The following is a 220,870-nucleotide window of genomic DNA, read 5'->3' as shown; positions in this document are numbered from 1 at the left end:
AGAAGCAAACGCAGCTCGAGAAGCGCAACGACGAGAGCCGGACGTAGTACAAAGGCTCGAGTCAGTACTAAATACGTTTGTTCAACTTCATACGTTTTGAGACTGCTTTTAACGAAACGACAAATTTGTGTGGGTTTTCGGATGGTGAAAATATGGCGAGACTTCAACAAGCACCGAAGGGAGACGCACTTAGGGCGGTACAGGGACGACTCAGAAATGCAGCAAACCTAAAAGAAGTGATGCAAGAGTTAAGGTCATCGTTCGGGCGCCCAGAAGTGATCGTGAAAACGTTGTTGAACCAGATTCGTCGCCAGGTACCAGCGAAAGCCGACAAACTGGAGACCTTGATCCAGTTCGCCGTTTCCGTAGACGAGATGTGTGCCGCGGTGAGGACTAGCGGAAAGCAGGAGCGATACGATGGTCCAGTGTTGGATGAACTTGTCAGCCGCCTTCCACCGATGATAAAACTGATGTGGGGTATACACAGCTTAAATCTGCAGAACGTCAACTTAACCGCCTTCGGAAAGTGGATGCAATCTATAAAGCAAGCGGCTCAATCCGTGACACCTCCTGCATCGTGCCTAGAACCGAGTAATAGTAAGTACGTTAATGCGCACTCTACAAACTATTCCTCGCAGAACTGTACGGAAACCAAATGTGCATGCGACGACGGATGTGCTGAACTGCAGGACTGCGTCGCATATTGGCAGATGAACATCGCAGACCGTTGGGACTTCGTGAAGCGAAGGTACTTATGCAAATACTGCCTGAGGAAGCACCGTGCTCCATGCAAAGAATCCAGGCAGTGCGGCAAAGACGGATGCACGATGAAACATCATCCATCTCTACACAACAAGGCAGGTAAAATCAGGCAAGAAGCTAACTTCTCCCACTCTACAGCCACCGAAGAAAGTGTCCTGTTAAGATATGTTCCGGTCGAGCTCCAAGCCGGAGGAAAAACGGTGAAGACAGTTGCCTTTCTGGACGATGGAGCTTCGGTGTCACTGATCGAACAGTCTCTGGTGGACGAGTTGGGATTGGAGGGGTCAGACCGACCGCTGTGCTTGAAATGGACAGGAGGGCAACATCGCACTGAACGTGACTCCAAACAGGTGAGCGTTAGTATTATGGGAATGTCCAGTGGTGCCAAGAAATTCCAAGCCTCAAACGTACGATCGGTAAAACACCTTGGATTACCCCCTCAACGGGTAAAAATGGATCGTCTGCGTACAAAGTTTTGCCACCTGGCGTCCATTCCATTGCCACAGTATCCGGCAGCAGCCCCTCGCATCCTTCTTGGCATGAACAACTATCACCTCACGGTGCCGTTAAAAACAATAGAAGGACAAGCGGACGAACCAGTGGCCACAAAGACCCGGCTAGGATGGGTGGTTTCTGGGTGGAACGGCAATGGTATCAACAGCAGCATCGTATCATTCCACCGGGCCCAAGAGTGCGACTGTGAACTCATCGAAGCCAAGATAGGGACAGCTTTAAAGGGTGGTTTCGCGCTCGAGGAACCCCGTCACAGAGGCGCTATCAGCATGCTCTCAAAAGAGAATGAACGAGCAATCGCAATACTTCAAAAGACCACCGTTCTTAAAGGCGAAAGGTATGTCACAGGACTGCTTTGACGTTATGACGATGTTAAACTGCCAAACAATCGTTCAATGGCCCTCAGACGACTCGAATGCTTAGAGCGAAGATTGTCCAAAGATCCAAAGCTCCGCGACATGATGGATCAGGTCCTGAAAGAACACATCGAGAAAGGCTACATTAAAAAATTAGCAGAAAGTGAGATACAAACGAAACACCCCAGGAAATGGTACCTGCCTATCTTGCCGGTTTTCAACCCAAATAAACCGAATAAGGTTAGAGTGGTCTGGGACGCGGCAGCAGCTGTAAACGGAATATCACTTAACTCGATGTTGATGACTGGACCGGATTTGCTCTCTCCACTGCCGGCAGTTCTTAGCAGATTTAGGGAGTATGCTGTGCTGATACAGGAAGAAGATCACAACAGCCAACGATTTTTCTGGCGAACAGTTCCATCGCAAACCGATCCCGATGAATACGTGATGCTGCGAATGACCTTCGGTTCGGCGTGTTCTCCAAGTTGTGCACAGTTCGTGAAAAATATGAATGCCGATCGCTACGCCGAGCGCTTTCCGGAAGCAGCGGAATGCATCAAATCTCATCATTACGTCGACGACATGCTGACTAGCGTTGAAAGTGTGGATGAAGCAGTATCCTTGGGTAGGAACGTAGCATACATTCACCAGCAAGGCGGGTTCCAGCTGCACAATTGGATTTCGAACCAGGAGGAGGTGTTACGTGCGGTCGGAGGAAGTATGCAACAGGCCAAAGATTTGAACCTCGATCCAGCGATGAAGACGCAGAAGGTTTTAGGCATGTGGTGGGATCTGCATGTTGCTCTGTTAATGGGGTAGGAACCGAAGCTCCTCTCGGGGTTACACAGGCTCTCCTACCCAACTCCTATTCCGTCACGTCCTCGCCGTACAGAGTGGTAACTTTCCCCACCACATATCCAAGCTTGGGTACACGGGCCTGTCCCAACCCCTTGGGTGGATGGTGGAGAAAGGCTAAACAGGAGGGGGGTGGGCAGACCAGGCAACTGGTCTGTCTGTACGTCGGGGGGGTAACCAGACGTTAAACCGAACTGCCACGAGGCCCTCCAGAGGTACCTGGGGGCTTGAGCGCAGGGCCAGTCACCCTGCCTCAAGTAACTCAACGACTACGGAAAGCTTAAACAGTTATGCGATACCCGGATTCCACGATATCAGACCCCCGCACCGTCCAAAAAATAACATTCTTATGGGCTCATGGAACGTACGCACTCTCTACAGAGCCGGAGCCTTGAAGCAACTTGATGACGCCCTAGCCATACTGAACATGGACCTCGTAGCTCTACAAGAGATCCGTTGGTTAGGGAATGGTGTGCATAACAGGCGTGGCAGTAGCCGCTACGATATATACTTCAGCTGCCACGACCGCCACCATATGCTCGGAACAGGTTTCGCCGTCGGTCCGCGGCTGAAATCCGAAATCATCGGCTTCAAGGCTATCAATGATAGGCTATGCACCCTGCGCATGCGAGACAGATTCTTCAACATTAGCCTCATCAACGTTCACGCCCCTACCGAAGACAAGGATGAAGAGGAGAAGGACCTGTTCTATGGCCGCCTCACAAAAATCATTGACCAATGTCCCAGGCACGATGTTAAAATCATCCTGGGGGACTTCAATGCAAAAGTCGGTAGGGAGCCAATGTACCGCCAATACATTGGAAGTCACAGTCTACATGAGCACAGTAACGACAATGGTAGTAGATTGGTCCAGTTTGCAGCTGCAAACAATCTGGTTGTGGGAAGTACCAAGTTTGCGCGCCGAGACATTCACTAAGCTACGTGGGTGTCTCCGGATGGAGCCACTTCCAATCAGATAGACGACGTGTTGATTAGCCGCCGAAGACAGTCGAGCTTGCTGAACGTCAGAACGTATCGAGGGGCCAACATCAATTCCGATCACTATTTGGTTGGCTTAGTGATTCGTTGCAGAATCGCCCGTCCCCGCGTCAATGGGGGCGAAGTTAACACGCAGGCTCGGCTCAACACGGACTCCCTAAAGGACAGTCACGTCCAACAGGCATTCAAATCCGCTTTAGGTGAGGCTCTACTACCAGAAAATGAATATGAAACTACGAGCGAACGGTGGAACGCTCTAAAAACAAAAATAATAAGCTGTGCCAATTCCACACTCCCACCACGTCGGGGCAACACCAGATCTGGCTGGTTCGACGAAGAATGTACACATGTGACAGAACGTAAAAACTGCGCATACCGAGTAATGCAGCAGCGGCATAGAACGCGGGCATGCGCAGAGGAATACTCACGGCTCAGGAGAGAAGAGAAAAGAGTTCACCGCACCAAAAAACAACTTTGGGAAGAGCAGCGGGTGCGGGAACTTCAAGAAATCAGAGTGCGTTACGGACCAGGAAGAAAGTTTTACCAGGTCGCCGAAATAACTTTAGACCTAAGGTGACCTGCTGTCGGAATAAGGATGGGGATCTGGTCAGCTACCAGCCAGAGGTCCTCTCGCGATGGGCTCAGTACTTTGATGAATTGCTAAATGATCAGTTCAACGAACAGCTAGAGGCTCCACTAGCAGATGATATCATGCTACTGCCACCTAGCATAGATGAAACACGAATGGCCATCCGTCGGCTCAAGAACAACAAGGCACCAGGCACCGACGGAATAGTAGCCGAACTGATCAAAAACGGTGGTGCAGCACTCGAACAGGAAATTCATCAAATTATTACTGAGGTATGGGATAGCGAATCGATGCCTTGTGATTGGAATCTTGGCATCATCTATCCCATATACAAGAAGGGAGATAGGCTAGAGTGCAGCAACTACAGGGGTATCGGTGTTGAATACCGCCTACAAGATTTTCTCCCTTATCTTACAAAATCGACTTGTCCCATTCGTTGAAGAGATAGTCGGAAACTATCAGAGAGGATTCCGAAACGGAAAATCAACCACTGACCAGATCTTCACGATGCGGCAAATCTTGGAGAAGATAGCGGAGCAGCAGCTCCACTCCTACCATCTCTTCATTGATTTCAAAGCCGCCTATGACAGCATAGCCAGTGTAAAACTGTACGACGCAATGAGCTCTTTTGGAATCCCGGCCAAGCTTACCAGGCTTGTACGATTGACAATGGCCAACATCACATGCCAGGTGAAGGTGGATGGAAAACTCTCAGGGCCCTTTGCTACCACCAAGGGCCTGCGCCAGGGAGATGGGCTCGCCTGTCTCCTCTTCAACCTGGCGCTAGAGAGAGCCATCCGTGACTCAGAGGTGGAAACTTCGGGGACCATCTTCTATAAGTCAATCCAAATCCTGGCATACGCTGATGACATAGACATCATTGGTTTGAAGCTCTCCTATGTAGCAGAAGCTTATCAAAGGATCGAGCAAGCGGCACAGAACCTCGGGTTGGAGATTAACGAGGCGAAAACCAAAACGATGGTGGCACCACCAGCGGCCCTGCTAACAAACACTGATTTACGCAGGGGTGATGTACAGATAGGTGACCGCACCTTCGAAGTCGTCCAAAACTTCACCTATCTGGGGTCAAAAGTCAGCACCGACAACAACATTGATGTTGAGTTACGCGCACGGGTGCTGGCTGCCAACCGGGCATACTACAGCCTGAGGAAACTTCTCCACTCTAAATACCTGTCGCGACGGACGAAGCTGGGACTGTACAGAACGTTTATAGTCCCAGTACTCACATACGCCTCTGAGACATGGACTCTGTCCAAGACTGACGAAGCCCTCTTAGCCGCGTTCGAGAGGAAGATGCTCAGAAGGATTTTTGGCCCCGTATGTGTGGAAGGACAATGGAGGAGCCGCTACAATGACGAGCTCTACGAGCTGTACGATGATCTCACTATCGTACAGCGCATTAGACTCGCCAGGCTCCGGTGGGCTGGTCACGTCATAAGAATGACACCGGACGACCCAGCCCGTAAAGTCCTTTTAGGCCGTCCAGAAGGACAGAGGAGGCGTGGTAGGCCCAAATTGAGATGGAGTGATGGCGTTGATGCGTCCGCCAGAACGGCCGGGATAACGGATTGGCAGACGACGGCGCTGAACCGTGAGCGGTATCGAGGATTGTTGCAGCAGGCCAAGACCGCAAAGCGGTTGTAGCGCCTGATAAGTAAGTAAGTAAGTGGGATCTGCAGGATGACACCTTCCAATTCAAGCTGCCAAAAAAGGATCTATCTATTCTGCAAGGGACAGCGGTGCCAACAAAACGACAGGTACTTAGTACGCTAATGACGATTTATGATCCTTTGGGCTTGATTGCAGGATTCCTCTTATACCTGAATGTTCTACTGCAAGAAGTGTGGCGCGCTGGAGTTACATGGGACGATGAAATTCCGCATAACCTACAAGAAAAATGGAAGGAATGGTTAGCCTGCTTGCCTCACCTGCAAACGGAAAAGATCCCACGATGCTACCAATCTCCAACTAACGCGACGGGTGGCACAATACAACTTCACGTGTTTGTGTACGCCGGAAAGGATGGCTTTGCCGCGGTGGCTTACTTCCGCTTTGAAGCAGATGGAAAACGGGAAGTAGCTTTGATTGGCGCCAAAACTCGAGTGGCTCCGATCAAGTACACCTCCATTCCTCGGTTGGAGTTACAAGCGGCCGTTTTGGGTGTTCGTTTGATGAAGGCAACAGAAGCAGCTCACCGTTTGAAAGCTGATCGACGTTTTTTCTGGACGGACTCGAAGGACGTGTTGTGTTGGCTGAATTCGGATCATAGGAAATAGCACACCGAGTCGGCGAGATCTTGGAAAACTCATCTGTACAGGAATGGAACTGGGTACCAACGAACGACAATGTAGCTGACGAAGGTACTAAATGGGCGAACCTTCATCGACACTTCGCTACGGGAAACTGGTTCAAAGGACCTAGCTTTCTGCAACAGCCGGAAGAGGATTGGCATCTTCAATCGTTCGAGCACGCGGCGACAGAAGAGGAAAGGTGTCAGACAGTTAACCTGCATGGTCAACTGAGTCCAGTACTTCAGTTCGAGAGATTTTCGCTGTGGAAGCGGTTACATCGCGCTGTAGCATATGTTTGGCGCTTCATCAACAATGCAAGACAGCCCACAAAGTCTCGAACATACAGACCCCTTACTCACACCGAATATCAACTGGCTGAGCGATCGATCGTCAAAGAGGTCCAAAAACAAGAATTTCCGGATGAGTACCGTCTATTTCTTGAAGAAAAAACAGGTACGAATGGCACTAAAAGAAAAATAAATAAAAATAGTCCTCCTTATAGAAGCAGCGCATATATGGACAGCGACGGAGCGTTACGAGTACGAGGACGGATCGATGCCTGCCGCCTTGTAGGGAACGACATGAAACGACCGATAATACTTCCTAAAAGATGCTGGCTCACCGACCTAGTGATTGCGGAGTATCATAGGAAGTATCAACACCAGAATCATCAAACGGTCATGAACGAGGTACGGCAAAGATTCGATGTTCCAGCGCTGCGGAGTGCCTGTCATCGAGTGCGAAAAAACTGTATGGTATGCAGGATCCGCAAAGCCGCACCGAAACCTCCTATGATGAGTGGACTTCCAGAAGCTCGTGTATCGCCATACGAGAGGCCGTTTACATATACTGGGATAGATTACTTCGGACCGTACATGGTTGCCATCAGGCGTAGGCAGGAGAAGCGTTGGGGCGTGCTCTTTACATGCCTTACAGTACGAGCGGTGCACATCGAAATCGCCCACAGTATGACAACAAGCTCCTGCATCATGGCCATCCGTAACTTCATAGCTCGTCGGGGCACCCCTATTGAATTTCTATCCGACAGAGGAACGAACTTCGTCGGAGCCGATCGAGAACTAAAAGAGGCCGTGAAACACATTAATTCGGACCAGATCATAAAAGCGATGTATCTTCCCGATACGAAATGGACGTTTAACCCACCTGGCGCGCCGCATTTTGGAGGCGCTTGGGAACGATTGGTACAATCCGTGAAGCGAACATTATCCGGCATGCAGTTTACGAAGACACCCACAGACGCCGTATTGATGAACTGGTTGATCGAGGTGGAACACATAATCAACGCGCGTCCACTAACACACGTACCGGTTGACAGCGACGACGACGCACCACTAACACCAAACCACTTATTATTGGGCTCTTCCTCAGGCGTAAAACCTCTTTCACCATTCCTTGACTCCTCGGCAGCACTACGGAATAGTTGGAAAACATCCCAACTATACGCGGACCAATTTTGGCGTAAATGGGTTTCTTCCTACTTACCAACACTCACCAGACGCAGCAAGTGGTTTCAACATCAGCGTCCGCTACAGGAGGGCGACCTAGTGCTGATAGTGGATGAGGCGCTACCCAGAGGCTGCTGGCCGAGAGGACGGATCATCCAAGCCGTGCAATCGCAAGACGGTGCGGTGCGACGCGTTCAGGTGCAACTTAGCAACGGAAAAGTCCTGGAACGCCCGGCAGTGAAGATAGCACACATCGACGTGAGACCAAAACAATGTGTTTAACGAGGCAAACACCGGGGGTCAGTGTCGCGTACGCAACGGTCCACGTCGTTTTGACAGCGGAGCGGAGCGGATAATCTTTAAGCTGCGGACATAACACGGGCGAAACGAAGCGAATTCGCTCAGGAGAATCCTAAAACATGAACTCTCACCAGCAGCGGTGAAGGGTGATTGACCGGAGGCTGGAAAACGAATAAAAACTCGGCGCGCGCCGAGATGAGCTCTCTTTCAACACGCAGCGGATGAACGCAGCTGATTTTAAACTTTCGAATAAAGTCGTACTAAAATTTCAACGCATTCGAAGTTGTTAAAAACTGTCGAAAGTCCGAAACGCGTACTAAGTGAGGAGCGCTTGTTGCTGGACGCAACAGACGGTGATCTCATTACTCCGGAGAGCACTTTCTCTCGCAATGAAAAAATCCCACCGGTAACAGTGCGTAACCTAAACGAAGAGCAATACAGCTCTCTCTGTGCTGCTACTCAACGAGGTGAACTGGACGCATCGTTTAGTTTCTCTGCAGATAGTTGCTGCAGAATATTCTGCAAAACGTGGAAAGATCACGAAGCTGCTAAATTTTTATTAGCCAGCTTCAACCGTGAGTTTTTTACCCACGACTTCCCGGGGGATAAACCTTTTCGGGTTATTCTTAAGGGCCTGCGCTTCGGCAATGAGTTGCGCGTTGAAAACATGTTGAAGGAATGCGGTTTTCGGCCCTTGCAAGTGCGTGAGCTACATGCTGGCGTTGCTTTAAAGGCACCATCCAAACTATTCGTGGTTTCCTTCAAAACAGGAATCACGACCCTTGACGAGGTTCAGTCTATCAAGTACCTCAACTACACCAGTGTCAGGTGGGAGCGCTATTCGCCAAGACGAGACGAAGTCCAACAGTGCCAACACTGTTCATCATTCGGGCATGGCTCGAACAACTGCGCAATGCTCTCTAGTTGTGCTAAATGCGGTGGAAGTCATCGCACAACGCAATACACAGCTGAACTCAAAGATCAACGCGTGTGTGCAAACTGCTTTGGCAACCATGGCCCCCGCAATCCGAACTGCCCAACACGGATCGCTTACTTGAAGAAAAAGAATAACTCAAAAACGCATACAACTAAAGAGCGATTTCTTCCAGCTCCACAACCAGCTGCATCTCACTACATTGGATGCAGAAAAACCAGCGCTCAACTATAACAACAACAATATCAAATTCCATGCCAACACAGTTGCATGCAGCATCGTTGCGCTACAGCAGCAGCAAAGTCACCAGCAACAATACTTGCAACTGCAAAATCCCAAACAACAGTCGGAGCACAAGCAACAGCTACCACTCCCAGCACAGCCGCAGCTAAATGAACAACAAACAGCACCATCGGCAACACACACTAAATCACGATCTACGTCCCGACACCATCGTAGGCATCCCAAAACAGTTGACCGATACTGTAACCCATGGCAGTGTACCACAAAAGCCAAAACCTTATCGACAACCTGTCCAAGACAAGCTCAACAAACTGCGTGCCGACCTCAGTGCAGAAGCTGAGGATGATGAGAAAGAGCTGTTTAAAATGGTGGTTCAGCTCTGGCTGAAATACAAACGTGTAGTAAAACACTGCTCCAAAGACCAGATTTTCAGAACGATGGTCGATTTCATCTCTGGGACCCTAAAATGATTGTAGGTGGAATGCCGTTCCATCGCCCACAAACGGTTGGAACTTATTGATTTCGTCGTAAACGAGGATATGTCATTGCTTGCCTTAACGGAAACGCACTTAAAACCAACACAATCATTCTATCTTCCGGAGCATGCTGTTGTACGTGTAGATTGGCAGAGCCTAGGAGGCGGTGTAGCGATAGCAGTGCATCTGTCTCTTAAATTCCGTGTACTTCCTCTCCCAGAGACAAAACTGGTTGAGTCTGCTTGAATAGGAATCTTCACTACACAAGGAACGCTCCGCTTCTATTTAGCCTATTGTGCGAAGCAAGCTAGGGGAAGCGACGGTTCAATTCAGATACTGAAAAATGATCTACAAAAGCTTACACGAAATACACATCAATACATCATCGCCGGTGATTTGAACGCCAGACACCGCCAATGGAGCAATACTATCGCCAACAGAAACGGAACAATTTTGTGGGATGACCTTCAGGCAGGATTTTACACAGTAGAATTCCCACCGCAGCCGACATACTACAAAAATGGAAGTTTCTCTACCCTTGATTTGTTCCTGACCAACATGGTGGTAAATGAACCCACAGCGATCACAGCACTTTCTTCAGATCACCTGCCTGTATTGATGAAAATCGATGGTTCGGGGACCGAGCCCAGGAAGGAACGCCTAAACTATCGTGCAGCGGATTGGACGAGATTTCAACGCATCACGGAAGCTACTATCAACGCCGAAATTCCGCTTAACACAATCAACGACATTGACGCAGCCATCACCATGCTCGAAGCCTGTATAAACAACGCGGTAAGTTCGTGCGTTCCTCGCGTTGAAATAAGTACAAAACTCATCCAGCTTGACCGTGAAACAAAAGGTCTAATCGACCAAAAGAACATTACCAAAGGACAGGGATAGGGCCTCCGCTTTCCGTCAAGCGGCTAAACTTTTCGAATATAGGCTTAGGTTACATAATAACCAACGATTCTCCAAGATGGTAAAGAATCTTCCCAAAAATTCCCAACCCTTCTCGCGCACTAAGCCCAAACCCATTCCTCCTCTGAAAGGTAACCCCATTTGTTATTTGCTTTACACCACAAGAAAAAGTATCCTTATTAGCCAACGTTTTTGCTAGCTCGCATAACATCAGCGACACAATGACCAGTCCGCATGAAAACATTGTGCAAAATAGTATTGGTGAAATCAATTCCCACTCTGACCCTGCTTTAGTCATAAACAGGACCTCACGAAGTGAAATTCATAATCAAATACAGCGTTTCCTTCAAGGCACCGGGCCGGATGGCTTTTTCAACATCTGCCTAAAACATCTTGGTCAATTCTTTGACCCTACTGACCAACATCTTCAATAGGTGCCTTGAGTTAGGATATTTCCCAGCTCGCTGGAAACATGCAAAGGTTATTCCTATCAGGAAACCTGGGAAAGATCCCTGCATGGCTTCCAGTTATAGGCCTATCTCCTTACTGTGCGTTCACACCAAAATCCTGGAGCGCATTATTCATGCAAGAATGGAAAACCATTGCTCTGAGAATAACACCCTGACTGAAGTTCAGTTTGGTTTCAGGAAAGCTCACTCTACGTCTCATCAACTGCAACGTATGATTAACAGCATAAACCAGGGTAAAATCCGTGGCTGGTCCACTGCCTTAACACTTTTAGACATTACAAAAGCCTTTGATAACGTATGGCACCATGGGCTTCTGCACAAATTGAAAGTACAAGATTTTCCAAAGTACATTTTAAAAATCATTCAAAGCTACCTTTGTGACCGTACATCAACAGTTCATTTGGGCTCACTCCGATCAGAGCCCTACAGTAACAGTGCAGGTGTTCCTCAGGGGAGCGTCTTAGGACCTCTTCTACACAATTGCTACACTACTGATGTTCCATCCCTAAATCAACGTGCGCAACTTTCTCTTTACGCAAACGATACTACCTTACATTCAAAGCTCATATTGAAAAGCTTTAATCTAAAACATGCGGTCTTCTACTCAGTCAGAGGATTTATCTTATCAAAAGACGGTACACTCTTACAATAGAAAGCAAACTTATACTGTACATACAAGTTATACTACCTGCAATTCTATATGGATCACACATCTGGGGGTCATGCTCCAACAGGAGTATCCTTGCTGTACTGCGAATACAAAACAAATTTTTGAAAATGATCCTCAATCACCCGTCAAGATACTGCACAGCACAGCTTCACAAGGAAGCTGGAACACTTCTTGTCAGGAATCATATCCCACAAAATCTAGATAACTTTAAACATAAATGTCTGTCATCCAATTTTAGAATGATTCAGACGTTGTTCCTTGATGATTAGGCAAGAGATTTGAAAATGTACATATTATAAATATTGCCTTGTTTAAAATAAGATAATTTAGGTTAGTTAGTCAGATACTTTAGGTACGTAAGATACATTAAGTAGATTCAAATAATATATGGGATGATTCCTTTCATGAAGGCAGCTTAAGTGACCTTCCTCTACCAGTTAGTATAACTGGTCTTCATAAAAATATGACTTATTTTCTTCAAATTAATTAAATTCGGTAGAAAACTACAGCGTAAACACTAAATAGGTGGATACCTGTCAGGATGTTCAAAGCGACCTATTAATGTAAATATTATTGTCAAATAAAACCAATTTTGTTGTTTAAAAAATCAAAAACAACAGGTGCTCGTATAGTGGAGTAAATGACTGTCGAGAGAAATGACAAAAAACCAAACGTGCTTTCCAAATTACTAACAGTTAGTTTTTGTGGGTAGTGCTTGCCTTGAGGAAAATGTCGGGAAGTGACAAAACCTTCAAGATGGATTTTTCGGAAATACCACAAAAACCAACAAGAGCAGAAATTTTAAAAGTCCTTACGGGTGCTTCCAAACTGCTTTTGACGACGGAGAAACTTTAGATGGTCCAAATGTTGAACCTCTCTTCTAGTGGAATTGAACGATGGTAAGCACATTTTTAAATGTAACGGTAGCGAATACGCAATTCCACGCACACACGTACGTCGCGTAAGAACACTAGGGCAACACCGCAGCTAAGTGTCGTAACCGTAACCGAAGTATCAGGCGGAACAAACTCCGGACAGTCCGTTTGTGATTCCAAATCACATATGTCACTCCACCGATTCCGAATCACATAGTACGGTCGTGGTCCATAATAAGCGATCACTAGGAGAGAATTCTCGTACCGCAAGACGCTAAGTGTCGTTTGTGAGCGATTCTGAATCGCGACAGCCTAGCGTCGGAGTGGGAAGCGAAAACATCACCTTGGAAGATACTCGACGCGGAAAACTTCCAGGACCAACTGAACAGGTAGATCTGCGTACTGCAGATCCCAGCAGTGTGGGTAGAAATCCACGCCAAGCGCCGCAATCGTTCGCGGCACACACCACCGACCCGGGGTCAAGTGGGGTCAACTCCGGTCAACGACGCGAACCAGCAACCACGGTTAGCGCGACTCGCGAAGACGACGTAAGAACGGCACACTCTTCCACACTCGCGACACCGATTACGCTGACGAATGCCGCATCACTCAACTTCACATCCACCATACCAAATCTACCGATAACATCACACTTTGAGAGACGCCAACAGACGCCATCGACGAGTGTCACTACGCCATCGCAGCGAAATCCACAGCCATGGCTCGATGGCCGACAAACGTCGCTTCATCCGTTTCAGCTGAGCTGGGAGGAAGTAGAAGTGATGGATTCCGAGATCCTGCGCCGAGAAAACGATCTCCAGATACAGATAATAAAACTAAAGTCGGAGAGGCTTCAAGTGAGTGTTTTGCAGTTGAACGCGTAGCGAGTTTATAGCGATGCCTTCGATCGTGCCGAGAGTCAACGTGGGCAAACAAGGACGACGACAAACCCAGCAGATTTGCCTCAGCAATGTCTGATGGGTTCAAAACCAATCCTGGCTCTCAGCCCACACATCGAACGCTTCCGACGTGGAAGCAGAGTCAAACATACTGCCTGCGTTAAGACGGAGGCAGAAGTAGATCGCGAAAACAGTGGGGTGTAGACGGTTGCAGATCTATACACCATCAACTGTTACACGATACGGGATGAAACCGAGCCAGTACTCCGGCCTCGACTGCGCCAATACCCACTGACGACGCGTGTACACCAGCAAAGAAGGTAATTGTAAACACCCATTCGTCCACTAGCGGAGGAGTCTTACTAAAATACGTACCTGTGGTTGTATTTGGCGACAATAAGGCCGTGAAGACGTGCGCGTTTTTTATAGTGGTTCAACGGGAACGTCTATTGAAGAGAGTTTGATTGGGGAACTGGATCTTAAAGCGACACCGCATCCGTTGTGCATCAGAGGGACCGGTGAGACTGAAAAGGATGAAAGTCGTTCAGTAAAGGTAGCACAACAAATAGCCAGCGTCGACAACACGATGAGAAAATTTACGCTTACAAAGGTACACACTCTGCAACACCCCTCGTTACCTTCACAATCGTTCTCAGTAGATGCTACGTCTAGAAAGTATAAGCATCTGGAAGGTCTGAAGTTGCGATCTTATTCCGACGTGACACCGCGAATTCTCATCGGCATCGATAATTGTCAGCTAATGCGTCCATTTGCATTCGTGGAGGGAAGGAAACAGGAGCCAGCCGCCATCAAAACCCGCTTAGATTGGATCGCCTTCGGACCGTATCCCCGTGGATCCTTGCGGCAAGACGCAAACGCTTACGGCAATTATCACGTGTTCACACGTGAACCAGACAATCTACAAAAAACAAAAAAAGATGTATCACAACCAATTCGCTAGGTGAGGCCAAAACGCCAGGAAAAAAACGATGAACGAGCATTACCGGAAGAGATTCGAATCATCGAAGCGGAAGGTGGCTTCGAAATCCGTAATGGGATGTATACGTTGCAACACGGGACTCGAACGGACAAGCGTGCGATTTTGTGCACGGGCGCCTTGACTGGGAAGATTCTAGCGTTAGTGATCGCGGTGCAAACTTCATCGGCGCGACAGATGTCGTCAACTCCCAGCCACTGACGAAGGCACCCATCAAAACCTGCCCTTACGCCGAACCATTTCTATGGAATTCCGAACGAAGATCATCCGATGGAAGCGTTCGACGGCAGAGACGTGATCCTGAAAATGAAATCGAAGGCGTCACAGGTGCTAACAGAAAAGTTCCGGGAATCGTGGGTTGCGGATTATATACTCACCTTAACGCGATGAGACAAGTGCAGCAGACTAGACAGGCGAAAACACAAACGGGGTGGGCTTATTAGTGCGGCTAACCACTTAACATAGATGTTACACTTACTTACACCATTGGTTGAGGAGGAAAATGTTCATAGGGAAAACCAACCAAAGCACTAAGATAGCAGAACCGGGCAATCACGATGAAAACACACGAAAACAGCCGCATGTAAACAAAGCCACATTCATACAATGTGCTCTTGCGCTGGGGGAAGAATGTCAAATTAATTTGACCCAACCGTCTCCATAGTACCGCGCGTTTCCAGTAGGCTGCCCCACTAGCGCAAAAATATATAAATAAAGGAAAAAAGGGGCCGAAGCGAGGAGTAAGAGGAATGAGTGGTAATAAATTTCGAACCGTTAAGGAAATAGACTTGAGAAGGCCCTCGCCTGCCGAAATTTGTTCGTCCCAAGCGCTACAAATTGCTTGAACGACTTCTGAATGCGGTCATTTAGACTAAAGCTTGAGTCTAAATGGAATGTAAAAAGACCACATTTAGCAGGGGATATAAGACTGAGCTTTCAGGTTTTCGAAAAAGATAAGAGCTTACAAGCTCATCACAGAAGCTACGCAAAAAAGCTACGCAACAATGCTTTCACCGTTTTTTACGCTTTCGATACATACCCCTTACCTTCTGCTCTTTTCTATTCTCTTAACTTTGGACTTTGCTCAAGAACCTTTGAAATGAGTGGATAGGAGAGATACTTTTTTGTTCTATGGATTTAGTTGTGGATTTGTTCCAGAAACACTCGTTCGCTAATTCGAAGCGTTACAACTAGATTTGTGATGCCGTGTGATACGTCGAATGATAGGAGCGTACAAAATAGTGCTAAACATAACGTTTGAGAGTGTTCAGAACTCTCTTCCTCCCGTTGTTAAAAGAGATTTATGCATAATGTAGATCTCTTCCTCAAAACCTCCGTTGTTATGGGAATTGCGAAAAAGTTCTTTTTTTCACGCGTATGCGATCGGAAACATGTTTCAAGGACACACACAAAAACATACATGCAGAAACACGCAAAGGCTCAAACTCGCGCACACACTCGCACGCACACATGTGCGAAGGATCGACGCGCGCAGTCACCCATTACGCAAGCACACACAACAAAGAGCGAGCGCGTGCATGATCGTGCATGCCCACATTCGCATACCTCAATATGAACAAAAAAAAAAAAAAAACATTCACGCCAAGAGGTTTGCTTTTTGCAAATATGCCTGTGTGCGGAGGATAGGAGAAACAATCTCGATCATATAACTATTCGATAGTGAAAAAGCGCCATCTACTGAGCGCATCACTGAAGCACTGAAACTTTCATGCATCGAGTTTATGTCTCTGGGATATCGAAAGGACGCGATGTAGAGAGGAAACCTCTGAAGCTCAGAAACTTGAATTTTTGGTAAAAGACTCGAGAAGGCCCCCCCTAGAATCTTTTGTGTGCAGCACTGTGGCCTGTCATTTTTGTTGTACGGTGGGATTTCTGTATGGTCAAAACCCATTTGATGTAAACATTGTGCATTGTTCCTTATGGGGTTATTACACGAGGAATTTTTTGGTTGGTGATTTTCTGTCAAATAGGGCGTTTGACAGAAAAAAACCCGCTGTCCGTGTAATAACACAATTTGCTGCACAGATTTTTATTGCCATCATCCGAATTATTTTTCATTTGAATTGTCCGTTATTCTAAAATGGAATGAAATATTTATCATTAACACGTATCGTACCATGCCGGGCACCGACTGACGATGCCATTATGATAGGGATACTTTTTCGTGACCGACAGCACTTTGGTCAGACGAACATTCGGTTAGAGATTTTTCGGTTCAAGCTGGTCCCACATCACTTTCTAAGCATGATTGTTCAAATGTTTCAAAGAAAATATACTGAACAATACAGTCTGGCGTTGTTTTCGTGCTTGTTCCATTCTCTTCGGTCACCGCGCGCTGTTCCGCTGGTTACGAAGAATTGCGGGCCGAACGGTTAGCAGTGCAAAATCACCGCGGTAGCGAAGGTGTTAACGAAGAGGCCGACCAGTAACGAAGAAATAGCTTTTTACACATACTGCTGCATTCACTCTCTTTTCGTGGAATATCCGAATCCGAGTAGGCCGGTGCAAATTCTCGGACTCGCAGGTTACAAATTTTTTTTTCCGTGTTTTTGCAAGCATTCGAGTGCAAGTTACTTCATGTCCATCAGTAGCAAATCAACCTCGTGCTAAATAAGGCCTGAAGATGCCGAAAGATTTCAATTTAATTAGTGATCTGATTGAAGCGTACAAAAACTACCCTTGCTTGTGGGATAAATCTAATGCAAATTTTAAAAATTTGCATGTCAAGCAGACGGCATATGGAGAGCTTCTCGAGGTTGTTCAACTACACGATCCAGATGCCAGTATCGATTCGGTCAAGAAGAAGATTTTGAACTTGAAGAAATCATTTCAAGTGGAACAAAACAAAATATTGAAAAGTGCACGGAGTGGAGCTGGAAGTGGAGAGGTTTACGTACCAAAATTGTGGTATTATGAGCAAATGCTTTTTCTTAAAGATAGTTCTGAAGCACCTCGAGTATCTAGTATGGACAGCGACTTTGAGGAAGAGGTAAGTGAATTTCATGTTCCTTTAGGTATTCTTGTTCATCCGGAATCTTTTATTGAAAAAAAAAAACTTTTATTGGTTGATGTAGAACAAAAATTAACCGTAAAATGCGCTCTGTACGGCATCATCTTGCCACTCCACTCGTCCCTCGTTATTCAAGTATTGTACAAATTTTTCTCTCACTGCTTTTGCTTCCGAATGCTGGTTTGTTATACCTTGAACCTGGAGGCTACTGAAATGGTTCTCATACGTGATATCACTATCTGCTGTTCCAATATAGCTAACGCACCTATTCCTTAGAAAATTATGTAAGTAACAACACGTTAATATTATCTTATTGGTGTTTTCTATCTTTTTCAATTGAATGGGCGTGTGAAACAATTGGAAACGTGAGGCCATGATACCGAAAGCATTCTCCACCACTCTACGTGCTCGAGAGAGCCGATAATTAAAAACCCTTCTTTCATAATTCAAATGCCTTCGGTTGAAAGGCTTAAGAAAGTTCACCCTCAAGCTAAATGCCTCATCACCAATAAACGTGTACGGCAGGATTAGCTCACTATTTGGTGGATTTGTTGGTTGCGGTAAATTCAATTGTTGTGTTAGTAACCGTTGATAAAATTTTGTGTTTTGAATACAACCCCCATCCGAGTTGCTTCCCGATGCTCCTACGTCGCACATTATGAAGCTGTAGTTAGCGTCTGCTACAGCCATTAACACAACGCTGTGGTATTTTTTATAATTGAAATACTGCGACCCGCTTCCCGATGGAGGTATTATTCGAACGTGTTTGCCGTCCGCAGCGCCAAGGCAATTAGGAAATTGCCATTTGTTGTTAAAATCCTTTGATACGTTCAACCACTCCGTTTGGTTGCGAGGAAGCTAAAATCAAAAACATATAATACCAATTAAAACGGTCTGTTTAAATATATCTTTCTACGTTTCTATTTTCAACACTCTTTATCTTTAGATTATCGAGGAAGAAATCATTGATTCAATACCGAATCACCCCGACTGCAGCTTCACATCCGATGAAGCACAGGATCAACCCGGACCATCACAGTCTCGCAAAAGACGATATGCAGAACCGGTCAACGAGCGCAATTTGCGACGAAAGGTGATGCAATTGGTGGTGGAAAGAATGGAAAATCCATCAAGGCAGACAAACGCATCAACTAATTCCTTTGGTTCGTTTATTGACATGGAGATAAACAAGATGCCACCCGATATGGAAATAAGAGCCAAAAAGTTAATTACAGATGTAATTTGGATGGGCCGCAAAGGTGAATTGACAGATGAAATGCGGATTTGCAAACCGGATTAGCATAATACTTTCTTGTTTTCAATAAAAAAACTATAAAAATTACAAAATACAAAAAAAAAACAACAACAATTACCTGCATATAATCTTTCAACGCTGTTATGATAGCGGAACATGTTTCGGGTATGATGGACGATAGCAGCGGCTGCGAAATTGCTGTCTGAAAACGGAGGCACTGGTAGGAGCTGCCGCTGATGATAAATCTCAGTGTAGCACTGAGCCGCTCATGTGGTGACACAGCTGGTCTCATAATCGTGTCTTCCTTCACGATCAGCGGTGTGACCTTCTCCAAAAGCCACATGTACGATTCCTCATCCATTCTGGCGTAATTTAGCCAATCCGTCGGCTCCAGCCTCAGCTCTTCCATCATGTTGATATGCGATAGGGTACTTCTTTTTAAATACATGGTTTTTACCCATTTGGATCGCGGCTTTCTTTCGCTTTGTGTAGCAAATAACGCTCCTAGCATAATCAAAACATCGTCTTCAATATTCATTTTACTAAACTTATATATCGCATGAACTAAACTGGAGAAAAAATTGGAGGAAAATTGCGAGGCAAAACAACGCATCCAAAATGTAAACAATCCTCACTTTGACAGAAAAAAACCAGCGCGATCGAAATCTGAATTCAGCATGACGAATTCATTTTTTCATACCGGCATTTATCTGTCAAACGCGTTTTGACAGAAAATCACCGATGAAAAATCCGTCGTGTAATAACCCCATTAGTGTCGCGATCTTCTCGATTGATGCTGAAGGCACACCTGTCACTGACGATCCTGTTGTGTGCCGGTTGAGTCGGTAAAAAAATTGTTAAATGTCGTTTGGTGCAGGCTTGCGCTTGAAGTGATCATAGGTGCAGGCGAGGGTCAGAGTGCAGTTCATATAGGAAGGAGAGTCGGGGTGATTCGATGCGTGCTGAATGTCGGGAGCAGGTGAGAAAATGTTTCGGTCGGTGTGGTTCGATGCTTGCTGAGCATGTGAGTTAGTGCATGCCACGTCAGTGCGGCGAAGGGACGCCCGTTGTGGAAGTGAGACAAACTCACGCACACCAAGCCCAGCCGGCCAAGTGTCAGCAGTAAGTGCAATGTCCCGAAAAGATGCAGCAATCCGGACTTTAAACGATTACGCACTTACTGAATCGAGGGAGGTTCCAGCCTTGAGCAGACTGAAGGCAATAACATCCGTAGTGGCTAGCTGTGATTTAACCATCTCCACCACCTGGTCTGCAGTGACGGATGTAGCCAGTCGGGTGTAGCCACATGTAGTGCGTTCTCGGTAGTTGTGACACCGTTGGAAGTGATGATGAGGAATTGCCGGTTCCTGTAATTATCGGTGGTAGTGCAGGAAAATCGCATTGATGAATGGTATTGGTGTTGGTGACACGGGTGGGCGTCGAGACTTTGTCAACAATCTTAACATCTGTTGACGCCCCGATGTCCCGGAAGAATCTGCGCCTTTTTCCATTAGGGAGCCCATATGAATGCAGCTCGTCGCAATGTTTATGGGCTGGGGGACGGGACGCTGCAAGTTCAGCAAAACCGTTGCGGCTCTCATGCAAAACTGATGGTAGCAAGGCAGATTTCATGACGTCGACTGCGGCGGTGAGGGCCGCCTGAAAACCGACCTGCATGCCTGTTGCGTTGATCGCCTTGTTACGCAGGTTCACCAATGCACTTGTGCAACCCACACAGCTCCAATGTAGTGCTAGCGAACGCTTCACTTCACGGATGATTGATTCGGGCAATCTGGTGCACTTGATGTGATAAGGGCCATCGCAGTAGGAGCAGGTAAGTGCGTCATCCAAGCAATCCAAGCAATGTTGCTACATTTGCGATGAACCTCTTTTGCATTGGCTGACGATGAATGCCGGCCACCTTTCGTCCACTATTTCCTTGCTCACAAGCAAAATCTTTGGTCGATTTCAGGATTTGAATCCGATCTTTCACAAAGGCGATCACATCACTGTACTTGTCTTTAGTAAAATGCACGGAATGTTTTTCCCATGCCATCAATGTTTCACGATCCATTTTCATTAACAGCATGTTCGAAAGCGGCGTGTCCCATGCTTCAACCGGTTCATTCAGCTTCACCAACCCGCTGACAAAACGAGTAAACTCGTCCACTAGGTGCGTAAGCTTGTCGACGCACACCGACTGCACTCCCGGAAGGTAGTGCAATTTCCGATAATATTCACGGATCAACAGACGTGAATTGTCGTACCGCTTTAGAAGTGCCGCCCACGTAACTGAATAGTTATCGGATGTTAAAGGGGTGTGCTCGAATGGTAGAGCGGCGTCACCTGTCAACGATGAAAGCAAGTACTGAAGTTTTGCGATGGGGTAGTTCTGCAGACGCGTCGATCATGGCTATGAAGCGATCTCTGAAGGAAAGCCATTTTGTATGGTCTCCATCAAACGTTGGCAGCTCGATCTTTGGCAAGCGTAGATGTGGCGCGTTTGGCCGACCAAAAACCAGCGTAGAGGAAGCCAACCCCGTCGTGTCGTTCAGCGTACCTTCATCCTTAATCTGGTTCTCTCGCAATAATTTCAACTTCCGGAAACGATACTCGATTTCATTTCGCTCCTTTAGGTACATTTCAAAGCTTGCGTCTGTTTCCTCCATCTCTTCGAGTTTCTCGATCGTGTTGAGGAACCCTGCCTTGTGCCTTTCCAAATCTTCCAATGCTTCCGGAATCTGTCTTGCGAAATCGGGTACAAATTCCATTTGGAAACGTTCCAGCGTGTTGAGCCCTTACACTGCACTCTCTTCTTCATTTGCAATGCCTTGATTTTCTTGTCCATTGTAAATTACACCTTGTAATTTTCACACGAAAGAAACGAATAAACGAAAGCGATGGCGCGAAAATTGAAACGATGCCGCGGAACAGATCGATGCCCTTGATCGCGGGGCGAACTAGCGATGGTGCGAAGCGTCACGTAAAAAACTGCACCTTCCCGATAGAACCGAAATTCACCCTTGATAGCAGGATGATGAAGAGCTTACACTTCCTTTTACCACAATCGAAGGAAGGTTCGAAGGACCAAAAATGTGAGAAATATTCTCGAAACTGGTGAAATTATTGCGGTAAAATTCGTTGTAAAGTGAAACCCGTGCCGTCTTGGCGTCGTTCCGTTTGTAACTGTTTATTCATTCGTCCTAGTTCATGTTACATACATAATTCCAAAGTGAGTTGAGAGGAGGTGTCGGAATAGCGATTTCTCGGTCGGACATCATGAAAAAATTTGTTGACGTTTACTTGACTGAAATGTAAACAAGCTGCGGTCAAGCATTCTTTGTTGGTCAAGCGATCTCTAGCATACATTGATGAATCTCGATCTGCTGTCCTCTTGATGAAAATTTATCATTAATGTGTTTAATCGAATATATAACACTCACAATCTCAATGGATAGTGACCAAGACGGAACACGGTGATGAACAAAACGATTCCGTCAAATACAGTACGGCTTTATTCGTTCTGCACAAACTTCATGAATAGCTGCACCCATTCCGCGTGCGAGATATCCAGCATGTATCTGGATTCTATTTTTTGCTTGCAGATCAGCAAAAAAGTGGAACGATCCTATATCTCGGATCAACCAATTGTTCGGGGATGCAAACCGGCACCGCCTGTGACGCCGATACAGTCAAAGCTGCCCTGTCCATACAGGCGCTGAATCGTTGGGGGGGGGGGGGGGGGCCATCTAGGCAAACAGTAGCCGGCATCTATTCAGACTTTAGCCCATTGCTGTACTAATTATCGTGCATGAAAAAAATTATAATTTGTTTTTAAATTTGTATTTGTTCTATTCTTCGCCAATTTTTCGTTAAAAAAAAATACATTCCTATGGCAATTCTTAACAAAACATTTAAACTAGTAATCTTTTCATGAAATGTTATATTCGAGCAACTCCAACGTTGAACAAATGCATCGATAACTGATAATCGAGTTTACCTTCCTCCCCCCTAACCCCACCCCCCTTTTCATCGAATATCAACAGTGTTTGGCGTTAACGTCAATTTATCATTCATTTCAATTTTTACAATGTCGGCATATAATAGTGAACTGCTCTCTTCTATTTTCAGGGAGAACATCGAAGGCATCCGCTGGATGCAACAGCGAGGTTTTTTACAGCCGCAACAATTGTACCCGAGATGCGGAGATGATATGCAGATGAAACGATACAAGTTCATCGACGGGTTTAGGTACGTATGCAAAGATTCGCGCGCAGCACGGACATCATTCGCCGAGATTCGATCGCTCCGGGCACTCAACAATAACTCACGTCTCTTTAAACGACACTCATTTTACCGTTGGTTTTGAATCGAAGCAGATTTTGAATGGATGAGTGATTTGACGGTTATTTTCGTTCCTGTTTGTATGAGATGAGATCCCTCACATTTAGAGTTGCGGATTTGAGTTGAATCCGTGCAATTGATGATATAAGATGGTTAAATTGGCTCATATAAGGATGTTCATCAATAAGTTTTATTTTTTAAATATGTTTGTTTTGTGTGTAATAGAACTTTGATGGATTAATTAAATTATGCACAATTATTATTACATTTTTTATTTTCACTTGTGTGTTTGTTTATTTTTTTGTTTTAATACACATATGCTCTGCTAATGGGGTAGGAACCGAAGCTCCTCTCGGGGTTACAAAGGCTCTCCTACCCAACTCCTATTCCGTCACGTCCTCGTCGTACAGAGTGGTAACTTTCCCCACCACATATCCAAGCTTGGGTACACGGGCCTGTCCCAACCCCTTGGGCGGATGGTGGAGAAAGGCTAAACAGGAGGGGGGTGGGCAGACCAGGCAACTGGTCTGTCTGTACGTCGGGGGGGGTAACCAGACGTTAAACCAAACTGCCACGAGGCCCTCTAGAGGTACCTGGGGGCTTGGGCGCAGGGCCAGTCCCCCTGCCCCAAGTAACATTGCGACTACGGAAAGCTCAAATAATTATGCGATACCCGGATTATACGATATCAGACCCCCGCACCGTCCAAAAAACAATATTCTTATGGGCTCATGGAACGTACGCACTCTCTACAGAGCCGGAGCCTTGAAGCAACTTGATGACGCCCTAGCCATACTGAACATGGACCTCGTAGCGCTACAAGAGATCCGTTGGTTAGGGAATGGTGTGCATAACAGGCGTGGCAGTAGCCGCTACGATATATACTTCAGCTGCCACGACCGCCACCATATGCTCGGAACGGGTTTCGCCGTCGGTCCGCGGCTGAAATCCGAAATCATCGGCTTCAAGGCTATCAATGATAGGCTATGCACCCTGCGCATGCGAGGCAGATTCTTCAACATCAGCCTCATCAACGTTCACGCCCCTACCGAAGACAAGGATGAAGAGGAGAAGGACCTGTTCTATGGCCGCCTCACAAAAATCATTGACCAGTGTCCCAGGCACGATGTTAAAATCATCCTGGGGGACTTCAATGCAAAAGTCGGTAGGGAGCCAATGTACCGCCAATACATTGGAAGTCACAGTCTACATGAGCACAGTAACGACAATGGTAGTAGATTGGTCCAGTTTGCAGCTGCAAACAATCTGGTTGTGGGAAGTACCAAGTTTGCGCGCCGAGACATTCACAAAGCTACGTGGATGTCTCCGGATGGAGCCACTTCCAATCAGATAGACCACGTGTTGATTAGCCGCCGAAGACAGTCGAGCTTGTTGAACGTCAGAACGTATCGAGGGGCCAACATCGATTCCGATCACTATTTGGTTGGCTTAGTGATTCGTTGCAGAATCGCCCGTCCCCGCGTCAATGGGGGCGAAGTTAACACGCAGGCCCGGCTCAACACGGAATCCCTAAAGGACAGTCACGTCCAACAGGCATTCAAATCCGCTTTATGTGAGGCTCTACTACCAGAAAATGAATATGAAACTACGAGCGAACGGTGGAACGCTCTAAAAACAAAAATAATAAGCTGTGCCAATTCCACACTCCCACCACGTCGGGGCAACACCAGATCTGGCTGGTTCGACGAAGATTGTAGACATGTGACAGAACTTAAAAACTGCGCATACCGAGTAATGCAGCAGCGGCATAGAACGCGGGCATGCACAGAGGAATACTCACGGCTCAGGAGAGAAGAAAAAAGAGTTCACCGCACCAAAAAACAACTTTGGGAAGAGCAGCGGGTGCAGGAACTTCAAGAAATCAGAGTGCGTTACGGACCAGGAAGAAAGTTTTACCGGGAGATAGCAGGTCGCCGAAATAACTTTAGACCTAAGGTGACCTGCTGTCGGAATAAGGATGGGGATCTGGTCAGTTACCAGCCAGAGGTCCTCTCGCGATGGGCTCAGTACTTTGATGAATTGCTAAATGATCAGTTCAACGAACAGCTAGAGGCTCCACTAGCAGATGATATCATGCTACTGCCACCTAGCATAGATGAAACACGAATGGCCATCCGTCGGCTCAAGAACAACAAGGCACCAGGCACCGACGGAATAGTAGCCGAACTGATCAAAAACGGTGGTGCAGCACTCGAACAGGAAATTCATCAAATTATTACTGAGGTATGGGATAGCGAATCGATGCCTTGTGATTGGAATCTTGGCATCATCTATCCTATATACAAGAAGGGAGATAGGCTAGAGTGCAGCAACTACAGGGGTATTACGGTGTTGAATACCGCCTACAAGATCTTCTCCCTAATCTTACAAGATCGACTTGTCCCATTCGTTGAAGAGATCGGAAACTATCAGAGAGGATTCCGAAACGGAAAATCAACCACTGACCAGATCTTCACGATGCGGCAAATCTTGGAGAAGATGGCGGAGCAGCAGCTCCACTCCTACCATCTCTTCATTGATTTCAAAGCCGCCTATGACAGCATAGACAGGGTAAAACTGTACGACGCAATGAGCTCTTTTGGAATCCCGGCCAAGCTTACCAGGCTTGTACGAAAGACAATGGCCAACATCTCATGCCAGGTGAAGGTGGATGGAAAATTCTCAGGGCCCTTTGCTACCATCAAGGGCCTGCGCCAGGGAGATGGGCTCGCCTGTCTCCTCTTCAATCTGGCGCTAGAGAGAGCCATCCGTGACTCAGAGGTGGAAACTTCGGGGACCATCTTCTATAAGTCAATCCAGATCCTGGCATACATTGATGACATAGACATCATTGGTTTGAGGCTCTCCTATGTAGCAGAAGCTTATCAAAGGATCGAGCGTGCGGCACAGAACCTCGGGTTGGAGATGAACGAGGCGAAAACCAAAATGATGGTGGCACCACCAGCGGCCCTGCTAACAAACACTGATTTACACAGGGGTGATGTACAGATAGGTGACCGCACCTTCGAAGTCGTCCAAAACTTCACCTATCTGGGGTCAAAAGTCAGCACCGACAACAACATTGATGTTGAGTTACGCGCACGGGTGCTGGCTGCCAACCGGTCATACTACAGCCTGAGGAAACTTCTCCACTCTAAATACCTGTCGCGACGGACGAAGCTGGGACTGTACCGAACTTTTATAGTCCCAGTACTCACATACGCCTCTGAGACATGGACTCTGTCCAAAACTGACGAAGCCCTCTTAGCCGCGTTCGAGAGGAAGATGCTCAGAAGGATCTTTGGCCCCGTATGTGTGGAAGGACAATGGAGGAGCCGCTACAACGACGAGCTCTACGAGCTGTATGATAATCTCACTATCGTACAGCGCATTAGACTCGCCAGGCTCCGGTGGGCTGGTCACGTCATGAGAATGACACCGGACGACCCAGCCCGTAAAGTCCTTTTAGGCCGTCCACAAGGACAGAGGAGACGTGGTAGGCCCAAATTGAGATGGAGTGATGGCGTTGATGCGTCCGCCAGAACGGCCGGGATAACGGATTGGCAGACGACGACGCTGAACCGTGAGCGGTATCGAGGATTGTTGCAGCAGGCCAAGACCGCAAAGCGGTTATAGCGCCTGAAAAGTAAGTAAGTACACATAAGTACAAGAGTATGGTGTGAGGAGGCAGGAGAATGGGTGGACTATGAAAGTTTTCATGTAAGACATGCGCTTAACATAGGCATGGATTGCGATTGAAACACGTAATCACGGCAATGATTACGGATAAGCTACATTTACTTGAGTCGTTTTACAATATATACAACTGCTAAAAGTTATTTATAATCAAAACTACTCGTTTCTGAACTTATCGCATTCGATAAACGCAGTGTGGCAGAATTTCGATAACACCTATAGGGTGTTTATAGGAAAATAAAATTCTTTATTTTATGTGAATGGTTTTAGTTAGTTTACATACTGGCTCATAAAATATCTCGTTTCGATGCGCACAACGTGATAAAACAATGGAAAATTTTATAATAAATTTTGCAACTGAAACGCACCCGAATAGTGGAAACAAAAATATTTCGTCGGCCTATTTTCTATTTTTCGAGCAGAAATTAAAAGCGATACCGGTATATCAATAGCAAAACCCAAGAAAAATTAGTTATAAGTTACTCTTCACATAATAAAATTTCGTTGGAAAACTTTTTTTTCACAAACAAAAATTTATTAAATAAAATTAAATTAAATTAAATTAAATTTGTTTATTTTTTTGTAAGGAACTCTCAAATGTCGCTAGAACATCCTGTATATTGTAAAAGTAATTGTGCCAGCAACCTGATGAAGCGCGCACTTCTCAAAATGAAACCAAATTTTCTAAGAGGCAGGTTGAATAGAATCACCTGAGAAGCTGTGATTTAGCTTGTGGTATGTTTGCGCGTGCAAAACATTCGGTTGGTTTGCTTTAATATTGATTTGATTTTGGAATTGTCGTGATGGCTGTAAGTATTGGCAAATTATAAAATATTGGGCTTCGAGATTATTTTCATGACAATTGTGTTGCAGGATAAACGTAAAACAACCACTAAACAACACTTTGAGGTGCTTGTTTCTTTGATTGAAAGGAACGGGTCCGTAGCGGGGGTTCGGGACAAGGGGTCCAACAAATTTTGGCATGAAGTAGCCACAAATCTGCACGATTTGGGCCCTCCGACAAAAGACGTATCTGGTTGGAAAAAGGTAAAATGGCTGTTTAATAATCAGTGCAATATTTTTAATCACTTCTTTTACAATTTTAGGTTTGGGCTGATTATAAATCAGGCTTGAAGAAGAAGTTGGCTCACAATAGGAGCGAATATCGTGCTACGGGAGGAGGCCCATGATCATTGCGAAACTTCAATGCGCTCGAACAGAAAGTGATTGAGGTTTAAGATTTGCAACGTGCTGTTGACGGTACTCCTAATGTACCTGCTTTGGGTGCTGTGGAGCCCATGATTTCTGCACCAACGCATATTGGTAGCTCGTCGCAATGTGGACAGCAGCAACACAACACTGACTCTGAAGTTGAGACCATTGCTTGTTCTCAAGTAACAGAGCATAACGTAGTTGTTGAAGATTGTGAAACCATACCTGAGACCAGAACAAATCGACGAGTTAAAAGGGAAACAATTGCGGAGCAACAATTGCTGGTGTAATATGCAGGGAATACGGTCGCATATGTATATTTTTGATACATTATATATTTCGTTTTGTCTCCCATTAAAATAGACTTTTCGTTTTTGAAAAAAGACGTTTTGTATTAAATAGATATTTCGACTCTCTTGGGTCGAATAAATTTCTTTTTATAAATATTCTAAAAATTGTATGCATTACTTATCTTCGTTTTCACATTTTTGATGCGCCATATGCTTTTCTGCCGGTACTCGTTTACGTTGTCATCTTGCTGGTTCTCGTGTTCGTTATCATCTTGGTGGGACTCTTGTCCGTACGCATCTACGTTGGAGACTCCTGTCTCTTTGGATCCCGCCGGTCCACTTTCGTGCACCGTGGTCTCGCCTTCCACTGCAGTAGTCGCTTCATCTTGCACAATTCACGATTCACAATTTAGAAATTGTCTAATGATTTTCACCTCACTTGCGTTGTTTTTTTTTTTTTTTTGTTTCTTTTTACAGGAATTTTGTAACTTATTCACATTTCGATTGTTCAGGTTATTCGTTCGTCACTATGATCATAATGTTTCGTCACTTTTAAATCTTATATCGTCTTTGTACACAATTCACAAGGCATTTCCTCCTTTCACTTTACCTTATCCCGGGCATTCTCGGTTATGATCGATATCTTTGATTCACATTTTGTGTACAACACTGATCACTCTGTTTTTGTTTATTCATTGTACTTAGTCCGCTTTACTTGACTGCTTTGCTGAGATTAAACCCATCTTGCAGTTTTTGTCTCTGCTTATTTATGGCTTTTTTCATTGCATGTATATGCATTGCACTTTTTGTAAAAATTTTCGATATTCTGGATGATTTCTAATAAAATCAATCACTGGTTTTGCAATTCACTTCTTGCGGCAGCACTAGTTTTTTCACTTCACTTGTCACTTAATTCACGAAGATTGCAGAATAAACTCACGGTCGCCATGTAATATGCAGGGAATACGGTCGCCATGTAACATGGAGGAAAGCGGTTACCATGTGATACGCGGGATCGGTCGGTCTTTTACGACGGGGCTTTGCGCATATTCGATTTGAATCGCGCCGTACTTACGTGGTTCATTTGGGTTTCGACGAGAGCGACGAACAGCAACTTGCTGAGCGAACCAATTCTTCCCTTTATCGATTGTCCAGGCAATCGTGAAGATTCTAGATGAGAATCTTCCTTACTGGATTGTTGGAGACATCGAGGCCTTACCTTTGGTAGGGGGACACTCGAAGCTTATCGGCGTTGAGTCGGCCAGGTGACTCTAGATATTCAGAAGGAACATCCCATACTGTTTCGTTGGAGCCTTTGAGGCCTTACCTTGGGTAGGGGGACTCTCAAAGCTCTTGAAAGGAATTGGACGTCAGATTTGAGTTGCGTCAAGTCTCAGCCCAGAACCAACTTTCTCGTTGGCTGGGGAAGACAGCTTTATTTATACCAGCTTTATTACTTTATTCTTACAGTTTAATAAAGTTCAATTTACTTAATTTAGGTTGAGTTTATGTTAAATTCAAAATAACTTTTTCTATTTGTTTTTTTTTCCTGGTTGGCGACAAAGGCATAAAGTTTTTGTCGTCAACAAAAGTGTCGAATTTCGTTTGGATGGATGGACTTGTGTTATTGTTTGTTAGTTCGAATAAGTCTTGTTTTGTTTGTTCGTTGAACAGCATTGTCTAAAAATTTGCTTACATTAACGTTCCGCATGGAGACAAGAACTAAAGGTTCTTGGCGCAAACAATGTGTCGCCTTACGTTGCGCAATTTTGGTTCGATATGGGTTAGGTGGTTTGCTTCAGTTTAATTGCCGATTTACCGTTGCTGTGCTTGATAAAATGTGTCGCTATGGATGAGTTGGTCGCGGTGCGATCGATTGCTACGCTCGCATAAAATGTGTCGTTATGACTATGCCTGTTTTGTTCTATTTGTTTGCGATAGTTCGGAGTGGATAAAGTTTTACGCTTAGTTGCTGACCGTTGTCTGCACCGTGCGATGTATGGTGCATTGGTTGGTTTGGTTTCGTATTGCATTGCGCAACTCGCTAGCCGAGTGCGCTAGTCGGTTTTTAATGTTCTTATTGCAATGGATGTTTGGTCAAATTTGCTGAATATGCTGTTCTTGGTGGGGTACAGGGTGCTTGAGTTTAAATAATTGTTGCGTAAGGTTCTGGTGTGATTGACCATTTCTACGTACGTGTTTATAAAATGTATGTTTTCATGAGGTGTTTTTGAGATGTTTAGCAGTGATGCTACACTGGAGCTTCGCAAGTACAACCTAACTCAACAAAATTTGCTTCGTGTTGTAGAGTTGTTCGTTTATTAAACTGTTCCAGACTTACGTCCTATCACGATCACGTTCGCTAACACTCTGCCGGTTTTCCATTCTCTGCTTGGTATCCCCGTTACTTATCTGTAACACACGTTACATTTGTTACCCAGTTGACATTACTGCCTTGCGTTACCCAGTTGACATTATTTGAATTAATCGTTATAGTCTAGTACTCTACATCCCTCCCCACATAACCTCCTTACGACCACAAAGTCTGATATAAGTCGGTAGATTTTAGCTTGTACTGACTATCCGACTTTGTGGTCTTAAAGGAAAATTGGTTCCGAGACGTGCTATTTTATCTCATGTCGGCAAAAAAAAATTATGGGAGAAAAATAAATTGTTGAAATATTTCTGAAATGACTGGAAATGTTTCACCTTTTAACTGATTTTTGAATGATTTCATCAGCTTCGATTTTTTTTCCCAATTCGTTCAGTTGCCTTTTTGATTTATCGAAGAATGCTTTGACAAATTTTGCTTCGTCAATTGACAATTGTAGGCGTGCTTTGGTGCATATTGCGTGGTGTAGGTTTTGTTGTTTATAAAAGTGCATTTTTGACTTAATTAACTATGATCTTGTTTTTCAATTGGTTGTAGTGAAATGTCTCACGAAAATTACGCACGTTACTGGAAAAAGAGTGGCATTTTGTATAGAAGGAAAAGGCAATTAGCAGCACTCAGAGAACAGTGCGATTCTGTCGGAGTGTCAACCTTTGACCACACTGTTCATGGGAAGTTTTAGTCCTTCTTCTATTTGTCCTCTAGGATGAGATGAAATTGTGATTCATGTGCTGATATTCTCATTAATTTTTAGATGCGGTTGAATCTGCCATTGACGATACATCTGCCATCGACGTAGAAGACCATATCGCTTCTTCTTCTAGTTCTAGTCGGTGAAAAATACCATGAAATGTAGGTATTGTTTTTTATTCTTTCGACGGTGTCTTGCCCGCGCAACGTGTGTAAGAAGGAGAAAAGGCATAGCTTGTTGTTTGCTTTTCTGTGTCTGTGTTTGATTGTTGTGTCAAAAAACTTATCGAAAGTCAACGAATAAAAGTCTAAAAAATTTTGAACGAATAATTTTAATTGTTGATTTATTTCATTTCAAAAGTGGTTGGATGAAACGTTTCAAACCTCCGCTGAAAAATTTCGGGACCGTGAATGAAACATTTCACATTTATGGTTTGTTTGTTATAATTATGGCACGCTTTTTTTTCATCCACGAAGTCTGTTAATTACTGCTGTAAGTGTACATATAAGTCTACATATACGACTCCGTATATAGGTCGTAGTAAGGTCGGATATCGCTTTTTGGTTATGTGGGTCACCTAGTCCAACAAATCTAGACAAATTTAACAATATAACACTTGTTTAACATACTAAGGAATAAACAAAACGAAATCATTCCCTAAACCTCAATGGTATGTTGACGTATCTCTTTGGTCTCTCTGGGCAGGGGACCCTCGTTTTGGCCTTGCTTTTGTCCTGTCCCATCTGATATTTTTAAGGATGGAATATTAGTTTTACCTTCTTCTTGTAGAGTATTCCTTGTGCTACTCGTCGTGGGACATCTTATTATGTGAGCTACTGGTCTTCGATACCTGTTTCCATTTTCACCGGTTATAACTACCTCTGTGCCATTTCTTTCTACGACTGTAAAACGTTCTGCTCGGAAAGTAGGCTCTAATTTACCCATTTCATAATTTCTTATGAATACTTTGTTTCCAACACTTATCGCATTATCCCTGGCATGGCGTTTTCTATCAGCGTACAATTTTCCATGCATTTTGCTGATCATGTCTTTATCGCGAACTTCTTCATCCCGATTCCAATAAGGGTCAGTCCTTAATGAAGGTAGTAGGTCTTTAACTGGTCTGCCCGTGAGAAGCTCCATTGGAGATTTTCCCCTAACTGAATGAGGTGTTGTGTTATAGCTATAAACGTATTCTTGCACCGCTTTCCTCCAATCGTCTTTCATTGCTTTGGCAATCCGTAAAGCCCGCAAGATACCCCTATTCTGCCTTTCTACTCACCCATTCATCTGTGGCCAGTATGGAATAGTATGTATGACTCTAATATTTTTGCTCTTGCAATAACCTAAAAATTCAAAAAAAAAAAATGGTGGGCCATTATCGGTTCTAATCGTTTCGGGGTAAGTGTGGTGATGGAATATACGTTCAAGAACTTCAATTGTTTTACTAGCAGTCGTGGTGTTCATTTCCATAACCGTAAGAAACCTACTGTAGTAGTCAACTGCGACTAGAAATGTCGCACATTCTTTTGCTGTGAAAAAATCTATTGCTAAATCTTGCCATGCTCGCTCTGGCATTTCCTTTCTTGTCATCGGCTCCGGTGGCCCTGATTGCCTTACTAATGCACAGCCTTCACATTCTTGTACCCTGTTTTCTATGTCCCGATCCATATATGGCCACCAAATTTTCTCTCTGATGTTTCTTTTCATAGTTTTTATACCTGGATGACCCCTATGAGCAATATCTAAAGCTCTTTTCCGCAATTTCTCTGGGAGAACAATTCGATCATTCCTCACTACCACCCCGTTTATGACCCCAAGTTCCTTTGCAAATGCCTGAAAAGCAAACGAATGTGACGGCCATGTGTTTGTTTCAATAGCCTTACTAACTTCATTCAAAGTTGCATCGGAATTAGTTGCTTGTTTGATTTCTTCTAACTTTATATCTACTGGTCCAATCTCAATAGAACAAACAAAATGTTCTGAAGCCTCATCAAACGCTTTACTCGACGGGGGGCACAACCTAGATAAAATATCCGAGATGTTGCTTTGTCCTGGAACGTGTACGACTGTGAAATCATACGGTTGCAACCTCAGTGCCCAACCCTCGGCACGCGTGCACGCCCGTTTCTCTTCTTGGTGTTTTCCACCAAATATATATTCCAACGTTTTATGGTCAGTGTACACCGTAAAATGAATCCCGAAAAGGTACGTGTAGAATTTTTCTACAGCCCAAACAACAGCTAAAGCTTCCCTCTGTGTTTGCGGGTAAATCTTTTCTGTATCTGTAAACCTCAATAGCCCTCTTCCTGTCATTAAAGTTGTGATGTCATGTGAATCCGGGTGTAGCTCAATGTGGTAACAAGTCGACGTGATGTCTAGCTTGGAAAATATTTTTGCTCCTTTTAGCTTGTTGAGAAGTGTGTCAATTACAGGGAGAGGATAGTGTTCCCTTTGAATCGCCTTATTAGGGTATCGCATATTTATGCAAAGACGAATGTCGTCTTTACCCTTAGGAACCACTACCATAGGCGATATCCAATTGGCAGGACCTATAACTGGCTCAATTATGTCTGCTTCTAACATTTCCTGTAACTTCTGATTGACTTTTTCCTCCATCGCTATCGGTATTCTTAGGCAGGCTAGCTTCTTTGGCATAACAGTATCATCAATTGCAAGCTTCAATTGGATTCCCGGAAATTTTGGAAATGGTGTTTTCTTTTGCCCTATCAGATTAACTTCTAGCCCAACTTTCAAAACTTTCAGCTCCTCCGCTGTCGTTTTGCAAAGCAAACATCGATTCGCTCCTTTGATAACGAAGAATTCTGTGTAGACCTTAGGTTTTGCAGCATTGATTGTAATTCATGCCTCAAAACCAGCCACCACTTCCAATGGGACTTTAGATGCATACGCATTGAACTGGCGATCACATTCAAACTCCATGTTAAATACCTTGGCCCTGCTACCAATTAATTTTCCCCATACTTTTTCTGTTTTCGTATTTATCATTGCTCCTGAATCGATAAGGAACTCTACTGGTATTTTATCGATGTGTCCCACAATCATTCCATCATTGGTGTTTTGTTGCTAAAATAGAAAATATGAACATACGATTAATTATTTGAAAATAACAGATAGTAAGTTCCTTTCCTTTCATATATTGTTTATTTTGATGACTTACGAATCCAATTCACTAATTCAATAAACGAAAGGAGGATTTAAAGGTTCCGTTTTCCACAGATTATAATACTCAATCATTTCTTTATGATTTCCAAACAGAAACAAAAATTTGAAACGAAAGTAAACTGAGTAAGTTGTCACTCTACCTTTTCTATAGCCGGGGGCGATTCATTACACAATGCATTAGCCACTTCCGGTTACTGCCATCGGTACCGGTTGATTCCCTGTGTTGTCCGCCTATTTCGCCCTTCTGTGCACTTCCTTGCAAAGTGTCCCAACTGTCCACACTTGTTGCATCGAGAATTTCTAGCCGGACAGTCCTTCGCTTGATGCCTCCATGAGCCGCATCGTCCGCAATCCTGGGAAGGTCTATAACCTGTCCTCTAATCTCGTCCTCGAAAATCGTTCCCCGTCGATGACGTTTTCCTTTCCGCCGTATAATTAATAGCCAGCGCACTGTTTTCTCCCTTAAAGGGATGAGATTTTTCTTTTTGTTTCACTAGCACTTCTCGATTGATCGCATAATTTATCAGATTGTTCAAATCCATTACTCCTTCCAGGTCTTTGTCTCTTACTCGCTCATCGCTAGCCCCAACAGTTATTTGCTGAAGAATTTCTTTTTCTTCACGAGCACCAAAATCACAACTACGCGCTTGTGTTTGTAGACGTAGCATGTAGCGGTTAACGGGTTCATCGAGCTTTTGTTTTAGCGCGCGGAATACCTCTAGCTCAACCCTTTCATTGCGTTTTCCAATAAAGAACGCGTTGAGCCTTTGAACTGCGTTATCATACTCCGGAATTTCTTTTGGTGCCATTGGTGGTTTAGGAGGATCTGGGACAACTTCTCCCACTACAGGTGCTAAATTATAGTAGATACGTTGCAATCCTCTGCCTCCACGGGCCAACATAAAAAGCAGCTTTTCATGTTGCGATTCAGTCTGCTTTAACTCCAAGACTATCTCGCATGATCTATGCCACTCTTCCCACTCACGGCGCAACGCCGAACTATCAACGGCATCGTTAAATGGTTCCAAATGGAAGTGCTGTTCCATCTGTAGAAAAATGTAAACAAAAAACCCACATTTGAGTTGCGCCAAGCTACCGTAATGATAATCCATAATGGCTATCCCATTGCGCTTCTCCCTATTTTCCGGACAGATTTCTTATAAAACCTCGTTTTGGATTCCTCTTCCTATTCTCAACATATTCTCACTACTGCTTTCGTTTCCTAATCACTTTTGATTTCTATTTTTCTCTTGCTTTCCTCCATGACTCTATCTTCCGATAGATTTCATCATTCCACCATTGTACTCCAAAAATTTCGTTTCAGCCTATTCTATAAAACTATGGCATATTATCGAACTGTGTGTTTCGGTGCCTACATTGTTTATAGCGCTTCGGTTTTTTTTTTTGAACCGGACTCGCTTTTCCGTATTTCTGTACCTGTGTTTTGCTTAAACGTGTGCTTCGAGGTATTCTCTCCTCGGACTCACAACAAAATCTTTTGTTCTTTTCTCGGACTCGCAAACATTTTTTTTTTGTTTAGCGCTTCGGTTATCTACCGGACTCGCTTTTCTGTTCTGTTTCTGCTTTTCTGTGATTCTTCTTTACCTGTGTATTGCTCAAACGTGTGCTTCGAGGTATTCTCTCCTCGGACTCACAACAATTTTTTCTAATGCGCTTCGGTTTTTTTCTCTTTTCTTTTTTTTACCGGGCTCGCTTCTTTTTTTTTCTTTTCACGGGGCGTTCTTACACGTGCGCTTCGAGAACTTATTTTCTCGGACTCGCAACCAATTTTCTTTTCGGCATATTTCATCTCCCAATTTAGTGATTCAATCCTTCTTACCCAAATTTGGCCTTATCCCTGTTTCTCTGATAAGTATATTAACTTAGTGTTTCATTAGCATAATGACTCTTGTTGATTTTTTTTGACTTATTTCACTTTCTTCTCAAAACTTAGCAACAATAAATTGGTCATTTCAACCAAACACTTGATGAGCACTCTGTTTACAATCGTAATCACTGTTTAAAATGTTTCACCATTTCACATAAATCCTTTTTTTTTGCTCCCGTGGGGAACTAGACATTTCAAAATTCCCCACGGGAGCAAACAACATCTCTCACCTTGTCTTCCATTGTTCTTCCGTTCTTCCTCTCGATCCTACCGGCTGCGCCAAATGTAGAGTTGTTCATTTATTAAACTGTTCCAGACTTACGTCCTATCACGATCACGTTCGCTAACACTCTGCCGGTTTTCCATTCTCTGCTTGGTATCCCCGTTACTTCCCAGGCTGCAAGGAACATATGAAAAGACCAAATCCCTCTGTTTACAATACTAAGTCAGCGAGTTCATGAACTTTATACGGCTTTTTACCTAATAATAAATAGTAAAATCATTAAAAAAAATATAGAAAAATCGTGTCTTTATTTAACATGTACATTTTATTTGGTTTTAAAAGATTTTTCATTATTTTTCAATTTTAATCAAAAAATAGAGAGCAATGATATTGTTGATATTGGTTCCCTGATCAGCGATTGTTGTTGTTTTGCCTGTCAGACTGGCCGACGCGCTACAAAAAGAAAACTTCTATCCGTACAAACAAAAATTTTCCGAGTGCTTCTTAATTACGTTTTTGCTCAGTGCCTACTAATATCACCAATCTTGTAAAAATGAGTGACCAATTCACTTAACGAGTAAAATATAATTCATATTTGTATCGTTATAGCGATGCTACAGAGCGTCGAGCAGCTTTGCTAGAGCAGAATGACGAAGAGCTAGTTGCAGGAGGAAGTTCATACGGTATAAGACGGGCAAATATCATTGTTAGTTTCTTTTATAACATGGTTAGTTTTGTTTTCCAGTTATTGGAAGCAACCAAGGCGCAGGCGATGCACCTATGGATTATCATTCAGAAGGATCTTCCAATGTGATAGCAGTAGAAGCCGGTGAAACGACAAGCGAACCTGAATGTGATGAGTTTGTTACGGACTATTTAGTTGAAAGCTCTGACGATGAAAGAATGGACACAGAACGCACAGAAGGGTATGATGTAGAAGCCGAATTACGTCGATGGGCAATATCCACCAATCAATCGTATAATTCTATAAGTCAAGTTATGGAAATCATACGAAACGTGAGTTCTTGTAATCTTCCAAAAGATGCTAGAACTTTGCTGAAGACTCATCGAAATGACTCAAATGAAGTTGTAACGATAAACGGAAGTCAGTATTGGTATAACGGGATAAGACGATGTCTGCTCAACGAACTAAGGTGCGTAGCTAATAAAAGTTGTTAACAACAATCTTTACATAACAAACGTTACGTTTTGTATTTTCAGCCGCAGCGATATAGCTCTCGATTCGTATTCTAAGCTGGAACTTAATGTTTCTATTGATGGATTACCCATATTTAAAAGCAGCAATCTTCAATTTTGGCCAATATTATTCAACGTTCATAACATTCCAGAAGTGCCGGTAATGACCATTGCAGTTTACAGCGGATCAACAAAACCAGCAGATATCGATCAATTTCTTCAGCCCTTCGTTGATGAACTTAACTTCCTTATGGAAAATGGAATAACCATCAATAACAAAAAGATTTCCATATAATTACGTGTCATTATAGCTGATTCACCTGCTCGAGCATATATTAAAGGTAAGACAAAATATAAGATTACGTTGAAAATTGTATGGAACTTAATATACTTTTTTAAATAGGTGTTGCTGGTTTCAACTCACGAGATGGTTGCTTGAAATGCGCAACGTAAGGAAGAAGCCTTAATGGAAGAACTGCATTTTCCAGTTATACTGAACTTGAGCGAACAGATCATGGGTTCAGATTACGAATTTACGAAGGTCATCATAAATATTGTACTCCATTGTTGAAACTAAATGACTTCGACATTATCAAACAAATAATCGTCGCAGATCAACTACATTTGATAGACTTAGGTATCACCAAACGCACGATCGTAAGTTTCATGGAAGGAAAATTTGGCGTTAAAAAAAAGCTTAACAATACACAAATTAACAATTTGTCTGCAATGCTGACCAACATCAAACTTCCTATTGAAATTCATAGAAAGTTCCGTTCATTGCGTGGCTATAAGCACTGGAAAGGCTCAGAATATTCCTAATTTCTATTTTATGCCAGTTTCGTTATACTCAAAGAGATAACAAATGAAGAACAATACAAGCACTTCATGCTGTTCTTTTGTAGCTTAACTTTGTTTTCCTCAAATGTTTACTAAGAACATTGGCCTTCAGCAAACACGTTGATTCAACTTTATGTAAAACATTACGCAAATATCTATGGCCCGGAATTTATTTCAAGCAATGTACACAATCTGCTACATATATTCAAAGAAGTTGAACAATTTGGTCCAATTAGTAGCATATCTTCTTATCCATTTGAAAACCATTTGCAGCATTTAAAACGTTCTTTGCGTTCTGGCTGGAAATGCTTAGAGCAAACTATAAATAGACTTTCCGAAAAAGAAGTTTTTAACACTCGTTCCGCTAATCTATGTTTAAATTTCCCTTCTGTTCATACCAGAACTGGCACGGTAACGTTACATGTCCGCAAAGCCTTTCTTTTAAAAACTGGGGAACGTAACGAATGGTTTTTGACCAAAAGTGGTAACGTGTGAAAATTTATCACTGCACATGAACAATACCGTAACATAAAAATTGTTGCGAAAAAATTGTCTCAAACAGACGATTGTTTTGTATATCCTTTGAATTCTAAATTTATGCATATGCATCATGGAAACCTGAGCGATCTGGCACATACGGAATCGGATGTTAATATTGAGGATATACGATGTAAATTGGTAGCTGTTCCCCTTTCCAAAGAAAATGAGTATCAATATGTTCCATTAATTCATACCCTCGTAGGCTAATATTTGCATTTCTTAGATAATAAATAATTAATATGATTTTCTTTCTGTATCGTTCTTTTTAATTAATATAATTTATTGATTATAACATTTCAAAAATTTACATATTATACATTATACATTTTTCATGAGTTTTTATTATTAACATACATATTACATCATATTACATGTATTTTAAAAAATAAGGACACTTAGTTAGTGAAGGAACTTTATAACAAAACAACAAAACACTAATAATGAGAATGTTGATGTCTGTGGTGTGTGGATTTAATCTTACCTTCTAGGTTCAGTCTTTGGCGGGCATGCTTCAATTTATTTTGGAAGAATGTTTTAATTTTTTAAGGAGTTGGAGTTACTCCGTGAAAGGTTCCAATGTGCTTAAATAAAGCAAGAATATTTTTATATCCAAACAACGGAATTTTTTGGTTCGGATGTCCAATTCCCGTCCAGCTCATCTCTATAACAAACTGTCTGGCAAAAATGATGTCCATCGCTGAATGAAGCCTTTCTTCCGAGCTATCTGTTGGCAGCTGGCATTCCAGATATTCTTCAAATTCTTTTTTATACTGTTGATCATTAAGCTGCTGATCCACTGCATCCAACATTTCTTTGGATGCGATCGGTTCCCAGTTGAATGAACTATTTGTTACCAATCCTGGACGAGGAGAGATTTTATCTAAGATCAAGTCCAGCTTAGTTTTAATAATTGCTTGATTTTTCTCAACAACTCGAACCCTGTTGGCGTGGTTAGTTTCTATTTCATTAAGTTTCTGGTCCAAATTTGTAATTTTTTTTGTCATGTCATCCATTTTCTGTCCAATTGAAACTAAAAGTTCGCGCAATCCTGCGTCTATAGAGGATATTGTTGTCTCTAGATTTATGGGACTATTGCTGCTTATGGGTTTGGAAATGTTGGGTTTGTTGGATGCGGAAAAAATGGAATCCGAAATGGATGCGGAAACATTGCGGTGAACGATGTTTGTTGCAGGTTGGATGTTCTTGGATATATTTTTTGCCGTTGGTAGTTGTTTTATAAAATCTGGATGGAGTGTTGGTTGTGATGAGGAAGCTGTAACACAACGATGAAAAACAATACATATTACTTTTAATACTGCTCCCAATCTTTTAAACGCATGCCGAGAAAACCATACAAACCTGCGGAAACACTGCGGTGAACGATGTTTGTTGCAGGTTGGATGTTCTTTGATGTATTTTTTGCCGTCGGTAGTTGTTTTATAAAATCTGGATGTAGTGTTGGTTGTGATGAGGAAGCTGTAACACAACGATGAAAAACAATACATATTACTCTCAATACTGCTCTAAAGTTTTATGAACCAATATTTTTTATACCTGTAGGCTGCGGCTTCTCGGATAAAACATATTTTCCGTCTCTCATATTGAGCACCACAATCTTGCGTGGTGTGCTAAATGATTCGCCACATCGTTAAAACACGAACAAAGAGATAAATATATTATACATCGAATCCTTTGTTACATGTAATTTAAAAATACATACTTTTCCATGTTGCTTGGTTGCTTCTCTTATTGGATGTTTACGTCTCGACACAACACAACCGCAATAGCTCTCACGGATCAGATGGAGGACAAGCAACTCGGTAAGTACAAGTTCAAATCAACTTATAACCCATTATAATTGATAACACAGAAAAAGATACGAAAGCCACCGGTAAAGGGGAGGTATTACACACAGCTATGGCATATGAATGAATAAGTATGAATTTTAAATAAATGACAGCTACAAGAAAAAAACAAGGGTCTTTTCGTGGGTGAAAAGACCACGAAAAGACGTCTTTTCATCTGTCATTTGGAGCCTGGGATATATTGAGCATTAAAAATAAACACTTGAGCTTTGTAGTATAGACAGGTTTTAAAGGGCAAATAAATTATTTTAAAGTAAGCGTCGATCGAAACTCGGCGAATGATGTTCGTGCTGTGTGCGATTATCTTTGTGGCGGAACCAGCAGCTTTCGAGCTGGTTCAATCCTTTACAAGTATAAAGCTGCTTTGAGCAAGCTTATGCGTTGTATTTATGAGTGGGCCAGTAATACGGATGCTTCTCGTTGCGCCAAAGAAACTGGACTCACGCAGAAAACGGTGCTATCGTGGTACGACACGATTCGAACGTTCCTATGGGAAACGTTCGAATCCACCGGCGTGAGAATTGGAGGCACGCCGGCATGATGATGGAAATCGACAAGACTGTCATCTCTCGTCGAAAGTACAACGTCGGCCAGATAAGTGCGTCCAACACGCAGTGGCTTGTGGGTGGTATATGCCGTGAGACGGGAGAAATTTTCCTTGAGCGTGTACCTAACCGCTCGCAAGCCACCCTCAACGATCTTGTGGTTCGGCATGTGGAAGCCGGTACCACAATTATAACCGACTGTTGAGCAGGTTATAACGGGCTGGTAGCCCAAGGGTTTCCCCACGACACCGTGAATCATTCCATCCACTTTTTCAATCCTAGCGATAACAACATCAATTCGCAAAGGATTGATTGAAGGCATTTCTAAAAAAAAAGGAACGAATATAAAAAGTAACACAGAAAAATACTTTTCAAAAATACGAAAAAGATAAATTTCGGAGATGCAATGAAGGTGTATTTGTGTACATATTAGATACCTTGGGGAATGAAGTAGTGTTGGAAGTGAGAATGCGACCAACCACTCACGCACTCTCTCTGCAGAAAGCGACTGCAGTCGCTCTTACTGCAGTTGACGAGGAGTGAGTGGAAACGATCTTGGTCGCAAGGATCGTGTCCTCGGCTCGAGAACTTGACATCGGGACGGCACGGCGAACACATGCAAATAAACGAGATAAGGGCAGTGCCCCATAGCATTTAATAATTTGTGTTCGTGTAGAACTCTCGGCCCGTTTTCTAATATCACACGGACATAAAAGTGGCGACGAGGATTCGTTTTATTTGAATGTGTACTGTTTTGTGCGTATTTTAACCCGTATTTTAACGTGTGCATAAATTTCGCGAATCGTGTGAATCTTTTAAAGTGTTCGTCAATTCGTTTGGTTTTAACGCGTATCGTATGTGTGTATCGTGCGTGTGATAAATTTCTTCGCCTAGTCGGAAACGTAGAAGGATGGAGACAAACGAACTGAACTCTGTTGACCCTTTCGGAGATGCCGATCAACGACGCTTATCGCAAAATCGTGTTCCCGCTCCTACACCACCCGTTCATCCAAGCGAACCGCTGCCAGGCGTTTTCGCATCACAGGAGTTGCTGAGTGGACCACGAGGAGAATCGTCGTACGCGCCGCCGCCATCGCTGTCAGGTCCTGCGCCATCATATTTCGCTCCTGAACCATCGCAGATGGCACCACAGCCATCGCAACACGCTCCATCAACAGCCCAGGATAGTGTCACGATGCTGAGAACGCTAAATGCGCTTCAACAGCAAATGACTCAGCAGCAGCAAATTTTGAATGAGTTATTGCAGCAACGTTGTCAGGGCCATAACGTTGCAACAACCAGTTTCAATCATGAACAAATTATTGATTCCTTGTCTCGAAATATTTCAGAGTTTCGCTTCGATCGAGACATGGGAATTACGTTCAGAAACTGGTACTCACGATACATCGATATGTTTCAGAAAGATACTGCTAGGATCGACGACGCCGCTAAGGTTCGATTGTTGCTGCGCAAACTGGGTGTTGCTGAACATGATCGATATTTGAGCTTTATCCTGCCAAGTCGTCCGTCTGAATTTTCGTTAGAGCAAACGGTGGAACAGCTGGCAACGCTTTTTGATTACTATTATTATTATTATTATTTATTTCAACGGACCGCATGAGGCTCTCTTGAAGCGGGATTTAACATAAAATTTCATAGTGCACATTACATGAATAAACGCGGACAAAATAAATTAACGAAGAGTGGGTCGCACTCCATGAATGCAGTTTAAAAACACAATGCACGACATGTCCGGTTAGTGACGATCACACACGACGTTAAATTCACGGCACATACATAAAAACGGATCAGAGGCGCCAAATCGGGTGCGGCGATCCTCCACGTCGAGCAACGATCTAGCCCGGAGCGATCTCGGCGGGACGTATAGGTTGAGGTCAGCAAGAAGCCCCGGCGAGTCGAACCGGTTGTCTAGTAATCCCGTAACAAACAGCCTCTGGGCGTTGCAGTTCCGTTGGTCCAGCGATTCGAGTCCCAGTAGCGCACAGCGTCCAGCGTAGTCCACCTCCACCCTCCAGAAGCGCAGAGCGAACCGAGTGAGTTTGCGCTGGATGGATTCCAGCCGGGCCAGCGGACGAGCAGCGGATGGCCACCAAACTACTGAAGCGTATTCCAAAACCGACCGCACCAAAGAGTATTATAGCATTTTGATGCAAACCGGATCAGTGAAGTCGCGAGCTATTTGTTTTAGTAAACCGATCAGTTGGTTGCCCTTAGTGACGACGTGCTCCAGCTGGTCGTGGAAGCTCAATTTCTCGTCAAGGAGCATTCCCAAGTCCCTGACACAGCTATTGCGCTCAATGGTAGCATCATTTAACGCATAATCGTACACTAAAGGGCACCGCTTTCTCGCAAACGTAATGACGACACACTTCTCGACGCACAATTCAAGACCAATCTTCGAGCACCAGAACTGGAACGTGCACAGAGTGGCTTGAAGGCGGAGTTGATCTGACCGGTTGTGGATTGGCAGGAATAGCTTAGCGTCGTCCGCGTATAGTAGGTGGCTGCCAGCAGGGAGCACCCGGTGTTGCGAACGCGACAAAATAAAATTGAGCTAAACTGACAGGCATGCAAGAGTTAGATGAGAAACTTTAAATAACTAAATATCTTTGTTTAAGATAAATTCTCATCGGCAAATATTGTCTTAGGAAAACAACCTTAAGTCACAGAGAGGTCTCATACCGCGAGAAAGACGAAATTATGGTAACATGTTAGGGTATGTCATAAAACATCTCGAAAAAGGGACAATATCCAGACATATGAAAATTATAAATAAACTCAAGCCATGTAATAAAAACGAAAGTGAAGAACATGGCCCGAAAAGGGTTAACACTAGAACACAATGCATACATTGTCATTGCGCGATTAGTTTCATGAAAAAACGACCATCTCGAAGATCAAGGCACGGTCGTAGGGCAGTGAAGGAAAGACCAACTTGATGAATAGTATAAACGACGCGCAGGCAATAGGCAATAGGAAAATAGGCATACGCATTTGAACCACAGATGCACGATGCATTACCCGTGGTCATAAAACGATAGGGTAACAATCGCCAGACATTGTAACATTACAGACCTCCTACACTAGCCGACGCCTGGCAGGGGTCAAACGCATCAGCATACCGGGTTAGGATAAAGGAGATCGATGTAATGCTGTTTCATGTTCTTTTTCCCACAGAATTTTAGTATATAAGACAGGATTTTTTGAGAATAAAATCGGCTTGTAATCCAAACCTCAACGAAGAAACTTGTGTTTCATTGTTTGGGTATCCATACAGAATCGGGAAAGTTTCACCTTTGCCTTCCCTCCGGAAATTGGTTACGCACTTTGGTGTCTCCCCACTCCGTCGGAAGAATTAGGCGAAATCTAGCCAAGCAAGAATCACGGTTAGAAACTTCTCCTGGTTATTCAGGAAAAAAGGCTAATCGTCTGATCGAGCTACGGCATTCCCGTTGTCCACGCCGAGTTAGTGTAGTGCGAGTCCGCCGCTAAAAACTTCTCCTGGTTTTCCAGGAAAAAAGGTTAGCCGCCTGATTCAAGCAACTCTGACAAGGCCAGGAATCTGCGCGGAGATCTCCGAATCGATCACTCCTTCGCGTGGTCGGTTCAACAACGGTTCGTTATCGAACTAACACCCGGGTTACGTCGTTGACGAAGATAACGAACAACAGCGGCCCAAGGTTACTTCCTTGAGGCACCCCCGAAGAAGCATCGATGCGGCGAGAAATATGCGATCCCACTTAAACGCGATATGATCGACCGGCAAGGTATGATCGCATTCAGTCCAGCAGCTGAACGGGTAAACCAAGCGTCTGGAGCTTGGCGAGCAGCAATGAGTGTGGGACGCAGTCAAAGGCAGCTTTGATGTCTGTGTAACCCGCGTCGATCTGGAATCCGGCATCGATGGTTCTGTGGCAGAGGTTGATGAATTCAACCAGGTTGGTGGTGGTTGAGCGCTTAGGGACGAACCCATGTTGACTAGCGCTGATGTAGTTCGAAGCAGCAGCGAGAAGAGGTTCGTACACCAACAGCTCGAAAACCTTAGCGCAGGCACAAAGCGAGGTAACGCCGCGGTAGTTGCAGGCGTTTGACTTGTCCCCTTTTTTTTTGCACGGGGACAAGCCACGAGGTTTTCCAGCAAGCAGGAAAAACACCCAAGCTCAACGAGTCTCGAAAGATCGAGACTAAAATGGGAGCAACGATGACAGCACAACGCTTCAGTATCGTGGGTGGGATACCGTCCGGCCCCGGAGCAATGGATGGTTTGAGACGATCGATCGCTTTCACCACTCCTGACACATCTATCATCGGCGTATTAGGGCTCATGGCACCCAGAGGTATGTTTGCAAGCACATCCGTTATTTGCTCCTCATCAGTGACGTCCGGTAAGAAATTGGCGGCGAAGCGTGAGGCAAAAATTTCACAAACTGCAGATGGAGAGGTGCTATGGAGTCCATTGTAGCTGATGCAGCTAGGAAAACCGGATGATTTTCGCCTAGCGTTGACAAACTTCCAAAAAGCGCGAGGGTCACTGCGCGAACGCGAACCTATGCACCGTACGTATGCCAGATAACGGTTTTTATTATAGCGCCGATAAATAGAGTGTACCGCATTGTAGTTGCTTCTTGAAGCGGGACACCTACGCGCCCGATATTTACGGTAAGCAGCAGCCTTGGCTGTTTTTAGCCTTCGCAGGATCCTGTCACACCACGGAGGACCTCGTCTCGGACGCTTTACCGGAGTGCACTCGATCAACGCGTGTGACATAAACCGCGCAAAATCATCAACGGCGAGGTCAAGAGAGGCGTAACTGGAACACTTGAAGCCAGCAGCGAATGAAGAAATCATCGGTAAAAGCCTGTTGAGATTTGTCCGTGCGTAATCGATGCAAGGTGGCGCGGATGTCGCAATGTTCACACGTGTAATTGGAAGGGCTATCTCTAGCGCTGGGTGATATGAATCAATGGCTAGCAGCGGGGTGTAGCAAACGGCTGGTGGTACACAGACGGAAGCAACGGCACTATTCGCAAATATCAGGTCCAAAATGCTCCCACTTTCATGAAAGGCAGCAGACCAGGAGACCGATGGCTGGTTAAAGTCGCCTAGCAGTAGGATACCATCTCCAGGATGCATAGCCGAACATACCGAGTTAATGCAGTCCTCGAATTCACGGAGCGTAACAATATTTGCGGCACGTCTAGGTGGTAGATAAGCAGCAGCAATATAGAGTCGTGTATTGCCTAGTTGGATGACAACGCACACAAGCTCAAGCGATGGGTGTACCGTTATGTGTTCCCGTGACGTCAGAGAGTGAGAGCAAGCGATCAGCACACCCCCACCATGAGAGCACGCACTATTGTCAACACTACGATCGCAGCGGTACAATCTGAAGTCGTCAAACAACAGATACGATGGCAAACTTGGATCGAGCCAGGTCTCCGTGAGGACAATCACATCATGAGCGGATTCCAACACCGACAGCCGGAACTCGTCTACCTTCGTGCGTAATCCCCGCACGTTTTGATAGTAAACAGAAGCCGAAAAGCGAGTAGAGCGGTACGCATCGGGAGCAGGATTAACACAGGTAAGTGCTTGCGCAAATTGGGCGGTGGTCCGCCTATTGATGAAAAAAGTGATCGAGTGTTGTCTGGTGCAAATTCGCGTTGGAAGTGCGGTGATTTAAGGACGGGCCATCAACAAGCGTCGAATTAGGACCATCAGTGGTGTCATTTAGCACGTGTTCGAATGTTTGTGTGGAAGCAAGTTTGTGATCCTGTGTTATGGATGCGTGTGTCGGGACGGGATAAGCAGTGTGTGTGGGTTACAGTGCCAAGGAGCGGTGATCAGTAGCTGCCGGTGTGCGTGCCGTGGAACGGAGAACGCTTACTGCTGGTGTGGAAAATAGCTAAAGTTATTGCCATCCCTAAACCAGGGAAAGATCACAGCCTCCCAAAAAACTACAGACCTATAAGTCTTCTCAGCTGCATCAGTAAAATAATGGAAAAGCTCATAGAAGGCCGACTAGTCTTGCATACAAATAACAATAATATAATACCCTACACACAGTTCGGCTTTCGTCCACACTTATCTACTACCCATCAATTACATAGACTGACGAAGAATATCCTACACAATAGAAATAACAAAAAATCTACTGGCCTGGTCTTACTTGACACCGAAAAAGCCTTTGATGCAATTTGGCATCAAGGTCTTTTATTTAAAATGATCAAATTAAAATTTCCCCGATACTTAATCAAAATAATAAAATCATTCATAGTAAACAGACACAACAACATACACATAGGTAACACTAAATCAACAGCTTACACTCCTCCGGCAGGAGTACCACAAGGTAGTGTTCTATCACCCCTGCTATTCAATATCTACACATCAGACATCCCACTAATGCGAAATTGTGAACAGTACTTATATGCTGATGATTTTGCCATATCATCTTCGGCAAAATATCCAAAACCAATTATTAAAGCACTTAATTCAGCCCTCAAAAAATATTCAAAATATTGTAATAAATGGAAATTGAAAGTCAATGGGGATAAGTCAGAAGCCATATTCTTCACCACAAATACATGCGCTCGTAAACTGCCGGGTAGTAACCTCACAATCGATAGGAGTACCATTCCATGGAAAAGTCCTGTAAAGTATCTAGGACTATACCTAGACAAACGCTTGACATTTAAAATCAATACTGTTAACATAACCATGAGATGCGAAAAAATTTATAGAGCTCTATATAGTTTTCTAAACAAAAAATCAAAACTCAACTTCCACAATAAAATGTTGTTATACAAAGCACTAGTACGCCCAACAATCACATACGCCTCGCCAGTATGGTCCCGGTGCGCTAAGTCTCATAAATCAAAACTACAAAGAACTCAGTTTCTTAAAACCATTCTTAAAGTTCCTCCCTGGTACAGAACCTCCACACTACACGCGAAATGTAATATTCCAACAATCAATCTGGTATTAAACAATTTAAAATCTTCATACGCTGCTAGGTGCTCATCAAGCACATTACAAATACTAAGAGATCTCAGCTATTAATAGTTGGAATGTAAAATGAAATATATATTCATAAATATATATTTCGGTTTATCTTTTGTAAATATTATTAGTAAGGTAGGAACTAGGAATAAGAATAGTCATTAAGTACTACTTTAAGTTTCTCCTGTATCTTCACGAGGGTTTTTCAATTTCGTCACAATTTTTCCCTCACTCCCACGGTTTAAATCTACACGTTCGTAAAATCTAAAACTCATTAGCCATAGATAGCTAACAAAATATCAAACCAATGCGGAGAGAATAAGAATTCGGACCCATTATTTCACGCAACCCAGCACAAATGTATTATAATTATGTAACATTGGAAATAAATTTAAATAACTAACTAACTAACTGCTGGTGTGTGAGTAGTGATACGGCGGTCGGTGGTTGTTTGTTGTCGATCCTGTTCACGAGTTTGAAGAAACTCGCGACCACCAACACCGACGGGCCAGGTCGATGGTGTGAGTGCTGTGTCTCGAAGGATTGCCGGGATTCTCACTTTGAAAGACAGCCAGTTCATGCTGTCCACACTGGCTCCCTTCCTCAGCAAGCAGAATGCCAAAACGTCCTCGGTGCCAAGCCGCCGCTTCACAGAAGCGACCACTTGTTCCACGGTGACGGCGGTAGACAAGCGGGATAGCCGGATCCAAATCCGATTCGTGGAAGGCTCTGGAGGCACAGCTCGCAGCGGCGATGATTGCGGATCGGTTCCCACCAATAGGGAACCCACCACCTGCTAGGCAGCGCAGGTGCCGGTGGGATACCGACGGTAGTATTGGTATAAACACTCGGCACTGACGCACAACAAAAGTTTTCATCACGAATGTTTACATTTTTGTTGACATCGGGAGAATCCTCTATAATGCGTCTCCGCTTTCTTGTCGTGAAGGGTCGCGGATCAGGTATACGACTATGAGGCGTGGATGCAGTTTGCAATAGGCTAAATCCACTGCACATCTCGGCAATAATTGGGTCGACAAGCTTACCCATAGTTGTGACAGCTGAGGTAAGAGCCGCTTGGAAACCGACCTGAGCACTTATTTCCTTGACCGAGCGGCAGCGCGGATTTTTGAGGACGTTAGTGCATCCAGTGCAACTCCAATGCACATCAACGCAGGACAAAAGCGCATCTATCAGCTCGGACGGCAGTCTGCAGCATCCGCGTCGAAAAGTTGCATCGCAAAAAGCGCACCCGATGATGTCGTCAGCAGCATCCAGCGATTCAGCACACGAGAAGCAGATGGACGCCATCGCGGAATCCTACGCGGCTTAGATCACAGCACCGTAGATCCGTATAAAAAGTCGTAAAACACAGTCGCGGCGAAACGGAACAATACACGAATACGGCACAATGTTGAAAATGAGCCTAGTCGTCAAATAGAACAGTTTACGAAGTGATACGGCACGAAACACAAAACAATAATTACTATTTAACGCGGAACACAACGAATCTGCAGCCGAGCAGTCAATCGTCAAACGTCAACGTCAATTACGAGGAGTCTCTGCTGAGTAAGCGGTTCAGATGTCTACAAATAACAAAGAAGCGACCCGAGGATCATCTGGTGTATGCTTTTCGTATCAACAAGGCGGTCGTTGATTTCGAGCTCGGCAAGCTCAACGAGGAAGATTTCAAGTGTCTGCTATTTGTTTGCGGGATGAAGGACGAGTCTGAAGCCGACAGAAGAACTCGTTTAATGGCGAAAATAGAGGACTCAAAGATGACGCTCAAACAGCTTGCCTCTGAATATAGTAGAATGCGGAATCTGAAAAATGACAGTGTTCTGATCGAGGCACCAGTCGCAGAAATTTCGGCGGTAAAGTCAGGAGCGCATCACACACAGCGTAATTTTGCAACTGCAAAGGCAACCCCAAATAAGCCGTGTTGGCTCTGCGGCGGATCTCACTGGGTTAGTGATTGTACCTATCGTTCGCACGTTCGCACCTAAAGTTCACACGAGAATCGTCATCATAAACGGGCATAGTGTTCGACAACGACGCAGGTACATCATGATAGAAATAAACGGCACGCCTGTCAAACTGCAGCTAGATACCGCGTCGGACATAACGGTTATCGATCGCCACACTTGGAAGAAGATTGGTAGTCCGGCGCTATCACCACCAGCAGTTACTGCACGGTCAGCATAGGGTGCTAACCTGGCACTTGACGGAGAATTTATGTGCAACATCAGCGTAGGGGATCAGACTAAGCGGACAGTGATAACTGTTTCTCCACAATTGATGCTTTTAGGTGCTGACCTCATTGACCTTTTTGCATTATGGTCTATTCCCATGGATGCCTTTTGCTGCCAAGTGCAGAAACCAAATATCGCTGCTCAAAGTACATGGCAAGAACGTTTTCCTAAAGTATTCGAAGGATCTGGTCTTTGTAAAAAAGGAAGCGTGTCATTCATACTAAAAGACAACAGTCGACCAGTGTTTCGTCCTAAGCGACCAGTAGCTTACGCTGTGCAGGAAGCAGTGGATCAAGAGTTACATCGCCTTCAAGCCATGGGAGTCATTAACACGCACACCAAACCAGATGAAGACTGCATCATTGCAAGCGTGAATTTGAAAGCAGATGTGAAATCGATAGCAGTAAACGCCATAAAATCAATACCGCTGAATTTTGCTGATCTCACCAGAGAGACAAAAAGGGATTCACTGCTACAAAAAGTCACCGGCTTCACAAAGGCTGGCCCAGAAACGCTACATTTACCGGTGAGCTTGCCCGATTCAATGCAAGAAAAGATGCTTTAACAACCGTCGAGGACTGTATTTTTTTCGGTGAGAGGGTGGTGATCCCTGAAAAGCTACAAAAACAATGTCTTCAGCAAGCACATCAAGGGCATCCAGGAGTTCAGCGCATGAAGGCATTAGTAAGAAGCTATTTCTACCGGCCAAATTTAGATACAGATATTGAAGAATGGGTGAGAACGTGTCACCCGTGCCTGGCAGTTGCCAAGACACCCACTCATGCAGATCCGATACCTTGGCCGAAAGCAGCGGGTCCGTGGCAACGTCTCCACGTGGATTATGCTGGTCCCCTTCATGGAGATTATTTCCTGATCGTCGTCGACTCGTTCTCCAAGTGGCCAGAAATAGTCCGTACTACAACGATAACAGCAAAAGCAACTATAGCCATTATGCGGTCACTATTTGCTCGTTTTGGAGTCCCGAAAACTGTCGTGTCAGACAACGGAACGCAGTTTACCAGTGAAGAGTTTCTATTATTTTGCAACCAGAACGGTATTGATCATGTCACGACAGCGCCTTACCATCCTCAATCTAACGGCCAAGCAGAAAGATTTGTGGACACATTTAAACGAGCAATCGAGAAAATATCGGCGGATGGTACTTCACTGCAAGGCGCTCTGGATGCATTTTTACTAGCTTACCGAAGCACACCGAAAGCAACATTGGGCCTTTCTAGGTCGCCAGCGGAAGTAATGCTAGGAAGACCAATGCGCATCACGTTAGATTTGCTACGCCCACCGACTCCTGAAAACATGAGTTTGAAAAATCTTATACCGAAGAATGGCAGAAAGTTCCGACCAAAAGATTTAGTGTACGTCAAGCGTTTTTCCCGTAACGGTTGGAGATGGATAGCAGGCACAGTCATGAAGCAAATCGGGCAGGTCATGTATTCAGTCTGTACAAGTGACCAGAAGGTAGTTAGGAGCCACCTAAACCAGTTGCGAAAGCATTATGAAAGAGATCTTCAAAATTCGACGGCAGTGACGCACCGAAAACTACCGTTGGATGTATTGTTGGAAAACTGGCACCTAGCACCACATCCATCATTCTCTTCACCGCAATCATCTTTACCACTGCAGCGCAACGACACTGAACAAGCAGCGATCCAAACAGTTCCCCCTCCTCGCATTTCGTCCCAGTCGAACGGTATGTGTGTTTCACGTACCTCTTCAGCAATACACACGCTCCCGACTTATGCAGTTTCATCGCGTCCTTCCGCCCAGGCGCCACGACGGTCTTCTAGGCTAAGAAGACCGTCCGGTCGGCTCGGCCTGTACCGTCGGTTCTAAAAAGAGGGGGAGATGGAAGTGAGAATGCGACCAACAACTCACGCACTCTCTCTGCAGTAAGTCGCTCCTACTGCAGTTGACGAGGAGTGAGTGGAAACGATCTTGGCCGCAAAGATCGTGTCCTCGGCTCGAGGACTTGACATCGGGACGGTACGGCGAACACATGCAAATAAACGGGATAAGGGCAGTGCCCCATAGCATTTAATAATTTGTGTTCGTGTAGAACTCTCGTCCCCTTTTCTAATATCACACAGACATAAAAAATAGAAAATTTTTAATAAACGATTTTTCCTGTTTTGTAGGGCGGCTCATAGCAACTTCACATGCGATAAGGACCCAAGGTGGTTTTTTTTTTTGCACTAGCTTGCAAAGGTGGCACAATGAGGTTTCACCTCCTTGGAAAAAAAAATATTAAAAAATCCCAAATTTCAACACGTTTGTGATATTTTTTTAACATTTATTTCCTTGTGCTTTTGGTGCTGCCGAGAAGCTATGGGTACGCATTAATCAAACCAATGAATGATCAGTCATTCGAAATGATTGATATGTCATTCCATTGCTAAAAGTTGTGCGAACAAGTTTAAAAATGTCTAGCTCCGTAAATATGTGGAACCCGTCCGAATTGTACAAGCACGTAACGTGTGTTATGATGGTTCGAGCCGGCCATACGAATGCCGAAATTCGGAAGGCGGCGATGTGTTCGCTGAACACCGTAAAAACAAAACGCGTACAGCTCGAGGAGTGTGGTGAAGACGTGGATAATGTTATTGTTCGTAAACAGCATAGCAGGCGGTCGGATTGTGTGCGGACCGACGCGTTCCTGGTCGGATTGCAGCAGCGGGCGACGGCCGATCCCGGCGTCGGCCTTCGGGCCCTGGCGCGAGACGTTGGCGTGGCCCCGAGCACCGTCAAGGTGGCGTTAAATGAGGACCTGCGGTACGCGTCATACAAGCGACGTAGGGGATAGCTCATAACAGCAAAAACGCGCGAAAAGCGGCTTGCCAACGCTAAGCGCTTGCTGAGCTGGCTGAAGCACCCGGCGCAGCCAGGCACGTTGTGGTTCTTCTCTGGCGAGAAGAACTTTTGTCAAGGCCAGAAGCACAACGTACAGAACAACTGCTGGCTCGCTTACTGTGCTGCTGATGTGCCCCGTGTGCCGCAGACGAAGTTTCCTCAGACGGTGATGGTGTTCGGGTGCATCTCGTCGGAGGGAGACGTGATGCCGCCTCACATCTTCCCCCAGGGCCTGCGGCTGAATGCTGACGGGTACATTGACCTGCTGGCCACCGTGGTGAAGCCGTGGATTGAGACGGTGGCCAATGGGCGGCCGTACGTTTGGCAGCAGGATTCTGCACCATGCCATACGGTCGTAAAAACGCGCCAATGGCTCACTGCCAATTTCGACCGATACACCAGCACCGACGTTTGGCCACCCAGCTCCCCTGACCTTAATCCTTTGGATTACTTTGTGTGGGGCACAGTTGAGTGGGACACCAACAGGGCGTCCTGCAATACCAAAGCGGAGCTGGTGGCCAGAATAAAGGCCGTGTTTGCGGCCATCCCCAGAGACATGGTTGTCCGGGCTTGCGCGCGGTTCCGGAAGCGGGTGCAGGCGGCCATCGACGCGGAGGGGGGGTACTTCGAATAAAAAATGCGGCAAACATGGTAAGCTAAACTTTGTAGAATTTTTTAATTTTAATATTTAACATAAATTTGATAAAAATTCCTTTCCTATTCCCTCTGAAACTGTCAAATTTATCTCAAACACCCTGTACATTTCTTCTATTATGTTAGTTTCAATGGTGTCGGAAGAAGTTTTTACTTTAAATGAAGGAGGGTTTTTAGTGGGTAAGAGTCCCATAATACCTGGGGTATTGGTGTCTTTTAGAAGATCCTCTCTCCTTATAAAACTAAAAAAAGGAAAATTGTTAGATTTAGTTGTTAGTTATATTTTTATAGCATAAAGGGAGGCAAACATCAACGCTCTTCTCTTCTTCTTTCTTTGCCTACTCCTATGGAGCTCGGCTTAAGATATGGCCTGGTGTCTAATCGTTTTTTTCATCCCACACTTCCTTTTTTCCCCTCAAATCTTTGTACTTGGGATCTCGAAGATATGGGATCTATGGGAAGATTACGATGCTATTGCACCAAAGATATAAGTTTATCCTCGTCGATTCGTACGTTTGCGGTTATTTGTTTGTTAATTTTTTTTGCATTTAATGTTAACAAGTTTTTAATTGATACTTTTCAACACGAGAATTTCTGGGTTTATATGAGCGAGTTCAATTTGACAGATAAAACCGTACGACAGAAACATTTTTTTTTATTCCATCGTACGGAAATATCGTACAATAAATTCATCTGTCAAATCCCATATAAAACCTTGCGTGAAAAACCGCACGATGGAGCTGTGCCACCAGCCTAAAAGCAGCTTGTTTCGCGTACGCGAACACACTGTGTTCAAATCTTCCAGACTGTCCACACGTTCGTTATCACCGCACATAACAAAAAAGCCACGTCATCGCTATGGGTCGCAACACTCACGTTACAGAGGAGAAGCGCTCACTTGTAAAGCGCCTATCTGCTGAGGGGAGATCGCAGCGCGAATTTGCGGCACTGCTGGGCCGTTCAAAAACATTGGTGTTTAACGCGCTCTACCACCGCTCTACCATGTTAAACATTGGTTTTTAACACTCTACTGCAACCAAGATAGCAACAGGCCGGCCACGGAAAACCACCAATCAAGAGGATTCACGGATCCCGCGATTGTGCAAGGCCGAGCCATTCAAGTCGGCCAGGACAATCAGGGACGAGCTGAATCTGTCCGTAAGTAGCCGGACTGCTCAACGTCGGCTGGTGGAAAACCACCTGATTGGCCGTAGCCCCCGCAAAGTTCCGCTGCTAAAACGGTGGCACGTCCAAGCCCGTCTGAGGTGTGCCAACGCGCATTACCCTTGGGTGGGCAATAATGAGACGAAGTGGCGCAATGTACTGTGGTCGGACGAATCCAAGTTTAACTTGGTTGGCCATCCAAATAATACCGCATTCAGGCCACAGTATACTGTGAAAACCGTGTAGCATAGAGGTGGCAACATCATGGTCTGGGATTGCTTTTCGTGGCATGGTATTGGTCCAAAATTTTGGATAACAGATGCACTGGATCAACATCGCTATGTTAAGATATTGCAGAACGTGATGTTGCCACATGCGGAGTCGGGAATGCCATTGAAATGGCAATTCCAGTACGACAACGATCCAAAACACACGTCGCGGGTAGCTCGACAGTTTCTTTTGGATCAGAAAGTTGTCATGAGGGAATGGCCTGCACAATCCCTGACCTGAATCCGATTGATATTCTGTAGAGAATCGTGAAGTCCACGGTTGGTGCTAGATTAATATTATTTTTTAAATCGGATTTGAAGAGAGGCCAGTTTGCATTTTTATAATCAAATAATTGTTTTTTCGGTACTTTGATTAATTGGATGTCTTTAAGTTCGAATAGCACTGGCAGGTCTGAAATTTGATCATGCATCGTTATTGGTTCCGATAGATCTTGATGGTTTGTTAAAACTAAGTCTAACGTGGAGGGATTGTTATTAGGATTTGAAGGAATGTAGGAAGGTGAGTTGGGATGGTTGATGGAAAATTGTCCTATTTGCAGTTTGTCAAACAAGGTTTTTCCTGCTTGATTGTTTGAGGCACAGTTCCACAAATTGTGACGGGCATTAAAGTCCCCGCAAATGAAAAACTTGTTCCTAAGGCTTGTTAATTTCTTAATATCGTGTTTGAATTTGTTCATATTGCCGTTTCCACCGGGGTGATATGCTGCGACAAATGAAATTTGAGATCGATTCGTGTGTATTTTAATGCCAATGGCTTCTATGGTTTTGGGATTAAAAGATGGCAATAACGAATGTTTAAGGTTTTTCTTGATAAGAATTAAAATCCCACCGTTAGGGCCAGATATTCTATCGAGACAGTAAGTATAATAATTAGCAATATTGAAGGTCATGTCAGGTTTAAGAAAAGTTTCAGTCACTGCGACTACGTCAATACCATGATGGTTAAGAAATCTTATTTATTTATTTATTTATTAATAAAGTATGACGGACTGGTACCGTATTGTCACCAATGAATGTGGTGACTGTGAATTACATTCACGAAAAAAACAATTAAACAAAATTAACTAGGCATTTCCTCCTAGTTATTTGCCATATCCCGGGCATGCTCGGTTGTGACGGAAGATGGGTGGTTGTTGTCCATTTCTATTGGGTGGGTGTGTGTGTGTTGTAGGTTTTTTGGTCCGGTTCTATTGCTGTTGCTATGGATTCGATGGGGGTTGGTTCGCTCCGGTTGACTATTGCAGTGTGTGATGTAGGTCTGAACTGAAACAAACAAGCACAGTTATTTGGACAGTACAAACATGAATTTTTCTGCGTGCAATGTTCTCCAAGCAGCCCAGCAATGTCACAGCCCGTGATCGACCAAGTCAACATCGAACTCAAAGGCGATCGGCGGATTCCATCTCGCAACAGCTGGAGTGACTCCACTGTTTACGAGGCTGTATCCGCCGACCACTCCCGCGCCCAACGCCAACCCAGGCGACCCCGCTGTACCAAAGCTGGACTGACTTGGAGCACACTACTACAGACAAAAAAAAAACACAAGCCTGCCTCCTTTTAACGGCAGTAAGAAAATTGCCCTCGAATGCAATTGCTCCGTCAACGGATCGCACGTTGCACAACGTCAAACATTTACAACAAAGACAACACAACACATAACAAAAGGAGTGGCGGATGTGGATTGGAAGGATAATAGGGATGCGGAATCAAAGGATGAGACCGTTGTCTCTGGCGAATCGGTAGATGAGCCTCATGCAGGCGAGGTCCCTAGTCGCCAACACTTCCCTTATTTCTATACCCGGTCGTCTGCCGATGCTCTCGACTGCGCTTAACAAGGAGGGTCTTGCAGTTTCAAACTCCACGCAGGACCACAGAAGATGATCCACATCGTGAAATCCGTCACCGCAGCCACACACCTTCGTCTGAGCCAGAGTTATACGCTGCAGATGAGCGTTCAACGCGAAATGATTCGACATAAGTCGAGACATCATGCGAATGAACGCCCGGTCTACAGAGAGCCCACCGAACCAAGGCCGCAGAGACACTTGCGGAGAGATCGAGAAAAGGAATCGCCCGAGATCATCCGCTTCCCACATGCTCTGCCAGCGAGACAGGAAAAGTTGCTGTGGTAGGCAAAGAAACTCTCGGGCCGAGATCGGACGGTCGTAAAAGGCGCCTTGTTGGACGCCTGTTTTGGCCAGTGAGTCTGCCTTCTCATTTCCGGGAATTCCACAATGAGAAGGTACCCAAATTAGCGAAATCCTGAACGCCTTGTCGAACATGGAGCCAAGCAATTCTATGATTTTCATGGTAAGGAAATCCTGACTCTTAACAGCCTTAGGGGATCGTAGTGCTTCGATAGCGCTAAGGCTATCTGTAAAGATGAAGTACTGATCCGAAGGTCTCGCTGCTATAATCAATTGTGCGTACAAGATTGCGGCTAGTTCTGCGGTGTAGACACTACACGGCTCCCGCAATTTGAAAAATGATTCGGCGGACTCACTAAAAACGCCGAAGCCGGTGCCCTCCTTAGAGGATGATCCATCAGTATAATACTGGCTTCTTTGGTCTAAATGACCATACTTATCCCTGAAAATGCCCGGAACTACCATCGGGCGAAGATCATTCGGTATGGTCTTAATTTCCTCGTGCAACGAGGAATCTGTTGTTAAAAGGGAACTGTAGGTCTCAGGAAGGGCAGCACGGTTTAACGCCTGTGGAGCGCTAGGATGCACTTGTAGGGCAACAAAATCTTCGTATATTTTCAAGATCTTGCTCTTAGAACCTGTCTCTAGCAGCGCTTTAAAATTTTCTTCGATCAAGGGATTTGATACTGAAGAACGGACTAGAAGGCGAAGCGACAGCATTTCAAAACGAAGTTTTAGCGGCATCACTCCGGTCATCACTTCTAGGGACATGTTGTGTGTGGATTTCATTCTCCCTAGTGCGAGTCTAAGACAACGATTCAGTAGCCTTTCTAGTTTGAGGATATGCGTGTTGGATGCCCAATGGAAGCATATGCTGTCATATTTCAACACGGATAGAACCGTTGTCTTAAACAGTCGCAGGACGTCTGATGGATGTGCGCCCCACCAGAATCCTGTGACTGTCCTTAGAAAGTTGATTCTTTTACTGCAGTTTTGCACCAGATGGGTGATATGTGTACTCTAGTTTAGCCTTGAATTGAACCAAACACCAAGGTATCGAAAATTGTCGGTAGTTGAAATCTTTTCACATCAAAAAGACATCACAAAAAGACATCAATTTTCGGGTGAAATAGTCTCTTCTCCCTGTTTTTTGTCGTGCCGCTAAAAAGAGAAAAGATATATGCATCTCAGGTTTCGTTGCAGAGAACTCGATACCAAGGTTTTCAGACCACTCGGCAAGGTTTCCAAAGTGGTTTGTAAAGCCAGTTGTATTTCGGCGGCGTCCCTGCTTGCAAAAGATATGACGCCGTCGTCTGCTAATTGTCTAATGCTGCAGTTCGGAGCTAGGCAAGAATCTATTTCACTGACATAGAAGTTATATAGCAGGGGGCTCAAGCAGGACCCTTGTGCTAGTCCATGGAAACTGGTCCGCTTTAGTTGCACATGACCATTGTTGAAACTCATAGCTTTTTCCGACAAAAGGTTGAACAGAAAGTTGTTCAACTTTGGACCCAGCCCCACATTTTCTAATTTTTGACTCAGCTTGTATGGTGATACTGAGTCAAATGCCCCCTGTATATCCAGGAAAATAGATCCCATGTTCTGCTTGCGTGCACGAGCAAGCTCTATTTCTGTTACCAGAAGGGCTAAGCAGTCATTAGTACCCCTGGCTTTACGAAAACCAAACTGGGTATTCGAGAGAAGGTTGTTTGATTCCAACCATTCTTCTAACCGAAAAAGAATCATCCTTTCAAGGAGTTTCCTCAGACACGACAGTAACGATATTGGCCGATACGAATCGTGTCTTGAGGGCGGTTTGCCAGGCTTCAAGATAGTGACAACTTTCACCTCTCTCCACTCTTGCGGAACGCTGTTGACCTCCAACATATTGTTGAAAATACTTAACAGACGCCTTCTCCCTATGTCGGGCAGATTTTGAAGCAATTTGCTACTAATCTGATCCAGACCCGGGGAGGAATTTTTGCTTGATAGGAGAGCAAGTGATAGCTCTACCATTGTGAACGGTGAATCCATCCTAGGGTCACTACCAGGCGCATGTTGTGTAAAGCTTTGCGCAGGAACGAAATCGGGGCAAAGCTTGTGGGCAAATTCATACAGCCACTCGCCAGAAAAGCTTTCGCTCTCATTGATGTTGTTGCTGTTTCGCATCCTTCTAGCCATTCTCCAAAGCGAATTAAGTGAAGTGGTGGGGTTTAGATTATTGACGTATCTACGCCAATAACCCTTTTTCTTCGCCTTCAACAGGTTTTTGCACGTTCTCTCTAGTCCTTTATATTTTTCATATAAGGACCTCGAGCCCGTGTCCCGGAAGGCTTTAAATGCCTCACGCTTCTTGGTGAAAGCCGCTTGGCAATTCTTGTCCCACCAAGGAGTGGGAGGTTTTTTAAATGTCCTTGCTTGGTGGGAGCGCCTTGTTTGGGCCTCAAGGGCGCACTTGTTTATCAGTGAAACAAGTTTTTCGTACTCCTTGACTTGAGATAAATCTTCCAAGTCAAGTGAAAGCGAAGCGGCTATTAATTCGCCGTATCTCGTCCAGTCGATGTTCCTCGTTAAGTCACATTTAACGGGGATTCCTTCTACTGGACATCCTCCCTTGATGTAGGAAATTTCTATCGGCAAGTGGTCACTGCCGATAGGGTCCTGGATCACCTTCCAACTAAAATCCAGGGCCATTGTTAATGGACTTAGAGACAGGTCCAGTGCACTCGCCCTACTTTGAGGTGTCTGCATCCTAGTTGCCTCTCCTGAGTTTAGAATCGAAAAACCAAATCTGTCGCAGAAATCTCGGATGATAGGAGTGCGAATGTCATCCTTATCGCACCCCCAGTCAGTACCATGGGAGTTAAAATCTCCTAGGATCAAAAGCGGTCCAGGCAAGACCACTGCTAAATTTCCAAGATCCTCTTTGAACTTTTCAATTTTTTCTTTTTCATTGTTGGCTATCGGGGGGATATAAATGGATGCAATTGTCACGTGAAGAACGCCCAGTTTTGCCTTAACTGCGACAGTTTCTATCATTTCTTGTCTAGGGGTAGGTATTCTGGTGAAAGTGTGACTCTTTCGAACACCAATCAGTACCCCCCCACCCCTAGTAACGCGATCTTCACGGATTATATTATATCCCGGGAAGGTTAATTTAATGTCATCCGATAGCCAAGTTTCACAGAGGGCAAACACATCGCAGTTGTGTTCGCCCACTAATGCTTTAAAGGAGTTTAGCTTGCCAAGCAAACTCTTACAGTTCCACTGTATGATAGTAGCCGTAGGAGCCATTAATCATCCAAACGGACCATCATACTTAAGCATGGCCATTGAGCCAGCCACTGTTTGATCATTCCCTTCAGGAAAGGAAGGGCCCAGGTAGCGATCATGTGCAGATGCTGCGGGAGGTTAAGGGTCATTAGGAGGGACTTAAGGATCTCGGAAAGGGACGGGGTGGGAGTTCTCGGGAAGCTCGTGGGCTCCGTCGGAAAAGCCAGGCTTTCCACCGGAGCTTCGGTCCGAGAAGATCGCTTCTTCTTGGGCTGCTTCCTGGCAATTTGGGGGGCTGGAGTTTTGGGATCAGCGTCTCGTATTGAACCGGGGGAAGAAACTTTAGCGTGGCGCTGTGGTGCCAAAGGTTTACTTTTCGTCTTTAAAACCTTCCGCTGTACCTTTTTGTAAGACACTCTCATGATCTTTACCGATCTCAGTGGCACCTGTTCGGGTGCAGTCGGATAGCACAGTATTGAATTAAGTTTTTTTTACCAGAAGATAGTTGATAACAAGTCTTCTCTCCACCGTGTCTCCACCTCAAATCAGTTCCAATCCATATTTACGTGGTGTCACATTCCCAGCTGTTTGTGATAAATGCATTTGAAAGTATTAAAAGTAATTTTAATTATGTTTAATTTATGTCTTTTCTTTACAGACGATTTTGATGATTCTAATTTAGATAGCTTAGGTGACGGGTTAGAAAATAGCGCAGATGTTGATAATAACAATACTGGCGAAGGTCTGACTAATACGAGTACAAGTAGCGTAGATTTGAATATTAACAATTCTAACAATGAAGGTGCTGAAGGCAATGATGATGAAAATGAGCACGACGAAAGAGTTGATGATTTTTGGACAGAAGCGTATGGCTTTTTAAATAATTTTCAAAATTTGAGAGAAGCTTTGCGATATTTGGCAATTGCTGGTCATCTTTCCCGCAGTTTCTTAAATTTGCTCCTGGCAATATTAAGAAAGTTTGGTCATCCTGAACTTCCAAACGATGCTCGTACGCTCCTAAAAATTCCCAAAGTAGGCAACGAGATACAAAATGTTGTAGGTGGACATTTTTGGTATCCTGGGATTAAGGTTGCCATTAGAAATTTTTTCAAAAGAACCATCCCTGAGACCAGTGATTTTAATCTACAAATATCTACCGATAGGCTTCCACTTTTCAAAAGTAGTTCTACCCAATTTTGGCCTCTTCTTTTCAAAGTCGAAGAAATACCTAATTGTCCAGTAATGGTTGCAGGCATATTTAGCGGCGAAAAAAAACCAGGCAATTTAGAACAGTTTCTTCGACCTCTCGTGGAAGAATTGAATACGTTGCACCTTACTGGTATGCAGTTTGGTGAACGTACAATTCGTGTGCGTGTCAAGTGTTTGATAGCCGATGCGCCAGCGCGGGCTTTTAAAAAGTCGGTTTTAGGGTTTTCGGGAAAGCACGGATGTACCAAATGTACTATCCTTGGTGAACATGTTCAACCAGAGGGTAAAGTAATTTTTGAAGGTGTTTTCGTACAGATATTAGTTTTCGTGCTAGAGATGATAAGCCACATCATAAATCTATCCGATCGCCACTGGAAGACGTCGTGGGATTGGATATTATTAAAGCGTTTCCAGTTGCCGAACGACTTCACCTTCTTGACCGCGGTGGTAGCCGTAAAATTTTAGAAGGTCTTATTAATAATAAAATGCTGACATTTCCAAAGTCGACCAGTGAACAAAAAGCCATCGTTTCTCGCTTTTTAATTAAAACCAAACTTCCTTGTGAGATCCATCGCCCTTTCCGTTCTCTGAATTATCTTCCATAATGGAAAGCTACAGAATTTCGAACTTTTTTACACTATATTAGCCCCGTAGTTTACAAGGATCTTATGCACAGTGATGGCTACAATCATTATCTGCTTTATTTCTGTAGCATTACTATATACTCTGCTTCAACATATAACCACTTGCGGCCCCTTGCTCAAAAAATGCTTCAAATGTTTGTCTTGCATTTTCCTACTCATTATGGTCGTACCCATATGAGTAGTAATGTGCACAATCTGCTTCACGTACATGAAGATGTTGTTGAGCTTGGACAGCTGGACAACTTCTCGGTATATGCCTTTGAAATTTTGTTTTCCAATATCTTAAGCGTTGTGTTAGAAAGGGAACGAAGTGTTTGGAGCAAGTAGCAGCTAGATCGAAATTATATGCCTCTATTAACGTAGCATCTTTTAGTAAAAATCAGTATCCTTGTTTGACTACAGATGGTTGTGGGTTGCATGTTTCAGATAGTTTTGTTTTAAAATGTAATTTTAAAGACCAATGGTTACTAACAACATCAAATGAAATAGTAAAATTTTTAAGAGTAGAAAATCCTAAATAGTACCTAAATAAGGAAAATTATTTCATTGCTAGAATGGAGGATGATGTGTCAGTAGTGGAAGTACAATCTAGTGCCATTAACATTTATAATCTAATTTCCTATACTCCTTCTAAACCTGTAACCTTAACCCTAGATAAAATAAAATGTAAATTAGTTCCTGTTAATTTGCCTCCTCGTCCTCTAGCTTACTTCAATGTAGATGAATTTGTAGACAATACGCCTCCTTCGGTATTATTTATTCCTTTGTTACATTGTTTTCTTCAGCATTAATCACATTTTAATTGTAGTTTAATATTTTTTTTTGTTTTATTCAATATTATTGTTTTCTTTTATATGTAGCTTGTGTTACATGTTCAGTTAATTTCTGATTGTTTGTTACATAGTCTGCCTTTTATGATGATATTGATGGAAGTAATTTAATTAAGTTTTAACTTAAAGCTTCTAATTAAAAAAAGAATGTGCCTGCATAGTTTTGAGAAACTCGCGCGTTTAGTAATTGTAGCTCGACCAAGTTAAAGCTTAGTCGTATCCAACATTTACTCGGTTAGCCTTCGAGATTAAATTAAAAATGTAAATATTCCAACGATAGTTTCGTTCCCTCAATTCTATGCAGGGGTACGAGGTTGGCCATCAATATCATCATATTATATTGGTAAAGGTGGTAATGGTGATAATATCATGATAATTGGTAGTGGTAAAATGATTATGATAAATATATCACATTAATTTCGCCTCCCTAGTTGTGCATGTAGGTGTCAGTTATATGTGCAAGCTGATGCTCCAGACTATCCGGATCCTCAGTACCGTGACCATTCGTACCGTTCGACTATCGGACCATTCGTACCGTGATGTAGGCAGTGAGTTGTCAACCATGGTAATTACCCAGGATACACAGTATCTGATACCTCAGGCTGGATTTTAAGCGATCCGTACACCAGCATTCGGGTGAGTAGACAGTGACCAAATGAATGTTATTTCCGATGCCGCCGATTCTTAGCTTTAGGATTTGTTTTGCAATGGTTGCAGGTTTAACCCGAGTTTCTCTCTCTTTTTTTCTATTTGTATCTTCAAAATAACGGAGGCTATGTCCCTAATCCTGAAATCTTTTGGCGGAATCCCCGTATATAATGTAAACGTTCTCCCGGAGCTTCGGTGATGCGCTGGCAATAGAAAGTGTTTACTAGACACCAAACTCCCAAATTCGTCGTGTCATGCATGGACTTGTGATGTTAAAGGCAACGTTGGCAATGATCCTTACATAGTGTGATTATGTATGATGTTTCCTACAAACATAGTTGCACATATTAACTATCTATTGCATTTTTTTCTTTCCAAATCATTACAGGTCAGAAATGGTTCTTTTGGAAGTGACAATGATGAAACCAGAAACTGTAACCGTATGTTCCTGTCAGTAGTTCTTTGCTACGTTTGTAAGTATGTATTTGATAAACTTGAATTGTAATCATTAGAAACTTAAACTTTTTTTTTACTGTCTTGAATTTTATTTTTAGCTTCGTAGCAACTGGCTTTCATGTACTTCCTCTTCAGAATATTATCAGTATGGTGCAGTTTCAAAATCATTCATCCTTTCAACTCCTCATCCGTACACCCTCCACTTTTTTCTTAATTGTTAGGAGGATGTTTGTGCAAAGGTGCAGAGATGTCGTTACCCCTCCTTTCCCCTTTCCAGTCCATGACATCTTTGGTAGTAGTTCTGAATCAATTATTATGTTGAGGGCATTAGTTTTGGTAAACTTCACATAAAATAAAGCATCTTTAGGTGCTCAGCTTGAGTTAGCAATGATGAAGATGACATAAAAGTAACGATGATAACAAATTCTTGTTATACACTTGGAAGAGAGTCAAGAAGCATGCGCATGATCTTTAGAACAACAAAAGTGAGTAGAAATTAATATCAGCCTTCTATCAACAGCAAAAGAGGCTTGAAATAATACGCCTTTCTACTTACAGGGCAGGAAACGGATGAGATCGAAGAAGCGAAAAGTTGATAGGATGTCGATCGCATTAATTTATGAAGTTATACGATACATGTTTTTGGAAGAAACGCCTAAGCATTTACAACAATAAGCAGATAAGTCATTTGTATAAGCTTGATATAATCTCATTTTATCGGAACAATATTCTCAAGTAATGGTGGTCATAACATTTCTTATTATATATCGTCAGGGACAATCCAGAATATAAGTTGTAAACGGACTTACACTTTAAACATCGTTCGAAGCGAAGATACATGTACAAAGAAGTAAGAATTTTATATTTTTGTTTATATTTTTATATTTAACTACCTACATTTCTAATTGTCTTAATCTAGCTTGGGTAACTTATTTTTACGCTCATGGCAAGAAGACTTATTGCAATACTTGCTTTTTAGCATATTATCACTATGATGAAGTTTTAACTGCATCCATGCTTTAAGCTCTTCGTTTATACAGTTACCACTTACATCCTGTATGGCTTGCAATATCTTTATAAAATTGCATAAAGCCACCTTTGCTCCGGCTTTACCCTTGCCTGTCCACGACATATTAACTAGCAAGTTTGGGCCTGTTATAATATTTAGCGCATCGCACGCACGTTCCTTATTACTTTCGCGATTAATTTTCATTTTTAACCACTGAATAAAAGAATTTTGGGTAAAAGACTCGAGAAGGCCCCCCCCTGACAAAATTTGTTAGGCGCTGTAGGATTTACGCCTAAAGGTATGCAATCCGCAGTACACATTGCGGAAGCTTCACAGTGAGCTTTCAGTGTGCTTTCAGTGTGGTCAAAATTGGTTGAAGAAAGTCGAATAAAATATTGTTATTATTTGATTAAAATCCCCTCTCCGCTAACCCTACCATTCATTTTGGCTTATAGGGGCTTCTTACTAATTTTCGGTCGCACTAGGGGTGAACAATCGGGCCCAAAACATGCACGGCGTTTTCGGACGGTAACGGAACAGTAATTCGATGAATACTTGTTACCTTGCATTGATATTCAGCAAAGGAGGAAACATAAGAATATCATAATCACAAACCACTTGTTACAATGTATTGTATCAAGTTCTACTCGCTGTCTAGTAACAGTATTAAGGAACAATGCACAATGTTTACATCAAATGGGTTTTGACCATACAGAAATTCCACTGTACAATAAAAATGACAGGCCACAGTGCTGCACACAAAAGATTCTAGGGGGGGCCTTCTCGAGTCTTTTACCGAATTTTGCATATCTACATTGCACAATTTCAATTCCAGGGAATTTAGATCGTCAATGGTCTCCGCTGTGCTGAAGGCTGGACTTACTGTGCTGAAGGCTGGAGTACTAATTGCTGTTGCTGGGCTACCGATGCCACTGGGATGGTTCATAATCGTCTGTTTCAATTGCTCCATTTTCGTGGTCAATTGATCCAACTTTTTGTTTTGTTCGGTCAACTGCACTTCAACATCTGCAATCATTTTATAGAGAAACAGGTACTTCTTGTCTTCGTGTGGCGGTAGCGGCAAGTTGTTATTATTTGTATCCTGCTTCTTGGAATCCATCTATAATTCGTTTGTAGGGATTAAATTAGTATTTAATCATAAAGTGATTTCATTTTAATACGGTTTTACCTTGTAAAAGGAAAATTAATCACCAACTTTACAGACAACTTTTAAACGCTAACGTGCCGGAGTAAGCCGATTTGAAAATAAACCTTGCCTATTCAAAAAATGTTTCAATGTGAACTAGACCATTGTCTATTTCGGAGCCGTCCAAAACCAAACCGATATCACAAATACATGCATACATTCATACCGCCGTATCTCACTAATACATGCATACAATATGGCTCCTCGTGCTCACTCACTCATTCTCACAGCCAGATCCCAATTTCAGTATCAATGAGCAATTTTTAGGGGCTGTCAGTAGATTTCGGGGGGAGGGGGGGGGGGGAACCCCTCGTCATACAAATGATCGAATCCGCATGCAACGTCCTAATTTTGTGCTACAAGTCCGCCGGCCATACAAACTAGAGGACGTTTTTACATGGGCTGAGGACAATATGAGGACGATCGGTTTCGGGCTTATGGGGTAGTGTGCGTGAGCGTTTGTGCTCCAGGGGATACATGTGTGTGTGTGATCACGCTGTCCGTATGTATTGTGATATGTGGTTGCTTTCGTCTTGCCACTATTTGTTTCACAAACAAAGCCGCTCTTTTTTAAATCACTTATTAAGCCTAGGCTACATGATACGAGAAGCCAAAAAGATTTCGCTAAAAAGGGGGTATTTGCGAAATTTTTCCGTCAAAATCATCACGGTTTACCTGCCCGCGGTGTTACGTTAAATTTGATATTAGACCCTTATATTTTATTAAAGTTTTCCTGGACAGGAAGGGAAAAAACGGAGAGAACCCGTTTTGCCAATTAAAGAGTATTTTGTTAGTTATTAAGGAATTAGGTGGTAATTGTACAGAATGGATAAAGTTAAAATTAAATCATAGTGGTAATGTTCATAGAAATAAGTTTGTAAATAAGTCTAGTTGCCTTGAGCGTAGCTCCCGTAGTAGTTAGGTAGGATAAGAATTAAGATTTAATTTTGTTGATTTAAATTTGATGTTTATTATTAGATTAAGTCATTTTTAAGTTTTTGTTTAAAGAGTAAGCCTTGCACAATATCTGTTCATAATGAATTAAGAACAACAGAATTATTTCTAAATTACGTGTTTGTTGGTTCACTCCTTCTGTTTGTCTGTTATATGTGTTGTATCTCGCTTGTGTGTATGATGATGAATGACTAATTGAATGAATGTATGAATGAGTGCGATGATAGAGGGGCTTGGTATGGCATAGGCGGAATATCCAGGATGATCCAGGACCAAAAGCTACATCGTTGCAATGGCGTGTTGCAACTAGTGATGGGTTCCCTGGAACGGATCCACGATTCCGATCCGGTTCCGACTGGTGTCATTCCAGTTCCGATTCCGAGGAAAAGGAATCATTAGTTCCACCTGGAACCGTCCCGAACCGTCCGGAACCGTCGGAACCGTCCGGAACCGTCGGAACCGTCCGGAACCGTCGGAACCATCGGACCCGTCTGGAACCATCGAAACCGTCGGAACCATCGGAACCGTCTGGAACCGGCGGAACGGTCGGAATCGTAGAAAACCGTATGAACAGAAACATTTGCTTTTTTTCTTCTTTTTTCCGGGTTTTACTTTACGCGTCTCTTCGATAACCGGATCGACGATCTGAAATATTTCCCGAAGCCGTGTACCCGACACATTCAATGTTTGCAAAACAATATTTGAGTATTCCTGCATCCTCTGTTCCATGTGAACGTATATTTTCTAAAACAGGTAATATATTAACAGAGAACAGAAATAGGTTGACGTCAAAAAAATTAAAAGAAATAATTTGCATTAAACATAATTAAAATAAACTACACATATAGATTAGTGTAATTTATCTTTAATCGCTAAGGAACTGATAGGATGTAAATACTTCGTAATGGTTCAGCTAATAAAATGTTAGTTTCGCAGAATAACAGCGACAAAAGAAAAAATAGACGAGCTATAATTTATTTTTTATAGAAAGAAAGAAATGAACTTAGATACTTAGGTTAATTATTTGAAGATTCGAAAACAAAAAGATGTATGAAATATTCATAGTTTAATAATGCACTAATTCAAAGAGGCATCGATTTAGTTTCCAGATCCTTTTTTAATTTTAACTGCTAAATAATAATTATTATGCAATGGTACAATATTATGAAACATTATTTTTATGTTGAGGAAAAATGGGTACATGTGTTGCAAAGTGTAATGTGTAATAATTTCCTGTATATTTATGAAAATATAACATCGGTATTGAAAAATTTCATCAATAATTAATGTAGCGCACTGGAAGGAGGTAAACACATTTTTCATTCTTTCATTCTTCATAAGCTATTAATTTCAAAAGCAAAACAGCTTTGCATCGTTCCCAACAAAGTCAACGGCGTTCATTATCAAAATAATCTACCCATAGAAATATTTCAGATCGACGATAATTATAATCCGGTTATCGAAGAGACGCGTGTAGTGAAACCCGGAAAAAAGAAGAAAAGAAGCAAATGTTTCTGTTCATATGGTTTTCTACGATTCCGACCGTTCCGACGGTTCCAGACGGTTCCGATGGTTCCGACGGTTTCGATGGTTCCAGACGGTTCCGATGGTTCCGACGGTTACAGACGGTTCCGGACAGTTCCGACGGTTCAGATGGTTCCGGACGGTTCCGGACGGTTCCGGACGGTTCCGGACGGTTCCGGACGGTTCCGACGGTTCCGACGGTTCCGATGGTTCCGGACGGTTCCGGACGGTTCCGGACGGTTCGATTGCACCTACCCTTCGGAACTGGTTCCAATTTTTGTTGGACCCCTTCGGAACCAGTTCCGCTTGATTCTCAATTTTACCCATCACTAGTTGCAACGGTCAATCAATGCTGACAAGACAGAGGGATGGAAGAACGCTGGATCTCGACACGCCGAAAACTGACGATGGCATTTCCCAAAACAAACGGGATGAGATGATCACTTACGATACCGACCCCAACACTACCACGGCTACTGGATGACGGATATATTAACAAATCAACCGAGCTCACCCGGGATAAGGTGCCCTTTCACGGTTTGGAGAAGGAAATGTCTCCAAACCATCGTGAATTTTACTATTATTAGTAATTTAGCTTTGAGTGATACGGCCAGGCCGTTCTTTACGAATAAAAAAAAAGGCTTGCACAATATCCGTTCATAATAAATTTTAATTCATTATGAACACAGAATTATTTCTAAATTACGTGTGTGTCGGTCAAACAAGACATCACCATCTCGTTAATTAATAGTTAGATGTTACATACTCACTTCTAAGTTATAAATCCATCCATTTGCTTAAACATACAAATGATTCTGGTTGCCTTAAGCGTCCATCCTGACCATTCCGTATTCTGTAAATAATGTGAAATATATAGTTTAATTGATGTGGTAGGATTAGCTACAATTTACAATTTAAAATTTTCTATTTTATTATTTAAATTCTTACTTTGTTGATGATAACTCAAATGCCCATTCTTCTGAAAGATTATTCGAGTGTCCATAAAAACGAGCGATGTGTTAGGCGCATCCGTTCTCAATGTTTCACAGCACTGCTCCTGTAAATGGTAAGGCAGAATTAGGCAGAATCGTGCTATAATTATGTAATATTAATTATAACTGATTTTTTACTAGGAGGGATATCTTCATAATACAACCTGGATCAACCAACCATCCACGAGAAATGTGGGATTCATCGATCACAATCACTCGATACAAGAGTTACGATCGATGTCTTGCCCAGTAAACTCCTCCTCGAGTTGACTTAATCCAGGCTTGCCCTCACGCATTGCCCTCGCAGTGAGCCCAAGAAATGATAGATGAGTGCATTTAATGTAAAAAAAGAAGAAAAAAAGGAAAAAGAATGTATGTAGTGGGGATTCATCAGCCAACTGATGACTACTTATTCAGTGATTTGTGTAGCGTACGGTACTGGGTTGCATATTGCTGTCATTGAATATTGTTGCTACCGGGTCATATTAGTCGTTATGGATTGAAATGCTAGAAGCTCATGCTAATAGTTGATGATGTGCTTACCTTTTTCCGTGATAGAAAAGCGTCCTGATTGAGCTCGTGTGCTTTCAGAGGATCGATAAAAGACGTGGTATACATGGAAATATAATTAAATTGGATAGACAATACGCGGTTAGTAAAAGCGTTGATACTGTACAACATTAAATCGATGATAAACTAGAGGCGGTCGGATGGCCGAGGCGATAACGGCGCCGGTCTTCACACGGCAGGACCGGGGTTCTAATCCCATCCAGACCGCCTCCCCGTACGCAGGGCTGACTACTTTGCTACAGGTAAAATCAAGACACAGAAAGCCAGAAATAGCAGGCCAAGACCTCTCGAGGTTGAAGTGCCAATGAAGAAGAAGAAACTTTCCCTTATGTTCGACATCGGTAAAATAGCTTTAATAAATTTCGTCCCAGTTTCCTCATTTTCCGGTGTGGGCCCCCGGAAAAAAGGTTATGGTTGTCGCGATCCATCGTACAGGGAGAAAGCAAAAAAAAAACAAAATTGTGGAAACAGTTCGATTTCTGAGTTTTGCTTTTAAGTTACCTGTGCTGTTAAATTTGTATTTATTAAAACATTATGATGAAATTGATTCCCTCGACTTGCCGTCCGATGTTGAGTGAGATACAGACAATTTTCCGGCTACTGGAGTTCGATACACATCTCCTTCTAGCCGTAGGAAACGATGAGCATTGTGTAAAGCAGACTGGGTAAAATCGTATTCCTGAATTGCACCTATTGAAAAAGATGTTATCAATAAGTTTTAAAACTATGTAGCAAAGGAATAAATAATATAAGTGGGGGTGTATCGTCTAACAAATTCATCTACATTGAAATAAACTAGAGGACGAGGAGGCAAATTAACGGCAACTAATTTACATTTTATGGTCAGGGTTGCTGGTATTGATGGAAGAAAAGAATTTAGTTTGTAAGTATCTATTTCACTAGATTATAATTCAATACGCGAAACATCGTCTTCAATATTAACGTGAAAATAATCTACGTTATTCTCGTACTGAATCCCATGTATAATAAAAATATTTTGGGAGGAGATTTCCACCCTTACAAATTTAACTTTTGAGTTTGATGTTTTCAATAACCACTGATCTTTAAACACAGGTTTTAAAACAAAACTGGCAGTAATATGCAACCCACAGCCATCCGAAGTTACACGTGGATACACGTTTTTGTTAGAACTAGAGACAACATTCATCGAGGCAAACAGTTTGGATCTACCAGCTGCTTGTTCTAAGCATTTACAACCTTTCCTTACGCACCTTTTAAGAACCTGTAAAAAGTTCTCGAAAGGATATGCCGAGAAATAGTCGAATACACCATGCACTTCAACGTCTTCATGAACATGCAGAAGATTGTGTATATGGCTGCTCATATGGGTGCGACCATAATGAATTGGGAAATCTAAAACCAATTTAAGAAGCATTCTACGTGCAAGAGAATGTAAGTGCGCATGGGTTGACGAGGAATAATTTGTAATACTACAAAAGTTGAGAAGATAATGATTATAGCCTGCCTGATGCATGAAATCTTTATATATTATAGGGCTAACGTAGTGCAGAAAAGATCTAAACTCGGTTCCTTTCCAATACTGAAGTGTTTCCAGCGATCTACGAGGGCTGACAATAAAGTAAGGTCTCCAATTTTTTTTTTCATAGAAAATGACATTTATTTACAAAAAGCGATACACCGTTGGAAAGGCCAAGGTTTTGGCTACTTTTCTACATAATCGCCATTTTTTTCCAACACCTTGCGCATCCGCACGATGCACTTGTCTATGCCGGCAGTATACCACTCTCCGTCCGCCTCGCGCAGCCAGGTGTTGACCTCTTTCTGAACCTCCGCGTCGCTTTCAAACTTCTTCCCTCCGAGATGTTTTTTCAGAGCGGGGAACATGTGGTAGTCACTTGGGGCCACGTCGGGACTATAGGGAGGGTGATCGATGATGTCCCAGCCAAATTTCTTGAGCAGGTCAAGGGTAACATTGGCTGTGTGCGGGCGCGCGTTGTCGTGGTGAAATTTCACTCCTTTGCTCAGCAATCCCGGGCGTTTGGCATCCATCGGGCAGAAACTTTGTGATACTGCAAGTTGTTCACAAGGATATGACGGATTGTTTCGCTGCTACACACTTCTCCAAGCTTCTCTTCCAAGTCCCTAATTGTCGCACGGCGGATTTGGAGCATTTCTGCCTCCACTGCTTGAACAATCGCATCCGAGACCGACGGTCGCCCACTTCTCTCCTCGTCGTGAACATTAGTGCGCCCGGAATTGAACTCGCGGCTCCACTTACGCACGTTTTTTATGTCCATACACTTTTCCCCGTAAACTTCAACTCATTGACGATGGATTTCAGTAGGTGTCATCTTTTTCGCACTCAAAAAACGTATTACAGAACGCAATTCGCACTTGGGCGCTGACGCGAGGGGTACCTCCATCGTTGACGGCTGTTCAGCCAAGACTGAGCGATCCTGGAAGCCTCACCCAGCAGCAAGGTGGTAGTGGGGGAGCCAAGGAACACGGCGGTGTTGCCAGATTTCGCCTAGCGCGTGATCCGGCGAAGTTGCAGCGTTGGAGACCTTACTTTATTGTCAGCCCTCGTAAATGGTGGTTGTACTTCGGAAGGAAGCTTGGTTTTAACCAAAAAGCGAGAATTTTTGTTATCACTTGTCCACCGTTCAAAGGGAACCATTTTATTATTCATAAATTCCTGTTGAAATTTACGACTACCACCCAAATCAAGAAGATGCAATCGATCAGCAACTGTTCAGTAAGTTTTAGAATCTAGTTTAGTTTTGTTGTTTAGTTGCAAGTAGTCTTTATAGCTTAATAGCAACGTATTTCATAAGAACTTTAATTTAGCTTTTTATCATGCCAGCTCCGTGTGCTGTTTTGTTGAGCCGTAATAAACGACAAAATGCAAACAATCAATTGGAGATTTCCTATTATATTTTTCCAAAATATGAACCCATCAGCAAAGCATGGGCTCAATTTCGTAACGGGGAGGAAAATTGGGAACCTTCGAAAAATGATGTAATGTTCAACACACTTTCAAAGAAACGATTTTCAAAAGCCAAATATAACATTTGCTGGTAATAAAGTGTTTGGAATAAAACTTCTTCCCAATGGTAAGCTGTTCTTGAATTGTATTTTAATGAATGTGTAACTGATACATTAAAATATTTTTGAATTTCAGCTATTCCAACAATTTTTTTTTTGCCTTCTGAAATTGAGGTTCAATGGGAGGAAGGTTTTGAAAATATTTTTGCCTTTATCTGCAACCCACTTACGCTATGCAACGATGCGTCCGTATAAATAACGCAATCAAACAACACATACCTGAGCAATGAAACTTGTAAATTACGAGAGGCTAATAACAGATTAACGGTTACTTTAAATCAATTGCAAATGAAAGCAAAAATTAAGAAATTAGAAAAGGAAGTTAATTCCATTAAAAAATCATTCATACGACCAAATGAATTCATAGCAAAAATGAAAAACATTGTAAAACCTACACTTTCTTCCAATCAAATAGATTTGATCATAGAAGAGAAAAAAAAGTCATATGGACGAAGAAGAAGTTAGCAGAGCTCTAACACTGAGATATTTTGGCAAAAGAGCGAATGATTATATGACAAAGGAATTTAAATATCCTTTACCATCAATTTCAACTCTTCATAAATATGCAAGAATAAATAACTTGCATGAAGGTATCTTGGAGGGTGTTTTAACGTTCATGGGAAATTTTGTAAGCTTGTTGAACAGTAAGGATGCTGAGTGCGTAGGATCTTGAGCTTTGATGAAATGAAAGATCAACATGTTATGGAATACGATCCTTCGGCAGATGAAATTGTTGGGCCTTACAACTACTTACAGGTAGCAATGGCTAGAGGCTTATTCAAAAACTGGAAGCAGCCTATTTATATTGGTTTTGATAAAAAATGACCAAAGAAATAATGACAAATATAATTAAGAAACTACATGAAAAGGGTATAAACGTTGCGGGTATTGTTAGTGACAATTGCTCTAGCAATATTAGTTGTTAAAGGGAGCTTGGCACACAAGATTATATGAAACCATTCTTCGAGCATCCCGTAACAAAGAAAACATTTATGTATTTCCAGACGCACCACATTTGCTAAAGTTGTTGAGAAATTGGATTATTGATCATGGATTTCACTACAAAGACAAAGTTTTCTCAGCAAAGCCGTTGCTTGAGCTAATAGAAGGCAGAATAGCAGCAGAATTGACTCCTTTATTCAAGCTTTCCAAAAGACACTTGATTTTATTACAGCGTTTCCGAGAAGAACTAACGATGTGCGAGCCATTTCTGGGCAATGGCTAGGATAAAGTAAACAATTGCCAGGTAGATCTAAACTATGGCCAAGTTGAACTAGACACAGGCTAGGTTGAAGTGGAATATGGCCAGGTTGAACTGAAATGTCAAATTTGAAACGATTGCTGAAGCGTTCGCAAACGTTTTGGGTAACGCTTTAAAAATATTTAAAAAATGATCGGTAAAAAACATACTTTTTGTAATTAATTTTTTAAAGGATATTAATTGAAAGAGAACGCTTAAATTGCAACGTATTTGAGCAAAAGTATTTTGATGCAGTTTACATCGCTGAAATTGCTGTTTGAAGATAAGAAAGCAAAGCACAACATAATCTACATATCTACGCATAAGGTACAGTTAAGTTACAAGTCTAACACTTGTTGGGTCTTTTTAAAAAAGATTGGTTCTTTATCCCAAGTGCTGCCAAACTAGAACTGATGAATCCAGGTGACGCGTTGCTGCTGGCCGGTTGCCGGGTACGCCGATATTGCTGATGGTGCGTTGCGCCTTCTCACGGTAGCTGGCCGGTTCCTGCTACGCCGATATTGGCGATGATGCGTTGCGCGTTCTCACGGTAGACGATTCTGCTGACACTGCAAGCCACGTGCTGGTGGAGTCGATGGACGGTGCACGCGCTGTCTTCGGTCCACATGCTAACTCTGCATTCCGCGATAACTGTTATAAAAATAATTTGTATTTCTTTTATTTAAACTAATGACATTCTGTTTTTTTTATTTCACCTTAATCAAGATTTATTGGGAATTTTTTTCTCACAACTGCGGTAAAAAGGAGGTACGTATGACCACCCATCCCGATTCCATACTATGTATAGAATTCGTTTAATGATTCTCGGTAAATCACCCAGTATTCGTCACACTGTAACTACATCAGACAGCAAAAACCTTATTGCCTCATTACATCTACAGACTGTATTGTGAATGAAAATTCAAACTGACTGGAGAAGTTAATTTCAGTTTAATTTTCGGAGAAGCTGATATAGTTCCTGATGTAGCAGAAATTATCTTAGAAAACGATTGTCTCTCGCGTGATTTAAATAAACAGGAAAAAGGTGTATTAGAAAACATAATCGGATACATTGCGCGTAAATTTAAAGATAAATATCCTCACCCACAGCTAGGAGATGATACTTGCAATGCCAAAGAAGACCATACGTGTTCACGGCCTCAATCTTTCGTTGATCATGTATCTGCAGGTGGATTATACAAATCATCTGATGGATTTCTTGCAGTAGACTACAAAACGGAGCAAATTTTTCAAAATTTACACAGAGATGGAAACATAATTCAAACCACACGAATTGTGGAAATCCTCGCAAATCATTTGCAGACTCATTTCCCTGAATTTCCTTGGGATATTACCAAAATTTTCGCTAAGCAAAGAATATTGGTGAGAATGAGGTATCTGAATATGAATCGTCTGGAAACGCAAAGATTGCATCCAAAGAGAAAAACAACAGACCATAGAAGGTATGCAAAAAAACCAAACTGTTAGTTAATAATATTATGCAGTCTACCTCCAGCTTCCGTAGCGATTGGACGTGTTTCGTTCCGAAGCCTCCTACAGATCATTTGCGTACGGCAGATAGTTGGCATTGTTCTCGTGTGCGATTGCGTAATCAACGTGATTACCCGTATCGCACTAATCGGTGTCTCCGCCTTTCTCCGGCATTCGATCGGAATTAGTGTTTATCGATCGAGTGTAGTGATGTGCAAACTGAATCAGAATGAGTGAATGACTTAAATCTTAGCAATGAATTAGATGATTTAAATCATCACGAAGAGTTATTTTAACTCACCTATGATTAAACTCTCCGTGCCGACTAGCCACTCACTCACTGCGTTTTAACTCACTCATGAGTTAATTAACTCATTGTTGATTTAACTCTCCGTGCCGACAAACCACTCACTCACTGCGTTTTAACTCACTCACCTCGTTTTTACTCACTCTCCTCGTTTTACTTTTTTCTACTCACTAGAGGGTTAAATATCGTATTGGCATATCGCATTTGTCACGATCACACGATGATTCGAGTGGCGCTTAGCCTTGATCAACGTGTGTTTTTAGTGTTGAGTGTGTGTGTATCTGTCGATCTTTGCGATAAGCAAGCGTATACCCGCATGACAGAGAGTAACTCATACTGATGCCTCTCGCTTCCCCTGACCCACACTTTCGAGCGATCGCGCAACTTACTCGCACTCCGCAATCCCACTTCATGCCTTAACGCATCCACCAGTAGTGTGTTTGCCGAATATTCTTCCTGAGCATAAGCTACCCTCACACTCCACCTTGATACTACCTTCCCTCTCCATTCCGGAACGCTCGTTCCGTTGAGGTGTTCGAAAAATTTCGCCTTGCGCTCGGCTCACACTCTCGCACTCTCACATAGTCCACCACTCTACGCTACTCCTGAATGCTCTCTCGTTCTATGTGTTGGAAATTCACACTTGTGGTAGAATGTTAACCAGACAGATCACAGGTAGATAAACAGTTTTCAACTTGGCTTGGCTTGGTGCGCATGAAAGTGGATTATGAAGCTTAAAATTTTATATTTTAAATATAAATATCATTCTTTTATAGTGTTTTTGGTGAAATAAACTTTACCGTGTGGCTATTGAACGAGTTTAAGTGTATTCGCATGCGCAAAAGTGTTTGATCGTACTAGTGCAGTGAACCAAATAGTCGGTAGGTACCCAACCTAATGAAATTGTGTATAGTTTTTCACGTTCGGTTTTTCATAACTTTTATACCTTTTCTAATAATTTCAGTACAAATTTCACTGCTAGTTAAACGCAATGAATATTTTGTTTTGATCGACCAGCTGCTGTAAACATTCTGAATAAACCGTTCGATTGCATCGTAAATTGCTCCTTGCAACTAGGTTTCTAAGAATTGTTCTTTTATATCCATAACAGCTGTGCTTGGAGCGGGGAGCATCCAATACAGCAAACGGAAAGAAAAAGAGAGCATGAGAACGAGTGCCGAGTACGCTCGCCGCTCACGCCCGGTCACTCAAGAAGGCTGAAACTCGAATGACTTTCAGCCTGAGTTTCAGCTTGCATGTTGCGTGACATCCTGTCAAGCGCCCGCATGACAGAGAGTAACTCATTTTGATGCCTCTCGCTACCCCTGACCCACACTTTCGAGCGATCGAGCAACTTACTCGCACTCCGCAATCCCACTTCATGCCTGAACGCTTCCACCAGTAGTGTGTTTGCCGAATATTCTTCCTGAGCATAAGCTACCCTCACACTCCACCTCGATACTACCTTCCCTCTCTATTCCGGAACGCTCGTTCCGTTGAGGTGTTCGAAAAATTTCGCCTTGCGCTCGGCTCACACTCTCGCACTCTCACATAGTCCACCACTCTACGCTACTCCTGAATGCTCTCTCGTTCTATCTGTTGGAAATTCACACTTGTGGTAGAAGGTTTACCAGACAGATCACAGGTAGATAAACAGTTTTCAACTTGGCTTGGCTTGGTGCGCATGAAAGTGGATTATAAAGCTTAAAATTTTTACCGTGTGGCTATTGAACGAGTTTAAGTGTATTCGCATGCGCGAAAGTGTTTGATCGTACTAGTGCAGTGAACCAAATAGTCGGTAGGTACCCAACCTAATGAAATTGTGTATAGTTTTTCACGTTCGTTTTTCATAACTTTTATACCTTTTCTAATTTCAGTTTTCTAATTTCAGTTCAGTTTTCTAATTTTACTGCTAGTTAAACGCAATAAATATTTTGTTTTGATCGACCAGCTGCTGTAAACATTCTGAATAAAACGTTCGATTGCATCGTAAATTGCTCCTTGCAACTAGGTTTCTAAGAATTGTTCTTTTATATCCATAACAGCTGTGCTTGGAGCGGGGAGTATCCAATACAGCAAAAGGAAAGAAAAAGAGAGCATGAGAACGAGTGCCGAGTACGCTCGCCGCTCACGCCCGGTCACTCAAGAAGGCTGAAACTCAAATGACTTTCAGCCCGAGTTTCAGCTTGCATGTTGCGCGACATCCTGCCAAGCGGGCGGGTAAACGCCGCATCGTCGCTTCGTTCGTAAATAGTCTTTTGTGTGTGTACCTGTGCGCGCGAGCCTTGTTGTATCGTGTGTAGCGGTAAGTGTTGTCTTCCCCTACTTCCACCGTTGTCTCCGGTCCCTACATGGGGACTGATTTATCGGACTCGGAAAGGGAGATAGTGCCGCATGTAAAGCGCAAACCGGGTCGCCCTAAGGCCACTCCGGCCACAAAGAAAGTTGCCTTTGACGAAAGACCTTCGACCTCGAAGACCACGAGTAGTGCCTCTAAGAAGAAAAGAAATAGAAGGCCTCCGGATACCCATCGACCGGCCATACGTGCCAAGGGTGGCTACCTGCTCGAAGTGCAGCAGGATTGGACACGCCGATCCGTTTTGCACTCGTAAGACTTGCTGCGGAAAATACAGAGGGGCGCATACTACCGAGGAGTGCAAAGCCCCATCCCAAAATTGCTCGAATTGTCGGGAGGAGTGGCATGAGGTTGCATTGTGCCCTGTGTACCGGAAACTGCAAAGGGAGCAGACCAAAACGGTAGCCGAGCGGGCACGCAGCTCATACAGCGATGCTCTCAAGGGAGCAAACGCATCGAACCCCTTTGCAGTGCTGGATAACACAGCTGCAAATGGCGAGGCCAATCCGACTGCACTCGAACAGGTGCCATTGAGATCGGTAAAAGTACTGAGAGTGCCTTACAAAAAGGTACAAAGCAAAGTACTCAAGTAAAAAACCAAACCTTTGGCACCACAGCGCCACGCTAAAGTTTCTCCGCCGGTCCCGAAATGCGACGCTGATCCCAAAACTCCCGCCCCACCAATTGGCAGGAAGCAGCCCAAGAAAAAGCGATCACCTCGGGCCGAAGCTCCTTTGGAAAACCTAATTTTTACGACTGAGCCCAAGGGCTTTCCGAGGATCCCTACTACGTCCCTTTCCGAGATCCTTGAGTCCCTCCTCTTGACCCTTAACCTCCCGCAGCATCTGCACATGATCGCTACTTGGGCCCTTCCTTTCCTGAAAGGAATGATCAAACAGTGGCTGGCTCAATGGCCATGCTTAAGTATGATGGTCCGTCCGGAGAAATAATGGCTCCTACGGCTACTATCATACAGTGGAACTGTAGGAAATTACTTGGAAAGCTAAACTCCTTTAAAGCATTAGTGGGCGAGCACAACTGCGATGTGTTTGCCCTCTGTGAAACTTGGCTATCGGATGACATTAAACTAACCTTCCCGGGATATAACATAATCCGTGAAGATCACGTTATTACGGGTGGGGGAGGGGGGTACTGATTGGTGTTCGAAAGAGTCACACTTTCACCAGAATACCTACCCCTAGACAAGAAATTGTCGAAACTGTTGCAGTTAAGGCAAAACTGGGCGTTCTTCACGTGACAATTGCGTCTATTTATATCCCCCCGATAGCCAATAATGAAAAGGAAAAAATTGAAAAGTTCAAAGAGGATCTTGGAATTTTATCAGTGGTCATGCCCGGACCGCCTTTGATCCTGGGAGACTTTAACTCCCATGGAATCGACTGGGGGTGCAATAAGGATGACATTCGCACTCCTATCATCCGAGATTTCTGCGACAGATTTGGTTTTTCCATTCTCAACTCAGGAGAGTCAACTAGGGTGCAGACACCTCAAAGTAGGGCGAGTGCACTGGACCTGTCTCTATGTCCATCAGCAATGGCCCTGGATTTTAGTTGGAAGGTGATCCAGGACCCTATCGGCAGTGACCACTTGCCGATAGAAATTTCCTACATCAAGGGAGGATGTCCAGTAGATGTAACACCCGTTAAATGTGACTCAACGAGGAACATCGACTGGACGAGATACGGCGAATTAATTATTTATTTGCGAATTAATTGGAAGATTTGTCTCCTGTCAAGGAGTACGAAAAACTTGTTTCAATCATAAACAAGTGCGCCCTTGAGGCCCAAACAAGGCGCTCCCACCAAGCAAGGACATTTAAAAAACCTCCCACTCCTTGGTGGGACAAGGATTGCCAAGCGGCTTTTACCAAGAAGCGTGAGGCATTTAAAGCCTTCCGGGACACGGGCTCGAGGTCCTTAAACAGCAACAACATCAATGAGAGCGAAAGCTTTTCTGGCGAGTGGCTGTATGAATTTGCCCACAAGCTTTGCCCCGATTTCGTTCCTGCGCCAAGTTTTACACAACATGCGCCTGGTAGTGACCCTAGGATGGATTCACCGTTCACAATGGTAGAGCTGTCACTTGCTCTCCTATCAAGCAAAAGTTCCTCCCCAGGTCTGGATCAGATTGGTAGCAAATTGCTTCAAAATCTGCCCGACATAGGGAGGAAGCGTCTGTTAAGCATCTTTAACAATATGTTGGAGGTCAACAGCGTCCCGCAAGAGTGGAGAGAAGTGAAAGTTGTCACTATCTTGAAGCCTGGCAAACCGCCCTCAAGACACGATTCTTATCGGCCAATATCGTTACTGTCGTGTCTGAGGAAACTCCTTGAAAGGATGATTCTTTTCCGGTTAGAAGAATGGTTGGAATCGAACAACCTTCTCTCAAATACCCAGTTTGGTTTTCGTAAAGCCAGGGGTACTAACGACTGCTTAGCCCTTCTGGTTACCGAAATAGAGCTTGCTCGTGCACGCAAGCAGAACATGGGATCTATTTTCCTGGATATACAGGGGGCATTTGACTCAGTATCACCATACAAGCTGAGTCAAAAATTAGAAAATGTGGAGCTGAGTCCAAAGTTAAATAATTTTTTGTTCAACCTTTTGTCGGAGAAAGCTTTGAATTTCAACAATGGACATGTACAGCTAAAGCGGACCAGTTTCCATGGACTAGCACAAGGGTCCTGCTTGAGCCCCCTGCTATATAACTTCTATGTCAGTGAAATAGATTCTTGCCTAGCTCCGAACTGCAGCATTAGACAATTGGCAGACGACGGAGTCATATAATTTGCAAGCAGGGACGCCGCCGAAAAACAACTAGCTATTAAACCTATTTGGACAATCTTGCCGAGTTGTCTGAAAACCTTGTGTTTGGAAACAACCCTGACGTGTTGACAGTCGACGAAAGCACGATCGTGCTTTCGTTAAGTTGGGGCACTCGCGTAGCCAGGATTCGTGTTGAGTGCAGGGGCGCTCACACGAATAAAAGTATTAAATATAAGTGCATTAGGAGAAATAAACCCTCTTACCTGCGAACTTCCAAGCAACACAAACGACGGTAAATATTCACAACTGCAGCAAAAAAACCACATCCGAAAACTCCTGCGAACGAACATTGGTGCCGTGACCAGGATATACAGTGCGATTCCTGAAATTTTCGCGAGTTTTTAACGTTTTTTCCGCGCGCGTAACGTGATTCGTCATTTTGTACGTTTTGTTCCGCTCACCAAAATACAATCCCTTCACACACTTCGCCCCACAATGCCTGCGCAATCGACAGTGTTAACATCGCGACGAACGATTCTGCTAGCTGCTCTGGTGCGGTACGTGCAATTTGTGCACGAATACGATGCTGAACGGGATGCCGTAGAGGTGGAGGTTCGGTTTGGCAGGTTTGAGAAGCTGTCCAAGGATTTGGAAAGCATCCAGCAACAGCTCAAAGACCAGACGAGCAATGCCGAAAAAAATGTTCATAATGCTGCACTCCGCGAGAACTTTGAGGCGAGAGTGATTCGCGTTCAATCCGCGTTAAAACGGGAATGGAAGGAAATCTCCCACCTACAGAATGCGCAGCCAAGGCCGGGTGGCAACCCGCTGCAAGGCATAAAACTGCCCACCATTGCACTCCCGGAGTTCGATGGTGACTATATGCGATGGCTGACCTTTAGGGACACTTTCGAGTGCCTCATCCACCAGAACGACGATTTACCAGCCATTCAAAAGTTCCATTACTTGCGCGCTGCTGTCAAGGGAGAAGCTGCTCAAGTGATCGAAGCGATCACGATAAGTGCATCCAACTACGATCTCGCTAGGAGAATGCGGACGGAGAGATACTCAAATGAGTACCTATTAAAAAAGCGTCACCTACAAGCGATGTTCGGCATTGCATCGGCCAAGAAGGAAAGTGCGTCGACCCTGCATCAGCTGGTCGATGAGTTCCAGCGCCACAAAAAAAAAAACGCTGGACCATTTGGGTGAAGACACCAACACATGGACAGCATTTTAGAACACCTCTTGTGCACTAAATTGCCTGTATCCACCTTGCGTGATTGGGAGGAACACGCTTCCACCAATACTAATCCCAGCTACGAGGGACTCATCACGTTTTTACAACGTCGTATTCGTGTACTCGAATCGTTATCCGTCAACAAGTTGGATATGTCCTACACGGAACCCCTTACACCATCGCGTCGAACGAATAACAGCTTTGCCACTACCAACCACTACCACGAGAAGAAATGCGCTCTATGCAGCCAAACGCACATGACAACAAAGTGCCAGCGATTCCTTGCATGGATCCTGCACGACGCTACAACATAGTTGTAAATGCTCGGTTGTGTTTTAACTGCCTGCGGGACACTCATCACACACGAGATTGCTCTTCGCCGTACAGATGTAAACACTGCAACGCACTACACCACACACTTTTACACGCACCACACAATACCGGAACACTTTCCACTGCACGTAAGCCAGCTGCGCAAGGTGAACCGAGTAACACAACACACACCCACGACGATCACATGTCCAACACACAACGTAGTTTCGCAGCGGCGTTGAAGCAAACCCCACACACGTACTGGTTCAAACCGCTCTCGTAAACATTGTCGATGTACACGGAATCTCGCATCCTGCGCGAGCACTTTTGGACAGTGCATCGCAACCTAATCTAATGAGCATACGGCTCGCTCGTAGATTAGGCTTGAGACACGACAAAGTGAATGTTACCTTACAAGGGGCAGGACTTTCGACAAGACCTGTCAGTAAATCGGCGCGAGCAACGATTGCTTCTCGTATTTCCGATTTCAATGCGGAGATGGAATTTTTGATCATAGACAAGGTGATCGCTGATTTGCCGGCGCATGATGTATGTACCCGCGGCTGGAACATCTCATCCAAAATCGTTCTGGCTGATCCGCAGTTCTTCAAGTCATCCCCGATCGACATCATTCTTGGCGCTCGACATCACGCTTCTTTCTTTGCCAACCTGCGTCAGGATGATACATCTCCGGATCTGCCTTCCATGATGAACAGCGTGTTCGGTTACGTCATGATTGGTTCCTGTCGTCCTACACCGCCTGATCCGCTAACCAATTGTACCGCTTTATCTAACGCTGTATGCATGGTGTCCCTTGAAGAATCGCTCGAACGCTTCTGGAAGCTGGAAGAGGTTAACGTTGCCAACTCTTACTCACCCGATGACTAGCGATATGAAACGTTTTACAAAGAAACCACCCAACGCGATGATTTAGGCCGATACATCGTTCGCCGACCCAGACTTCAACGAAAAGCTCGGTGTGTCGAAAGCAGCAGCATTGCGACGTTTTCAGTTTCTGGAAAGAAGATTGGAGCGCGATCCACAGTTGAAATCAGCGTACCACGATTTCATGAAGGAGTATTTAGAGCTTGGTCACATGTCGCCCGTAACTGCCAAAGTTGCAGAAGAACAAGAATACTATTTGCCGCATCACCCCGTCTTCAAAGCTTCTAGTTCCACCACGAAAGTGAGAGTAGTGTTTGACGGTTCTGCAAAAACGAGTACAGGTTATTCGTTAAATGATGTTCTATGTGTCGGACCTATAGTGCAAGATGACCTACTTGATGTAATTCTGCGTTTCCGTTCGTACCCGGTTGCTCTTGTTGGTGATATAGCGAAAGTGTATCGGCAGGTCTTGCTTCATCCCGGCAATCGCCGCTTCGTACGCATCCTGTTTCGTTTTTCGCCTCAAACACCAGTCCACACTTACGAACTCAATACGGTCACGTACGGTCTCACGCCATCCTCGTTCCTAGCTACGCGCACTTTGCTTCAACTAGCGGAAGATGAAGGTTCCGACTATTCGCCTGCATGCTCTGCCCTCAAACGAAACTTTTACGTCGACGATTTCATTGGTGGAGCCGATACCGTGGAAGATGCGCTCCTTCCTCGTAAAGAGCTAGCTGGTGTACTTGCCAAGGGTGGGTTCGAACTGCGCAAATGGACCTCGTATCGGCTCGATGTGCTGTCTGGTTTGCGTGCTAATCAAATCGGTACGCAGTCCTTGTACCAGTTTGTTCCCAACGAGACAGTGAAGGCGCTTGGCATCTCATCTTTTGTCATGCATTGCCAAAGTGGATTAATCGCCCCGATTATCATCCGCGCAAAGATGCTGATGCAAGAGCTGTGGCTACTGAGATCCGGCTGGGACGATCCCGTCCCCGATGTCATCTGCAACAAGTGGAAGGCGATTCAGTCCGATTGGAACTCTTTTCGAGAATGTAAAATAAATCGTTGTTTTCTTACCCCATTCTAAACTAGAGCTCCACACCTTCACCGATTCCTCCGAGACAGCCTATGGCGCGTGCGCTTATGCGCGCTGTGAGAACGCGTCAGGAGAGGTCCGAGTCAGGCTCCTAGCATCTAAGTCCCGGGTGGCACCTCTTAAACACATCACGCTACCGAGATTGGAGCTCAGCGCTGCTGTTTTGGGAGCTCATCTACACCACCGCGTCTTCTGGTCCGACTCTACCGTCACACTGAACTGGATTGCGTCTCCCCCAAACACTGGGAAGTCCTTTGTGGCCAATCGCGTCGCCGAAGTGCAGCACCATTCTCATCCCCGGCAATGGAGACACGTTCCCGGTTCATCCAACCTAGCGGATTTAGTCTCCCGTGGCATGTCCGCAGCAAGCATCACGCAAAGCACGCTGTGGAATTCCGGCCCGGACTGGCTTGTGCTTCCGTCATCCCACTGGCCACACCCGAATCCTGAATCGATCGACGGAGTTGATCTCGAAATCCGTCAGGTGAGTGCGAATATCGTTAGTACACCAACTCATCCGTGGTTCGATATCGACTCATCTTACACCAGACTGCTGCGCATCATTGCGCATTGCATACGTTTTGCACGCAACGCAAAACAGAAGGCGCGCACCCAGCAGCTGTCGCCGTCTTCATCATCACTGATGATACCGCCACCATACATCGCCGCTGCCAAAACTGCTCTCTGTAGATTGGCACAACAAGACGCCTTCTCCCTCGAAGTCCGACAACTGAAAAGAGGAGAAGCTTTAGCCAAGCAGTCATCATTACGCAAATTAAGCCCATTCATTGCCGAGGAGGGTTTAATTCGGGTTGGAGGTCGATTGAAGCTGTCGCAACTACCTTACCAATCGAAGCATCCCGTGGTACTTCCCAAGCATCACAAGCTCTCTCGCCTCATCGCAGAACACCATCACGAGGAGCTAATGCATGCCGGCGGAAGACTCCTACTGTCCCAGATAAGGGAAAGCTTTTGGCCCCTAGACGGACGTCGGCTGGTGAAAGGCATCGTGAGGAACTGTTTCCGATGCATTCGTCAGGATCCTGCACTCGCCCAGCAGCCCATTGGCCAGCTTCCCACCTCGCGCGCCACACCTGGTCGTCCATTCGCGGTTACTGGAGTGGACTACGCTGGACCGCTCTACCTGAAGCCAGCACATCGCCGAGCCGCAGTCGTTAAAAGCTACTTGTGCGTTTTCGTGTGTTTCGCTAAGAAGGCCGTGCACTTGGAGCTCGTGGGGGACCTCACAACTGCCGGATTTCTCGCTCCTTTACGCCGATTCATTTCCCGACGAGGCCTTCCATCCCAAATGCATTCCGACAACGGGAAGCACTTCGAAGGAGCCGCACATGAGCTTGGGGAGCTTTTCAAGCTTTTCGAGGACGAGCAACACCGGAACACCGTGGCTGCTGCTTGTGCTGATAAGGGCATCGATTGGCACTTCACCCCTCCAAAAGCACCACATTTCGGCGGGTTATGGGAAGCCGCCGTGAAGACAGCAAAAAGGCATCTCTATCGACACCTGGGCAGCACGAGGCTTTCGTACGAGGGTTACTGCATTGTCCTTTACCAAATAGAGGCAGCAATGAACTCCCGTCCCTTACTACCGCTGTCTGACGATCCCGACGATTTGACCGCACTCACTCCCGCACATTTCCTGATTGGGTCATCTCTGCACGCCGTTCCTGAACCGGACTACACGCGTCTGAAGTCCAGTACACTCGATGATCTTCAGAAGTGGCAGCTACTGGTTCAACGCTTCTGGAAACATTGGGCAACCGAGTACCTACAAGAGATGCAAAAAACCTACACTCAGTCGGGCGGCAACAACAGCAACATACTCACCGGCAGATTGGTTGTGCTGATGAACGAATCGCTACCAACTACGCGCTGGCCACTTGCGCGCATCCTGCAAGTACATCCCGGGGCAGATAAGATCGTGCGCGTGGTAACACTAAAAACAGCGAAAGGTATAGTTACGCGTCCCATTACTAAAATATGTGTCTTACCTACTAACCAAGACCCCGCGGTTTGCTAAGTTTATTGTTGTTGTTTGTTTTGACATTCGTCAAGGTGGGAAGGATGTTTGTACACAACCCTGACGTGTTGACAGTCGATGAAAGCACGATCGTGCTTTCGTTAAGTTGGGGCACTCGCATAGCCAGGATTCGTGTTGAGTGCAGGGGCGCTCACACGAATAAAAGTATTAAATATAAGTGCACTAGGAAAAATAAACTCTCTTACCTGCGAACTTCCAAGCAACACAAACGACGGTAAATATCCACCACTGCAGCAAAAAAAACCACATCCGAAAACTCCCGCGAACGAACAGTCGCGAAGTGACAAAACCTTCAAGTTGGATTTTTCGGAAATACCACGAAAACCAACAAGAGCAGAAATTTTAAAGGTCCTTACGGGTGTTTCCAAACTGCTTTTGACGACGGAGAAACTTTAGATGGTCCAAATGTTGAACCTCTCTTCTAGTGGAATTGAACGATGGTAAGCACATTTTTAAATGTAACGGTAGCGAATACGCAATTCCACGCACACACGTATGACGCGTAAGAACACTAGGGCAACACCGCAGCTTAGTGTCGTAACCGTAACCAAAGTATCATGCGGAACAAACTCCGGACAGTCCGTTTGTGATTCCGAATCACATATGTCACTCCACCGATTCCGAATCACATAGTACGGTCGTGGTCCATAATAAGCGATCACTAGGAGTGAATTCTCGTACCGCAAGACGCTAAGTGTCATTTGTGAGCGATTCTAAATTGCGAGAGCCTAGCGTCGGAACGGAAAGCGAACACATTACCATCGAAGATATGCGACGCGGAAAACTTCCAGGTAGACCAGGCTGGAACAGGTAGATCTGCCTACTGCAGATCCCAGCAGTATGGGTAGAAATCCACGCCAAGCGCCGCAATCGTTCGCGGCACACACCACCGACCCGGGGTCAAAGGGGGTCAACTCCGGTCAACGACGCGAACCAGCAACCACGGTTAGCGCGACTCGCGAAGACGACGTAAGAACGGGACACTCTTCTACACTCGCGACACCGATTACGCTGACGAATGCCGCACCACTCAACTTAACATCCACCATACCAAATCTACCGATAACATCACACTTTGAGAGACGCCAACAGACGCCATCGATGAGTGTCACTACGCCATCGCAGCGAAATCCACAGCCATGGCTCGATGGCCGACAAACGTCGCTTCATCCGTTTCGGATGAGCTGGGAGGAAGTAGAAGTGATGGATTCCGAGATCCTGCGCCGAGAAAACGATCTCCAGATACAGATAGTAAAACTAAAGTCGGAGAGGCTTCAAGTGAGTGTTTTGCAGTTGAACGCGTAGCGAGTTTATAGCGATGCCTTCGATCGTGCCGAGAGTCAACGTGGGCACACAAGGACGACGAAAAACCCAGCAGATTTGCCTCAGCAATGTCTGATGGGTTCAACACCAATCCTGGCTCTCAGCCCACACATCGAACGCTTCCGACGTGGAAGCAGAGTCAAATATACTGCCTGCGTTAAGACGGAGGCAGAAGTAGATCGCGAAAGCAGTGGGGTGTAGACGGTTGCAGATCTATACACCATCAACTGTTACACGATACGGGATGAAACCGAACCAGTACTCCGGCCTCGACTGCGCCAATACCCACTGACGACGCGTGTACACCAGCAAAGAAGGTAATTGTAAACACCCATTCGTCCACTAGCGGAGGAGTCTTACTCAAATACGTACCTGTGGTTGTATTTGGCGACAATAAGGCCGTGAAGACGTGCGCGTTTTTATAGTGGTTCAACGGAAACGTCTATTGAAGAGAGTTTTTTCGGTGAACTGGGTCTTAAAGCGACACCGCATCCGTTGTGCATCAGAGGGACCGGTGAGACTGAAAAGGATGAAAGTCGTTCAGTAAAGGTAGCACAACAAATAGCCAGCGTCGACAACACGATGAGAAAATTTACGCTTACAAAGGTACACACTCTGCAACACCTGTCGTTACCTTCACAATCGTTCTCAGTAGATGCTGCGTCTAGAAAGTATAAGCATCTGGAAGGTCTGAAGTTGCGATCTTTTTCCGACGTGACACCGCGAATTCTCATCGGCATCGATAATTGTCAGCTAATACGTCCATTTGCATACGTCGGAGAAGGAAACAGGAGCTAGCCCCCATCAAAACCCGCTTAGGTTGGATCGCCTTCGGACCAAAACCCCGTGGATCCTTGCGGCAAGACGCAAACGCTTACGGCAATTCCCTCATATTCTCACATGAACCAGACAATCTACAAAAAAAAAGATGTATCACAACCAATTCGCTAGGTGAGGCCAAAACGCCAGGAAAGATACCCTCAAAAAACGATGAACCAGAATTACCGGGAGAGGTTTGAATCATCGAAGCGGAAGGTGGCTTCGAAATCCGTAATCGGATGGATACGTTGCAACAGGGGACCCGAACGGACAAGCGTTCGATTTTCTGCACGGGCGCCTCGACTGGGGAGTTTCTAGGAGTGGCGTGGCTAACGACGAACCATTGTTTTGAAATTCCAAACCAAAATCATCCGATGGAAGAGTTCGACGATAGAGAGGTAATCTTGAAAATCATGTGCTTTTTTCGCAGGCGTAACAGAAAAGATCCGGGAATCGTGGGTTGCGGAATATATACTCACCTTAACGCGGCGAGAAAAGTGGTTTAAGCGCATTAAACCATTAGCAGTAGGCTAGACAGGCGACGACACAAACGGGGTGGGCTTATTAGTGCGACTAACCACTTAACTGAGATGTTACACTTACACCAATGGTTAAGGAGGAAAATATTGATAGGGAAAACCAACGAAAGCACTACAATAGCAGAACCGGGCAATGACGATCAGAACACGCGAAAACTGCCGGATGTAAACAAAGCCACATTCATACAATGTGATCTTACGCTGAGGGGGAGAATGTCAAATTAATTTGACCCAACCGGCTTCATAGTACCGCGGGTTTCCGATAGGCACCGCTACTAGCGCAAAAAATATATAAATAAGGGAAAAAGGGGCCGAAGCGAGGTGTAAGAGGAATGAGCGTTAATAAATTTCGAACCGTTAAGGAAATAGACTTGAGGATACAAGACTCGAGAAGGCCCCCCATAGAATCTTTTGTGTGCAGCACTGTGGCCTGTCATTTTTTATGTACAGTGGGATTTATGCATGGTCAAAACTCATTTGATATAAACATTGTGCATTGTTCCTTAATACTGGTACTAGACAGCGAGTAGAACATGATAATATACATTATAACATGTGATTTGAAATGCTGATATTCTTATTTTTCCTCCTTTCCTGAATATCTTTGCCCGGTAAAAAGTATTCATCGAATCAATGTTCCGTTACCGTTCGAGAACGCTGTCCAAGTTATAGGCCCGATTGGGCAAAAGACTCGAGGGTAAAAAGGTAAAATAGAGTCCCAAACAAAGATTTGACAGTTCGGAAATGGTCAGGGCTATTGCACACGCGATACGTGTTTTGTCAATCGGAGGGGGGATGTTTGTTTACATTTTGCATTTGGATTGTTATTGTGCAGGAAAGTGATCGTTTATTTTCCTCGACCTTTTTTATGATTTGAAACTAATGAGGCGCCTATATTGGTTGCTGTTTTAAATTGTTTCAGTTATATTCTACGATACGTTAATGATACGTCGCATACATTTGGTGAAAACGAGTTTGGGCTGCGCGTGGACACTTTGCTGCTTTGCTGCGGACCGATTCAACTCCCGGTCGGATGTTTGTTACCGGAGGATACAGAGGTGGCTGTTTATAGCAACAGTGGCCGCACCGTAACCTGCGCTAGCATCTATGACGATGCGCCTTAACAGCCGGCAATTCTATCAGTATGCGTTTCATACTGGTGTACTGGTGGTACAATGTGCAACCGAATTCTTTCCACCGCCGGAAGCAGCAGCATCCCGTTGGATGTTTGTCCAACGTTTTTTGGATGTGTTATGGAGCAGTATAGGTTAGCTCCTAGATGTTTCTTACCTTTGGCTAAACCGGAGAAGAGCCCCTGTTCTATATTAAAAGGAATTGCTGTGCTGTCGGCATGTGCACCATATCATACCATTGTATGATTGTGCACTTGCATGCAGACAAAATTTGTGTTGATAAATCTCGTGATAAATGTGATTAATTAGTAATAAAAGATGTGATCGTACACCTAACGCGGTCGTGTTTTAAACATATTTTAGTGTGACACATCCGAAACCGTTTTGGTACTTAGGTTCTAGTGGATCCGGGTGTGTTGTATTCTTTAACTTTTTAACGGATGTAACGTTATGCAATCACCGGAAAGGATCGGCGGAAGGCTATCATACAGAAAATTACGTACGATATTCATATATCTGTCCTGCTTTACAAGCCGTCTACCATGCTGATCGATTTCCTTGCAAGCTGGGCAGGTCATTCTATTTTAACATTACAGGATCGCAGTCTAACACATGGCGGTAGGTACCGGCTGCGTTAAGCTAAAAGGTTCCCGCCTTCGTCTCTGATTCTACTGGAATTTCGAACCGTTGAGCAGTTCGTACGTTAATTAAACGGACTGGCTAGCTTACTGGCTCAACAACTAGCGCCTAACAGTGGACCTTGTGCTTGCTGAACTTGTGCTTGTAGCTCATAGTTGAATAAGACGGACAGCCTGTCTTTATCCATCAGACTCCTAATCATTTCTTTCCATCCATCCGAAGAAAAAGTAAAAATTTTATCAAAAATTGAATATACAAGTCGTTTCTGAATTCTGAAAAATATTTTTTTCATGCTCACCTTCCTTATCGAGTTACCAAATTCCGTACCTAGGCACCACCTCTTGGAATAAAGACAAACGATGCCACTTCATACATTTATCAGATTTTTTCAATATCCACCAATGCAGTGTAGTCATGAAAACTGTTGAGACTCTATAATGAAATGAAATGATAAAATAAGGTTTTATTCGAACACATAAGTGTTAGCAAACTGAAATGAAACTTTGGATTGGTCTATTGAATTGAACTTTGGTTTTTCTAGTTCTCGATTTAAATTGAAAGTCTATCTATTTACCACGGTTTATTGTAATGGTTGCTTGTTTAAAAAAGAAGCAAACAATTGAACTTTAATTGAATGCAGACGTATAACATTAAATAGAAGCGCATAAAATGATCCCTGCTGTATTTCTTTTATTTTTCGAACCTCACTAGCATTTATTCCCAATCTGCTCGTTTAAGTATCTTGCTACACGTGCCGGCTTCTATTAAATTCCGGCACTATTTTAAATCATTCAATGCTTTTTTTTTGTTTATTGCACAAAAAACTACTCGAGTGCTCAATACATTAACATTATTCCAATGCGTTGATGTTCTACATATATATGCCAACTGTTGTTCATAGTGTCTAGTATAGTACCTGTTATGTAAAATAAATTGTAAGATATTTAAGTAACAAAACTTGTTTGTTTAATACATGTAGAACGGCCCGGCCGTATTGCTAAAAAACGAAAATCTTATCTAGTAAAAATAAAATTAGCAATACTTCACTGGCAACTCATGGTTTCTTAATATAGCAAAGGTTAATTATGTCAAATCCGATGTTTGTTTAATTTTAATTTTACAGATACAATTTCTTTGTACAGCCGAAAGTGACGCCAGTTGTGTCCGACCAAAAACCAAGTTATAAACTTTTATTAAAGCATGAAACATCGTCCTGAATAGCTAAATCATTTACATTTTATGAAACATTTCGTTTCACAAATGTATCAAGCAAAAGAAAAACTATTCCAAGTAATTTTTGTTCCAATTTTTGCGAAACCAAATCAACACATATGTACGCTCCAAAAAGTGGAATGCGAATGGTCTGATGTTTCTAACATATGAAATGTCCTGAAAGATTTTTATCCAAAGCCTTCTCAGTCGTGTTTATTCGTCGCGTATCATTCAGCCACGTGTTTACTGAGAATTTTCTGAAAGTATTTTATACTAAATGTTAATGGCTAATCCAACCTTTTCTTCTTGCAACAAAAGGCGCTTACGGGTGATGTGAAAAATATTCATTAACAAATCCTAGTTTCCCAATCATTTACTCTTAGTTGTGTTATTCTAAATCCGACTCTATAGTTGGCTCCGATAGGTTGGTGGCATTTCGTGATGGGAATCGAGGTTTTTCATTAAAGACTATGTTTTCAGCAAGTATTAAGGAATTCAGTCAGTAATTTAAAATTTATACTGTCGAATTGTCTATTTCAAAATTCCTCCATAATAGTTCTACCGATTTCAATTTAATTTCTAGTACACCTATGGTAAGAATGAGAATAATGTTTGCTGTAGTTATTATGCCGCTAAATGTTCCATATGTTTGCTATGCTTCTCTATGTACCACATTACCAGACGAGATACTGGGGAACTTTTTTTTTTGTATTCTATACATGATTCTCAGGGCAAGAACGAGTGTCCTGAATACAGCAGAAACGTTTATATTCTTCCTGTCTATGTATTTGAGACTTTTCTGTATTGTCTTTTATTTTTTGAGAAATGCATTCAACCCTCTCCATTAGTATATACAAATGCTAGTTATAATTACTTGGACGCAGAAAGGCAATGGAGTGGTTAATACTACCATGCAAATACCAAAAAACCCTCGAGTTCATTATTATTTCGGCATTCGCCCAGGTTGTAGTATCCATCTCTAAATATATAAATATGATTTACATGAACTGGTAAGCGGTTGAATACATGGTTTCAACCTCGAACATATACCTTGAAAATGCAATATAACGTATATTTCGGAACAAAGAAGTATTTTGATGAAAGTTATGCCTCGTTCAAATGTCAACTGATTATTTACTGACTGGTTTTTCACAGAATCATTCACAAAATGTCGTACCATACACGCGAAGCTTGTCTTTACGGGTTGTTGTATTTATAAATATTGAATTCTATCCTGATTTAGTTATTCTTAATATAAATTAATTTTTAAATAGAGCTCATGTCTACGATACGTTTCATCTGACTAATCAAACTAAACAAGCATCTGTTTTTGGGAATAAAACAAAAGCTTGATGTTTTAGCTAAATGTGATAGTGACGTATCGTGCTTTTTTGGCATGCTATTATGCTATTGGTGCGGTCCGGGGGTGTGCAAGACTGACTATCATCCAGTTACCGGTAACAAAAATCATAGAAAGCTATAGAAGGCCAAATAGACGAGTTAGAAATTGTGAATTTGGGTTTAAGTTTTTACGATCGACGATATTGTTTTCATTTTTTTTTTAATTTATAATATTACATTCATTTTTATTCAATATTCATTCCAGTTTTTTATAAGGCCTTCCTTATATATTTTCAAAATTGTATTTGGCATGGAAGATGCTCAAAAAGTTGGAAAAATATGGAATAATTTATTAAATTATCTTATCAATATACTTCGGGGGAGAGCCGCGGAGAAATCTAAGAATAATGTCTTAAGAGGTGTTGTAAGAAACGTGTGCACTGCTTGATTGTTCTTTTTTGAGGGATCTTTATTCCTATTCTAGACCCATAGCATGCATTCCATTAATTCATTCGATCGTGACCGCCTTCGGGAATGCCATGCCGGTTGCCTATAAGGTGCAAATAATCGGTTTACATGAATAGCTCAAATCAAGAATCTAGTGTGAAAATAACACAATACACTTTTATAGAAACACTTAAAAATAATTTACTGATTAAAATAGAGCAAAATACTCAGTCAATCAAAGCGAGCTAGGCACTCCACTCCTTCAATATTTGAGTCTTTTCTAGAAGAAAAACAAAAAACCCTTAAGTTCGTATGAAGTTAATTGTGTTTTAAAAGCTGTTAATTTTGATGAATTCCTGAAACTTTATTGCTGTATTATACTTTACTTTCTATAGGTTTAGCTTTCTGAAAATTGTTTTTGCTCTTATATGGGAGGTTTCCGATTCCGAAAGGTACTCATGCAAATCTATATGTTAAAAATGTCAAATGATCTCTACGCTTATGTATTCATACAAAAAAAAAAAATCTTTGGTTTCCATCAATTTTAGTTTTGATGCATTTTAATAGTGGCAAAAAGGAATAATTAAACTGTGTGTAGAATTGTGATGTAAGTATAACAGGTGTATGTAAAAATAAAATGTTTTATGATTTTTCACAACTTTTTATTGGTTTATTTTAGAACAAACAGGTGTTTGTATAACTCTGGTAAGGCCATATCTGAACCACTTATCTGTTCCTTGTAAATAATATTTACATGTTTGGAGATGGATATTACAACCGAAATAATAATTAACCTAACACATAATTGTGTATTTGCATGGTAATTTAACCACCCCATTGTCTTTCTCATCTCAAGCGTTTATAACTTATATTTCTACACAGTCAAATAAATAAAAACTTCTCATGCATAAAAAAATAAATAATAGCTTATGAAGATGGTTGAAAGCGTTTCTCAAAAAAAATGAGAAAAATTTAAAACTGGTGTACATAGATATGCTTGATGAATAACAACTTTTGTGCTGCATTCACGATTTATTTTTTTCATTTTTTTGCAATATAGCCTTCAATAGCGGAGCATAAGGTAGCACAGTATGATCCGACTTACAGATCACCTATCGGCATAAAAACTTCTATAAATCTTATTCTCATACCTACCATATATGCAGAAAAATTTGAATTCAAATCGGTACGACAATTTTGGAAAAATGTAGCAATAAACGATGCGAGAGCATTAATTTTGAATTAAATTTAAAGTTTCTCTAAAAAGATAAAATTTTATTGATAAAAACTCGTCTCATAGCCATAATGAATTGCAATCAAGCTATACCCAAGAATTAAGAATAACAGAGCTACAACACATCTAGCAGTAAATGTTTGAAAAACTAGGATTTGTTAATGAATAATATGTGTTGATTTGGTTTCGCAAAAATTGGAACAAAAATTACTTGGAATAGTTTTTCTTTTGCTTTATACATTTGTGAAACGCAATGTTTCATAAAATGTAAATGATTTAGTTATTCAGGACGATGTTTCATGCTTCAAAAAAAAAATTATAACTTGGTTTTTGGTCGGATTAAACGTTGTTTAATCTTCTTTTTCGGCTGTACATCCCATTACAGAATAGAATACCATAGAATGATGGTGAGAGCGTTGTTGTAACTTAGGAACAGCATGAGCCCTCTATTGTGATCCAGTATCCAAATCAGGATTAATTAATTAATAAAGAAATTGTATCTGTAAAATGAAAATTAAACAAACATCGGGTTTGACATAATTAACCTCTGCTATATTATGAAACCATGAGTTGCCAGTGAAGTAGTGCTAATTTTATTTTTACTAGATAAGATTTTCGTTTTTTAGCAATACGGCCGGGCCGTTCTACATGTATTAAACAAACAAGTTTTGTTACTTAAATATCTTACAATTTATTTTACATAACAGGTACTATTCTAGACACTATGAACAACAGTTGGCATATATATGTAGAACATCAACGCATTGGAATAATGTTCATGTATTTAGCACTCGAGTAATTTTTTGTGCAATAAACAAAAAAAAAAAAAAAAATCAGTCTGCCTCCAGCTTCCGTAGCGAGAGGATGCTCATCGCTTGGAAGCGCTCCTACGAGTTTTTTGTTAAAAGCAGATAGTGATAATTTCTCTCGAGTGCGATTGCGTAGCCCTCTAGATTACGCGTAGCGTGCTAATCGTTGTTTACGTCTTTCTCCGACTTTCGCTCGGAGTTTGTACTATCGATCGAGCGGCGCTTAGCCCTGATCGACGTTTGTGTCTAGTGTTGTGAGTGTGTGCACCTGTAGATCGTTGCGATAAGCGAGCGTATCATCGCTGCGTTGTCGCATCGATCGACGTTGGTAGCCAGTGAGTGTGTGTAGGTGTGTTTGTTTATTTGTGCATCGTTCCCCACGGTGAGTTTTTTTTCCCCTCTTTCTAAACCTTCCGTTGTGTCCGGCTCTACCATGGGGGTAGAGCAGGAAGAGTCCGAGTCGGATCGGGATGTTGGGCCTTGTAGGGAGGTCAAACGCAAGCCAGGTCGCCCTAAAGCCGCCCCAGCTACGAAAAAAGTGGCCCTGGAAGAGAGGCCTTCAACATCGAAGGCCTCGAACAGTGCCCCGCCGGCAAGCAATGCCCCGCTGACCCTCAACAGCGAGCCGCTATCGGAGCATCGAGCTCGTGCTTACCCGCCGTCATGGGAGGGTAAGCCGTTTGTTTTTTTCATGCCGCGATCAAAACAGCTCGATGTAAGGACGATCGCGGCACAGCTGTTTAAAAAATACCCGGGCGTTGCCGACGTGTTTCGGATGCGCCCGAACAAGATCAGGGTCACCGCAAAGGACCGGGCTCAAGCCAACGTCATTGCGGCTGATTCAGATTTCACGGAGCACTACCGGGTTTATATTCCCGGTAGTCTGGTTGAAGTGACCGGCGTAATCGAGGACTTCGATTATCCGGAGGAGGATATTTTGAACTTTGGGGTGGGTGCATTTCAAGCACCAGGTACCCCAAGGGTTAAAGTTCTTGAGGTGAAGAAGCTATTCAAGCTTGATCCCTCAACAAAGGATGAAAAAAAATATGTTCCGACCTCCTCCCTCCGGATCACGTTTGAGGGAACGGTACTTCCGCAGGCCCTCATCCTAGAAGGCCTCCGGATACCCATCAACCGGCCATACGTGCCAAGGGTGGCCACCTGTTCGAAGTGCAGCCGGATTGGACATGCCGATCCGTTCTGCACTCGCAAGATTTGCTGCGGAAAATGCAGAGGGGCTCACGCTACCGAGGAGTGCAAAGCCCCATCCCAGAAATGCTCGCATTGTCGGGAGGAGTGGCATGAGGTAGCCTTGTGCCCTGTGTATCGGAAACTCCAGAAGGAGCAGACAAAAACTGTAGCCGAGCGGGCACGCGGCTCGTACAGCGATGCTCTCAAGGGAGCAAACGCATCAAACCCTTTTGCAGTTTTGGGTGCATCTGCAAATGGCGAGCCTAGTCCGACTGCACCCGAACAGGTGCCACTGAGATCGGTAAAGATCATGAGAGTACCTTACAAAAAGGTACAGCGGAAGGTTCTAAAAACAAAAAATAGACCTTTGGCACCACAGCGCCACGCTAAAGCTTCTCCCCCTGGTTCAAAACGTGACGCTGATCCCAAAACTCCCGCCCCCCAAATTGCCAGGAAACAGCCCAAGAAGAAGCGATCTTCTCGGACTGAAGCTCCAGTGGAAAGCCTGGCTTTTCCGACGGAGCCCATGAGCTTCCCGAGAACTCCCACTCCGTCCCTGTCCGAGATCCTTGAGTCCCTTCTTTTGACCCTCAACCTCCCGCAGCATCTGCACATGATCGCAACTTGGGCCCTTCCTTTCCTGAAGGGGATGATCAAACAGTGGCTGGCTCAATGGCCATGCTTAAGTATGATGGTCCGTTTGGATGATTAATGGCTCCTACGGCTACTATCATACAGTGGAACTGTAGGAGTTTGCTTGGCAAGCTAAACTCCTTTAAAGCATTAGTGGGCGAACACAACTGCGATGTGTTTGCCCTCTGTGAAACTTGGCTATCGGATGAAATTAAATTAACCTTCCCGGGATATAATATAATCCGTGAAGATCGCGTTACTAGGGGTGGGGGGGTACTGATTGGTGTTCGAAAGAGTCACACTTTCACCAGAATACCCACCCCTAGACAAGAAATAATAGAAACTGTCGCAGTTAAGGCAAAACTGGGCGTTCTTCACGTGACAATTGCATCTATTTATATCCCCCCGATAGCCAATAATGAACAGGAAAAAATTGAAAAGTTCAAAGAGGATCTTGGAAATTTAGCAGTGGTCTTGCCTGGACCGCTTTTGATCCTAGGAGATTTTAACTCCCATGGTACTGACTGGGGGTGCGATAAGGATGACATTCGCACTCCTATCATCCGAGATTTCTGCGACAGATTTGGGTTCTCTGCAAAGAAAACTGAGATGGTAGTCTTTTCTCCTTTCAGCGACACGCCGAAAAACAGGGAGAAAAGACTATTTGACCCGAAAATTGATGTCTTTTTGTACGGTGAAAAGATATCAACCACCGACAATTTTCGATACCTTGGTGTTTGGTTCAATTCAAGGCTAAACTGGAGTACACACATCACCCATCTGGTGCAAAAATGCAGTAAAAGAATCAACTTTCTAAGGACAGTCACAGGATTCTGGTGGGGCGCACATCCATCAGACGTCCTGCGACTGTATAAGACAACGGTACTATCCGTGTTGGAATATGGAAGCATATGCTTTCTTTGGGCATCCAACACGCATATCCTCAAGCTAGAGAGGCTACAGTATCGTTGTCTTAGACTCGCACTAGGGAGCATGAAATCAACACACAACATGTCCCTAGAAGTGATGACCGGAGTGATGCCGCTAAAACTTCGTTTTGAAATGCTGTCGCTTCGCCTTCTAGTCCGTTCTTCAGTATCAAATCCCTTGATCGAAGAAAATTTTAAAGCGCTTCTAGAGACAGGTTCTAAGAGCAAGATCTTGAAAATCTACGAAGATTTTGTTGCCCTACAAGTGCATCCTAGCGCTCCACAGGCATTAAACCGTGCTGCCCTTCCTGAGACCTACAGTTCCCTTTTAACAACAGATTCCTCGTTGCACGAGGAAATTAAGACCATACCGAATGATCTTCGCCCGATGGTAGTTCCGGGCATTTTCAGGGATAAGTATGGCCATTTAGACCAAAGTAGCCAGTATTATACTGATGGATCATCCTCTAAGGAAGGCACCGGCTTCGGCGTTTTTAGTGAGTCCGCCGAAGCATTTTTCAAATTGCGGGAGCCGTGTAGTGTCTACACCGCAGAACTAGCCGCAATCTTGTACGCACTATTGATTATAGCAGCGAGACCTTCGGATCAGTACTTCATCTTTACAGATAGCCTTAGTGCTATTGAAGCACTACGATCCCCGAAGGCTGTTAAGAGTCAGGATTTCCTTGTCATTAAAATCATAGAATTGCTTGGCTCCATGTTCGACAAGGCGTTCAGGATTTCGCTAATTTGGGTACCTTCTCATTGTGGAATTCCCGGCAACGAGAAGGCAGACTCACTGGCCAAAACAGGCGTCCAACAAGGCGCATTTTACGACCGTCCGATCTCGGCCCGAGAGTTTCTTCGCCTACCACAGCAACTTTTCCTGTCTCGCTGGCAGAGCATGTGGGAGGCAGATGATCTCGGGCGATTCCTTTTCTCGATCTCTCCGCAAGTGTCCCTGCGGCCTTGGTTCGGTGGGCTCTCTGTAGACCGGGCGTTCATACGCATGATGTCTCGACTTATGTCGAATCATTTCGCGTTGAACGCTCATCTGCAGCGTATAACTCTGGCTCAGACGAAGGTGTGTGGCTGCGGTGACGGATTTCACGATGTGGATCACCTTCTGTGGTCCTGCGTGGAGTTTGAAACTGCAAGACCCTCCTTGTTAAGCGCAGTCGAGAGCATCGGCAGACGACCGGGTATAGAAATAAGGGAAGTGTTGGCGACTAGGGACCTCGCCTACATGAGGCTCATCTACCGATTCGCCAGAGACAACGGTCTCATCCTTTGATTCCGCATCCCTATTATCCTTCCAATCCACATCCGCCACTCCTTTTGTTATATGTTGTGTTGTCTTTGTGGTAAATGTTTTATGTTGTGCAATGTGTGATCTGTTGACGGAGCAATTGCATTCGAGGGCAATTTTCTTACTGCCGTTAAAAGGAGGCAGGCTTGTGTGTTTTTTTTTGTCTGTAGTAGTGTGCTCCAAGTCAGTCCAGCTTTGGAACAGCGGGGTCGCCTGGGTTGGCGTTGGGCTCGGGAGTGGTCGGCGGGTACAGCCTCGTAAACAGTGGAGTCACTCCAGCTGTTGCGAGATGGAATCCGCCGATCTTTTTTGAGTTCGATGTTGACTTGGTTGATCACGGGCTGTGTCATTGCTGGGCTGCTTGGAGAACATTGCACGCAGAAAAATTCATGTTTGTACTGTGCAAATAACTGTGCTTGTTTGTTTCAGTCCAGACCCATAATAGACAACCGGACCAAACCAACCCCCTTCGAAGCCATAGCCACAGCAATAGAACCGGACCAAAAAATCTACAACACACACACACGCACAAACAATAGAAATGGACAACAACCACTCATCTTCACTACACAACCGAGCATGCCCGGGATATGGCAAATGACTAGGAGGAAATGCCTAGTCAATTTTCTTTCATTGTTTGTTTTCGTGAATTTAATTCACAGTCACCACACGCGGTGGTGACAATACGGCATCAGTCCGTAATAATAAATAAATAAATAAATAAATAAATAAACAAAAAAAAAGCATTGAATGATTTAACATAATGCCGGAATTTAATAGAAGCCGGCACGTGTAGCAAGATCCTTAAACGAGTAGATTGGGAATAAATGCTAGTGAGGTTCGAAAAATAAAAGAAATACAGCAGGGATCATTTATGCGCTTCTATTTAATGTTATACGTCTGCACGCAATTAAAGTTAAATTGTTTGCTTCTTTTTTAAACAAGCAACCATTACAATAAACCGTGGTAAATAGATAGACTTTCAATTTAAATCGAGAACTAGAAAAACCAAAGTTCAATTCAATAGACCAATCCAAAGTTTCATTTCAGTTTGCTAACACTTATGTGTTCGAATAAAACCTTATTTTATCATTTCATTTCATTATAGAGTCTCAACAGTTTTCATGACTACACTGCATTGGTGGATATTGAAAAAATCTGATAAATGTATGAAGTGGCATCGTTTGTCTTTATTCCAAGAGGTGGTGCCTAGGTACGGAATTTGGTAACTCGATAAGGAAGGTGAGCATGAAAAAAATATTTTTCAGAATTCAGAAACGACTTGTATATTCAATTTTTGATAAAATTTTTACTTTTTCTTCGGATGGATGGAAAGAAATGATTAGGAGTCTGATGGATAAAGACAGGCTGTCCGTCTTATTCAACTATGAGCTACAAGCACAAGTTCAGCAAGCACAAGGTCCACTGTTAGGCGCTAGTTGTTGAGCCAGTAAGCTAGCCAGTCCGTTTAATTAACGTACGAACTGCTCAACGGTTCGAAATTCCAGTAGAATCAGAGACGAAGGCGGGAACCTTTTAGCTTAACGCAGCCGGTACCTACCGCCATGTGTTAGACTGCGATCCTGTAATGTTAAAATAGAATGACCTGCCCAGCTTGCAAGGAAATCGATCAGCATGGTAGACGGCTTGTAAAGCAGGACAGATATATGAATATCGTACGTAATTTTCTGTATGATAGCCTTCCGCCGATCCTTTCCGGTGATTGCATAACGTTACATCCGTTAAAAAGTTAAAGAATACAACACACCCGGATCCACTAGAACCTAAGTACCAAAACGGTTTCGGATGTGTCACACTAAAATATGTTTAAAACACGACCGCGTTAGGTGTACGATCACATCTTTTATTACTAATTAATCACATTTATCACGAGATTTATCAACACAAATTTTGTCTGCATGCAAGTGCACAATCATACAATGGTATGATATGGTGCACATGCCGACAGCACAGCAATTCCTTTTAATATAGAACAGGGGCTCTTCTCCGGTTTAGCCAAAGGTAAGAAACATCTAGGAGCTAACCTATACTGCTCCATAACACATCCAAAAAACGTTGGACAAACATCCAACGGGATGCTGCTGCTTCCGGCGGTGGAAAGAATTCGGTTGCACATTGTACCACCAGTACACCAGTATGAAACGCATACTGATAGAATTGCCGGCTGTTAAGGCGCATCGTCATAGATGCTAGCGCAGGTTACGGTGCGGCCACTGTTGCTATAAACAGCCACCTCTGTATCCTCCGGTAACAAACATCCGACCGGGAGTTGAATCGGTCCGCAGCAAAGCAGCAAAGTGTCCACGCGCAGCCCAAACTCGTTTTCACCAAATGTATGCGACGTATCATTAACGTATCGTAGAATATAACTGAAACAATTTAAAACAGCAACCAATATAGGCGCCTCATTAGTTTCAAATCATAAAAAAGGTCGAGGAAAATAAACGATCACTTTCCTGCACAATAACAATCCAAATGCAAAATGTAAACAAACATCCCCCCTCCGATTGACAAAACACGTATCGCGTGTGCAATAGCCCTGACCATTTCCGAACTGTCAAATCTTTGTTTGGGACTCTATTTTACCTTTTTACCGACTCGAGAAGGCCCCCCCTAGAATCTTTTGTGTGCAGCACTGTGGCCTGTCATGTTTGTTGTACAGTGGGATTTCTGTATGGTCAAAACCCATTTGATGTAAACATTGTGCATTGTTCCTTAATACTGTTAATAGACAGCGAGTAGAACTTGATACAATACATTGTAACAAGTGGTTTGAGATTATCATATTCTCATGTTTCCTCCTTTGCTGAATATCAATGCAAGGTAACAAGTATTCATCGAATTACTGTTCCGTTTTCGTCCGAGAACGCCGTGCATGTTTTAGGCCCGATTGTTCACCCCTAGTGCGACTGAAAACTAGTACGAAGCTCCTGTAACCCTAAATGAATGGTAGGGTTAGCGGAGAGGGGATTTTAATCAAATAATAACAATATTTTATTCGACTTTCTTCAACCAATTTTGACCACACTGAAAGCACACTGAAAGCTCACTGTGAAGCTCTCGCAACGTGTACTGTGGATTGCATAGCTTTAGGCGTATATCCTATAGTGCCTAACAAATTTTGTCAGGGGGGGCCTTCTAGAGTCTTTTACCGAATTTTTATATGGACTCTTTGACTCAGGGATAACGAGAGGACGCCATCTAGTGATCAAACCAATGAAACTCTGAAACTATATGGACATTCTGTTTTCCAGTCGTTTAAGCATAATTTGTGGCGCGGGGGTATGTATTTTTAAGTTCGAAGTTTAAGTTTTAAGTTCAATGATAATTCTCGAAATCCAATAGCGTTCATGATTTTGTATAGGTATTTACGATTAAATCTGGTAAAAGACTCGAAAAGGCCCCCCATAGAATCTTTTGTGTGCAGCACTGTGGCCTGTCATTTTTTATGTACAGTGGGATTTCTGCATGGTCAAAACTCATTTGATATAAACATTGTGCATTGTTCCTTAATACTCGTACTAGACAGCGAGTTGAACATGATAATATACATTATAACATGTGATTTGAAATGCTGATATTCTTATTTTTCCTCCTTTCCTGAATATCTTTGCCCGGTAAAAAGTATTCATCGAATCAATGTTCCGTTACCGTTCGAGAACGCCGTCCAAGTTATAGGCCCGATTGATCACCCCTAGTGCGACCGAAAACTAGTACGAAGCCCTTGTAAGCCAAAATGAATGGTCAGGTTAGGGGATAGGGGATTTGTATCGAATAATAACAATATTTTATTCGCCTTTCTTCAACAAATTTTGACCACACTGAAAGCACACTGAAAGCACACTGTGAAGCTTTCGCTACGTGTACTGCGGATGGCATACTTTTAGGCATATATCCTAAGGTGCCTAACAAATTTTACAGGGGGGGGGGGGGGGGGGGCCTTCTCGAGTCTTTTACCCAATGATTATATCAAATGAGCTTGATAAAAGACCCCTGACAAAATTTGTTAGGCACTATAGGATATACGCCTAAAGCTATGCAATCCACAGTACACGTTCCGAGAGCTTCACAGTGAGCTTTTAGTGTGCTTTCAGCGTGGTCAAAATTGGTTGAAGAAAGTCGAATAAAATATTGTTCTTATTTGATTAAAATCCCCTCTCCGCTAACCCTACCATTCATTTTGGGTTACAGGGGCTTTGTACTAGATTTCAGTCGCACTAAGTGTGAACAATCGGGCCTAAGACATGCACGGCGTTCTCGGACGGTAACGGAACAGTAATTCGATGAATACTTGTTGCCTTGCATTGATATTCAGCAAAGGAGGAAACATAAGAATATCATAATCTCAAACCACTTGTTACAATGTATTGTATCAAGTTCTACTCGCTGTCTATTAACAGTATTAAGGAACAATGCACAATGTTTACATCAAAGGGGTTTGACCATACAGAAATCCTGTACAACAAAAATGACAGGCCACAGTGCTGCACACAAAAGATTCTAGGGGGGGCCTTCTAGAGTCTTTTACCATGAGCTTTAACCATTCATAAATCCCACTGTACATAAAAAATGACAGGCCACAGTGCTGCACACAAAAGATTCTATAGGGGGCTTTCTCGAGTCTTTTATCCTCAAGTCTATTTCCTTAACGGTTCGAAATTTATTACCGCTCATTCCTCTTACTCCTCGCTTCGGCCCCTTTTTCCCTTATTTATATATTTTTTGCGCTAGTAGCGGTGCCTATCGGAAACGCGCGGTACTATGGAGACGGTTGGGTCAAATTAATTTGACATTCTCCCCCCCCCCAGCGCAAGATCACATTGTATGAATGTGGCTTTGTTTACATCCGGCAGTTTTCGCGTGTTCTGATCGTCATTTCCTGGTTCTGCTATTTTAGTGCTTTCGTTGGTTTTCCCTATCAATATTTTCCTCCTTAACCATTGGTGTAAGTGTAACATCTCAGTTAAGTGGTTAGTCGCACTAATAAGCCCACCCCGTTTGTGTCGTCGCCTGTCTAGCCTACTGCTAATGGTTTAATGCGCTTAAACCACTTTTCTCGCCGCGTTAAGGTGAGTATATAATCCGCAACCCACGATTCCCGGATCTTTTCTGTTACGCCTGCGAAAAAAGCACATGATTTTCAAGATTACCTCTCTATCGTCGAACTCTTCCATCGGATGATTTTGGTTTGGAATTTCAAAACAATGGTTCGTCGTTAGCCACGCCACTCCTAGAAACTCCCCAGTCGAGGCGCCCGTGCAGAAAATCGAACGCTTGTCCGTTCGGGTCCCCTGTTGCAACGTATCCATCCGATTACGGATTTCGAAGCCACCTTCCGCTTCGATGATTCAAACCTCTCCCGGTAATTCTCGTTCATCGTTTTTTGAGGGTATCTTTCCTGGCGTTTTGGCCTCACCTAGCGAATTGGTTGTGATACATCTTTTTTTTTGTAGATTGTCTGGTTCATGTGAGAATATGAGGGAATTGCCGTAAGCGTTTGCGTCTTGCCGCAAGGATCCACGGGGTTTTGGTCCGAAGGCGATCCAACCTAAGCGGGTTTTGATGGGGGCTAGCTCCTGTTTCCTTCTCCGACGTATGCAAATGGACGCATTAGCTGACAATTATCGATGCCGATGAGAATTCGCGGTGTCACGTCGGAATAAGATCGCAACTTCAGACCTTCCAGATGCTTATACTTTCTAGACGTAGCATCTACTGAGAACGATTGTGAAGGTAACGAGGGGTGTTGCAGAGTGTGTACCTTTGTAAGCGTAAATTTTCTCATCGTGTTGTCGACGCTGGCTATTTGTTGTGCTACCTTTACTGAACGACTTTCATCCTTTTCAGTCTCACCGGTCCCTCTGATGCACAACGGATGCGGTGTCGCTTTAAGATCCAGTTCCCCAATCAAACTCTCTTCAATAGACGTTCCCGTTGAACCACTATAAAAAACGCGCACTTCTTCACGGCCTTATTGTCGCCAAATACAACCACAGGTACGTATTTTAGTAAGACTCCTCCGCTAGTGGACGAATGGGTGTTTACAATTACCTTCTTTGCTGGTGTACACGCGTCGTCAGTGGGTATTGGCGCAGTCGAGGCCGGAGTACTGGTTCGGTTTCATCCCGTATCGTGTAACAGTTGATGGTGTATAGATCTGCAACCGTCTACACCCCACTGTTTTCGCGATCTACTTCTGCCTCCGTCTTAACGCAGGCAGTATGTTTGACTCTGCTTCCACGTCGGAAGCGTTCGATGTGTGGGCTGAGAGCCAGGATTGGTTTTGAACCCATCAGACATTGCTGAGGCAAATCTGCTGGGTTTGTCGTCGTCCTTGTGTGCCCACGTTGACTCTCGGCACGATCGAAGGCATCGCTATAAACTCGCTACGCGTTCAACTGCAAAACACTCACTTAAACCTCTCCGACTTTAGTTTTACTATCTGTATCTGGAGATCGTTTTCTCGGCGCAGGATATCTGAATCCATCACTTCTACTTCCTCCCAGCTCATCTGAAACGGATCAAGCGACGTTTGTCGGCCATCGAGCCATGGCTGTGGATTTCGCTGCGATGGCGTAGTGACACTCGTCGATGGCGTCTGTTGGCGTCTCTCAATGTGTGGTGTTATCGGTAGATTTGGTATGGTGGATGTGAAGTTGAGTGGTGCGGCATTCGTCAGCGTAATCGGTGTCGCGAGTGTGGAAGAGTGTGCCGTTCTTACGTCGTCTTCGCTTGTCTCGCTAACTGTGTTTGCTGGTGCCCGGGGTTGACCCCACATGACCCCGGATCGGTGGTGTGTGCCGCGAACGATTGCGGCGCTTGGCGTGGATTTCTACCCACACTGCTGGGATCTGCAGTACGCAGATCTACCTGTTCAGTTGGTCCTGGAAGTTGTCCGCGTCGCGTATCTTCCAAGGTGATGTGTTCGCTTCCCGCTCCGACGCTAGGCTGTCGCGATTCAGAATCGCTCACAAACGACACTTAGCGTCTTGCGGTACGAGAATTCTCTCCTAGTGACCGCGAATTATGGACCACTACCGTACTATCCGCGCGCGTAAACGACTTCGAGTGACAGATGTGATTCGGAATCACAAACGGACTGTCCGGAGTTTGTTCCGCCTACGGTTACGACACTTAGCTGCGGTGTTGCCCTAGTGTTCTTACGCGACATACGTGTGTGCGTGGAATTGCGTATTCGCTACCGTTACATTTAAAAATGTGCTTACCATCGTTCAATTCCACTAGAAGAGAGGTTCATATTTGGACCATCTAAAGTTTCTCCGTCGTCAAAAGCAGTTTGGAAGCACCCGTAAGGACTTTTAAAATTTCTGCTCTTGTTGGTTTTTGTGGTATTTCCGAAAAATCCATTTTGAAGGTTTTTTCACTTCCCGACATTTTCCTCAAGCCAAGCACTGCCCACAAAAACTAACTGTTAGTAATTTGGAAAGCACGTTTGGTATTTTTGTCGTTTCTCTGGACCCTGATATACAGTCATTTACTCCACTATACGAGCACCTGTTGTTTTTGATGTTTTAAAGAACAAAATTGGTTTTATTTGACAATAATATTTACATTAATAGGTCGCTTTGAACATCCTGACAGGTATCCACCTATTTAGTGTTTACGCTGTAGTTTTCTACCGAATTTAATTAATTTGAAGAAAATAAGTCATATTTTTATGAAGACCAGTTATACTAACTGGTAGAGGAAGGTCACTTAAGCTGCCTTCATGAAAGGAATCATCCCATATATTAGTTGAATCTACTTAATGTATCTTACGTACCTAAAGTATCTGACTAACTAACCTAAATTATCTTATTTTAAACAAGGCAATATTTATAATATGTACATTTTCAAATCTCTTGCCTAATCATCAAGGAACAACGTCTGAATCATTCTAAAATTGGATGACAGACATTTATGTTTAAAGTTATCTAGATTTTGTGGGATATGATTCCTGACAAGAAGTGTTCCAGCTTCCTTGTGAAGCTGTGCTGTGCAGTATCTTGACGGGTGATTGAGGATCATTTTCAAAAATTTGTTTTGTATTCGCAGTACAGCAAGGATACTCCTGTTGGAGCATGACCCCCAGATGTGTGATCCATATAGAATTGCAGGTAGTATAACTTGTTTGTACAGTATAAGTTTGCTTTCTATTGTAAGAGTGTACCGTCTTTTGATAAGATAAATCCTCTGACTGAGTAGAAGACCGCATGTTTTAGATTAAAGCTTTTCAATATGAGCTTTGAATGTAAGGTGGCTCTCTAGTGTGTTGCCGAGATATCGCATGGTAGGGGTCCAGGGGAGTGGATTGTCGTGGATTGCTATTTGAATCACTTTCCGTTGGATTGTCGCCATAGTACGCTTTCGGTAAGGTAGAACAATGGCCTGCATTTTACTGCTGTTCACCAGTAACTTCCAGTCGTTTAAATGTTTTAAATATTTATCAACGCTTTTTTGCAGTCCAGAATGGAGCTTTGCATAGACCGGAGAGCTATGCATTATTGCAGTATCGTCTGCGTAAAGAGAAAGTTGCGCACGTTGATTTAGGGATGGAACATCAGTAGTGTAGCCATTATGTAAAAGAGGTCCTAAGACGCTCCCCTGAGGAACACCTGCACTGTTACTGTAGGGCTCTGATCGGAGTGAGCCCAAATGAACTGTTGATGTACGGTCACAAAGGTAGCTTTGAATGATTTTTAAAATGTACTTTGGAAAATCTTGTACTTTCAATTTGTGCAGAAGCCCATGGTGCCATACGTTATCAAAGGCTTTTGTAATGTCTAAAAGTGTTAAGGCAGTGGACCAGCCACGGATTTTACCCTGGTTTATGCTGTTAATCATACGTTGCAGTTGATGAGACGTAGAGTGAGCTTTCCTGAAACCAAACTGAACTTCAGTCAGGGTGTTATTCTCAGAGCAATGGTTTTCCATTCTTGCATGAATAATGCGCTCCAGGATTTTGGTGTGAACGCACAGTAAGGAGATAGGCCTATAACTGGAAGCCATGCAGGGATCTTTCCCAGGTTTCCTGATAGGAATAACCTTTGCATGTTTCCAGCGAGCTGGGAAATATCCTAACTCAAGGCACCTATTGAAGATGTTGGTCAGTAGGGTCAAAGAATTGACCAAGATGTTTTAGGCAGATGTTGAAAAAGCCATCCGGCCCGGTGCCTTGAAGGAAACGCTGTATTTGATTATGAATTTCACTTCGTGAGGTCCTGTTTATGACTAAAGCAGGGTCAGAGTGGGAATTGATTTCACCAATACTACTTTGCACAATGTTTTCATGTGGACTGGTCATTGTGTCGCTGATGTTATGCGAGCTAGCAAAAACGTTGGCTAATAAGGATACTTTTTCTTGTGGTGTAAAGCAAATAATGGGGTTACCTTTCAGAGGAGGAATGGGTTTGGGCTTAGTGCGCGAGAAGGGTTGGGAATTTTTGGGAAGATTCTTTACCATCTTGGAGAATCGTTGGTTATTATGTAACCTAAGCCTATATTCGAAAAGTTTAGCCGCTTGACGGAAAGCGGAGGCCCTATCCCTGTCCTTTGGTAATGTTCTTTTGGTCGATTAGACCTTTTGTTTCACGGTCAAGCTGGATGAGTTTTGTACTTATTTCAACGCGAGGAACGCACGAACTTACCGCGTTGTTTATACTGGCTTCGAGCATGGTGATGGCTGCGTCAATGTCGTTGATTGTGTTAAGCGGAATTTCGGCGTTGATAGTAGCTTCCGTGATGCGTTGAAATCTCGTCCAATCCGCTGCACGATAGTTTAGGCGTTCCTTCCTGGGCTCGGTCCCCGAACCATCGATTTTCATCAATACAGGCAGGTGATCTGAAGAAAGTGCTGTGATCGCTGTGGGTTCATTTACCACCATGTTGGTCAGGAACAAATCAAGGGTAGAGAAACTTCCATTTTTGTAGTATGTCGGCTGCGGTGGGAATTCTACTGTGTAAAATCCTGTCTGAAGGTCATCACACAAAATTGTTCCGTTTCCGTTGGCGATAGTATTGCTCCATTGGCGGTGTCTGGCGTTCAAATCACCGGCGATGATGTATTGATGTGTATTTCGTGTAAGCTTTTGTAGATCATTTTTCAGGATCTGAATTGAACCGTCGCTTCCCCTAGCTTGCTTCGCACAATAGGCTGACTAGAAGCGGAACGTTCCTTGTGTAGTGGAGACTTCTATTCCAACAGACTCAACCGGTTTGGTCTCCGGGAGAGGAAGTACACGGAATTTAAGAGACCGATGCACTGCTATCGCTACACCGCCTCCTAGGCTCTGCCGATCTACACGTACAACAGCATGCTCCGGAAGATAGAAGGATTGTGTTGGTTTTAAGTGCGTTTCCGTTAAGGCAAGCAATGAGATATCCTCGTTTACGACGAAATCAATAAGTTCCAACCGTTTGTGGGCGATGGAACGGGCATTCCAAGTACCACATACAATCATTTTAGGGTCCCAGAGATGAAATCGACCATCGTTCTGAAAATCTGGTCTTTGGAGCAGTGTTTTACTACACGTTTGTATTTCAACCAGAGCTGAACCACCACTTTAAACAGCCCTTTCGCATCATCCTCAGCTTCTGCACTGAGGTCGGCACGCAGTTTGTTGAGCTTGTCTTGGACAGGTTGTCGATAAGGTTTTGGCTTTTGTGGTACACTGCCATGGGTTACAGTATCGGTCAACTGTTTTGGGATGCCTACGATGGTGTCGGGACGTAGATCGTGATTTAGTGTGTGTTGCCGATGGTGCTGTTTGTTGTTCATTTAGCTGCGGCTGTGCTGGGAGTGGTAGCTGTTGCTTGTGCTCCGACTGTTGTTTGGGATTTTGCAGTTGCAAGTATTGATGCTGGTGACTTTGCTGCTGCTGTAGCGCAACGATGCTACTGGGGCTACCCTGACACATGCAACTGTGTTGGCATGGAGTTTGTGTTGTTGTGGTGTTATAGTTGGGCGCTAGTTGTTCTGCATCCAAAGTAGTGAGATTGAGCTGGTAGTGGAGCTGGAAGAAATCGCTTTTTAGTTGTATGCGTTTTTGAGTTATTATTTTTCTTCAAATAAGCGATCCGTGTTGGGCAGTTCGGATTGCGGGGGCTATGGTTGCCAGGCTATGGTTAGGGTGGTTCGGTGGCCGAGGCGACAGCGGCGCCGGTCCCCACACGGCAGGGCTGGGGTTCAAATCCCATCCAGACCTCCTCCCCATACGTAAGGCTGAATACTCTATTACGGGTAAAATTAAGTCACAGTAAGCCAGAAATGGCAGGACGAGACCTTTCGAGGTTTTAGTGCCAAGGAAGCAGAAAAGATGGTTGCTAGAGCGAGCAGTTGATCTTCGAGTTGTGCATTGCGTTGTGCGATGACGTCCACCGCATTTAGCACAACGAGAGAGCATTGCGCAGTTGTTCGAGCCATGCCCGAATGATGAACAGTGTTGGCACTGTTGGACTTCGTCTCGTCTTGGCGAATAGCGCTTCCACCTGACACTGGTGTAGTTGAGGTACTTGATGGACTGAACCTCGTCAAGGGTCGTGATTCCTGTTTTGAAAGAAACCTCGAACAGTTTGGATGGTGTCTTTAAAGCAACGCCAGCATGTAGCTCACGCACTTGCAAAGGCTGAAATCCGCATTCCTTTTACATGTTTTCAACGCGCAACTCATTGCCGAAGTGCAGGCCCTTAAGAATAACCCGAAAAGGATTATCCCCCGGGAAGTCGTGGGTCAAAAACTCACGGTTGAAGCTGGCTAATAAAGATTTAGCAGCTTCGTGATATTTCCGCGTTTTGCAGAATATTCTGCAGCAACTATCTGCAGAGAAACTAAACGATGCGTCCAGTTCACCTCGTTGAGTAGCAGCACAGAAAGAGCTGTATTGCTCTTCGTTTAGGTTACGCACCGTTATCGGTGGGACTTTTTCATTACGAAAGAAAGTGCTCGCCGTAGTAGTGAGAGTACCGTCCATGGTGGTGCTCTTATCAGCTTCAGCATCAGCAGCAGGAGTGACCTCGATGTCACCTTTGTTTAAGGAAGCCAGCGTTGCGGCTAGATTGCGTGATGCGACACGCTTGCGAACGATATTGGTGTTGCATTCTTCGTCGAGATTTGCTTTCGGACACGCAGCTCTTTAGCGTTTCTTCATTGTTATCGACCTGCACACGGACTAACTGTCCGCCAGGCCGCAATTGGATAAGGTTGCCTTTTCACTTTATCCGTATGATCCGTAGGGTCCAGCACTTTCCAGGAATGCTGATCTCACTAAACACAAATACACTCTGGTATTGTGCCGAGTGTCTCTCGGGACAGGCAAATGCACGCACTTGTTATTTGCTCGGCAGACACAAGAAGACTGTGTTGTTTTTGAATAAAACAAGAACTAAAAGAGGTAATTAACCGAGCATGCCCGGGATATGGCAAAAACTATGAGGAAATGCCTATTTAATTTTGTTAATTTTGTTAAATTGTTTTTATTTCGTGAATTTGAATGATGAATTCACCTTCACCACATGCTGTAGTGACAATACGGCATCGGTCCGTTATCATTAATTAATAAATTAAAATAAAAGATATAGTTTAAATTGATGTTGTAGTAAGTTGCAACGAATAAAAAAGCACATATTTTGAAGAAACAAAAATTTACACAATTTATACAAGTTATTTTGGCATATGAAAAATTCCTCCATATTACATAACTATACGAGCACCTACGGAAAATATGTTTCTCTGCTATTGCAATCGCTTTAAAAATCGTACAAAAATATAATCAGATTAGGATATTTTTAAAAAATGTAAAAATATTTTAGAATAACTTTGTTTTAATTTTTTGGTCCCCCATTATGCAGATTTTGCGGCAGAGATACTACTTTTTAATATTTGAGTTTTTATTATGTTAGGTATCGCAATTATACAAGTTACGAAAATCCCGCTCGAGTACAGCTTTTAGAAAAGGGGTGATTTTATTAGTTGCGACTATATTGGTCAGACGCGTAGGAAGAACTGATTTGTGACGATCGCTGTAGTCGTTGATTTCGCCAAACTCGTCGATCGTTGATTCTGCTGATTGCGCGGTTCCTATCGATGCTCGTTCTCGGTTCGGGTCGGGGTGGTGTTGTCGTGCGGTGCCCTTGCTGGTTTCGGGTAACTGCCACGTGCCGTAACTTACATTCCAATTTGTTATAACTTAAAGCAGTTTTAAAGGTTTGTTTTCAAATAATGCATTTGTATTGAAGTAGCAATTCCTGCAAGCAGTGCAAGAAATAGATACGCAAAGCGAAATATGAAAAAATATTAGTTAAGGTTAGGTTTATGCGAGTACAGAAACTCGTAAATCTACAGTAAAAATAAGGTAGTCTGTTGTTGGGAAAGATAAAATATTACAAAATATTGGAAAAATATAGCAAAACTCATAGCACTGTCATATTCGGCTAAGAGCTCTTCTTGATAAATTGCTACAGAAGCGTAAAGTACTTTGTTGAACATATTACTCCTTGCATCGCTATCAGAAGGACTGAGTGTAATTGGTGAATAGAATATTCTAAATGTGCTAAAACTTTGCTGGGTTAATAGTGTTAGTAAAAATAAACATTAGATGGGTATGTCAGACTGGCAGTATTTGTAAAATTAGTATCATACACCGGCTTGTGCGATTTGTTTGAAAGCGATTGCACAAACGCTTCTATAGCCGTTTCTCACGACGAGTGCCTATCCGACTTGGGCATTTGGATTAATTTTGCTATATTTTTCCAATAAACTTCCGCATACATTTCACCTTTCTGAAAAGTAAATTGCCTTATTTTTATATAAGGTTTCCGAGTTTCTGCAGCCATGACAAGTAATGTTAGGTCGATATTTGCTAACCTTTATTTATATTTTTATTATTTATTTGCCTTTAAATAATTGCCTATAGGTTCTTACAACCACATCATAAAAAAGGTTATTAAAAATGCCGTAAGTCATAAAAACTGGAATGAATACATGCGATATCAAAAAGACTAAAAATAATAAAAAGTAAACGTTTATTAAACTAAATGAATTTAAAAATATATTAACATTAATGCAATACTTATGCTGTATTTTTGCACGACTTTTAAGTCCATTACAATAGCAGAGAAAAATATTTTGCGTAACTGTTAGTATAATAATGCTATGTGGACCAATTTTGCATGTGACAAATCAACTTGTATAAAAGTGTGTGAGATTATAACTCTTCTTCAAAATTTGTTTAATGTTATTGTCTACAAGTTACTAGAACATCAACTTAATCTCTTCTACTTCGGTGGCACTATATCCTCGACAGGTCTCTGGTGTTCCATTTCTTATGTTAATTCGAGTCGACCAAGCGAAGGAGTGATCGATTCGGGAAATCTCCGCGCAGATTCCTAGCCTTGTCAGAGATGCTTGATTCAGGCGGCTAACCGTTTTTCCTGGATAACCAGGAGAAGTTTTTAGCGGTGGACTCGCACTTGACTAACTCAGCGTGGACAATGAAAATGCCGTGGCGCGACCAGATGATTAACCTTTTTTCCTGGATAACCAGGAGAAGTTTCTAACCGTGGATCTTGCTTGGCTTATTTTCGCCTAATTCTAACGACGGAGTGGGGAGACACCAAAGTGCGGGACCAACATCCGTAGGGAAGGCAAAGGTGAAACTTTCCCGATTCTGTAAGAGAACCCTAGAAATGAAACACAAGCTTCTTGCTTGAAGTCGAATTACAAGTCGATTTTATTTTCAAAAAATCCTATCTTATATACTAAAATTTTGTGGGAAAAAGAACATGAAATGCATTACATCGATCTTCTTCATCCTAACGCGGTATGCCGATACGTTTGATGCTATGCATCGTCCTATGCATATTCGATAGGCTAAATCTGTAGCTCAAGTGCGTATGTTTATTTTCCTATCTTTTGCCTGTGCGTCGTTTACCCTATTCGTTTAATGTTTTTTTTCCTTCACTGTACTACGGATAATACGTGGTTGGCCCCTTTTTCGTGAAACTGATTGCACAACGATAATGTATATGCTGGGCTCTAGCTTTAACCGTTTTGTTAAAGCCCATGTTCTTTACTCTCGTATTTTACCACAAGGCCTTTATTTATGATTTCCATAAGTCTGGATATTGTCCCTCTTCCGCTTTTAATAACGCACCATACTGTCGTTTTCTCATGGTAAGAGGTCGCCATCTGTGAGTTCAGGTTTAGGTGAAAAATATTTAATTATTTAAAGTTGTTTATGTAACCTTCGCATGCCGTTAAATTTATTTCAATTCGTCGCGTTCGTAACATTCCGGCCCTCGTAAAACGACTAGTTTTACCAGATAAACGTGACGTAATTACTTAGATATTAGATTGTTAATGCCCTAGTTGTTGCGAACGCGACAAAATAAAATTGAGCTAATCTGACAGGCATGCAAGAGTTAGATGAGAAACTTTAAATAACTAAATATCTTTGTTTAGGATAAATTCTCACCGGAAAATATTATCTTAGGAAAACAACCTTAAGTCACAGAGAGGCCTCATACCGTGAGGAAAACGAAAGTATGGTGCGTTATTGGAAATATCAGAAAGGGGACAATATCCAGACATAAGAAAATTATAAATAAACTCAAGCCGTGTAATAAAAACGAAAGTGAAGAACATGGGCCGAAAAGGGTTAACACTAGAACACAATGCATACATTGTCATTGCGCGATTAAAAACGATCAACGCGAAGATCAAGGCACGGTCGTAGGGCAGTGAAGGAAAGACCAATTTGACGAATAGAATAAACGACGCGCAGGCAATAGGCAATACGAAAATAGGCATACGCACTTGAACCACAGATGCGCGATGCATTACCCGTGGTCATAAAACGATAGGGTAACAATTGCCAGATATTGTTACATTACAGACCTCCTACACTAGCCGACGCCTGGCAGGGGTCAACGCATCAGCATACCGAATTAGGAAAAAGGAGATCGATGTAATACTGTTTCATGTTCTTTTTCCCACGGAATTTTAGTATATAAGACAGGTTTTTTGAGAATAAAAATTGACTTGTAATCCAAACCTCAACGAAGAAACTTGTGTTTCATTGTTTGGGTATCGATACAGAATCGGGAAAGTTTCACCTTTGCCTTCCCTCCGGAAATTGGTTACGCATTTCGGTGCCTCCCCACTCCGTCGGAAGAATTAGGCAAGAACCACGGTTAGATACTTCTCCTGGTTATCCAGGAAAAAAGGCTAATCGTCTGATCGAGCTACGGCATTCCCGTTGTCCACGCCGAGTTAGTGTAGTGCGAGTCCGCCGCTAAAAACTTCTCCTGGTTTTCCAGGAAAAAAGGTTAGCCGCCTGATTCAAGCAACTCTGACAAGGCCAGGAATCTGCGCGGAGATCTCCAAATCGATCATTCCTTCGCGTGGTCGGTTCAACAGCGGTTCGTTATCGAACTAACAAATGGTGGCTCCAGAGAGGAGTTGTTAATATCCGCGCGCGTTAACGACTCATTCGAGCGAACTTACGTTCGTGGTGTGCTGTCGCCAAAAGAACAGCATATAACTGAACCCGCACCAAGCAGTGCTTCAAAAAGGTTCAGATTCAAATTCTGCGCTCGTGAAAAATAAAGTGAATTGCAGCGAGTGAAACGGTTTACAATTAATACACGTAAAAACTACAGTGCTATAAGTGAACCGATCGAGTGCCGTTGCGATCATATGTGCACAAGTGCAGAACAAAATCGGAGAGCATCAGTGAGTGCCAGTGCGTGATATAAGCTATATATAAGCAATAAACACGGCTCCGAACTAACCCATACCAAAGGGTAATAAAGTTCTTCCAAAAAGGTAGAACTAAACGGAGTACGTTATTTTACTATTCGAGAACACTAGTGTTACAATACGGCTCCGGAGTGAACGAAAAAAGTTCACATCCGAAACAAACTCGAAAGTAACTTTAAATGTTTAGCGAAGACGTCTATGCTTACGAAAGAAATCGTGTTTAACAATCAGTACGTGGACAACCGCGGAATAATAAGTTAACCGAATGAATGACGTTGCGATCGCATTAAAGTGCTCGAGTTTAAACAATTGAGGACATAAAATACCAGTGCATAAAGGAAGCTTATCAGCAATACGCACGTGGGAAAAAGTTCTCGTAAGGCGTATCTTAACGGAGTAAGTCAGTTGACTATCGGTGCAGATGGTTTTTTAGTACGACTCCGGAGTGAATTATCAGCGAGATCGAGACCACATTGAACTACCGGGCACGTCAAGGAAAGGTAACACCGAAAACGGTAAGTCGAACTTTCTTATCTATAGCTCAGAGTAGGAATTTTAAAGATCCGCCGAGATGCCTTACAAATTTACCACGAACACTTCCGGCAGTTGCCGATTGTGCGTGGCGGAAGAAACTTCCGAAGAAAGCATGATTTCATGCTATGAATGTGATAGGTGGTTTCATTTAACATGTGCCAAACTAACACGTAAACCAAAGCCGGAAGAATGTTGGCTTTGCGTTAAATGTCAAAAAATAGCGTACGAACTTAATAGATTGCCCAAAGAATTTGCTAGTAAGGATACAGAGGCTATGTTTTCAAGACTATTGCTTGGTCAACAAGAACAATCGAAAGAGCAATTACAAGAATTTTTGAAAGCAGTAACAACTATTGCGAGCGACAAACAAGGATCGCCGCACATAGAAACGCTATTGAAAAGACAATCGCTTATGCAGTTGCCGAGATTTGGAGGGGATCCTGTAGAATGGCCAAATTTTAAACAAACATTTGATGATACAAATGAGGAGGGAAGATTTTCTAATTTAGAAAATTTAAACCGCCTTAAACAGGCCTTATATGGACCAGCCCTCAAAAGCGTTCAACAATTAATGCTGGATTCTTCAAACGTGCCAGAAATAATTAAACGTTTAAAAAACTCCTTCGGAAGAACAGATTTAGTGTATCTTGAACTACGTAATAATCTGTATAAAATCCGAGGAGATTCCAAGAGCATTGTCGTGGAAATGGTAAACGCTTTAGAAAACCTCATTCAAACAGTAAACTTGATGAGGGAACCGGACTACCTGAAAGATCACACTCTGGTGTTGGAGTTGACTGCTAGGCTACCACACCAAATTCAGGAAAAAAGAGCCCAGTATATGGCTGAAGCGGAATCACCGTTAAGGGTTCAAACTTTAGATAACCTATGCGATTGGCTGAGACCTTTCGCTAAAACGGCAAACATGCTAAAAACGATATCCGCACATACCCAACGTGGAGGCGTTCATCTTCACGAACAAAAAATCCCATACAAAGGTCTTCAACAACCAATCAAAAGGGGTAAGGATTTCGAACAGAATTCGGAAGCTGCTAGCAAATGCTTAATATGCAATAAGCTACATGAAACGATCAAATGTTATGCATTGGTCAATGAGGTGCCATCTGAGCGAATAAAAATTACTCAAAATAAAGGGTTATGTTTAGGTTGCTTGAAATCTAACAATCATACAATACATGATTGTAGATCCGCGCAAATATGCGGGATAAATGGATGCACCGATAGGCATCATAAAATGCTTCATGTACCTCAAAATTTTGAAATCGCAGGAGTAAACAATCATCAAGAACTAGAAGCAACATCATCAACGCACTTCCAAGTGTTGCCAGTTGAATTGATAAACGGCAATCATAAAATAAAAACCTATGCGCTTTTAGACCCAGGTTCATCCTCGACCCTATTAGAAGAAAAGGTTGCGCGACAACTTAACCTAAATGGGGAAGTAAAACCGCTCCAATTACTTTGGACACAAGGCAAACAAACTGAACACGTTAAAAGCCAAAACGTGGAATTAAGAATCAAGGGTCCAACTAAAAAAGGTTTTCAACTGAAGAATGTGAGAACGGTTAAAGATTTGAAACTACCTGTTCAATCTTTAGATTATGATGATCTAAGCAAAAAATATCCTCACCTTGCTAATCTTCCTGTTTCAGGATTTCAAAATATTCGACCCACTATAATGATCGGCTTGAATAACAATCATTTATTGATGGGGTTTAAACATAAATATGGTAAACCCACAGAACCGATAGCAATGAGGACAAGATTAGGTTGGCTAATTTACGGAAAAACAACCGAAAGCCAAGAAGAGGAATATTCCATGATAGTACAAGAGAAAGAAAGTTTTCGTAAACCAATATCCAACCAATTTTCAGTAGAAAAGTGTGGATTAAAACCAGGTGTTCAAATTTCTCTTTCTACGCATATTGCAAAGTCAAGCTTAAAACAACCAGCAAAACGACGGAAAATAAAATCTGAAAAAATAATTTGCAGAGATATCAATGGTCATGGGTCAAAAAGAGATAAATCCGGAGAAATTCGTCAAAAGGGCTACAAATTAATAAATGAAAATTCAGTTGTTCAGGTATCAACTACAAAAAAGAAAAGAAATAGGATTTCTACCTGTATCGCAAACTCCAACGTTTTTATGGAAAAACAAAAGACAAAAGATCGAAAAGGATCTACACCTGTTAAAACTTTGCACGGGAAATACCGCCGTTCAGTCAAAGAACTGGCGGATTTAAATGGTTACGGCAAACAAAAGTTTGAACCACCGTTAAACAAGAAACAAAGACTACCCAATAAAGGACCAATTGAAAGTAGTTTCATAGGAATTCATAAAGAAAATATGATTGAAGAGGTAATCGATAAAGAATTACCAACAATAAAGATGAAAAGTAAGAAAATAATTTCTGATGCATGGAACTACAAGGTTTTGACACCCAGCTCAAAGGAAGCTACTGCAATCACACAAACGATTAAGCCTATAGGAAAAGGGTTTATTGGTTTAATCAAAGGCCTCAGGGTAATGTCCCACAATTTATCGACCTTAATATTAATCATGTTATTTCTCTTTTCAGCTGAAGTTTTGGGCAATACAACAAGGGGATTGATTACATATTTGATTGCAACCAACAAACTATTCTAAAAAGAAAAAAGCCTCTTGCATGCCACAAATGATATAGGAAGACAAAAAAATCTATCAAATCAATTCGACACAAATGATTCAAGTATTTTAACTTTCAAAAATTCAAAGTAGAAAACGATCGTCTAATGGACATTGCGAGAAAAAATACACATTAGTTTTCTAAAAAAGTAGTAGTGAAGAGATTAGCTCAAACGTTAGAAAAAATCGACTATGACTCTCTATATCAAAAGTCTTGTAATTGCTACGCAACCGCGCAAGGGCAAGGTATTTCATCAGTAACGTCTGAGTTCAACCAGCATCAGAGAAGTCTTCAGAGCGTTATTCTTCATCCGGCAGAAACAGTTGGTCTGCTATCAACAATTAGATGACAACGGTCAACGTCGAAGGGAACTACCAAGCGGTAATATGCGGTTGGCTAGTGCTTAGATACGAATTTGGCTATCTCAACAAAAAAGTGGAACTTCAAAGGGTGTGCAAAGTCACAACTATAATCTACGAAGAAAGCTAGCTAATGTTCAACTATCAAACGTTCAAGGTCGAACAAATGCTGTATGTCTTGCTTACGCCATCGAGAGACTACTGTTTGGTCATATGGGCCGAGTCTGATGGAAAGCAAGGTCAAGATGCTGAGATCTCCAGAAGATGAAAAACCTGCTGTACAAAGTGATGAAAGAATCACTTCTTCTGTGCAACTAAATCAGAGCTGAACAACATCCAAGTCTACAATAGTTTCCGCATAACGCCTTACTGCGGTCTAAACTTTAATCTTGGTCGACCAGCTGATTACAATGCATCTTCAACTATCGATATCCAAATCTTAAAATCCAGCATCAAAATGACCACTATTCTTCACATCGTAGCCACTTGAGAAATCGCCCAACTGAGTCATCGTGTTTAAGACGACGACGTGTGAAATCAACGAGAAACTACAACATCTCTTATCCTGTAGAGATTTTTGAAAATCGTGTCAATCAAAATCGTATCTGAGCTTCAACGCCCAACGCGCAGCCCTACGAGTAGTCCAATGTGCAACCAACAGTGAATTATGCCTCACTACTATTATCTCCTTCGTCATCGCCGCGACAACCTACGAGCACTAACGCATCCTCACCGGCTAGACATCTGTAAATCGTTTCTACAACCAACTGCAAGCATCGATGAACCGTCAACGGCAGAATGCGTGCAATTAAAATCAGGTGTCGTATAATGAGAGCGCGAGACAATTCAATTGATTAAAATATTAGGAAAATCAACTCAAAAGGAGAAGTTAAATTTTATCTCGGCAGTAATACGTCGCGTTTATTTGGTAAAACTTGTAGTTTTACGAGGGCCGGAATGTTGCGAACGCGACAAAATAAAATTGAGCTAATCTGACAGGCATGCAAGAGTTAGATGAGAAACTTTAAATAACTAAATATCTTTGTTTAGGATAAATTCTCACCGGAAAATATTATCTTAGGAAAACAACCTTAAGTCACAGAGAGGCCTCATACCGTGAGGAAAACGAAAGTATGGTGCGTTATTGGAAATATCAGAAAGGGGACAATATCCAGACATATGGAAATTATAAATAAACTCAAGCCGTGTAATAAAAACGAAAGTGAAGAACATGGGCCGAAAAGGGTTAACACTAGAACACAATGCATACATTGTCATTGCGCGATTAAAAACGATCAACGCGAAGATCAAGGCACGGTCGTAGGGCAGTGAAGGAAAGACCAATTTGACGAATAGAATAAACGACGCGCAGGCAATAGGCAATACGAAAATAGGCATACGCACTTGAACCACAGATGCGCGATGCATTACCCGTGGTCATAAAACGATAGGGTAACAATTGCCAGATATTGTTACATTACAGACCTCCTACACTAGCCGACGCCTGGCAGGGGTCAACGCATCAGCATACCGAATTAGGAAAAAGGAGATCGATGTAATACTGTTTCATGTTCTTTTTCCCACGGAATTTTAGTATATAAGACAGGTTTTTTGAGAATAAAAATTGACTTGTAATCCAAACCTCAACGAAGAAACTTGTGTTTCATTGTTTGGGTATCGATACAGAATCGGGAAAGTTTCACCTTTGCCTTCCCTCCGGAAATTGGTTACGCATTTCGGTGCCTCCCCACTCCGTCGGAAGAATTAGGCGAAATCAAGCCAAGCAAGAACCACGGTTAGATACTTCTCCTGGTTATCCAGGAAAAAAGGCTAATCGTCTGATCGAGCTACGGCATTCCCGTTGTCCACGCCGAGTTAGTGTAGTGCGAGTCCGCCGCTAAAAACTTCTCCTGGTTTTCCAGGAAAAAAGGTTAGCCGCCTGATTCAAGCAACTCTGACAAGGCCAGGAATCTGCGCGGAGATCTCCAAATCGATCATTCCTTCGCGTGGTCGGTTCAACAGCGGTTCGTTATCGAACTAACACTAGTTGATTTCACTCGATTTAAATGTAATTACCAGAGGCTGCTGAAGAAATTGTAGATTGGGCTGTTGTTTGTAGACATCCTTCTGTTTGAAGATTCATCATTTTGTTACTTGTGTCAGGGCCGGTTATAAAAATGCTGTGCCGGTTATAAAATAGGCCGGTTTTGGTGTTAGGCAGACGATGTAAATGTTGATTGTTGATCGAAGGTGTTTCATTTTGGGCGTTGTCTGTTCGATTTTTCATCATATGGTTTTGATGCGATAGTAGATTTGTAAGAGAGTCCCTAAATGAAGCTAGTAATTGCCGATCAATTCCGTAGATGTCGTACAGTATTCTTCCATGTACAATGGTATCGATTAAGTCGTAAGTAACGAATACTGGCTTGCATTCGAGAATATACCATACTTTCGCGGCGACTACTGCTGTATAACGTGGACGTTTTACAAGATTTGAAACGAACTAGCTGGGGTTTGAGCGTGAGTTAACAACCTGCGTTGTCAACTCAGCATTTCCTAGTGTTGTCAACCGCCACCGGCCCGAATGCACACGATCAGCAAACAGCGTCGATCAGCAAACCGTGTTGATCTTCTGACCTAGTTACCGATTGCAAAACATGCAATAGCCGAATCAGCAATAGTCATCAAGAATCTTCAATACCTTTCCCTTCCCTATCCAATTCCCAATAACCAATTTGTGTGTAAATCAAACTTAATAAACTCACTCCGATTTTGACCGCAGAACAAGCAAGTCTCGATTTCCTTCGTCTGTGTCCGAACCCTATAGTTTTAACTCGTGCAAGCGCTAGTTTGGTCTCCATTAGCGCTTTATCTATTTTACACATTTCTGTCATTACCGTTGTGTAAACGTCATTCAGCTTCTGTCCTAGATAACTTTCTACCAGCGTTATTTAAAATAGGTTAAGAGATCCATGTTTCTCCCATTTACCGCCTTGAGTTTGAACGGTGATTGGTAACCGTTTAACTCAAGGATGCAGATTCTCGGGTGATCGGTTACGTAGCTGTCGAAGCCGCAAATTTGTTTTATGTCGCGGGCCCTTATGGAAAACAAATTCTTTTGTTATTAGGGTGTACACAGCATTTTTATAACCGATAACATTGTCGTTGTCAAACGTCTTGTTTACCGTGCTCTCGTATATTATCTCAAATTCGGTTCTTTCGCACAACCTTTGATGATCTAACTCCCAAGTGAAGTATCCGTATTCGGCGTCGAGACACCAACCGGCACTATATGGACACGTAATACCATTTCTTATTAATTTTTGGTCGTCTTCGATGTCCGCTGATGCTGTGTATTCGAATCGCCTGATTTCGAACTCGTAAAACACCAATGCGTTCTCCCAAGTATAGATGGACGTCTTGTAGACCCCTCCGGTGCACGATGAGCCCTTGACGCTGCCAATTACCAGTGTTTTACCTCTTATTGTTTGATTACGTCTAATTTCTGTTATTTTATGATTAAACGTGAGTGAAATTTCTCCTGAATTTTTCCCTCTTGATGGAAATTTGTAATATTAATTTCTTTGACAGATTTTTCTACTATATTTTGCGGCCACTTATCTTCTGGCATTTTTAAGAATTGTGCCCTGTTAAGCATATTGAAGGTTTTGTTATTATTTTTGTCGCTTCGTCTGCTGGATTGTTTTCTGATGGTACCCATTTGTATTGATCTACCGTTGTGATATCTAATATCTCGCCGATCCGGTGCGCAACAAAATGTTTATATTTGCGGTGAGATGAATTTATCCATGCCAGAACAGTTTAAGAATCATTCCAGAATATCGATCTGGTGATTTTAATTCGTGTTTTTTTCTATAATTGTTTCCCATAGTCTTACTCCTAACAGAGCTGCTTGCAACTCCATTCTAGGAATCGATAGTCCCTTTATAGGAGCTACTCTAGCCTTAGCAGCAAGAAATTGGACGTGAGCTCCAGTGTCCAGTGTCTGCGCTTCTAGCATATAAAACGGTTGCAAAGCAGCATATAAACGGTTGTATATCGGATGCATCCACAAAAACGTGTAATTCTATTTCCGATTTTGGCGTGTTTAAAATCCATCTCGGAATGCGTATATGATTGACCAATTCAACACGAACTAGCCAGTCGTTCCACATTTTGTTTGATTTATCCAAAGTTGGATGATCCCATTTGTTTCGTAGCTCAACCAATTTCGGATCGCTCTTCACAATGTTGACTGCTCTGGTGGGGTTTCTCTTTAAGACTAATTACAATATATTCAGGTACTGCTTACCTACTAATATGCCCTACTAATAATTACTGCTTACCAATACTAATATGCCCTAACTGCTATAAAATATTCTAATTCATCGCAATACATGCCTTCTTATTGCCTACTCATAGGCGCATTCCCAAACATTCCGACCACCTAAAATTTGATAAATTTTACCTTAAACTTACTCTATTCCGCTCCTTAACGTTTAACTCAAATTCATGATACTCTAATTCCAACTTTCTTTTCTAATGCTCTATCTGCTTCACTCATCTATGTACTGGTAACACGCACAACTTTGCAACTGGTCGTTTAACCCTATCATTATTCACCGTGCGAATCATTGCTACTCGCACAATCCCATCCTTTCCTGGATAAACTTCTACTATTCTCCCCAATGCCCATTTACCTGGTGGGACATTCTCCTCCTTTATAATAACCATCATTCCCTTTTCGATTTGTTTAGGTGATACATTCCATTTTGTTCTTCCTTGCAAGTTTTGTAAGTATTCTGATTGCCATCGATCCCAAAAGTGTTGCAATCTCTGCTGTACTATTCGCCAATGATTTAATCTATTCTCTGGTATTTCCTTCAAATTTAATTCCGGCAATTGCTGCATATTTGATCCCGTAAGAAAATGTCCTGGAGTTAACGCTTCCATATCTAATGGATCATCAGAGAGTTGTGTGATTGGACGTGAGTTCAAACATGCTTCAACTTGTGTTAATAAAGTTGTAAAATCCTCATAGCTCAAAGCCCTATCTCCTATCACTCTTTTTAGATGGTATTTCATTGAACGAACCGCAGCCTCCCATAAACCGCCAAAATGAGGTGCGCCAGGTGGTATAAACTTCCATACAAATCCTTGATCACTGCACCACGTATTTATCGTATTAGAAAACTCTTCTGACCTCATCATATCGTACAATTCACGCAATTCGTTTGACGCTCCTTTAAAATTAATACTGTTGTCAGAGTTAAGCTCTGCTATCATTCCTCTTTTCGATATGAATCTCCGTAAGGCTGCCAAAAACGCTTGTGTACTTAAACTAGTCACCAACTCCAGATGTACCGCACGTGTAACAAAACACACAAACACCGCAATGTACTCCTTCGTCGGTGCTGCTCTTCGATGACTTCCCTTCACGTACATAGGACCACAGTAATCGACTCCAGATACAGCAAACGGTCTCGCTTCATTCACTCGTGACACCGGTAAGTCGCCCATTGGTTGTGTCACGAAAGTTGGGTTTGTTCTGCAGCATCGCACGCACTGTCGGCAGATCTTCTTCAACAACGATCGTGCACCTAAAATCCAGAAACGTTGTCTTACCGTGGTCATTGTTAGCTGCGGGCCGGCGTGTAGCATTCTTAGATGGTAGTAGTTCGCTAAAAGTGTGGCTAACTGATGGTCCTTAGCGAGAACGATTGGATGCTTCGCTGTAGAACTCAGGGATGAGATCTTCGTGGTAGATGTCGTTTTTGTTGTAAAGTTTCACCTCTTCCGGGAAACAATCTTGTCTCGCAAGACGACAAACTTCCTCCTCTGCCTTTCTTAGTTCTTCTGTTGTCAATGCAGTTGCCGCGTGATTGGTGTACACCGTCATCTTCCTTGTCCGCATTCGCAAACGTTGGAGATATCGAAGAACGTATCCCAGCACTCTTCGCAATCTAGTGAACGATGAAAATCGTGGAAACAAACAGCTACCGAAGCTCTCTTCAGTCTCTGAAGAGACTAGTGCCACCGTTTTCCTTTCCTCGACTATATTTTCAATGCGGTCGCTTGGCGTGACAGACCAACATTCCTCTCTGAGTTGTAGCCAAGACGGACCCGACCACCAAAGCGTATTAGTAACGAACCGAGCGGGTTCGCATCCTCTCGACACCAAGTCAGCAGGGTTTTCAGCACCAGGAACGTGACGCCATATACATCCTTCCGTCAAGGATTGAATTTTTGCCGTACGATTTGCCACAAACGTCTTCCAAAGATAATGTGGCGATTGTATCCAATGCCAGACAGTCATCGAATCTGTCCACAGAAAACAGGGTGCATCTATCAAACGCGCCTTCCTCGTAAAGCTCCATAAACGACTGCCCAATACTGCTGCACACAACTCCAACTTAGCAATTGTCAATTGCTTCGCCAATGGTCGGACCTTGGATTTCGACACCATCAAACACACAGTAGATTCGCCTGCTATTGTTGTACGTCGAAGATTCATGCATGCTCCATATCCTCGCTCTGAAGCATAGCAGAAGATGTGATATTGTACATCACCACCCAACGTCATCAATCCTACAGCGACCTTCCACTCTTCGTCTTGCTGGAAGCGTCGAACACTACTTTATACTTGGTTGTAGTGCTCCCTGGCTTCCAAACAGCATGATGCGGCAAGTAGTAACATGGCATTTCTATATCTTCACGTGCCACCTTTGACATGTGACCAAGCTTCTCATATTCTCCCATAAATTGATGGTACTCCTTATCCAACATTGAATCTTGCTTCATCTGCCGTTCAACTGCTTCCAATCTTCTTACTCCATTGCCAAAAGACTCGCCGAGTTCCTTCTCAAAATCAGGCACCTTAGGGAGTTTAACTATATATCTTCCTTCTTCATTTTTGCGAGTTGTTTTGTTGTACCAATCTTCACAAATGCTTTCTTCCGGGGTGGGTAGCTTCTTTTCAGGTATATCTTCCAGCTTGATCAACATCTCCATAGCCGAATGGAATTCTTCATCTATGGCACAACCAGCGATTTCACCTCCAGTGGATAATACATTCCTTTCAGACACCTTTCCACAAACAATCCAGCCGAGTTTAGTTTGTAACAAGTTGGGAAGATGGTTCGCTAATGCAATGCGGCCTTGTTCTAATAGCTCTCCGAACACCTCTGCACCAATTAGCAAGTCAATCCTTTCCGGCTTGAAAAACAATGGATCGGCTAATACGACTTCGTTCGGAATATTCCATCTGCTGACATCACTATATCGACTGGGAAAGTCTGCCGTTACTCTCGGAAGTACAAGAAAATTGAGCGTTGTCTGATAGTCTGAAACACGAGACTTAATCTGGGCCGAAACCATACCATTCGCAAATACTGACACTGATCCGATGCCTGAGAGTGGTTTGAGCATTGTCTTCTTGCGCAGTTTCAGTTGTTGTGCCAATCTTTCAGAAATAAAGTTGGATTGTGACCCTTGATCAATCAACGCTCTGGCTGGATGTTTTACTCCTTGCTCGTTTTGTACCAGTACGACAGCCGTTGAGAGCCACACCATGCTCTCCAATTTAGATTCGTCACGTGTAGCTGCATTGATGTTGATGTCTTCGTTCGTGGGCTGCATAGGCAATTGATGTTGTTGCGACGGGATCTACTGCCCTTTACATAACATCGTGTGATGTCTACCGTTGCACTGGCTGCATCTCGTGGTCGCTCTGCAGAATCTGATGCGATGATTTTGCCTCAAACAGCTGAAACACAGGCCCTTTTTCTTCACCACTTCTTCCCTCTCAGCAACACTTAGTTTTCCAAAGGCCACACAATTCGCCAAATAGTGCTGATCATCGCAAACAGGACACACTTTTCTAGTCAATGTGTTATGGTCCAACCTGGCTCGGTAGATCTGTCACGGGAACTCACCGGTGACATGCAACGGTCACCGGTTGATGTGTTAGTGCGATCTACCGAGAGGTCAGCGAACGAGCGTGAGCGTCCACTAAGAGATCAGATTCGTCCTAGCGTCCGAGCGGTGATCTCTCCCCGATTGACTGTATGTGCTGTGTCTGTGCGTTGATATACAAGTGGCGTGAATTTGTATCCGTGTAAAATATTTGATGTATAAATATAGGTTCTGTTAAAAACAAAACATAAAAGTGGCGACGAGGAAATAAGACAAAAAAACATACAATATTCATTAACAAGAACTTTTCGTGTCGCGTTCGTAAGTTTTTTTTTTCGCGCTCCGCAATCGTTTCGCGTGTTACGTGCTATCTCTGTAAAAAAGGACAATTCCGCCAAAACGCCGCAGAATTATGTTTAGCCCCGACGACACTACCGGGATGGACGATCAACGTCGGTTGTCCCAGAACGGAGCAAACGCATTGAACGCAGCTTTCGTCCCACGCCAGCATCCGCCATCGCAAAGCACAGGGACGCTTACAGTTCATCCACCCTCCCAGCATCCCGCCGCAGCAGCACAGTCAGGCACGGCGACGCAGGGTCCCGACACAGCGATGCTGTACCAAATGCTGCAACTAATGCAGCAACAAATGCAGCAGCAGCAGCAACAGCAACAAATGATGGCACAGATGATGCAGCAGCAACAGCATACAGCACCCCAGCCCCAGTACCAACCGCAGCAGCAGCCAGCAGCGCCACGAGACCCCGAGATCATCATGGATGCATTATCGGCAAGCATCACGGAATTCCGGTACGAGGCAGAATCCGGTTTAACTTTCAACGCGTGGTACAAGCGTTACGAGGACGTGTTTGCACAAGATGCTTCCCGGCTCGAGGATTCGGCAAAAGTTCGGTTGATGATGAGGAAATTGGGCACGATCGAGCACGCACGGTACTCAAACTACATCCTACCACAGTTGCCCCGCGACATCAGCTTCAATGAAACGGTAAGCAAGCTTAAAACCCTATTCGGCTTAACAGAATCGCTGCTTAGTAAACGTTACAGATGCCTAAAGATAGTGAAAGCGAGGAACGAGGATCTGTTAACCTTTTCGAGCCGAGTAAACCGCGCCTGTGACGACTTCCAGTTCGCATCGATGAATGAAGCGCAATTCAAATGCCTTATACTGATATGCGGATTGAGAGACGATGCGGATGCCGAGATCCGCATGCGATTGCTGACCATCATTGAGGGGAAATCGGAGATAACGTTGGAGCAACTGTCTACCGAAGGTCAACGCATTCTGGGTCTCAAAGTAGACAGCGCGTTGATATCCGCCGAGGGGGTAGATCGAGTACTGGCGTTGCACAACGAAGAGAAGCGACGTTTTCCTGCAACAAACCGGCCTAACTACACGCACCAGCGCCAGACGCAGCCGCGAAATGTGGAAAGTGCACCGGTGTCGAAACCACGCAGACCGTGCTGGTTGTGTGGTGAATACCACTGGGTGCGAGAGTGTACGTACGGCTCTCACAAGTGTCAGGATTGCGGGAGACACGGACATCGAGAGGGCTACTGTCGCACTTCGGGCCCAAGGAGAGAGAGAGGATCCCGATTCCGCAAGCGATCAGCTGTAGCGATACGTGTAGTGACGGTCAATGTGGGCAACGTGCAACAAAAACGTAAATACGTTATCACGCAGATAGGAACCAGGACGATCGAATTGCAGCTCGACACAGGATCCGATATCACTATTATCGGACGGGAGACGTGGAAGCAGCTCGGTATGCCAACGCTTTCATCGGCAAAAGTACACGCAAAAACGGCATCGGGTACACGTCTGCAGCTCGACGGCGAATTCAAATCGCATGTGACGATTCACGGGAGGACAGAAGTTGCGACAATCCGTGTCGTACCATCAGACTTGCATTTATTAGGAGCGGATATCATCGACCTTTTCCAACTGGGACAGATGCCTTTAGATGTGCTTTGCAGCAAAGTAGAATGCGAATCTGCTACCTGGGAAAACAGATTTCCGGCCGTGTTTAATGGTACAGGGCTATGCACGAAGGCCAACATTAAACTGCATCTAAAACCCAACGTCCGCCCTACCTTCTGTCCAAAACGTCCGGTGGCTTACGCCATGCAAGCAACTGTTGAGAAGGAGCTAAATCGCCTGGAACAGCTGAAGGTCATCACGCCAGTTGATTATTCCGAGTGGGCCGCGCCAATTGTCGTCGTTAGGAAGAGCAACGGTAGCATCCGAATATGTGGGGACTATTCGACAGGACTGAATTCGGCTCTTCGGTCACACGAGTATCCACTACCGCTCCCAGACGATATCTTCTCCAAATTGGCCCAATCTAGATACTTCAGCAAAATCGACCTTTCCGACGCATTCTTGCAAGTCGAAATCGACGCCAAATACCGCCCCCTGCTTACGATTAACACCCATCGCGGTTTGTACCACTACAACCGCCTACCGCCTGGTATCAAAATCGCTCCCGCTGCTTTTCAACAACTTATTGATACCATGCTCGCAGGGCTGAAGGGCACATCAGGGTACATGGATGACGTAATAGTCGGAGGTAAAACGGAACGCGAGCACGACGAGAATCTGCTGAACCTTTTCCGTCGTATTCAGCAATACGGATTCACTATCCGTGCGGAAAAGTGCGCTTTCAAGATGGAGCAGATCGAATACCTCGGGTTCATCATCGATCGACGTGGCCTTCGACCCAATCCAGCTAAGATCGAAGTTATAAGAAAGCTGCCAGCGCCAAGAAACGTGAGTGAAGTCCGGTCATTCCTAGGCGCGATAAACTATTACGGCAGATTCGTACCCAGAATGCGTGACCTACGATACCCGCTAGACGCCCTATTAAAGCACGAGGACAAATTCGCTTGGACACCAGAATGTGAGCGCGCCTTCACCCGTTTTAAGGACATGCTATCCTCCGAGTTGTTGTTAACGCATACGATCCGAACGCCGAAATAGTAGTGTCTGCAGATGCATCAGCCGTGGGACTCGGGGCTACCATCAGCCGCAAATTCGCAGACGGTTCATTGAGGGTTGTACAACACGCATCGAGAGCGCTAACTAGCGCCGAAACCAAATACAGCCAGATTGATCGCGAAGGGCTTACTATCATATTCGCCGTCACCAAGTTCCACAAAATGCTGTACGGTCGTCATTTTCGCTTGCAGACCGCTGATCGCCCGTTGCTGCGCATATTCGGTTAGAAGAAGGGTATACCAGTCTACACCGCCAATAGACTGCAACGGTTCGCGCTCACCTTGCAGCTTTACGATTTCAGCATCGAATATGTGCCCTCTGCAAAGTTCGGGAACGCTGATGTATTGTCCAGATTGATCAACGAGCACGCAAAACCGGAACCGGAATACATCGTAGCCAGCACCGAACTAGAAGATGATGTAAGTTTTGTTGCAACTAAATCAATTAATGCATTTCCTCTTAATTTTAGAGACGTTGCGAACGCTACAAGAGCAGATTTGTTGTTGCGCAAGGTTTCTCGCTATGTCATGGAAGGTTGGCCCCCGAACATCGCCTATGGTGCAGAGCTGGCTCGCTTTTTTAACAGACGCGAGGCTCTGTCTACAGTTCGAGGTTGCATTTTGTTCGGGGAGAGGGTAGTAATCCCTGTCCGATTACGCCAGAAATGTCTGCAACAGCTACACCACGGTCATCCTGGAATGCAGAGGATGAAAGCTCTAGCCAGAAGTTACGTGTACTGGCCAAACATCGACGAGGACATTTCGGAGTGCGTCGAAACCTGCCATGCTTGCGCCGTGGCTCAACCTACTGGAACAACAACGCCGCTGCCGCTTGACCTCCTGATGGACTCAACAAACGTCGCACGACCAGCTCCGGTCACAATCAATGAGGACCACTCTCCGTTACCGTTACCATCTCCCAGACCAGTACCCTTTCTGCCCAGAAGACGACAGCAGCCGATGGAACCGCCACGCCGGTCTTCTAGGCCTAGAAGACTCCCGCGTAGGCTCGATGGGTATCGGCTGCATTAAAAGGGGGGAGATGTTATGGTCCAACCTGGCTCGGTAGATCTGTCACGGGAACTCACCGGTGACATGCAACGGTCACCGGTTGATGTGTTAGTGCGATCTACCGAGAGGTCAGCGAACGAGCGTGAGCGTCCACTAAGAGATCAGATTCGTCCTAGCGTCCGAGCGGTGATCTCTCCCCGATTGACTGTATGTGCTGTGTCTGTGCGTTGATATACAAGTGGCGTGAATTTGTATCCGTGTAAAATATTTGATGTATAAATATAGGTTCTGTTAAAAACAAAACATAAAAGTGGCGACGAGGAAATAAGAAAAAAAAACATACAATATTCATTAACAAGAACTTTTCGTGTCGCGTTCGTAAGTTTTTTTTTTTCGCGCTCCGCAATCGTTTCGCGTGTTACGTGCTATCTCTGTAAAAGAGGACAATTCCGCCAAAACGCCGCAGAATTATGTTTAGCCCCGACGACACTACCGGGATGGACGATCAGCGTCGGTTGTCCCAGAACGGAGCAAACGCATTGAACGCAGCTTTCGTCCCACGCCAGCATCCGCCATCGCAAAGCACAGGGACGCTTACAGTTCATCCACCCTCACCGCATCCCACCGCAGCAGCACAACCAGGCACGGCGACGCAGGGTCCCGACACAGCGATGCTGTACCAAATGCTGCAACTAATGCAACAACAAATGCAGCAACAAATGCAGCAGCAGCAGCAACAGCAACAAATGATGGCACAGATGATGCAGCAGCAACAGCATACAGCACCCCAGCCCCAGTACCAACCGCAGCAGAAGCCCGCAGCGCCACGAGACCCCGAGATCATCATGGATGCATTATCGGCAAGCATCACGGAATTCCGGTACGAGGCAGAATCCGGTTTAACTTTCAACGCGTGGTACAAGCGTTACGAGGACGTGTTTGCACAAGATGCTTCCCGGCTCGAGGATTCGGCAAAAGTTCGGTTGATGATGAGGAAATTGGGCACGATCGAGTACGCACGGTACTCAAACTACATCCTACCACAGTTGCCCCGCGACATCAGCTTCAATGAAACGGTAAGCAAGCTTAAAACCCTATTCGGCTTAACAGAATCGCTGCTTAGTAAACGTTACAGATGCCTAAAGATAGTGAAAGCGAGGAACGAGGATCTGTTAACCTTTTCGAGCCGAGTAAACCGCGCCTGTGACGACTTCCAGTTCGCATCGATGAATGAAGCGCAATTCAAATGCCTTATACTGATAAGCGTATTGAGAGACGATGCGGATGCCGAGATCCGCATGCGATTGCTGACCATTATTGAGGAGAAATCGGAGATGTCGTTGGAGCAACTGTCTACCGAAGGTCAACGCATTCTGGGTCTCAAAGTAGACAGCGCGTTGATATCCGCCGAGGGGGTAGATCGAGTACTGGCGTTGCCTAACGATGAAAACAACAAACAAGAGGGCTACTGTCGCACTTCGGGCCGAAGGAGAGAGAGAGGATCCCGTTTCCGCAAGCGATCAGCTGTAGCGACACGTGTAGTGACGGTCAACGTGGGCAACGTGCAACAAAAACGTAAATACGTTATCACGCAAATAGGAACCAGGACGATCGAATTGCAGCTCGACACAGGATCCGATATCACTATTATAGGACGGGAGACGTGGAAGCAGCTCGGTATGCCAACGCTTTCATCGGCAAAAGTACACGCAAAAACGGCATCGGGTACACGTCTGCAGCTCGACGGCGAATTCAAATCGCATGTGACGATTCACGGGAGGACAGAAGTTGCGACAATCCGTGTCGTACCATCAGACTTGCATTTATTAGGAGCGGATATCATCGACCTTTTCCAACTGGGACAGATGCCTTTAGATGTGCTTTGCAGCAAAGTAGAATGCGAATCTGCTACCTGGGAAAACAGATTTCCGGCCGTGTTTAATGGTACAGGGCTATGCACGAAGGCCAACATTAAACTGCATCTAAAACCCAACGTCCGCCCTACCTTCTGTCCAAAACGTCCGGTGGCTTACGCCATGCAAGCAACTGTTGAGAAGGAGCTAAATCGCCTGGAACAGCTGAAGGTCATCACGCCAGTTGATTATTCCGAGTGGGCCGCGCCAATTGTCGTCGTTAGGAAGAGCAACGGTAGCATCCGAATATGTGGGGACTATTCGACAGGACTGAATTCGGCTCTTCGGTCACACGAGTATCCACTACCGCTCCCAGACGATATCTTCTCCAAATTGGCCCAATCTAGATACTTCAGCAAAATCGACCTTTCCGACGCATTCTTGCAAGTCGAAATCGACGCCAAATACCGCCCCCTGCTTACGATTAACACCCATCGCGGTTTGTACCACTACAACCGCCTACCGCCTGGTATCAAAATCGCTCCCGCTGCTTTTCAACAACTTATTGATACCATGCTCGCAGGGCTGAAGGGCACATCAGGGTACATGGATGACGTAATAGTCGGAGGTAAAACGGAACGCGAGCACGACGAGAATCTGCTGAACCTTTTCCGTCGTATTCAGCAATACGGATTCACTATCCGTGCGGAAAAGTGCGCTTTCAAGATGGAGCAGATCGAATACCTCGGGTTCATCATCGATCGACGTGGCCTTCGACCCAATCCAGCTAAGATCGAAGTTATAAGAAAGCTGCCAGCGCCAAGAAACGTGAGTGAAGTCCGATCATTCCTAGGCGCGATAAACTATTACGGCAGATTCGTACCCAGAATGCGTGACCTACGATACCCGCTAGACGCCCTATTAAAGCACGAGGACAAATTCGCTTGGACACCAGAATGTGAGCGCGCCTTCACCCGTTTTAAGGACATGCTATCCTCCGAGTTGTTGTTAACGCATTACGATCCGAACGCCGAAATAGTAGTGTCTGCAGATGCATCAGCCGTGGGACTCGGGGCTACCATCAGCCACAAATTCGCAGACGGTTCATTGAGGGTTGTACAACACGCATCGAGAGCGCTAACTAGCGCCGAAACCAAATACAGCCAGATTGATCGCGAAGGGCTTACTATCATATTCGCCGTCACCAAGTTCCACAAAATGCTGTACGGTCGTCATTTTCGCTTGCAGACCGCTGATCGCCCGTTGCTGCGCATATTCGGTTAGAAGAAGGGTATACCAGTCTACACCGCCAATAGACTGCAACGCTCACCTTGCAGCTTTACGATTTCAGCATCGAATATGTGCCCTCTGCAAAGTTCGGGAACGCTGATGTATTGTCCAGATTGATCAACGAGCACGCAAAACCGGAACCGGAATACATCGTAGCCAGCACCGAACTAGAAGATGATGTAAGTTTTGTTGCAACTAAATCAATTAATGCATTTCCTCTTAATTTTAGAGACGTTGCGAACGCTACAAGAGCAGATTTGTTGTTGCGCAAGGTTTCTCGCTATGTCATGGAAGGTTGGCCCCCGAACATCGCCTATGGTGCAGAGCTGGCTCGCTTTTTTAACAGACGCGAGGCTCTGTCTACAGTTCGAGGTTGCATTTTGTTCGGGGAGAGGGTAGTAATCCCTGTCCGATTACGCCAGAAATGTCTGCAACAGCTACACCACGGTCATCCTGGAATGCAGAGGATGAAAGCTCTAGCCAGAAGTTACGTGTACTGGCCAAACATCGACGAGGACATTTCGGAGTGCGTCGAAACCTGCCATGCTTGCGCCGTGGCTCAACCTACTGGAACAACAACGCCGCTGCCGCTTGACCTCCTGATGGACTCAACAAACGTCGCACGACCAGCTCCGGTCACAATCAATGAGGACCACTCTCCGTTACCGTTACCATCTCCCAGACCAGTACCCTTTCTGCCCAGAAGACGACAGCAGCCGATGGAACCGCCACGCCGGTCTTCTAGGCCTAGAAGACTCCCGCGTAGGCTCGATGGGTATCGGCTGCATTAAAAGGGGGGAGATGTTATGGTCCAACCTGGCTCGGTAGATCTGTCACGGGAACTCACCGGTGACATGCAACGGTCACCGGTTGATGTGTTAGTGCGATCTACCGAGAGGTCAGCGAACGAGCGTGAGCGTCCACTAAGAGATCAGATTCGTCCTAGCGTCCGAGCGGTGATCTCTCCCCGATTGACTGTATGTGCTGTGTCTGTGCGTTGATATACAAGTGGCGTGAATTTGTATCCGTGTAAAATATTTGATGTATAAATATAAGTTCTGTTAAAAACAAAACATAAAACAATGGATGAGATTGGGCAGCGCAGTTCATGGAGAACGGCTGATGTTGAAGCCTCGTAACGCTGTGCATTCTACCCTTTGCCATTTGCTGCTCCTGGGATGTGAATCGTCCTCGCTGATAAGTGGATCTAGTAGCTGCTCTAGTTTCGATCACATTCGTCTGGTGCAGGGCAGTGCTGTTCAGGATCCTGATTCTTTTCTCGCAAAACTCCAATAGTTTGTCATAGGAATCATTCGACTGCTCCGCTGAAAATTGTTCCCAGGCCATTAGTGTGTTCTTTTCAAGCTTATACATTACCAGAATTGTAAGCGGCGTGTTCAAATGCTTGGTTGGCTCTTCTAGTCGTTCCATGCCTTGAACCAAACGTCTGGTCTCATTAACTATTCTGGTAAGCTCAACTGCAGTTGCGGCGTTCATTGGCTCGAGCTGGACCAAGGCCTTGAAGTACTCTCGTTTCAGCAGCTTGTCGTCGTCGTACCGGTTCAACAGCGCCTGCCACGTAGGAGCATAGCTCTTATCATCCAATGGCACATGCTCAAATTGCAACGCGGCATCCCCCTTCAGCGACGATAGCAAATATTGCAATTTCATGACATCCGTTAACTCCACTACATCATGCACTAATGTTACGTTTTGACCAAGGTATGTAGATATAGAAGGTAGAGTTGTTTAGAGCAAATTGACATTTCTCGACCTGACATAACAGTTCCGTGGTGATCAAGGGGAAGGGTATTGAGAAGAGTGACGGCAGCGTCGGAGGAGGCGCCGGTGATGGTATCGCTTGCGACTTTTTGACGAAAAATGCAACCAAATATCGTCAGTCGTCTGTGGGACAACACTTAATATGCGAAGATGACCCATAAATTAGCGAAATTGCTCAAAGGACTGAGAATCGAGGCTGTTTGTTCATGTTGGTAGCCCCATACCATATGTTTTTGTAAACAAACTCTGACATAACTCGACTAAAATGTCGCCCTGTCAAATCGATAAAAATCCACCTTCTAAATACATACACCTTGGTTTTGACTTAATTCGAGAACTTGTGCTTTATTTATTTCAAAGAAACGTCAACTGCCCAACTGACAGTTGATGTCACATACATGACATTCCCTCCCTTCTTAGAGAGGCTCTAAGGTGAGTATCTATTTGGTGGGCGGCGAATGCGACTCTCCCGTTTCGCTGTGGTGAACTTTGCGATACTGCTGCAGAAACTGATTGATGTTCGTCTGCAGGTTGCTGCTAGTTGTCCCCATCGCTCGCAAAGCACGCTTGACTGTTTGGACGTAGCGTTCGGCCTGTCCGTTGGTCGCCGGATGGTATGGAGCAGACAACTTGTGGAATTTGACACCACTTTGTTGTAGGAACGCCTTGAATTCAGAAGATGTAAATTGTGTCCCGTTGTCCGACACAATTGTTACCGGTGCTCCATACGCGGCAAACAAGTCATCCAACAGTTGGATGGTTGCAGCAGTAGTTGTTGATTGGGTTGGCTTGACTTCAACCCACTTGCTGAAGGCGTCCACGACGATTAGCAACATCGTTCCAAATATGGGTACAGCGTAATCGACGTGTATTCTGTCCCACGGGTTATTTGGATACTGCCAGTGATGGTTGCTGAACTTGGGCGGTGATGTAGCTTGTCGTGCGCATTCGCAGCATGATTTGGCTGTTCGTTCGATGTCTGTGTCGATGCCCGGCCAGTAGACATATGAACGTGCCAACGCTTTCATCCTGACCATACCGATGTGTGCAGTGTGAAGGTCGTTCAGGATAGTTGGACGAAGGATGGTTGGGATAACTACACGATGCTCCAAGAGAAGGCAGTTAGCTACCATGGTGTATTTGCTTTCCGGTGCCTTATATCCAGCGTGTTCGAGGTTTCGCCCCAATTCGAGGTCCTGAATTATTTTTCCTAGCTGCGGATCTTTCCGTGTCTCCTGTGCGATGTGTTCCGCTCGTACTGGCAGCTGCTGGATCTGATGCAACATGAATTCTTCAAATTCATCGCGGCTGTCTCCTCCCTTGTGAAGAGAGAGGCTGTTCACATCAGATAGCGTGGATGTGCTCGGAATACGGGAACAATAGTCGGCATTGGTGTTTAGCTTTGTCGGTCGATACTCGATTGTAAAGTTGAAGTGCGACAAATAATCGGCGTAGTTTGCCATTCTGCTGATGCATAAGGTCGGCAGCGATTTTTCCGGGTGGAAAATCTGCGTCAGAGGCTTATGGTCCGTTATAAGTGTGAACTTACGGGCGTACAGGTAATGGAAGAATTTTTTAATCGCCCAAACAATTGCCAGAGCTTCCTTGTCTATGATCGGGTACCGTTGTTCTGAAGTAGTTTTGCTGCAGCTGGCATAGGCAATTGGTCGCTCAGTTCCATTACTTAACCGATGTGATAGGACAGCGCCTAGACCTGTTTTGCTGGCATCAGTGGCTAAAAGGAGAGGCAAAGATGGATCGTATTGCATAAGGACCTGAGGTGAAATCAATGTTAGCTTCACGTCCTGGTAGGCTCTATCCGCTTCCGGTGACCACACGAAATTGCTTGCCTGTAACATATCGCGCAGCACTTTGGTTCGTGAGGAAAGGTTCGGGATGAAGGCGGAGTAGTATGTAGCCTTCCATAAGAACAGTTGTAGCTCTTCCGGTGACGATGGTCGTGGGGCATCTCGTATGGCTTCGATGTGCTTCGTTGATTTGTGTAAGCCTTCATGATCAATGCGATGTCCCAGACATTCTAGTGATGACACAGCGAAGACGCATTTTGAGCGGTTCAGTTTGAGTCCACTTTGTTGAAGTCGACTCAACGTAGAAGTGAGGGCTACTAGAAGCTCTTCGAAATTCGCCACAAAAACAATGATATCGTCGTAGAAGCTGACAACGTTGGTTAAGCCTTGCAATACTGTTTCCATTCGCCTTTGCCAGATTGCGGGGATATTTGCTGCTCCATAAACAGCACGTGTTGGGCGTATGAGTCCGTGTGTGATAGTATTGAGTGTCAGTATCTTACGGAACTCCTCATCGATTGGCAAGTGTGTATAGGCATCTGTTATGTCCAAGTGGCAGAAAAGAGTGGCTCCCTTCATGCGATTGAAAATGGTCTCGACTCTGGGGATAGGGTGTTCATCGATGATCATTCTTGGATTTACAGTAGGTTTGTAGTTTCCGGTGATTCGAATATTCCCATTTTTCTTAGCAACCACATGAGTTGGCGAAGCCCATTCGGAAAATTCCACCTTTTCGTAAAAGCCTGACTGGAGCTTTTTATCGATTTCCGCTGAGTACCTATCCCGTAATGCCAACGGAACATCCCGCGCTTTAGCGAATATCGGCGTCGCATCTGGTTTGAGATGTACGGAAGCATGGGGCCCAATGAGTTTGCCTGGTACGTCACTAAAAACACTCGCGAAACTGTCTAATAATGCCTGTAACTGGGTTTCACGTTCTGGTGTGAGATTGGTGCTAGTGATGGCGTTGATGAATGTGTTCGGGGCTAACATTCTTTTCAGGTCGATCTCGTTGATGAAATGAGCAATCCACTCCCGACCAAAGAGTGAATCACTTTGACCTGAAACCACGTACAAGTTTAATCGGCGTGTTGCGGGACCGATCGACACGTTCACTGGCAAGCGACCGAGACAATTGATGCGGTGACCAGTGTAGCTGGTAAATTGCCTGTCTGTTGGAAGAAGATTGTACTTCGGCTTGAGTGCTTGCAACGTACTTTCACCGATGATACCGCATGGTGCACCTGTGTCGAGTTCCATCTCCGTAGGCTTGCCGTCGATTTTGATATTGATCATTATTTTAGAGGCAGGAGCTGTTTTTCGGATTGTGTTGATGGATTGAACAGAATCTATTTTGAAAGCAGGAGAACGGTCGTTTATAGAATGCTCGCGCGGTGCGTTTCCGGAACGGCAGACCTGCGAAAGATGACCTTTTCTTTTGCATGTGTTGCAAATTGCTTGGCGGTAACGACAAACACTTCTTGGGTGTGCTCCGCCACATCCATTACAGGATGTATTTGTCTGCTTACTGTTCTGATCTGCGTTAGCACTAGGTGGTCGGCGTTCGGATGTTTATTGGGAACGTGTGGTGGATGGTTTGTGGCTGGAAGATGCTGTACGACGGAACGGTTGTTGTTTTTTCGTTTGAGGTTTTTCATAACCTAACTTATTGGTCGCTTCTGCTGACGCTGTCGGCGTTGCTGTTGACACTTCCCGTACCGTGTTCCGCGTTGCTTCGAGCACTAGGGCAATGTCGAAAGCTTCTTTGAAAGTACTGGGGTTCTTCGCAATGATTTCGTCACATATATCGCGTGCTTCCATACCGTGCAGCATCTGTTCGATTAGCATTCTGTCCAAGAATGTTTCATACTCACAGTAGGCGGCACCCTGTTTGAGACGTAGAACGAACTGCGCAATTGTTTCACCCTTTTGTTGCACAATATTTCGGAACTTCACACTCTCGACGAATTTGTTCTTCTTGCGATCGAAGTGGTTCTCAAGCGTCTTACGTAGATCTTCATAGGGAATTTCCTCCGGCTGCTTTGGGGTGACCAGGAACTTGAACGCGTTGTTCAGCTCGGGTCCCATATGGACGCGTGCGTAGTCGGCATATTTATTAGCAGGAATGTTGCACAGTTTCAGAGCCCATTCGAACCTGTTGAAATAATCTTCTATCGACGATCCATCAGCAGCGTTAAAAGGTGGGTGTGAAAACGTAGGCACCTTCGGCGTACGAGCCGCGTTGTCTCCGTTTGCCGGTCTGGTGGCGGTACCAAGCGCAGATTTTATGGCTTCCGCGATCATTACGGAAAACTGTGCCATAGTTGCTGGATCCATGATGACTTCGCTTGTTTTCACTTCACTGAACGAGGAAATATCCCACTTCTGACACCAAAATGTTACGTTTTGACTTAATTCGAGAACTTGTGCTTTATTTATTTCACTGTCTGCTTCGCGTCGCGCACAAAACCATAATAACAAAGAGACGCTTCCAAATCGCGCCCAAAGAAACGTCAACTGCCCAACTGACAGTTGATGTCACATACATGACAACTAAGGATGTGAATCTGTCTTTAAATGTCACCCACTGCGTGATTTCACCATTAAATGACGGTAGCTCTATCTTCGGTAGTCGCATTTTCACTGTAGTGCACGTAGTATTCGCCATTGTACTATTCGCTGCGGGTCGCCCATGTTCTTGGCCTTGATACTCTAACAGGAAACCTCTGATCTTGTGGTATTTCTTAAAGAAATCTTTCCGGTCACTACGCAATTTCACTTCATCTGCATCGTCATCTTCGAACAATAGTCTTTCTCTTGCGTTTTCGTATTCCCTTTTGGTTTCTTCCAATGCCGTAAGCTGACTTACAGGGTTTCCGAGAAGAACTAACGATGTGCGAGTCATTTCTGGGCAATGGCTAGGATGAAGTAAACAATTGCCAGGTAGAACTGACAATCTGTTACCCTTTCTGGACTATGGCCAAGTTGAACTAGACACAGGCTAGGTTGAAGTGGAGGATGGCCAGATTGAACTGAAATGTCAAATTTGAAACGATTGCTGACCACTGACGTTGTTGCTGACCACTGACTGAAAGTTGCTGACCACTGACGACGCTTTGGCTTACACTTGTACAACTTCAATACTCTCGCAATGTTCTAAGAACTTGAAGCCACTAAGTTAAGGTTGCACGCACACATGAGTTTGAACGATCACTGTTCAATGAACTTCAAGCGTGATGGCTGAAAACGACGCCAACTTCACCTTTCGCGCGCAAATCTCTGCAGACCGAAATGGCTGGCCGATACGACGCTGAGTTGTCCTCACACCCATTTCCTCTTAGAATGGAATGGATGAGACCGATGCTACGTTGTTCCGACACAATAGTTCAAACAAACACTGGCGTTGATAACCGTACACTCTCTCGATCACGATGCTTACACAAATTCACAGTACGCGCGTTTCACTGTCTATGTCCTTCTCTCTCTCACACGCGCAGCTTACTTTCCACGCACTAAATTGTCTCTCACACGTTCAATAATGTGTAACGAAATACGTTTTCTGATGCGATCGTATTTGATGCTTATCTTATGCAAAGCAATTTCTTAACATGCACCAATTGTTCGTTCACACAAACTGCTCCATCCGGATAAGCACCTTTGCTGTTCCTTTATCCGATGCTGGTCTTAACACAGAAACCCACTATCTATCCAAAGTCACACGCACTACACAGCAATACTTCTTAGTGCGCTTGCGAACGATTTTCTACCGAAATACTACTACTATTCCTGCACTGTTCTTCAAGATCCGGTTCGAAGGACCAATGTTTCGTAGCTCAACCAATTTCGGATCGCTCTTCACAATGTTGACTGCTCTGGTGGGGTTTCACTTTAAGATTATTTACAATATATTCAGGTACTGCTTATCTACTAATATGCCCTACTAATAATTACTGCTTACCAATACTAATATGCCCTAACTGCTATAAAATATTCTAATTCATCGCAATACATGCCTTCTTTTTGCCTACTCAAAGGCGCATTCCCAAACACCATTCATTTGTTTCCTTATGTAGTTCTTGCATTAACAATTTACCTTGTATTGTGACGTGAGATATTGGTCCTAATGGATCAAAGACACTCATTATAAACGATAATACTTGTCTTTTTGTAGGAGGTCGTAATTTATTGAGGACTTCTGGTGGAAGCTCTTTCAATTTGGCTCGAAAGTCTATGTTATCTTTTCTGGTATTCCAGTATATCCCTAAAATTTTAGAGGATTCGTTATTTTTACTGCCCAGAATTTATTTTGTCTAATTCAACTCTTTCTTGTGGTATTGACGTGAGTAATTCTTTTTTGTTTGAGCAAAATTTTGTTATAAATAACCCGCCTTCTTGGTGAGCTTGAATTACTTGTTCGATCGTCTCCTTGGCATCTTTTAGAGAGTTAACATTGTCATTATAATCATCAACATAATGTTGATTGATAATGGGTTCCAATGCAAGAGGGTATTTTTCTGTCAATCTCTCGGCGTTATCGTTTTTAGCGGCTTGAGCGCATGATGGTGAGCATGTCGAACCGAAAGTCATGACTTGCATGACATAGATGTCAGGATAGCGGTTTTCACAATCTCGCCATATAAAGCGTTGTGCGTTTTGATCTTTTTTGCGATATTCGGACCTGATGAAACATTTCTTTTATATCTCCGCAGACGGCGTATTTACCTTCACGGAATCTAATAAGAATTCCAAATAATGAGGTAGTAGCATCTGGCCCTAAGAGTAACGCGGAATTAAGAGATTGTCCTTTTACTTTGACTGCGACGTCGAAAACGAGACGTGGTTTCGGAGGATACTTGTTTTTATTGATTACAATAAAATGTGATAAATAAAATAATTGGGATACGTTCTTCACCATTTCCCATGGTTCCAATTTTCTTGCGTATCCTTTTTTCACGTAATCTTTAAATGTTTCCATTGCCCATATTTTCAATTTCAGATCCCTATTTAATTTTCTTTCCAGGCTTGCTAGCTTCTTCTTCTGATTCTGGAAGTTGAGTCACTGGTTTGACACCAAAATTTGCGATCGAAAAATAATTTGTCATCTTTTTTCTTAAATCTTCCTCATCTTCATTTATTACCGTGGAATAATTGGGCCCTTGGTTTTCGTTGGGTTTTCCATAGGTCAACCAACCTAATTTGGTCTTCATCGCGATTGGGTCACAAGGTTTTTCATACCTGTGAGTTATACCCAATAACAAATGATTGTGTTTTATTCTAATAATAATTGTAGGTTGAGCCTTTCCAAATGAATGAATGGGTAGATTTTTCAAGTCGGGATATTTATTGCTAAGTTCATCGTCTAATGTTTGAATCGGTAAACTAAGGTTCTCAACAGATCTTACGTCCTTCAGAACATATCCCTTTTTCGTTGCACCTTTTATGCTTAGCTCTACGCTTTGGCTGTTTTTATGGTCTCCTCTTTTTCCCTGTGTTTCCCCATACCAATTGCAATGGTATTTCCTTTCCTTGAAGGTCAAGCGCCCCTGCGATTTTGGCTTCCAACAGTGTTAGGGAGGATTCTGAATCCAAAAATGCGTGTGTTTTAATTTTTTTGTCATCGTTCATCAGTGTTACTTGGTGATGAAAATACCAATTACTAAAATGAAAACTTGGTGATGGGTTAACATTCCTTGGTGCGGTCCATGATGGTTATTTACCTTTATATGGGATTTTTTGTTCGTGAAGATGAACGCATCCACGTTGTGAATGTGCGGATATTATTTTCATTTTACACAGATTATTACGTAGCTCAAGATACACTAAATCTGTTCTCCAGAAGGAGCTCTTTAAGCGTGCCATTATTTCTGGCACGTTTGAAGAATCCAACATTAGTTGTTGATCGCTTTTGAGGGCTGGTCCATATAAGGCCTGTTTAAGGCGGTTTAAATTCTCTAAATTAGAGAATCTTCCCTCCTCATTAGTATCATCAAATGTTTGCTTAAAATTTGGCCATTCTACAGGATCCCCTCCAAATCTCGGCAACTGCATAAGCGATTGTCTTTTTAATAGAGTTTCTATGTGCGGCGATCCTTGTTTGTAGTTCTTGTATTTGCTCTTTTGATTGTTCCTGTTGACCAATCGTGTTCCAATCGTGAGAACATAGCCTCTGTTTTATCTGTTTCCTTACTGGCAGATTCTTTGGGTAATCTATTAAGCTCATACGCTATTTTTTGACACTTTACACAAAGCCAACATTCTTCTGGCTTTGGTTTACGTGATAGTTTGGCACATGTTAAATGAAACCATCTGTCACATTCATAGCATGAGCTCATGCTTTCTTCGGAAGTGTCTTCCGCCACGCACAATCGGCAACTGCCGGATGTGTTTGTGGTAAATTTATAAGGCATGTCGGCGAATCTTTTATCTATTAAATAAGAAAGTTTGACTTACAGTTTTTCGGTGTTACCTTTACTTGAAGTGCCCGGTCGTCTTGATCTCGTTGATCCTTTACTCCGGAGTCGTACTAAAATACTATCGGCGCAGATAGTCAACTGACTTACTCCGTTCAGATCCACCTTTATGAGAACTTATTGCTAATGAGCTTTTATCATGCGCTGGTAATCTTATGTCCTCTAATTTTGTTTACACTCGAGCACTTTAATGCGATCGCAACGTCATTCAATCGGTTAACTTATTGCGGTTGTCCACGTACTGATTGTTAACCTTTTACGCTATGATTCGATTTCTTTCATAAGACGTTTTCACTAGAAAATTTTTATTTCTCAAACATTTAGAGTTTCTTTCGAGTTTGTTACGGTTATTTTTAACTAACTTCACCAAAATTGTTGAGATTTCACTTTTTGCATTTTTAACCTTTGATTTTATTCGTTAATTAGTTCGCGCTCTGCCGTAGGGAAGGCAAAGGTGAAACTTTCCCGATTCTGTAAGAGAACCCTAGAAATGAAACACAAGCTTCTTGCTTGAGGTCGAATTACAAGTCGATTTTATTTTCAAAAAATCCTGTCTTATAAACTAAAATTCTGTGGGAAAAAGAACATGAAATGCTTTACTCTCGTTGATCTTACTCTCGTTCTTTATGTTCTTTACTCTCGTATTTTACCACAAGGCCTTTATTTATGATTTCCATATGTCTGGATATTGTCCCTTTTCCGATTTTAATAACGCACCATACTTTCGTTTTCTCATGGTAAGAGGTCGCCATCTGTGAGTTTAGGTTTTTTTGTGTAAGATAATATCCGTCTGCATGGTTTTATTCCAAAGTGAAAGATATTTAATTATTTATAGTTGTTTATATAACCTTCACATGCCGTTAAATTTAGTTAAATTCGAGGCGTTCCTAACATATGGCTTTCTGTGACTTGATTTTATCCGTAGCAAGGTAGTTAGCCCAGCGTACGGGGAGGCGGTTTGGATGGGATTTGAAGCCCGGTCCTGCCGGGTGAAGACCAAGGCCGCTGTCGGCTCGGCCACCAGATCACCCCATATTCTAATCTCTAATAGTTCTTTTCCATTCTTAAACATAGGTGTTTGTGTAGTTTTGTACAGGACTTTATCTCAGATTGCTTTTGCGTGTATTCACATTTAAAATCCATTAAATATGGTTGCGTCTGCTAAATTGGTGTTTTGTTGAGCCGGAATGTGGCGTGATGTGTTCGATTGCATCTGGACACTTGTAATAAATAGAGAGTGGGCAATTGAATTTCATAATTGTTTTTTGTAAGAGGAATATGAATCTGATGTGGAACGGCCATTCATCCGCTTTAGCATAAAGGGTGTTGAGAGGTGGGTTTTTGAGCACCCTGCAATTTTCCGTAGCGGTTGGTTTAGCGTCGTTGTTAGTTCGATAACGAAACGTTGTTGAACCGACCACTCGAAGGAATGGTCGATTCGGAAACCTCCGCGCAGATTCCTTTTACTTTGTTAGAATCGCTAGAGTCGCGCGGCTAACCTTTTTTTTCCGGGATAACCAGGAGATGTTTTAACGTCGGACTCGCGCATCAACTAACTCAGTGTTGGACAACGGGAAGGACCAGTTTTAGCGGTCAAGCGGGTTATTCTTTTCTCCTGGATGACCAGGAGAAGTATTTAACTGTGGACCGAAGCTGGCTAGTTTCGCCTAATTCTTAATACGTTGGGGGGAAACACCACAAGAGTGCGGGACCAACATCCGTAGGGAAGTCAAAGATGAAACTTTCCCGGATCTGTTAAAGAAACCCTACTAATGAAACACACAAGCTTCTCCGTTCAGGTCTGAATTACAAGTCGATTTTATTCTCAAAAATCCTGTCTTATATACTAAAATTCTGTGGGAAAATGTAAATGAAATACCAATACATAGATCTCCTTCACCCTTCCGGATATGCTGATACGCTCGATCATCGTCTATTCCGTTGGTCGTTATAGGAGGCTCGATTTTTTTAATGATCGTAACATTTATAGCATTTCGTTATGCTTATTGTGTTCCTTACTTATTTATTTAAGTTTTATTTCAACGTTTTCGTTTTACACCGTTTTTTTATCCCGATTGACGCGCGGATGATTTGCGTCGTTCTTCTGAATGACAGGATTGTCATTTGTCGCTAAGCACGCATCTACACGTACATAACATTTCCTCCCTTCCTTTAGTAGACTGTAGTTTAAGGGAATAATCTAAGAGGAGGATTTCGGGTTCCATTGCTACGACGTAAGACGGTTGTTGTATTTGGTGATTCTTGTTGTCGTTCCGGGCTCGCATTAGGTGTGACGAATTGGACATCTGTAAAATCGGAAAATGTTCCATCAAGATCCGAATTCTTATTCGATGGTTGTGATGATGATGCGCCTGGAAAGAAGTGAACTCGTCTATGTCCAAAGTATGATGAAGAACGTACTGATGATTCACCATTAAATCTTCTTATTTGATCGACGTATCGTTTAAGATGTTTGCCGTTGTACATTAGATCATAGTGTAAATCTCCTAGACGCTCAAATATCTTTGCCGGTATCCATTTGTGCATACGAGTGTTACCTGATATGATATACACCTGCTGCCCTGGATAGAATGATCAGAAAGACGATTCAAACTGAGATTTTTGTTTTCTCTCATGTACATGTTGACTGTTTGGGGTTTCACTAGGTCTAGACGCGTTCGTATATTACGTCCCAAAAACAGTTTACCTGGTGTATCTTTTGTCTCAGAATGGGAACTCTTCGGTATTGCTGTACAAAACGTTAATGTTCTGGTGTAAATTCTTACTTGTTGTTCCTATTGCTTTCAAACCATTTTTAACTGTTTGTACATAACGTTCCGCTTGACCGTTGGTTGCGGAGTGGTAAGGGGCGGTTAGCTTATGGTACTTGACTCCACTCATTTGCAGGAATTTCTTAAATTCGTCAGATGTGAATTGAGGTCCATTATCGGATACTACTGTGACCGGCACTCCATATGCAGCGAAGAGTTCATCAAGTATTTTAGTAGTTGCTGATGTAGTTGAGTTCATTGTAAGTTTGACTTCGACTCACTTACTAAAAGCGTCTACCACGATGAGAAGCATAGAACTGGCTACTGGACCAGCATAATCTATATGAATACGCTCCCATGGGGCATTTAGATATTCCCAATGATGTTTGTCAAACTTAGGAGGAGTCGGTCCGTATCGTGCGCAGTCTGAGAATGCCTTCGTTATGCGTTCTATATCAGTGTCGATCCCAGGCCAGTAGACATGGCTGCTCTAGCTAATGCCTTCATTTTAACTATCCCAAAGTGCGCTGCGTGTAGATCGTTAATAATTGGCTGGCGGAGAGAATTTGGGATCACTACTCGATGTTCATACAGTAAGCTGCTATCGTGTACTTCGACTCAGATGCCTTGTATCCATATTGTGAAAGATTGTGACCTTGTGTAATATGGAGGATATACGGTCGCCATGTAACATGGAGGATGTACGGTCGCCATGTAATTCGCGGGTTCGGTCGACGGGGCTTTGCGCATATGCAATTTGAGTCGCACCATACTTACGTGGTTCATTTCGGACACTCGAAGCTCATCGGCGATGAGTCGGCCAGGCGACCTTGGGTAGGGGGACTCTCAAAGCTCTTGAAAGGAATTGGACGTCAGATTGTGAGATGCGTCAAGTCTCAGCCCAGAACCAACTCTCTTGTTGGTTGGGAAAGACAGCTTTATCTATACCAAAAATTTCTTAGTTTATGGTTAGTTCATTCGCCTTAAATTAGGTTAAAACTTTTTTACGTTATTGAGTAATATCTTGGTAGAAGGCAAAAGCATAGCGCTTCGTTGTAAACAAAAGAATCAATTTACTTATGGAATTTTCCTCAAGGTGGTTCTGGTTTGAGTCGTTTCCGTTTCTTTATTCGTTAATCTGCTGATATGAAATTATCATTCATGATTTTTTTTTTATTTCGGGGCGATCGAACGCGATGCGATCGATTGCTGCGCTTGCATAAAATGTGTTTCTTTGGATGAGTTGGTCGCGGTGCCATCGATTGCTATGCTCGCATAAAATGTGTCGTTATGATTATGTCTGTTTTGCTCTATTTGTTTGCGATGGTTTGGAGTGGATTAAGTTTTACGCTTAGTTGCTGACCACTGTCTGCACCGCACGATGTTTGATGCATTGGCTGGTTTGGTTTCGTATTGCATTGCGCAACTTGCTAGCCGAGTGCGCTAGTCGGTTTTTAATGTTCTTATTGCAATGGATGTTTGGTCAAATTTGCTGAATATGCTGTTCTTGGTGGGGTACGGGGTGTTTGAGTTTAAATAATTGTTGCGTAAGGTTCTGGTGTGATTGACCATTCCTACGTACGTGTTTATAAAATGTATGTATAAAATATATTTTATATTATATATTATATGTATAGCAGGGATGCTACACCATTCTCCCTCGGCGTTAAACCAAGCATATCGCAGAGGCTTTCCGTCATCACGTTGATTTGAGTCCCGTTGTCCAACAGAGCTTCCACAAGACGCCATTTTCCATCAGCTGCTCTCACATTTACAATAGCCGTCGACAGCATCACGTGATTCGCTCTTGCCTTAGGAATACTTACCGCTGTAAGATTAGTGACCTCTTCCAGCCGTTCTACGCGTTGGTCTGCAATCGGTAGCGACCGCACTGCTTCTAAGCTACCATGCAGAAGAGTATGATCCCGCCCGCTTGGCAGGATGTCGCGCAACATGCAAGCTGAAACTCGAGGCTGAAAGTCAATTAACCCCGCGACACGAAATCGCGTATCATCTTTGCTTAACCATTGCTTACCCGCTTGACAGGATGTCGCGCAACATGCAAGCTGAAACTCGGGCTGAAAGTCATTCGAGTTTCAGCCTTCTTGAGTGACCGGGCGTGAGCGGCGAGCGTACTCGGCACTCGTTCTCATGCTCTCTTTTTCTTTCCTTTTGCTGTATTGGATGCTCCCCGCTCCAAGCACAGCTGTTATGGATATAAAAGAACAATTCTTAGAAACCTAGTTGCAAGGAGCAATTTACGATGCAATCGAACGTTTTATTCAGAATGTTTACAGCAGCTGGTCGATCAAAACAAAATATTGATTGCGTTTAACTAGCAGTGAAATTTGTACTGAAATTAGAAAAGGTATAAAATTTATGAAAAACGAACGTGAAAAACTATACACAATTTCATTAGGTTGGGTACCTACCGACTATTTGGTTCACTCCACTAGTACGATCAAACACTTTTGCGCATGCGAATACACTTAAACTCGTTCAATAGCCACACGCTAAAGTTTATTTCACCAAAAACACTATAAAAGAATGATATTTGTATTTAAAATATAAAATTTTAAGCTTTATAATCCGCTTTCATGCGCACCAAGCCAAGCCAAGTTGAAATCTACCTGTGATCTGTCTGGTAAACATTCTACCACAAGTGTGAATTTCCAACACATAGAACGAGAGAGCATTCAGGAGTAGCGTAGAGTGGTGGACTATGTGAGAGTGCGAGAGTGTGAGCCGAGCGCAAGGCGAAATTTTTCTAACACCTCAACGGAACGAGCGTTCCGGAATGGAGAGGGAAGGTAGTATCGAGGTGGAGTGTGAGGGTAGCTTATGCTCTTGAAGAAAATTCGGCAAACACACTACTGGTGGAAGCGTTCAGGCATGAAGTGGGATTGCGGAGTGCGAGTAAGTTGCGCGATCGCTCGAAAGTGTGGGTCAGGGGTAGCGAGAGGCATCAAAATGAGTTACTCTCTGTCATGCGGGTAACCATTGCTTAAAGGAAGATGCTCGTTAAGCAAACGTGCAACATCTTTTTGAGTGACTGTGAGTGATTTTGAGTGCTGTGAGTGCCTTTCCCCTGTTTCTTTCATTGCTGTTATTAATATTGCTATTATTTTATGTTTTGAAGAATTTAAATAATCATATTTGATTAAAACAACTTATTTATTCACTATACACATTCAACACAATATAATTGGCCCAAAATAACACATTTAACTATGATTCGGCGGGAATTCACTTTCGATATAACTTCCGTGCCATGGGGCAGTTCCGAACCGTGGAGCCGTTCCGTGCTGTTCTGGGAGCAATGAGAGAAGCCGGGAAGCAAATTAAGGCTCCTAGGAATAACGTTGGCATGTTGATGGGATGGCTGGAAGCTAGAAATAAGATCGAAATTACGTTGAAAATCTGTGGGAATCCGTTAGAACAAAATGCTCCTCACCTCACTGCGATACTGCGGTACTGCTGCCGTTGTTTGCAGCCAGTTTTCCAGCTCGGAACCATGTTGAATGTTGTCTTTCCTGTTGAAGGAGATACGAGAAGCAGAATATTATTGAAATACTTACTATTAACGGTATTTTTGCAACCAAAAAACATCTTTTTACTTACTTACTTATCAGGCGCTACAACCGCTTTGCGGTCTTGGCCTGCTGCAACAATCCTCGATACCGCTCACGGTTCAGCGCCGTCGTCTGCCAATCCGTTATCCCGGCCGTTCTGGCGGACGCATCAACGCCATCACTCCATCTCAATTTGGGCCTACCACGCCTCCTCTGTCCTTGTGGACGGCCTAAAAGGACTTTACGGGCTGGGTCGTCCGGTGTCATTCTCATGACGTGACCAGCCCACCGGAGCCTGGCGAGTCTAATGCGCTGTACGATAGTGAGATCATCATACAGCTCGTAGAGCTCGTCGTTGTAGCGGCTCCTCCATTGTCCTTCCACACATACGGGGCCAAAAATCCTTCTGAGCATCTTCCTCTCGAACGCGGCTAAGAGGGCTTCGTCAGTTTTGGACAGAGTCCATGTCTCAGAGGCGTATGTGAGTACTGGGTCTATAAACGTTCTGTACAGTCCCAGCTTCGTCCGTCGCGACAGGTATTTAGAGTGGAGAAGTTTCCTCAGGCTGTAGTATGACCGGTTGGCAGCCAGCACCCGTGCGCGTAACTCAACATCAATGTTGTTGTCGGTGCTGACTTTTGACCCCAGATAGGTGAAGTTTTGGACGACTTCGAAGGTGCGGTCACCTATCTGTACATCACCCCTGCGTAAATCAGTGTTTGTTAGCAGGGCCGCTGGTGGTGCCACCATCATTTTGGTTTTCGCCTCGTTCATCTCCAACCCGAGGTTCTGTGCCGCATGCTCGATCCTTTGATAAGCTTCTGCTACATAGGAGAGCCTCAAACCAATGATGTCTATGTCATCAGCGTATGCCAGGATCTGGATTGACTTATAGAAGATGGTCCCCGAAGTTTCCACCTCTGAGTCACGGATGGCTCTCTCTAGCGCCAGATTGAAGAGGAGACAGGCGAGCCCATCTCCCTGGCGCAGGCCCTTGGTGGTAGCAAAGGGCCCTGAGAGTTTTCCATCCACCTTCACCTGGCATGTGATGTTGGCCATTGTCATTCGTACAAGCCTGGTAAGCTTGGCCGGGATTCCAAAAGAGCTCATTGCGTCGTACAGTTTTACCCTGGCTATGCTGTCATAGGCGGCTTTGAAATCAATGAAGAGATGGTAGGAGTGGAGCTGTTGCTCCGCCATCTTCTCCAAGATTTGCCGCATCGTGAAGATCTGGTCAGTGGTTGATTTTCCGTTTCGGAATCCTCTTTGATAGTTTCCGACTATCTCTTCAACGAATGGGACAAGTCGATCTTGTAAGATTAGGGAGAAGATCTTGTAGGCGGTATTCAACACCGTAATACCCCTGTAGTTGCTGCACTCTAGCCTATCGCCCTTCTTGTATATAGGATAGATGATGCCAAGATTCCAATCACAAGGCATCGATTCGCTATCCCATACCTCAGTAATAATTTGATGAATTTCCTGTTCGAGTGCTGCACCACCGTTTTTGATCAGTTCGGCTACTATTCCGTCGGTGCCTGGTGCCTTGTTGTTCTTGAGCCGACGGATGGCCATTCGTGTTTCATCTATGCTAGGTGGCAGTAGCATGATATCATCTGCTAGTGGAGCCTCTAGCTGTTCGTTGAACTGATCATTTAGCAATTCATCAAAGTACTGAGCCCATCGCGAGAGGACCTCTGGCTGGTAGCTGACCAGATCCCCATCCTTATTCCGACAGCAGGTCACCTTAGGTCTAAAGTTATTTCGGCGACCTGCTATCTCCTGGTAAAACTTTCTTCCTGGTCCGTAACGCACTCTGATTTCTTGAAGTTCCCGCACCCGCTGCTCTTCCCAAAGTTGTTTTTTGGTGCGGTGAACTCTTTTCTCTTCTCTCCTGAGCCGTGAGTATTCCTCTGCGCATGCCCGCGTTCTATGCCGCTGCTGCATTACTCGGTATGCGCAGTTTTTACGTTCTGTCACATGTGTACATTCTTCGTCGAACCAGCCAGATCTGGTGTTGCCCCGACGTGGTGGGAGTGTGGAATTGGCACAGCTTATTATTTTTGTTTTTAGAGCGTTCCACCGATCGCTCGTAGTTTCATATTCATTTTCTGGTAGTAGAGCCTCACCTAAAGCGGATTTGAATGCCTGTTGGACGTGACTGTCCTTTAGGGAGTCCGTGTTGAGCCGAGCCTGCGTGTTAACTTCGCCCCCATTGACGCGGGGACGGGCGATTCTGCAACGAATCACTAAGCCAACCAAATAGTGATCGGAATCGATGTTGGCCCCTCGATACGTTCTGACGTTCAACAAGCTCGACTGTCTTCGGCGGCTAATCAACACGTGGTCTATCTGATTGGAAGTGGCTCCATCCGGAGACATCCACGTAGCTTTGTGAATGTCTCGGCGCGCAAACTTGGTACTTCCCACAACCAGATTGTTTGCAGCTGCAAACTGGACCAATCTACTACCATTGTCGTTACTGTGCTCATGTAGACTGTGACTTCCAATGTATTGGCGGTACATTGGCTCCCTACCGACTTTTGCATTGAAGTCCCCCAGGATGATTTTAACATCGTGCCTGGGACACTGGTCAATGATTTTTGTGAGGCGGCCATAGAACAGGTCCTTCTCCTCTTCATCCTTGTCTTCGGTAGGGGCGTGAACGTTGATGAGGCTGATGTTGAAGAATCTGCGTCGCATGCGCAGGGTGCATAGCCTATCATTGATAGCCTTGAAGCCGATGATTTCGGATTTCAGCCGCGGACCGACGGCGAAACCCGTTCCGAGCATATGGTGGCGGTCGTGGCAGCTGAAGTATATATCGTAGCGGCTACTGCCACGCCTGTTATGCACACCATTCCCTAACCAACGGATCTCTTGTAGAGCTACGAGGTCCATGTTCAGTATGGCTAGGGCGTCATCAAGTTGCTTCAAGGCTCCGGCTCTGTAGAGAGTGCGTACGTTCCATGAGCCCATAAGAATATTGTTTTTTGGACGGTGCGGGGGTCTGATATCGTATAATCCGGGTATCGCATAATTATTTGAGCTTTCCGTAGTCGCAATGTTACTTGGGGCAGGGGGGCTGGCCCTGTAAAAACATCTTTTTACACCAATTTATTCTGCCAGAAGTTCCGGTGCTGTCCGCTGCTGTCAAACTCAATGAAACAATTAACCAAGGTTGATCAACGTATGACAGGGTTGATAGAAACCTAAACGTCATCGTTGTTGATTCAATAGTCTGAATTTAATTTGCAAGGAATTTTCAACTGAAAAATCAAATTTTAATGGAATCAGTTAACATGCACAGCTATGTTAGTAAATGTTGTGCACGTTAGAAATTTATTTTCACAGCTTCTTGCAAATTATAGTGATTTATCATTTATCGTAGTTATGATTTATCATTTATTTCCTCAACTAGAGGTCTTAAATGGGGCGGTCCGGTGGCCGAGGCGACAACGGCGCCGGTCTTCACACGGCAGGACCGGGGTTCAAATCCCATTCAGACCGCCTCCCTGTACGCAGGGCTGACTACCTTGCTACGGGTAAAATCAAGTCGCAGAAAGCCAGAAATGGCAGGCCGAGACCTTTCGAGGTTGTAGTGCCACCGAAGAAGAAGAAGAAGAGGTCTTAAAAATTCCTCCAAGCTACCCGGTTTTTTCGATCCTCCAAACGTTCCAACAATCATTGCTGGGTGCTTTAAAAGTTCAACAATTCTTATTTGAATTGGCCAAAGCTGCTTCCGGGAACTTTTAAAGAGTGGAAGTCCATCAATAGAGATATCCACCGTAAATGCGTCTACTTCTGGAACAACGTTTCTGAGAACAGAAATATATTCTAAGTTTTCAAATTCCAAATTATCTTACTCCGTTTTTGTATAGTCTTAATTATATGAATCTTTTTCTGGCTATTAAATTCAAGATAAATTGTTAGAATAATTAACAAATTTAAAACAACTTACTCAAAGTATTTTTCAAGAACATTTTCGATGCCATGATACCATAATTGGCCACCTTGTATCGGTTTAATAGCAGATCCAATCTGCGTTGGTGTTTTAAGAAGCGTTCGTTTTGTTTTAGGAACTTTGGCTTTGAAATATTTCCTTAAGATGGCAAGAAAACCTTCAATTAGGAAACGGGAAGCACGACCCTGTATCACTAGATGCACAAGCGCATCTTTCAAACTCAAATTTTGCATAAATGAGTACGGGTCCTTGGCATCAACAATTTCTTCAGCCGGATCATCCATCTCCTCGATTCCTTCATTGTTCTGGTCAGTAGTATCTGAAGGAGTTGCTGGACTTTGATGTACAGAACTATATCTTGTAAAAAGCGACTCAAGATCCTGTTGTGAGACTTCTGAAAATTACGATAGTTTGCAAATGATAATGAAAATTTAAAGCTTACATTAAGTTTATCTGTTAACTATGTACAAGAAGCATTTCTAAGTATTTTTTACTTACCCACTCCCAAATCCGGCCAAACAGAAGTCGAAACAGTTTCTAGCGTGATGTTTAATTCATCAACACTTCTTCCGGCTTCCTCCAGCAATCGATTTCGCTTTTTGTAGAAATTCCCTGTTTGCTTTGAACGAGTTAAAAATTGTACTTTACACTTATAAAGGTTCGGACGCGGATATACACTTAAGACGTCTGGTTTTACTGCTGGTCAAATTAAGAGTGATTTATTTGAACTATTGATACATGTATGTGGATTGGGGGAATTGGATTGGAACAGGAAACGGAGGGGGTGCTGATTCAGCTTCTCGGTTGCTAAGCCATTCGATGCAAACGATGTTGGTGCAAGTTCGGTGCGAAGCATAAGCTGACGACACTGTTGGCGGTCCCGTACGAAACATAAGCTGACGTCGCAGGAATTACTGGGTCATCGGGTGTTCGACCGATGTGTTAACTTGACCTTCCCTAATTTTGAGGTTCCGTACGAAAAATATGCATGTATGTTGGTGGTTGGTGGAACGCCTGTTGGTGGATTATGTCATATGGCGTAGCTGTGTTATTCAGCTGTGTAGGCAGGTTTGGTTGTGCGGCTACTTCGACTTTAACGTTGGTCTTCTTACGTTTCAAGCAAACGTAAACAGTTATGATACAAGCTACTGCAATTGGTGTGAAGATCGAGCTGGTTAACGACCATTGCCATGACCATGATAAACTATTGTTTTGTAATTTTATCTGATCCATTTCTTTGCGTAAACCTATATGTAGGTCGTGTAGGTGATTCAGGCTCAAGTTGATTAGGTTTCTTTTCAGGTTGATCTGTGCATCGTATAGAGGAAGATGTATGATCGATCCTGGTAGATCTATGGGATTATTTGATATTATTTTTCCGTTCATAGAGATGGTACAGGATGAGTGGGTTATGAGAAATGGCCCGTTTAATGTCCTCTCTTTTACTCCGCAGTTTGTATTTAAAGTAAAGTTGATGTTGGTGTTTATCAATATGTGGTTCATGTCCAAACGTATTACTTCTTCTTTCGTTGGGTTTTCCACAACGTCACATTCTGCAAGATTTCCGTTTAAGATTGCTGCAACACACGACGTCTCTTCTTCTTCTTTCAATTCCTCTGATTGGTATATTTCTTTCTCCATCGACGGAACTGAATAGATAGCGTTTTGGTAGGATAGGAAAAAGGGATTTGGAACATGAATTGTCTTATTTCTATTGGTTACAGGGAAGATTTGAATTTTCCTATACAATTTTGTTTTGAGTTTTGGGACAATAATCATTAATATGAGTTCTGAATTGCTTACAGCAGCTTTTGTGGTTGTATACAAAAAATAATTCAATAGTTGTGTTAGCTGAAAGATTATTTCGTTTCATATCTCCTACTACAATGTCTATTTCTTCTTGATTAAGGAGTTGAATATTCGTTATTCCCAATTTAGCTAGTGTGATACTTTCAATAATAATTCCAATTCTATCTGCTAGGTATTTCAAATTTAAGAAAATGTTTAAAGAGTAAAATTCCATTGAAGAACTGTTAAAAATTTTAATGGCCTGCTTTATTTTCTCAAGACTATCATTCAATTGAAGTGTCATATCTTTATTTATTTTGACTTGAGCATTATTGTTTGCTATAAGTCAATTTAAAGTTGAATTAATCATACTAAGATCGTTAGCGTCTGGATTCCCGGCAATGAATTTCCAAGCCGTTCCAATAGCATCCCATCGTTTTTGACGAATTGGTCTAATAGTTTGAAGCATTTTTGTTACATGATTGAATTCCTCTTTTACAACATGAGTAAACTGGTTTTCTTCTATTTTCTCAAACTCGGTAAATAGTGATTGCACTTCACGTTGGATATCTGATATTTGAAAATGATGAATGTAGTATGTTTTAGCAATAGCTATTTTAGCAACACCTCTGTCAAAGGCAATTAGTGGAATTTTATATAAACTTGATATTGTCATGTTCTGTGCTGTAATAGTTGCAAAAAATCTGTAATAAAATACAATATCAGGAATTAATTACTTTAAGATCGTTTTGATGAAGTTTTCTTCCGTTTTTTGTTAAGACTGTAGTTCTATTCACTTTTTGTATTACCGTTTTTTTGTATGGTTTTACTTGTTTTGTTCTTCGTTTCGTCTTCATAAAAGCTTGGGCTGAGTTCGATATTGTTCTTTCTATCTTATTTTTGTTAAAGAAATTTAAGTCTTGTTTCTGTTTTCGATTTAAATTTTCAAATACTTTAAGCAGAATGGCAGAAGTTTTTTCTGAAGGTGTAATTATTTCAAAAGGGGTAAATTTTGTAACAGAATGTATTGAATTATTATAATGGTTAACTGTAAGGTCTACAAGATCAATTAGTGCCTTAGAAGGATTTTCCGATTTAGTTATTCGATAGATTTCTAAAAATGTTGAATGAAACCTTTCTACGATTCCATTTACTTCACTGCGACCAGTAGGGGTTACATAAGGTGTAATGTTGTAGGCATTGAAAAATTCTAAAATATTGCCAGAATTGAATGACTTTTCTCCATCCATAACAATAATATCTGGAGGCTTGTGTTTGAGTATGATTTCCTTTAGTGGTGGAAGAACATCCACGGTAGCTCTTGAGTTGATTTTCCTGATTTGTGCAAATTTGGAAAATTTATCGACACATGTCAGGAAATAATTCTTTTCCAAAAATAAAATATCAATATGCATAATTTCAAAAGGTCTTGTTGGTATGGGCGTTTCTTGAATTGCTTTGTTAATTGGTTTCCTATCGTATTTACATTCATTAAGCACAAATGGTTTATTATACTCAGGATAAATTAAAATATCCGAAGAAGAAAGGACCGATTTTAAATTTTCAAAACATTCCGTTTGTTCGGACGTTAGTGTAATTTTTCTATTTGATGCGGGATTATTTTCTCCTCTAAATATGTTAGTAAGCGGTTTTGCAATTTTTGCAAAGTCTTTTACGAACTTTCTGTAATAATTCATTAAACCTAAGAATGATCTTAATTCTTTTACTGTGCTTGGCTTGGGAAACTTTTTAATCGTTTCAATTTTTTTCGGATTAGGTTTTACTCCTTCATGGAAAATAATGTGACCAAGGAATTCTACTTCTTGGTGAACAAATTCCGATTTATTAAGCTGCACTTTAAGATTTGCAGAATTCAATGTATTTAAAATTATTCCTAAGTTTTCGAAATGCTCATCTAGAGTTTTTCCTAATACAATTACATCGTCCATAAAGATGTAACATTTTTTTCCTATATATTCACGCAGAACATCATCTATAGCTCGCTGAAAGATAGCTGGAGCATTTTTTAGGCCAAATGGCATTCTGGTGAATTCATATTTTCCGTTATTTACGGCAAAAGCGGTTTTCTCGATATCTTGCTCATGCATCTTTATCTGATGAAATCCTGATGCAAGGTCCAAGGTTGAAAAATATTTGTGGTCCTTTAATTGCTCTAATACGTATGAAATTTCAGGCATTGGGTATCGGTCGCTGATTGTTTTTTCATTTACTTTCCTATAGTCTACAACCATTCTAAACTTCTTTTGACCTGATGCATCATTTTTCTTTGGAAATATCCATACAGGAGATGTCCAAGCTGATCTCGATGGTCTAATTATACCATCTTCCAACAATTTTTTTATTTGAAGGTTTACTTCTTCAACATAAGCAGCGGGGTAAGGGTAAACTCGTTGGTGCAGTGGAATTTCGTCAGTGGTATTTATAAAACATTTAACATTTGTTGCACAGGTTAGCTTCGTATCAGGTTCATAAAAAACTGATTTGTTCATGCGGAGAATTTTGCACAACCTTTTTTTCACATCGTTGCTTAAATGGTCAGTACGAAAATCGGTCATATGGTCACTTGCTTTTCCATTTTCTTATCGTCTGAGGGGTATCGTAAACGGTATGCTATCGTCAGTATTAATTGTCATTGCACAGTTTTTAAATGATATATCAGCACAAATGCTTTCAAGAATGTTGGTGCCTATTATTCCAGCAAAGAACGGATGAAAATCGTGTACCAGAAATTGAAATGGGGTCATGCATTTTGGAGCAAAAAATTTGATATCTATTGCAAGAGTGGTATTGAATTTCCCACATACTGAACTTATATTTTTTGCACATATTTTGTAAGGTCGGTTACCTCCATAACTGGCTGCTAATTTTGATGATACGACATTGATATTAGCGCCTGTATCGATCAAAAATGGGTACTCTCCCTGTGTGGTTGGCAAATTGACGAAAGGGAGGAATGAACTCACCAATTCGCGTTCCACTCTAAAAAATGGCTCTCGTGATTTTGAGAGGTTTGCTCATTTCTATCTAGATAAGATTCGTTTAATGGTTGTGAACCTTCTACATACTCTAGAGGGGTGTTAAACATATTCGTATTGTTTGCAGTTGCTTTATCCATAGCATTTGCATGTCCGTAACGGGGGCGTTTAGCATTATAATTTGATCTAACATTTGACTGCAATGATGGATCAACCTCCATAGGAACTGGGAGATTATTATTCACTCTGTTGTAATTTTGAGGGAGATGAAATTTCTGTGGATGTGGTGGGGTTGGATAATTATTTCTTTGATAATGTCCATGCCTTGTAACAAATTGATTTCTGTTCGGTGTGAAAATTGGTCTAGGTTGAACATAATGTCTAGGTTGGTAGAAATTTTGTTGGTGTATGGGTTGTTGCCTATGTGTTATTGGCACTGTGGGTAAATCCCTAGGTTTAGGAATATTGTTGTTGGGTTTATCGTTAAATGGAGCAGATCTCATGTCCATATTGTAGAAGTCAAGGCAATATTGAAATGCACTACTCAGCGTTTTTGGGTTATAATTTTTTAAAAGGAAACTTAATGGTTTTTCAAGTCCTCGTATAAAACTGTCCAACGCCTTTTCTCTAAAATAACTGATGTGTACTGTATGATTTTCGGCATACTTTGGATCTGACTGAATATGCGTCACGATCGCTGTTAGTAGATCATTTACTCTACTAAAATAGCAACTAAGTGACTCTGACGATTTTTTTCGTATCATGGTTAATTCATGATCCAATGTTTTCAGGTCTCTTTTATCCTTATAATAAAGGAGAAGAGTCCTTTTTATGGTATGCCAATCGGGGGCGATACAATTGGAATCTAAAACGTCAGCAGCTTCACCTTTAATTTTTCTTCTGATGGTTGACTCGATAATGTGATATTCAATTGAATCTCTAGGCAAACGTTCAAAGATTTTCAATACATTTTCGACTTCTAAAAACCATCTAGGAAGGCTTGCTCCGTGACCGTGAAATTCTGGAAGATCTTTCACAAAATCTGGCACTTTACCTAATTCAACGTATTCGTGATGAGTCATAGTTTTTGCTGGTGGCAAAATATGAGACTGATCTGATGGATTCATTTTTCGGTTTCTAGATTGTATTTCAAAACGTTTGATTTTACGGAAAATTTTGATAAATTCGTCGCCTTAAACGATTTAGTGATTTGAAAATTTAAATGATGAAAACAGACAAGATTCTCACTTCTCTAACTTTTCCTAATTGTTCACTAATAGTTCTAATTATTCACTTATTCACAATTTAAAATTTGACGAAGGAAAAAAAAACGGCAACTAATAATAACAATTGGACATTCTGCCTCCAGCTTCCGTGGCGATTAGACGTGTTTCGCTGTGGAGCGTCAAACGGAACATTTGCGTACGGCAGATAGTGGTCATTGTCCTCGTGTGCGATTGCGTAATCAACGTGATTACCCGTATCGCACTACGGGTCTCCGCCTTTCTCCGGCTTTCGCTCGGAGTTTGTGTTTATCGATCGTGTGGCGCCTAGCCCCGATCAACGTGTGTTCTTAGTGTTGTGAGTGTGTGTATCTGCCGATCGTTGCGATAAGCAAGCGTATCGACGCTGCATCGTCGATCGAGCGTGAACTGTCTTGTGTGTGTGTGAGTGTGTGTGCTCGTGTGCGCGTTTTTGCTTATCGTGTTTATCGGTAAGTTTGTCTTCCCCTACTTCCCCCGTTGTCTCCGGTCCTAACATGGGGACCGACTTATCGGATTCGGAGAGGGAGATAGAGCCGAATGTGAAGCGTAAGCCTGGTCGCCCTAAGGCCGCTCCTGCCAATAGAAAAGTGGCACTAGAAGAGAGACCTTCCACCTCGAAGGCATTGTGTAGTGCCCCACTGGCAAATAGTTTTTGTACCCCGCTGGCGAAAAATGATGATCAGCCATCTGAGCATCGAGCTCGTGCTTACCCGGTGTCGTGGGAGGGTAAGCCGCTAGTGTATTTTATGCCACGCACTAAACAGCTCGACGTGAGGACGATCGCGGCATCGTTATTTAAAAAGTACCCGGGCGTTGCCGATGTGTTTCGGATGCGCCCGAATAAGATCAGGGTCACCGCAAAGGACCGGGCTCAAGCCAATGTAATTGCGGCTGATCCAGATTATACGGAGCACTACCGGGTTTACATCCCTGGTAGTCTGGTTGAAGTGACCGGCGTGATTGAGGATTTTGATTACCCGGAGGAGGAAATTTTGAACTTTGGGGTGGGAGCTTTTCTAGCACCAGATACCCCAAAGGTAAAAGTTCTTGAGGTGAAAAAGCTTTTCAAGCTAGACCCATCAACAAAGGACGAAAAAAATATATTCCGACCTCCTCTCTCCGGATCACGTTTGAGGGAACGGTACTTCCGCAGGCCCTCATCCTAGAAGGCCTCCGGATACCCATCAACCGGCCATACGTGCCAAGGGTGGCCACCTGTTCGAAGTGCAGCCGGATTGGACATGCCGATCCGTTCTGCACTCGCAAGATTTGCTGCGGAAAATGCAGAGGGGCTCACGCTACCGAGGAGTGCAAAGCCCCATCCCAAAAATGTTCGCATTGTCGGGAGGAGTGGCATGAGGTTGCATTGTGCCCTGTGTACCGGAAACTGCAAAGGGAGCAGACCAAAACTGTAGCCGAGCGGGCACGCGGCTCATACAGCGATGCTCTAAAGGGAGCAAACGCATCGAACGCCTTTGCAGTGCTGGATAACACGGCTGCAAATGGCGAGACCAATCCGACTGCACTGGAACAGGTGCCACCGAGATCGGTAAAAGCACTGAGAGTACCTTATAAAAAGGTACAACGGAAGGTCTTAAAGACGAAAAATAAACCATTGGCACCACAGCGCCTCGCTAAAGTTTCTCCTCCCGTCCCAAAACGTGACGCTGATCCCAAAACTCCAGCCCCCCAAATTGCCAAGAAGCATCCCAAGAAGAAGCGATCACCTCGGGCCGAAGTTCCTTTGGAAAACCTAGCTTTTCCAACTGAGCCCAAGGGCTTCCCGAGGATCCCTACACCGTCCCTTTCCGAGATCCTAGAATCCCTCCTCTTGACCCTTAACCTCCCGCAGCATCTGCATATGATCGCAACTTGGGCCCTTCCTTTCCTGAAGGGGATGATCAAACAGTGGCTGGCTCAATGGCCATGCTTAAGTATGATGGTCCGTTTGGATGATTAATGGCTCCTACGGCTACTATCATACAGTGGAACTATAGGAGTTTACTTGGCAAGCTAAACTCCTTTAAAGCATTAGTGGGCGAACACAACTGCGATGTGTTTGCCCTCTGTGAAACTTGGCTATCGGATGAAATTAAATTAACCTTCCCGGGATATAACATAATCCGTGAAGATCACGTTACTAGGGGTGGGGGGGGTACTGATTGGTGTTCGAAAGAGTCACACTTTCACCAGAATACCTACCCTTAGACAAGAAATGATAGAAACTGTCGCAGTTAAGGCAAAACTGGGCGTTCTTCACGTGACAATTGCATCCATCTATATCCCCCCGATAGCCAATAATGAAAAAGAAAAAATTGAAAAGTTCAAAGAGGATCTTGGAAATTTAGCAGTGGTCTTGCCTGGACCGCTTTTGATCCTGGGAGACTTTAACTCCCATGGAATCGACTGGGGGTGCGAAAAGGATGACATTCGCACTCCTATCATCCGAGATTTCTGCGACAGATTTGGGTTTTCGATTCTCAACTCAGGAGAGGCAACTAGGATGCAGACACCTCTAAGTAGGGCGAGTGCACTGGACCTGTCTCTATGTCCATCAGCAATGGCCCTGGATTTTAGTTGGAAGGTGATCCAGGACCCTATCGGCAGTGACCACTTGCCGATAGAAATTTCCTACATCAAGGAAGGATGTCCAGTAGAAGGAACCCCCGTTAAATGTGACTTAACGAGGAACATCGACTGGACGAGATACGGCGAATTAATAGCCGCTTCGCTTTCTCTTGACTTGGAAGATTTGTCTCCTGTCAAGGAGTACGAAAAACTTGTTTCACTGATAAACAAGTGCGCCCTTGAGGCCCAAACAAGGCGCTCCCACCAAGCAAGGACATTTAAAAAACCTCCCACTCCTTGGTGGGACAAGGATTGCCAAGCGGCTTTCACCAAGAAGCGTGAGGCATTTAAAGCCTTCCGGGACACGGGCTCGAGGTCCTTATATGAAAAATATAAAGGACTGGAGAGAACGTGCAAAAACCTGTTGAAGGCGAAGAAAAAGGGTTATTGGCGTAGATACGTCAATAATTTAGATCCCTCCACTTCACTTAATTCGCTTTGGAGAATGGCTAGAAGGATGCGAAACAGCAACAACATCAATGAGAGCGAAAGCTTTTCTGGCGAGTGGCTCAACGAATTTGCCCACAAGCTTTGTCCCGATTTCGTTCCTACGCAAAGCTTTACACAACATGCGCCTAGTAGTGACCCTAGGATGGACTCACCGTTCACAATGGTAGAGTTATCACTTGCTCTCCTATCAAGCAAAAATTCCTCCCCAGGTCTGGATCAGATTGGTAGCAAATTGCTTCAAAATCTGCCTGACATAGGGAGGAAGCGTCTGTTACGCATCTTCAACAATATGGTGGAGGTCAACAGCGTCCCGCAAGAGTGGAGAGAAGTGAAAGTTGTCACTATCTTGAAGCCTGGCAAACCGCCATCAAGACACGATTCGTATCGGCCAATATCGTTACTGTCGTGTCTGAGGAAACTCCTTGAAAGGATGATTCTTTTCCGGTTAGAAGAATGGTTGGAATCGAACAACCTTCTCTCAAATACCCAGTTTGGTTTTCGTAAAGCCAGGGGTACTAATGACTGCTTAGCCCTTCTGGTAACAGAAATAGAGCTTGCTCGTGCACGCAAGCAGAACATGGGATCTATTTTCCTGGATATACAGGGGGCATTTGACTCAGTATCACCATACAAGCTGAGTCAAAAATTAGAAAATGTGGGGCTGGGTCCAAAGTTGAATAACTTTCTGTTCAACCTTTTGTCGGAGAAAGCTATGAATTTCAACAATGGTCATGTTCAGCTAAAGCGGACCAGTTTCCATGGACTAGCACAAGGGTCCTGCTTGAGCCCCCTGTTATACAACTTTTATGTTAGCGAAATAGATTCTTGTCTAGCACCAAACTGCAGCATTAGACAATTGGCTGACGACAGCGTCATATCTTTTGCAAGCAGGGACGCCGCCGAAATCCAACTGGCTTTACAAACCACTTTGGACAACCTTGCCGAGTGGTCTGAAAACCTTGGTATCAAGTTCTCTGCAACGAAAACTGAGATGGTAGTCTTTTCTCCCTTCAGCGACACGACAAAAAACAGGGAGAAAAGACTATTTGACCCGAAAATTGATGTCTTTTTGTACGGTGAAAAGATATCAACTACCGACAATTTTCGATACCTTGGTGTTTGGTTCAACTCAAGACTAAACTGGAGTACACACATCACCCATCTGGTGCAAAAATGCAGTAAAAGAATCAACTTTCTAAGGACAGTCACAGGATTCTGGTGGGGCGCACATCCATCAGACGTCCTGCGACTGTATAAGACAACGGTACTATCCGTGTTGGAATATGGCAGCATATGTTTCCATTGGGCATCCAACACGCATATCCTCAAACTAGAGAGGCTACAATATCGTTGTCTTAGACTCGCACTAGGGAGCATGAAATCCACACATAACATGTCCCTAGAAGTGATGACCGGAGTGATGCCGCTGAAACTTCGTTTTGAAATGCTGTCGCTTCGCCTTCTAGTCCGTTCTTCAGTATCAAATCCCTTGATCGAAGAAAATTTTAAAGCGCTTCTAGAGACAGGTTCTAAGAGCAAGATCTTGAAAATCTATGAAGATTTTGTTGCCCTACAAGTGCATCCTAGCGCCCCACAGGCATTAAACCGTGCTGCCCTTCCTGAGACCTACAGTTCCCTTTTAACAACGGATTCCTCGTTGCACGAGGAAATTAAGACCATACCGAATGATCTTCGCCCGATGGTAGTTCCGGGCATTTTCAGGGATAAGTATGGCCATTTAGACCAAAGTAGCCAGTATTATACTGATGGATCATCTTCTAAGGAAGGCACCGGCTTCGGCGTTTTTAGTGAGTCCGCCGAAGCATTTTTCAAATTGCGGGAGCCGTGTAGTGTCTACACCGCAGAACTAGCCGCAATCTTGTACGCACTATTGATTATAGCAGCGAGACCTTCGGATCAGTACTTCATCTTTACAGATAGCCTTAGCGCTATTGAAGCACTAAGATCCCCGAAGGCTGTTAAGAGCCAGGATTTCCTTGTCATTAAAATCATAGAATTGCTTGGCTCCATGTTCGACAAGGCGTTCAGGATTTCGCTAATTTGGGTACCTGCTCATTGTGGAATTCCCGGCAACGAGAAGGCAGACTCACTGGCCAAAACAGGCGTCCAACAAGGCGCATTTTACGACCGTCCGATCTCGGCCCGAGAGTTTCTTCGTCTACCACAGCAGCTTTTCCTGTCTCGCTGGCAGAGCATGTGGGAGCCGGATGATCTCGGGCGATTCCTTTTCTCGATCTCTCCGCAAGTGTCTCGACTTATATCGAATCATTTCGCGTTGAATGCTCATCTACAGCGTATAACTCTGGCTCAGACGAAGGTGTGTGGCTGCGGTGACGGATTTCACGATGTGGATCACCTTCTGTGGTCCTGCGTGGAGTTTGAAACCGCAAGACCCTCCTTGTTGGGCGCAGTCGAGAGCATCGGCAGACGACCGGGCATAGAAATTAGAGAAGTGCTGGCGACCAGAGACCTCGCATACATGAGGCTCATCTACCAATTCGCCAGAGACAACGGCCTTATCCTTTGATTCCGCATCCCCATTATCCTACCGAACCATATCCGCGATTCCTTTTTTGTTATTCGTTGTGTTGTCTTTGTCGTAAGTGTTAAGTGTTTTTTTTTTGTAGTGCCACGGGTGGTCTGTTGACAAAGCAACAGCATCCGGGGTCAAAGTCGGCACTGTCGTAAGAAGGGAGGCAGAATTTTCTGTAACAGTGTTCTTCATCTCTGTCTAGCCTTGATGGGGCGAGCTCGGCCTTGCTGGCGTTGGGTTCGGAGGTGGTCGGCGGGTTCAACCCCGTAATTAGCAGAGACCCTGCTGTTACGGGATGGAACTCGCCGATAGCTTCTGAGTTCGGTGCTGGCTTGATCGAGCTTGGGCTATCACTGCTGGGCAGTTTGAGGAACACTGTACGCAGGCAAATGTTTGTAATGTCCCGATTACTGTTTTCTTTTTGTTTTGTAACAGTCTAGATCAGCTACACGGAAGGATGTTCCGTTCCACACACCACACTACCACCAACACAGCAACAGAAAGCAATAGACCCGGACCAAACCATCAATACAACCACCACAATAGTCATGAACAACCACACTGCAATCTCCACACACCGACAACCGAGCATGCCCGGGATAAGGCAGAATAACAGGGAGGAAATGCCTTGTTAATATTTGTGAATATGTAATCGTCAACACATGCGGTGTTGACAATACGGCGTCATGCCGTAATACTGGAATTATAAATAAATAAATAAATAATAATAACAATTGACTCAAAATGACTTACAGTAGAACCATGAAGACTTTGCAACGAGTGCAGATCATCGTTGTCCACGTAGCGATGCTAACGAAGTGATGTCTACGAAGAGATGTCCACGTAGCGTTGTACTCGTAGCGATGTCTTCGTAACGTCTCGAGATAGAAGGCTGATGTAACACTCCAGGTGGTCCTTTTGGGATGTCTTTCTACTAGGGGTCTTTGGTGTCGTTCGGGATGAGAGTCTCGAATACAGCAACTTCTCGTACACTTGTGCAGGTTTTATATTCACTTGGTTCACCTCACTTTTTGGTACTTGTACGTCCACGTCTTAAATTGATTTCACTAGCTTGTCACGACACTTAAAACTTTGTGCAGAGTTTTTGTATTGTTTTTCGTCTCACTTTCGTTTTTCGGTATACGTAGAACAATTAGCTAGTACCTCTAATCGTTATTGTGTAGGCTTCCTTTGATAACTTGTCACCTCACTTTGGACGTAGAGGTCCCTATTCGGGCGCCAGTTAAAAATTGTACTTTACACTTATAAAGGTTCGGACGCGGGTATACACTTAAGACGTCTGGTTTTACTGCTGGTCAAATTAAGAGTGATTTATTTGAACTATTGATACATGTATGTGGATTGGGGGAATTGGATTGGAACAGGAAACGGAGGGGGTGCTGATTCAGCTTCTCGGTTGCTAAGCCATTCGATGCAAACGATGTTGGTGCAAGTTCGGTGCGAAGCATAAGCTGACGACACTGTTGGCGGTCCCGTACGAAACATAAGCTGACGTCGCAGGAATTACTGGGTCATCGGGTGTTCGACCGATGTGTTAACTAACGCTTAGACATGATGATTTAATCTGAAATAGTTTAATATTCAATAAAAAAGAACTAAATACTGTAAAATAGCCAATCTTACCTCTCTGGAAGTTGTTTTTATCGAACTGTCACAACACTGAAACCAAATTATTATGCAAAGAAGAATCGACAGTGAAGAACTAGAAGAATACTTGCGAGTAAACAGTGAACTTGAGAAAAAAACAATCAAGACAGGCGGTGACCCGCATGACAGAGAGTAACTCATTTTGATGCCTCTCGCTACCCCTGACCCACACTTTCGAGCGATCGCTCAACTTACCCGCACTCCGCAATCCCACTTCATGCCTGAACGCTTCCACCAGTAGTGTGTTTGCCGAATATTCTTCCTGAGCATAAGCTACCCTCACACTCCACCTCGATACTACCTTCCCTCTCCATTCCGGAACGCTCGTTCCGTTGAGGTGTTCGAAAAATTTCGCCTTGCGCTCGGCTCACACTCTCGCACTCTCACATAGTCCACCACTCTACGCTACTCCTGAATGCTCTCTCGTTCTATGTGTTGGAAATTCACACTTGTGGTAGAATGTTTACCAGACAGATCACAGGTAGATTTCAACTTGGCTTGGCTTGGTGCGCGTGAAAGTGGATTATAAAGCTTAAAATTTTATATTTACAATACAAATATCATTCTTTTATAGTGTTTTTGGTGAAATAAACTTTACCGTGTGGCTATTGAACGAGTTTAAGTGTATTCGCATGCGCGAAAGTGTTTGATCGTACTAGTGCAGTGAACCAAATAGTCGGTAGGTACCCAACCTAATGAAATTGTGTTTAGTTTTTCACGTTCGTTTTTCATAACTTTTATACCTTTTCTAATTTCAGTACAAATTTCACTGCTAGTTAAACGCAATCAATATTTTGTTTTGATCGACCAGCTGCTGTAAACATTCTGAATAAAACGTTCGATTGCATCGTAAATTGCTCCTTGCAACTAGGTTTCTAAGAATTGTTCTTTTATATCCATAACAGCTGTGCTTGGAGCGGGGAGCATCCAATACAGCAAAAGGAAAGAAAAATAGAGCATGAGAACGAGTGCCGAGTACGCTCGCCGCTCACGCCCGGTCACTCAAGAAGGCTGAAACTCGAATGACTTTCAGCCCGAGTTTCAGCTTGCATGTTGCGCGACATCCTGTCAAGCGCCCGCATGACAGAGAGTAACTCATTTTGATGCCTCTCGCTACCCCTGACCCACACTTTCGAGCGATCGCGCAACTTACTCGCACTCCGCAATCCCACTTCATGCCTGAACGCTTCCACCAGTAGTGTGTTTGCCGAATTTTCTTCCTGAGCATAAGCTACCCTCACACTCCACCTCGATACTACCTTCCCTCTCCATTCCGGAACGCTCGTTCCGTTAAGGTGTTCGAAAAATTTCGCCTTGCGCTCGGCTCACACTCTCGCACTCTCACATGGTCCACCACTCTACGCTACTCCTGAATGCTCTCTCGTTCTATGTGTTGGAAATTCACACTTGTGGTAGAAGGTTTACCAGACAGATCACAGGTAGATAAACAGTTTTCAACTTGGCTTGGCTTGGTGCGCATGAAAGTGGATTCTAAAGCTTAAAATTTTATATTTTAAATACAAATATCATTCTTTTATAGTGTTTTTGGTGAAATAAACTTTACCGTGTGGCTATTGAACGAGTTTAAGTGTATTCGCATGCGCGAAAGTGTTTGATCGTACTAGTGCAGTGAACCAAATAGTCGGTAGGTACCCAACCTAATGAAAGTGTGTATAGTTTTTCACGTTCGTTTTTCATAACTTTTATACCTTTTCTAATAATTTCAGTACAAATTTCACTGTTAGTTAAACGCAATCAACATTTTGTTTTGATCGACCAGCTGCTGTAAACATTCTGAATAAAACGTTCGATTGCATCGTAAATTGCTCCTTGCAACTAGGTTTCTAAGAATTGTTCTTTTATATCCATAACAGCTGTGCTTGGAGCGGGGAGCATCCAATACAGCAAAAGGAAAGAAAAAGAGAGCATGAGAACGAGTGCCGAGTACGCTCGCCGCTCACGCCCGGTCACTCAAGAAGGCTGAAACTCGAATGACTTTCAGCCCGAGTTTCAGCTTGCATGTTGCGCGACATCCTGTCAAGCGCCCGCATGACAGAGAGTAACTCATTTTGATGCCTCTCGCTACCCCTGACCCACACTTTCGAGCGATCGCGCAACTTACTCGCACTCCGCAATCCCACTTCATGCCTGAACGCTTCCACCAGTAGTGTGTTTGCCGAATATTCTTCCTGAGCATAAGCTACCCTCACACTCCACCTTGATACTACCTTCCCTTTCCATTCCGGAACGCTCGTTCCGTTGAGGTGTTAGAAAAATTTCGCCTTGCGCTCGGCTCACACTCTCGCACTCTCACATAGTCCACCACTCTACGCTACTCCTGAATGCTCTCTCGTTCTAAGTGTTGGAAATTCACACTTGTGGTAGAAGGTTTACCAGACAGATCACAGGTAGATAAACAGTTTTCAACTTGGCTTGGCTTGGTGCGCATGAAAGTGGATTATAAAGCTTAAAATTTTATATTTTAAATACAAATATCATTCTTTTATAGTGTTTTTGGTGAAATAAACTTTACCGTGTGGAACGAGTTTAAGTGTATTCGCATGCGCGAAAGTGTTTGATCGTACTAGTGCAGTGAACCAAATAGTCGGTAGGTACCCAACCTAATGAAAGTGTGTATAGTTTTTCACGTTCGTTTTTCATAACTTTTATACCTTTTCTAATAATTTCAGTACAAATTTCACTGTTAGTTAAACGCAATCAATATTTTGTTTTGATCGACCAGCTGCTGTAAACATTCTGAATAAAACGTTCGATTGCATCGTAAATTGCTCTTTGCAGCTAGGTTTCTAAGAATTGCTCTTTTATATCCATAACAGCTGTGCTTGGAGCGGGGAGCATCCAATACAGCAAAAGGAAAGAAAAAGAGAGCATGAGAACGAGTGCCGAGTACGCTCGCCGCTCACGCCCGGTCACTCAAGAAGGCTGAAACTCGAATGACTTTCAGCCCGAGTTTCAGCTTGCATGTTGCGCGACATCCTGTCAAGCGGGCGGGCGGGCGGGCGCCCGCATGACAGAGAGTAACTCATTTTGATGCCTCTCGCTACCCCTGACCCACACTTTCGAGCGATCGCGCAACTTACTCGCACTCCGCCATCCCACTTCATGCCTGAACGCTTCCACCAGTAGTGTGTTTGCCGAATTTTCTTCCTGAGCATAAGCTACCCTCACACTCCACCTCGATACTACCTTCCCTCTCCATTCCGGAACGCTCGTTCCGTTGAGGTGTTAGAAAAATTTCGCCTTGCGCTCGGCTCACACTCTCGCACTCTCACATGGTCCACCACTCTACGCTACTCCTGAATGCTCTCTCGTTCTATGTGTTGGAAATTCACACTTGTGGTAGAAGGTTTACCAGACAGATCACAGGTAGATAAACAGTTTTCAACTTGGCTTGGCTTGGTGCGCATGAAAGTGGATTCTAAAGCTTAAAATTTTATATTTTAAATACAAATATCATTCTTTTATAGTGTTTTTGGTGAAATAAACTTTACCGTGTGGCTATTGAACGAGTTTAAGTGTATTCGCATGCGCGAAAGTGTTTGATCGTACTAGTGCAGTGAACCAAATAGTCGGTAGGTACCCAACCTAATGAAATTGTGTATAGTTTTTCACGTTCGTTTTTCATAACTTTTATACCTTTTCTAATTTCAGTACAAATTTCACTGCTAGTTAAACGCAATCAATATTTTGTTTTGATCGACCAGCTGCTGTAAACATTCTGAATAAAACGTTCGATTGCATCGTAAATTGCTCCTTGCAACTAGGTTTCTAAGAATTGTTCTTTTATATCCATAACAGCTGTGCTTGGAGCGGGGAGCATCCAATACAGCAAAAGGAAAGAAAAAGAGAGCATGAGAACGAGTGCCGAGTACGCTCGCCGCTCACGCCCGGTCACTCAAGAAGGCTGAAACTCGAATGACTTTCAGCCCGAGTTTCAGCTTGCATGTTGCGCGACATCCTGTCAAGCGGGCGCTTGGCAGGATGTCGCGCAACATGCAAGCTGAAACTCGAGGCTGAAAGTCATTTGAGTTTCAGCCTTCTTGAGTGACCGGGCGTGAGCGGCGAGCGTACTCGGCACTCGTTCTCACCATATTCTCATGCTCTCAATTTTCTCTTTCCCTTTTTCTTTCCTTTCGCTGTATTGGATACTCCCCGCTCCAAGCACAGCTGTTATGGATATAAAAGAACAATTCTTAGAAACCTAGTTGCAAGGAGCAATTTGCGATGCAATCGAATGTTTTATTCAGTATGTTTACCAGGGTAGCGAACAACCAGTCGCTAATCAATCAGCGTCTGTCGAAGAAAAGTTGGATCGAATTCTGATCACATTAAACCACATGCAGCTAAAGTTGGATGAAAATACGAAGAACGTATCCAAAACGATGAGTGCAGTGGTCACAATGAAATGCCAACTAGATCATCTTATTGATAACTTGGTAGTACCGGCGTCGTCGTCATCAAACATGGATACTGGATCTGTAATGGAAAAAATTACGTCGGAAGATGATATGAAGCGTTTCAATGAAAAGTTGTCATGTGCGGAGTTTTATGACGAGGTAAAAACGCGAATGTGTAGTGCAATTTTAGTTACCTTCTACAAGCAGAGGTTACACGAGTTATTGTACGCATTGTTTTGTCAAATGTTTTTGACAAAATGCAGTTGGAGTGGGGATGGCCGGCCTAATCCAAAAATTCCGTTTTATGATAAGACCAACATTTTACGGCTGTTTCAGGAAGTTGTTTCTGTTGGTCCAAAGGTAATCGATGCTAAAATTGTTTCTGATTTCATAAAAATGAAATAAAAAAATGCGGCAAGCCGCGTTGCAATGAAACAAAAAATAAAATCAATTGCACGTAATCGTTCAAAAGCCAACAAAGAAAATACTAAGTTAGAAAACATCTAATGTTAGTTGTAACAATAGCAACAATGAATTTACAAAGTACTAGTATGAATTTTAAAAACGAATTAATATTAAGTTGTTAATGAATTATAATTGAATTTTATGAATTTTAGATAAATTAAAACTGAATGGTGAGTTGATATGAAATATTGTTTGTGTTTGTAATAAAATTTAATACCAACCAAAATCTTTCACCATTACTCTTATATTAGGGTGTAATATGTTTTTAGTATTGTTGAATGTATAATTTTTTTAAAATTTGAAATGAATGATGAGGTCAACCATTTTACATGTACGATTGTAATGCGAACTCAAACGAACAACAGTGAAAGGTTTTAAAGATTTCTAAAATCAATATTCTAAAAGATAAATCAAATGATGACAAAAATGTCCCACCTCTTTCCCATGCACAGATTTGACTATTGAACGGATACATAATCTATGAAGTAACGTGGGAATGATTAGAAAAACATGAAGAGCCCACAATTAACATGCTATTGTCTCAAATCTGTGCATTACCGTTATTTTTTTTTCTTAGCTAATAACTGTTATCATCATGTGATCTAAGTTTGCAATAAACTAAGAGAGGTTAATGTGATTAGTAAATTAAATCTTACTTAATTTACGTGTTAGTTATTAAATCAAGCAAACTATATCATACACTAAAATCTATTTTTCTTAACGTTGTTATCCACGTTTCACCTGAAAAAAGACATTGAAAGAATTAGATATATTTAAAATACTTATTACTTTATTCAGCTTACCTATGCGGTACACAAGATATTGTATATCCTTGCTCTAAAAAAGAAGTAAAAACATTAATTTACATGTTTAAAAATATCAAAGTCTTGCTGCAAAAACTAAAAAGTATGAAGGAGGGGGAAAAATACCGTAGTAGTTGAAGGAATTGTTGGTTGAACAGGGCGGCGGGCAAGCGATTGGGATGGTAAACGTATAGCAACTAATTTGCATTTAATCGTTTGATGGGGCAGCTCCACTCTGCGGCGAGGAGTGTTATTTCTTACTTTATAAATATATAAAGCAGTGGACGATAATTCGACAGGAGAGATAGTGTCCCCCTCTATCGAAACTTTATACATTTCTTCGCAGCATTTATATTGCAAACCAACTATTGTAAAGGATGATGATGATGATGATGATGATGATGAAGCTGATTCCTTAGCTTCTAAAAACTGTACAATACAGTTTTCATGACTAAGGAACCATTGGTTTTTAAAATTGGCCGTAAGACAAAAATCATCTCTTACTTGCAAGCCGGAGCCGTTGGCCAACAACTTAGGATAGGTTGGTGTTATTATATGATAAGCCCTCTTAATATTTTCAAACTCTCTACCTCTCGTTATAACCTGCTCTAAACATCTATTGCCTGATCTAATGCAACGTTTAATAAATTGCAAATGGTTTTCAAAAACATAAGCTGAAATTTTATCTAAGGGACCAAACCTATCAACGTCATCATAAATGTGTATAAGGTTGTGGACATTACTGGTTAAGTTACTACGACCATAAAAATTGGCAAAATCTTTTACAAATTTATACAACATCTTTTTAGCAAGCGCCCAAAGATGATGGTGTTTTGTACTGGAGAAAATGGTTATTGCAGAGAAATAGAGCAGGAAATGATTAAAAGCCTCTTCCCACATAAAATCTTTAAACACAATTATGCTAACGTAATGGAGAAACGTGCGGAATTCTGTTGCCTTCCAATACCTAATAAACTTAACGTGCCGTAATCTTCTATTGATTTCTACCGGAAGCTGTGTTGAAATTAGAAAATCAGACACGTTTTCGTGTTGTTGGGCTGTCCATCTTCCAAAATCTAAAAAATTGTGCTCTACTAAACCTCTTGCTATCTTTTTTGTTACCCCGATATCTAATAAATGTAAACGTTCTGCTACAATTGAATCTTTGATCAAATCAAAACAGCTAATATCTTGTAACGGTTATCGCCAACTTTTATGGTGCTCTCTATCTACCCTGTTCCTGAACCCTTCATCTGTACGCAACTCAGCATCCACATCAACAAAAATTACCTTGTTCGCTTCGTGCACTCCAACGCAGGAACATTTCAGGCAGCTATGTTTTCCAACGAAGCTAATGGTAGCTAGAATGAAATATAATCGCCGATATTACCATATTGTCTTGCAAAATTATTATAAGGTGCGCATGCTAAACACATATTTGAATACTTACCGTTGACAAAACAGCGAGCAGGTGAATCCGCGACAAACATGCGTAGTTTAGTATGCACCATTTTATCGCCGAACATCAAACCTCTCTCATGCAGTTCATTTATTTCCGTCACGAGTGGCCGCAAATACTGCTCGATGTTGTCCGGCTTGGTGTATCCGCAATATGCCCCAACTAACATTACCGGGGCTTCTGGCAGTTCCTCAACCTTCATAAGAATCGGCCATAGTTGCCTTGCCGAACTATTATGAAGCGGTAATCCGTCGATGGTGATGGTCGAAGCTGAAACTCGAGGCTGAAAGTCATTTGAGTTTCAGCCTTCTTGAGTGACCGGGCGTGAGCGGCGAGCGTACTCGGCACTCGTTCTCACCATATTCTCATGCTCTCTTTCTCTTTCCTTTCGCTGTATTGGATACTCCCCGCTCCAAGCACAGCTGTTATGGATATAAAAGAACAATTCTTAGAAACCTAGTTGCAAGGAGCAATTTACGATGCAATCGAACGTTTTATTCAGAATGTTTACAGCAGCTGGTCGTTCAAAACAAAATATTGATAGCGTTTAACTAGCAGTGAAATTTGTACTGAAATTATTAGAAAAGGTATAAAAGTTATGAAAAACGAACGTGAAAAACTATACACAATTTCATTAGGTTGGGTACCTACCGACTATTTGGTTCACTACACTAGTACGATCAAACACTTTTGCGCATGCGAATACACTTAAACTCGTTCAAAAGCCACACGCTAAAGTTTATTTCACCAAAAACACTATAAAAGAATGATATTTGTATGTAAAATATAAAATTTTAAGCTTTAGAATCCACTTTCATGCGCACCAAGCCAAGCCAAGTTGAAAACTGTTTATCTACCTGTGATCTGTCTGGTAAACCTTCTACCACAAGTGTGAATTTCCAACACATAGAACGAGAGAGCATTCAGGAGTAGCGTAGAGTGGTGGACTATGTGAGAGTGCGAGAGTGTGAGCCGAGCGCAAGGCGAAATTTTTCGAACACCTCAACGGAACGAGCGTTCCGGAATGGAGAGGGAAGGTAGTATTGAGGTGGAGTGTGAGGGTAGCTTATGCTCAGGAAGAATATTCGGCAAACACACTACTGGTGGAAGCGTTCAGGCATGAAGTGGGATTGCGGAGTGCGAGTAAGTTGAGCGATCGCTCGAAAGTGTGAGTCAGGGGTAGTGAGGAGCATCAAAATGAGTTACTCTCTGTCATGCGGGGAAAGTCATTTAAGTTTCAGCCTTCTTGAGTGACCGGGCGTGAGCGGCGAGCGTACTCGGCACTCGTTCTCACCATATTCTCATGCTCTCAATTTTCTCTTTCCCTTTTTCTTTCCTTTCGCTGTATTGGATACTCCCCGCTCCAAGCACAGCTGTTATGGATATAAAAGAACAATTCTTAGAAACCTAGTTGCAAAGAGCAATTTGCGATGCAATCGAATGTTTTATTCAGTATGTTTACCAGGGTAGCGAACAACCAGTCGCTAATCAATCAGCGTCTGTCGAAGAAAAGTTGGATCGAATTCTGATCACATTAAACCACATGCAGCTAAAGTTGGATGAAAATACGAAGAACGTATCCAAAACGATGAGTGCAGTGGTCACAATGAAATGCCAACTAGATCATCTTATTGATAATTTGGTAGTACCGGCGTCGTCGTCATCAAACATGGATACTGGATCTGTAATGGAAAAAATTACGTCGGAAGATGATATGAAGCGTTTCAATGAAAAGTTGTCATGTGCGGAGTTTTATGACGAGGTAAAAACGCGAATGTGTAGTGCAATTTTAGTTACCTTCTACAAGCAGAGGTTACACGAGTTATTGTACGCATTGTTTTGTCAAATGTTTTTGACAAAATGCAGTTGGAGTGGGGATGGCCGGCCTAATCCAAAAATTTCGTTTTATGATAAGACCAACATTTTACGGCTGTTTCAGGAAGTTGTTTCTGTTGGTCCAAAGGTAATCGATGCTAAAATTGTTTCTGATTTCATAAAAATGAAATTAAAAAATGCGGCAAGCCGCGTTGCAATGAAACAAAAAATAAAATCAATTGCACGTAATCGTTCAAAAGCCAACAAAGAAAATACTAAGTTAGAAAACATCTAATGTTAGTTGTAACAATAGCAACAATGAATTTACAAAGTACTAGTATGAATTTTAAAAACGAATTAATATTAAGTTGTTAATGAATTATAATTGAATTTTATGAATTTTAGATAAATTAAAACTGAATGGTGAGTTGATATGAAATATTGTTTGTGTTTGTAATAAAATTTAATACCAACCAAAATCTTTCACCATTACTCTTATATTAGGGTGTATTATGTTTTTAGTATTGTTGAATGTATAATTTTTTTAAAATTTGAAATGAATGATGAGGTCAACCATTTTACATGTACGATTGTAATGCGAACTCAAACGAACAACAGTGAAAGGTTTTAAAGATTTCTAAAATCAATATTCTAAAAGATAAATCAAATGATGACAAAAATGTCCCACCTCTTTCCCATGCACAGATTTGACTATTGAACGGATACATAATCTATGAAGTAACGTGGGAATGATTAGAAAAACATGAAGAGCCCACAATTAACATGCTATTGTCTCAAATCTGTGCATTACCGTTATTTTTTTTTCTTAGCTAATAACTGTTATCATCATGTGATCTAAGTTTGCAATAAACTAAGAGAGGTTAATGTGATTAGTAAATTAAATCTTACTTAATTTACGTGTTAGTTATTAAATCAAGCAAACTATATCATACACTAAAATCTATTTTTCTTAACGTTGTTATCCACGTTCCACCTGAAAAAAGACATTGAAAGAATTAGATATATTTAAAATACTTATTACTTTATTCAGCTTACCTATGCGGTACACAAGATATTGTATATCCTTGCTCTAAAAAAGAAGTAAAAACATTAATTTACATGTTTAAAAATATCAAAGTCTTGCTGCAAAAACTAAAAAGTATGAAGGAGGGGGAAAAATACCGTAGTAGTTGAAGGAATTGTTGGTTGAACAGGGCGGCGGGCAAGCGATTGGGATGGTAAACGTATAGCAACTAATTTGCATTTAATCGTTTGATGGGGCAGCTCCACTCTGCGGCGAGGAGTGTTATTTCTTACTTTATAAATATATAAAGCAGTGGACGATAATTCGATAGGAGAGATAGTGTCCCCCTCTATCGAAACTTTATACATTTCTTCGCAGCATTTATATTGCAAACCAACTATTGTAAAGGATGATGATGATGATGATGATGATGATGAAGCTGATTCCTTAGCTTCTAAAAACTGTACAATACAGTTTTCATGACTAAGGAACCATTGGTTTTTAAAATTGGCCGTAAGACAAAAATCATCTCTTACTTGCAAGCCGGAGCCGTTGGCCAACAACTTAGGATAGGTTGGTGTTATTATATGATAAGCCCTCTTAATATTTTCAAACTCTCTACCTCTCGTTATAACCTGCTCTAAACATCTATTGCCTGATCTAATGCAACGTTTAATAAATTGCAAATGGTTTTCAAAAACATAAGCTGAAATTTTATCTAAGGGACCAAACCTATCAACGTCATCATAAATGTGTATAAGGTTGTGGACATTACTGGTTAAGTTACTACGACCATAAAAATTGGCAAAATCTTTTACAAATTTATACAACATCTTTTTAGCAAGCGCCCAAAGATGATGGTGTTTTGTACTGGAGAAAATGGTTATTGCAGAGAAATAGAGCAGGAAATGATTAAAAGCCTCTTCCCACATAAAATCTTTAAACACAATTATGCTAACGTAATGGAGAAACGTGCGGAATTCTGTTGCCTTCCAATACCTAATAAACTTAACGTGCCGTAATCTTCTATTGATTTCTACCGGAAGCTGTGTTGAAATTAGAAAATCAGACACGTTTTCGTGTTGTTGGGCTGTCCATCTTCCAAAATCTAAAAAATTGTGCTCTACTAAACCTCTTGCTATCTTTTTTGTTACCCCGATATCTAATAAATGTAAACGTTCTGCTACAATTGAATCTTTGATCAAATCAAAACAGCTAATATCTTGTAACGGTTATCGCCAACTTTTATGGTGCTCTCTATCTACCCTGTTCCTGAACCCTTCATCTGTACGCAACTCAGCATCCACATCAACAAAAATTACCTTGTTCGCTTCGTGCACTCCAACGCAGGAACATTTCAGGCAGCTATGTTTTCCAACGAAGCTAATGGTAGCTAGAATGAAATATAATCGCCGATATTACCATATTGTCTTGCAAAATTATTATAAGGTGCGCATGCTAAACACATATTTGAATACTTACCGTTGACAAAACAGCGAGCAGGTGAATCCGCGACAAACATGCGTAGTTTAGTATGCACCATTTTATCGCCGAACATCAAACCTCTCTCATGCAGTTCATTTATTTCCGTCACGAGTGGCCGCAAATACTGCTCAATGTTGTCCGGCTTAGTGTATCCGCAATATGCCCCAACTAACATTACCGGGGCTTCTGGCAGTTCCTCAACCTTCATAAGAATCGGCCATAGTTGCCTTGCCCAACTATTATGAAGCGGTAATCCGTCGATGGTGATGGTCGAAGCTGAAACTCGAGGCTGAAAGTCATTTGAGTTTCAGCCTTCTTGAGTGACCGGGCGTGAGCGGCGAGCGTACTCGGCACTCGTTCTCACCATATTCTCATGCTCTCTTTCTCTTTCCTTTCGCTGTATTGGATACTCCCCGCTCCAAGCACAGCTGTTATGGATATAAAAGAACAATTCTTAGAAACCTAGTTGCAAGGAGCAATTTACGATGCAATCGAACGTTTTATTCAGAATGTTTACAGCAGCTGGTCGTTCAAAATAAAATATTGATAGCGTTTAACTAGCAGTGAAATTTGTACTGAAATTATTAGAAAAGGTATAAAAGTTATGAAAAACGAACGTGAAAAACTATACACAATTTCATTAGGTTGGGTACCTACCGACTATTTGGTTCACTACACTAGTACGATCAAACACTTTTGCGCATGCGAATACACTTAAACTCGTTCAATAGCCACACGCTAAAGTTTATTTCACCAAAAACACTATAAAAGAATGATATTTGTATGTAAAATATAAAATTTTAAGCTTTATAATCCACTTTCATGCGCAGCAAGCCAAGCCAAGTTGAAATCTACCTGTGATCTGTCTGGTAAACATTCTACCACAAGTGTGAATTTCCAACACATAGAACGAGAGAGCATTCAGGAGTAGCGTAGAGTGGTGGACTATGTGAGAGTGCGAGAGTGTGAGCCGAGCGCAAGGCGAAATTTTTCGAACACCTCAACGGAACGAGCGTTCCGGAATGGAGAGGGAAGGTAGTATTGAGGTGGAGTGTGAGGGTAGCTTATGCTCAGGAAGAATATTCGGCAAACACACTACTGGTGGAAGCGTTCAGGCATGAAGTGGGATTGCGGAGTGCGAGTAAGTTGAGCGATCGCTCGAAAGTGTGAGTCAGGGGTAGTGAGGAGCATCAAAATGAGTTACTCTCTGTCATGCGGGGAAAGTCATTTAAGTTTCAGCCTTCTTGAGTGACCGGGCGTGAGCGGCGAGCGTACTCGGCACTCGTTCTCACCATATTCTCATGCTCTCAATTTTCTCTTTCCCTTTTTCTTTCCTTTCGCTGTATTGGATACTCCCCGCTCCAAGCACAGCTGTTATGGATATAAAAGAACCATTCTTAGAAACCTAGTTGCAAGGAGCAATTTGCGATGCAATCGAATGTTTTATTCAGTATGTTTACCAGGGTAGCGAACAACCAGTCGCTAATCAATCAGCGTCTGTCGAAGAAAAGTTGGATCGAATTCTGATCACATTAAACCACATGCAGCTAAAGTTGGATGAAAATACGAAGAACGTATCCAAAACGATGAGTGCAGTGGTCACAATGAAATGCCAACTAGATCATCTTATTGATAACTTGGTAGTACCGGCGTCGTCGTCATCAAACATGGATACTGGATCTGTAATGGAAAAAATTACGTCGGAAGATGATATGAAGCGTTTCAATGAAAAGTTGTCATGTGCGGAGTTTTATGACGAGGTAAAAACGCGAATGTGTAGTGCAATTTTAGTTACCTTCTACAAGCAGAGGTTACACGAGTTATTGTACGCATTGTTTTGTCAAATGTTTTTGACAAAATGCAGTTGGAGTGGGGATGACCGGCCTAATCCAAAAATTCCGTTTTATGATAAGACCAACATTTTACGGCTGTTTCAGGAAGTTGTTTCTGTTGGTCCAAAGGTAATCGATGCTAAAATTGTTTCTGATTTCATAAAAATGAAATTAAAAAATGCGGCAAGCCGCGTTGCAATGAAACAAAAAATAAAATCAATTGCACGTAATCGTTCAAAAGCCAACAAAGAAAATACTAAGTTAGAAAACATCTAATGTTAGTTGTAACAATAGCAACAATGAATTTACAAAGTACTAGTATGAATTTTAAAAACGAATTAATGTTAAGTTGTTAATGAATTATAATTGAATTTTATGAATTTTAGATAAATTAAAACTGAATGGTGAGTTGATATGAAATATTGTTTGTGTTTGTAATAAAATTTAATACCAACCAAAATCTTTCACCATTACTCTTATATTAGGGTGTATTATGTTTTTAGTATTGTTGAATGTATAATTTTTTTAAAATTTGAAATGAATGATGAGGTCAACCATTTTACATGTACGATTGTAATGCGAACTCAAACGAACAACAGTGAAAGGTTTTAAAGATTTCTAAAATCAATATTCTAAAAGATAAATCAAATGATGACAAAAATGTCCCACCTCTTTCCCATGCACAGATTTGACTATTGAACGGATACATAATCTATGAAGTAACGTGGGAATGATTAGAAAAACATGAAGAGCCCACAATTAACATGCTATTGTCTCAAATCTGTGCATTACCGTTATTTTTTTTTTCTTAGCTAATAACTGTTATCATCATGTGATCTAAGTTTGCAATAAACTAAGAGAGGTTAATGTGATTAGTAAATTAAATCTTACTTAATTTACGTGTTAGTTATTAAATCAAGCAAACTATATCATACACTAAAATCTATTTTTCTTAACGTTGTTATCCACGTTCCACCTGAAAAAAGACATTGAAAGAATTAGATATATTTAAAATACTTATTACTTTATTCAGCTTACCTATGCGGTACACAAGATATTGTATATCCTTGCTCTAAAAAAGAAGTAAAAACATTAATTTACATGTTTAAAAATATCAAAGTCTTGCTACAAAAACTAAAAAGTATGAAGGAGGGGGAAAAATACCGTAGTAGTTGAAGGAATTGTTGGTTGAACAGGGCGGCGGGCAAGCGATTGGGATGGTAAACGTATAGCAACTAATTTGCATTTAATCGTTTGATGGGGCAGCTCCACTCTGCGGCGAGGAGTGTTATTTCTTACTTTATAAATATATAAAGCAGTGGACGATAATTCGACAGGAGAGATAGTGTCCCCCTCTATCGAAACTTTATACATTTCTTCGCAGCATTCATATTGCAAACCAACTATTGTAAAGGATGATGATGATGATGATGATGATGAAGCTGATTCCTTAGCTTCTAAAAACTGTACAATACAGTTTTCATGACTAAGGAACCATTGGTTTTTAAAATTGGCCGTAAGACAAAAATCATCTCTTACTTGCAAGCCGGAGCCGTTGGCCAACAACTTAGGATAGGTTGGTGTTATTATATGATAAACCCTCTTAATATTTTCAAACTCTCTACCTCTCGTTATAACCTGCTCTAAACATCTATTGCCTGATCTAATGCAACGTTTAATAAATTGCAAATGGTTTTCAAAAACATAAGCTGAAATTTTATCTGAGGGACCAAACCTATCAACGTCATCATAAATGTGTATAAGGTTGTGGACATTACTGGTTAAGTTACTACGACCATAAAAATTGGCAAAATCTTTTACAAATTTATACAACATCTTTTTAGCAAGCGCCCAAAGATGATGGTGTTTTGTACTGGAGAAAATGGTTATTGCAGAGAAATAGAGCAGGAAATGATTAAAAGCCTCTTCCCACATAAAATCTTTAAACACAATTATGCTAACGTAATGGAGAAACGTGCGGAATTCTGTTGCCTTCCAATACCTAATAAACTTAACGTGCCGTAATCTTCTATTGATTTCTACCGGAAGCTGTGTTGAAATTAGAAAATCAGACACGTTTTCGTGTTGTTGGGCTGTCCATCTTCCAAAATCTAAAAAAATGTGCTCTACTAAACCTCTTGCTATCTTTTTTGTTACCCCGATATCTAATAAATGTAAACGTTCTGCTACAATTGAATCTTTGATCAAATCAAAACAGCTAATATCTTGTAACGGTTATCGCCAACTTTTATGGTGCTCTCTATCTACCCTGTTCCTGAACCCTTCATCTGTACGCAACTCAGCATCCACATCAACAAAAATTACCTTGTTCGCTTCGTGCACTCCAACGCAGGAACATTTCAGGCAGCTATGTTTTCCAACGAAGCTAATGGTAGCTAGAATGAAATATAATCGCCGATATTACCATATTGTCTTGCAAAATTATTATAAGGTGCGCATGCTAAACACATATTTGAATACTTACCGTTGACAAAACAGCGAGCAGGTGAATCCGCGACAAACATGCGTAGTTTAGTATGCACCATTTTATCGCCGAACATCAAACCTCTCTCATGCAGTTCATTTATTTCCGTCACGAGTGACCGCAAATACTGCTCGATGTTGTCCGGCTTGGTGTATCCGCAATATGCCCCAACTAACATTACCGGGGCTTCTGGCAGTTCCTCAACCTTCATAAGAATCGGCCATAGTTGCCTTGCCGAACTATTATGAAGCGGTAATCCGTCGATGGTGATGGTCGAAGCTGAAACTCGAGGCTGAAAGTCATTTGAGTTTCAGCCTTCTTGAGTGACCGGGCGTGAGCGGCGAGCGTACTCGGCACTCGTTCTCACCATATTCTCATGCTCTCTTTCTCTTTCCTTTCGCTGTATTGGATACTCCCCGCTCCAAGCACAGCTGTTATGGATATAAAAGAACAATTCTTAGAAACCTAGTTGCAAGGAGCAATTTACGATGCAATCGAACGTTTTATTCAGAATGTTTACAGCAGCTGGTCGTTCAAAACAAAATATTGATAGCGTTTAACTAGCAGTGAAATTTGTACTGAAATTATTAGAAAAGGTATAAAAGTTATGAAAAACGAACGTGAAAAACTATACACAATTTCATTAGGTTGGGTACCTACCGACTATTTGGTTCACTACACTAGTACGATCAAACACTTTTGCGCATGCGAATACACTTAAACTCGTTCAATAGCCACACGCTAAAGTTTATTTCACCAAAAACACTATAAAAGAATGATATTTGTATGTAAAATATAAAATTTTAAGCTTTATAATCCACTTTCATGCGCAGCAAGCCAAGCCAAGTTGAAATCTACCTGTGATCTGTCTGGTAAACATTCTACCACAAGTGTGAATTTCCAACACATAGAACGAGAGAGCATTCAGGAGTAGCGTAGAGTGGTGGACTATGTGAGAGTGCGAGAGTGTGAGCCGAGCGCAAGGCGAAATTTTTCGAACACCTCAACGGAACGAGCGTTCCGGAATGGAGAGGGAAGGTAGTATTGAGGTGGAGTGTGAGGGTAGCTTATGCTCAGGAAGAATATTCGGCAAACACACTACTGGTGGCAGCGTTCAGGCATGAAGTGGGATTGCGGAGTGCGAGTAAGTTGAGCGATCGCTCGAAAGTGTGAGTCAGGGGTAGTGAGGAGCATCAAAATGAGTTACTCTCTGTCATGCGGGGAAAGTCATTTAAGTTTCAGCCTTCTTGAGTGACCGGGCGTGAGCGGCGAGCGTACTCGGCACTCGTTCTCACCATATTCTCATGCTCTCAATTTTCTCTTTCCCTTTTTCTTTCCTTTCGCTGTATTGGATACTCCCCGCTCCAAGCACAGCTGTTATGGATATAAAAGAACAATTCTTAGAAACCTAGTTGCAAGGAGCAATTTGCGATGCAATCGAATGTTTTATTCAGTATGTTTACCAGGGTAGCGAACAACCAGTCGCTAATCAATCAGCGTCTGTCGAAGAAAAGTTGGATCGAATTCTGATCACATTAAACCACATGCAGCTAAAGTTGGATGAAAATACGAAGAACGTATCCAAAACGATGAGTGCAGTGGTCACAATGAAATGCCAACTAGATCATCTTATTGATAACTTGGTAGTACCGGCGTCGTCGTCATCAAACATGGATACTGGATCTGTAATGGAAAAAATTACGTCGGAAGATGATATGAAGCGTTTCAATGAAAAGTTGTCATGTGCGGAGTTTTATGACGAGGTAAAAACGCGAATGTGTAGTGCAATTTTAGTTACCTTCTACAAGCAGAGGTTACACGAGTTATTGTACGCATTGTTTTGTCAAATGTTTTTGACAAAATGCAGTTGGAGTGGGGATGACCGGCCTAATCCAAAAATTCCGTTTTATGATAAGACCAACATTTTACGGCTGTTTCAGGAAGTTGTTTCTGTTGGTCCAAAGGTAATCGATGCTAAAATTGTTTCTGATTTCATAAAAATGAAATTAAAAAATGCGGCAAGCCGCGTTGCAATGAAACAAAAAATAAAATCAATTGCACGTAATCGTTCAAAAGTCAACAAAGAAAATACTAAGTTAGAAAACATCTAATGTTAGTTGTAACAATAGCAACAATGAATTTACAAAGTACTAGTATGAATTTTAAAAACGAATTAATGTTAAGTTGTTAATGAATTATAATTGAATTTTATGAATTTTAGATAAATTAAAACTGAATGGTGAGTTGATATGAAATATTGTTTGTGTTTGTAATAAAATTTAATACCAACCAAAATCTTTCACCATTACTCTTATATTAGGGTGTATTATGTTTTTAGTATTGTTGAATGTATAATTTTTTTAAAATTTGAAATGAATGATGAGGTCAACCATTTTACATGTACGATTGTAATGCGAACTCAAACGAACAACAGTGAAAGGTTTTAAAGATTTCTAAAATCAATATTCTAAAAGATAAATCAAATGATGACAAAAATGTCCCACCTCTTTCCCATGCACAGATTTGACTATTGAACGGATACATAATCTATGAAGTAACGTGGGAATGATTAGAAAAACATGAAGAGCCCACAATTAACATGCTATTGTCTCAAATCTGTGCATTACCGTTATTTTTTTTTCTTAGCTAATAACTGTTATCATCATGTGATCTAAGTTTGCAATAAACTAAGAGAGGTTAATGTGATTAGTAAATTAAATCTTACTTAATTTACGTGTTAGTTATTAAATCAAGCAAACTATATCATACACTAAAATCTATTTTTCTTAACGTTGTTATCCACGTTCCACCTGAAAAAAGACATTGAAAGAATTAGATATATTTAAAATACTTATTACTTTATTCAGCTTACCTATGCGGTACACAAGATATTGTATATCCTTGCTCTAAAAAAGAAGTAAAAACATTAATTTACATGTTTAAAAATATCAAAGTCTTGCTACAAAAACTAAAAAGTATGAAGGAGGGGGAAAAATACCGTAGTAGTTGAAGGAATTGTTGGTTGAACAGGGCGGCGGGCAAGCGATTGGGATGGTAAACGTATATCAACTAATTTGCATTTAATCGTTTGATGGGGCAGCTCCACTCTGCGGCGAGGAGTGTTATTTCTTACTTTATAAATATATAAAGCAGTGGACGATAATTCGACAGGAGAGATAGTGTCCCCCTCTATCGAAACTTTATACATTTCTTCGCAGCATTCATATTGCAAACCAACTATTGTAAAGGATGATGATGATGATGATGATGATGAAGCTGATTCCTTAGCTTCTAAAAACTGTACAATACAGTTTTCATGACTAAGGAACCATTGGTTTTTAAAATTGGCCGTAAGACAAAAATCATCTCTTACTTGCAAGCCGGAGCCGTTGGCCAACAACTTAGGATAGGTTGGTGTTATTATATGATAAGCCCTCTTAATATTTTCAAACTCTCTACCTCTCGTTATAACCTGCTCTAAACATCTATTGCCTGATCTAATGCAACGTTTAATAAATTGCAAATGGTTTTCAAAAACATAAGCTGAAATTTTATCTAAGGGACCAAACCTATCAACGTCATCATAAATGTGTATAAGGTTGTGGACATTACTGGTTAAGTTACTACGACCATAAAAATTGGCAAAATCTTTTACAAATTTATACAACATCTTTTTAGCAAGCGCCCAAAGATGATGGTGTTTTGTACTGGAGAAAATGGTTATTGCAGAGAAATAGAGCAGGAAATGATTAAAAGCCTCTTCCCACATAAAATCTTTAAACACAATTATGCTAACGTAATGGAGAAACGTGCGGAATTCTGTTGCCTTCCAATACCTAATAAACTTAACGTGCCGTAATCTTCTATTGATTTCTACTGAAGCTGTGTTGAAATTAGAAAATCAGACACGTTTTCGTGTTGTTGGGCTGTCCATCTTCCAAAATCTAAAAAATTGTGCTCTACTAAACCTCTTGCTATCTTTTTTGTTACCCCGATATCTAATAAATGTAAACGTTCTGCTACAATTGAATCTTTGATCAAATCAAAACAGCTAATATCTTGTAACGGTTATCGCCAACTTTTATGGTGCTCTCTATCTTCCCTGTTCCTGAACCCTTCATCTGTACGCAACTCAGCATCCACATAAACAAAAATTACCTTGTTCGCTTCGTGCACTCCAACGCAGGAACATTTCAGGCAGCTATGTTTTCCAACGAAGCTAATGGTAGCTAGAATGAAATATAATCGCCGATATTACCATATTGTCTTGCAAAATTATTATAAGGTGCGCATGCTAAACACATATTTGAATACTTACCGTTGACAAAACAGCGAGCAGGTGAATCCGCGACAAACATGCGTAGTTTAGTATGCACCATTTTATCGCCGAACATCAAACCTCTCTCATGCAGTTCATTTATTTCCGTCACGAGTGGCCGCAAATACTGCTCGATGTTGTCCGGCTTGGTGTATCCGCAATATGCCCCAACTAACATTACCGGGGCTTCTGGCAGTTCCTCAACCTTCATAAGAATCGGCCATAGTTGCCTTGCCGAACTATTATGAAGCGGTAATCCGTCGATGGTGATGGTCGAAGCTGAAACTCGAGGCTGAAAGTCATTTGAGTTTCAGCCTTCTTGAGTGACCGGGCGTGAGCGGCGAGCGTACTCGGCACTCGTTCTCACCATATTCTCATGCTCTCAATTTTCTCTTTCCCTTTTTCTTTCCTTTCGCTGTATTGGATACTCCCCGCTCCAAGCACAGCTGTTATGGATATAAAAGAACCATTCTTAGAAACCTAGTTGCAAGGAGCAATTTGCGATGCAATCGAATGTTTTATTCAGTATGTTTACCAGGGTAGCGAACAACCAGTCGCTAATCAATCAGCGTCTGTCGAAGAAAAGTTGGATCGAATTCTGATCACATTGAACCACATGCAGCTAAAGTTGGATGAAAATACGAAGAACGTATCCAAAACGATGAGTGCAGTGGTCACAATGAAATGCCAACTAGATCATCTTATTGATAACTTGGTAGTACCGGCGTCGTCGTCATCAAACATGGATACTGGATCTGTAATGGAAAAAATTACGTCGGAAGATGATATGAAGCGTTTCAATGAAAAGTTGTCATGTGCGGAGTTTTATGACGAGGTAAAAACGCGAATGTGTAGTGCAATTTTAGTTACCTTCTACAAGCAGAGGTTACACGAGTTATTGTACGCATTGTTTTGTCAAATGTTTTTGACAAAATGCAGTTGGAGTGGGGATGACCGGCCTAATCCAAAAATTCCGTTTTATGATAAGACCAACATTTTACGGCTGTTTCAGGAAGTTGTTTCTGTTGGTCCAAAGGTAATCGATGCTAAAATTGTTTCTGATTTCATAAAAATGAAATTAAAAAATGCGGCAAGCCGCGTTGCAATGAAACAAAAAATAAAATCAATTGCACGTAATCGTTCAAAAGTCAACAAAGAAAATACTAAGTTAGAAAACATCTAATGTTAGTTGTAACAATAGCAACAATGAATTTACAAAGTACTAGTATGAATTTTAAAAACGAATTAATGGTAAGTTGTTAATGAATTATAATTGAATTTTATGAATTTTAGATAAATTAAAACTGAATGGTGAGTTGATATGAAATATTGTTTGTGTTTGTAATAAAATTTAATACCAACCAAAATCTTTCACCATTACTCTTATATTAGGGTGTAATATGTTTTTAGTATTGTTGAATGTATATTTTTTTTTAAATTTGAAATGAATGATGAGGTCAACCATTTTACATGTACGATTGTAATGCGAACTCAAACGAACAACAGTGAAAGGTTTTAAAGATTTCTAAAATCAATATTCTAAAAGATAAATCAAATGATGACAAAAATGTCCCACCTCTTTCCCATGCACAGATTTGACTATTGAACGGATACATAATCTATGAAGTAACGTGGGAATGATTAGAAAAACATGAAGAGCCCACAATTAACATGCTATTGTCTCAAATCTGTGCATTACCGTTATTTTTTTTCTTAGCTAATAACTGTTATCATCATGTGATCTAAGTTTGCAATAAACTAAGAGAGGTTAATGTGATTAGTAAATTAAATCTTACTTAATTTACGTGTTAGTTATTAAATCAAGCAAACTATATCATACACTAAAATCTATTTTTCTTAACGTTGTTATCCACGTTCCACCTGAAAAAAGACATTGAAAGAATTAGATATATTTAAAATACTTATTACTTTATTCAGCTTACCTATGCGGTACACAAGATATTGTATATCCTTGCTCTAAAAAAGAAGTAAAAACATTAATTTACATGTTTAAAAATATCAAAGTCTTGCTACAAAAACTAAAAAGTATGAAGGAGGGGGAAAAATACCGTAGTAGTTGAAGGAATTGTTGGTTGAACAGGGCGGCGGGCAAGCGATTGGGATGGTAAACGTATAGCAACTAATTTGCATTTAATCGTTTGATGGGGCAGCTCCACTCTGCGGCGAGGAGTGTTATTTCTTACTTTATAAATATATAAAGCAGTGGACGATAATTCGATAGGAGAGATAGTGTCCCCCTCTATCGAAACTTTATACATTTCTTCGCAGCATTTATATTGCAAACCAACTATTGTAAAGGATGATGATGATGATGATGATGATGATGAAGCTGATTCCTTAGCTTCTAAAAACTGTACAATACAGTTTTCATGACTAAGGAACCATTGGTTTTTAAAATTGGCCGTAAGACAAAAATCATCTCTTACTTGCAAGCCGGAGCCGTTGGCCAACAACTTAGGATAGGTTGGTGTTATTATATGATAAGCCCTCTTAATATTTTCAAACTCTCTACCTCTCGTTATAACCTGCTCTAAACATCTATTGCCTGATCTAATGCAACGTTTAATAAATTGCAAATGGTTTTCAAAAACATAAGCTGAAATTTTATCTAAGGGACCAAACCTATCAACGTCATCATAAATGTGTATAAGGTTGTGGACATTACTGGTTAAGTTACTACGACCATAAAAATTGGCAAAATCTTTTACAAATTTATACAACATCTTTTTAGCAAGCGCCCAAAGATGATGGTGTTTTGTACTGGAGAAAATGGTTATTGCAGAGAAATAGAGCAGGAAATGATTAAAAGCCTCTTCCCACATAAAATCTTTAAACACAATTATGCTAACGTAATGGAGAAACGTGCGGAATTCTGTTGCCTTCCAATACCTAATAAACTTAACGTGCCGTAATCTTCTATTGATTTCTACCGGAAGCTGTTTTGAAATTAGAAAATCAGACACGTTTTCGTGTTGTTGGGCTGTCCATCTTCCAAAATCTAAAAAATTGTGCTCTACTAAACCTCTTGCTATCTTTTTTGTTACCCCGATATCTAATAAATGTAAACGTTCTGCTACAATTGAATCTTTGATCAAATCAAAACAGCTAATATCTTCTAACGGTTATCGCCAACTTTTATGGTGCTCTCTATCTTCCCTGTTCCTGAACCCTTCATCTGTACGCAACTCAGCATCCACATCAACAAAAATTACCTTGTTCGCTTCGTGCACTCCAACGCAGGAACATTTCAGGCAGCTATGTTTTCCAACGAAGCTAATGGTAGCTAGAATGAAATATAATCGCCGATATTACCATATTGTCTTGCCAAATTATTATAAGGTGCGCATGCTAAACACATATTTGAATACTTACCGTTGACAAAACAGCGAGCAGGTGAATCCGCGACAAACATGCGTAGTTTAGTATGCACCATTTTATCGCCGAACATCAAACCTCTCTCATGCAGTTCATTTATTTCCGTCACGAGTGGCCGCAAATACTGCTCGATGTTGTCCGGCTTGGTGTATCCGCAATATGCCCCAACTAACATTACCGGGGCTTCTGGCAGTTCCTCAACCTTCATAAGAATCGGCCATAGTTGCCTTGCCGAACTATTATGAAGCGGTAATCCGTCGATGGTGATGGTCGAAGCTGAAACTCGAGGCTGACCCGCTTGACAGGATGTCGCGCAACATGCAAGCTGAAACTCGGGCTGAAAGTCATTCGAGTTTCAGCCTTCTTGAGTGACCGGGCGTGAGCGGCGAGCGTACTCGGCACTCGTTCTCATGCTCTCTTTTTCTTTCCTTTTGCTGTATTGGATGCTCCCCGCTCCAAGCACAGCTGTTATGGATATAAAAGAACAATTCTTAGAAACCTAGTTGCAAGGAGCAATTTACGATGCAATCGATCGTTTTATTCAGAATGTTTACAGCAGCTGGTCGATCAAAACAAAATATTGATTGCGTTTAACTAGCAGTGAAATTTGTACTGAAATTATTAGAAAAGGTATAAAAGTTATGAAAAACGAACGTGAAAAACTATACAACTTTCATTAGGTTGGGTACCTACCGACTATTTGGTTCACTGCACTAGTACGATCAAACACTTTCGCGCATGTGAATACACTTAAACTCGTTCCACACGGTAAAGTTTATTTCACCAAAAACACTTTAAAAGAATGATATTTGTATTTAAAATATAAAATTTTAAGCTTTATAATCCACTTTATGCGCACCAAGCCAAGCCAAGTTGAAAACTGTTTATCTACCTGTGATCTGTCTGGTAAACCTTCTACCACAAGTGTGAATTTCCAACACATAGAACGAGAGAGCATTCAGGAGTAGCGTAGAGTGGTGGACTATGTGAGAGTGCGAGAGTGTGAGCCGAGCGCAAGGCGAAATTTTTCGAACACCTCAACGGAACGAGCGTTCCGGAATAGAGAGGGAAGGTAGTATCGAGGTGGAGTGTGAGGGTAGCTTATGCTCAGGAAGAATATTCGGCAAACACACTACTGGTGGAAGCGTTCAGGCATGAAGTGGGATTGCGGAGTGCGAGTAAGTTGCTCGATCGCTCGAAAGTGTGGGTCAGGGGTAGCGAGAGGCATCAAAATGAGTTACTCTCTGTCATGCGGGGAAAGTCATTTGAGTTTCAGCCTTCTTGAGTGACCGGGCGTGAGCGGCGAGCGTACTCGGCACTCGTTCTCACCATATTCTCATGCTCTCTTTCTCTTTCCTTTCGCTGTATTGGATACTCCCCGCTCCAAGCACAGCTGTTATGGATATAAAAGAACAATTCTTAGAAACCTAGTTGCAAGGAGCAATTTGCGATGCAATCGAATATTTTATTCAGTATGTTTACAGCAGCTGGTCGATCAAAACAAAATATTGATAGCGTTTAACTAGCAGTGAAATTTGTACTGAAATTATTAGAAAAGGTATAATAGTTATGAAAAACGAACGTGTGTGAACAATAAATGATAATTAGCGAGTATTTCAACCGTAGCACAATCAGCAGCGATGGTAAACCAGGGTAGCGAGCAACCAGCCGCTAATCAATCAGCGTCTGTCGAAGAACAGTTGGACCGAATTTTGATCACATTAAACCACATGCAGCTAAAGTTGGATGAAAATACGAAGAACGTATCCAAAACGATGAGTGCAGTGGTCACAATGAAATGCCAACTAGATCATCTTATTGATAACTTGGTAGTACCGGCGTCGTCGTCATCAAACATTGATACTGGATCTGTAATGGAAATAAATACGTCGGAAGAAGATATGAAGCGTTTCAATGAAAAGTTGTCATGTGCGGAGTTTTTTGACGAGGTAAAAACGCGAATGTGTAGTGCAATTTTAGTTACCTTCTACAAGCAGAGGTTACACGAGTTATTGTACGCATTGTTTTGTCAAATGTTTTTGACAAAATGCAGTTGGAGTGGGGATGGCCGGCCTAATCCAAAAATTCCGTTTTATGATAAGACCAACATTTTACGGCTGTTTCAGGAAGTTGTTTCTGTTGGTCCAAAGGTAATCGATGCTAAAATTGTTTCTGATTTCATAAAAATGAATTTAAAAAATGCGGCAAGCCGCGTTGCAATGAAACAAAAAATAAAATCAATTGCACGTAATCGTTCAAAAGTCAACAAAGAAAATACTAAGTTAGAAAACATCTAATGTTAGTTGTAACAATAGCAACAATGAATTTACAAAGTACTAGTATGAATTTTAAAAACGAATTAATGGTAAGTTGTTAATGAATTATAATTGAATTTTATGAATTTTAGATAAATTAAAACTGAATGGTGAGTTGATATGAAATATTGTTTGTGTTTGTAATAAAATTTAATACCAACCAAAATCTTTCACCATTACTCTTATATTAGGGTGTAATATGTTTTTAGTATTGTTGAATGTATTTTTTTTTTAAATTTGAAATGAATGATGAGGTCAACCATTTTACATGTACGATTGTAATGCGAACTCAAACGAACAACAGTGAAAGGTTTTAAAGATTTCTAAAATCAATATTCTAAAAGATAAATCAAATGATGACAAAAATGTCCCACCTCTTTCCCATGCACAGATTTGACTATTGAACGGATACATAATCTATGAAGTAACGTGGGAATGATTAGAAAAACATGAAGAGCCCACAATTAACATGCTATTGTCTCAAATCTGTGCATTACCGTTATTTTTTTTTCTTAGCTAATAACTGTTATCATCATGTGATCTAAGTTTGCAATAAACTAAGAGAGGTTAATGTGATTAGTAAATTAAATCTTACTTAATTTACGTGTTAGTTATTAAATCAAGCAAACTATATCATACACTAAAATCTATTTTTCTTAACGTTGTTATCCACGTTCCACCTGAAAAAAGACATTGAAAGAATTAGATATATTTAAAATACTTATTACTTTATTCAGCTTACCTATGCGGTACACAAGATATTGTATATCCTTGCTCTAAAAAAGAAGTAAAAACATTAATTTACATGTTTAAAAATATCAAAGTCTTGCTGCAAAAACTAAAAAGTATGAAGGAGGGGGAAAAATACCGTAGTAGTTGAAGGAATTGTTGGTTGAACAGGGCGGCGGGCAAGCGATTGGGATGGTAAACGTGTTGGCAGAGATAAATTAGGCAGAGAGACACCGTGTGGATCGAGTTCAGAACGCAGAGAGAGAGTTTATTATACCTAGCTTTGTGCTTTTATACATTAGGTAACAATATATTCATGCAAGGTTGGTTCATGCTGACTTGCTATAAACTCCATATTTCCACACTCCTCCTCATGAATATAGTGTTCAATTTGATCCTGTTTTAATAAGTCCTAATGCTGTTGCAAATCGTGTTATCTTTTGTGCTCCTAACGGTTTTGTAAGTAAATCTGCTAGCATACATTCAGTTGCACAATATTTCAATTTCACTATATTCTTCCTACACATATCTTTTGTATAATGGTATCTCGTATCGATGTGTTTTGATTTCCTCTTTTCATAATCCATTAACGCGAAATCAATACAACTTCTATTATCTTCGTGTATAACAGTTGCTTCCTTTTGCTCTAAATTCATTTCTTCTTACAGTTTACGTAGCCAAATTGCCTGTTGTACAGCCTCAGATAGAGCTATGTACTCAGCTTCCATTGTAGACATCGATACGCAAGTTTGCTTTCTACTTGTCCAGTTTATAGTGACTCCTCCTAAACGGTATACATTTCCACTACATGATTTTCTATCACTCGTATCGCCAGCCCAATCTGCATCGCAATATCCTACAAGTTCAATTTTCTCATTTGGGTTTCCTAACTTTAACGCATGATCTATAGTAAAAATTAAATATCTTACTACCCTTTTTGCTTCCAACCAATCGGATTCTGTAGGATTACTAACGAATCTGCTTAATATTCCTGTAACGACCGCTATATCTGGGCGTGTATAAGTTGCCAAGTAAAGTAAATTTCCTATCAGCTGGTGATACGTGTAATTATTTTCCATTTCCTTACTTTTGATTCGATTATTGTAATGATTTGGATCCATGGGATATTTAGATATTTTTGCTTGTTCTAAATCGAAACGTTTTGCTATTGTTCGTATGAAACTGTTTTGTATCAAGCTGAAAAATCCATCTTTGTTCCTGATTACGCGCTTTCCTAAGAACCAATTAATGTCTCCTAACGATGAAACTTGTAATGTTTTACTTATTGTGTTCACCACGGTTTGAATTAGGCTTACATTATTTCCTGCGATAATCATATCGTCCACGTATATCAGTAAATACAATATTTCATCTTTACGTTTCATCTTGAAAAGACATGTATCTGCCTTGCATTGATCGAATCCTATTTGCTTCAGTATGTTTGATTTTGTTTGATGCCACACCCTGGCTGCTTGCTTCAATCCGTACATACTGTTTTTCAAACGACAAACTAAGTTTTCTCCGCCATTTTTAGCAAATCCTTGCGGTTGTTTCATGTAAATTGTCTCGTTAAGCGTACCATACAAATATGCAGTTTTTATATCCAAATGTTTAACGCAAAGCTTTTCGTGTCCTGCTATTGTTAGCAATATTCGTAACGTGCACTGATTCGCTACAGGCGCAGTAACTTCCTCATAATCAAATCCCTTCCTCTGTCCAAATCCTTGTGCAACAAGTCTTGCTTTATAACGCTCAACATTTCCGTTCGCACCCAACTTCCTTTTAAACACCCACTTGCATCCGATGATGTTACAGCCAGATGGAGGATACGTCAGCTCCCATGTGTTGTTGCTCGTTAGGGATTTTAACTCATCGTTTATAGCCTCTCTCCACTTCTCCTTTTCCACGGATGCTAGAGCCTCGTTGTATGTCGTCGGCTCATCGATCTTGTCTTCACCAGGCCAACGCATTTTCGCCGCTACGTAGTTTGTACAAATTTCCGCTTCTGTCCGCCACAGCAATAACACGTTCCTGACTTTTTATTTCACATGCATTTTCTTCAAAAATCACTTGCATTTCCTTTTTCATTAATTTGCTCACAGATATCAGTCCGCTTGCCAATGATGGTACATACAGCACATCACACACTTTGATCACGGCTCGTCCACCATCTTCTGATACGCACACTAATGTTCCCGAACCTACGCCTTCGATTTTTGCTTTCTCACCGTTGGCCATCGTCACGTACATATCGCCGCAACTTTCCATTCTTTCAAAGAATGATCTATCGTTCGTCATATGACTCGATGCACCACTATCTACATACCACTTTCCTGGTTCTACACAACCAGCCATCCACGCAAATTCTTCAGCGATATCACTATTTGCTACTCTCGCAGAATTTGTAGCATCATCCTTCGCTCTTCTTTGCACTTGCATTCGGTTCAAAAACCTACATTTGCGCTTAATGTGCCAGGCTTTGCCGCAATGGAAACACACTGTGCTGGTATGTGTATTTCGCTCACTAGTTTTGTGCTTACTTGCCGAACACTGGAATACTTTACTTTCGGCTGCACTAGTACCGGCGCGCTCTCGTCGTTTCTCTCCTTCAGCCAGGAGTTTACTCTTCACCAACTCTAGCGTTAAATTGTTGGCGGAAATCTGTTTTAATGCCGTTGTAAGTTGATCATATGATTCCGGCATTGAACATAACAGCATAGCCACTTGCCATTTTTGCGGTATCGGCTCTCCCAAATCTGCGATCTGTCTGACGAGATTGGAAAACGTTTGCAGATGTTTTTCCATATCTCCACCTTCTGCTAGTTCCAAGCGCGTAAGCCGCTTTAGCAGGTAAACCTCTGATAGCTTTTCAAAGCATTCCACGCATCTTTAGCTGATTCTGCATCACGCACTAAACCGACTTGGCTATCGTCGACACACAGCCCGATTGTCGCACGAGCTTTCGAATCTTTCTGTGTCCAAACAGGCGTCACAGGTTCTGGCTTTGCTTTACTAATAGTGCACCACAGCTCGTCGCGCTCGAGGAGCATTTCCATTTTAAACTTCCATGTTTGGTAGTTTTGATTCGTGAGCTTCGGCACTAAGAAACGTTGCGAGTCAGCCATATCACCTGGGCCCATAACCTGTTGGCAGAGATAAATAAGGCAGAGAGACACCTTGTGGATCGAGTTCAGAACGCAGAGAGAGAGAGAGTTTATTATACCTAGCTTTGTGCTTTTATACATTAGGTAACAATATATTCATGCAAGGTTGGTTCATGCAGACTTGCTATAAACTCCATATTTCCACAAAACGTATAGCAACTAATTTGCATTTAATCGTTTGATGGGGCAGCTCCACTCTGCGGCGAGGATTGTTATTTCTTACTTTATAAATATACCCACCAGACATTTTAGATCACTTTGAGGCTAGGCCCTGAACCTCTCACCCTCCTTGGCCCACAAATGTGTATTCGCAATAGTGCGTTCTCTTTTCCTCGTATTGGCTTTGGTCTTCTTTTCTGCTCTTCTGTAACATCGACAGCCGTTTTCGATTCAACCAATCGTGTGTGTACACGGTGATTTAACGCGCATGCGCGGTTTTGGTATGTATTGGTGCGTCGATGAATACTTGACACTTACGATGCCGGCACAGAACCAAAGTTCTAGCCAAACTGAACTAACCCCAATTCTGATTTCGTTTTAGAAAAGCAATATTTCTGCTGATAAATAGTTACGCATAATAAGACACCGTCAAGTCGCCACGCGCGCACTTTCCGACGCGCATGTCAACAGCGAGCTGGCAACCGGACCCGACACGTGGACACGCGCTTCCGCTCCACGACAGCCGCTACCAGCGAACCAGCCAGGTCAGCTTAACGCCAAAGCGGGTCATTTGCAAAATATTCCAGCCGATGTTAGTCAGTTACGATTCAGATATCAGGGAATAAAGCAAGCTTTTTGTAAAAAGTACTCCCACTGTGTCGTTTCTATAACTGGCGCAGCCGGTAGGAGTCAGCTGAGTGAAAGACTGTGATAACAGTGGAAAAATAACGGACAAACAAAATCGTTGTTAAAGTGGTCCCGCATAAAACAGTTTATGTAACGCAACCTGAGCATTCGCGACAAGCAGACGTCTTCGTCGTCGTGGAATTGAGGAACCCCCTGCAGACTTCACCTGGAGAACCAGCATCGTCAGCCCGGCTTACGCTACACGACAGCAAAACAAATCGTAAGTATTTTTTTCTTTTCTTTGCGTTTACGAAAAATCGTAAATCGAAAGCGCACTACCAGATAGACGCTTCGATTGGAGACGCGTACTACCAGAAAGACGCGTATTCAGCAGTGAAAGTGTTAAAATTATTTGCGTCCCTAAATATTTAGGTAGGGAAGTGACAAGTGTTGTGAACTTCCAACAATCACGTTCCGCACTACCAGATAGACGGAGGTGATTAGCTTAAAGCCACTACCAGATAGAGCTTTAGGTTTCAATCAATAATTAATGCCAAACTTCAAAGACAAGGTGTTTAAGAAGGCACAAGCATTGCTTCAGGAAAAAGGTTTCAATTCTGAAACTAGTTCAGAATCAGAAGAAAGTGCAGTGTCTGGAGAATATTCTCACGTACCCATAGAAAATTTGGATTTGTCTCTTGATAACCTTGATCTCGCAATGAATGCTCAAGCTCAATCTATCCCAACGGAGAATTTGAGTGACCAGTTGGCTAGTATGATATAAGTTATGGAGAATATTAGTGCAAGGTTAACGCAACATGATTTACAATTCCAAAGTATCTGCGAAAACCAGCGAGTAACTACTCACCCAAATGAACCTATCATTCGGGGAGTGACAATGGCAGGTGATCCGTTCCGTATCCCTGACCCAATTAAAATGTTGCCCACTTTTAATGGCAATAAGAGACAACTGTATAGTTGGCTTGAAACAGCACAAAAAACGCTAGATTTATTCTGAAACCTAGTGGCACCCAATATTTTTGAAATCTACGTGACTGCTGTTATAAACAAAAGTTTTCCTCAAATGGGTCATCTAAGAGCAGATTAACTTTAAACAAGAAGCAAATTTTTAATGCAGAAATAACACAGCCTTCTGATAATGACGATCCCGAGACTGAGGAGGGATTGGACATAAATTTTTGCTTAACTCTCCCAGAACTCGAAAATACATAAATTATTTACCTTACATTACATCAAGTAATCAATCAAACAAAAGTTTGAAAATTTTGATTGATTCCGGTGCAAATAAAAATATAATACGACCAGGAATACTATCAAATGTTAAAACAATAACTGGCACTAAAATAAACAACATTGCTGGATGCCAATACGTTAATAAGAAAGGAAGTATCAACTTACTTGGCGATAAGCTTCCAAACCAAATATTTTATGAAATGCAGTTTCACGATTTTTTTGACGCACTGATTGGATCAGAATGCATGGCTAAGAACAAAGCCAAAATAAACTTCGAAGACGAAACATTTGAAATCGGAAACATAAAATTGAAATACGAAAAATATTTTCCTACACAAAAATTATATTCGCACCATATAGAAATGGAAACGACAGTTAATGGTGACTGGTTAGTACCAACATTTCAAAAAATTTGTAACGGAGTGGTGATTGAGCCTGGCTTATATAGAGCCGATTATAACAAAACAATCACCAAAATATTGAGCACACAAAACGTTCTACCTATTATTAAAGGAAAATTGAACTTAACAGTAAACAATTTCGAAACGGTTTCTCCCATTCCATTGCAAAGAGAATGTGGAATTACAAAAAAAATCTGAATGAAATAATACGTACCGACCATTTATCATTATTAGAAAAAGATAAATTGTTTGAAACAATTATGGCTAATCAAAAAGTTTTATTAAGAGCTGAAGAGAAACTTACAGCAACATCGGTGGTAAAACATAAAATTTTAACCACTGATGATAATCCAGTCTACACAAAGTCATATCGATATCCACACGCTTATAAATATGATGTACAAGAGCAAATCAAGGAATTACTCGATAACGGAATCATTCAACATTCAATTAACCCCTACTCATCACCAGTTTGGGTTGTTCCAAAAAAACTAGATGCGTCCGGGAAACGTATGGTACGCGTTGTTATTGACTATCGACTAAGATCAATGACAAAACGATAGATGATAAATTCCCCATACCTCAAATAGAGGAAATTCTAGATAACCTTGGAAAATTGGTTTATTTTTCCACCCTTGATTTGAAATCAGGATTTCACCAAATCGAAATGGATCCTGATCACCAAAAAAAGACAGCTTTTTCAACGGCTCTAGGACATTTCGAATTCACAAGAATGCCTTTTGGCCTGAAAAACGCTCCGGCAACATTCCAAAGGGTTATGAATAATATTTTAACAAATTTTATCGGATCGATTTGCTATGTGTATTTGGATGATATTATCATAATCGGGAAGAATCTAGAAGATCATCTAGACAATGGTTCAAAAATACTTAAAAGATTAAGTGATTTTAACCTAAAAAATCAATTAGATAAGTGTGAATTTCTTCGCCAAGAAACAGAATTCTTAGGGCATGTCATCACTTCAGACGGCATTAAACCCGATCCAGACAAGATTAGAAAGATTAAAGATTGGAAGCTTCCACGAAGTCAAAAAGAAATAAAACAATTTCTAGGACTCGTTGGTTATTACCGACGATTTATCAAAGACTACTCAAGAATTACAAAACCTCTTACCAAATACTTACAAAAAGATAAAGAAATAAATGTAAGTGACAAAGAATATGAAGAGGCATTTGAAGGATTGAAAAATATTTTAGTCTCGGATCAAATCCTATCTTACCCTGACTTTCAACATCCTTTTATATTAACAACGGATGCAAGCAATTACGCTCTTGGTGCCGTTTTATCACAAGAAATTGATAAAATCGAGAAACCCATTGCTTTTGCTAGCCGTACCCTCAACAAGACCGAGTTGAACTATTCCACAACAGAAAAAGAGGCTTTAGCCATCATGTGGGCAGTAAACAAATTCAAACCCAACCTTTATGGACACAAATTCACTTTAGTTACTGACCATAAACCTCTAGTTTTCATAAAAAATTCAAACAAGAATGCTAAATTGCTTCGATGACGTTTAGATTTGGAAAATTATGATTACGACGTTGTATATAAAACAGGAAAGACCAACGTAGTGGCTGATGCGCTCAGTAGAAAAGTCGAAATAAATGCTAACGAAATAAAAAATAGCGTTACGATAGATGAAGTATCGCTGAAAAATAATTCCAGTTCTGCTGACACAATACATTCAGCCAGAACATCCGATGATTATTATTTACATTTAACAGAAAGAGCCATCAATACTTACAGAAATCAAATTATTTTCAAAATTACAAATTCAGAATCCGTTGTCAAAGAGCAAATTTTCCCAGGTTACACGAGGACCACTATTTGTTCAACATCGTTTAATACTAGCAAAATTACAAATTTTTTGAAAGATCATTCAAATAGAAAACAGAATGCTTTGCTAGCCCCTGAATGTTTACTAAATGTAATCCAACATTCATACAGAAAATGCTTCTGCAATTCAAACTGCCATTTCGTTATTACGCAAAATATGGTTGAAGACGTGACATCAGAGACAAGGCAAGACAATATTATACGAAAAGAGCACGAAAGAGCACATAGAGGTATGACAGAAGTTGAAAGACAACTTAAACGCTCTTACTTTTTCCCAAACATGATCAAAAGAATCAAACATTAATTAATTCATGGACAATTTGTACTCAACATAAATACGAGCGAAAACCATATAATATAAAAATTTCCTCACGCCCAATAGAAAACGGTCCGTTTCATAGAGTCCACATGGATATTTTTGGAATGGATAAACATTATTATCTTTCTTTAATTTGTGCATTCTCAAAGCACCTTCAGCTTATAGAAATCAAATCCAGAAACATGACGGATATTCGCAATGCCCTTTCACAGTATTGCAGAACTTTCAGACCACCCAGAAAAATTATTTGCGACCATGAAGCCGCTTTCACTAGCATTCAATTTCAAGAATTTCTATCTAACTTTGGTACCGTCATCGAATTCGCCTCGTCGTCAGAGTCGAATGGTCAAATAGAAAAAATTCACAGTACTATTATGGAACTTTTTAATACAAACAAACATAAATTTAACGACAGTCCATCGTCAGAGATAGTGCAAATAGTGAACTCTTTATACAATGATACAGTGCATACAGTCACTACTTTCACTCCAAACGAAATCATTTTCAACCCAGGTTATACGACGAATCCTGCAGAAATGACTGAAAATGCGAACAAATTTTTTCAAGAAGTCACAAAAAGGCTTCAAGAAGCTGCTAAAGGAATGGAAAAAAATAACGAAACAAAAGAAAATCCTCCTGTTGTAAATGAAGGAGAGGATGTGTATATTAAGAAAAATACAAGAAAAAAAACTAGACCCACGCTTTTCAAAAGCAAAATGTTTGTAAAATCAAGAAAAAACTATCAAAATTGCACCGAGAAAAGTAAAACGTAGCAAAAATAAAATTCGACGCATAAGACATTAATTATACATGAAACTAATATTATTGTATCTTTACAGGAACAAAAAAAGGATTGGGACCTAACACTGAAGGCATACCAGTACCATAACTATCTTTTTTCTCTTTCAGCATTCTTCTGAAGAAGGCAATAGTCCGGACGATAAGGAGTCTTATTTTTATGAAAACAAATCAGTTTAATATCGTGAAACATAACCGTTACAACGTTAAAAAAAAGGTAGAGAAAATGAAATTATTAGGGTTGATTTTCATTTTGATGCTATGTAATACAAATGCACAAGAACTAAAAATAACAAATTTAATAGATCAACCAATTCTCATACTAGAAAAACATCCATGTAAAATGCAAATAGGTAACATTAACGTAGTTCATGAAATCAACTTAACAGACATCGAAAATACTATAAATCAGTTAACTCAAGTTGTTTACAGACCAACCAATAGTTCCCTATCCATAATCGCGAAACATACAATCAGTAATTTGCATTCAAGTTTCACATAAAACCAAGGAAGCGTTTAACTAGGAGCATAGAAGCTATAGGGTCGGCTTGGAAATGGATCGGAGGAAGCCCAGATGCTCATGACCTGCAGATTATTAATAGTACAATGAACGAACTCATTGAAAGCAAAAACATGCAATTTCTCGTCAACGAACAACTCGGAAACAAAATTAAAGCACTTACAAGCGAGATGGAGCAACTCATAGTACGGAAAAACGACATCGTTCTGAATGAATTTGACATGTTGATGGCATTGATCAATATAGATACGATCAACAATATACTAGACAATATACTAGAAGCGATATCGTTGTCTAAAATGTCAATAACAAGCATCAAACTATTGTCTCCTCAAGAAATCGCCATAGTAATACAACTTTTAGCAGATCAAGGAGTTAAGACAGATGTTCCCGACGAAGCCATTACTTACGTCACACCTAAAATCGCAGTTAATCGTGAGAAGCTGTTGTTCATCCTTAAGGTCCCTATGTTACAAAAGGATGAATCAAAAATAATTGAAATCTTTGCGCTCAATCACAATAATTCCACAATTAAACGATATCCGAGGAACCTTCTGCAATACAAACAGAAACTATACACAACAACAAAACCAGAAGAATACGTGCAAAAATACGCCTATGCTTTGGGATTTAAAGACGAATGCATTTATCCTATGGGAATGGGGAGAGAAAGTAATTGTATAGTAACTCCGCAATACGCAAACACGTCCATGCTAATAGCAGAGAATCTCCTGTTGATTGAGAACGCAGACAGACAGCTCATCAAATCCGATCGCGGCCCTAATGATAGGATACTGACAGGAAATTTCTTACTCACGCTTTCAAATTGTACAATACAATTCCAAGATAAGAAATTTACATCAAAGGAAATTCATGTAAAAAATCCTTCAGTATCTGGAACAACGTTCAACATCGCAATCCATCGGAAAGTTGTAGAAACACTTTTGGCGTCCCTAGACAATAGAACATTGACAAATCGCAAACACATCGAACACATATACTTGGAACAGTACAAAAACGTTACTTGGAATTGGAGCCTGTTAAGTGGAATTGGAATTTCCACTGCCGTATCTATAACCATGATCATTATTGCCTATGTCTATTTCAGTCACCTCGTCTCTGCTATTTTATCCCAAGTAGGAAAAAGGAAACACCGCATTCGGAATGAGTCCCATAGCCATCGTAGTGCAGATGATACCGTGAGAAGTTCGAACGCGTGAGGGCACGCTTTTTCACCCCCCGGAGGAGTTACGCATAATAAGACACCGTCAAGTCGCCACGCGCGCACTTTCCGACGCGCATGTCAACAGCGAGCTGGCAACCGGACCCGACACGTGGACACGCGCTTCCGCTCCACGACAGCCGCTACCAGCGAACCAGCCAGGTCAGCTTAACGCCAAAGCGGGTCATTTGCAAAATATTCCAGCCGATGTTAGTCAGTTACGATTCAGATATCAGGGAATAAAGTAAGCTTTTTGTAAAAAGTACTCCCACTGTGTCGTTTCTCTAACTATATATTAAAATGTCGTCAAGATCAACCCATTACCGAAAGCGCCGTCGTTTTCTGGAAGAGGCAAAGCGTGAATTCGAAGCTAAATACAATCGTTTGGAGGCTTCTGGATCTTTTTGCCGTATTGTGTATTGTGTATTGTGAGTGTTAAAGTGCAGTGGAAAACCATTCGTGATCGCATTGGAAACCAACGCGGAACCGGTGGCGGATTGCTTATACGAGGCCATTAGAGAAATGAATTGATTGTATTTTTAAATTCTCAACAAGCTTTGAATAAATTTTAAACTAATTTTATTGTTCAGAAAAATAGAAAACCCCATTTTTTGTAAGCTCTAGTTTACTTAATCTCAGAACTGCCGAACTATCGGCACAAAGCTAATCTGACGAAATGGTTTGAGCAAATATTTCGATATTTCGTTAAATATCGATCTAAATGCTTGATGCATTCGTATTTAAAGAATAAACAAAGATTTATTCCTTTAAAAGAAGTTGAAAAATCATTTCTTTCGCGGTTTTCCCATAATTTTGCTATTTTTGCCGACCTGCAGAAAATAGGTAAACTGCCGAAAACTGGAGCAATTACCCTAGTTAATATGTGCAACTATGTTTAAAGGAAACATCATACACACCCACACTATGTAAGGATCATTGCCAACGTTGCCTTTTACATCACAAATCCATGCATGACACGACGAATTTGGGAGTTTGGTGTCTAGTAAACACTTTCTATTGCCAGCGCATCACCGGAGCTCCGGTAGAGTAGTAGTAGTAGTAAGTTTTTATAATTTGATATGGAATACATAGTGTTTTTGTTGAGGTATTGGCAACACGGGCACGATATTATTTTTGTTACTTGGGAAATGTCAAGTCTGACAGTTAAAGTTACAAAGTAGAGACAAATAAAGTTGTAACTACTTCTGGCTGACCACTTGTATCGAAAGGACGTGTTTCTTGATCTGTGCACAGATTATACAACAGGATATGGGCCCAAGAGCGATTCCTGGATAAAGAAACTTTCCCACGTGTGTTGTGCAAAGCTGTGATTTACGGAAGACATCGAGTCTGTGTATTTCTTTTCATCGGTTCAAGATGGCGGAAAAATGGCGTCCTTTGTTAAGCTGAATGCTGTCAACTACGAAAAGTGGAGTTTTAAGATGAAGCTTTTGTTAATAAAGGAAGGGTGTTGGAACACGATCTGTAGAACGAAACCAGAGCCTGCTACTCCGGCGTGGACGAAGATGGATCAACTTGCCATGGCAACGATCGGGTTAGCGGTCGATGATGGGCAGTTAATACACATAAGGAAAGCTGTTTCTGCCAAAGAAGCCTGGGAAAATTTAGAAAAAGTGCATGTGAAAAGAACACTTAGTACAAAAGTAAGCCTTATGCGGAAAATATGCCGGTTACGGTTAGAACAGGATGGTAATATGGAACAACTTATTGCAACGCCGACCGATCTCGTCGAAAGGTTAAACGGATTGCAAGAGAACGCTGTGTTGAGTGAACAATGGCTCGTCGCCATTTTGTTTAGTAGTCTCCCCGATGAATATGAGACGCCGGTCACAGCATTAGAAGCAAGACCTGATGCCGATTTGACTTTGGACCTTGTTAAGGGAAAGTTGATTGACGAGTGGCTAAAGAAGCAAAACAGATCAAGTGTTTCGCGAAGTGAACAATCAGCTCTTCATACGGATAATCGGAGAGAGGAAAGCAATTGTTTCTTCTGTAAAAAGCACGGTCATAAAAAGGCGGATTGTATGAAGTGGAAACAGTGGAAGAAGAACAAGCCGAACCAGGGTCACAGTGTGAACAATGTTATGGACAATGGCAATTTGTGCGACTGGGCGTTTCCCACGATTGGAAAACTAGAATCTGGTGTATGGATTTTAGATTCGGGTGCAACGTGCCACATCGTGAATGATCGTGATTTTTTCGATACGTTCGACAACAGTGTGAAGGACAAAATAAGTGTTGCGAATGGTGAACAAGTTATGTGTGTTGGAAAAGGATCAGGAAAAATAATAGCCATTGACAGCAAAAATAGGCTGAACGCTATAACGATCAACAGTGTATTTTTTGTACCGGATATGAAAGCGAATCTATTGTCAGTGAAGCAATTAGTCGAAAAGGGATATATCGTCTATTTCGATGCTAAAGGTGTAACCATTAGCAAGAACGGCGTTGTTGGTGCTGTGGCGAAACTTGTGAATAATCTGTTTGTGATCAAATTGCACAATCGAAGTGTACATTGCGCGAGTGAAGCTAGCGGCTGTATCCATCAATGGCATTGCAAACTGGGGCATCGTGATTTGAACGTCTTAAAGCATCTACCATTATTGGTGTCAGGAATGACAGTTAAACCGTGTAACTGTTCTGGAACTTGTGAAATTTGTGTTCGATGTAAAATGCAACGATTACCATTCCCGAAGAATTCTAACAGCAAATCCACTAGTGTTTTGGATCTAATACATACAGATGTATGTGGACCAATGCGGACGGCGACGCTAGGTGGAAGGCGATTCTTTCTGACGTTCCTGGATAATTTTAGCAAATATACAGTGGTGTTTCTTTTAAAACGAAAATCAGAGACGTTGTATTACCAACGCGACGAATTGAGCTAAATTTAACAGCATGCAAGGATTAGATGGAAAATTTATAAATATCTTTGTTTAAGATAAATTATCACCGGCAAATATTATTTTAGGAAAAACGTTAACTAACAGAGCGACCTCTTAGCATGAGAAAACAAGAGTATGATGCGATATTGAAAATATCTCGAAAAAGGGACAAATCCCGACATATGGAAATCATAAACTCAGGCCATGTAATAAAATACGAAAGTGAAGAACATAGGCCGAAAAAGGTTAACGCTAGAACCCAACGCATACATTATCGTTGCGCGATTAGTTTCACGAAAAAAGGACCTGCGCGAAGATCAAGGCACGGTCGTAGGGCAGTGAAGGAAAGACCAACTTGACGAATAGAGTAAACGACGCGCAGGCAATAGGCAATAGGAAAATAGGCATACGCATCTGAACCACGGATGCACGATGCATTACCCGTGGTCATAAAACGATAGGGTAACAATTGCCAGATATTGTAACATTACAGACCTCCTACACTAGCCGACGCCTGGCAGGGGTCAAACACATCAGCATACCAAATTAAGAAGGAGATCGATGTAATGCTATTTCATGTTCTTTTTCCCACGGAATTTTAGTATATAAGACAGAATTTTGAGAATGAAGATTGACTTGTAATCCAAACCTCAACGAAGAAGCTTGTGTTTCATTGTTTGGGTATCCATACAGAATCGGGAAAGTTTCACCTTTGCCTTCCCTCCGGAAATTGGTTACGCACTTTGGTGTCTCCCCACTCCGTCGGAAGAATTAGGCGAAATCAAGCCAAGCAAGAACCACGGTTAGATACTTCTCCTGGTTATCCAGGAAAAAAAGCTAATCGTCTGATCGAGCTACGGCATTCCCGTTGTCCACGCCGAGTTAGTGTAGTGCGAGTCCGCCGCTAAAAACTTCTCCTGGTTTTCCAGGAAAAAAGGTTAGCCGCCTGATTCAAGCAACTCTGACAAGGCCAGGAATCTGCGCGGAGATCTCCGAATCGACCATTCCTTCGCGTGGTCGGTTCAACAACGGTTCGTTATCGAACTAACAAATGGTGGCTCCAGAGAGGAGTTGTTAATATCCGCGCGCGTTAACAACTCATTCGAGCGAACTTACGTTCGTGGTGTGCTGTCGCTAAAAGAACAGCCTATAACTGAACCCGCACCAAGCAGTGCTTCAAAATGGTTCAGATTCAAATTTTGCGCTCGTGAAAAATAAAGTGAATTGCAGCGAGTGAAACGGTTTACAATTAATACACGTAAGAACTACAGTGCTATAAGTTAACCGATCGAGTGCCGTTGCGATCATATCAATGTGTACAAGTGCAGAACAAAATCAGAGAGCATCAATGAGTGCCAGTGCGTGACATAAGCTTTATATAAGCAATAAACACGGCTCCGAACTAACCCATACCAAAGGGTAATAAAGTTCTTCCAAAAAGGTAGAACTAAACGGAGTACGTTATTTTACCATCCGAGAACAATAGTGTTACAATACGGCTCCGGAGTGAACGAAAAAAGTTCACATCCGAAACAACTCGAAAGTAACTTTAAATGTTTGAGAAAGAAAAACTCTTTAGCGAAGACGTGAATGACGAGTGACGAGTGAATGACGTTTCGATCGTATTAAAGTGCTCGAGTTTAAACAATTGAGAACATAAAATTACCAGTGCATAAAAGAAGCTTATCAGCAATAAGAACATGGGAAATAGTTCTCGTAAGGCGTATCTTAACGGAGTAAGTCAGTGACCATCAGCGCAGATGGTATTTTAGTACGACTCCGGAGTGAAGTATCAGCGAGATCGAGACCACCTTAAACTACCGGGCACGTCAAGGAAAGGTAAAACCGAAAACGGTAAGTCAAACTTTCTTATTTTATAGCTCAGAGTAGGAATTTTAAAGATCCGCCGACATGCCTTATAAATTTACCACAAACACATCCGGCAGTTGCCGATTGTGCGTAGCGGAAGACTCTTCCGAAGAAAGCATGATTTAATGCTATGAATGTGATAGATGGTTTCATTTAACATGTGCCAAACTATCACGACAACCAAAGCCGGAAGAATGTTGGCTTTGCGTAAAATGTCAAAAAATAGCGTATGAGCTTAATAGATTGCCCAAAGAATCTGCTAGTAAGGATACAGAGGCTATGTTCTCACGACTATTGCTTGGTCAACAAGAAGAATCAAAAGAGCAAATACAAGAATTTTTAAAGGCAGTAACAACAATTGCGGGCGACAAACAAGGATCGCCGCACATAGAAACACTATTAAAAAGACAATCGCTTATGCAGTTGCCGAGATTTGGAGGGGATCCTGTAGAATGGCCAAATTTTAAGCAAACATTTGATGATACTAATGAGGAGGGAAGATTCTCTAATTTAGAGAATTTAAACCGCCTTAAACAGGCCATATATGGACCAGCCCTCAAAAGCGTTCAACAATTAATGCTGGATTCTTCAAACGTGCCAGAAATAATGACACGCTTAAAGAACTCCTTCGGGAGAACAGATTTAGTGTATCTAGAGCTACGTAATAATCTGTATAAAATCCGAGGAGATTCCAAAAGCATTGTCGTGGAAATGGTAAACGCTTTAGAAAACCTCATTCAAACAGTAAACTTGATGAGGGAACCGGACTACTTGAAAGACCACACTCTGGTATTGGAGTTGACTGCTAGGCTACCACACCAAATTCAGGAAAGAAGAGCCCAGTATATGGCTGAAGCAGAATCACCGTTAAGGGTTCAAACTGTAGATAACCTATGCGATTGGCTGAGACCTTTCGCTAAAACGGCAAACATGCTAAAAACGATATCCGCACATACCCAACGTGGAGGCGTTCATCTCCACGAACAAAAAATCCCATACAAAGGTTTTCAACAACCAATTAAAAGGGGTAAGGATTTCGAACAGAATTCGAAAGAAGCTAGCAAATGCTTAATATGCAATAAGCTACATGAAACGATCAAATGTTATGCATTGGTCAATGAGGTGCCATCTGAGCGAATAAAAATTGCTCAAAATAAAGGTTTATGTTTAGGTTGCTTGAAATCTAACAATCATACAATACATGATTGTAGATCCGCGCAAATATGCGGGATAAATGGATGCACCGAGAAGCATCATAAAATGCTTCATGTACCTCAAAATTTTGAAATCGCAGGAGTAAACAGTCATCAAAAGAACTAGAAGCAACATCATCAACGCACTTCCAAGTGTTGCCAGTTGAATTGATAAACGGCAATCACAAAATAAAAACCTATGTGCTTTTAGACCCAGGTTCATCCTCAACCCTATTAGAAGAAAAAGTTGCGCGACAACTTAACCTAAATGGGGAAGTAAAACCGCTCCAATTACTATGGACACAAGGCAAACAGACTGAACACGTTAAAAGCCAAAACGTGGAATTAAGAATCAAGGGTCCAACTAAAAACGGTTTTGATCTGAAGAATGTGAGAACAGTTAAAGATTTGAAATTACCTGTTCAATCTTTAGATTATGATGATCTAAGCAAAAAATATCCTCACCTTGCTAATCTTCCTGTTTCAGGATTTCAAAATATTCGACCCACTATAATGATCGGCTTGAATAACAATCATTTATTAATAGGGTTTAAACATAAATATGGTAAACCCACAGAACTGATAGCAATGAGGACAAGATTAGGTTGGCTAATTTACGGAAAAACAACCGAAAGCCAAGAAGAGGAATATTCCATGATAGTACAATAGGAAGAAGGTCTTCGTAAACCAATATCCAACAAATTTTCAGTAGAAAACTGTGGATTAAAACCAGTTGTTCAAATTTCTTTACCTACGGATATTGCGAAGTCAAGGTTAAAACAATCAGCAAAACGACGGAAAATAAAATCTGAAAAAATAATTTGCAGAGATATCAAAAGCCATCGGTCAAAGAGAGACAAATCCGGAGAGGTTCAAAAGGGCTACAAATTAATAAATGAAAATTCAGTTTTTCAGGCATCAACTACAAAAAAGAAAAGAAATAGGATTTCTACCTGCATCGCAAACTCCAACGTTTTTATGGAAGTACAAATGAAAAAAGATCGAAAAGGATCTACACCTTTAAAAACTTTACACAACACAACAAAGGCTACCCAATAAAGGACCAACTGAAATACGAATTCATGAAGAAAATATGATTGAAGAGGTAATTGGTAAAGAATTACCAACAATAAAGATGAAAAGTAAGTAAATAATTCCTGATTGATGCAATAATGGATTGAGAAAATAATGGATTGATTACATATTTGATTGCAACCAACGAACTATTCTCAAAAGAAAAAAGCCTCTTGCATGCCACAAATGATATAAGGAGACAAGAAAATCTATCAAATCCAATCGACACAAATGAATCAAGTATATTAACTTTCAAAAATTCAAGGTAGAAAACGATCGTCTAATGGACATTGCGAGAAAAAATACACATTAGTTTTCTAAAAGAGTAGAAGTGAAGAGATTAGCTCAAATGTTCGAAAAAATCGACTATGACTCTCTATATCAAAAGTCAGGTAATTGCAAGGCACCCGCGCAAGAGCAACGCATTTTCATCAGTAACGTCTGAGTTCAAACAGCATCAGAGAAGTCTTCACAGCGTCACTCTTCATCCGGCAGATACAATTGGTCTGCTCTCAACAATTAGATGACAACGGTCAACGTCGAAGGGAACTACGAAGCGGTAATATGCGGTTGGCTAGTGCTTAGATACGAAATTGGCTATCTCAACAAAAAAGTGGAACTTCAAAGGGTGTGCAAAGTCACAACTATAATCTTCGAAGAAAGCTAGCTAATGTTCAACTATCAAACGTTCAAGGTCGAACAAATGCTGTATGTCTTGCTAACACCATCGAGAGACTACTGTTTGGTCATATGGGCCGAGTCTGATGGAAAGCAAGGTCAAGATGCCGAGATCTCCAGAAGATGAAAAACCTGCTATACAAAGTGATGAGAGAATCACTTCTTCTGTGCAACTAAATCAGAGCTGAACAACACCCAAGTCTACAATAGTTTCCGCATAACGCCTTACTGCGGTCTAAACTATGTTCTTGGTCGATTAGCTGATTACAATGCATCTTCAACTATCGATATCTAAATCTTAAAATCCAGCATCAAAATGACGACTATTCTTCACATCGTAGCCACTTGAGAAATCGCCCAACTGAGTCATCGTGTTTAAGACGACGACGTGTGAAATCAACGAGCAACTACAACATCTCTTATCCTGTAGAGATTCTTGAAAATCGTGTCAATCAAAATCGTATCTGAGCTTCAACGCCCAACGCGCAGCCCAACGAGTAGTCCAATGTGCAACCAACAGTGAATTATGCCTCACTACTATCGTCTCCTTCGTCCTTCGTCATCGCCTCGACAACCTACAAGCACCAACGCATCCTCACCGGCTAGACATCTGTAAATGGTTTCTTCAACCGGCTGCAAGCATCGATGAACCATCAACGGCAGAATGCGTGCAATTACAATCAGGTGACGTATAATGAGAGTCGAAACAATGCAATTGATTAAAATATTAGGAAAATTAACTCAACAGGAGAAGTTGAATTTTATCCGGGCAGTTATACGTCGCGTTTATTTGGTAAAACTTGTAGTTTTACGAGGGCCGGAATGTTGCGAACGCGACAAAATAAAATTGAGCTAAAATGACTGGCATTCAAGAGTTAGATGAACAAATTTAAATAACTAAATATCTTTCGTTTAGGATAAATTCTCATCGGCAAATATTATTTTAGGAAAAACTTAAACTAACAGAGCGACCTCCTAGCATGAGAAAACAAGAGTATGATGCGATATTGAAAATATCTCGAAAAAGGGACAAATCCCGACATATGGAAATCATAAACTCAGGCCATGTAATAAAATACGAAAGTGAAGAACATAGGCCGAAAAAGGTTAACGCTAGAACCCAACGCATACATTATCGTTGCGCGATTAGTTTCACGAAAAAAGGACCTGCGCAAAGATCAAGGCACGGTCGTAGGGCAGTGAAGGAAAGACCAACTTGACGAATAGAGTAAACGACGCGCAGGCAATAGGCAATAGGAAAATAGGCATACGCATCTGAACCACGGATGCACGATGCATTACCCGTGGTCATAAAACGATAGGGTAACAATTGCCAGATATTGTAACATTACAGACCTCCTACACTAGCCGACGCCTGGCAGGGGTCAAACACATCAGCATACCGGGTTAGGATAAAGGAGATCGATGTAATGCTATTTCATGTTCTTTTTCCCACAGAATTTTTGTATATAAGACAGATTTTTTGAGAATAAAGCGGCTTGTAATCCAGACCTCAACGAAGAAACTTGTGTTTCATTGTTTGGGTATCCATACAGAATCGGGAAAGTTTCACCTTTACCTTCCCTCCGGATGTTGGTCCGCACTTTGGTGTCTCCCCACTCCGTCGGAAGAATTAGGCGAAATTAAGCCAAGCAAGAACCACGGTTAGATAATTCTCCTGGTTATCCAGGAAAAAAGGCTAATCGTCTGATCGAGCTACGGATTCCCGTTGTCCACGCCGAGTTAGTGAAGTGCGAGTCCGCCGCAAAAAACTTCTCTTGGTTATCCAGGAAAAAAGGTTAGCCGCCTGATTCAAGCAACTCTGACAAGGCCAGGAATCTGCGCGGAGATTTCCCGAAACGATCACTCCTTCGCGTGGTCGGTTCAACAACGGTTCGTTATCGAAGTAACACGTTGGACTGCCTGAAGGAACCTGATTCGAAATAAGTTTGGGAAGAATTCAAAAGTGCTGCGGTCAGATAACGGAGGAGAATATGCTGGAAAGGAATTCAAGGAATATCTCAAAAATAATGGTAAAGTTGGTCAATTTTCTTCGCCGTAATCGCCACAGCAGAACGGCACAGCTGAGCGTCAGAACAGATATTTGGTAGAAATGGCACGGTGCATGTTATCCCAAGCAGGACTAGATCATCGGTATTGGGGTGAAGCAATAATAACTGCCAACTATTTACAGAACCGATTACCATCACGTGTAAAAGAAAGTACGCCTTATGAACTTTGGAATGGAAAGAAGCCAACTATGAAACACATTCAACCTTTTGGCATAGATGTTTACTGTTACATACCTAGTCAGGAGCGTGGAAAGCTAGAGCAAAAGGCATGTAAGCTTAAGTTGATGGGATATAGTGAACATTCTAAAGCGTATAGGTTGATAGATGTGACGACTAAAAAGATCACGGTTAGTCGGGACGTGAAGTTTCTGGATAGTTTTGGTGCGGTACAATGTCCTCATGGTGTGAAAAAACAATCATCATCCAACGAAGTGTTTATACCATTGGGTGATCGGCGTGAAAAGTGCGTAATGAACAATCTTGCGGAAGAGGTATCTGAATCTCATGAGGATTCTTGAATGATCGAGATTCTTATATTGGTTCTTTTACGTGTGAAGATGAACAAGTTTCTACCATTCATGAAGATCCTATAAACGAACAGGATTCAAGTGGCGATGTTTGGAAAGATGCTGTTCAAGACGAAGAAGACAAAGTTCCGAGAAGATCGACGCGATAAACTAGAGGTAATTTAACTGCTAGGTATGCTTATTTGGCGAATGCTGAGGTTCAGGAGGAGCCTAAAACTGTAAAGAAAGTGTTGGCACATCCGGAGCGTGAGAAATGGAAGCAAGCGATGATGGACGAACTCCAGTCCATGAAGAGTAACGATGCATGGGACCTGGTTAATGCTCCTGAAGGAAAACGTGTTTTGGGATGCAAATGGGTGTACAAGCTGAAACGTGTGGCGAATGGGAAGATCATTCGTTACAAAGCTCGTTTCGTGGCACAGGGCTACAATCAACGATACGGCAGTGAATATGACGAAGTTTTTGCACCATTTGTACGGCAAACTACGTTTAGATGTTTGATGTCTGTTGCGGCTAAACGTGGAATGGTTGTGTGACAGTATGACATAAAGATAGCGTTTCTAAACGGTGACCATGAGGAGGAGTTATACATGCGTCAACCACCGGGTTTCATCGTTAAAGGTGCAGAAAACAAGGTCTGTCGTTTAAAACGTAGTATATACGGATTGAAGCAAAGCGCTCGGTCGTGGAACATAAAACTTCATAAGGTTCTAGAAGAAGAAAGTTTCAAGAAAAGCGAGGCAGATGCATGATTATACTACAGGGAAGCCAAGGGAAGAAGATGTTACGTTTTAGTTTATGTCGATGATCTAATTATAGCTAGTAATGTTGAGAGTGACATTAAATCGGTATATATGACATTGCCAAATAACTTCGAAGTAGTGAGCTTAGGAGAAGTGTCCAAATATGAAGGCATTGAAGTAGAACGTGACAGTGCGGGTGATTACCATATTTCACAGCGGAATTACATAGAAGATATGATAGGATCTACTGGTTTACAAGAAGCTAAGTCCTCTAAGATTCCTATTGACGTAGGTTATATGAAACCAGATAGGGAAGAGAAACATATGTCCTATAATGTGGCTTATCAAAAGCTGATTGGAAAGTTATTGTATTGGCAACTGTATCGATTCTTAGTAGGAAGCTACAAAATCCAACTCAAAGAGACTGGAAAGAACTCAAAAGAATTGTGCGATATTTACAAGGTACTAAAGATCTGAAGTTAAGGATTAGCCGTAGCAATGATAACTCAGGCTTGGTAGGGTATGCGGATGCCGATTGGGCAGAAAACCAAATTGATCGTAAATCAAATAGTGGATTCTTGTTCAAGTTCTGTGGAGGTACGATAGCATGGGCATGTCGTAAGCAGACGTGTGTCTCCTTGTCAACAACAGAATCAGAATACATTGTTTTGTCAAAGGCATCACAGGAAGCTATTTGGTTGAAGCGACTCTTGCGAGATCTAGGTGAAGATGTATCAATAACTATCAATAAGAATAATCAGTCTTGTTTAAAACTATTAGACTCAGACAAGTTTAGTAACAGAACAAAGCATATTGGTACAAAATACAATTTTGTGAAGGACTTATCTAGAAAAGGAGCTATCAAGTACATATATTGTTCAACAGAGATTATGATAGCTGACCTACTTACAAAGCCCGTGCAGAGAGTTAGGATTGAATAGCTCAGGAAACGAAGTGGATTAGAGTAATCGAAGCCAGTGTTGAGGAGGAGTGTTGAGGTATTGGCAACACGGGCACGACATTATTTTTGTTACTTTGGGAAATGTCAAGTCTGACAGTTAACAGCAGATAGAATAAAATTGTAACTACTTCTGGCTGTGTTTCTTGATCTGTGCACAGATTATTCAACAGTTTTACCATGCCGCTCTTTATGAATAAAAAAAAAATACATAGTGTTTTCAAAATTTTGGCAATTATGAAGAAACATAACCGTGTTCAACTCTTTCGTCTTTCCTCTCAAAATTGAATGACTAACCTGGCATTGCCATTTTTAAAAGGTATGTTCTGCCCTGGTGGCGATTTGAATTGTAATGTGTGGAAAAAATATCTCATTAAAAACCCACTTCGTTCAAAATGAGGTTTAATCTTATCAGGCTAATCTTACAATAAATTCTTACAACTATTGCTAAAAAATGACTTATTCTACTTAAACTATCTAAGTTACTTTATCTTGTTTATATTAAGAATTAAAAAGTATTTATGTATTGTTTTTAAACTTTTACTATATAATAGCAAGACTTATCTTTTCCTAACTAAGTGCTTAACTTGCGTATGATTGCAAACTGATTTGTTTGGTATTTTGTTAAGTAGTTTCCTGTATTTTGTTAATGTATTGTTATGAAAGGTATATAACAAAAAACCTTGGAGGGATGATGCACGATTCCAAGGGGGAACATTCAAAATAGTTTTTAGGATTTTGTTTTGCAATCTTTTAAGTGTTCATTTATGAGTAGTAGTATAGTAGTATATTCTTCATTTATTTCAATTTAAATTTGTTTACAATAGTTGTTGAGATATTGTTGATTGTGGGTTCAATAATTTAAA

At 42.4% G+C, this 220,870-nt stretch overlaps 11 protein-coding genes across 49 annotated transcripts; 4 read left to right on the top strand and 7 right to left on the bottom strand.

Annotated features, from left to right (window-relative positions):
* Positions 1–152: 152 nt before the first annotated feature.
* LOC118516437 lies at positions 153–2,450 on the top strand. Its single transcript, XM_036062319.1, has 2 exons — positions 153–1,612; positions 1,682–2,450. The coding sequence occupies exons 1-2, from the start codon at positions 153–155 to the stop codon at positions 2,448–2,450; spliced, it is 2,229 nt and encodes a 742-aa protein (XP_035918212.1).
* Positions 2,451–5,667: 3,217 nt separating this feature from the next.
* Positions 5,668–15,492, bottom strand: LOC118516448. 6 transcript variants are annotated; one of them, XR_004907889.1, is made up of 8 exons: positions 15,120–15,483; positions 15,015–15,042; positions 14,645–14,937; positions 14,247–14,559; positions 14,016–14,164; positions 7,890–8,074; positions 7,551–7,659; positions 7,201–7,465 (listed from the first exon to the last, which is right to left on the bottom strand). XR_004907889.1 is itself a non-coding variant. In XM_036062344.1 (2 exons), exons 1-2 carry the CDS (start codon positions 7,922–7,924, stop codon positions 7,246–7,248), a joined length of 606 nt encoding a protein of 201 aa, XP_035918237.1. In that variant the 5' UTR covers positions 7,925–9,985; the 3' UTR covers positions 7,201–7,245. The 6 variants fall into 6 exon arrangements, 1 of the variants encoding a protein (XP_035918237.1); XR_004907893.1 differs by having other exon boundaries at positions 7,551–8,074; positions 15,116–15,492; XR_004907892.1 differs by lacking the exons at positions 7,201–7,465; positions 7,551–7,659; positions 7,890–8,074 and adding an exon at positions 5,668–5,981 and having other exon boundaries at positions 15,120–15,440.
* A 1,799-nt stretch (positions 15,493–17,291) lies between these two features.
* Positions 17,292–20,078, bottom strand: LOC118516443. Its single transcript, XM_036062333.1, has 2 exons — positions 19,042–20,078; positions 17,292–18,526 (listed from the first exon to the last, which is right to left on the bottom strand). Exons 1-2 carry the CDS (start codon positions 19,534–19,536, stop codon positions 17,741–17,743), a joined length of 1,281 nt encoding a protein of 426 aa, XP_035918226.1. The 5' UTR covers positions 19,537–20,078; the 3' UTR covers positions 17,292–17,740.
* Positions 20,079–23,121: 3,043 nt separating this feature from the next.
* On the top strand, positions 23,122–39,676 carry LOC118516447. Of its 3 annotated transcripts, none has more exons than XM_036062342.1 (5): positions 23,122–23,174; positions 37,455–37,528; positions 37,591–37,999; positions 38,067–38,383; positions 38,446–39,676. In XM_036062342.1, exons 1-4 carry the CDS (start codon positions 23,137–23,139, stop codon positions 38,335–38,337), a joined length of 792 nt encoding a protein of 263 aa, XP_035918235.1. In that variant the 5' UTR covers positions 23,122–23,136; the 3' UTR covers positions 38,338–38,383; positions 38,446–39,676. The 3 variants fall into 3 exon arrangements, 1 of the variants encoding a protein (XP_035918235.1); XR_004907887.1 differs by lacking the exon at positions 23,122–23,174 and adding an exon at positions 31,256–31,322 and having other exon boundaries at positions 31,395–37,528; positions 38,446–39,674; XR_004907888.1 differs by lacking the exon at positions 23,122–23,174 and adding an exon at positions 37,371–37,392.
* A 108-nt stretch (positions 39,677–39,784) lies between these two features.
* Positions 39,785–41,256, bottom strand: LOC118516446. The gene is made up of 4 exons (XM_036062341.1): positions 41,143–41,256; positions 40,977–41,050; positions 40,782–40,898; positions 39,785–40,695 (listed from the first exon to the last, which is right to left on the bottom strand). The coding sequence occupies exons 1-4, from the start codon at positions 41,148–41,150 to the stop codon at positions 39,965–39,967; spliced, it is 930 nt and encodes a 309-aa protein (XP_035918234.1). The 5' UTR covers positions 41,151–41,256; the 3' UTR covers positions 39,785–39,964.
* Positions 41,257–61,846: 20,590 nt separating this feature from the next.
* LOC118516444 lies at positions 61,847–65,983 on the top strand. Of its 2 annotated transcripts, XM_036062335.1 has the most exons (4): positions 61,847–65,145; positions 65,220–65,308; positions 65,386–65,772; positions 65,846–65,983. In XM_036062335.1, exon 1 carries the CDS (start codon positions 62,098–62,100, stop codon positions 63,172–63,174), a length of 1,077 nt encoding a protein of 358 aa, XP_035918228.1. In that variant the 5' UTR covers positions 61,847–62,097; the 3' UTR covers positions 63,175–65,145; positions 65,220–65,308; positions 65,386–65,772; positions 65,846–65,983. The 2 variants fall into 2 exon arrangements, with proteins under 2 accessions (XP_035918228.1, XP_035918227.1); XM_036062334.1 differs by having other exon boundaries at positions 65,386–65,983.
* Positions 65,984–66,144: 161 nt separating this feature from the next.
* LOC118516445 lies at positions 66,145–178,586 on the bottom strand. 11 transcript variants are annotated; one of them, XR_004907880.1, is made up of 9 exons: positions 91,151–91,302; positions 91,027–91,077; positions 90,734–90,876; positions 90,331–90,642; positions 90,101–90,248; positions 71,517–72,233; positions 70,930–71,038; positions 70,752–70,834; positions 67,100–67,416 (listed from the first exon to the last, which is right to left on the bottom strand). XR_004907880.1 is itself a non-coding variant. In XM_036062339.1 (5 exons), exons 1-4 carry the CDS (start codon positions 178,464–178,466, stop codon positions 175,870–175,872), a joined length of 366 nt encoding a protein of 121 aa, XP_035918232.1. In that variant the 5' UTR covers positions 178,467–178,576; the 3' UTR covers positions 175,354–175,616; positions 175,732–175,869. The 11 variants fall into 11 exon arrangements, 4 of the variants coding, with proteins under 4 accessions (XP_035918230.1, XP_035918232.1, XP_035918229.1 ...); XR_004907881.1 differs by having other exon boundaries at positions 71,517–71,557; positions 91,151–91,294; XR_004907882.1 differs by lacking the exons at positions 90,101–90,248; positions 90,331–90,642; positions 90,734–90,876; positions 91,027–91,077; positions 91,151–91,302 and adding an exon at positions 83,074–84,608.
* Positions 106,818–133,260, top strand: LOC118516442 (uncharacterized protein K02A2.6). Of its 11 annotated transcripts, none has more exons than XR_004907877.1 (6): positions 106,818–106,929; positions 107,003–107,053; positions 107,219–107,346; positions 107,438–107,749; positions 107,832–107,980; positions 129,290–129,771. XR_004907877.1 is itself a non-coding variant. In XM_036062330.1 (4 exons), the coding sequence occupies exon 4, from the start codon at positions 130,647–130,649 to the stop codon at positions 133,230–133,232; it is 2,586 nt and encodes an 861-aa protein (XP_035918223.1). In that variant the 5' UTR covers positions 106,818–106,929; positions 107,003–107,053; positions 107,832–107,980; positions 129,290–130,646; the 3' UTR covers positions 133,233–133,260. The 11 variants fall into 11 exon arrangements, 1 of the variants encoding a protein (XP_035918223.1); XR_004907871.1 differs by having other exon boundaries at positions 107,204–107,346; positions 107,438–107,717; XR_004907870.1 differs by having other exon boundaries at positions 107,204–107,346.
* Positions 178,587–184,010: 5,424 nt separating the features above from the next.
* LOC118516441 lies at positions 184,011–187,215 on the bottom strand. 5 transcript variants are annotated; one of them, XM_036062327.1, is made up of 6 exons: positions 186,906–187,213; positions 186,746–186,816; positions 185,459–185,492; positions 185,356–185,396; positions 184,384–184,571; positions 184,011–184,268 (listed from the first exon to the last, which is right to left on the bottom strand). In XM_036062327.1, the coding sequence occupies exons 1-5, from the start codon at positions 187,114–187,116 to the stop codon at positions 184,560–184,562; spliced, it is 369 nt and encodes a 122-aa protein (XP_035918220.1). In that variant the 5' UTR covers positions 187,117–187,213; the 3' UTR covers positions 184,011–184,268; positions 184,384–184,559. The 5 variants fall into 5 exon arrangements, 4 of the variants coding, with proteins under 4 accessions (XP_035918220.1, XP_035918221.1, XP_035918222.1 ...); XM_036062328.1 differs by lacking the exon at positions 185,356–185,396 and having other exon boundaries at positions 186,906–187,214; XR_004907869.1 differs by lacking the exons at positions 185,356–185,396; positions 185,459–185,492 and having other exon boundaries at positions 186,906–187,215.
* Positions 187,216–188,325: 1,110 nt separating this feature from the next.
* LOC118516439 lies at positions 188,326–191,521 on the bottom strand. 3 transcript variants are annotated; one of them, XM_036062320.1, is made up of 6 exons: positions 191,224–191,519; positions 191,064–191,134; positions 189,778–189,811; positions 189,675–189,715; positions 188,704–188,891; positions 188,326–188,588 (listed from the first exon to the last, which is right to left on the bottom strand). In XM_036062320.1, the coding sequence occupies exons 1-5, from the start codon at positions 191,432–191,434 to the stop codon at positions 188,880–188,882; spliced, it is 369 nt and encodes a 122-aa protein (XP_035918213.1). In that variant the 5' UTR covers positions 191,435–191,519; the 3' UTR covers positions 188,326–188,588; positions 188,704–188,879. The 3 variants fall into 3 exon arrangements, 2 of the variants coding, with proteins under 2 accessions (XP_035918213.1, XP_035918214.1); XM_036062321.1 differs by lacking the exon at positions 189,675–189,715; XR_004907866.1 differs by lacking the exons at positions 189,675–189,715; positions 189,778–189,811 and having other exon boundaries at positions 191,224–191,521.
* A 322-nt stretch (positions 191,522–191,843) lies between these two features.
* Positions 191,844–194,877, bottom strand: LOC118516440. Of its 5 annotated transcripts, XM_036062322.1 has the most exons (6): positions 194,617–194,877; positions 194,457–194,527; positions 193,167–193,200; positions 193,064–193,104; positions 192,094–192,281; positions 191,844–191,978 (listed from the first exon to the last, which is right to left on the bottom strand). In XM_036062322.1, exons 1-5 carry the CDS (start codon positions 194,825–194,827, stop codon positions 192,270–192,272), a joined length of 369 nt encoding a protein of 122 aa, XP_035918215.1. In that variant the 5' UTR covers positions 194,828–194,877; the 3' UTR covers positions 191,844–191,978; positions 192,094–192,269. The 5 variants fall into 5 exon arrangements, 3 of the variants coding, with proteins under 3 accessions (XP_035918215.1, XP_035918216.1, XP_035918218.1); XM_036062323.1 differs by lacking the exon at positions 193,064–193,104; XR_004907867.1 differs by lacking the exons at positions 193,064–193,104; positions 193,167–193,200.
* Positions 194,878–220,870: the final 25,993 nt, after the last annotated feature.

This window comes from Anopheles stephensi, unplaced genomic scaffold (genome assembly GCF_013141755.1).
Source record: "Anopheles stephensi strain Indian unplaced genomic scaffold, UCI_ANSTEP_V1.0 ucontig293, whole genome shotgun sequence".
In the NCBI taxonomy this organism is placed as follows: domain Eukaryota; kingdom Metazoa; phylum Arthropoda; class Insecta; order Diptera; family Culicidae; genus Anopheles; species Anopheles stephensi.
Note: the sequence above shows the minus strand (reverse complement) of the source record. Positions and strands in the feature narration are given on the sequence as shown.

What these genes read in the sequence shown, in the direction of transcription:
- LOC118516437 (XM_036062319.1), top strand. Translation starts at nt 153, where the DNA reads ATGGCGAGACTTCAACAAGCACCGAAGGGAGACGCACTTAGGGCGGTA. An exon ending in ACCGTTCTTAAAGGCGAAAG is followed by an intron (nt 1,613 to 1,681) that starts GTATGTCACAGG and finishes AATGGCCCTCAG; the next exon opens with ACGACTCGAATGCTTAGAGC.
- LOC118516448 (XM_036062344.1), bottom strand. Translation starts at nt 7,924, where the DNA reads ATGTTGAAACCACTTGCTGCGTCTGGTGAGTGTTG. An exon ending in GCTGCGTCTGGTGAGTGTTG is followed by an intron (nt 7,817 to 7,889) that starts GTAAGTAGGAAG and finishes ACTATTCCGTAG; the next exon opens with TGCTGCCGAGGAGTCAAGGA.
- LOC118516443 (XM_036062333.1), bottom strand. Translation starts at nt 19,536, where the DNA reads ATGCGTTGTTTTGCCTCGCAATTTTCCTCCAATTTTTTCTCCAGTTTA. An exon ending in CGTTGAAAGATTATATGCAG is followed by an intron (nt 18,527 to 19,041) that starts GTAATTGTTGTT and finishes TTTTGATTTTAG; the next exon opens with CTTCCTCGCAACCAAACGGA.
- LOC118516447 (XM_036062342.1), top strand. Translation starts at nt 23,137, where the DNA reads ATGCAGATGAAACGATACAAGTTCATCGACGGGTTTAG. An exon ending in TGCAGGAGGAAGTTCATACG is followed by an intron (nt 37,529 to 37,590) that starts GTATAAGACGGG and finishes TTTGTTTTCCAG; the next exon opens with TTATTGGAAGCAACCAAGGC. An exon ending in TGTCTGCTCAACGAACTAAG is followed by an intron (nt 38,000 to 38,066) that starts GTGCGTAGCTAA and finishes TTGTATTTTCAG; the next exon opens with CCGCAGCGATATAGCTCTCG.
- LOC118516446 (XM_036062341.1), bottom strand. An exon ending in CGAGAAGCCGCAGCCTACAG is followed by an intron (nt 40,899 to 40,976) that starts GTATAAAAAATA and finishes GTTGTGTTACAG; the next exon opens with CTTCCTCATCACAACCAACA. An exon ending in TCACCGCAGTGTTTCCGCAG is followed by an intron (nt 40,696 to 40,781) that starts GTTTGTATGGTT and finishes GTTGTGTTACAG; the next exon opens with CTTCCTCATCACAACCAACA.
- LOC118516444 (XM_036062335.1), top strand. Translation starts at nt 62,098, where the DNA reads ATGCATTTGAAAGTATTAAAAGTAATTTTAATTATGTTTAATTTATGT.
- LOC118516442 (XM_036062330.1), top strand. Translation starts at nt 130,647, where the DNA reads ATGTTTAGCCCCGACGACACTACCGGGATGGACGATCAACGTCGGTTG.
- LOC118516445 (XM_036062336.1), bottom strand. Translation starts at nt 177,871, where the DNA reads ATGGACAGCCCAACAACACGAAAACGT. An exon ending in GCCCAACAACACGAAAACGT is followed by an intron (nt 177,814 to 177,844) that starts GTCTGATTTTCT and finishes ACACAGCTTCCG; the next exon opens with GTAGAAATCAATAGAAGATT.
- LOC118516441 (XM_036062326.1), bottom strand. Translation starts at nt 187,116, where the DNA reads ATGAAGGTTGAGGAACTGCCAGAAGCCCCGGTAATGTTAGTTGGGGCA. An exon ending in TGCTCGCTGTTTTGTCAACG is followed by an intron (nt 186,817 to 186,905) that starts GTAAGTATTCAA and finishes ATTTCATTCTAG; the next exon opens with CTACCATTAGCTTCGTTGGA.
- LOC118516439 (XM_036062320.1), bottom strand. Translation starts at nt 191,434, where the DNA reads ATGAAGGTTGAGGAACTGCCAGAAGCCCCGGTAATGTTAGTTGGGGCA. An exon ending in GAGTGCACGAAGCGAACAAG is followed by an intron (nt 189,812 to 191,063) that starts GTAATTTTTGTT and finishes CTTCTTTTTTAG; the next exon opens with AGCAAGGATATACAATATCT. An exon ending in ATATCTTGTGTACCGCATAG is followed by an intron (nt 189,716 to 189,777) that starts GTAAGCTGAATA and finishes GTCTTTTTTCAG; the next exon opens with GTGGAACGTGGATAACAACG.
- LOC118516440 (XM_036062322.1), bottom strand. Translation starts at nt 194,827, where the DNA reads ATGAAGGTTGAGGAACTGCCAGAAGCCCCGGTAATGTTAGTTGGGGCA. An exon ending in TGCTCGCTGTTTTGTCAACG is followed by an intron (nt 194,528 to 194,616) that starts GTAAGTATTCAA and finishes ATTTCATTCTAG; the next exon opens with CTACCATTAGCTTCGTTGGA. An exon ending in GAGTGCACGAAGCGAACAAG is followed by an intron (nt 193,201 to 194,456) that starts GTAATTTTTGTT and finishes CTTCTTTTTTAG; the next exon opens with AGCAAGGATATACAATATCT.